The 253,174-nt window shown below is 57.6% G+C and overlaps 16 protein-coding genes and 1 long non-coding RNA gene across 38 annotated transcripts; 8 read left to right on the top strand and 9 right to left on the bottom strand.

The window, feature by feature from the left end:
• Nucleotides 1–1,031: 1,031 nt before the first annotated feature.
• TALDO1 (transaldolase 1) lies at nucleotides 1,032–10,206 on the bottom strand. The gene is made up of 8 exons (XM_028094203.2): nucleotides 10,076–10,206; nucleotides 6,505–6,628; nucleotides 5,037–5,144; nucleotides 4,639–4,770; nucleotides 2,180–2,355; nucleotides 1,844–2,041; nucleotides 1,476–1,621; nucleotides 1,032–1,227 (listed from the first exon to the last, which is right to left on the bottom strand). Exons 1-8 carry the CDS (start codon nucleotides 10,170–10,172, stop codon nucleotides 1,195–1,197), a joined length of 1,014 nt encoding a protein of 337 aa, XP_027950004.1. The 5' UTR covers nucleotides 10,173–10,206; the 3' UTR covers nucleotides 1,032–1,194.
• An 11,427-nt stretch (nucleotides 10,207–21,633) lies between these two features.
• Nucleotides 21,634–37,094, bottom strand: EPS8L2 (EPS8 signaling adaptor L2). The gene is made up of 20 exons (XM_088018189.1): nucleotides 37,051–37,094; nucleotides 36,911–36,966; nucleotides 36,091–36,155; nucleotides 28,839–29,000; nucleotides 28,209–28,358; nucleotides 28,062–28,141; nucleotides 27,840–27,982; nucleotides 27,679–27,749; nucleotides 27,381–27,507; nucleotides 27,102–27,190; nucleotides 26,799–26,873; nucleotides 26,445–26,593; nucleotides 26,140–26,272; nucleotides 25,891–26,009; nucleotides 24,444–24,549; nucleotides 23,621–23,734; nucleotides 23,297–23,369; nucleotides 22,953–23,133; nucleotides 22,715–22,847; nucleotides 21,634–22,578 (listed from the first exon to the last, which is right to left on the bottom strand). The coding sequence occupies exons 1-20, from the start codon at nucleotides 37,092–37,094 to the stop codon at nucleotides 22,495–22,497; spliced, it is 2,154 nt and encodes a 717-aa protein (XP_087874315.1). The 3' UTR covers nucleotides 21,634–22,494.
• A 5,536-nt stretch (nucleotides 37,095–42,630) lies between these two features.
• TMEM80 (transmembrane protein 80) lies at nucleotides 42,631–48,860 on the bottom strand. Of its 6 annotated transcripts, none has more exons than XM_088017959.1 (5): nucleotides 48,431–48,860; nucleotides 45,323–45,342; nucleotides 44,495–44,567; nucleotides 44,310–44,402; nucleotides 42,631–42,873 (listed from the first exon to the last, which is right to left on the bottom strand). In XM_088017959.1, the coding sequence occupies exons 1-5, from the start codon at nucleotides 48,447–48,449 to the stop codon at nucleotides 42,668–42,670; spliced, it is 411 nt and encodes a 136-aa protein (XP_087874085.1). In that variant the 5' UTR covers nucleotides 48,450–48,860; the 3' UTR covers nucleotides 42,631–42,667. The 6 variants fall into 6 exon arrangements, with proteins under 6 accessions (XP_087874085.1, XP_027950039.2, XP_027950040.2 ...); XM_028094238.2 differs by having other exon boundaries at nucleotides 44,495–44,588; nucleotides 48,431–48,859; XM_028094239.2 differs by having other exon boundaries at nucleotides 45,236–45,342; nucleotides 48,431–48,858.
• Nucleotides 48,861–48,899: 39 nt separating this feature from the next.
• On the top strand, nucleotides 48,900–74,714 carry DEAF1 (DEAF1 transcription factor). 4 transcript variants are annotated; one of them, XM_028094235.2, is made up of 13 exons: nucleotides 48,900–49,531; nucleotides 51,716–51,813; nucleotides 53,376–53,505; nucleotides 53,808–53,954; nucleotides 54,521–54,660; nucleotides 55,236–55,301; nucleotides 58,882–59,008; nucleotides 59,742–59,870; nucleotides 60,263–60,391; nucleotides 61,754–61,935; nucleotides 70,606–70,695; nucleotides 72,457–72,600; nucleotides 74,256–74,714. In XM_028094235.2, the coding sequence occupies exons 1-13, from the start codon at nucleotides 49,243–49,245 to the stop codon at nucleotides 74,358–74,360; spliced, it is 1,776 nt and encodes a 591-aa protein (XP_027950036.2). In that variant the 5' UTR covers nucleotides 48,900–49,242; the 3' UTR covers nucleotides 74,361–74,714. The 4 variants fall into 4 exon arrangements, with proteins under 4 accessions (XP_027950036.2, XP_027950035.2, XP_027950034.1 ...); XM_028094234.2 differs by having other exon boundaries at nucleotides 61,688–61,935; XM_028094233.2 differs by lacking the exon at nucleotides 72,457–72,600 and having other exon boundaries at nucleotides 61,688–61,935.
• Nucleotides 74,715–78,535: 3,821 nt separating this feature from the next.
• DRD4 (dopamine receptor D4) lies at nucleotides 78,536–81,462 on the bottom strand. The gene is made up of 4 exons (XM_028094199.2): nucleotides 81,193–81,462; nucleotides 79,530–79,642; nucleotides 78,943–79,439; nucleotides 78,536–78,792 (listed from the first exon to the last, which is right to left on the bottom strand). Exons 1-4 carry the CDS (start codon nucleotides 81,460–81,462, stop codon nucleotides 78,590–78,592), a joined length of 1,083 nt encoding a protein of 360 aa, XP_027950000.2. The 3' UTR covers nucleotides 78,536–78,589.
• Nucleotides 81,463–93,453: 11,991 nt separating this feature from the next.
• SCT (secretin) lies at nucleotides 93,454–94,420 on the top strand. The gene is made up of 4 exons (XM_028094299.2): nucleotides 93,454–93,621; nucleotides 93,762–93,863; nucleotides 93,961–94,053; nucleotides 94,237–94,420. The coding sequence occupies exons 1-4, from the start codon at nucleotides 93,545–93,547 to the stop codon at nucleotides 94,358–94,360; spliced, it is 396 nt and encodes a 131-aa protein (XP_027950100.1). The 5' UTR covers nucleotides 93,454–93,544; the 3' UTR covers nucleotides 94,361–94,420.
• A 1,467-nt stretch (nucleotides 94,421–95,887) lies between these two features.
• On the top strand, nucleotides 95,888–102,404 carry CDHR5 (cadherin related family member 5). The gene is made up of 15 exons (XM_088017414.1): nucleotides 95,888–95,951; nucleotides 96,041–96,216; nucleotides 96,548–96,598; nucleotides 97,986–98,078; nucleotides 98,181–98,282; nucleotides 98,394–98,504; nucleotides 98,593–98,763; nucleotides 99,356–99,446; nucleotides 99,612–99,706; nucleotides 99,807–100,007; nucleotides 100,089–100,202; nucleotides 100,280–100,367; nucleotides 100,489–100,806; nucleotides 101,372–101,577; nucleotides 101,831–102,404. Exons 1-15 carry the CDS (start codon nucleotides 95,897–95,899, stop codon nucleotides 102,266–102,268), a joined length of 2,310 nt encoding a protein of 769 aa, XP_087873540.1. The 5' UTR covers nucleotides 95,888–95,896; the 3' UTR covers nucleotides 102,269–102,404.
• A 1,619-nt stretch (nucleotides 102,405–104,023) lies between these two features.
• On the top strand, nucleotides 104,024–107,151 carry IRF7 (interferon regulatory factor 7). Of its 2 annotated transcripts, none has more exons than XM_028094314.2 (10): nucleotides 104,024–104,102; nucleotides 104,365–104,680; nucleotides 104,764–104,926; nucleotides 105,012–105,222; nucleotides 105,511–105,560; nucleotides 105,655–105,826; nucleotides 106,015–106,092; nucleotides 106,165–106,671; nucleotides 106,759–106,877; nucleotides 106,953–107,151. In XM_028094314.2, exons 2-10 carry the CDS (start codon nucleotides 104,661–104,663, stop codon nucleotides 107,106–107,108), a joined length of 1,476 nt encoding a protein of 491 aa, XP_027950115.1. In that variant the 5' UTR covers nucleotides 104,024–104,102; nucleotides 104,365–104,660; the 3' UTR covers nucleotides 107,109–107,151. The 2 variants fall into 2 exon arrangements, with proteins under 2 accessions (XP_027950115.1, XP_087874007.1); XM_088017881.1 differs by having other exon boundaries at nucleotides 104,075–104,098.
• A 522-nt stretch (nucleotides 107,152–107,673) lies between these two features.
• On the bottom strand, nucleotides 107,674–137,593 carry PHRF1 (PHD and ring finger domains 1). Of its 6 annotated transcripts, none has more exons than XM_028094311.2 (19): nucleotides 137,500–137,593; nucleotides 137,054–137,165; nucleotides 133,412–133,527; nucleotides 132,884–132,985; nucleotides 127,911–128,134; nucleotides 125,298–125,381; nucleotides 123,867–123,985; nucleotides 120,274–120,371; nucleotides 119,893–120,068; nucleotides 119,063–119,192; nucleotides 115,455–115,582; nucleotides 114,204–114,385; nucleotides 113,754–113,873; nucleotides 113,078–113,232; nucleotides 109,556–112,150; nucleotides 109,147–109,304; nucleotides 108,739–108,999; nucleotides 108,531–108,659; nucleotides 107,674–108,055 (listed from the first exon to the last, which is right to left on the bottom strand). In XM_028094311.2, exons 3-19 carry the CDS (start codon nucleotides 133,503–133,505, stop codon nucleotides 107,912–107,914), a joined length of 4,899 nt encoding a protein of 1,632 aa, XP_027950112.1. In that variant the 5' UTR covers nucleotides 133,506–133,527; nucleotides 137,054–137,165; nucleotides 137,500–137,593; the 3' UTR covers nucleotides 107,674–107,911. The 6 variants fall into 6 exon arrangements, with proteins under 6 accessions (XP_027950112.1, XP_087874005.1, XP_087874004.1 ...); XM_088017879.1 differs by having other exon boundaries at nucleotides 113,754–113,870; XM_088017878.1 differs by having other exon boundaries at nucleotides 132,884–132,982.
• Nucleotides 137,594–138,059: 466 nt separating this feature from the next.
• On the top strand, nucleotides 138,060–143,800 carry LOC114201572 (uncharacterized). Its single transcript, XR_003607662.1, has 2 exons — nucleotides 138,060–138,300; nucleotides 142,788–143,800. It is a non-coding gene; the product is annotated as an uncharacterized LOC114201572 (long non-coding RNA).
• Nucleotides 143,801–145,454: 1,654 nt separating this feature from the next.
• On the bottom strand, nucleotides 145,455–148,260 carry RASSF7 (Ras association domain family member 7). Its single transcript, XM_028094198.2, has 6 exons — nucleotides 148,160–148,260; nucleotides 147,360–147,485; nucleotides 146,462–147,174; nucleotides 146,194–146,322; nucleotides 146,036–146,117; nucleotides 145,455–145,952 (listed from the first exon to the last, which is right to left on the bottom strand). The coding sequence occupies exons 2-6, from the start codon at nucleotides 147,481–147,483 to the stop codon at nucleotides 145,921–145,923; spliced, it is 1,080 nt and encodes a 359-aa protein (XP_027949999.1). The 5' UTR covers nucleotides 147,484–147,485; nucleotides 148,160–148,260; the 3' UTR covers nucleotides 145,455–145,920.
• A 550-nt stretch (nucleotides 148,261–148,810) lies between these two features.
• LMNTD2 (lamin tail domain containing 2) lies at nucleotides 148,811–154,807 on the top strand. Its single transcript, XM_088017971.1, has 15 exons — nucleotides 148,811–150,332; nucleotides 150,411–150,563; nucleotides 150,973–151,060; nucleotides 151,195–151,350; nucleotides 151,620–151,691; nucleotides 151,772–151,860; nucleotides 152,187–152,482; nucleotides 152,728–152,807; nucleotides 152,896–152,984; nucleotides 153,099–153,288; nucleotides 153,373–153,492; nucleotides 153,582–153,778; nucleotides 154,071–154,186; nucleotides 154,276–154,328; nucleotides 154,679–154,807. The coding sequence occupies exons 1-15, from the start codon at nucleotides 150,100–150,102 to the stop codon at nucleotides 154,805–154,807; spliced, it is 2,061 nt and encodes a 686-aa protein (XP_087874097.1). The 5' UTR covers nucleotides 148,811–150,099.
• An 84-nt stretch (nucleotides 154,808–154,891) lies between these two features.
• Nucleotides 154,892–172,344, bottom strand: LRRC56 (leucine rich repeat containing 56). Its single transcript, XM_088017613.1, has 10 exons — nucleotides 172,180–172,344; nucleotides 168,656–168,743; nucleotides 167,709–167,769; nucleotides 159,330–159,699; nucleotides 158,379–158,562; nucleotides 157,815–157,991; nucleotides 157,670–157,734; nucleotides 157,325–157,461; nucleotides 156,995–157,113; nucleotides 154,892–155,755 (listed from the first exon to the last, which is right to left on the bottom strand). The coding sequence occupies exons 1-10, from the start codon at nucleotides 172,342–172,344 to the stop codon at nucleotides 155,412–155,414; spliced, it is 1,710 nt and encodes a 569-aa protein (XP_087873739.1). The 3' UTR covers nucleotides 154,892–155,411.
• A 4,702-nt stretch (nucleotides 172,345–177,046) lies between these two features.
• Nucleotides 177,047–180,290, top strand: HRAS (HRas proto-oncogene, GTPase). Of its 4 annotated transcripts, XM_028094292.2 has the most exons (6): nucleotides 177,048–177,200; nucleotides 178,382–178,542; nucleotides 178,734–178,912; nucleotides 179,035–179,194; nucleotides 179,290–179,371; nucleotides 179,859–179,948. In XM_028094292.2, the coding sequence occupies exons 2-5, from the start codon at nucleotides 178,432–178,434 to the stop codon at nucleotides 179,350–179,352; spliced, it is 513 nt and encodes a 170-aa protein (XP_027950093.1). In that variant the 5' UTR covers nucleotides 177,048–177,200; nucleotides 178,382–178,431; the 3' UTR covers nucleotides 179,353–179,371; nucleotides 179,859–179,948. The 4 variants fall into 4 exon arrangements, with proteins under 4 accessions (XP_027950091.1, XP_027950092.1, XP_027950093.1 ...); XM_028094290.2 differs by lacking the exon at nucleotides 179,290–179,371 and having other exon boundaries at nucleotides 177,047–177,200; nucleotides 179,859–180,290; XM_028094291.2 differs by lacking the exon at nucleotides 179,290–179,371 and having other exon boundaries at nucleotides 177,047–177,200; nucleotides 178,379–178,542; nucleotides 179,859–180,290.
• Nucleotides 180,291–180,474: 184 nt separating this feature from the next.
• LOC114201558 (TBC1 domain family member 3E-like) lies at nucleotides 180,475–199,998 on the bottom strand. The gene is given in 20 exon segments (XM_088017970.1): nucleotides 180,475–181,358; nucleotides 181,361–181,507; nucleotides 181,510–181,867; nucleotides 182,158–182,315; nucleotides 182,584–182,683; nucleotides 183,141–183,206; nucleotides 183,434–183,525; nucleotides 184,214–184,334; nucleotides 184,701–184,749; nucleotides 187,404–187,513; nucleotides 187,903–187,974; nucleotides 188,334–188,402; nucleotides 188,511–188,618; nucleotides 188,701–188,716; nucleotides 188,771–188,856; nucleotides 189,473–189,542; nucleotides 189,846–189,922; nucleotides 190,335–190,407; nucleotides 195,146–195,738; nucleotides 199,870–199,998. Coding segments are annotated over 19 exon segments (2,157 nt in total). The 5' UTR covers nucleotides 195,178–195,738; nucleotides 199,870–199,998; the 3' UTR covers nucleotides 180,475–181,005.
• On the top strand, nucleotides 199,738–217,013 carry RNH1 (ribonuclease/angiogenin inhibitor 1). 3 transcript variants are annotated; one of them, XM_028094283.2, is made up of 10 exons: nucleotides 199,738–199,828; nucleotides 206,179–206,284; nucleotides 207,797–207,967; nucleotides 213,674–213,844; nucleotides 214,310–214,480; nucleotides 214,575–214,745; nucleotides 214,870–215,040; nucleotides 215,340–215,510; nucleotides 216,526–216,696; nucleotides 216,804–217,013. In XM_028094283.2, the coding sequence occupies exons 2-10, from the start codon at nucleotides 206,199–206,201 to the stop codon at nucleotides 216,889–216,891; spliced, it is 1,371 nt and encodes a 456-aa protein (XP_027950084.1). In that variant the 5' UTR covers nucleotides 199,738–199,828; nucleotides 206,179–206,198; the 3' UTR covers nucleotides 216,892–217,013. The 3 variants fall into 3 exon arrangements, with proteins under 3 accessions (XP_027950084.1, XP_027950083.1, XP_027950081.1); XM_028094282.1 differs by lacking the exon at nucleotides 199,738–199,828 and adding an exon at nucleotides 203,838–203,936; XM_028094280.1 differs by lacking the exon at nucleotides 199,738–199,828 and adding an exon at nucleotides 204,017–204,153.
• On the bottom strand, nucleotides 216,975–242,362 carry PTDSS2 (phosphatidylserine synthase 2). Of its 3 annotated transcripts, none has more exons than XM_028094284.2 (12): nucleotides 242,148–242,361; nucleotides 234,928–235,029; nucleotides 226,442–226,524; nucleotides 222,613–222,680; nucleotides 220,525–220,659; nucleotides 219,943–219,993; nucleotides 219,599–219,712; nucleotides 219,393–219,511; nucleotides 218,779–218,893; nucleotides 218,560–218,705; nucleotides 218,274–218,459; nucleotides 216,975–218,106 (listed from the first exon to the last, which is right to left on the bottom strand). In XM_028094284.2, the coding sequence occupies exons 1-12, from the start codon at nucleotides 242,327–242,329 to the stop codon at nucleotides 217,947–217,949; spliced, it is 1,461 nt and encodes a 486-aa protein (XP_027950085.1). In that variant the 5' UTR covers nucleotides 242,330–242,361; the 3' UTR covers nucleotides 216,975–217,946. The 3 variants fall into 3 exon arrangements, with proteins under 3 accessions (XP_027950085.1, XP_087873900.1, XP_087873899.1); XM_088017773.1 differs by having other exon boundaries at nucleotides 218,049–218,161; nucleotides 242,148–242,362; XM_088017774.1 differs by lacking the exon at nucleotides 220,525–220,659 and having other exon boundaries at nucleotides 242,148–242,362.
• Nucleotides 242,363–253,174: the final 10,812 nt, after the last annotated feature.

Raw genomic sequence — 253,174 nt, 5'->3', positions numbered from 1 at the left:
CCCCACACAGGGTGTAGAGACTGTTTCAAACACTAACGTCTTCAAACCAAATAGCCAGTCTCTGTGGTCTGCAGGTCTCTATTAAAATCCACAGCTTGTACATGTGAGCGGGTGGGTGGGCTTGATGTGTTTTAGCTGTGTCCAGTCACATGTGTGCATGCATCCCGGGGTGTAGTCTGTTGACCACCTGGCCGCCTGCCTGCCTGTCAGCTAAGGGCTGGGACGTAGCCAGAGAGGCACAAAGCCCTGCCCAGCACTTGGACACCCAGCTGCCCCCTGCACACCCTAGGGGGGTACTCTCAGCATAGGCTGGACCTGCTGGGGCTAGGCTTGTGTGCTCTCGGTGGGTCCTCTCCCCAAGACCCGGCATCGTGTGCTGTGCTGTTCCTGCCCTTGGGCAGGTAGCCGAGGGGCCGCTCCAGAACCAGCCGCCAGCCTGGGTGCTCTGACCCCGACACAGGATGCTCCTGGCATCCCTGCAGAAAGCTGTGCAGAGCGGTCCCTTAGTGGGACCCGGGGCAGTGTCTGACCAGGGCTGTCCCTGACACCTGGCACCACCTGCACAGACCTGAGGTGGCCGGCCCGGTGTCCTCCATCCCTGCAGGCTGCTCTGTTCCAGGAACAGGCTGGTCCCCGGGGGGGTGGGAGGGGCTACCCCATGGACCGCCATCGCTGCCCCCACCAAGCCCTTCCCCGTGCAGCAGGTCACGAGCAGAAGCTGCTCCAGAGCCTGTGCACACGAAACCGTCCCGAGGAGGCCCCACTGCTCCACACGGGAGCTGAGCAACGGGTGGCCTGGCTGGAGCTGTTCCTCCATCTGCAGGCACCTACACCCCAGGGAGGCCCCCTGGGAGCCCCTGCCCACAACCAAAGTCCAAGGACTCCCAGGCTCCCAGCTCGCTGCCCAGCAGAGGCTCATGGTTGAGGTGAGGAGCCGTCCCTGCCTGTGCCACCCTAGCTGGAGCCACGTCAGAGCCAAAGCCTGGGGCAGCTGGTGCCAAGGGGGAAGGGACTGGAGCCAGAAAGAGGAATGTAGCACAAGAAAAGTGACTGCTTTAATTAATTAGGCAAAATTTTACATAGAATCTATGATCCATCCCTGCCCCAACTGGTAAAAAATGCAAAATTCACAAGGCATATGCAATCAGCCCCAATTCAGATGGCACAGGTCTGTGGTCCGGCTCAGGCGCGGTGCTATTTTCCGTTCTCTGTGCTGAACATGCGATCCTAGAAGGGAGAGCGTGAGAGGTGACAGGAAACTTGCCCGCTTGCCCCCCAGCCCCCGCCTCCTGCGCAGGAAGGGGTAAGGCCCACAGTCAGGGCTGCTGCAGATGGGGAGTCATGGCCTCCTTACAAGGGCGCCCACCAGTGGCTGGCCCGGAACCTGTGGGGCAGAGTCCAGGCAACCAGGGGAGCTGACACCCCCAGAGTCCCCCAGAACCTTCCAGCTCCGCCCCCAAGCCTGGGGCACTCACCATCAGCATCCGCTCGAGCTTCACGGCATCCGCAGCAAACTTGCGGATCCCGTCTGAGAGCTTCTCCACGGCCATCTGGTCCTCATTGTGCAGCCAGCGGAAGGCCTTTTCATCCAGGTGAATCTTCTCCAGGTTGCTGGCCTGGGCTGGGGAGGACAGGCACCGGGGCCTCCCACAGCCGCCCGTTACCCCGCCCGCAGCCCCGCCTGTGCCACCCCCTTGGGGTCAGTGCTGCCCGGCATCTCTGGGCAGGGCCCCAGCGGGGCTCCCGTGACAAGCAGGACCCAGGCTGCCTCAGGCCAGTCCATCGCCTACGCCCTCCGAGAGCAGGGTGAAGGTGGCCACAAGCCAAGGGCCAGACAGCTTACCCGCCTTGACTGACAGCACGGGGGCCAGCTTGCTGTTGTCCTTGAGCAGCTCCCCCAGGAGCTTGGGCGAGATGGTGAGGAAGTCGCAGCCTGCCAGCGCTTTGATCTCCCCGGTGTTGCGGAAGGAGGCGCCCATGACGATGGTCTTGTAGTCAAACTTCTTGTAGTAGTTGTAGATCTTGGTGACACTCTTCACTCCTGGGGCGACACGCTGCGTTCCTGAACAGCCTCCGGGACGCCGGTAGCGGTGCCCGCCCACGGCACAGCCCAGAGTTGCCGTTGCGTCCCCTCCACTCAGCGGAGCCCCTCACCCCGTTCCTTCGACGGGCTACTCACCAGGGTCCTCCAGGGGCTCGTAGGATTTCTTGTCTGTGTTGGCCACATGCCAGTCGAGGATGCGCCCCACAAAGGGGGAGATGAGTGTCACTCCTGCCTCGGCGCAGGCCACGGCCTGGGCGAAGGAGAAGAGCAGCGTCATGTTGCAGTGGATGCCGTGCCGCTCCTCCAGCTCCCTGGGGGGACAGGGCAGGCTGAGCAAGGCTGGGCCCACAGGTCCACAGGCGGCACGGGCGCTCCTGTGGGTGCTGACACACAGCCCCCCCGCCCCCCGGCCCGTTCGGTGGGGAAGCCGCTCGGGAGTCCCTCAGCGCAACCGGGCCGCCCCTCCCCCACAGCACAGGTGCAACACTCACCAGGGGGCCCTCTGCCTGGTGGGCTACGGTGACAGGAATTTTCTCCATCAAACCCACATTTCCAAACAGGAACAAAGGCAAGAGAGGCTCCCTGAGAGCCACGGTGGGTCTCCCCGGCCCGGACACGTGCACCTGCACCTGGGACCCCGGGCCCCTGGCGCATCACAGAGCCTGCCTGGGCCGGAGACCGCGGGGTCCCCTCTGACCGCGGTGCCGCCCTGCCCTCTGCCGCACCCGCCCCCCAGTCGACCGGACGTCCTGGGGCTGAGCCCTGAGGGTAGGGCAGTGCCCACACGGTCACATGCCAGGGAGTGGGCTGTGACAGCTGAGCCTGCGCTCAGGCCCCTCTGGCCGTGTTTCTCCCCTCCCCCCAGGGACAGCTTCAGAGGGGCCTGCACCCTGTGGCCACCTGGCGGTGTTAACGAAGCACGGCTGCAGAGAATGAGGACTCGGTGGCGGTGGTGGCACAGGCCCGGGAACCCCGCAGGGGCTAGCCTCTCCCAGGGCCTGCATGCCCGGTGCGGGCGCCTGTAGCTCAGGCTGGCCTGCGGGAGGCCTCAACAAGACCCAGCAGCTGCGCCGGTCTGACGGGACTGGCGAAACACAGTGCGTTTTTGGAAGCAGCCAATGGGGCGCGCCAGGAAGGTGACTTTACCAAGTGTGAGATGGAAGACAGACGGGGAAACAGCCTAGGAGAGGAAATTCACCCAGGACGAGACCGTCCGTCCCACCGTCAGCACTGGCATGTCGCGAGACAAAGCTGCACAAGCCATGAGACAGATCTGGCCGCGAGCAATCCCTGCAGAGAGCTTAGAGCTCATCCGGAAGCAGCCAGTCCTGCGCCGCCGTGAGCTCCCGCAACCCTGAGGGCCGCTTAGCCACGCCTCCAAGCAGAGACGCGTCCCCAGCCACCCTTCCCGCCCCACTCCACCTCGCAGGCTGAAGCACGCTCGTGCTGACCCTGCTGCAGGGGACGTTTGCAGCCTTATGAAATTGTGTGGCCATGGCCCCGGGAGCAGCTTGGACACGCTCCGCCCCCTCTGATCTGGACCTCAGTTTAGCAGCGTGAGTGACCACGGGCGCCAATGCCTGAGACCTTGGCATTTGCAGCCTCCTCTAAGTTTGTTTTATCAGCAGTTTCTCTTGAGCTTGGCTGCGCTACCCTGAGTTGCCCGCTCAAGGACTTCGGAGCTTGTTGCTGGAGTGACCAGCTGACAGAGGGCTCCGGGGAAAGGGCGCTCGCTGGTGAGCAGGACCAGATGACTTGGTGTCAGTAATAATTTCTACAAGTCTCAGAACAATTTTCCAATCACTGCTGACAAAAATAAAAACTATCTGAGTAAACGGAAAAGGAGAGAAGGGCTACAGATGGCACCAGTGGGAACCAGCAGGCTGCCCGAGGGGTGGCGAGGCACGGAGGGACTGTCCACGCAGCAGCCCCCCTCCCGCAGAGGTGCCCACAGCAGCGAACACTCTGGGTTCGAGTGCTGAACCTGTGCACGGCTGTTCACAGCAATACTACTCATGATGGCCCTGAAGGCGGAAACAACCATGTGTCCACGGAACGGTGAGTGGACACACAAAGTGTGGTGTGGACCCACTGGAACATTAGCCGTAGCAGGGATGCAGCCCTGAACGCGCCACCACGTGAGGGAAGCCAGACACAAAAGGCCACATGTCAGGAGATTCTACTGACGTGAAAGAGCGGACCAGCAAAGCCAGAGGAACAGAAGGTGGGTGAGTGGCCGCAGGTGCTAAATGGGCCAAGTGAACACACGGTCCGAGCACGCATGAGGAGACGCCCTCGCTGACCGCTGTCCAGGTGTCAGTGGTCTCTGGGCAAGAACACATGGAGGAATTCTCCGGTCTCTCCCGCTCCGCACGTTTGGTTCCACGACAAGCTGGTTTTCATAACTGATACAGATGGGGGACGGGAGACTGGGGATCTCCCAGAGGCCTGGTTTGTCTCTGGACAGTGGTGACCTGGCCCCCCACACCGGCCCTCTCTGGACTGAGTGTCGAATGTGCCCACAGCCGCGCAGCCCCCAGCCCCGGAATGGAAGCAGAGCCCCCACCAGACCCCTCCTCACAGGGGATCCTTACTTTCCAGCCTGAATTCCTTCCCAGGTGGATGAGAGCTTTATAAGGATCCGGTCCTTGCTGATCCCGGCTTCCTTGTAGAGCTCGATGAGACGCCGGGCTCGGGCCACCATGGCGTCCTTGTCAAAGGACAACCTGCGTGAACAAGAGGCCCCTTGCCGAGCAGCCCGCCTTGAACACCCACCAAAGAGGAGTGAGTGGGCGCCCGCGGCCTGCCCTGCCCTCCCGTGGGGAGCAGCTTCGAAGCCCATCTCACTCACGGTCACATTCCTCCCCGGCATTTACACAGAAACTCAGGCTGAACTTGAATCGCAGAGCAGGGGGCGCCGGCCAGCACAGGCGCCGTCTCCGGACCAGACAGCTGCTTTTGCCCCTTGACCCCAAGGACCCCGAGTCCTTACCTGGCATCCACTTCTGTGGATACACGGCCTGGAATCTTCTTTAATATTTCTGCTCCAAACAACACAAAAAGTTTATCGATAGCATTCTTAATCTGTTCCTCTTGTGACCTGAAATTCAAGGGAAAAAAATTAGGTCGAAAGCTTTTAGGTTTTAAGTGCACAGGATTCTACAAAACAAATTCTCTCATTCCTTTGCAGCAAATTCCTTTCCCTTCATCTTCTTTTTTTCCCTACTTGTGGTAAAAGACACACAGCATAAAATTGCACCATTTTAGGGGCGCCTGGGTGGCTCAGTTGGCTAGACGACGGCCTTCGGCTCAGGTCATGATCCCGGAGTCCCGGGATCGGGTCCCACATCGGGCTCCCGGCTCAGCGGGGAGCCTGCTTCTCCCTCTGACCCTCTCCCCTCTCGTGCTGTTTCTCTCTCTCTTGCTCTCTAGTAAATGAAGGAATAAAATCTTAAAAAAAAAATTGCACCAATTTAACCATGTCTAGGTACACAGCTCGGGGGCGTGAGGTATGTTTACACCGTGCAACCATCCCCACCGTCCGTCTCTGGAACTTTTCATCACTCCAAACTGAATCCATCTTGTGGCACAAGACAAAAATAATCCTTTCAATCTCTTTGAAGTTGCCTGGGCAGGCGAGTGAAGTGCACCGTGGTATTCCAAAATGGCCCACTGCCCAGGGCTTCTTATTAGCCCAATGCACATGGGACAATCTCCAGCCCGCCCATCATGGGTGAGGACCCGCGGGGCAGCTGGATGGGGGACAGCACCAAGGCCTTGCTGATACAACGAGGTGCAAGAGCAAGCCTCTAGAGAAGGGAAAGGGAGCTGGCTGCAACGGGCTGTGTGGTGGAGGGCAGGGCGGACTCAGGACACAGGGCAAGCACCGCACTCCCGCACGTGGCCTGCGCCTTGGTTCCTGCAGGTACCCGCCCAGTGGTGCACTATCACCCCCGTGGAGATGGAAAGTGCCATCAGGAAAAGGGCGAGGAAAGCCAGCCTGTGGTTGCCTGGGGGAGGAGCAGGGGCGGACTGTGAATGGGCACCAGGGAACACTCTAGACTGGACTGCGGTGACGGCTGCACCACTGAAAAACTTTACCAGAACAAACTGAACTGAGCACTTAGCGAATCTTACTGCAGCAAAGCTGTTATAAGATGATAAAACGACAGAAAGCAGGTCAGTGCCTGCCAGGGCTGGGACACTCACCACAAAAGGGGGTGCTGCATTTTAACTGAGGTGGTGTTTATAGGGAGCACATGGTCCTGTAAACAATTCACTGAACTGGACACTTACTATGGCGGCAGTTTACTACATGTAAATAACACTTTGATAAAGTTGATAAAAATAAAGAAACCCAGCTTTCTTTCCTTGAGTCTGACATCCAAGAACTAAAATGCCATTAAGGAGGTAACACCCGGGGGAGCCAGTGCAGCCGACTGCACCCCGCCCCAACTCACCCGCCCAGCCGCCGGCCGTAGGCGATGGCCTCCTCCACCAGCTCCTGGTAGGCTGGCATCTGCGCCGCAGCCAGGATCAGGGAAGGGTTGGTGGTGGCATCCTGGGGCTTGTACTCGTCGATGGCTAGGCAAAGAATTTTGGACAGCTGGAGAGCGAGTGGAGTGCTCCTCCTGCCACAGAAGAGCCCCTCTAAGCCGGGCGCACAGCAGCCGAGGCCCGCATGGTTTCCAGCCGGGGAGCAGGGGCACTTCACACGCATCTCCCTCCCTGTCCCAGAGGGCTGTCTGCACAACACAACCGCTACCACGGTGGGGCCAGAGATCCGAGGTACCCCTGTGGGAGCTGACCTTCCCACCGTGGGGCGGGGCAGGCAGCGTGCACAGCTGGGAGGGCACTTCCTGCGGCCAAACTACCATGGGCGGGCACCGTGGCGCCCAGGCCAGCGGCAGTGAGGGCGCGCGGCTGCATCCACGCACGGCCTTCTCCCTTCTCTCACCACGTTGGCTCTCAGTAACAAGCCGGCAAAGACAGGAAACCCGCGGGGCCTAACCTGCAGGCTCGCCGACCAGAGGCCGAGCCAGCCCATGGCCATGCACCCTCACAAACACTTCTGCTCCAGACCATTAGCGGGGTCAGTAAATCCATTTGGCAAATTAGTATTTTCAAAGTATGCTTCGATGACAAAATTAGAGGCGGAGAACGACTGGCGGCTGCCGAGAACAGAGAGGGGCAGCCATCAGGAGCGCAAGGGACAGAATCTCTACGTGCTGTGAAACCACTGCGGGGAATGCCACGCCCCCCACCCCCTCCCCGTTCAGGCTCGCAACTGGTGGGCGGAGCCAGGCCTGCGGCCTCCTTAGAGGGTCGCGCGGGTGCCGGCTTCCTGGGGCCAACATCACACCACGGCCACAGAACATGTCACCACTGGGGGACAGCAGGCGAAGGGTTCATGGGACTCGACAGGCTAATTTTGCAACTTCCTGTGAGTCTATATTTCAAAATCATAACTTAAGAGAAAGTGCTCCCGGGGCCCCTGGGTGGCTCAGTCGGTTAAGCATCCGACTCTTGGTTTTGGCTCAGGTCATGATCTCAGGGTCATGGGATCAAGCCCTGGGTCAGGCTCCATGCTCAGCAGGGAGTCTGCCTGAGATTCTCTCTCTCCCTCTGCCCCTCCCCACTTCCCATTCTCTCTCTCTAAAATAAATACATAAATATTTTTTAAATGATTTATTTACGTATTTTAGATGGGGGGGCAGAGGGAGAGAGAATCTCAAGCAGACTCCCTGCTGAGCGCGGAGCCTGATGCGAGGCTCATCCCACGACCCTGAGATCATGGACCTGAGATGAAATCAAGCGCCCACCAATTAACCGACTGAGCCACCCAGGTGCCCCTCGGCTCAGGTCTTGATCTCAGGGTCAGGAGTTCAGGCCTCATGTTGGGCTCCAAACCCGGCATGGAGCCTATAAGAAAGACAGAGAGGAAGAGAAAAAAGAAGGGAGGGAGGGAGGAAAAAAGGAAGGAAGAAATGTTCTGGAGTGGTATTTTTGCAGGCTCGAATCTCATGGAGGGATGTACTGAATAGTGCCTTTTGTTACATAAAATTAGGCCTTGACAAGGCTGACTTCTGACAAACTTAAAAACAAAAGTAATACTCAGCTGGGGTCAACAGATGGGCTTCAGGGTCCAGGGACCCTTAAATTGAATGTGAAACTGCAGGGGGCGGGGTCATGTTCTGGGGAGAGCATCCATGGCTTTGATTATATTTTCACAGCAGCCTATGATCCACCCCCCAGCCCCTGCCAAAGGTAAGAAACTTCAGTTCATAAAATGACCACAAAACAGGGGCGCCTGGGTGGCTCGGCCGTTAAGCGTCTGCCTTCGGCTCAGGTCATGATCCCAGGGTCCCGGGATCGAGTCCCACATCGGGCTCCCTGCTCCGCGGGAGGCCTGCTTCTCCCTCTCCCACTCCCCCTGCCTGTGTTCCCCCTCTCGCTGTTTCTCACTCTCTCTAATAAATAAATAAAATCTTAAAAAAAAATGACCACAAAACCAAATGCTGGATTTGCAACTATGCCATGTTTATGGGTATACATTATTAACTACTGTATTCTTACAAAGTTGCTAATATTTATTAAAATAAAAAAATGTCAGCACATGGATTTAGATATTTCTGGGAAGGGAAAAAGAACAAGTGTTCCCCCAAGGCTCCTCTCCAGGGAGAGCCGCAGGAAACAATATAGACCAAGGCTCTGGCAAAGAAGCAAAGACGGAAAATGATTCTAAGTGTTAAGAAGGGGAAACAGGGGCGCCTGGGTGGCTCAGTCATTAAGCGTCTGCCTTGGGCTCCAGTCCTGAACCCAGGATCCTGGGATCGAGCCCCGCGTCGGGCTCCCTGCTCCTCGGGGAGTCTGCTTCTCCCTCTGCCGCTCCCCCTGCTTGTGCTCTCTCTCTCTGTCAAATAAATAAATAAAATCTTAAAAAAAAAAAAAAAAAAGAAAAGCGGAAGGGGAAACAGGCACAGAAAAGGTGCGGCCACGTTTCCAGCACACTCTATCCTACTTAGGTCAGTGCCCAGAGGTCTGATGAAAGGGCACGGGGAGCAGGAGTTCCCCCAGAGGCTGCCCACGTGGGGACGTCTGACAGCCTACAGGCCGGACCCACGCGGATCGCTGACCAGGTCTCTGTGTTTTCTATTTAAGCCGCCAAAAGTGGGTGTTCGCTCTCCTCCGCCCAGCTAGATAAACAATCCTCTTACTCAGCGTTGCCAAAGAGGAACTAATAAAGCCTGTTTCTCAAGCCACTGTGAGAAAGCAGAAAAGAAAGGAAGTCAGTTCTACAGTGCTCATTTCGGTGCAGCCTTTCATGGTTTTCCTGAAAATCTTGTTTGTTCACAGCAGAGCAGGACGGAGGCCCGTTCAGGCGGCGCACTCCCAGGACCAATGGATGATCCTTCCCCACTTCTCTCCCACCAACACAATGCAAACCCAGGAACGACAGGTCCCCAGGACCAGACCTTCGCTTTCCCCCGGGCACTGAGTTTTACCCGCCAGGCTCCGCTGCCCCCTGAGCAGGGGTGCAAAGTATGTGCAACAGGAGATTGCAAAAGCCGGCCTGTCATTTCTGGTCTTCCTGGGCCCAGAACTAACTCGAGTTCCCGCTCAGTAGTCAACATCTGCTGACCCAAACTGTGGAGCCAAGTGGTCTGGGCCGAAATTCGCTCCAGCTCTACCTCGAGCCTCTTCCTCAGCGGAAAACGCCTACAAGCTTCCCAGGACCCACTGACGCTAGAAGCTCCCCCCAGGGCTTTCCAACAGCTCGGAGGGAGCCCCCGGCCCTCACCCCAGCCCCTTTCCCCAGCCCTCAGCCCCTGCGCTCCCTCCTCACCTCCGGGCATGGGCCCGCGCCCCCTCGGGCCCCCTCCCCGATGCCCCGACCCGGGCCCGCGCCCCCTCGGGCCCCCTCCCCGATGCCCCGACCCGGGCCCCGCCGGCTCTCCCCGTCCATGAACGCCCGCCCCCAGCACGGCCAGTCGGTGCGCGTCCCGGAGATCGGGGTCCCGCGCGCCTCACCGTGGAAGTCGCCCGTGTCGGCCACCACGGTGGTGAACTGCCTGAGCTGGTCCAGCGCGCTCTCCATCCTCTGCCGCTTCACCGGGGAGCCCGACATGGCGAAGCAGAGACCGAGCGCGGTGGCCCACAATGCCCCGGGGGCATCTGCGCGCCAGCCAATCCGAGAGCGGCGCGGGAGGGCGGGGCCGACGGCGCTTCCGCCACAGGGCGACGCCCCGCCCCGAGACCACGCCCAGTTTCGGGACCAGTCCCACCCGGAGACAGCTGCCGGGGGGTCCGTGCTCTCTCCCTCGAGCCCTGCATCCTTAGATCGGTGTCCCCTTCTCATCACCAGCTGTGCCCCCCAAGGGTGCGCCCCTGAAGCGATGCGTCAGCGAACGGTGCGCCCCCCTCTGTAATGCGCTCCCGGAGCTATGTGCCCCCAAAACGGTGTGCCGCCCTCCAATGATGCGCTTCCCGGAACGATGCGCCCCTGAGCGGTGTGTCCCCTGGAGTGATTGGATCCTGGAGTGATGCTCCCCATCCCCCCCCCCGGGCGTCAGATTTCCCACGGGGCGCCCCATTGAGAAAGGGACAGGCGGGGCTAGGTAGGGAGAGATATAGATAGGGGGCTCCGTTATCAGTCTCATAGAAATCCCCAAAATGTGGAGTTGTAAGGAAACCAGAGATAAGGGAACACTCCAGACCACCCTGCCCTAGGTGTCTGAGAGGGGAATCTTATTTATGACAGTCTCCTGTGATCAACAGAAAATAACCAGACCTTAAAAAGAAATAAGCCATTAAAGATGTTATCAGTAGGGGCGCCTGGGTGGCTCAGTCGTTAAGCGTCTGCCTTCGGCTCAGGTCATGATCCCAGGGTCCTGGGATCGAGCCGGGCATCGGGGCCTGCTTCTCCCTCTCCTGCTCCCCCTGCTTGTGTTCCCTCTCTCGCTGTGTCTCTCTCTGTCAAATAAATAAAATCTTAAAAAAAAAAATGCACTTCCTTTTGAAAAAAAAAAAAAACAACGCAGATCATCACCCTATACTTGCAGTCGTCATGGGATGCCCTCCCAGGGGTACCTTGGGCCTCGCTTCACACAGATAATGGGCTTGGGCCATTCTGTGGGCCACACAGCTCCCTGGAGGGGCGGGCCATGCTGGGCCTGGACCAGCTCAGTCCCTGCCCCAGAAAAGGCAGCAGCGTCCCTGGCAGGAGGCTGAGAGCAAGGAAGTGGCATTGCAGAGATGATGAAGGCGTGTTAGCTTGCCTGCCGCCCACTTCATGATCCCAGGGCATTTGTGTGCCTCAGGAGAGGGAGGACCCCCAGAACCCAGAAGGACCCATAAGTCACTGAACCACCACGTGGATGAGGGGCCAGTGTTTGAGGGGCAGAGGTGTAGGGGTGAAGCCAAAGCCTCAGGGTTATAGGAAGAGAGGGTGAGGAGGGGAGAAGATCTGGTGGCCTGCTGGCCAGCTCTGACCCCATCCAGGTGGGCTGGGGTGGGGGCCAGGGGCCCAGCATCTGTACCTCAGCCTGTCCTGGCTCAGCTCCTTCCCAGGACACTCCTAATCCCTGGCCCTGGAGGCCCAGGCAGTGAAGGCAAGGATGACACCCAGGGCCCTCTTGCACGGGCTGCAGGGTACCCCCAGGAACCTTGGTGGCACCTCCACCCACGTGCCGGGTACAATGGGTGCTGGGGACAGGTCAGGCTGGGTTGGTGAGCGAGCGGCTGCCCTGGGGAGGTCCAGCCTCACCGCAGTCCTTGGAAGCAGTGGATGACCACGTCTATGCAGCCTGGCATTCCTAGGAGGGGCCGGACTCCGGCTCCCACCAGACCAGGACAGTCCAATGGCCTGGCCAGACCCGCAGAACCATCCAACGGGAACCAGGCAAAAAAGGCAAAGAGAGAGTGACAGGAAACAAGATAAATGGCCAAATACCAGGAGTGGTGGGCGGGCCGCCCACAGAACAGTTGCAGAATAGAGCTCCAGGCGCGTGACAAAGCACCTCATGCAGAGTGTCCCCAAATCCCTTCTTTCAACAGAAGCTGAGCTCCTCCTGGGTGCCGAGAAGGAACACACGTGGCTGACCCGGGGGTGGGGACAAGTAAGCCCCGTGGGGCAGAGGTCATCCGCCTGTGAAGAGTGGGGGTGGGCCTCAGGGAGGCCTCGCTGAGAAGCTGGCCTTTGAGCAAAAGGCTCCAGGGTCTGGCGGAGAACCAAGCAGGGCACTGCAGACCATCCAGTCCTCCCCGGGGACTTCAGTCGAGCTGGCAGAGCTTGGACACGGGGTGGGGGGAGGGACGCCATAGGACTTAGGGTTTAAAGGGTCTCTCTGGGCCTTGTGTTGTGTTGGATTGAGGGAGCAAGGGTGGAATCCGGAGGTGGTGAGGGTGGGCAGGGACAGTGACCAGAGCGTGGCCGAGAGGCTGCAAGCAGTATTGGATCTGCTGAGGAGCTGGCTGTGGGGGAGGGGGCAGGTCAGGGGTGGGGGGCAGGGGGACCCTCTGGCTTAGGGTACCTTAGTGCCCAGAGCTGAGCAGCAGGGGGTTGAGAGGTCTAGAGCTCAGGTCTGGGGTCAGCCTGGAGAGGCACTGGGTGTGGGAGGGTAGGAAGTTGGGTCAGTTGGGGAAGGAGCTGCCCAAGGCGGGCGGGGGGGGGGGGGGGAAGAGCCAGACACCCTGGGGGTGGGGAGGAGGAGCTCCCGGGCCTCCTGGCCGGGCCTCACTGCTAACCCACCCGAGGCAGTGCAGGGCGGAAGGGAGGAGGGGGAGGCGTGGAGTCAGTGCACACTCAGTGCTTTGGGGGGTGTTACAGGGAAGGGAGCTGGGCTGGTGACCCCCCAAGAAATGAGGGCATTGTGGCTGGTGGCAGGAGAGGAGCAGGGCCTGCGCCACTGGGGCCTGGGTGGACAGGGGCTGGGATCCAGGGCCCTCACGCAGGGGTGGCTTTTGTCACTAGGCAGGACGGGCAGCAGACCTGGGCACAGAGGGGGCAGACTGCTGGTGGCACATGGGGCTCTCTGTGCTCTATGACCCTTCACTGCTTGAGGGACGGAGAGGGCAGTCGGGGGACAATGGGAGAGGGGGGCCATGTGGCTCACCCGGGGCAGCCGCCGGTCCCTCCAGCTTCTCGGGGCAGGTGTGGCAAGGTGGAGGCTAGATTTAACCGAGACAGGGCTTGGCCAGGGCAATGTGAGGAGAGAGCAAGGGCCCTGTGGTGGAGAAGGGGGCCGAGCTGGGGGAGGAGGGGACCGGGTCGGAGAGCGGCTGGGGCTGGGGGTGGGGGTGAGTCAGGCCAGGACGGGCAAGACCGGCCCAGGCAGGCGGCTTAAACAACCACTCTCTGTGGCAACAGTGTGAGGAACAAAGGCAAAAGAAATAGGGAAAGAAAAATTAAACTTCCTCATAACTTACAGCCCACTGACGAGTCCTTGAGACAGGCAGGGTGCCCTTCTTCCAGCAGCTCGGCTGCCTCTTTGTGAATCATTTGCTAAGGGCAAAAGGCAACCTTAGCTTGACATTAGCCTGACCTCCAGGATCCTGTAAGTCTTTTTTTTTTTTTTTTTTAAGATTTTATTTATTTATTTGAGAGAGAGAATGAGAGAGAGCACAAGAGGGGGTAGGGTCAGAGGGAGAAGCAGACTCCCCGCTGAGCAGGACTCGATCCCAGGACTCCAGGATCATGACCTGAGCCGAAGGCAGTCGCTTAACCAACTGAGCCACCCAGGCGCCCGCGTCTTTTTTTTTTTTTAAGTAAGCTCCACACCCAGCGTGGATCCTGACATGGGGCGTGAGCTCAACAACCCTAAGATCATGACCTGAGCCAAAACCAAGAGTTAGATGCTTAACCGACTGAGCCACCAAGGCACCCCAGGTCTTTCTTAACGTATGAAAATTCGTTAGATACATGTTGGCAATCATTCTCCAAACATATGGCTCACTGTGTGCATCCGAAGGGTCTCATGACTAAGGCTTTACTAGATAGTAGTAAATGATCCCTTGGGGTCCTGGAAACCTTGCTTCCAAATTCCTTAGAGACTTATACTGTCCCACACCCCCTCCCGACTCCCAAGTAGATAATCAGTCCCCCCTCACAGCCCCAGAGCAGTTCTTTCTGCCCATGGGTCTTGACCCCCTGCTTTAGTAAAACCACGTTTTTTTGCACCAAAGACGTCTCTAGAATTCTTTCTTGACCTTTGGCTCCTGGACCCCAACCCTTCACATCAGTAGTAATAACAGAAGAGAACCCTCTACGAGCTGCTTGAGAAATTACCCTAGAACAGCGTGGCTTAAAACAACAGACATTCCCCACTGTTCAGTTTCTGTAGGTCAAGATCCAGGAGCACTGTGATTTTTGGATGTGACACCAAAAGCACTGACCCAATTGGACAAGTGTGCATTGGCTTTTCTCTCCGTGGCCGTGGGCATGGCAGGACAGGGCCTGTGTGCTAACAGGCCACGCAGCGTTTCACAGCAGTGACCAGAGTGCGGCACAGGCCAGTCAAGCAGGTGGCAGGTGCGTCACTAAGCCCGCCCAGCGGTGGGTGGCACGGGCGGGCGCAGTGAGGCATGGCCTCCCCAGGGTGGCACCCCTGCTCAGGACTCTGCTCTTGCCCCTCAAAGCTCTGCCAAGCAGAGGCTGCTGGGCCGGGAGCCGTCCGCGAGTACCCCCGATGTGCGGCGCTGGCTGGCTGGGGCAAGAGCCTGGGGCAGAAGGGCGTGGTCACGCCCCGAGGGTGGCCCCCAGGTGGGCGTAGGAAATCACAGGCCGCTCATCTCAGGGGAATGAACTCCAAGCTTCCTCCCTGGCTCGGGAAGGGGATTTACGGACAGAAGCTTGTCCAGGGAGGAGCGCATCCCCGCAAACCCGCCTGGGGGAAGACCTGCTTTTATAACCCTGGAGGCTGGACCTGATAGGGGGAGATGATCAGGAAGAGAGTTTCAGAACCCGAACCGTATTATGCCCCGAGGGCGTACTTAAGGTGTGGTTGTGATGTGGGAAACAAAATTAAATGTCCTTGTAACCTGCAGCCCATTGACAGATACCTGAGACAGGCAGATTAGAACATTCCTCCGAGGTGTTGAGTCTTCTTTAACAAACCAAAGTCCTTTGGGAACTTCCTTCCTCTTTACTTCTCCCAACCCCAAGGTAGAGAATCACTTGCTCCGCGTAATCCCAGGGCAGCAGGGGGCAGTAGCTCCTCCTGTCCACGGGCCTGTCCCCGTGCTTTAATAAAACCTCCATTTTGCACCGAAGACGACTCAAAAATTCTTTCTGGGCCGCCGGCTCCAGACCCCACCACCACCAACGTTCCGAAACTGCATCAGTTGGACAGAAAGTAATGCGTGCGGAGGCGGGGGTCTGTGCTCAAGAAGGCTCCTGTCAGGAGCGGTCATCTCAGAGGGTCTGTCTGCGTTGGCATCGGTCTGGTTCACACACCTTGTCGTCATTGTCAGCGACAGCCTTCTAGAAGCTTCTACTCATAGCGGTCTTGCATGGTGCGGGGCTGTTGGGCGCAGCGGCCAAGAAAGAATTCTTGAGACGACTTTGGTGCAAAAAGGTGGTTTTATTAAAGCATGGGGACAGGCCCGTGGGCAGGAGGGGCTGCACCGGGGTCCTGAGGAGTGGCTGATGATACACTTTTGAGAGGAGAGAGCGGGGGTGGAGACAGCATAAGTTTGCAAGGAGCTTCTGTATGCAGAACGGGAGGTTTACAGGACCGAGGACGGCGGGTGCCGTCATTGCGCTTGATGTCCAGTAAAACATCAACACGGAGGGGGCCAGAGCTCCTGGAGGAAGGTCATGCTCAGGGATTTGTCAGCGGGTGGCTGGTTGTGGGGACATTGCTCTTGCCTTTGTTCCCCTCGTCAGGGACCCTACTTCAGAACAGACGGACCTGTGCCCCTGGGTCGTGGGGACTGTGGTGGCCCCTCCGTCTCCATCTCCTCCTCCCAATCGTTAATGAGCAGAGTAAGAAGAGTGGGGGAGTTGCCTTCCCTACCGTGCTTTGGTTTGGAGCAGGAAGTCTGGGGGCCAACATGGAAGGGGGGTGGCGACCCTGGGCCCCAGGTTACCAGCTGCCTATCTTTCCCCTCCTCTGCTGCTTATTTAAAACTTTTAGGATACAAACTCAGCAGAAAAGTTTATTCCTCAGGCACAACCTCTGTTTCCCCTCAACCCTAACTCCAAAGAAGAAATGAGATTGCAAACCAAAAATTTACAAACTTCTGTGCATCAAAGGACACCATCAACAGGCCGGGAAGGCACCTCATGAAATGGAAGAAAATATTTGCAAGTCACGCATCTGGTAAGGGCTTAGTTTCCAGAACATACAGAGAAGTCCTAAATCTCAACAGTAAAACAACAGTCTGATTCAAAGATGGGCGCAGGACTGGAGCCGACGTCTGTCCAGGGAAGACCTACAACTGGCCAGCCAGCAGGGGAGATTCCCACGTCCCTGCTCGTCAGGGACACGCACATCAGAGCTACGGCGAGGACCCGCTTGCGGCCCTCAAGACGGCTGTTGTCCACTGACAGCAGAAACCCCGCGAGTGGGAGCACGTGCAGGGTGGACCCTCCCGCACACGCGGCGGGAATGGAAGCCGGTGCAGCAGCCGTGGAAAACGGCGTGGCGGTTCCTCAAACAACTGAAAATGGAATGACCGTGTGTTCCAGCGATTCCCCTTCAAGGTATTGACCCAGAGAGCCAAAAGCAGGGACGCGAGTGGATGCCTGAACACCCACATTCACAGCCGCTGACGCAGGGAAGCAGCCCAAGCGTCATCGACGGACAAGCGGATAAATGTGGTCCATCCACACACCGGACCGTCACTCAGCCTGAACACGGAGGGACACGCTGACACCTGCCACAGTGTGGGTGGACCTGGGGGACGTGATGCTGAGAGAGACAGGCCAGACGCAGAGGGACAAATACTGCAGGATTGCCCCCACATGAGGTCCTTAGAGTCTCCAGATTCACAGGGAACAGAGAGTGGACGGTGGGCGCCGGGGGAGGGATGGGGGTCGGTGACTCAGGGGGACGGAGAGTGGACGGTGGGCGCCGGGGGAGGGAAGGGGGTTGGTGACTTGCGGACAGAGAGTGGACGGTGGGCGCGGGGGGAGGGAAGGGGGTTGGTGACTTGCGGACAGAGAGTGGACGGTGGGCGCAGGGGGAGGGAAGGGGGTCGGTGATTCAGGGGGACAGAGAGTGGACGGTGGGCGCGGGGAGAGGGAAGGGGGTCGGTGACTCAGGGGGACAGAGAGTGGACGGTGGGCGCGGGGGGAGGGGGTGGAGGTTAGTGTTTCCTGGGGACAGAGTCTCAGTTTGGGAAGATGGAAAGTTCTGGAGACAGGTGGTGGGGATGGCCGCACAACAGTGTGAATGTGCTTAGTGCCCCTGAGCTGGGGGTTAGAGACGGTGAAGACAGTACATTTTATGTTCTCTGCATTTTACCAGGATTAAAAACTAAGAAGAATCTGGGAGTAGCCTCGCTGGGGGCTCTGGCTCGGGGCCTGAGGCTGCATCATTTGCAGGCTTGGCTGGGGCAGAAGGAGTCACTCTGTACTGTCCTACCCGCGTGGCCATGGCGGGAGGCCCCTGTGTGCAGCCGTGTGTGCCTCTCCAGGTGTGGCCTGCCCTTGTCTGCAGCCTCGGGCTGGGGCAGGTGAGACTTGCCTTAAAACCTGTTTTGCATGGGGCTCCACACTCCTAGCTTGGAGGCTCAGACTCACCATGGCAACAAAGACGCTGTTTTCCTTGAAGCAACAGGGCCCCTCGTTCATTTCGGGGAGAAGGGCTGCCAAGATCCCAGGCCTGAGCACCCACAGCACTGCGGCCGGCGGTGCCCCCGAGGGGCCAGGGCAGCTCACACCGCTTCCTGGGGCGGCCTGGCCGGTCCGGCCTCCGCTCGGGGCCCAGGCTGGATGAAGTGAGATTAGGGATGGTTGTTCACGGGGACTTCTGCCCCTGCCCCCCGGAGCGTGTGGTGGGGAAGGGACCTCGGCCAAGGCCAAGCCACCAAGCCGGATCCTTGCAAAGGAGCCCACAGCCCCGCCCCCCCCCCCCCCCCCCCCCCGGCCCGGGCAGCTTTTATACCATAGCCACATAAAAAAGGCAAAGACTTACTTTGTATCATCCCCGGGATGGCCATAACAAAACACCATCAAATGCAAGGCTTAAACAGCAGGAATTCGGGAGGCTGGCATCTGGGATTAAGGTGCTAGCTGGGCTGGTTCTCTCTGCTCATACCCCTGCTGCAGGTAGCAGGCCATCGCTGATGCTTCTTGTCTTGTAGATGACCCATCACACCTCTGCCTCCACCTTCCCGTGATGGGTGCACCTGTCCAGTGTCCTTATTACAAGGACAGGCGTCATGTGGATTAAGGCCCAACCTAACGATCCTTTCTTGTATGAATCTGTGGTATGGGGACACAGTTCAACCTCCAACACACTTCTGTGTTGTTAGCAAACTAGCTTAGAGCTCAGGGCCCCCGAAAGAGTCTGGGGCCTCCATGAAACAACGCACCCCACCAGGCCTGCTGCTGGTGTGTGCTGCGGGTGGGCTCCGCTGTTGGCGAGGCCTCAGGCTCCCCGTCAGCCATCCCCGTGGACCACTGGTGAGCTACAGCCTCAATTTTGATGAAGCCAAACTCATCAGCTCATTTTGAAGTGTTGCACAGAAAATTCTTCCTCAGCTTTATCACAAAGATGTTTCCCATATTTTCTTCCAGGAACCTGATAATTTTCCCCTCACGTGAATGGTTTAATGCTTCTGGGATTCTCTCACGCTTGTGGCGGAGGGTCATAGGGTCGTCTCTCTGTTTCTCCGGACACAGAGCCACCTTCTCAGTACCGCCCTCTCCCATGAGTCCTCTCTCGGCCGCCGTCACCCCTGCCAAGCGCCACCTGGCCCAGGAAACAGGTGCCCCTCTTGCCTCCATTCTATCCCTGGCTTCTTGATACAGGTGTACGGGATGTGTTACCCCTCAGGCTAGCCCTTGCAGGCACTAACCTCTTGGTAAATCAAATATTTTGAGAAAGTAAAACAGAAAGGACAAAGAAAAGACTCTTCTTAAAGAAACCCCACTTGGGGACGCTGAGTGGCTAAGTTGGTGAAGCGTCTGCCTTGGGCTCAGGTCATGATTCCAGGTCCTGGGATCGAGTCCCGCATCGGGCTCCCTGCTCCGCGGGAAGCCTGCTTCTCCCTCTGCCGCTCCCCCTGCTTGTGTTCCCTCTCTCTCTGTCTCTCTGTCAAATAAATAAATGAAATCTTAAAAAAAAAAAAAAGAGGAAGAAGAAGAAGAAGAAGCTGCTTTTGCCTCCTGGCGGCCCCGAGTAGGAGAGGAGGCGAATAGAGCCAGCTGGTCGGGGGAGGGCCACAAAGACATGCCTGTGCCCAAAGCAGAGATGGGCCTTGTTTGTGGGGGTGTTTGCTGGCAGCAGAGCTGGGCACAGAGTGGACGCCGGGCGGGCAGCTCAGCCCCCCTTGCCCAGTGGGACGCTCTCATGGGCAGACCCTCTGCAGTCCCCGCCACCACTGGGGCTGCCACCACCAGACCCTCCCTCTTCCCTGCTTGGCCAGCCTAGTGTGGGAGGTGAGGAGGTGAGTGGTTAGGGGCACAGATCAGGCCAAACTGCACTGGAGCCCAGCTCCTCCCCAGCTCTGGAGCTCTGGGCAGGTGACCTGGCCCCTCCGGGCCTTGTTCTTCATCCACGTCTACTTTTATGGACACTGAGGTCACCAGGATGCCAAAGAGCGTAGAGCTCAGTCATCCCCTAATCTGGTGGCCTTGGACAATGATGCCGTCATGTCCTCACACCTACCCTGAAGGCCATGTGACTTTGGGCCCACCACCCTCGCCTCCCAGGAAGTGGTGGGGAAGCCTCTTCCAGGAGCCCAGAGGCCCAGCAGACGGGTGGGTCCAGAGCATCTTGGAACCAGCAGCTCCTGGGTAATGGCAGCTGGCCTAGGGCTGCAGGGAGCTAGGGAACCAGGGGCCTGGGGTCTTGGAGATCAGGTCCTCCTCAAGCTGTCCAGGGAGCACAGCGGGGACATAGGGGGACAGAGCAGTGGTGGCCTGTGGATGGGATGGAGGAGGGGAGGGAGAGACGGGCAAGGAAACAGGTGTAGGTTCTCAGGCTCCCAAGGGACAAGCGACCCAGCCAGAATGTAGTGTCCCCAAAGCCCAGCCAGCACCACCATCCTGGTGAAGGCAGAGCCCTGCCGGGTGGGGTCATGACCAGGAGCAGTCCCTCTGAGCTTGTTCTAGTGTGGGCACCACTGGGCCGTCAGAGGATCCCTTCAGAGCAGGGGGAGCGAGGGGTGCCCATCCCTGCTGCAAAGGAGGGGCTCAGTCAAATAGGGCTGGTGGGGGGTGGTCCAGTCAGGGGCCTATCCCTCCTGGTGGTTCTGGACGAGGGGGATCTGCGAGTTTCTGGAGGGACAGCCGGCACCCCATCCCTCCCTTTTTCTTCTGGGTCTTATTTCCCTGTCTGCGAGGTCCTTCCTGGGTCTGGGAGGACCCACCTTCCTCTTCTGGCCTGGGGCTTGGGGAGGACCTTCCTTTCTTGGAGAGAGGAAGCCACGGTGCTCAAGGCCCAGAGGTGGCCCAGCTCCCCCCGACCGGGTCCTGGTGGACAGACTCAGTTCCAGCTGAGAGTCGGGGCTCCTGAGGCCTGGGGGCTGGGCCTGGCTCCGTGGCAGACCAGCTGACAGACGGCCCTAGATCTCTACCCCCCAATCCCACAAGGCACAACCACTGCATTGCGCTCCCTGTGGTTGCCCCTGCCCACCACACAGAGACCCCAGGAATGAGCCCTCCAGACACCCTCACCCAGGCCTGGGCCCCCAGCTGCTTTGGGGAAATGCAGATCAAGACGCCCCCATCTGGCCAGATACTAGGGTGCCCCCTGGACTGCCCACACCACAGCGTGCAGAGCTGCCAGCAGAGGGTGCCAGAGGCCTCCTCCAAGGGTGGGGCCCGGGAGGAGCTCAGACGGGCACTGGCCTGGTGGTCTGGTGTCCTCGAGGTGCAGAGTGCAGCCCACTGTGTGCTCAGGGACCCCTCCACTCCTGCACTGACACCTCAGAGCTGACCACCAACCTGGTCCCGTAGATGTCAAGGCCCTTCTCCAGGGCACCTCCCTCAGCCTGGGGCTAAGCTTCGGCCCTGCCGCCAAGACTCATGCCCCTCCCTGGCCCGCCCTGAGGTCTGGCAGACCTGGCTCCCGGGACTTCCACCCATCTTGGGTTACAGTCTTTGGGCCTTCTGGACATCTGGCCTGGGAGAGCCAGAGCACGCAGAGTGAGCCCCTCACCTCCCAGGAATACCCTCTGGGCCCACTCGGATACACGTGGAAGTGAGGGCCCCTGGGAACCCGCACTGGAGTCAGGGGTACATGGCCTCACTCGAGATGTCCACGGCCTGGCCTCCGCCCCGTGGTTCTTACAAAGGGTGCAATTGTAGGTGGGCTCCAGGCCCACAGTGACCCCATCCCCATCTCCAGGAGACAGACACATGGCTGCCAGGATACTTAATTGGTTTAATGACATGGCTTTTGAACCTTGGCCACCTCTCATCTCTGGGTGTAACCTGCAGAGTTCAGTGATCCAAGACTCACCCACCACCCACACAGCACACAGGGCAAGCCTGGCCTTAGACGTGGTTGGAGAAAGTTCCTATCTTGAGCTCTGCCTTGGGTGTGTGTGGGGGGTGTCCAAGGCCATACTTGAATGAGTACATGTCCAGTCCATCTATGCTCCTTGAACGGGTGGAGGAAATATAGCATGCACCCCACCCCAGGGGAGCCTGAAGCCCCCCCAGGCCACCTTTGAGGAGCAGTGTGCTGGGTGGGCACTATGGGCGATATCTGGGGGCAAAGCCTAGCTCGGAGCCCAGGGTGCTGAGGTCAGTGCCCTTCTGGCCCACAGCCCATCCAGAGGTGTGGAGGTGCAGGTGCGTGAAGAAGTAGCAGCCACGGGGGTGAGGTTTGGGGCCAGGGTTACAAGTGCCAGGAGGAACCCCCATGTGGATAGGAGGCCACAGGATAAGTCCCTGCCTACCTCCTGGGGGTTCTGTGGCCTCAGGGAGAGGTGTCATGAAAGCCAGGCAGGGGGCTGGGCGGGACTGGAAAAGCTGCAGCCCTGGCTTCAGGGGCAGGTGCATGAGGGGCTGGCATCTCCAGGTGGCTAGTTTTGGGGAGGTGGGCCTTGGGGCAGGCAGGTGCGTGTGGGCTGAGGCACCGCTGAGCCTGAGGACAGGCCATGTGCCATGAGGCAGGTGAGCTGCTCCCAGCCAGCACCACCCACCACCCGTGTCCATGGTCCAAAACATACACACATACAAAAATAATACTCCATGCACTGGGGGTGGGACTCTCCGCAGGTGCGTCTCCGTGTCCCCCAGCCGCAGGTGCGCTGGGCCCAGCTGGCCAGGTCTAGCTGTCGCCCTCCACCCTCCTCTGGGTCTTGGACTGAAACTTGCTTATGAGCTCCTCCAGCTCCGACCCACCTTGCTGCTCCTAGGGAGGGGGCGGGGCAGCCTCAGCTCAGGGGCCCACAGGCCGGGGTCCCGCGGCCTCCCGCTTTCCAGGCAATCCAGGAGCCCTGAGGGAGGAGAGGGCGGGGAGGCGCAGGAGGGTGGCACGGCCGGCTCACCTCCAGGACCGCCTTCTGCACGGTGAGCTGGCTGTACACGCGGATACCTTCCTCCCCGCAGACTTTCTTCAGCTCGTCCTTGTTGAGCGAGAAGAGCTGGGGCCCGGTCAGAATGCCCAGGTTCTCCACGATCCTGGGGGCGGGGCGGGGCGGGGCGGGGCGGGGCGGGTGTGAGCGCTGGGCGCCCGCCCCGCCCCCGCCCCCGCCCCGCCCCGCCCCGCCCCCCGCGCGCGCGCACCGGGCGCTGAAGGCCTTGGCTTCCAGCCAGGCGCGGACCTCCTCGGGGCCCGACTCGTATGTGAGCGGCAGGCCCACCGGCTGGCTGCGCTCCACGCGGAAGTGCCGCTGCGGCTGCGCCTTGATGTGGCTGATCTTCTTGATGAGCTCGTCGTTGACCTCATCCATGTGGTGGATCAGCTCTGCGGGCGGTGCCCGGCACTCAGGCCCACCGCGAGCTGACCCGGCGCCTCCCGCCCCCCACCCCGCTCGAGGACCCTCCGCCCTCTGCTTCCCCCAGGGGGCTCAGGGCCCCGTACCCGCATCCATCTGGTGGCCCTCATGCCCTGGCAGAGCGCCTCTCACCGTCTTTGTTCCCTGCGAAGCTTGGGGGCAGCTTGTGGGTGGGGCTGGCAGGACCCCAATATTTCAGACTGGCCTGCAGGGGTGGGGGCAAGAGACGAAGGAGTGGGGGAGCCCTCAGCGTCCGCTCATCATTCCTCCCATCAGGGTTGTAGTAAGGAGAAGGTGAGGCAACCCTTCTCGCCGCCCCCCTCCCAGGGCCCGGCCTGTGCCCCCCCCCCCCCCCCCCCCCCCCCCCCCCGGCACGGAGGAATCCCGGGTCTGCACCCGCCCATCCCCCCTCTGAGGTGGGACTGCAGAGCCCCCGCTCCTGCTCCTCGCACTCACCTGCTCCTGGGGTGCGTCCTCCAGCCGAGTCTCGTCCAGGATATTGCAGGGCACGTAGCCTGCCTGGCCACTGCGGTTGCGAAGCTTCCACCACTGGTGGCCATCTTCGAGCACCTGCAGGCACCCACCCCCACCATCACCCCCATCTGGTCACCAGCGCAGGGTGTATGAGCCCCTCTTTACAGGTGGGCCAGAGAGAGTTCTAGGCATTTCCTCCAAAGCCCCGCCTCCCCCCAATCCTGTGGGGAAGTCACAAGTCCTCCTAGGAGCCCCTGCCCTGCCCAGCCTTCTGTCCCACCCACAGAGGCTACCATCCCTCCCTTATCTCCCCCTACCCCTCTCCAGCAGCATCCAGAGCAAGGGTGCCTCTAGCCTTTGCATATAGATCACTGCCCACCGCCCCCAGCCTGCTCCACTTTCCATCCCCCAGTGGGTGGCCTGAATTCAGGACTGGCGGACTGGCACCAAACAGACCGAGTCTCAAGGGGGCTCCAGGGTTGGGTGTGAATGATGAGCCCTGGCTGAGAGCTGGAGGGTCCGCACTTGGCACAGAGAAGGCCTATCCTTCAACGTGAGCCCAGCTTAGCCCAGCACAGGAGCCCCTGAGCCCTCTCTTAGATCCCAAGACAGGGAGGCCCCTCATCCAGGCTGTGCGGGGGGGGGGGTGGGGTGGGGAAAGGGCAGGCTGTGCACCCAGACTGGAGCCCAGGGGTAGGGGTCCTGGGGAAAGGGATTGGACAGGCATGCCGTGTGCCAGCATCGGGCAGCCTGGCTCCTGCCTCTCCTGGGCAGCCCCGCACCCACAGCACAGGCCCCGGCTCACCTCCAGGACCTCGTCCTTGAGCACCGACAGCTCGTTGGCGTTGCGGGCTGTGAAGTCATAGAGGATCCTGACGTACTTGGCCATGGCTGGCCCAGGTTCGTAGCCCCTGAGTGGAACAGAAGGCTGAGGCCCAGGGCTGGGCTGGGGTCTCCTCTGGGCCCTGGGGCTGGGCTGGGGGAGCAGCTTCCCAGGTGCGTGCCGCCTCCTGTTCAGCTCTCTGAGGTCACAGCGGAGAGAAGCTGAGGCTCGTCAGCCGGGAATGGAAACTGTGACAGCCCCAGAGCGTCTGGGGCCCCTGCACGGAGGTGGGGGCCACGCGGGGGGGTGGGGGTGGGAGGAGGGGGCCTGTGGGCACGGCAAGGCCCGCCTGAGGCCAGGCCATCTCAGGGGGCACCAGGCCTGGCCCCCCAGGGGACCCACAGCCAGACATGTACCCAAGAAAGGACAGGGTCACCACCATCCTTGCAAGCAGCTGACCGATGAGGGAGGGCCAAGTGTTTTCAGAGCCACAGCCCTGCCCACAAGCACCCACAGTGGAGGATGGCCCACGAGCTGCAGGGGCATGGCGTGGGTGTCCTGGCCTCGGCACAAAGCAGGCCCGTGGCTGCCACCCAGGCTGGGCAGTCGCCTCCTGGCCAGTCTGGCCCCTGATCATCAGGGCAGCTCCCTCACACAGCTGCAGCCCTTGGGACACCATACAGGTGAGGGGGCTGAGGCTGAGGTGGCCCTGGAGCCAGGACTGGCCAGGATGGACTGGCCAGGGGCTGGAGGTCAAAGGATGAAAATGTCTTTTCCAGTGTGGTCCTAAGCCAGGAGCCATGGACATCAGCCTGGCCATGGCGGGGGCGGGGGCGTGCAGCAAGAGGGGCACACTTGTGTAAGACACAGATTTCAGCCCCCTTCCCTGCTGAAACCGAATCCTGGGATCTGGCAGGGTAACCAGCTTCCCAGACAGATCCTGGGCCAGGAGTGAGAACAGAACGGAGGAGAGGGGAAGAAGAATGGGGAGTCCCCCAGGCCCTGGGTCTGTGGAAGTATGTATGTGGGGGCGGGGAGAATGGCTGTCCTTAGCCCAGACCTTTAGTCTCCTTCTCTGGTTCTGAGGCTGGACCTAAATCAGCCCCAATGGGGTGAGTGACAGGGATTGTTGAACCCACTTAAGTTTTGTGACTTAGTAAACTTTTAACCATGATTCTAAAACATACATGAGAAGACACAAAGAGAGATAACGTATTAGGGTAATGAATTTACAGGTGGGTTTTGACATTTTTCTCTTCAATTTTATATTATAAAGTTAGAATGAAAACCTGGTTCTGGTTTGGAAAAATGCTTTTTTTGAACGCCATGAACAAGGCATTTGCCGCCACCTGGTGGCAGCACACTCATATCAGAGCCTCCTTGTTTCTAGGGGTGAGCGTCACATTCCCTCATTTGAAGAGGAACTTACCTGTGAGCATGCGGGGAGCTGACTTGGGGGAGAGGGTCTCCTGGAGGTGGAGCTGTGGGCTCAGATACAAGGCTGTGTTTGGGGGAGTTTCGAAAGGATGGTCGGTTCGCTGGAGTCGGCTGTGCGGGAAAAGGACCCCCTAGGTTGGTGTGGGGTGAAGGCAGCGGACAGAGGGGGGCTGAGGAGGTGAGCAGCGGTGGAGGAGGCAGATGGCCAGTGGGTTTGGGGCGGGGCCATGGGTGCTCTGACCTCATCGTCGGGGGCAGACACCAGCCCCTCCACTTCCCAGGGTGCCTCCTGCAGCACGTCCAGGGGTGGCTCCCAGCCACTGTGGAACTTGGGCACGTAGAGGGGCACCTGTGGCTCCCGGGGCCACTCCGACCTGGAGGTGGGAGGTCCTGGAGGTGAGCCACGCCCACCCATGGGAACCAGCCCCACCTGGGACCACCCCCTGGCCTGCCAGGGAACCCCACCCTGGTTTGCACCCCATGCCCTGCATCACCCAGCCCAGGGCCCCTTCCCACACCCTCCCTGCCCACTGCCCACTGCCGCACCGGGGGCGTGTCCATGTCTCCCCCAGCGACTCCCACAGCGTCATCTCCTTGGGGACTAGGTGGCCTCGCAGGAAGCCCACGGCCTCACGGGAAAGCAGGGGGCTGGACACGGAGCGTGCGATGTCTGGGCCCCCACAGGTGCTGACAATCTGGGGCAAAGCAGGGTTCAGAGGAGGCCCTGCCCACCGGACCCCAGTCCCAGTTGACTTGCTGACAGCACCACAGGCCAGCCACGCCCACCGCCTGGACGCATGGCCCCAGCTGCCTGCCCAAGGTAGGCATTTGCTTCCCCCCCCCTTCAGCCAGGGGCAAACCAGCCCGGGGTCCTGCACCCCCAGCCCCAGTCCCAGGCACCAGGTCCAGAGGTCCAAAGAGGAAGTGCACGAGTTCTGCAGCGCTGGGGTTCTGAATGTGCTTCTGCAGCTTGGCCTGGGGTGGGGGGGGCAGACAGAGGCGGGGGGTGATGATGCTGGGGCAAGGGAGGGCAAAGACCCTGGATCCCACAATGTAGGCACAGAGGGACAGGGTGGGGGGCAGACAGACAGGGTGGGGGATGGTGCTGGGGACGGGGGGGGGGCAAAGATCCCCGACTCCCCCCAGTCGTCAGCCCAGAGGAACAGGGTGGGGAGGGTGGATTGGAGGGGGCCCAGTACTCACCAGCAGGTTGATGGCCAGCTTGATTTTCTGAAAACAGTCGATGAACTGGGCCTCAGAGGGGGGCCGTGCCCGCAGCGTAAGGACACCCTCTGGAACGGGCAGGGCGGTGGCTGTGAGCCTGGCCGGCCGTCGCTCGCCTTCAGCAGCCCACCTGCTCAGACTGGATCTCCTGCAGCTCAGTGGCCACCTGCCTCTTGCACGTTGTTCTCTCCACCCTCTCTGGTCCCCCTGCCGCGCCCCTTGCTGCCCCCGCCCCATGGACCGCCGCCCCCTCCGCACCTGCTGGCCCCTTCTTCCCTTTCTTCTTCCCCTTCTTGCGCTGGTTCAGCTGTTTGAAAGCTTCTGCCGCCTTCTGCAGCCGAGCCACGAACCACTCAATGTCGTCCAGGGCACAGTTGAGGATTTGCTGGGGTCAGAGCAGAGGCGGGGGTTCAGTCACAGGCGCCCCCACCCGCGGCAGGGACAGCCCCACACACTGTCTCTTGGTCCCCGGCCTGGGGGGAGGAGGTGGGTGCTGGCTGGGGGCCGGCTGGAGGGCCGCACCCGACGGGGACGCCCCACCTGCCCCAAGACGCACCGTTTCCTTTTCAATCTTCTGAGCCAGCACAGCGCGTGGCTCCTCATCCTGAGACTCCCGACGGCGGAGGCCTGGATGGGGGAGGCAGACATCGGGTGTTACTGACGGAGGCCACCCCCACGGGCTTCGCGAGCAGCTCCAGCCCGGCTCCCTCAGCGTACTTGGCTCAGTGAGTGGCATCGGCGGGCCCACTCGGTTCTTGGCGGACGGGGAGCCACTGCCATAGCGCTGGAAGGGGATGGGGGCCGGGCCCTTGGGGGCGGGCAGGACGGACTGCCGCTGCCGGATCTTCTCCTGGTGGCCCCTGGAATGGGGGCAAAGGCACGCTCAGCCTGGCCCCCAGGCCCACCCCCGGCCCTCCCGCGCCCGGTGCCCCCGCCTACTTCAGGGTCTGTGGCCGCAGCTTCTTCCCTAGACGGCAGTCGGCCAGCGCGCTCTCGACGTCCTCGTGCACCAGCTCCGCCTGGGGGCACTGGGTATCAGGCAGGCGCAGGCGCACCGGGGTCCTCCCGGCCACTGCCCCTCCTCACCTCCACCTCGTCGCAGTGGAAGAAGTGGATGTCGGGTTTGCTCTGCTCCGAGTCCTGGCACACGAGCAGCAGTACCGAGGGGTACCGCAGCTGGTTCAGCACGGTCTGGCTGTGGCGCACGGTGGGTAGCGGGAAGTTCTCCAGTTCCTCCTAGGAGACCGGGGGCTCGGATGCGCCTGGGCCGCGTCACACGGCTGGGACTCCCAGATGTGACACCAACACGGGCTCACAGCCACAGGTGTGGGATGGACTTGAGCCACGGACACAGTGCCCTGGGCGTGCCTTGTGAGCCCAGCTTGTGGGGTGTGTGCCTGGACACAGTCACAGACAATTGGTGGGCACAGCAGAGCACGTGGCACAGACGCAGACCCAGACTCTGCCAGGCCGTGGCCGCAGCTGTGGCACACGGACCCCTGGGCACAGCCAGGCCCTGCCTTGGGACAGCCGGTGGACCGGCTGGAGCCAGAGGTGGGCGAGGTTCTGTGTGTGACCGGGTTCCCCTGGATTCTCAGCCCCATCAGCCCTCCCTGCCCCGCCTGCCCTTTGCCCCCCTCACCCTGTCCCACCCCCACAGAGAGGCCCAGCTGCGTGTCTGGGTCACGTCCTTTGGCTGCCCTGTTGCTGCCACACCTGGGACTCCACATCCAGCAGCCGCAGAGACTGGTCATTGACCTGCAGCAGCATTTCCTGCGTCCACACCTTCTCCTTGGAGCTCAACTGCACCAGTTTCCGGATGGCATCATCCACGGACACAATGGCCTCACTCTTGTCCATGATGAACGTGGCCAGGTGCTGGGGGCGGGCAGGTGGTCACTCTGGGGAGAGCCCTCCTTGTGCCCATCGAGGGTCAAGGGGCTGCACCCCAGGGGCCTGAGGGGCCAGGGCCAACCTTGGGAGCCTGGGTGGTGGAGAACATCTCCGACCCTGGGGGTCTGAAGAGACACAGCCCTACCTTAGGGGAAGGTCTCTGCTCTGCCTTGAGGAATGTCTGGGGGGCCGTGGACATGCCCTGATGAAACCTTTGGGAGCACTACACAAACAATCCCTCACCCCACCTCATCTCCTGTGGCTGGACTCCAGGGACACCAGCCTCCCTGTTCTCCCCACAGACCTGGCATAGGCTCACCACAGGGCCTTTGCATGGTCTATCCCCAGTTTGCCTCCCTTACTCTTCTCCAGCTCTCTCTTCCTTCAGGGCTCCGCTCAGACCTGCTCCCCCTGCCAGGCTACAGCATCACTCTCAACCCCCTGATCTGCCTTGTTTTTAATTATCACAATCTGACATTATGTTTCTTTGTTTATTTTCTGGCTGCTGGGTTCACTGCTATTTCCCTAGTGCCTGGGACAATGCCTGGCACACAGTAGGCCCTCAGTGAATGTGCTGGGATGAGTGAGCACCTGGAGTGGCCATGTGGGGTGCTTTGTGGGGTGGCCCGGGGACCCTTGGCCAGCCCAGCCCTCCCCTTCCTCTGTCCTCAAGCCTGGTTCAGGCTCCTCCTCCCTCCAGGCTCCACAGTGTGTCCCCTTGACCTTCACTGAAGTCAGTGAGCAAAGCTGAGACCAACTGGATAAACACTGTCTTAAACTCTAGGCAGTCAAGACCCAGCTGCGAAAGTGCTAGGAGAAAATGCTGGACCATTTCTGATGACCTCAGAACGGCCCCCTAACGGGGGACCTTCCTCAGCAGGGAAGAAAACCCAGACGCACGGAAGAAAAGACCAAAAACTCTGACCTAATGAAAAAGTAAACATTTCTGCCTGGCAAAAAAAAAAAATACCGTATACGAAGTAAAAAGAAAAAAAAAAAGGTGGGACAAACAGATGTAATAGATATGGTGAAGGCTAATTTTCTTTCCTTTTGTTTTCTTTTGAAAAGATTTTATTTATTTATTTGACAGAGAGAGACACAGCGAGAGAGGGAGCACAAGCAGGGGGAGTGGCAGAGGGAGAAGCAGGCTCCCTGCTGACCAGGGAGCCCGACGCGGGGCTCGACCCCAGGACCCCGGGATCATGACCTGAGCCGAAGGCAGACGCCCAACAGCTGAGCCACCCAGGCGCCCCTGAGTTTCTTAATACGTAAAAGACCAGTATGTACTTGAGTGAGAGCTCTTACTTTGTTAAAAGCTCTATTTTGTTAAGTATAGTTATTACCAATAATAAATGAATGAAAAAAATCTGTGAATAAGTAAAAAATTAACAATCCAATAGAAAAATTGGCAAAAGCAGAGGGTCTCTGGGAAAATAAATGTAACTCACTTTTTAAAATAGAAAATTGCATGTAGTCTCATTCAACAAAAGCATTGCAAAGTGAAACTCTGACACCCCTACTTCTGAAATGAGTCAACCACAGGCTTTTTTACCTGTTTCATTGACCAGTCTAAGGAGTCCTTGTGGGTCACACTCACAGGTTAGCTGTGGAGAAGTGGGAGCCCCCAGTCCGCACGCCCCAGGTGCTCTCTCCTCCCAATTCAGGTAGCCCCACCACGCGCGAGACTGAGTGTGGTTGTGAGGGGTGGTCCCAGCCTACGTGTGCATGAGCAGGTCAGAGAGAGAAGGGGGCAGAAGCACGCAGGGGACAAAAGGCAGCCGACCCATCTGTGCGAGGCAGGGTGAGCCCCAAAGCACACATTGTTAGCAAAACACACCACCAAGCCAAGCAAAACCACGTGCCTGACTGCGGAACAAGTCTCCGTGCACTTCAGGTGATTGGAGCCCTGCAAAGTGTGCTCTCTGACCGTAATGGAATTAAACTAGAAACCGGTAAGAGAAAAGATAACTAGAAAACCCTCAAATAATTGGAAATTGAGCAACACACTTCTACATCAACAACCAACGGTGAAAGCTATCAGGAGGTAAATGAGAAAAGGCAGAGACAAATGACAACAAAAACACAGCCCAGCAGGACCTCGGAACGCTACACAAGGGGTGGCGGGGAGTGTCTGTAGCTGTGAGTGCTCACGTGAACAAAGAAGAAGTCATGGGGAGTCAGGAAGTGTTCCACACCGAATGGCAACCAAGGTGTGTGCGCGGGGCGCCTGGGAGGCTCAAGCGTCTGCCTTCGGACGAGGTCATGATCCCAGGGTCTCCAGACAGAGTCCCGCCAGGAAGCCTGCTTCTCTCTGTCCCTCTGCTCCTCTGCTCCTCCCGCTGCTTGTGCTTTCTCTCATATAAGTAAATACAATCTTAAAAAAATAAAAATAAAAACTAAAGGCGTGTACGTCAAACTTGTAGGATTTGGCGAAAGGTGTTTGTTGGGGGGTGGGTGTACAGCTGTAAATGAATAAATTAGAAAAGAAGGAATATTTCATATCAGTGGTCTCCAGGTCTCCCGTGAGAAACTAGAAGAAGACAATCAAATAAAACCCAAAGTAAGTGAAAAGAAGGAAGTTAAGAGCAGAAACCAGCAAAGTAGTAACCAAACAATAGAGACAAATCAACTAAGCCCAAAGCTGGTTCTGAAAAGATTAATGAACCTGATAAATCCCAGCAAGACTGATCAAGGAAAAAAAGAGAGAAAACACAAATGATCAATAATTAGAAAAGAGGAAGGGCCATCACTACAGATCTTACATGCATAAAAGTGAATTCATAGTCAAAAACCTCCCACGAAGAAAACCCTACATTCAGAGGGCTTTCCAGGTGTATCCTAACAAATACTTAAGGAAGAAATAAAAACAATCTTTCACAGATTCTTTCTGAAAGCCAAGGAGTAGGAATACTTTCCCACTCATTTAATAAGGCCGCCACAGCTCTGACACCAAAATCGGTCAGGGCTTTACAGGAAAATAAAATTATAGACCAACATCTCTAATGGACAGTAATGCAAAATGTTAGCAAGTTAGCCCATCAACACATAAAAAGAACAGTACACTTATTGAATAATAATTCAATAATGAATGAATGAGTTTTATCCCAGAAACGCAAGGGTGGTTCAACATTCAGAAAAATCAATCAGTGTGACTGACTTATGCTAACAGTCATGAATACATCTCTGTAAATTCAGAGGAGGCATTTGACAAAATTTAACGCCTTTCATGATACAAAACTCTCAGCAAAGAATGGAAAGGAGCTTCCTCACTAATAAACTATGTACAAAAATATATAGCCTATACAATGGGGAAATACTGGATATTTCTTTTTTTTTTAAAGATTTTATTTATTTATTTGAGAGAGAGAGAATGAGAGAGAGAGAGCACGAGAGGGAAGAGGGTCAGAGGGAGAAGCAGACTCCCCGCCGAGCAGGGAGCCCGATGCGGGACTCGATCCCGGGACTCCAGGATCATGACCTGAGCCGAAGGCAGTCGCTTAACCAACTGAGCCACCCAGGCGCCCCAATACTGGATATTTCTTCTTAAAATTGGACACAGGCAAGGATGTCCACTCTTTGTTGCTTTTATTCAGCATTGTACTGGTGGTCCTAGCCAGGGCAATGAAGTTCTAAAAATAAGATACAAAGTTCTGTATTTCAGACAGCCTGATTGTATAGTAGTAAATTCAGTGGATCTACAAGCAAATCACTAACACAAATAAGTGAGTTCAGCAGGGTCTCAGGGTGCTCAGTCACTGCACAGAAATTCAGTTGTTCCTCCATACGCTAGCAACAATTCGAAAATGGCTTTTAAAAAAACAGTACCGTTTACAACAGCGTCTGCAAGTCAAACACTAAGGAATGTTTGGAGAAAAGATACTCGGGCGCCTGGGTGGTGGCTCAGTCGTTAAGTGTCTGCCTTCGGCTCAGGTCATGATCCCAAGGTCCTGGGATCGAGCCCCGCGTCAGGCTCCCTGCTCAGCGGGAAGCCTTCTTCTCCCTCTCCCGCTCCCCCTGCTTGTGTTCCTGCTCTCACTGTGTCTCTCTGTCAAATAAATAAATAAAATCTTAAAAAAAAAAGAAAGAAAAGATACTCAATACCCCTACAGTGGAAACACAAACATTCTGAGCGAAGTCAGAGTAGCCCTGATACGTGGGGAAAGAGCGCGTTCACGGGTGGGAAGCACTCAGGATCATTAAGATCGTGCCGAGTGGACCCATAGGTTTGACTCAATGCCAGTCAAAATTCTAGCAGGCTTTTCTGGGGGGCTGGAATGTAAACGCAAGTCCAAAGAGCTTGGAATAGTCAAGAAAATCTTGAGGAGAAAGAATGTAAGGTTGCAGGACTCACACTGCCTGATCTCAAGTTCAATAATAAACAAAGCACGGACAGACCCATCCCATTCAATTCCTCAGTTTTTGACAAAGGCACCAAAGCAATTTGATAGGAGAAGGAACGTCTTCCTCATGTAACTGCACATTGCTACGGGGAAAAATTAGCCTCGAGTCTCACACACAAAAATTAATTTCAAATGGATCATAGACTTAAATGTAAAAGCCTTGACTCTGGAGTTTCTAGAAGACACGGGAAGGAATCTTCAGAGCCTTGGGTCAGGCAATGACCACTCCCTCCCCCCACAAAAAAACCCAAAACAAAACACCCCAACAAAACAACCCTAATCTAAGGGGAGAGTGGATGTGGCTGGACATCATCAAAATTAAGTACTTCTGTTCATCAAAAGACGGTTATGCATATAAATCAGCAAGCCAGACTGGGAGAAGAGCTCTCTAATCCACACACCTGACAACGTGTGCAAAGGACTCCCACCCATCAATAAGGTGCAATTGTACAAACAAGTGTCCACAGCAGGGCCACATGCAGGGTCCCCAGGGGCTGGCACAGCCGGTGGAAATGTCCCCTGCAGACCAGAGCTGTAGAGAAGTCTTATCCTACACATGCGTTTTCTTGAAATAAGTTTAGCAGCAGAACAAAGTGTCTTAAACTATATGAATTCAATTATGCGGAAGCGGGGGGGAGCGGGGTTCTCCAGAAGTCAACCTCGAGAGCTGCGGGACAGAGCAGTGTTGCTGAACGGTGCATGGGGAAGACCCTGACCGCTAGGGTCAGCAGGAGTGAGTTTTGGGGGTAAAGCAACTGTTGTGTCCAGACCTTGCCTGTGACACCACCAACCTGAAACACAACTGCATGCCCTCCGCCTCCAGCACACTAACCTAGGAAACAGGAAAGCAAGCAAACCCACGAGTCTTAGCGGACCCCCATTGCCAGGGGTGGGTCTGGTCTTGCTCCCACCTCTTACCCTCTCTCTCTGCCTTGGTTTCCTCACCTGGGAGGGGCAGGCAAAGCCCATCCTCTCCCCCAGCCCTGCTGGGTGCTGGGCAAGCAGGGGAGGTGCCCCTGGGTTGGGGTCTTTCCACAGGCTAGCTCCGACCAAAGTCCAGAAGGGCAACGTTGCCCTACCCTCCGAGAGGGGTGGCCCAGCTGCCTGGGAAGGAAGGGGATGAAGCTGACCTGTTCCCACCCTGTGCCCTGCCCTTGCACCCTGAGTCAGCAGCCTGGCAGGGAGGGCTGCTCACTCAACACAGCCCAATTCAAGAGCCTAGGGACTCCCAGTGTCTCTGTGGACCCATTGTATGGATCAGGAAACTGAGGCTCAGAAAGCAGTGACTCGCCTGGCCTCTTGGGTTTGGGGGGTTCTGTGGGGAGGGAAGAAGTCCTCATCTTCCTGATCCAAGCCCCCCTTCCTGGTCCAGGCCCCCCTTCCTGGTCCAAGGCCCCCTTCCTGATCCAGGCTCCCCCCTTCCTGATCCAGGCCCCCCTTCCTGGTCCAGGCCCCCCTTCCTGGTCCAAGGCCGCCTTCCTGATCCAGGGCCCCCTTCCTGGTCCAGGCCCCCCTTCCTGGTCCAAGGCCCCCTTCCTGATCCAAGCCCCGCTTCCTGGTCCAGGGCCCCCTTCCTGGTCCAGGCTCCCCGCTTCCTGGTCCAGGGCCCCCTTCCTGATCCAGGGCCCCCTTCCTGATCCAAGCCCCGCTTCCTGGTCCAGGGCCCCCTTCCTGATCCAGGCTCCCCCCTTCCTGATCCAGGGCCCCCTCCCTGGTCCAGGGCCCCCTTCCTGGTCCAAGGCCCCCTTCTTGATCCAAGCCCCGCTTCCTGGTCCAGGGCCCCCTTCCTGGTCCAGGCTCCCCGCTTCCTGGTCCAGGGCCCCCTTCCTGATCCAGGGCCCCCTCCCTGGTCCAGGGCCCCCTTCCTGGTCCAGGCCCCCCTTCCTGGTCCAAGGCCCCCTTCCTGATCCAAGCCCCGCTTCCTGGTCCAGGGCCCCCTTCCTGATCCAGGCTCCCCCCTTCCTGATCCAGGGCCCCCTCCCTGGTCCAGGGCCCCCTTCCTGGTCCAGGGTCCCCCCTACTTCCTGGTCCAAGCCCCCCCTCTTCCTGGTCCAAGGCTGCCCCTTCCTCCCTCCTCAGCCAATCTTAGCCCTGTTGTCCTACAGTCTGGGACAGTGGCCAAGAACCAGGAAGGTCATTTAAAAAACGTATTTCCTCGGTTCTAAGTGTGAATCAAAGCTGACCCAGGGTGAAAAGGCTCCTGAGCTGGGTGCTGGTCTGGAGTGCAGCTAACCAGTCTGGACTCTCCCAGGGTCCATCTGAATTGGCCGTCCGAGGCTTTCCTGCAGGAGCTCACTAAGTGTGTCTGTGTCCTATCTTCTCCTCCCTAATCCGGTTCCTTGTTTTGGGGGCCGGGATGACAGTTTCCTTCCCACAGAGTTTTCCCACCCAAGTGCTGCCAGACAGCACCCAGGCCTTGTCCTTGCCTGGCCTGCGTTGGCCACTGGCATCTCCATTTCCCTGAAATAGCTCCAGGGCTCCTGTGTCCCCCCAGACTGTGAGCTTCCCAGGATTGGAGGGGGCTCCCCTCACCGTGGGTGAGCCCAGGACAGGTGTGGGGCAGTCCCTGGCTCTGTCTAACTGCTCTGGGTGTCAGAAGCTGGGCTGTCTCCCTGTGCCTCAGGTTCCCGATCTGCCCAGGGACTCTGGAGGTGCTCCTTGGGGACTGGCCTCACCTGGACGTGGTACTGGGAGGTCTCGTGCATGATGATGTTGGAGTTGGAGTACTTCTTCCTCTGTTCTGAGCAGGGAGTCACCAGTCACTCACCCCAGAGGGCAGGACCCACAGCCCCTGGTACAGGTGGGACTGGACTCCCAGGTTGGGCCACAGGAAGGGCCGAATGGAGGCGAGGGGGCTGCCGCCAGAAAGGACTCGAGAGTGTGAAATGTGAGGGCCCTTCTGGGCAGACGGAAAACCTCCCTCTGCCCCCAGATGGCCCCTAGAAAAGGACCCCCTGCTAGGGGTCTGTCCTGGGGTGGGTGCAGGAGGCTCAGCAGTTTCTCCCTGGGAGGCCCCTTGCCCACCATTCTGGGAAGTGGTCCAAGCCTGGGCCTCCCCCAACTCCAAGAGCTGCCAGCTAACATCTCTCGGTCCCTCCCTGGGGCTCCTAGCTTTCCAGACAGGGCGCCAAGTCCAAAAGCACAAAAGAGCGTCTGGGGGGAGAGGCAGAGCTGGGCGAGGTGGGGCTGGCCAGGCCCCGCCCCCTGCCCCCCAGCAGACACCTGGCTCTCCGTCCAGTCTGAGCCCCACCCCTTGGGCTATCTGGTTGCAGTGAAGAGCACAGCCGAATCAATATTGATGGTCCCTGAATTATTAGTAAAGGCCTCTCTCCTTACGGTGAGGGAGGGGGGACCTGAGCAGCTGTTGCTTAATGAGGGTCCAGGGGCCTCCTTTGGGCACCAAGGGCTGACCTGCATCTCCCTGGTGGGGGCCTGGCACAGCCTGGGGGAGGGGAGCGGGCGAGACCCCACAGCCCATCTTCAAGCCTCACTCACCAAACAGGTCCTTGGCACTCATCTTGGCCACACCGTCAGACCGGCCCAGGCTGCCACTGCAGGGGAGGGGCTGGTGAGGGCGAGGCCCACACCGCACCCCTCCCTGGGGACTGCTCAGTGGATGGGGGGTGGGGACTCACTTGGCAGCACCTGGGCAGCAGCTCACAGACCCCAACTGGCTCATGGCGTCCTTGGTGGTGGCTGGTGATGGAAGGGCAACCTTGTGGCCTGAGTCCAGGGCCTAGTGCCCAGCCCACACCTGAGTGGAGAGGGCAGCCAAGCTGACACCTCCCTGGGGTCTGGTCGGTGGCTTCACTGCTCCCAGGGCAGGACTTGATCTCCTCTTCCGCCCACCCCAGATCCAGAGGCTGCAGCCCTGGTGTCCTGGCCAGGTTCCCCAGGGAGCTTGGGCAGCGTGTCCTCCGGGAGTGGAGTCCTGCCTCCTGGACACAGCAGGACCTCCCGGCCCAGGTCCCAGCTGGCAGGCATGGGCCTCTATCTCACCCCAGACCCTTGGTCTTCCACAGGGAGCCCGAGGGGGGCCAGTAGAGGAGTCCCACTCTCAAGGCTGTCTGGGTGGGCCTGCAAGGACAGTGTCCTGAGGGCTCTGAGAGGGGACCTAGGAGAGGAACCCCCTTCCAAGCAGAGGGAACACATGTTCAACGGCCCTGAGTCAGGTGGGAGCCAATACCAGAGGAAGGCAGCACAGGATGAGACTGGGCCCTGGATGGGGCCGGGGGGGTGTGTGGCCTTGGGGACCCAGAGCCCAGAACAAAGTCTAGACGGAGCACACCCTCAGGGGGGTGAGCAGAGCCTGGCCCCCCTGGGTCAGACTGACATGTCCTGTGGGGTCTGTGCCCCCTGGGGACCTCCCACAAGGCTGTCCCTCTGTATTTGGGGTTGGCCGGAGTGGGTGGTCCATAGGCCAGGGGTACTGGTATCTAGGGGCAGGGAGCACCCCAGGACTTTCTGGTTTGACCAGGTCCTACCTACAAAGAGGGTTTCCAGGAGGTGTGAGGGGCCAGGGGGCTTCAGGCACCCCCTCCCATGTGCCACGGAGGGTCCTGGCTCTCTCAGGATGGGGGGGAGTAGGGGCTTGGTCAGATTCCTCTGACCATCTGTCCATGGAGAATGTCTGGAATGCTCATGACCTCAGCGAGGGAGCCAAGTGTTTGCTTAATGGGATTCCTGGGGGCTGAGCCAAGGGCACTGGGCACGTGTGTCTGGGCACACACAAACCTGGGCAAAACCCAGGCCCCCAGGCACACACAGACACTCACAGGTTGGGACACACGGCCCACCTCCTTGGGGTGCCTAGGCTAGGAACCCATGACCTTCAACTCCCTGGAGCAGGGTGGGGGGCCCAGCAGGGCCAGCCAGAAAGGTGAGTCCAGGTGCTGGCATCGGGGTTGGGGAGCAGCTGGGGGAGGGGCCACCACAGACCTGCTCCAGTCAGCTGACTGGGGCAGGGGAGCCGTGTGGGCCCAAGGGGTTGGGAGCAGCTCGGGGCCCAGACTGCACTTTGGTTTTACTGCGGCCATTTTCCGGGTGCAAAGGGAGGGCTGAGGTTGGTGCCTGGTTGGGCAGTGGTGGAGGCCCCAGCAGGGCAGGGAGGGTGGAGGGACCAGCTCCAAGTTCAAATTCCAGCTCACAGCCAAGTGACCTTGGGGAGGAGTCAGCTTAAGCCCCAGAGGGAGCTGGGTGGAGTTCTGGAATGGGGGAACCCCTCAGGGCCCTGGCTCTGCCCAGGTCTGGGAGCTGCCTGCTGGGGAGGGCCCAACCTGGTTGGTAAGGAGGGATAAGCCTGGGAAGCTTGGGTGGGGAAGGGGTGGGCTCAAGGTGCGCTGGGAAGGCGGGCACAGGGGATCCAACAGACTGGGCAGGGTGGAATGCTGAGCCACTGAGGCCCCGTTCTAGGCAGGCCCCAGGAGAGGCCTGGGCCCCCCCCAGGGCGGGGGCTGGGGGGAGCAGTACAGAGGTGGAGAAGGAGAGGCACCCCCGGCTGGGCCCTGGCTCTCCGAACTGCTACTGCTGGGGCTGACTACCCCTGGAGTGGGGGTAGAGGGGGTCTGTGGGTGCTCCTCAGAAGCACTGCAAGCCCGCCTACCCTCCTCCCCAGCCACCAGGGACACCTTCATACGCAGGGGCAGCCCCAGGTCAGCCTGACCCAGGGAGGAGGAACCTGGGGGAGCCTCAGGTCCAGCGCCCACAGGCCCCCTGCCACCCAGCATGCAGGCTCCTCCTCCCTGAAACTCCCACACCCCTTGACCCAGAACCTGACCCTAGCCTGATGCTTCTCTGGCCCTGGATTCCCTCCTGGCTCAGACACCCAGGAAGTGCCTCCTGAGCCAGCCCACAGGGAGCCATTGGCCACAAAGGAGGCCCCAGCCTGTCCTGTGGAAGGGGGTTTAGGGCCTTCGAGGGGCAGGGAGAGAACCCCCTTCCCACCTCCTTCGCTGGAGGAAGGGGTTCCCTCCACCGAGCCCCAGGGCGGGGAGGGGGCCGGCTGACTCAGGTGCCACTGCCTTTAAAACGTCCCTGCCCACCGGCACCGCCCCAGGACCAGGCAGACCAGGCCACAGCCGGACCAAGTTCCTGGCCACGGGTTCAGCGCAGCCCTATCGCACCCCGTTGTCTTCGGCGCCCAGGCCCGGCCCACGGACTCCTGCCAGAGCCCCCAGTCGCACGGCCACCTGGGGAAACTGAGGCCGAGCCAGACCGCCGTCCGCAGGGATTCTGGCAGGTCTGAGTGGGCTAGGTGGGGACCCGTGGGGGCGCTCACCTGCTCCTCGCGGCCCCGTGCCTGCGCCGCCCGTGGGTCCCCTTGTCCGCGCGTCCGTCCGCTTGTCTGTCCGCTCCTCGCCTGGGCGGCCCGGGCTCGGCAGCGGGAGGGACGCGCGGCTGGGCCGGGCCGGGGCGGGGCCGCGCGGAGGAACCTGAGCGGCAGGTTAGAGACCCGGGAGCCGGCGGGCGCGGGGCGGGGGGGGGGGGGGGGGGGCGGGGGGACGAGGACGCCCCGCCCCTCCGACTCGGCCCCGCCCCCTGGGGCTCCCTGCGGACGGTCCCCAACGCCCGCCCCGTGGGCCCCCTGGACCCGCAGACCCCACCCCCCCGGAGCTGGGGTGCCCGTGGACGGGTAGGCGGATCGGGAGCCCCTCACCCGTGGGGACGTGCCTGGCGACCACGCAGGGCGAGGTTCTAAGATCTTCCCGAGGCAGGTCTCGCTGCACCCCAGCAGCCGCCAGGTATCCCCTGCCGGGTATGTCCCAGCCTCAGCTGCCGCAGCAGAGGGGCCTATCCTGGGCGCCAGGCCCCGGGGCAGAACCCCCTCCTCTACGGCTGGCCCCTCTGGTCTGGGGGAGTGAGGTGTCAGGCGTCAGTCTGTGAGTGGGTGTCAAAGGTATGATCCGAGGCCAGAGACCCTGCGGCCCTGTGCTCCGAGCTCCTCAGGCAGGAGAGGGCTCGCTCCTCCACAATCCAGGAGATCCTACAGTCTGCTTTTAAAAAGATTGTATTTATTTGACAGAGAGGGAACACAAGCAGGGGGAGCGGCAGAGGGAGAAGCAGACTCCCCACCAAGCAGGGAGCCCGATGCGGGGCTTGATCCCAGGACCCCGGGATCAGGACCTGAGCCGAAGGCAGACGATTAACTGACTGAGCCACCCAGGCGCCCCGATCCTACAGTCTTTTTGTGCAGCCCCAGTCCAGCATGGGCACCCCCTGAGGGATGGGGGTGTCTGATGGGAGGGTGAGGATGCCTGTGGCCTAGGCTGTTCACTACTAGGGCACAGAACAGGTGTGGGAGGGGACTCCAGGCTGTGGCCCCCTCCTTAGGCCCAGGCCCCACCCTCTGCCCCCAGCGTGGGGCCAGTATCCTTCCTCCTGAACTGACTCCCCCTGCCTCTGCCAGCTGGGTGAGGAGGAAGTAGAGAAGAGGCAGAGGGCAAGTCCAGGCAGTGGTGGGCACCCCAGGCACATGCAAGGACCCAAAGCCTCTGGCTATTGTTCCTGGGGTGGGGTGGGGGGTAGAAAATGGTGCATCAGGAGCAGGGTTCCAAAGGCAGTTGGCCTGTTTACCTGGGGCTGACAAAGAACACTTCCTGGGGAACCACTCTGGGGGAATGGCAGCACGCCCCCCCCCCCCGCCCCCGTAGCGGGCCTCCCCACCTGCTGTCTGAAGCATCACAGGTGAGCTCTCAGAGGTGGTGCAGGAAGTGGCCCTCCTCTCAGGCCCAGCCCTGCCCCTGAGCCCTGGCAAGCCCTGGCTTCCTGGTTCTCTCTCCTACTCTGCTGAGCATCCAGAGAAGGCACAGGCCTGCCCTCATCCTTCCTGGAGACTGAGCCTGGGCAGGCAGGAAGTGGGAAGCACACACCGAAGGGAGCAGCTGAGGTGGGTGCTATTGCACTTCTGAAATTAAAGTGATTGTCACCAGACCAGGAGGCACAGCAGGGAGCCTCTGGAGCTACCTGGAGCTGTGGTGTCCTCTGTGGACAGGTGACTGCCACCTGTGTGGCCAGAGCGATGTGGGTGTCAGGGCTGGGCCTACACCCTTGGGCAGGAGGTCCTGAACCTTTAAGGCCACAAGTGTCTCGCGGCCAGGGTCTGCGGGGGAGCTGGCTGTTTCCAGAGAGCAAGTGCACCCGTCCCATCCTTCCCAAGTCCCCTGGGGAGTGCCCTGGCGTCAGAGGCAGGAAGCTCCGCTGAACACACGAGCAGCAGGTAAGCACGAGGGCGCCTACACGCGGCCTCGGGGCCCCAGGTGTGCACCGGACCAGAGCCAAAGCCAGCGGGGGGGAGGGGGGAGCGCTCCTGCCCCCAGCTGCCCCTGAGAAGGACAGGTGGGGGAGGGTGCTGCTGCTGCCCTCGCTGAAGCCGGTCCCTGGGAAGCGCTCCAGGACAGGCCCCAAGCCCAGCTCTGCTGCCTTTCGGGGAAGCACCACTCCCTGGGTGTCTGGGTGAGGCCTGGGTGGGCTGTGCTCCTGTCTATCCAGAAAGAACCCTGGAAGAGGTAGGTGGCCTTAGGAGAAATTGAGGGAGGTATAAACGTTTATTTCAACAATATGGCAAAGAGAAAATACCTGGATATTCAAACATGTTATTCCAAACGTGGACAGGGTGTGATACAGACAAATGAAGGCAAGTCACTAGAGAACATGAACTCAGAGTCCTTCCAGGAGCCCTTACGTTCTGTGACTGCGTCTAACACAGTGCAAACGTTCCGGACGGTTTCCTGACGGAGGCCTGGACATCGGAGCCCTGAAGCCCCAGCCCGGGGCAGTGGCAGGCTGTTCTCCGTCACTCTCCCATCCTCTGCCTCCCTCCCCTCAGTGCTTCAGACCACCTCCCCACAGGAGTCCCAAGGGGAAAGGGGCCACCTCTGCAAAAACCCCCCAAACACCAGAGCTTGCTGGCTCCCTCACATTTCTTTTCTTTCTGTTGCAAAGCAGAGCTGACTGCTGTCCAGGACTTGGCCTGCCATGAGCTGTGGGTCCCTGGCTCCCCACGCCACCCTGTAGCTCCAGGTGGACCAGTGTGGAAAGCACGGAATGCCAGCAATTATGTGAGAGATGCACAGCACCACGAGAAAACATGCACCGTCCTCACCTGCCCCCCTCAGTGATCAAGCAGGTCGGCGCACCCCAGAGGGAGCCAGCCAGACATGGCTGAACTCCCAAGAGGTGGCTTCTGTCCAGAGCTGTCCCACCCTGGGCAGGGCGGGGGGGGGGGTGGCGGGAGGGAAGCCGGGCACCGCCTGCCTAGCTGACAAAGGCAGCAATGGCCACCAGCTGTAGAATGGCCTCCAGGCCATGGAGCGCCAGGAGTGTGGCACTGAGGATGGAGTCTGCCCGCAGCACCAGGGTCTGCCAGAGCAGGAAGTAGGTGGACAACAGGGCGCCCCCCGCTGTGAGGGCCAGGCTGATGGCCAGCGGCACCTCGGCCTCCGTCAGGTTGCCCTTGGTGCCTGGAGAGCAGAACAGTCAGGTGAGTGGGCGCTGGGCTCCGGGACACCTACTCTGACCCGTGTGCCCCCAGGAGGGCTGCGAGGAGGCAGGGAGGCCAAGAGCCAGCTCATCACCAGCGCAGCCCTCTGGACGCAGGGCTGAGGACTTTCGGTAAAAGGTCCTGTTGTGGTCACCACATCACTCATGAAACGTCAGAAAGCAAAGTGCGACAAGGGGTGTGTTTTCCCTAGTGAGGGTAAAAACCAATCACGGGAGAATGTTTGAATCTCAGCCTCTGGATCAGTTGTGGGGACGGGAGACGGAATTTCCTTTTCTAAAAACAATCCCAGTTGCATTCTGATACCTTTTCCTAATTCCAAGTGGACTGAGGAGGTTTTGTTTAAAATTTCCAAAAATATTTTACTCTGGGCTGAGGCCAGTTCTGGAAAATGTCATGCACGCTTGTAAAAAACCGAACCAAACCTAAATATTTTAGATAAGTGGGTCAGTCGCAGGAACCGTTGCTCCCTGGCTGCTGTGGCTGACCCAGGTGCCCAGCACCGTCCGCCCCCCTCCCAGGGGCACGGGCTCGTCTGTGACAGCAGATACTGATGGCCCCGCATGCCCAGGACGGCCGAGGAGACTCGCTCCTGACCCCTGAAGAGTCCTGCGGCTCTGCTGACAAGGGCGTGCACCTGTTTCCTCACTGCTGATTGGGCGTCACTGGCACGCGTGTGCAGGCAGAATGTGCTGACGTGCAAGGGGCCTGAGAGCGCCAGCTGTCATCGGCTCTACCAGCTATTCTAATGGAGGAGCTGTTCAACCCATGTACGACCCCACTGTAGAACACGGATGTGCTGGCACGTGCATGCCTGTGACTTGGCAGGAGGCAGGCTGGAAGCCTGCACCCTGTGTGCTGAGCACTGGCTGGGCTGGGCTAGAGGGCAAAGCTCATGCTGTTGGACGGAACAGGGGGCTGCCTGAGGGCACTTGAATGGCCCTGGAGCTGGACTGAGGCAGCTCGGGGAGCCCTCCCACTCCTCCAGGCTCCGCTGCCCTGTTGGGGACTCCACAGAACACTCCAGATCCTTCTCCAGACTGCTGAGGCCAACAGAAGGGGAAGGAAGGAGGTGAGGTGAATATTTTGGGGCTCCAGTCAACTGGCTAAGCTGGGTTCTGATCTCAGTGCGGTCTGTCCCCGTGCAGCTTCTGCAGGATAGCGTCTCTCCCAGGGATGCTGCCAGTGCCAGTGTCGTCTCTTGAATTAAGCTTCTGAATAAACTAATTAATACTTAATGACATCGTAAGGGGAGGCTTGCAAAGCAAGTGGCTAAGCTGTTGACATCAAAAGTGTCTCTAAGAACCACGTTATAAAGGGATGAGCATTTAGAGGTTCCCAGCATGTAAGCTAGTAATTCTGTGATCCTACCTACTATGTGGTCTTCAGTCAACTCACCAAGATATAACCGAGTCACTTCCAGAATCCCCATCAGAAGCAGCAGAGTCAGGTCGAGGACCAGGTAAGGGTGAGGATAACTGAAAACCTGACCTGGAGAACAGCGGGCAACAGAGAACTCCAGTTATGGGGGTGGGGTGGTGCAGCAAGGACACCTCCCATGTGCCTTTGCATTTAAGACTCACTTTTATATGTAATCATCAGGAGTGTAGCTAGGAAATACAGGGCGTAATATGCCCCACTCAGGCAGAACAGCACCTGCAGAGAGATGGACGAGAGCTGGCCAGTGGTTAAGGACTGGTGGGCCTAGAGACGGGCCCTACCCGTGCATCCACCCTAGGGGGCACGCCTTGCCAGGTCTTCAGAGGTGCACCTGTGGGTAGCCATGGGGGACCTGGCCACTGGCTCCCTGCCTGGGGCGGCTTCCACCCATACTCCACTGGTGTCACAGGAAATGCCCTAGCCTGGAACAGGAGGGCAGGCAGGATGGCCTTGGAACACCAGGCTTCCTTGGGGGCAGGGTTACCCTGACTGTGGCCCAGGTTACTAGATAGAAAAAAATGACATTTTTTTTTCATTTTCTTCAAAGAAAATATATTCTTTTTTGTGCAGTTAAATGTCTACTTAACTTTCCTGAGCACTGTACACTTCTTGTTTGTTTATGGTAAAATGAGTCTGTAAGTATTCAAAGTGAGGGGTCTTCACTCTCTTGCTCCAGGTGGGCCTGGTGGGAGGCAGGCAGCCACCCACTCAAGGTGCAGGGCCAAGAAGGGAGGTGACGGAGCCAGCACGCCCCACTGAAGTTCTATCAACTCTAAATTGTTAGTGAATGTCCCTCCCACTTAAAGGTGGAATTTCTACTCAGAACTTATAGAAAGGGTGCGCATGGGAGTTTAAAGGAACAAAAAGCAGGAACTCAGAGCTGCCTTCATGTGTCCAGCAAACTAGCCCAAAAGTGCCATCCTGTGGAGGCCTGGGCCTGAGGCCAGCTGAGGGACAGGGCAGAAGGATACCACCGCGGAGGAAGCTCTCCCTGGAAAACAAAGCATATCAGTCAGTGAGGCCCCGGGTCCGACCTGGGTGCTTACCTGGGCCATTTCCAACACCGGCAGAGGATCCTGGCTTCATTCTTTCCCCCGTATTTACAGAAAGAAGCCCCCTTTATCTGGGCCTGCAGCTAGGTCCCCCTCTATCACCTCTGCATTCGTCCCTCCGAGGAGGATCTGCCATCTGCTTTTCAGAACCCGAGGCTGGGAGAGTGTGTACTCGGGAGCTCAGCGGTGGAGAGGAAGCAAGGCCTCCATCCACGGCTGAGGTCAGGCCAGCCAGGACAGGCAGATTTCTGCTCCACCGACAGGAGAGAGGGCCCTGGGCACCAGGGGACAGCAGCTTTCCTCATCCTCTGTGCTTTCTGCATTTACCACAGGGATGTAATTAGAGGAGAACCTTTTCTGATTCGGGGTACAAATCTTTTTTGTTGTTGTTGTTGTAATTGACGATAGACACTTGCTTTCCTCTAGAATTTTATACATTGCCCCAAATCTCACTCAAACAATAATTTCCTACAGCAGCAATCCAATTTCTTCCAATGGTGTGTCTCTTGGACCTTCTCCTACCCATACCAGGCACACGTTTCCCCTCATCTCAAGATGACAGCCTCTCTCCCTGTGAAATGGTCTTCAGAATCCGAGGTTTTGAGTTTGAAGTATCTTTTTTTTTTTTTAAAGATTTTTTATTTATTTGAGAGAGAGAGAATGAGAGAGAGAGAGAGCATGAGAGGGAAGAGGGTCAGAGGGAGAAGCAGACTCCCTGCTGAGCAGGGAGCCCAATGTGGGACTCGATCCGGGGACTCCAGGATCATGACCTGAGCCGAAGGCAGTCGCTTGACCAACTGAGCCACCCAGGCGCCCTAGTTTGAAGTATCTTTGACTAATCCTTTGATTGAACGTGTCCTGGGGCTGATTTCCTGTTTCAAGAGGCTCAGAGTAGTGGCACATTTGTGATGTGTAGAAACATCAGTAATAACTTAGAATTTGGCAAACAGACCCTACAGAAGAAGACGTGAGCTATATTGCCAAGCAGCAAGCAGGACAGCGATGTGAACCAGTCTGTCTGGTCTTCTCTCCAGTTTCTGCCCCTCCCCCCCCCAAGGGGGCAGGAGAGGCACTCTCAGCCTTGCTAAGGTTTGTGGGGGACATCAAAGCAGATTCGGGCCTTCTGTGGAGTCTCACTTGGGCAGGGGTCTTAAATGGGTTAGCACGGGGAATTAGTAACAGAGATTCAGACTCAGCGTCCAGGAGAGGCAGCTCGTGCAGGGAGTGTGAAGCCAAGCAGGATCCTTTATAAACTTCCATCACATTACAGGCAGTGCGCTCTTGAAACCCGATCTGTTCTTTTCCAGGACGTAGCTAAACTAGGCTGCCTAGATGCTTGCCATTATTTGGGTGAATTTCACGTTAACTGGGGTTTTCCTCCTTTTTGATTCTTCTCTTGAAGGTTGGCTTCAGGCACTTCAAGTCTATTTGCCGGCCAACCACTATCATGGATCAGAACTGTGGGGGCTCAGGAAAAATATGTTGTATAAAAACTTTACATGAAATGGGGTTTAAGTAATTAACATTAAAGGTGGCTACCATCAGATTGGCTATTCTATGGATTTTAGACCTACAGGAGTTCATTCTAAGTACAGCCCTGGCTTTTAGGCCCTAGCATTTTTTGTCAATGAGTTACTGTAACAACAACGAGGCCATCAACAGGTGTTTAAGAAGTTCACGTGGGAGTAGAGAGAACAAATGATGCCCCTGAGGTGACACACAAGGTGTGCACAGAGGTCCTGTTCTGGTGTGAACTTCCTTCCACCGACTGAAGACGCACCGCATTGCCAGGGCCCTTCCACAAAGGTCTGGCGATTTGGAGCCCTCGGGAGGGCTCTGAACAAAACACAGACAGACAACACAGACCTCTGCTCGCTGCCGCAGCTCCCTCCCTCCTCGCTGCTCTCCAGCCGGTCATTTCGGTGCAGGAGGGAGGCTGGAAAAGTGGGCTTTTGTGTCCAGAGCGGGTGCTAGACTAGACAAAGCTAATTCGGAGCCCAGAGTATCACAGCCACCTCCCACCCGTGCACCTTCTCTTCTACAGAAGTGTTCACACAAGAGCTGCCAGGTTTGCTGAGAGCTCAGTCCTGTAAACGACACAGTGACGGCAGGGACCCTGGTGGCGCGGGCAGGGCCTGCCCCAGCGGGAGCAATGCCCCCAGGCTGGTGAGAGCCTCCGTGGCCCAACGTCAGGGACATCTGTGTGACTGCGGCACACCCAGGCTGCGCCCAGCTTTGGAGCAGGGGCTTGCCACGGGGCCCCGCACTCTGTCCTGGACACGAAGCTGCTGGCGACTGCGACAGCGTGCCCCCAGGGCCGTGACACGCTCTTGCCCTGCCCTCCAGGCACACGGGCCCCCTCGCTCTCCGGGGCGTGCAGCTGCTGCAGCCGGCCACGGCGCACGGCCACACTCGGGGCCCAGCGCCCGGGGCCCACGGCAGCTTGCACGCGGCGCTCCAGGGCCGGCGGCGGGGCACGGGAGCCCCTCCCCCAGGGCCGCCAGCGGCGGGGGGATGCCCCCTGCAGGGGCCGGCGGCGGGGCACGGTCCCCCCCTGCAGGGGCCGGCGGCGGGGCACGGTCCCCACCCCGAGGGCCGCCAGCGGCGGGGCACGGCCCCCCACCCCCAGGGCCGCCAGCGGCGGGGCACGGCCCCCCCCCCAGGGCCGCCAGCGGCGGGGCACGGTCCCCCCCCCCCAGGGCCGTGCACAGCGGGGCTTCTGCGCCGAGCGGGGCGCCGGCCACGGGAGGGCAAGAGGCGCCCAACCGGCCCGGGGCCGCCCCTCGCCAAGACATTCAAGACGGCGGGACCGCAGCCGCTGGGAGACGCCCCAGACCCGCCCGCCCTTCCATCGCCGGAAAGAACCAAACCCGACAGAACCCCCTTCCCGGCATGACCTCCGCCCCCGCCCGCCCGGGACCCCAGCCCAGGCCGCGCGCGGACGGGCGCTGCGCTGTCCCGAGACCCTCGCGGCCCGCCCCGAGCCCCCTCACGGCTCCCCAAGGGGCCCGCCCCGGGCCCCCTCACCTCGCCGCGCGGCGGCCATCTTCCCGCCCGGCCCCGCCCGCTGAGTCCGCCGCGATCCCAGCAGTCTCTCGGCTCCGCACTCTTCGCGGCCCTTCGGCCATTTTCGCTTCTGCTCCCGAAGGGACCCGCCCGCGCGCTGCGCTTCGGGAGTCGATTCGATCCGCGGCCGAGGCCCGTGCGACCCGTCCGGCAGCGCTCGGGCACTTTCGTTCAAGAGGAGCCGGAGAGCCGAGGCTCGGGAGTACCCGGGCTCGGCAGCGTTCGGCTCTGTTCGGCTCCGCCTCGGACGGACTCGGCTCCCGCTCGCGGCGGGGGCGGGCGGAGCCTGCGGCGAGAGGTTCTCTGGGCCCGGCCGCGCTGCGTTGGAGATCGGCGAGATTCGGCCCCGCAGTCGGCGACCCTGTTGCGGGGGGCGACGGGTGGCGCCGCTCTCTTAGGCGCTGAGTGGGGGGGGGGGGAGGGTGTAGCGCAGAGCCGCTCGGAAGCCGTCGTGCCGCCTCGGGCCAATTCGGACCGACTCGGCCCCGCACTTCGGGCCGCTTCGGCCCTCCTCGGTTCCGGACTCTTGGCCGTCGGCAGGGCTCGACTAGGCCGCTTCGTGCCGGTTCGGCCCCTGTTCGGGCAGCCTCGGCTCGGCGGGGCGGGCGGCTTCGGGCAGGCTCGGCTCGGCTCGGCTCGGCTGGCAGCTTCGGGCGGCCTCGGCTCGCCTCGGCTCGGCTCGGGCGGCCCTGTTCCCGCGGCGCGCTTCGGGCTCCGTCCCGGCCTTCGGGCGGCCCCGGCCGGCGCCTTCGGGCGGGCTCGGCGGAGTCCGGATGGAGGACTCGGACTCGGCCGCCAAGCAGCTGGGCCTGGCCGAGGCGGCGGCGGTGGCGGCCGCGGCCGCTGTGGCGGCGGCGGCCGCGGCCGCGGCGGGAGGCGAGGCGGAGGAGCCGGTGCTCAGCAGGGACGAGGACTCGGAGGAGGACGGGGACTCGGAGGCAGAGCGCGAGACACGGCGGGTGACGGCCGTGGCGGTGATGGCCGCCGAGCCCGGGCACATGGACATAGGCGCCGAGGCCCTACCGGGCCCCGACGAGGCCGCCGCGGCCGCAGCCTTTGCAGGCAAGTGCCGCGCGCCCGCGGTTCCCGCGCACCTGCGGCGCACCTGCCCCGCGCACCTGCGCGCACCTGCCCCGCACGCCCTGCCTCCCACGCACACCGGCCCGGCGCGCGCCCCGGCGGCCGGCCTGCCGCTGCTCCCCCGAACACATGCCTCCCGCACGCCTCGCACCTACCTGGCGCGCCTGACGCTGCGGCACGCCTGCCCACGTCACCGGCCGGCCCCGCCCGCTGTGCGCACTACCCCGGACCTGCTTCCCAGACCTCTTAACTGGTGCCTGCTCCCCGGCCCCCCGCGTGCCGCGCTCTGCGCTCCTTCCAGAACCTTCCCGCTGCCTGCTCTTGCCTTGCCTGTCCTCTTCCCTGTCTCCGCCTGGCGCGGGTGACCCCGGGGGCCGGGGGATCGGACGTGGGTCCTGCCCCGGAGGGGCTTGAGGGTGGGTGTGTCTGGTCACCGGGAATCGTGGGCGTTAGTTCAGGGGTGACCTGAGAGCCAGGGGGCAAGACAGTGCTCACCCAGCTCGGGAGGCCCCGTGACCTCTGGGGGCAGAGGCCAGCTCGGGAGGCCCCGTGACCTCTGGGGGCAGAGGTCGGCGTCGTGCTTTGACTCCCCAGATTGCCCTCCTGTCGGCCCCAGTGTGTCTCCCCAGATGGTAGGGGAGACAGCCCCGCCCTACTCGCGGCCCTTCGGCCATTTTCGCTTCTGCTCCCGAAGGGACCCGCCCGCGCGCCGCGCTTCGGGGGTCGATTCGATCCGCGGCCGAGGCCCGTGCGACCCGCCGGCCGCGCTCGGGCACTTCCGTTCAAGAGGAGCCGGAGAGCCGAGGCTCGGGAGTACCCGGGCTCGGCAGCGTTCGGCTCTGTTCGGACCCAAAGATGGTAGAGACTGCCCCCGGTGTCGCGCCCCGTCCCAACCGGGAGCGCCCCAGGGGCGCCGGAGGCCCCCGAGGACTCGGAGGTGTGCGTGGGAACCCCGGCAGAGCATCGCCATGTCGTTGTCAGGCGCTTTCACCTAAGGAGCGCCCAGGTTTGGGGGCTGGCGGCAGCCTCCTCGCGCCTCGGCCTGGTCACTGCAGGTGTTCCTCCGGCAGGTGCAGGCCAGGTCCTGCTTTGCCCCAGTGCCGTGGTCTGTGTGTGGCCTGCCTGGGGGGCCTCACGAGGGAGGGAAGAAGCTTTGCGGCTGTTAGAGCCTGCGGTTCTTGTGGCTAAACTGGTTTAATGTTGGGATTTTGGACCATGAAGTTTTTCTTCAGTTTTTTGTGCTTTTTGCATAATGTTTTTTTCTGGATGCGGAAAAGAAATGTGATACCATTCATCACAGCCTCAGAGAAATGAGTTGTTTTTCCTGCAAAATTTTATAGTTGTGTTTTTGCATACTTGAAAGCATTACAACTTTTCTGTCATAAGTTCCTGAGGTCGGGTAATTTCCAGGTGGAAGTAACTCAGCGGGACATGTTGCCCGTCTGAGCCCACCTCCTCTGGGCAGACAGCTGCTTGGCCGAGTCCGGTGTGTTCAGGCAGGGATCTCCTCGGCACTCCTGGGGTGTGGTCTAGGGGAGGACACAGACGGGGGACAGGTGTTCAGTGGCGTGTGAGGGCGCTGGCGTCATGGAATATGCAGGACTCTCTGGGCCCTTGTTTGTGGGGCACTTCCCGTGTGCCAGAGACTGCCCCAGGCACGGGCCGTTCTAGAGCGCTGTGTGACCCAGCCCCGGAGAGGGAAGGAAAGCCGCTGCAGTGTGCAGTGAGGGGGGGGGGGCGCTGAAGGGACCTGAGCCTGCCCTGTGCTGACCTGGAGAGGGGGGCCGGGAAGGGAGGGAACTGTCTGTCAGTGACACGGCAGGTGTCTGATCACAGGATGATCACAGGATGCTTGGAGCCTTGGTGTGTGGTTTTCTCCTAAAAGGGAGCAAGAAGCCCAGGGGCGGCTCAGTAGGACAGTGGCGGGGGCGGGTTTTCACTGCAAATGAGAAAGGCTCTAATGCCAGGAGAGCCTTTCCTCTCTCTTTTTCTAAGACCCAGATCACCTAGCCTATGGTCTAGAAGTATTGAGTGAGCACTTAGTGTACAAACGTTGAGAGTCCCCTGGTTAGAAGTGCAGATAACTGACGGAGAGATGCTGTTTGGGGGCCCAAGTGGGAGGCCCCCAGCTCTGACAGTATGCTGAATCAGACTCCTGTGTTGCAGAGGTGACCACGGTGACCGTGGCCAATGTGGGCGCCTCCGCAGACAACGTCTTCACCACGTCCGTGGCGAATGCCGCCTCCCTCTCGGGACACGTTCTGGTAAGCTGCCCTGCGAGCACTTTTCCCCAGAACCCAGAGGGCATCTTCCCTAAGCCTGGCTGTCCCAGAGGCCTGCTCTGGGTTCCTTGGGTGCCCTGTGGGGTGTGACTGTGCTCCTGTCTCCCGGTCAGTCCTGGCCAGATGACCGCACAATGGGGGACTCTCCTGGAGCTTTGCCACAGCCATCAGTTACGGTTTCTCTCTAGCCTTGATCACACACCTGGGACACTATATCCCTGGAAGCAAAGTTACTGTCGTTGGCATGGCAACAAACAGAAAACTTGCGCTCTTAATTATAATAGCAGACTACAGATTTCAGAAACTTGCTTTATTTCTTAGGGTGTCAGAATGCATATGAGTTGATAGCCAGCTGACAGTTTCATGCTTCCAACTGGTCTCTCCTTCCCAGCAGATTCTGGTTTGTCCTCTTTTCTAGAAAGCACTGGAGCCAGAGGGTCAGGGAGCTGGGGTGCAGCCTCCTGGATGCAGTGCTTGCAGTAGGCTCTGAGGACAGGAAGACCCGCAGACTTAGTGTGATCTGGGTCTCAAATATCTGTATATTCTCATTGGCCTTAATAAGGAAAATAGTTTTGTGATTTGTAAATGAACACAGAATGTTCCCTTTTTCCAGTAGAGTTGCTTGTGTTAAGTGATTCAGACATGAGCAGTGTTGACACGCTTACTGAGGCAATGACTCTCCAGGTGTATGAGCCCAGGCATGGGTGTAATATGCACATGTGTGTGTGTCTGTGTGCTCGTGGGGTGGAGGTCCCTCGACTCCACAATGAGCTGGTACTCACTTCCCCTGATTTGATTTTCAGATGTAAGGAAAGGTCTTTTCACTTTGCCTTCGTCGGTTCTATTCTCACCATGAAAGCATCAGAGCACCCCAGGATGTTGGGTTTGAACAGGCTGCTTGGAGTGAGTGTCATCTACCCCAGGGCTGTCTGGGAAAAGCCTTGAGAGTTTGTTTGCCAGAGCCCCGTGAGGTGTGCGCCTAGGGCCAGCAGGGATGGGAGAGGGGCATCTGGCTCTCCCGGGGAGCAGGGCAGCTTGAAGGGTGAGGCCAGGCCAGCCCAGAGGAAGTAGGTGCTGTCATGGTAGCCCCTGGCCACCGTGGACAGATGTATGAGCAGCGTGGTTGGGGAGGTCCTGGTGTCTGGTGGCCATCGGTAGAGCTGTGCATGGGGCATGGGCATGAAAAGGGAATCCTGCCCCAGACCCCGGCTGTGACTGTGGACTTGTCTCTCAGAACCCTCGCTAGAAACCTGTGAACTTGCAGAGGCTGCTCAGGTAGACGTGAGGGTACTTCCTGTTTCCAGGGTGTATTTGTGGGACATGTTTATTTTTTCCCTGTGGCAGGCGGTTGTGAGCATTTGCTCAGGGCCTCCCGGAGCATTGTCTTTCTTGTTCTTGGCTCTGTGTTTAGGTGTTTTAGGGGCGTCTTTGAAAGAGGCCCCGGAATCCCAGTCGGTGCCCTTGTTGGTGATGGTGAGCAAGGACCAGGCGACAGGCCGTGCAGCTGTTGTCTGAGACGACTTAGGGGACGTTCTTTCTTCCAGTCTGGCAGGACGGCGCTGCAGATCGGGGACAGCCTGAACACTGAGAAGGCCACGCTGATTGTCGTGCACACGGACGGGAGCATCGTGGAGACGGCCGGGCTGAAGGGGCCAGCTGCTCCGCTTACTCCAGGTGTTGCCCGTTCCTGCCCCCGGCTTTCCAGAGCAGAACGCATCTGAGCGCTCGCGGGTTCACTCTGGAATTGGCTTCTTTAGTTTTGTGGTAAACTTGGAATAGGAATATTATTGTCTGAGGAGAGAAAGTGGGCTTTTCCAGGCCGAAGAGGAGCTGCCCAGAGCGGAAGGGGACGGTGCTGCTGTGTTGGGGTGGTAGCGGTAGAACCCGCCGTTAGAGTCCAGGAGGTGCTTGTATTTTTCCGGTTGTGCTGGGAGTGTCCCGCATCTCTTATTTTCAAAATGCTTCCTTTGCTCAAGGCCCTCAGTGCCCTCCAAGCCCTGCTGCTCCCGGCCAAGAAAGAGGCGGGACCAAATACAACTGGGACCCCTCGGTGTACGACAGCGAGCTGCCCGTGCGCTGCCGGAACATCAGCGGCACGCTGTTCAAGAGCCGGCTGGGCTCAGGTGAGGCGGCGTGGGCCCCCGCTGCACAGGATGCAGACACGCCCTTCCCCTGGTGGCTGCGCAGGGCCCGGGCCCAGTGAAGCAGGCTGGGCTCGCGGCCCCTGGGCACTAGAGCTGAGGCCGGGACAGGTTTGGGGCGTGGTGGGGGCACAGTGAGAAGACATAGTGATCCGTGGAGGAGGGAGAGCGCGGGGAGAGGCAGGCCTGGAGTGCGCTCCCTAAGTTCCCGGGTCAGCTTGGGGACCCGTAGCGATGGGGACCCACCCCCATTCTGGGAGTGGGGCAGATGTCACGAGCTCCGTGTGAGACCATGTTGGGCATTTGTTGCCCGTGGCCGGGGAGCAGACAGATAAAGTAGGCAGGCGTGGCCTGCACGTGTGATGTCGTGGTGGGGGCTGTCCATGGGAAAGGGTGAGATCACGCAGGCCCAGGTGGGGGCTCTGGTGTTTGAGGAGGAGCCAGGTAGGAGGTGGGAAGGAGAGGAGGGGGACCTGGCCACTGTCAGCCAACGGCGGTGCTGTGGGCGGGCATTGCCCTTACTCTGCTGGTCCCGTGTGTCATTTTAGGAGGCCGGGGCCGATGCATTAAGCAGGGGGAGAACTGGTACAGTCCAACTGAGTTTGAAGCCATGGCAGGAAGAGCCAGCAGTAAAGACTGGAAGAGAAGCATTCGCTACGCGGGCAGGCCGTTGCAGTGCCTCATTCAGGTGCCCTGTGTCTTAGCAGAAAGCTTGCAGATGCAGCAGGAGTGTCTCCCCAGGCTTAGGCTGTGGGGCTTCCCTGGCCGCTGTGCCCTGTGGCGGGGCCGCCGAACGCAGTCAGGCGGTCGGGCTCTGGGTCCTGTGCCCCCTGGATGTGTGGCCCTGGGCCAGGCACCAGCCTTGTTTTGCTGGTGTTTCACACAGGAGGACAGTGATGGTATTGTCAGGAGTGCATGAGGCAACACAGGAGCTCCGGCTGGGGCGTGTGCCCCCTTCAAAAGCCTAACTTCCCTCTGCCTCAGTTTACTCATCATACAAGAAGAGGGCCTCTCACTGCTCTTGGCAGTGTAGTGCTTTGGGTGTTGATCAAGAAATAATGTCCGTAGAACCTTTTCACCTCCTGGAGGGGAAGCTGTGGATCCTGCCACTGATAATGTACAGAAGTGTGGGGGAGAGGTCAGTTTCTGGAAGCGACAGGGTTTGAACTGCATGAGCGGCAGAGCAGTGGCAGAACTAGTTGCCCTCCTCTAGCGTCGATGGCTCATGCGGAAGGCTGACTTTCTCACGCACCTGCGTTTCAGGACGGGATCCTAAACCCTCACGCTGCATCTTGCACCTGTGCCGCATGCTGTGACGACATGACCTTGGTGAGTCTCTGGCTCGCTCAGCGGCTCCATATGCCCACCCTCAGCTCCCTGCTCGCGTGCCCTGTCCTGTCCTCCTGCCGTGCATGCAGCTCTAGGGCTGTATGTCCCTGTGTCCCTGGCACCGCAGCCTAGCTGGGGCTTGTTATCAGTTTCTCACTCAAATTCTGCTTTTCCGACGTTGCTCTGTTGCCTCAGGTGATGCACGAGGCTGCCCGCCGGTCAAAGCACTTGAAGGGGCTTGTCTGGACAACAGAAAGCTCCTGTAGCATCACCAATCTAACCCAAAACCAGACACACACTTTCTCTTCATGGATATAAGAAGTATATGTGTGCTGTTTTATATTCTACGTTTTTAACGTTGTTTCATAAGAATACTACATTGAAACTATTTATAAGGAGCTTTTAATATCTTTTGAAATATTTCTTTATCGTAAATCCTTAACAATTTTGAAAAGAATAACTATTTTTCATTGACTTTAATGTATGTTGCTTTCAAAAACGTGATACTGATTTGTAACGTATGAATATCCCAGTATTCACTTTTCCTTAGCATTGAATTCTATTTAAAAATATTTTCAAATTTTAGAAGCTGCTCAATGAGATTTTCTGATTTTATTTTGACTACTCATCTGGTTAATAATTAGAAGATATGAACATTTAATTGGAGAGACATCATGTTCTTGGGTGGAAAAACTAAATATTCTTTTTTTTTTTTAAGATTTTATTTATTTGACAGAGAGGGAACACAGCAAGAGAGGGAACACAAGCAGGGGGAGTGGGAGAGGGAGAAGCAGGCTTCCCGCGGAGCAGGGAGCCCGTTGCGGGGCTCGATCCCAGGACCCTGGGATCATGACCTGAGTCGAAGGCAGACGCTTAATGACTGAGCCACCCAGGCGCCCCCAAAACTAAATATTCTTAGATTGTTTAGTTTGTGTATAGATTGAATGTGATTCTAGTGAAATCAACAATGGGATATTTTTGTGAAAATTAAATGACTTTAAAATTCACCTGGAGAAACTAGTAGTGAGATTCTCGGGGATCTTATAGGGAGAAAAAGAGCAGTAAGAGGGAATTTGTTCTATCTGGAAGTTTAGAGTACTTGAATTATTTGCAGTTACTCCAAAACGCTGAAATACGCGTAAATCTAACAGAACATGTACTGAATCCGCGTACGAAAAACCTAGAAAGTGCTGTAGAGAGGGCCTGGGGAAGACCTGGGACAGATGCGCCAAGGCCGTGGGGTGGAGAACAGCGCAGAGAGCACCAGTTCTTCCCACAGTGTTCTGTAGGCTTCATGCGGTTCCTATCCAAATCCCAGCGGGGTTCTGTGGAGCTTTAAACAAGCTGACTTTAAAATGTATACAGAAAGGCAAAGGAAATAGGACAACCAAAGCAATTTGGAGAAAACGAGTAAAATTGGAGGAGTCCCAGCACGTGCTGATTAAGCCCTGTTCCATGGCTGCCGTCATGAAGATGTACGGTATCGGTGAAGCGAGAGGCTCCGTGTGTGCTCATGCGCAAGTTGCTGGCACTACCAGACGGCCGTGGGCCTAGAGACGCACCTTGGCCTCAACCTGGCGCTTTATATACAAATGACTTAAAAATGGATCACAGATCCGGATTTATCCAAAACATAAAACTAACATTGGTGGAAGAAAACAGGGGAGAACTTCATGGCCTAGGGTTTCTCAGATGTGAAACCAAAGGCACAGTCCATAAACTAAAACTTGGTGAATCGAACTTGCAAATTCTAACACTCTGGCTTCCACTTCAGGGACCTTAGTATGAAGAGCCCCGTGCACCTGCTCACTCCTGCTTCCCTCCAGCTCCCTGTAAAGGGAGCCCCACTCCCTCTCCCTTCAGCACCAGGGACCGGCATGCCCAGCCCTGGCTCTGAGTGGCAGAAACTAAATTCTGGGCAAGTGTGACCGAGAGATCGGGGCTGCCTTCCTGCACCCAACCTCTCTCAGGGCAGAGGCTCCACTCAGGAGTGGCAGGGTAGGAGTACTGTACCTCAGCGTCCTCACCCCAGCTCGCTCCTAGTGTGGAGGTCTATGCCATGGGAGGCAGACCGAGACCAGAGCTCTGCCGCTGTCCAGAGCTTTGCCACTAAAGCAGGGCTGTCGCTCAGACAGACGTGAGGACCATTCCTGCCCCTGGCTCTGGAGCAGTGCTGTATGGACGTGAGCCCTGAAGGGGAGGCTGGCAGAGCCTGAGAGCAACAGGCTAAACCAGAGAACCAGGGAAAACTGCAGCTCACAAGAGTCCTGGGATAAGAACAGACCTCAGAGGTTTGTCTCAAAAACTCCCCATAAAGGAGCCTTAATGCAGTTGGGATCAGACAGTGGAGCAGTTTATGCCTCGGGCACTGTTGGAGCAGACGCTGGAAGCAGGGCAGCATCCTCCTGTGGGACTCTGCCCAGTGAGACTCCCCCGGTGGGACTCTGCGGGGGTGCAGCCAGGTCACTAAGCCCATGAGCGGCAGCAGGAAGCCCTGCAGAGAAGGAATCAGTCTCAGTGTTGCTCGAGTATAAGACACACAGATGGAAAGTAGGAGCCGCACAGGAGAAAACGCACGGCAGACATGGCCGAGATGTCACTTTGACAGAGGCCTCCTGGTACCGTCTGTGTTCATGGAACCCGTCAGAAGAATCCATGGACGATGTCTCAGTGGCTCAGGCGTCCACCGCAGAACACCACAGCCGGGCCAGGAGGGGCGGGGGGTGGCCTTCAACCGCAGAAATTGGTTTCTCACAGGCGAGACCCCCTGGCGGCAGGCGGTGGTGCTGTGCCCTCACGCGGCAGATGGAGTGAGCACTCGGACCCCTCGAGTCAGGGCCCCCAGTGACCGCACTTACTGCAGAAACAGCCGCTGGGGATCCGGCCTCCACGTGTGCTCCGTGCAGAGCAGGAGGGAGGATGGCCATATTTCTGCAGGTGGAGACTCTCCATAACGAGACAGGAATTACAAAAAAAGAACCGAGAGGAAATTCTAGAACTGAAAAAACAGAAGACCTAAGTGAAAAATTGAGTGGAGGGGCCCGCAGCAGTGAGCCTGCGTCGGTTCCCGGGGGTCTCATGCCCCCCGAGCATGGTGACGTCCAGCAAGATGGTCCAGCCCTTGGGGTCTGCAGCTGTCGGTTCCCCCCCGCCCCTCCCAGATCTGCTCCGTGCTTGTCACCGTCCCTTCTGTGGTTGCTGGTGTTTTGAGGTTTCCCCTGTAGTTGGTGACCACAGAGCCTCCTCCTTTCTGGGGAATGTTCTCGTTTTGGGCAGGGGGCTCTTCTTTCTCCTTAACTCATTCCCTTTTGCTTTCTGTCTCCTTGCAGTTCCTAAAAATCCTGTATGTTGATGATACTTTTTCTTGTGTTCAAACAGTGTTATTCACGTATTCTTTTAAAAAGTGTCTATTCTGTCATTGTGAGGAATTTGGGGCCTGAGGAGAGGTCAGTCTTTGCAGCTTCCCGCCTTCACGAGCCTCGCTGTGCCCCTGGCACGGGAGGGAGATGAGCGGGTCGCTTTGTCAGCAGTGGAGTGCGGGGCAGCTCCGTCCTCCCCCTCACTGTGCCTCTCCCTGCAGAGCGGTCCCGTCAGGCTCTTTGTCCCCTACAAAAGGCGCAAGAAGGAGAACGAGCTGCCCACAACCCCCGTGAAGAAGGAGCCCCCCAAGAACATCACGCTGCTTCCCGCCACAGCTGCCACCGCCTGTGAGTTTGAGCGAGATGGAGCCGTGGCCCCTCCGACCTCTTGACCCCTGGGGCTAGCCTCGCTATTTGCCTGGGGAACACCGTTGGGGGGGCTCCCTCGTCTCCGGAGACCCCTTTGCGGGTGCCCACGCATATTTCTAATGAAATGAACCTGGAGTGGCTCCTCCTCCAAGGGGGCGTCCATGTGGGCACCTTCCCAGTGAAGGTTCTTGGGTTTTGGTCTTCGCAGCCTCGAGCACGTGTCCGGCGTGTGAACGGCCCACACCGTTGTCTCAAAGATGGGAGGGCAGAGGGAAGGTCTGTGTTTGAAGCTCAGAATGGGCAGCAGGGATTTACGGAGTGGGGCGAGGCAGTCCCGGGGACAACGCATCAGCGGTTAGCGCCTGTGCTGGGTGCCCGCCGAGGCAGCCCCGCAGTGCGGGCAGGCTGGGCAGACTCGGGCAGCCCCAGGCGACAGGAGCACAAGTGCTGCAGGCTTACGCTTTATGGTTTGTTTTCTGAGGAAGCCGTCCCTGCCTCTTTTGCCAGGTCGGATGTGAGCAGGGTGTTGTGGAGAGCCCGCCGCCCATGCCTCAGCCCCGGGTCCCCTCCCCTGAGGAGGGGGCGGGGGGGACCGCTGAGGGTTACTGGTCTCTTCCGGCCATTGCAGAGGCATCTAGGGCATGTGCTGTGTCCAGGCTTTGGCCTGCGCTGTGGGAGAGCCGGGTGGTAAACAGCACTTCTGCTCTTCCAGTCACCGTGACCCCCTCAGGACAGATCACTACCTCGGGCGCGCTGACCTTTGACCGGGCATCCACCGTGGAGGCTACCGCTGTCATTTCAGAGAGCCCGGCCCAGGGCGATGTCTTCGCAGGAGCCACGGGTGAGTTGTCCTCAGCACCCGCCCCGTGGGTGGCACCTGTCACCTCTGTTGACCTTGGGCGCAGTAGCGGCAGCCTGGAGCAGGGGCTTCAGATTGGTGGGCGCAGGAGGACGCCGGGCAGACCTGCGGGGGTGCGGGTCGATCGGTGTGACAGAAAATGCTTCCAGTCCGCCGACTCCTGCTCTCCAGCAGCCACGCGGCACAAGCCCCTGGGACCATGGCGCGCTGGTAGGTGCTCCAGGAGCCACGGCCAGAAGGTGCAGAGATGTGGCTGAGACTGACGTCCCCCGGTATACCCCAGCTGCAGCATCTCTGCCGTCCCGACTCACCCGGGCGTGGTGCAGCCGCAGCCAGGTCAGCAGGCTGTCGTGTTCCTTGTGTGTCCCCAACAGTACAAGAGGCGGGTGTGCAGCCCCCGTGCAGAGTCGGCCACCCGGAGCCCCACTACCCAGGCTACCAGGACAGCTGTCAGATCGCACCGTTTCCAGAGGCCGCGCTGCCAACATCTCATCCCAAAATAGGTTGGTTTGAGACAGTTCCCGCACTTGCAGGCTGGTATCCTCAGAGTTGCTCATTAGGACAGAATTTCTAAGTGGAGTAGCTTTTGTGTGGGTTTGTCCTGTTGAGACGCTTGACTGGGGGCTGGCGAAGTCCGATCCGCTGCCCGTGTCTGTGAACGTGCTTCCACTGGAGCTCGGCTCACCCGGTCGTCCACACGCAGTGTGGCAGCAGACGGCCCACGTGGAGGCCCATGCTACTGCCGGGACTTGCCCATGAGGGTGTGCGCTCCCTGCGTCCAGGCCAGCGTCTCGGGGGCCGGCATGGAGCACTCGGTGTCTGTGAAACGTGGAAGGGCTAGTGTTGCCGTCGCTCCCGCTCCAAGACCTAATGATGATGTGCCACACGTGCATTTTGGTTCCACGTCTCACTTAACCACACATTTTGGACACATTGCCATCTCTACGCTTTTTTTTCAAGGGAGCTTCATGATCCCAGCTGGTGGGTGGCTGTACACTTTAGCCTTCACAGATGATGTGGCAACACGGAAACTCATAGCGCTGCAGACGCACAAACCTCTTGTTCGCGAGCACTTCATTATCCCCCCCCCCCCCCGCCCACATCTCCTACGTGGGGCACATCGGGGGCTTTTGTCCTGGAAGGCCGGGGTGCTCACTGCTCTGGCGGTGTCCCTGCCCGCAGGCCCTCCCAGTGGACAGAGGTGGGACACGCGTACACGGGTGTCCCGGCTCCGGCACGTGTATTGAGTTTGCAGTTCCCATCCAAACCACAGGTCCCTTCCAGTTTCCTCCTTTTTCCATCTTTGTAATGTCGTCCTCCCTCCGTGAGAAGCCTGACGCCCGTGACCCCTAATCAGGACCCCATGTGTGGCCACAGACGTCGGGGAGGACTCGACACGAGCAGAGACGGAGCCCGGGCGCCCTCATTCTTTCATCTCAGGTGTTCACGTGGTGTAACCGGAGTCACTGCCTCAGGCTGTCCCTGTCCCACACCATCTGATGCTTCAGGCCCACCTGCTCAGGGCACACTTTGTCGTGGTTTCTGTCTGTGAGCATCTGGCTTCCGGCCCTGTACGCACAGGGTTGGGTCTCATAGGTGCTTGCAGGTGGCGGCATGAGGGACGTTTAAGTGCAGCGCTGTGAATGTAGCAATGTCTCCCCATCTTCTAGCGTTTTAGGGAGAGGTCATGTATTTATGCCTGGGGTCACTTGCCCCCACACTTTCCAACGTTTGATGAGAAGTTTTAATGGAGGAAATATAATGATTTCTTGTTTTATTTTGGTTTCCAACCGTTCTAGTGTTGACCTCTCTGCCGGCCTTGGCAGTTCCACCCTCCACCCCCACCAAAGCTGTGTCGCCCACAGTGGTCAACGGGCTGGAAATGTCAGAACAGCGGAGCTGGCTGTACCTGGAAGAGATGGTCAACTCCTTGCTCAGTACAGCACAGCAGCTGAAGACGCTGTTCGAGCAAGCCAAGCAGGCCAGCTCCTACCGAGAAGCCGCCGCGGCCCAGGCCAGAGCCCAGGCGGAGACAGAGCGGAAAGAGGTAACGTCAGGCTGAGCAGAAAGCACTGGTCTGTGGCTGCCCGACCCATGCCTTCTGCTGGCTCTGGGGCCTGCCGTGCGGTGTCTACATTGGCTTACATTCCCCACCTTTCTGGAAGAGCGAGACTGGAGAATCGTTTACAAATTAAGCTTTTCTCATAGAATGTTGAACGCTCTTACTGCTCAGGCTTTTGTGCTCTTGTAAATAGGATTGGTTTATCTCAAAAGGGAAAAGATGTTCCACACCAGTCCATGGACACTTGTTTTTGGACACTCACCTGTCACGGACATTGCGTATACTTTTTTTAGACTATTGGCATACGATGAAAACGTGTCTTGGGCTCTATTGAATTTGGAGAGGCCTCCTTTGGGCTGTCTTTGAGGCAGCTGGTGGGCAGATGTGCGTCTTCCCCGTTAACCACCCCCTTTCCCATCCCAGCCCCTCCACCTGCATCTCGGTGCCCCACGGAGACCACCTCCCTGGCCCCTTGAGTGCCATTGTGGGCATTTCCCTTCTAGCTTCCAGGGTGTTCTTCAGAAGTAGGATCCCAAGCGTGGCGTCAGGGTTCACAGAGCCTTGGGACAGAGCGCTTTTCCATGGCAACTGGTCGCTGTAGCACAGAGAGGGCTCAGCCCCTTTGGCTTTTCCCCAGAGCCTTTACGTTGCAGAGGGCCAGTCCTCTCGACCGCGGGCACAGGTGGCCCAACCCCCAACCTGCCGGAGCGGCTCTCCCTGGCATGCACCTGCAGGAGCGGTCTGTGCGCAATGGAGTGAGGTCCAAGGAGTGTGGAGCAGCTCTGCTAGTGGCTCAGATGCACAGGGTTGGGGTGGGGACTGGGAGCACACCAGCCATGCGGTTGTTTTGTTTTTTTAAAAGACTTTATTTATTTATTGGACGGAGAGAGTGAGAGAGAGCGCACACAAGCAGGGAGAAGGGCAGAGGCAGAGGGAGAAGCAGGCTTCCCGCCGAGCAGGGAGCCCGACGTGGGGCTTGACCCCAGGACCCTGAGGTCATGACCTGAGCCGAAGGCAGACGCTTAACAACAGCCACCCAGGTGCCCCAGGACTTTGACTTGTAAACAAAAGTCAGATTGATATTTTTTCACAAAATCTGTATGTGAAAACTTCTGTTCGTTTATTTCTACTTTTTGTAGATCAGAGGAAAGAAGAGCTTTTCAGGTTCTTAGTTTTTTTTTTTTTTTTTTGAAGACTTTATTTACTTATTTGTCAGATAGAGAGTGAGAGAGAGCACGAGCCCTGGGAGCGGCAGAGGGAAAAGCTGACTGCCCGCCGAGCAGGGAGCCCGATGCAGGACTTGATCCCAGGACCCTGGGATCATGACTTGAGCTGAAGGCAGACGCTTAACGACTGAGCCACTCAGGCGCCCCTGGGTTCTTAATTTTTTATTTTATTTTATTTTATCTATCTATCTATTTATTTATTTACTGCTATTTTTTTAAAGATTTTATTTATTTATTTGAGACAGAGAGGGAGAGAGAGCACAAGCAGGGGGAGTGGCAGAGGGAGAAGCAGGCCCCCCGCGGAGCAGGGAGCCTGATGTGGGGCTCGATCCCAGGACCCTGGGATCATGACCCGAGCCGAAGGCAGACACCCAACGACTGAGCCACCCAGGCGCCCCATGGGTTCTTAATTTTTTAAACGATTTCTTAACATACGATTTTTTTCCCGAGGAAGAAAAATGTTGGTTCTTCTGAAGAAGCAGATACATTTAAAAGAGTTTTTAAAAAACTATAATTTTAAATTAATACATAATCAATGAATTTTATAGAAAAGAGAAAAGTAGGAAAAAAAATCTTAATCTCTTTACCCAAAGATAATGACTCCTAGGTTCTCAAACATTTTAGAATTTTCTAGATTTCTTAGCATCAGTGGTTTCAGACCAGATCCCGTTCCAGTCAGAGGCTCTGTAGTGACGCTTGGACACTTAACTGAGACTGCCTTCATGCACCGGCATGCACTCCACATGTGCGGAGCCTTCTGGTTAGCCGCTGCGGGTGTTCTCGGCGCCGCTGGGCCCTGCGCCTCTGCATTTCTTGGCACAGTGTGCCTTGTGTATGCGGCGCCGCCACCATACCCCCTTTCCTTCTGAAGCACAGTTGGAGTGCTTTCGACGTCTGTCGTCCCCAGCTCTTTGAAGATGCCACCCCTGCATCCTGCAGCAGGATCCTTGATCCCTTCCACATAACAGGTCTCCCTCCCTGGCTGTGTCCGGAGCTTGTCTTTGTTTTTGGTGTTTAGCATGTGGCTGTGACGTGCCTGTGTGTGCTGATGTGTTCGGAGCACTGGCATTTGTTTTTGTGAGGTGTGGTCAGACATGCAGAGGTGGGATGGTCATCGTGATGAAGACATGAGCACTTCCCAGCTCCCTAGAAGCAGGAGGCACGCTGGACCAGACTCAGCCACGTGGGGAAGCACCTGGGTGGGTTGGGAGGCAGAGGGAGTGAGGGGGGAGATGTGAGCAAGTGGCTTCTGTGGGAAGGAACAGACACGGCCGGGTGAGCAGGCTCAGGGTTGGCCAGTGGGTTCAGGGTTGTTGGGGCCTGACCCCGGCTGAGTTGGGCAGGGACACAGTGGTGTGAGCAAGCCCGTGGAGGAGGAGGTGGGGATGTGGGCTCTGGAGAAGATGGCTCACTGTTGAAAGGCGCTCTTCTGGCAAGAGGTTCAGTGTGTCCAGGAGCTGACTTACCTGAGTTGGGGCAGACCCTCCCGTGTCCCCAGGGCCCCAGGGAGACCCTTCAAGGCAACAGTATATGGAAAGTAAAGAGGCCCGTTTAACATGTTAAGCTCAGGTCTTCATGTTGGTTTTGATTCAGTTTGGAAGATTTTTAGTCACTGTTTTTATAACTACTTTTGTAACTGTTTTTAATGACCCATTTCTCTGTGTTCTCCTTCCCGTCTGTTGAAGTCTTGGTGTTGTCCTGCAGATGGTGAGGCTCCAGCCGCCCGGTGGGTGTGAGGGGGTATCTCTCTGTGCTATGCATCTCCTCAGCAGCTCAACGATGCCCAGCTGCTTGGCCACCAGCATGTCTACAATAGAGCTGTGCTTCTGCAGGCTCTCTGCCCATTCTTAAATTGGGTATTTGTGTTTGCTTAGGAAAAGTACTTTTAGGGGCACCTGGGCGGCTCAGTCATTTAAGCACCTGCCTCTTGATCTCAGCTCAGGTCCTGACCTCAGGGTCATGAGTTCAAGCCCTGTGTTCAGCTCCACGCTGGGCACGGAGCCTACTTTAAAAAAAAGCGGGGGGGACTTTTAAAAAGTCAATGTGATTGTAAAAGGTTAAACTTATGGTCATTCATTGGGTCTCATATTAAGGATGCAGGTACTGCTCAGATGGCTGAATGGGTGTTGCTGGCATCCTTCCCCCAGAGTTAAAATGGACCTGAGGGATCATTTTATTTTTTTATTTTATTTATTTATTTTCTAAATTTTTTTAAAAAGATTTATTTATTTATTTATTTGAGAGAGAGAATGAGAGAGAGAGCATGGGGGGGAGGGTCAGAGGGAGAAGCAGACTCCCCGCCGAGCAGGGAGCCCAATGTGGGACTCGATCCCGGGACTCCAGGATCATGACTTGAGCCAAAGGCAGTCGCTTAACCAACTGAGCCACCCAGGCACCCCTGAGGGATCATTTTAAAGGGTGGGGAGGGAATCTGAGCTGTGAAGAAAAGCTGTGGCATCCTCCCCCGGGTCTTGGGGCCCAGGCCACACACGGGGCAGCTGCCAACTCCACGGCTGGTCCTTCCAGCAGCATCCTTCTGGGAAGGAGAGCATGTCTCTCCACAGCTGCCCAGGCAGTGTCTGGGGAATGAGATGGAAGGAATGTCTGCGTTTTGCTAATTCAAATTGTATGTAGAAGCATAGACTGGAAAACAGACATTTGTGTTCTTACTTAGAATGGTCACTGAATTGCAGGCCCCCAGCCAAGGACCTGGTCGGTGCCCCACCCTTGGTGGTTGGCACAGGATGGTTCTGTGCTGCGGAGACCTAGTGTCTGGGGTCACCCTGTGCTCTCTGCACTCCCCCCTGGCCAGGGGTGCTGGGACCCCCTCCCTGTGAACACAGGGCTCCTGTCAGACTGGTTCAGGTGGCACCAGTCGGACAGAAATCTCAGCTTCGTGCTGGCAAGGAAATGAGCGGAGGGAGTGTTCTAGTTTTAGATTTTTCATCCTAATTTTTTTTTTAAAGATTTTATTTATTTGACAGAGGGAGAGCAAAGTAGAGGGAGTGGCAGGCAGAGGGAGAGGGAGAAGCAGGCTTCCCAACAAGCAAGGAGCCCTGACAGGGGGCTCGATCACAGGACCCTGAGTTCATGACCTGAGCCGAAGGCAGATGTTTAACTGACTGAGCCACCCAGGCATCCCTCATCACTAATTTTTGTGGGCTTTTCTTTCACAGAGTAGAATTTGTACTTGATGTAGATGTATTTTCTCCTCTTGGTAAGAATTCTCCAGTGACAAGTGGGACAGACTTGAAAGCACATGGAGACACAGCAGAGGTAGCTTCTGCCATGCCAGGGGTCGTGGCAACGTTCAGGGGCGTAGAGCTTGGCGTGGGAGCCACCGAGTGTTTTATTTCTCACATGTGAGAGCATTCGCATTCTCCGTTCACACTCAAAGGATCCAGAAACCGAATTCCTGTTATGAAAAGTCCATGACACAGGGGCGGGTCTCTTGCCCGTGGCTGAATTGGTGAGGTCGCCACCCCCACAAGGCAGGACTTTGGATTTTATTTGTAATTTTATGTATTTTTAAGAAAGAAACGGACACGAAATGCCTTTATCCTTAAAATCCCATCAGGTGGAAAAATGTTAAGCGATTTAATGGGAGGGCCACGTCTGGGCCTGCATCTTCCCCACTGAGTGTATCTGTCACCTGTCAGTGTCCTGCACCTGCGAAATTGGCTGGACCTGTGATGGGCATGTCTGTCCTTTCTCTCGAGACATAGACAGGGCATAGACAGGACATGTCATTTTTTTTTTTTTAAGAATTTATTTATTTGACAGAGAGAGACACAGCAAGAGAGGGAACACAAGCAGGGGGAGTGGGAGAGGGAGAAGCAGGCTTCCCGCTGAGCAGAGACCCTGATGGCAGGGCTCGATCCCGGGACCCCGAGATCATGACCTGAGCCGAAGGCAGACGCTTAACCACTGAGCCACCCAGGAGCCCCAGGACGTGTCATTCTTAAATAATTTTGTGGAGAGCTGAGTGCCTGATGGGGGAGGCCAGGTGGAGGTACTGCGCAGCCCAAACTCATGGAGCCCTGCCCTGTGGATAGCCTGGTGATGTCACGTGTGCTTGCAGAGCCCAGTTCCACACACGGGATGACAAATCTGAGCTCTGTGGCCCTGTGATGGCCGTGCCTGCATGCTGGGCTCTTGTGAAGTAAGGGGGCCTCGCATTTGCATGACCCCATGGAGAGCCTGCTCTCAGGGACCTTATGGGGCCTGGAGGGGTTCAGAAGGAAGGGAAGGCCCCCACTCAAGCAGTGTGTGGATGGGGAGGCCCAGAGCACGTGTCCCAGCCACAAGAGTGGCCCATGGGAGGGGGCAGAGTTCCGTGAGGTGGGAGGAGGGGCGGGCGGGGCTGTGGGCCATCTAGGCTTTACATGGGGAGACCGCTAAGTGTCTCTTTGATGTGGGACTTGCCGTGACAGGAGTGTTTGACATGGGCCGGTGTGAAACAGATCTTCCTTCCCGGAGCTCCCACCCACAGAGAACACAAGTTTCTGTGCCATCACAAGGGGCCCTTCGGTGTGACTGCAGCGTGGGAACACGTTCAGGGTTGGAAAAACAAACACTGCTGGCTGTTTGGGAAGATCCTGGTAGAACCCCTCCCAAAGTATCTCCCCAGGAGTCCTGGGCGGTCAGGAGACAAGACACAACCAGCGAAGGCTGTAGGGGTCAGGAAGAGGTGGGCTCCCTGAGCGAGAGTGCCGCTGTTTGCAGCAGAGGGAGGGAAGGCCTAGGACTGCCTGCTTGGACATTTTATTTGGAATTACAAAGAAAAAAAAATCAAATTTAGCCCAGCTGAGGCAATTCAGATTTTTGCAGTTTTCATCATGAGTCATTTGCATTCGTGTAATTAGCTCAGCAGACATTAAACAAACGGGGCAGAAGAGTAGATGCCCTTCCCTGTCAAGGGCATAGTGTCCAGCAGACGCCAGCCTGTGGCCTCGTCCTGGCCCATTGCCATGGGCTCCTGGCTGACGCTTCTACCCAGCTGGCATTGGCCGCTTCACCGTTCCTTAGCCTCGTCCTTGGTTTTAAGAGCTAAGCATAGGAGGCACAGAAGTGCACCAACGGAAGAGGGATACACATGGGCAGTGGAGCCCAGACAGTCATCTGGGCTGGGGTTGAATCAGGGCGCCTGCAGGCTCGCAGGGTCAGGTCCCGGAGGGGCCTCTTCCAGGCTGCAGGCCCCCACATTCCCACCGTGTGCTCACATTGGGGCACAGAGTGCTCTCTGGTGTCTTCAGGGCACCTGTCCCTCAGGGGACCCACCCTAAGGACCTGATCTAACCCTAAAGGGCCCCAATACCCAAAGGCTCAGCATAGGCTTTTGGGGGGCAGGTCATAGGCAGTATGTAGGCTCAGAGGTTTCTCCATAAAAATGACTTTTCCCTTTGCACACGGAGTCATTGTGCTAGTACAGCCTGGGGAGGGGGTGAGTCCCGTCCCCCTCCTGGGGGACACAGGGAGCGTGGGTGCAGAATCCTGGTGTCTTTTTGGAATTCTTCTGCACCAGAGATTTGTTTTCTATCCATTTGTTTGTTCGTATTGGGAGGAGCTCGTTTACCTATGGTTTTTTTTTTCTAAGATTGATTTATTTTGGGAGAGTGAGAATGAGAGAGCGAGAGCACATGAGAGGGGGGAGGGCCATAAGGAGAAGCAGGTTCCCCGCTGAGCAGGGAGCCTGATGCGGGACTCGATCCCGGGACTCCAGGATCATGACCTGAGCCGAAGGCCGTCGCTTAACCGACTGAGCCACCCAGGCGCCCCTTTACATGTGTTTTATACCCTGGGTTGTACCCTAGACCTGTGTTCCTTATCTTGCTCACATTTTTGCACCTCTGGCCGTTGGGAGCTCTTGCTTGGCTCCTGGGCCCCTTTGGCATCCTCCCCTCGGTGTGCATTTTGGCGCTAGACGGCCCCCAGACCCAGCTGGGCATCTCCTGCCCCAGCCCTGGAACCAGCCTTTTCCCCAGGAGCCCTGGTTCCTTCACTGGAGGACGGTCTGGGGAACCAAGTTCCGGGGGCCGGCGTGCTCCTCGCCACTGGGGCGTCGAAGCTTCTGGGCCCCTCAGCGGACAGACGGAGCCGTGTACTCACAACCCGCATGTACAGACCGGCTCGGGGTTTCTGTACGTGTCTGTCCGTCTCTGTACCTGAAGCTGAGGGGGCGGACTCACGTGCCAATCACAGTGTGATTTCTGGTTAAAAAATGATTTTCCCACAGTGTGCTTTGGGAAGGCTGAGGAGCTGAGAGCACTCACGTGTGCTAGAGGCACAAGCCCCTTTCCATCTGTTCATTGTGACATTTTGATTCAGTTCAGAGTCACTGCCTCCTACTGACACTGCTAGGCGCTTGGAGCGCAAACCTGGAAGGTCCAGATGAGTGCGTGCTCTCTTGTTGGCAGGGACAGACGTCCTGCGAGAGGACTTGAGCCCCCCCTGCCGCCTCCAGCATGAAGCCTCCCCTGAGGGCAGTGAGGAAGGCTCCCCCGGGCGTGCAGTCCGTGTGCGCAGGCACCCTCCCGCGGAGCCTCTTCTCTTCGAGGGCCCCACACCCAGCCACACCTCTGCTTCCATTCAGGGTGCCATGAACCCTGGGAAGCCTTTGCTCTCCCTGGAGAAATTTCTGTACGGGGTTATAGACTGTCTCTTCTTTCTTTCCTTTATGTATTTTGCCTTATAAAGTAGAGGCAGGGGGGCAAACTAAATGAGCACCTCGGATTCCAGCTAACGCTCATATTTCTGGAAGTGAGCGAGTACACATTGCGGGCGGTTTTATGAGTGGAAAAACGTTACATGTGGTAAATATAGCATCTTGTGAAGAAGGAAGCTGAAGTTCAGAACAGAACTCTGCAAGAGGCTAGCTGTGGTCTGCTCATCCACGCAGAGCGGGGGCTCCCTGTGTAAAGAGGCGCGTGTGACTTCCGTGGGTGCCGCTCACACCCTGACCCACTGACCTGTGTGCACAGGCCTTGGCCTGCTGTCAGTGTCGTTGGGACGGTGCCCCGGCCTGTGCCAGAGAGTTGGCGGGAGAGCCCACGGCTGCACGGTCCCTGCACTGGCCGCACCGCTCTGACCGCCCATGCACAGGGCACTTAACCTGTGTGAAGTCCTCAGTTAGCCCAAAGGAAGAGCTCCAGGTGCGCGGGAAATGTTACCAGTGCCTGAGAACTCGGTCGCTCCTGGGTTGGGCTTCCCCTGCTTACTTGGCACAAATGAAATTCCTCGGACTTTGGAAAAGGCCCCACGTTGCTGTGTCCGTATCTCTTGCGGGCACAAGGAGTGCCGCTGAGAGGAGCTGGCTGTGGGGGTGATGGGAAGGTGCGTCTGGGTGCCACCGGGGGTGGGGACACGTGTCACAGGGCTGGCTGGCTGGAGGCGTCCCCACGACACTGACCGGCCTGTGTCCTTCTTGCAGCAGTCCTGTGTCAACTGTGGCCGGGAGGCCCTGAGCGAGTGCACCGGCTGCCACAAAGTGAACTACTGCTCGACCTTCTGCCAGCGCAAGGTGCGTCCCCCGCTGCCCCACCCCCTGCATTCCCCGCGCCGCCCCCTGTGCCCCCCCCGCCGCCCCGCCCCCCGCTGCCCCTCCTCGCTCTGAGAGGCTGCACCGGCTCCTTCCAGAAGGCCCAGCACCCCCACCCCCACCCCCACCCCCACCCACCCCCACCCCCCCACCCCCACCCCCACCCACCCCTACCCCCCCACCCCCACCCCCACCCACCCCCACCCCCACCCCCACCCCCCCACCCCCACCCCCCGTGCCCGGGCAGCGGCCTCCTCCCCGTGTCCGCAGGCTCCACCAAAGTCCCAAAGAAGAAGCCACCCTAGGGGGTCCCCGCCCCGAGGTCGTCACAGCCGGCGCTTCCCAGCCCGGGCACTTGGAGCCGGCGGGGCCCTTGCCCTGTCTCTGCTTCCATGGCTCGCCCGCATTCCTAGAGTAGCCGTCGCAGGGTCAGGTGTTTCCACCCTTCCCGTGCGGACTCAGCGGCCCCCAGGGTGTAATTCTCTCTGTGTGCGGACTTAACCGAGCAGAGTGAAGAAGGCAGTGTGTTATGTGGATGAACAGGGCCACCTTCCTGCTGCCCGGACGCGGTGGACGAGTGGACATGTGCATGCTGACCACTGGCCCCGGCCAGGGCACTCGCTTCCTCGGGGCTTTCTGATTCTGTAGCCGGTGTAGCAGATGCCGGGCAGGGGTGGGTGGGGATGATGGGCGGGAGTTGTTCAGTGGGGTGTGCAGGTGCCTGAGGGCTTCATGAGGCGGCGGCGCACAGGGAGGAAGGGGTGAGTTCTCACATTCCTCGCAACCCCCGGAGACCTGCCCACCACCCTGGACAGTGTGCCAGAGCATTTTGCCCCCAAGGGCTTGGTGGCCGGTGGCTGCGTCTGTGGGGGCACGACCTGCCTTCCAGGGTCACTCTTAGCCCCTGACCCATCTGTCTGTCCGTGGGTGCTAGGGATTTGGGAGATGGGACCGGCAGTCTGCGTTTCCCTCAAGTGGTGTCAGCAGGCTTTTGTGCTGAGGAAAAGGGCACCAGGTTGTTTGTGGGTACTTTGGGGCAGCAGCCTGTGCCCAGGGCTGAGCAGGAGCCCAGACGGGCGGTGGCTGGGAGGGTGGCGCGGCTCTGGGCTTGTTGCTGCCATCTGTCCTGAATGGGAGCCAGCACAGGAGGGTCCGTGGGTGTCTTTCTCAGTGGAATCCCTTTAGGTCAGATTTTGTCTGAATGTAAACTGGAGTCTTGAGACCTCTGTGAACTGGGAGGTTAGATTTGAGGTATGATCTTGTTGACAGAGATTCCCTTTTTCCATGGATTGTGTTAACTGTGTGCTGTGTTTGTTGTGTTGATAAAGACATGTTCTGTTTTTATTCATGTAAGTTGATATAAAATTAATTTCAAAAACCATACCTCTCATGTTGGACCCAAAATGAACTTTGGACAGGATGTGAGGGAGGAGATCGAAGCCTGAGCCCTTCCTAGTCTGGCATAAATGCTGATCTCAGGTCCTGCAGTCCAGCTGGAAGGGCCCCTCCAATTCTCTGTGCCCCCAAAAACAGGTGCAAGGGGGTTGGTGCTGCCAGGTGGACCGGGGTGGGACCGTTGTGGATTTTAGCCCTCAGACTGCGTCCTTCTTGCATCCTGCATGTGGGGTGCACCTTCGAGAGGTGTAACAGCCACACCACAGCATTCGCCTGTCTTCAGGGCACAGTTCAGGGATTTTTCAAAATGTACATCGTACTTGTGCAAACAGCACAATTCCGTTTTAGAACCGTCCATCACCCCAGAAAGACGCCTTGGGCCCCATGAATCTCCTTGCCTTCTGTGGGCAGCTCAGTACCTGGAGTCCTGTGCTGTGTGGTCTCGGCATCTGGCTTCTCGGCTCCGTGTTTCCCCAGCTCATTCGTTGCAAGGTGCGTGCGTCACTGCTTCGCTCCTTTTGCTTCCCTGTTCCTGAGCTGACAGCACGGGTCGTTGCGGGTTTGGGCACGCTCTGGTGCACCTTCTCGGGTGGTCATGTTTCCATACGTCTAGCTGGATACGGTGGTGCAGGCTTGCTGGGTCATCTATAAATTTGTGTTTAATTTTGCTGAGACGGTTCCCAACTGCTTTCCCAAGCGCCTGCGCGTTTTACCTTCCCGCACTTGGGGCGGTGCAGTGGACCGCGGCTGCCCGGGCCCTTGCCCAGCAGCGCCCCAGCGTGTGTTAATCCGCACTCTGCTAGTGACCGGTGATACTGAGGATCCTCTCCCCCATTAACCCAGTGGGTGGCTGTGCATCCTTTCCCGGGCGGGCTCGGTGGGCGGCCGTGCGTCCTCTCCCCCGCTCAGTGGGTGGTGTGCGTCTTTTTGGGGGAAATGTCTGTTCAAATATTTTGTCCATATGTGAGTTGGGTTGTTTCTCTTGCTGAGCATGGAGGGTTCTGTGTACATGCTGGACACGGGTCCTTCATGGGATTCGTGACTCCAAACGTTTCCTCCCAGCCTGTGACTTGTCCGTTTACTTTCTCATTAGTGCTGTTTGCAGGGCAAACGTTTTTGACGGAGATCACGTTGTGGGTGTTGGGTCTCAGAACTTTTGCCAGTCTCTAGTTTTCTCTCAAAACGCTCATGATTGCTGCTGTCCCGTTTGCCGCTGTGACCCCGGTTAACTGTCGTGTGGGATGTGAGATGCTGTGGACCTGAAGCCAGCCTGTGAGGGTTCACTCTGTAGATTTACAAAGTTCATTGTAGGTAATTTCAAGTTAAACTTCCATTTTCTTGATATAATGATTTCAAATGTTACTATTTTATTGTAAAAATAAGGGCACACTTACTGTGGAAAATTTGGAAAACAGGATAGCACAAAGATGACCAGCTGGAGTTCTGCCTGGAAACCATCCGTTAGTGTTTGGGTGTGTTTGTTTCCACTGAGTGTGTTTGTATTCATTCGTGTCAAATAAAATGGTAATCTCCTGTCCAGGGGTTACTCTGTTTTGACTAACACAGCCCTCACTGGCCGTGGCCGCCCAGCGTCCTGCAGAACTCCGGTCTGGGCGGAGAGGCAGCTCCACAGGCCTGGACACAGGCTCCAGCCTTGCTGGAGCTCAGCTCCATTTCCACCTGCAAACAGGCTGGTAGCAGCATCTGTCCCCTAATGGGGGACGGGGAGGAGCCGGCATCTCGCCCAGCGCACCCACCCTGTCCCCAATCTTCCCGTGAGCCACAGCCACCAAACCCTTCTGTGGACAAGTGGCTGGCTTCAGCTCTTTTTTACCTTCGGGATTGCAAGTTATATTATGGGCAACAACATCAGATACAAATGTTTCCTTGCATAGACGATATTTCTTTTGTGCGTATCTCTGAAAGGCAGGAGGGGTCAGAGTGTAGACATGCTTCTGGGTCTTGGTGTGTTTAAGGCTCGTCCTGGTGGTTTGCCATGTGAGCTGGTCCCTTAAACGTGAGGGTGGGCAAGCCTGGGCTGAGAGCAGAGACCGCCAGAGGGTTGGGCGGCCCCTGCCCCAGGTCTCGCTCCCCACTCTGCAGTGAGGTGGCTGCTCATGGTAATGTGGGGTGTGCTCTCCTTTCAGGACTGGAAGGACCACCAGCACCTGTGCGGTCAGTCGGCAGCTGTCACCGTCCAGGCGGACGAAGTCCACGTCACTGACAGTGTGATGGAGAAAGTCACCGTGTGAGGGTCCCTGGGTCCTCCCTCCATGGTGCCGTGGGGCTGCCGCGGGTCAGGGACTTTGGGGGACATTGAGGAGAGGGTGAAAACACTTGCTGGTCAAGTTGTTAATAGACTTTAAGTGACCTGCGCCCTTGGAAATGAGCTCCTGCCACCCAGAAGCCCTGAGGGAGGTCGAGGCAGCGGCTGGTGGACGCAGGCCCCAGGCCCTTAGCGCCTTCTCACGGTGCTCTTTTTTATCCCCTGGCTCGTAAGCATCCGGTCTTACCCACGGGTGTGACGTGTGCGGTAACACACGTGTACATAACATGTGTCTGTCAATAAAGTTGACTTCCCTGCCCCACCGGGACGGGTGACTCCAGCTCCAGCTTCCCAGATGCCCAGGAGGTGGGTGGGCCTCGGTTTTGTTTCTCCTGACGGTTTGGAGTTCGCAACGCCCAAGTGTGCAGCCCAGTGGAGGGGCAGCGGCGAGGCCGGCCTGTAGCATTCTCCCTGCAGCCGCTGGTGGACAAGCTACAGCAGAGGCCCCAGCGTGGGGCGACGATGCACTGGGCATGTGGGCCCCTCCTGTCCAGTCTCTGAAGTGACACGGCCCCAAACTTGCTGGCTCAGTTTCCTTCCTCTCCTCTCTAGCACAAACAAGGTTATACCCCGAGAACGCTGACCACTCAGAGCTGAGGCCAGCCTTGCGTCCCCCGCCTGCACTGAGGGGCAGAGGGCAGAGGGGTACTCAGACAGGGGCCAGCGCCTGGGGTACTCATCACCAGTGCATTTGGGTGTCAGGCTTGGCTGGCCCTGGAAACAGGACCTGCCTTCCCTGCTGACCAAGAGTGGTACCTGAGGAACAGTCACCTATGTTCTGGAAGCTTCTGTGGGTTTCCAGAAATGCCTCTGTGGCCCTGGAACCCTTGACCGTTCGTCACCCTGTTTTCTTCGCACTCCTGAGGCTCGGAGGCTCCACTGCGCAGGGGCAGAGGTGAAGACCCGCCCCAGATGGAACGACGGGCTGTGTGTGCAGTGGCGAGCCAGCCCAGCCACCAGGCGCTAAGACCCTTCTACGGACGTCGCTTGATCCTGATGCTCGCCTCAAAGTGCCGTTTCTGTGAGCTGTGCATGTTCACACCTCCGTGGGTGTGGAAGAATACCCCCAGCCCTGCACCCTCCGTGATTCCTACTTCCAGAAAGTTCTTCCAAGTCTGTAGCACCCTAGAGACTTGGCTTTTGGGACGCTGGCTCTAGAACGAGCTGAGGGGGTGGCCAGAGTTGTGATAGGAAGCGGGTGTGAGCATGGGGGTCACAGGGGTGCTGCTCTGGCTCCTAGAGGCGGCTGCTTCCCCCTTGGGCTGTGTCCCCAGGTCCGGGCGGGCCGGGCCCTGGCCTCAGGACAGACCCCCAGCCAGCAGCTCTCAGGGAGCCCATCAAGGGCCCTGCTTCCCAGAAACCCGCTCTGCCTCTGTGCTCCTTGAGCTCTGCAGACTAAGCTGCTTTATTTGGGTTTTCTTTTACTGAATCCAACAAGTACCTGAGTCCTTGCATTTCATCTTCCTGCCTCTGCCACCACCTCTCGGGTCGAATCCTGAGAAGTTTGGGCGCGTGCCCAGGGCCGAGGACATGGTGAGCGTGGTGGGCTGTGACCCTGGCCCCATGATGCACCATCCCCCACTGGGCATCCTTATAGCGCACGTTGAGTGGGTTTTTCCGCTGCTGCAGCAGAACATGGCGGGAAGGGGGCACTTCTCAGCTCTTGGCTGTGTACTTGCTTCCCTGCTTCTCTGGGGTCGGGGGAGCACATCAGCCTCAGCAGAAGGGATCTGCACCCAAACCTGAAAATGCTCAAAAAGCAAGTGCCAATCCCCCTGCAAGGCGTGTTCCACTCCCCACCCCCACCCCCCGTTGGACTGGCTCCGTCCTGGGGTGGGGGCAGCTTATTCTCCCCCTCCTCTTTAAGACAGAACCCTCATGGGGCACCTGGCTGGCTCAGTCGGTTAAGCGTCTGACTCTTGATGTCAGGGTCATGAGTTCAAGCCCCATATTGGGCTCCACACTGAGCATGGAGCCTACATAAAATAATAATAAAAAGAAGATAGAACCCTCAGGAACGCACATTTTGGGGGCAGTTTTTCAAATTGTATCCTTTCTAGACCTGTGAAGTGTTCTTTGGTGGCTTCTGGAAATTCCTGGGGGGGTGGGAATCAGGCTTTGTTGCCAGTCCTCAAGAGTTCTGTGTCAGGGCTAATGATGGCATCTCCTGCTGGACGCAGCCTCGGGAGACAGGCAAGGGTCCGGCTTCTGTCAGCACAGGCCAGGCCCTTCAGGGCACCGTGGGTCTTCAGAGCCAGGGCTCCAGGGAGCTGCAGGCTGGGGTGATTGGCATCGGTGGGGCGGCTGAGTGAGCTGGGTAGTCAAGGCCCCTCCAGGGGCTTCCCGGTCAGCCAGGCCCCCTGTGGCTCTGCATGTACCCCGCCCCCTGTGCACCTTGTCCTCCTCTGTGGGAGCTGCAGGTTCTGCCTACAGGGCCAGTGGGGACCGTACAGGTCCCCAGCAGCTCCCAGCTCGTGCGGTTGGTCAGTCCTGCCCCCACAGATGAGGACACAGCGTGGGACACAGCCAAGGTTGGGAGGTGCCCACAGCTGCCTGGCAGGGGGAGGTGCTGGTTGATGGCAGGGCTCTCCGACTACCTGAGGTGGCTCCACAGGTGCATGTGGAGGGAGCATCAGAGGGCACGGGGGGCCCCTTCCTCTAACCTTGCCTTCAGCCTGAGGGCCCCAGTGACCCTCCCTGCTCTTTACTTCAAGTCTGAGACCCCCAGGAGGGACCATTGGCCCAGCTTGGGGCAGGTGTCTGTGCCTGGGATGGCCAGCGGGGGCAGGTGCTCAGTTGTGCTCCTGAGTATTGGGGCTACTCCCTGCGGGGGACCCAGGGTGTCTGCTGCAATTGTCCTCACACTTTGTGGGCAAGAAGGTGCCAGAAACTCAAGGAGCCACCAGAGCCAGGGTCTGCCAGGTGCCCCTTGCCCCACTCCCTCTGAGACCCTTCTCAGCTCACCCCTCCCCGAGCAGGGGAGGGTGAGCACCCACAGGCGGGAAGGGGCAGCCCCGTGCTATTGTGAGGTCGGGACCTCACAGCCCATAATTTCTCATGTTCAGAAGAAAACTTAGTGCCTCAAAGCATAGACAGCGTCCCTGGCACGGGCATAGTAGCCCTGGAAGGCAGAGGTCCTCCCCAAGACCGGGAGAGTGAGATGAAGTCCAGGTTGGAGGGGTTGAGAGCTGCCCCTCCTCCCCAGGGTCGGGTCTGTGCTGTGAGCACAGAGGGGCAGCTCAGTGGCTCTGCCAGGCCTTGGGCCAGGCACCTCCTCCTGCTCGTGGGAGGTGGGCCCACCCAGCACCCCCGTGGGCCTACCCAGCACCCCGGCCCCATTTCCTCAGGGCTTTGCACATTATCACAGGCACGATCTGTGCTCTGACCTGGGGGCAGCGGCCAAAGCCCAGCTAGCTGAGTGGGGCGTGGGGCCACCTTGGCTGTTCCTTGCAGAAGCAGGGGGCCGGTCTGGGTGGGGCCTGGCTGCTGATGGGCCCACTGTGGTGGTCTTCCCTCTGGGGAAAGGGTAGTCTCAGGAAACTGCCGTGCTCAGCCCCAGGGCAAGTTCCTCTCTGCAGGACAACTGTCCACACTCTCCCACTGAGAGAGGGGCAATGGCTGTGGGGTGGGGGATGAGGCTGCCCGCCCGCAACAGCTGGGGGAAGGGTGCAGCTGGTGGCAGGGTGTGTCAAGGAGGGAACCTTTTGGAGGAGGGTGAGCCTGTAGGCAGCCCCATGAGCAGAGTTCTGGCCTTCCCAGGCAAGGGCTGCCCCGGTTCTAGAAGTTTCTCCTCCAGCAAGGCTGAATGGGCCTCCCTGGAGCACAAGCAAGAGCTGGCTTGCCTCTCACCTCACCCTGAGCCTGGAGCCAGCGTTGTGGGGTCTATTCTCCGGGCTTCCTCAGAAGGAAGGGGGTGCTTAACTGGCTGGGGCCGGTTTAGTAGGGTCTGGGCTCGTGGGGCAGAAGCTCCTCCTCCTTGCCCCTCGCACACCCTCCCCTCTCTGTCCTCCCCACCCCCAGCCTTCCCAGCAGGTGTTTAGGAAGGTATTGGTTTAATCCGTCATACAAAACGGCCCCCTCCCTTGCTGGGGTCCTGCCCCCTGAGGCATGGCCAGGTCCTCGCAGAGGACTCTGGGGGTGCGGGTGAGGGGCGGCTCAGCAGCAGCCGCGAAGGGCCTTGCGGAACACCGTGCGGAACTCGGCGTTGAAGACAGTGTAGATGAGGGGGTTGAGGGCGCTGTTGACGTAGCCCAGCCAGGTGACCGCGCTGACCAGCTGCGGAGGCACGGCGCAGGCGGGACACAGTGCCCGGGTGATGTGCACCACAAAGAAGGGGGTCCAGCACACCAGGAAGGCCCCTGGGGGCAGGGGGGGGGTGGTGGAGGGCGCGGTGAACCAGGGTCCCTGCTGCACCGGCCCCGCCCCAGCCCCAGCGTCCTGGGCACCGTCTCCGGCCGTGGGCGCTGACACCTTCCACTCCGCCCACCGACCCCGGGGTAGGTACCCACCGACCACCACAGGCAGGACCCTCATGGCCTTGCGCTCCCGGCTGGTGATCTTGGCGCGCCTCCTTTTGCTTCCCTGCAGCGGGGGCTCGGCCGGGATGGCGTCGGGGGGCGCAACGGCCTCGGGGGGCGGAATGGCCTCGGGGGTCTCGGTGGCCTCGGCGGGCGGCGGGCCGGGGCCGCTGGGCCGGCGCGGCGCCCGGCCGTGCAGCTTGGCGCGACGGGCGGCCTCCCAGCGCCGCAGGCCCCGGAACGTGGCCCAGTAGAGCAGCAGCATGAGCGGGCAGGGCAGGAAGAAGGAGCACACGGACGAGTAGACCACGTAGTCGCGGTTCTCCAGGCGGCATACGGCGGGGTCGCGGCCGCGCGCGTCGTTGAGGCCGCACAGCACGGGCGCCGCCACCGCTGCCGACAGCAGCCATGTGGCGCCGATGAACAGCGGCTGGCGCCCGCCGCCGCTCTGGCGGTTGTAGCTCAGCGGCACGGCCACGGCCACGAACCTGCGGGGGGCTCGGTGAGGGCGACCGGGACAGGGGAGGGGCGCGGGGCGGGCGGGGAGGGGGCGCGAGGTGGGGCGGCGGCCGGCTCACCTGTCCACGCTGATAGCGCACAAGTTGAAGATGGAGGCGGTGCACAGCATGACGTCCATGGCCATGAGCGCATCGCAGAGGCCGGGGCTGAACAGCCACACGCCGCCCTGGACCTGCGCGCGGGAAGGGGCGCGGCGGGGCGGGCAACAACAGACACGACCCACTGCCGGTCTCCCCGGCACCAGGAGCCCTCACAGCCACCTGGGCTGCGCTCTTTCAGCGCAAAGTGCAGCGTGCCGGAGGCCCGCTCTCCTGGGGTGCGGGCAGCCTTCCCACTAAGCTGGGCGAGATACCCTCCCAGAAAGGGGGAACCCTTTCTGTTAAAGCCAGAGAGGCCTGGGGAGCCCCTGGAGATGGGGTCTGGATGGTTGACGACTCTGATCTTGATGCTGCGGGGCTCGGGGTAGGGAGGCGCTCCCCCAGCAGGCCCGCCCCCTGGAGCATGAAGCCCCCTGGGCCTGTTTCCTCCCCACAGGATGGCGAAGAGTCAGCCTGTCTGGTTAAACTCTGTCACTGCTCTGGGACCCCACAAGTCACCTCACTTTTGTCCCATCATCTGTAGAATGAGGGTAACGATAGTATCCACATAATTGCTCTCCTCAGAGAGCATGAGTTAAAAGATGTAAAGGCCTCAGCACCGTGCCCTGTGCCCTCACCAAGGGCAAAGGAACAGCCAGCCACCCCCCTTCTAAATCCCCTCCCGCTGATTTGGGACGATTAGGAGCTTAAGAGCTGTCACTGTGACATCTGTCTGTGGCTCCGGGGGAGGGGCAGGTCATGTGTGCCCTTGTCCTGCACAGTCTCTCCACATCCACTTCAGAAAAACTGAGTCTCCCCTCCCCCACTGCCCGGCTCGCTGAGTTCCCAGCCCAGGCCTAAGCAGCTTTTCTCTGCCCAAACTGGAAAGCAGACAAGGGCTGGCACCAAGGGGGGATCCATCCGAGGGCCAGACCTGGTCTGGGGATGGAGGCTTCTGGGCCCTGGTTCTTGGCAGGGGCTCTGGACCCCACACCAACCCCTGCTTTCCGTTCCAGCATCAGGGCAGGGCCTCCCGTTCCTCCAACCCTGCTCACTTGCCCTCAGCTCCTCGCAGCTGAATGCCCCTCCTGCTGTGGGCAGAGTATGTGCGTGAGTGAGGGTCTCCTTCCCTGGAGTGCTCTGGTGTGTGCGTGGTCCTGGTCATGCCTGGCTGTGGCTTTGTGCAGTGATGTGTATGTGTCTCTGTGCCCCGGAGGGGGGGGGGTGTAAATCTGAATCTGCCTGTCCATCTGCCTCCCCTGGGGAATGGAACCTCAGCTGAGGGGGTAGTGGATGGCTGGACTGCCAACCTCGCCTGTTTCTGAGGTTGGCTGGCTTGAAGGGCAAAGGCATCTCTTGCGTAGGAGACGCCAAAACAGGGACAGGAGAAGAGAGGCACAGAGGAAGGCAGGCAGACAGCCAGCCAGCCAAACAGGTAAACTGACAGCGAGATGGGGGGGTGGGGGATCAGAGGGGACCGAGGCCCCAGTTGTCCTGGGACCAGGCCCAGCGTCCCTGCTGCCTCCCCGGCTCTAGGTTCCTGAGAAGCCCAGTGGCCGCATGGCTCTGGGTCCTCACGGTGGAAGGGGACAGGGGACGAAGGAGCAGGTGAGGAGTGCGCGTGCGGTCCTGAACGCGGGCTCACCTCGGAGTAGACGAAGAGAGGCAGCACGAGCAGGGCGAGTAGGAGGTCGGCGGCTGCCAGGCTCACGATGAAGTAGTTGGTGGGCGTCTGCAGGGCTCGCTCGGCCGCCACGCTGACGCACACGAGCGCATTCCCCGCGAGCACCGCGCCGATGAGCAGCACGCCCCCCGCCAGCGCCGCCGCCGCCGCGGGAGTTCCCGCGCCGCCGCCGGTTCCCGGCCCGCGCCCCTCCAGCAGCCCGCCCGCGTCCGCCGCGCTGCGGTTCCCCATGGCGCACCTGTCCCCATGTGCCCCGGCGGGCGCTCAGCACCGCGGACAGTGCCCGAGTCGCGAACCCGGGAGCCCCGCCCCCCAGGCACGCCGCGAGCCCGGCCGGAGTCCCGCCCTGATCCGCCCGGCTGGGTGGGCCCCGAGCGCTCTAAGGTGCACCCGGTCTTTGCCAGTCTTGGACTTTCGCGCTCCGGGAGACGGGCAGGTGGACAAATGCAACGGCCCTTAAGAGAAGAGTTAAGCGAGGTGATTGGCACGGGCGGGCCCAGCATCGCCCCGCGCCGCGCAGGCTTGGAGGTACGGGCGGGTCTGCGCTCTGGGAAACCCACCCGGATAGGAGGTCGGCCGGACCCGCCCTCGAGGTGTGCAGGCACCCAACGCCAGCGCCCTCCCGCCGGGCCCCAGACACCCCCGGGTCGGACCTGCGCCGGAGGGGTATCTGCCTCTCAGGGACGCCCCAGGAGGCGCCTCCATGCGGAGGCGGGGCCGCTTCTCACTCCACCCTGTTCCCAGGGCACCCTGAGAGCACCCTTCTCAGGCCAGTTCCGCCAGACAGCGGGAGACCAAAACTCCTTGCCCGCCTCCCCCGTGGGTCCCCTGATGGGGCTTCCCTCCGTTCACCCGACACAACCTCTCATGCCCCAGGGCGTCCCCCACCCCGCAATGACTGCAGGCCCCAGTCTGCGGCCCTGCACCCTATCCCCTGAAGCAGCCTCTCGTCCATGACGGGGACCCTGCCCAGTTACTCTCCAACAATGGCCACTGCCGTGTGCTGACTTCCTAGTCTGAAATGAGATAACAGGAAGGAGCATGACAAGCGCTCACCAAACTTTGCAATCGTCATGGTTCTGCCTGCTCTTTAGACTCACATTACCTGAGTCACTGCCTTCTTCACCTCTCAGCCTGCACCTGCCAAACCCACAAACTCACTGGATCTTGGGGCCATCTCGGGTCCATCACCCCCACCTGCCAACACATGACTGTGGGAGCTCGGTGGGGGGGGGGGCCCTCTGGGGGCAGGGTCCCAGGTCCGTAGGTAGGACTATTGTAGACCAGATGCACAGGACACAGAGTTAGCCAGAGACCGCTGTGCATGACGGAGTCAGCCGCGGCTGCGCTCGCGCGGATACAGAAGTGCACGGAAAGAACATACGCGGAAAGTGCGTCACAGTGAGAACCTATTATGGACTTACTAAGAGGGACACAAAGCCTGGAGCCCGTCCCTAACGGGCCCGTGAAGTGGGCCCTCCACCTGCATCACTCTGTGGGACTGCCTGATGCGCATCCACCCTCCTCAGTTTCCGTTTCTGGCTGCCTCCACCCTGGGAGGCCGGGAGAGTCCGGATGGGCCTGGAGCACAGAGCTGTTGCCAGGAACTCCGAAACAGCAGCGGACACAGTGGCCCGCTTGATGAGCTGAGCATGTGTGTATTAAAGAGAAAACAAGGGGCACCTGGGTGGCTCAGTCAGGTGAGCGCACCAGGCTCTTTATTTCCGACTCAGGCTCCTGAGATCAGCCCCGTGTCGGACTCTGCACTCATCAGGGATTCTGCTTGAGACTCCCTCTCCCTCCCCCTCCGCCCCTCCCCTCTGCCTCTCCTCTTGCATGTTTGCTCTCACTCTCTCTCTCTCAAATAAATAAATAAAACCTTAAAGAGAAAACAAGGACTCTGGGGAAAAAAAGCCGTAATGATAGTCATAATGGGTGAAATCACGTGGATCTAATATAGGAAAGGTGGGGCGCCGGGGTGGCTCAGTCGTTAAGTGCCTGCCTTCAGCTCAGGTCGTGATCCCAGGGTCCTGGGATCCAGCCCCACATCGGGATCCCTGCTCCGCGGGGAGTTTGCTTCTCTCTCTTTCTCTCCCTCTGTGATCTCTCTGGCTTTCACTCTCTCTCAAATAAATTAAAAACAAATAAATGGGGAAAAAAAAGAAAAGTCAGATACATGATGTGAAAATATTTTCTCCCAGATTGTAGCTTGTCACTTCATCCTCATATCAGAGTTATTTTTTTACGTATAAGGTATGAGCTGAGGCTCTTTCTTTTTTTCCTTGCCTATGGCTGTCAGTCAGCTGAGCATCATTTCTTGAAAAGACTATCTTTTCTCCGTTGGATTGCTTTTGACCTTCTCTCAAAAAAATCCCTTGATTGTATTTGTGTGGGGCTATTTTTTTACTCTCTCTTCTATCCCGTTGTCTACAGGTCTATACGTCTGTCCTTTCAGCTAGGACAGACAGCCTTGACTACTGTAGCTTTATAGTAATTTGGGAAATCAGGCTCTAGCAGTCCTTGAACTTTATTCCTTCACAAAATTGTTTTGGCTATTTTAGTTCTTTTGTCTGTATGTATGGATTTTTTAGAAGACTATTTATTTATTTGAGATAAAGAGCGCACAAGCAGGGGGAGAGGGAGAGGCAGGCTTTCCGCGGAGCAGGAAGCCCCACGTGGGGCTGGATCCCAGGACCCTGAGATCATGACCCGAGCTGAAGGCAGACGCTTCACTGACGCAGCCACCCAGGCGCCCTGCATATGTATGAATTTTAAAATCAGCTTCTCTCTATCTGCAAACATAGTCCTGCTGGGAATTTGACTGGGGCTGTGTTGAATCTATGCAACTAATTTAGGGCAAACTGACATCTCAATGATGTTGAGTCTTCCAGTCTATGAACACAAGTATATCTCTCCTTTTGATTTCTTTCATCAGTATTTTGTTTTCAGCCTACAGATCCTGCGCATATTTTGTAAGATTTATAACTAAATATGTCATGGCTTCTGATACGATCGATAAATGGTTCTTTCTAGAAATATCATTTCCAATTGTTCATTGCTAACATGTAGAAATAGTTTTGTGTCCTTTGTTGTTGCTAAAACCTATTAATGCAAGGAATTTTGTTCATCGGAATTTCTAAATAGACCATTGTATAGTTTATGAGTAGAGACCATTTTATTTCTCCCTTTCTAACCTGGACGCCCTTCCTTCCGACCTTTCTTCCCCTTATTTTACTAACGGGAAATTGAACATAATGTTTTTCAGAAATGATGAAAGCAAACATCTTTGCCTTGTTCTCAGTCTAATGGGGAAAGCTTTCATCTTTCACCATTAAGTGTCCTGGCAGCTGTGGGGGTTGGTTCCTCATTAAGTTAAGGAAATTCTATTCTTAATTTTCTGAGAGGCCTCAACACAAACAGGTGTCGAAATCTCTCTAATACTTTTACTGCATCTGCTGAGATGATCAAATGGCTTCTCTTCTTTAGGCTACTGATGTGGTGAAGCACAGGGATGGGTTTTGGAATGCTGAGCCAGGCTTTCCCTCATGGCATGAAGCCCATTTGGTCATGGCATTACCCACCTTTTCATATAGCGCTGGATTCAATTCGGTAATGTCGGTCAAGGAGTTTTGTGGCCATGGTTCTCTTTTCTTCCGTTGTTTCTGTCTGGTTTGGGGTTGGGGCAGCAGAGTAGTGCTGGTTTCCTAAATTGAGCTGGGAAGTGCTCCCTTCAGTTCTCTTTTCTGTACCAGATTGTGTAGAATTGATATTAACTCTTCTTCCTTCAGTTGGAGTAAGTTGCCAGCGAAGACATCTGGGCCTGGAGTTCTCTTTGCTGGATGAGTTCCAACTATGAAGATCAGTTTCTTTAATGCGCATGGGGCTGTTCAGACTGTCTCTTCTTTTTTTTTTAATTTTTTATTGTTATGTTAATCACCATACATTACATCATTAGTTCTTGATGTAGTGTTCCATGATTCACTGTGTGCATATAACCCCCAGTGCTCCACGCAGAACGTGCCCTCTTTAATACCCATCACCAGGCTAACCCATCCCCCCACCCCCCTCCCCTCCAGAACCCTCAGTTTGTTTTTCAGAGTCCATCGTCTCTCATGGTTCGTCTCCCCCTCTGACTTACTCCCCTTCATTCTTCCCCTCCTGCTATCTTCTTCTTTTTCTTTTTTCTTAACATATGTTGCATTATTTGTTTCAGAAGTACAGATCCGTGATTCAACAGTCTTGCACAATTCACAGCGCTCACCATAGCACACACCCTCCCCAATGTCTATCACCCGGCCACCCCATCCCTCCCACCCCCCACCACTCCAGCAACCCTCAGTTTGTTTCCTGAGATTAAGAATTCCTCATATCAGTGAGGTCATATGATACACGTCTTTCTCTGATTCTGTCTGTCTCTTCTTGAGGGCGTGTGGTAGTGTGTCTTCCAAGGAGTTGATATGTTTCATGATAGTTTTCAAATGTAAGGGCCTAGAGTTGTTTATATGTTCCTTTATTAACCTTTTTATACCTCTGAGGTTTCTGTTGCCAATGCCTCTTTCATCCCTTCTATTCTAAAGTGTGTATTTTTTCTTGGTCAGTCTTGCTAGAGGTTTATTAATTTTACTGATCTTTTCGAAGAACCAACTTTTGGTTTCATTGATTTTTTTCTATAGTTTGTTTTGTTTTCAATTTCATTAATTTTTGCTTTTATTTCTATTCTTTCTTTTATCCTGTTTGCTTTGTGCTTAATTTTTCTTTTTCTAGTTTATACGGCCATTGTTTTTCTAACATAAGCATTTAATGCTATAAATGTCCCTCTGAGGTGCATCACACACGTTTCTGTGTGTTCGATCAATAACGTTCAGTTAAAAATATTTTCTTCTTTCCCTGAGACTCCTGTGATGCATGGTTACTTGGAACTATGTTGTTTCGTTTCCAAATGTTTGGGGATTTTTTTTTTAAGATTTTTATTTATTCATTCAAGACACAGAGATACAGAGAGAGAGCATGAGCAGGGGAAGAGGCAGAGGGAGAAGGAGAAACAGGCTCCCCGCTGAGCCAGAAGCCAGACGTGGGCCCAGGATCCTGGGATCATGACCTGAGCTGAAGACAGACGCTTAACCATCTGAGCCACCCAGGCGCACTGGAGATTTTCTTATTACCTTTCTGTTATTTACTTCTAGTCTGTTCCATTATAGTGAGGAAAAAATGCTGCGTCGGACCTCAATTCTTTTGAACTTGTTAAGGTTTATTTTATGACCCAGAATATAACTAATCTATCTTGACAAATGTTCTGTGTGTACTTGGAAAGCATGTGTGTTCTGCTGCTATTAGGTGGAGAGGTGTGTAAATGTCAGTCAGATCAGAATGCAGCTCAGCAGACCTTCTATGTCCTTGCCAATTTTCTATCTGTTCTATTAATTACTGAGAGAGGAGTGCTGAATCCTCCACGTATGGTTGTGGGTTTCTCTATTTCTCTGCTCAGTTCTAGCCGGATGTACTTTGAAGATTTCTTGTGAGGTACATACACACATTTAGAAGAGTGGCCACGAGGGGCTCAGAGTCAGGGCTCACAATAAAGGGGTATGAGGGAATTTGGGCTGATCGAACTGGTGATGCTTACAAAGTTGAATACATTATTTATTTATTTTTAAAAGTTTATTTTTTTTAAGACTTTCTTCATTTATTTGTCAGAGACAGAGAGCATAAGCAGGGGGAGGAGCAGGGACAGAGGGAGAAGCAGACTCCCCGCTGATCAGGGAGTCTGACAGGACCCCGGGATCATGACCTGAGCCAAAGGCAGACACTTAACAAATTGAACCACCCAGGCATCCCAAAAGTTTATTCTTTTAGTAAGCTCTACACCTAATGTGGGGCTCAAACCCATGACCCCGAGATCAAGAATCACATGCTCCTTTGACTGAGCCAGCCAGGTACCCTGAATACATTTTTTAAAATTCATAGAACCACACATCAAAAAGAGTAGCCATAAATAGTAAATTAAGCTTCACAAAATGTCTGTGATCCCAGGTTTGCAGACCAAGGCTTCAGTGATGCTCAATAAAGGATGCAGAGCTGTGACATCTGGGTGGCTCAGTTGGTTAAGCATCTGACTTCGGCTCAGGTCATGATCCCAGGGTCCTGGGATGGAGCCCCATATCAGGCTCCCTGCTTGGTGGGGAGTCTGCTTCTCCCTCTCCCTCTGCTGCTCCACCTGCTCCCTCTTGCTCTCTCTCTCTAATAAATAAGTAAATAATAAAAATCTTAAAAAAGATGCAAAGCTGGGCAGCTCAGCCTGACAGACGGATGTCCTAATTCTGTCCAAAGCCTCTGGCCAGTGAAAGCTGGGATGTGCAGCCTCAAAGGCCACTCCATCCTCCTGGGACATGAGTATGTCTATAACCCTCTAGAATCAGACAGAAGCTGGAGCTGTCACCCTAGTGGTGACACTTGAACAGGTGCTGGAGCCAGTTTTGTAACCATTTAATGCAGAGTTTTATGGGATGCTTGAAACAGTCAAGATAATACTTATTTGGCTTGCAAGAATTGTTTGATAGTTTAAGAATCTCTCCTTACTCAATAGACAAGTAGACAGAATATCAGCAAAGCTATAGAAGAATCGGAATAACCATCAACCAAGTAGATATATTTGACATTTGTGGAACAGTCCATCCAACGACAGAGAAGTACATATTCTCTTCAAATAGATATGGAGCATTCACCAAGATAGACCATATTCTGCATCAAAAAAGAAAGCTTAACAAATTTTTTAAAAGAATGGAAATCATACAAAGTATGTTCTCTGACCATGAAGGAATTAAGTTAGAAACCAACAGAAAGATAACAGGAAAATCTCCAAAAGTTTTGGAATTAACACAATTCTAAGTAATCTATGGGTCGAACGAGAAATTAGAAAATATTTTGAGCTAAAAGAAAATAAAAATACATCATATCAAAATTTATGAGATGGAGCTAAAGCTATGCTCAGAGGAAAATTCATAGCATTAACTACTTAATTTAAAAAGAAGGATGGCCTCGAATTAATGTAAAATACCAATTAACAATCCAAAGAAGAGATACCACATAATCATATTGACTGATGGAGGAAAACATTTGACAAAATTCAACATGCACTCATGATAAAAGTGCTTAACAATCTAGAACTAGAAGGAACTCCCTCAACCCAACAAAAGGCGTCTTCAAACCCTGCAGTCAGCATGACACTTCATGATGCAAGATTGAGTGCCTTCTACCTAAACTCAGGAAAAAGGATGTCCATTCTCACCACTCTTATTCAACATTGTGCTACCATTCTAGCCAGTGCAATCAAGCAATAAAAAAATACATAAATAAAATACATCCAGATTGGAAAGGGAGAAGTAAAACTGCCCCTATTCACAGACAGCATGACTGCCTAAGTAAAACCCCAAGGAATCTACAAAAGCTCCTAGAACTAATGAGTCAGCTTAGCCAGGTGGCAGGATACAAAGTTGACACATAAAGATCAATTGTATTTCTATACACCAGCACCAAATAACTGGAAGCCAAAACTAAAAAGTAAAAACACAACACCATTTACAACAGCTATAATAATAAATGAAATACATAGAAATCTGACAAAACAGGTACAGGATGGGGGCTCCTGGGTGGCTCAGTGGTTAAGCATCTGCCTTCGGCTCAGGTCATGATCCCAGGGTCCTGGGATGGAGCCAAGCATGGGGCTCCCTGCTCCGCGGGGGGTCTGCTTCCTCCTCTGCCCCTCCCCCGCTTGTGCTCTCTCTCTGTCTCTCAAACAAATAAATAAAATCTTTTTTTAAAAGTTAAAAAAAAATTCCACTCATAGAATGGGAGAAGATATCAGCAAATTACATTTTCAGCAAATGATTTGTACACAACATATATAAAGAACTCTTAGAGCTCAGCAATGACATCACAAGAAAGAAATCTCCAGATAAATATCCCTTATAAATATACATACAAAACTCTTCAACAACATATGAGCAAACTTAATCCAGCAGCATTTTTCAAAGGATTATGCACTATGACTAAGAGGGGATTTATTCTAGGAATGCAAGTGTCATTCAACAGACAAAACTCAATCAATATAATACATCACGTTACTAGAACAGAGGGAGAAAGAATCCCATTTCCCCAGAGGGGAAAACCCCATTTAATCATCTCAACACGGGGCACCTGGGTGGCTCAGTCGTTAAGCGTCCGCCTTCGGCTCAGGTCATGATCCCAGGGTCCTGGGATCGAGTCCCACATCAGGCTCCCTGCTCAGCAGGAGATCTGCTTCTCCCTCTCCCACTCCCCCTGCTTGTGTTCCTGCTCAAATAAATAAATAAAATCTTAAAAAAATAAAAATAAAATCTTTAAAAAAAAATCATCTCAACAGATGCAGAAAAAGCATTTGATGAAATCCAATACCTTTCTATGACAAAAAGACTCAATAAGCTGTGACTAGAAAGAAACTTAAAAAAAAAAAGATAGAAACTTCCTCAACATGATAAAGGACATCTATCAAAAACCCACAGCAAACATTACACTCAATAGTGAGAGACTGAAAGCTTTTCTCCCAAGATCAAGAAAAAGACCAGGATACCCACTTCTGCTGCTTCTCTTCATCATGTGCTGGAAGTTCTAGCTAGAACAACTAGGCAAGAAAAAGAAATGAAATGTATCCAAAATTGGAAAGGAAAAAGTAAACTATTTCTATTTGCAGATGACATGATCTAATGCATAGAAAATCCAACAAAACAAAACCCTATTACAGCTAATAAATAAATTCAGCAAAGTTGCAGGATATGAGATCATCAAATAAAACTCAGTTATATTTCTATACACTAGTAATGAACAATCCAAAGATGAAATTAAGAAAATAATTCATTTTGTAACAGCATCAAAAAGAACAAAATACTTAGAGGGCAACCTTCTAGGGTCTCCTCCCTCTTCCAGAAACTTGTACTACCACTCAATAAATTTTACTATCACTCAATAAACTTTTTTTGCTGCCCACCAGAAAAAAAGGGGGGGAATAAAATACTTAGAAATAAATTTCAGCAGGGTGCCTGGGTGGCACAGTTGGTTGAGAGTCTGACTCCGGCTTTCGAGTCAGGTCATGATCTCAGGGTTGTGAGATTGAGCCCCATGTTGGGCTCCACGCTCAGCTCAGAGTCTGCTTGGGATTCTTTCTCCCTCTGCCTCTGCCCCTCCCACTTGTGCTCTCTCTTTCTCAAATAAATAAATCTTAAAAAAAAAAGAAGAAGGTAAAAGATGTGTACACCGAAAACTATAAAACGTTGCTGGGGGAGGGCACCTGGGTGGCTCAGTTGTTAAGTGTCTGCCTTCGGCTCAGGTCATGGTCCCGATCCCATGGATCGAGCCCCGCATCGCAACGGGCTCCCTGCTCCACGGGAAGCCTGCTTCTCCCTCTCCCACTCCCCCTGCTTGTGTACCGTCTCTCACTGTGTCTCTCTCTGTCAAATCAATAAATAAAATCTTAAAAAAAAAAACATTGCTGGGGGAGATTAAAGAAGACAATATTCATGGCTTGGAAGACTTCATATTGTTAAGATGGTCTTTCTCACCAAACTGATCTATAGATTTGATATGCTCCCTATCAAAACCCCATTGGCTTCTTCTTCTTCTTTCTTTTTTTTTTAGATTTTTTTTAAAGATTTTATTTATTTATTCATAAGAGAGAGTGCGCGCGCGCGAGCGAGAGAGAGAGAGAGAGAGAGAGAGAGAGAAAGAGAGAGAGAGAGAGAGAGAGAGGCAGAGGAAGAAGCAGGCTTCCTGTGGAGCAGGGAGCCCAATGTGGGACTCGATCCCAGCCGAAGGCAGATGCTTAACCATCTGAGCCACCCAGGTGCCCTTCTTTCTTTTTTTAAAGAAATGTTAAAGCCACTTGGCACCTGGGTGGCTCAGTCATTAAGCATCTGCCTTCGGCTCGGGTCGTGATCCCAGGGTACTGGAATCGAGCCCCGCATCAGGCTCTCTGCTTGGCGGGAAGCCTGCTTCTCCCTCCCCCACTCCCCCTGCTTGTGCTCCCTCTCTCGCTGTCTCTCTCTCTGTCAAATAAATAAATAAAATCTTAAAAAAAAAAAGAGGGATGCCTGGGTGGCTCAGATGGTTAGGCGTCTGCCTTCGGCTCAGGTCATTGTCCCAGGGTCCTGGGGTCGAGTCCCACATCAGGCTCCCTGCTCGGCGGGAAGCCTGCTTCTCCCTCTGCCGGCCACTCTCCCTGCTTATACTCTCCCCCTCTCTCTCTCTGGCAAATAAATAAATAAAATCTTAAAAAAAAAAAGAAATGGAAAAGCCAATCCTAAATTCATATGGAAGTGTATGTAAGGAACCACAGTTAACTAAAATGATCTTGAAAAAGAAAAACAAGTTGTAGGACTCACAGCTCCTGATTTCAAAACTTACTACAAAGCTACAGGAATCAAAACAGTATGGTACTGGCATAAGGTTAGACATAAATCAGTGGAATAGAGTTTAGAATTAAGACATCGACCCGTACATTTAAAATCAATGGATTTTTTTTAAAGATTTTATTTATTTGACAGAGAGAGACACAGCGAGAGAGGGAACACAAGCAGGGGGAGTGGGGGGGGGGGGGAGAAGCAGGCTTCCTGAGGAGCAGGGAGCCCGATGTGGGGCTCGATCCCAGGACCTGGGATCATGACTTGAGCTGAGGGCAGACGCCTAACGACTGAGCCACCAGGCGCCCCAAAATCAATTGATTTTCAACAAGGGTGTCAAGAGTATTCAATGAGAGAAGAGTTTCTTCCACACAGTGTTGGGACAACTCGGTATCCACACGCAAAACAATGAAATCGAACCTTGCCTCACACTACATACAAAAACTAACTCAAAATGGATCAAAAACCTAAATATATGATCTAAAACTGAAGAAATCTTAGAAGAAAATATAGGAGCAAATCTTCATGACCTTGAATTTGGCAATGTTTTCTTAAACACCAAAAGCACAAACAAAACAAGTGATAATTGGATTTCATAAAATTAAAATCTTTTGTGCATCAAAGGACACTACCAAGAGAGTGAAAAGAAAACTCACAGAATGGGAGGGGATATTTACAAATCACATATCTGATAAGCATCAATTATTCAGGGGCGCCTGGGTGGCTCAGTCCGTTAAGCACAGAGGGACCCCAGCGCCTCAGAGGTGGGCTCGGGAGGGGAGAGGCGCGAGGGTGGAGGCCAGGACGCTGGGGGAGGCCACCCCAAGCCTCAGACTCCTTGGTGGAGGCGGGCTGCAGGCAGAGCTGGATCTCAGCCTCCGGGCGCCCTTCTTTTGAACTTCCCGAGGCTTGGAGAGGTCTGAGCCTGCATGTGGGCTTGGGATGGACAGGAGGTGGAGATGCAGACCGACCGGAGGGAAAAAGGCGGGCAGCCACGTTACTCCTGCTTAATCAATACGGGATTAAGTCAGAAACTAGTACTAATGAAATCCTTAAACAGTAATTACGAATCTAGTAAATGAAGTTATAAACTAGTAGTTCTTGTGTTAAACTTTACATTCATTTTTAAAAAGATTTTATTTTTTTAAGTTTATATTACTTCATTCGTTTAAGTAATCTTTACACCCAATGTGGGGTTCGAACTCACGACCCCAAGATCAAGAATCGAAGGCCCTACCGGCTGAGCCAGCCAGGTGCCCCAAACTTTACATTCATTTAAAAATAATTCGTAGACTTTTCTTAAAGAGCAGTTTTAGGTTTACAGAAAAACTGAGCGGCAAATACAGACAAGAGGCACACAGGCCCAGCCTCCCTTATTCCCACCGCTCCCTTATTCCTCCCTTATTCCCCCCCCAGCGTCTCCGAGGCTCTGGGTCGCTTCCCCCTCGCCCAGCCTCCGCCCTCCGCCCTCGCGCATCTCCCCTCCCGAGCCCGCCTCGGCGCCTAGAGCGGAAAGGGCCCTGCGGATGGTTTCGCCCAGCCCGGCCCCCGCCGCGCCTCCGAAGAGCCTGCGGGCAAGGCTCGGAGGCTTTGCACATGCTGTTCCGGTCGCAGGCTCTCCCGGAGGTCCCTCCGCACCCCGGGGGGCCCCCTCCCCGACCCCCGCCGGCCCGTGCGTCCGTGCCCCGGGCGCAGCGCTCCCCTCCCTCCCCAGCCAGCCAAGGGGCGCCGACGCGGCGGTGGGGGCGGGCGGCCAGCCGGGGCGACAGCTGGGTGGGCGGCTCTGACCTTCCGCTTCGATCGATGCCGCGCTCCCGGGCGCTATAAAGGGGCCGCGCCGGGCTCGGGCGGCGGCAGCGGCGCTCAGCTCCCCCGGCGCGCCCACCATGGCCATCCCGCCCCTGCTGCTGCTGCTGCTGCCGCTGCTGCTCCGGGGGTCGGCCGCGCCCCCCGCACCCCCCAGGTGAGCCCGCGGCCCCTCGGGACCCACGCCCGCGCCTCGGACGCCCACCCCCCGCCCCCGCCCCCTGGCCCATCAATGCGTGCGCCCGCCCCGCGCCTGGCCCTGAAACGGCCCACGGCCCCGCCATCCCCCACCCCCAGGGCCCCGCGGCACTCGGATGGGACGTTCACCAGCGAGCTCAGCCGCCTGCGGGACAGCGCGCGGCTGCAGCGGCTGCTCCAGGGCCTGGTGGGGAAGCGCAGGTGAGGGGCTGCGGGCGCTAGCCCTGGGAGGCGGGGAACGGCGGCGGGGGGGCGCCCCCCACCGCCAGGACTAATTCTGACTTGGGGCGGGGGGCAGCGAGCAGGATACGGAGAACAGCACGAGCCGCACCACGCCGGCGGAGGGCCGCCTCTGCCTGCACTGGCCCGGCATGTCCACCCTGCAAGCCTGGTGAGCACCACCGCCGTCCCCGCCCACGAGCTCTGTTCCCGCGGGGCGCCCTGGGTCTGTGGCAGGAACCGGTCGCGGCAGCGGGCCAGGGGTGTGGGAAAGTGAAACAGCGCCGGTGACCAGAGGAGGCCATTTCCCCCGGTGGGCAGCAGTCTCCAGCCCCTAACCTGGCTGTCTCCACAGGATGCCACTGAGGAACCCCCTGGATCAGGCCTGGTCTCCCCAGCTGCCCCCTGGATCCGGGTCTGGGGCCACGTTTTCAGAGCCAGCCGTCCCTGCTGCAGAGGTGACACAGAAGACATCCTGAGGAAGAAGGAAACTCCCCGCCACCCCAAGGGGAGCAGAGTGGAGCCTGGGCAGGGGAGGGGGTGGGGGAGAGGAGGAGGGGTTGCACTTGTCACCAATAAAGGAGGAATTCAGACACCAGGCGCGTGAGCTCACTCTGCGCCATCTCCCAGGGCAGGGCTGTCAAGAATGCAGGGGGACCCTGACCACAGCTACTAACAATGGCCACACCCAGCTGCCCTTTAAACCTGGGAAGCCAGTGGGGCGCCTCACCTCCCTTATCGCTCCTGTCCCGCTGACCGAGCTCCCCAGAGACCCATCTGCATCCCTGTCATCGGCTCAGCAAACACTCAGGGGCTCTGGGTGGGCGGGTGGGGGGCACGGGACGTCAGCCCTAGAGGCCATGTGTCAGCGTGTGGAGCAGGTGGGGAGGGAGTTGGAGGGGCAAGAAGGCTCGGGCAGGAAGCGGTGACGGGCTCGCTGTCTCCCGGGGGCCCAGGCGTCTGCTCCAGAGAGGACTTTTGCAAGCTAGTTGGGGCTCCTCCCCAGGCTCTGTGGTCTCACATGGCTTGACCCGTCTGAGCCTGTGCAGTGGGGACGGTGATGGCACCCCAGGAGGAGCTGGGGCCTCTGGAAGCCATGGAGGCACCACCCGCACGGGGGGACGAGGCCAGGAGCCTGGGGGGTGTGCAGCCACCAGGCGAAGGCCTAGAGAGCGGAAGGGCCACAGCCCCCACCGTCACAACAGACCCTCCCTGCTGTCCCCATCCAGCTGGGGGGGGGGGCTTGGGGGTAGGGCAGTCGGGGGCCTGGGCCTGGGCCGAGGAGCCTTGCCAGGAACCCCTTTGTCAAACATCAGAACCCATGGGGACCTGGGTTCCCCCCCAGGAGTTCCCAGCACCCAACCCCATCTCTGTGGCCCTGCCCACCCCACCCCCTCGGAGGAAACGGGCTTGTTTCCAGGACAGGCAGGGGTGACCCTAGGACACAGCCTTTTCCTTCCAGACCTAGACGGTTGGTGTGGGGAGAGGTGGACCTGGAGGGCACACCTGGAGGGCACACCTGGGGCCTGAACCTTGCTCCAAGATGATTCTGGCAGAAGAGGCCAGCAGAGGGGCAGCCGGGGCTGGGAGGGAGGGGTGGGTACAGCCAACACAGAAGCCAGGGCTGAGCCCCTGCCCCAGTCCCTACCACCCCCTAGCCCCTAACCCCCTGCCCCAGCTTCTGCCCACCCAACCACGCCCCCCAGCCACCTCCCCAGGCCCACTCAGGTGCCCTGAGCGCCTTCTGTGTCATGCCTCGGTGTCTGAGAGCTGAGCCCCGTTGGCCCCCGCATGTGGCCCAGCTCTGGTGGGAAACTACCGGATCTCCCCCTCCCGGCAGCAGGCTAGGCCTGGCCAGGCGGCCGGCGGGAACCCCCTTGGTGGAGGCCGGTGGCTTGTAAAGGATCATAATGTGGGGCGGTGCCTGGCAGGGGCGAAGGTCGCCCAGGCTGAGACGCCACCACCAGCGCCACCACCAGCTGCTCAGAGGGTCCGCCTGGCTGACGGCCGCCGAGATGGGGGCTTGGGCCCTGCTGCTGCCACTGCTCATGGCCACGGCCCAGGCCCAGGGTACCTATGGGGCAGGGGCAGGTTGGCTGGGCCCCAGGCAGGCAGGCAGGCGCCAGGAGGGCACTGACCCTTCCTCTCCAACTTTCCAGTCTGCTCTGTGAACAACACCATCTTCGAAGTCCAGGAGAACACGAATCAGAGCGGGCCCCTGGCTGACATCTACGTCCCCGCGGGCCAGCAGGTGACCCTCGGACAGTCGTCCACTCCCTACGCGTTCCGGATCCAGGGGACTCAGCTGTTTCTCAACGTGACTCCTGACTATGAGGTGCAGATGGCAGGCCTGAGCGGGGCACCCCCATGGGGGCCGCTGGGTGGCTCACCCTCCATAGGACCTGTGCGTCCACCCACACCCCTCCCCGGACAAGGGCATTCCAGGGGTCTGAGGCTTCTGTGTCCCCCCCAGACAACGAATGACCCCTCTTGGGCCCCAAGGCGGGTAGGGCCGTTGGGGGATGGAGCTGCCTGGGCCCCCAATGCCCTCTGGACTTAGCACGGATGCTGGGGACCCTCTCTGCCTGTCTCCTCACTTGTGACATGGGGCCAGCATGCTGTGGTCAACTGGGCAGGTGATCCCCGACACCTGTCTGCCCCCTCAGGAGAACACGATGCTGCAGGCGCACCTGGAGTGCAGAAGTGGTGACACCGTGGTGAGTACCCCCAAATTCCCCGGCCCCCTTGTGGCCTCCCTCAACCTGTGACATCAACACACTCCAGGCTCGGACCTCTGCACTCTGCTCAGCCTGGTCCGGGGCCACTCCCTGGTGACCTCACCCTGTGGTATGTTGGCGTCCACACTTCCTCCAGCCCAGACTCTGCCCGAGATGCAGACCCCAGCAGAGACCCCCCCAACACGGAAGGCACCTCACCCTGCCAGTTCCCTCCCCCCATTCTCTCCCCGACGTCTCTCTGTCGACAAGCAAGTCTGTGGACTCTGCCTCAAGCTGGACTCCAAACCAACCAGAGCCTTGGCCACCAGCATCTCCTTTCTGGAAGCTCCCAACTGGAAACTGGTCTGCTTGCTCCTCTCTTGGCCTTGGCCAGTCCGCTCTCAGTGTGGCAGAACGCTCTCATCAAGCACGTGGACACCTCTGGCTGCTTTCTCACTCAGAGTCGAGGCCAAATGGATCGTGTGGTGGGCAAGGCTGGGTGCATGGACCCCGACCCCACTCCGGCCGGCCTTGAGCCCTCTCCCCAGATGTGCACCTGCCTCCCTCTCTCCCGGTCTCGTGTCTTCACTCCAAGATCACCTTCTCAGAGAAGCACTGGCTGCTCTGTTCTAAGCTGCAAGCCCAGCCCCCACGCACCTGCCATCTAGGCAGGAGCCACTAACCATGGTCTCCCGGGCTCGGAGCCCCTGGGTGCCCCCACCCAGACACCGCAGCACACCACCCACAGATATCTCAGGATGAGTCTCTGAAAGATAAGAACCCTTCTTAAACATAAACATAATATTTTTGCCGCGTCAGCATCACATGACACCTGATGTCCGCCCTTTCCCACAGTCACAGAGACCCCAGCAAAGCCCACCTATTGAGACTGGACGCTACTTAGGCGCCCGCCTCCCCCCTCCCTCCCTCCCCCCTCCCCGCCTCCCCCCTCCCTTCTTCTTTTCTTCCTTCTTTCCTTTCTAGTTTGGTTGTTTATTTAAGTCATCTCTACCCCCAATATGGGGCTTGAACTCACAACCCGAAATCAAGAGTCACTCTCTCCTCCCACTGAGGCAGCCAGGCTCCCCTCTTAAGGCTCTTTCAATCTATGGGTTCTCCTTTCTTCCTTTTCTTTGAGAATTATTTCTGAAGCAGTCCAAGTGTTTTGCCACTGTTCTCACTTGGGATTTTGCCGGCGCCCCCACCCCGCCCAGTACCTGTGCTCCTTTCTCCTCCAGGGCACTGGCCACCGAGTGTGCTGCAGGGTTGCTGTCTGGTCTGTGTGTAGTCCCTGCAGAGCAGGGGCCCTGAGCAGACGGCTTTGTCTTGTGCGCTGCACCCCAGGCCATCAGAGCACACCGCTGCTGACTCCACCCTGTCCCCACAGGTGACCCAGCTGAGAGTGCTGGTGTTCGTGCTGGACATCAATGACAACGCGCCCCAGTTCCCCTTTGAAAATAAGGCGAAGAATATATCTGAGGTGAATGAGAGGAGCCTGGGGTGAGGGGCCAGCGGCTTGGCCTCAGGGATCCGTCCATGGGGGTCAAGGGTGTAGCCAGAACACTCCCCCTGCATCCCCCAGGACACTAAAGTGAATACCATTGTCATCCCTGAGACGGAACTGGAGGCCCAGGATCTCGACAAGGATGACATCTTGTTCTATACCCTCCAGGAGGTGACCCCGGTCAGTGTTGGCCCCCCCACCCCTACACCAACTCCAAACCCCGCCTTTGAGCACCCCCCTCTCTGTGTCCTCCCAGGGTCCCAGGCTGAGTCCTGCCCTCTGCCTCCCCAGGGCGCCAGTAACTTCTTCTCCTTGGTGGGTACCAACCTCCCTGCCCTGCGGCTGGACCAGCCACTGGACTTCTACTCGTGGCAGAAAATGACCTTCCAGCTGCTGGTGCGGGTGAGCAGGCCCGGATGCTCAGGTCCCCGCCCGAGCTGCCCCAGCCCCGGGCCCCCAGGCCTGATCCAGCCGGGCTCTGCTGTTGCAGGACACACAGGAGGAGAATGCAGAGCCCAGCCACACGGCCGCGGCCACCTTGGACCTGCATGTGTGGCCTGCTGACCTTCGCCCCCCCTGGTTCTTGCCCTGTGGCTATTCAGACCCTTACGTCTGCATCAACGCTGAGTACCACGGGGCTGTCCCCCTGGGGCACAAACTGGTACTGGGGGCAGAGAGGGGCAGGATGGGCATCGGGGTGGGGCCTGGGGGCCATGGGGCCAAATTTGGTTGCGATTTTCATGTGAACGTTCCTCCGAAAGCCAATCCCACCCAACCTCGTGGTGGTGAGCGGTGAGCAAACCCTGTGAACATAGAGGGAGGTGCACAGGTGCGGCGGTCCTGGGGCAGAGCCAGGCAGCGCCCGGGAACCCAGTGAAGTGGGCTGGGAGGGTGGCGGCGTGGAGGGGCCACGGCGCTGCTCCAGGGGCAGCTGCGTCTCTGGCCAGCTGACGTCCCTGCTCCGGCCTGAGAGGCCCAGGGAGGCACCGGAGGACAGCGGGGCGTGGGCACAGGCTCCAGGGCCTCCCGCCCTACGGACAGGCCGGAGTCCGACTCCCCGTGACCTCTCCCTGCCCCGTGTGTGCTAGCTCTTGAAACTCCTGTCATTCAGATCAATCAGGAGATGGCTTTGAGCAAATTGACTCAGTATCGCAAGGAGTGTGGTGGGCAGTTTCCCCTTGAGGGGAGCCGGAGGGTGCGCTGGGGCCGTCACAGCAGCCCCACGCCGTCTCCTCCTGTCCTTGCCCCTGCAGCCAGCCCCCCTCGTCCTACGCCCCGGGCCCGTCCACGCCGTGGATGGGGATCAGGGCATCAGCCAGCGCATCCTCTACAGCATTATGCAGGGTAAGTGCAGGCCAGACCCCTGCTTCTCTCCCCATCCTGCGCCCCATCCCCACCTTGGGCTGAGGACACCCCAGGGCACTTGCCATATGGGCACAGCCAGCTGGGACCTTAGCCCTCAGGCCCCTGGAGGGGGCGAGAGGCCAAGCCTTCCCACCAACCTCGCAGGACAAGATGGCACGTTTGCCATCGATGCTGACTCGGGCAACCTCACCATGACCAGAAGTGTCCCCAGCCCAAAGACCTTCACTCTGCTGGTCAAGGTGGGTGCCCTGGCCAGGCCTCCATGGCGTTCCTGAGCCTCAGGCTGCAGGACTTGTCCTTCAAGGACCCGCTGGTCGCTGAGGCCTCCCCTACCCCCAGGGTGAGCAGGCAGACCGTGCCCGCTACTCGGTGACCCGGGTCACGATCGAGGCCCGAAATGCCATTGGGAGCCTGCCCTACTTCCCCAAGAGCCGGTACTATGGCCAGGTGGCGCGCGGCTCTGGAGCAGGTGTGGAGGTCAAAGACGCAACCGCCCCCTCCCTGCCTCTGAGGATCTGGGCCCAGGACCCTGACTTTCCGGTAGGCACCAGCCCGGCTGCGGGGGGGTTGGGGGGGGTCACGGGGGCAGCCTGGACCCAGGACTCACTGGGCAGTGTCCAGGACATCAACTCTGCCATCACATATCGCATCACCAATAACACCAACTTCCGGATGGATGGCGAGACCATGCTGACCACTGTCCTGCTGGCCAATGAGACAGTCTTCTATGCAGAGGTAAGGGCAGGGGGGCATCTCCAAGGGGCAGGGGTTAAGGCGGGGCCTGCAAGGGACAAGCCCCCTTTCTGCTCCAGGTTGAGGCCAATAACACAGTGACCACAGACACAGCAACCACCGTGGTGGAAATACAGGTGCTGGAGTGGGAGGAGCCCTCCCCCACAGGTGAGTCTCAGCGGGACCCACCCCAGGCGACTGCTCAGCCCAGGTGGTGGCTTCCCTGGGGCAGGCATGCTGGCGGCAGAGGCAAGCCCGAATCCTATCCCTGGCCCCCCAGGTCCCTCAGGCCCCCCAGAGACCCCCACATCGCCAGAGGCTGGAGGAACAACCAGGCCCTCAAGCAGCACCACTTTGGAAGCCCCCAGACCCCCAGGGCCCTCTCAGGGACCCTCGATGACCAGCTCTGGTGGGGGCACTGGTCCACATCCCCCCTCAAGCACAACTTTGAGGTCACTTGCCTCATCTACACCCGGGGGGCCCCCCAGTGTGGGAACCAGCACCTTCCTCCCATCAGCCTCACCTAGCGGGGGCTCAACACAGACGCTGAAGCCAGGAACCTCTCAGCCGATGCCCCCTGGGCCCAGCAGGACCCCACAGACCTCAGGTAGCACCTCCCATTTGCCCCAGAGTCACCCTTACATTCTCTGACTCATACTCCGGGTGGTCCTGGGATTCACGGTCGGGCAGGGCCCACCCTAGGGTGGCCCAGCCTGACCACACTGACCATGAAATCCCAGGGGGGGTTCTGCTCTGGTCTGGACAGAGACAGGTTCTGGGGGCCCCAACAAGGTAACCTGGGGAAGGTGTATGGAGGATGGGGCAGAAGCCAGATTTGGGGTCCAGGGGGCCCTACAATTCTAGGCTGTTCTCTCCACGGGCCCCAGCACTGCCTTCATGGCCCTTCCTATGGTGCTGGACCCCCACCTTCCACTGGGAGCTGGTGGGCACTGACCCCCATCTCCCCTCCCTTCCTTCAGCAGCCTCCCCAAGGGCCCCTGGGAACACACAGCTCCTCAGCTGGGGGGGGGGGGACTGGTGACATTCCCCAGAACCTCAGCTCTGGGAGGATGCCAGGCCTGGCTTGTTGCCAGGGCGTCCAGAGCCTGGAGCGGGTCAGCAGGGGAAGAGCTTGGGGTGCTAACGGTAAGTGGGTGGTGTGTTGCTGGCAGAGCCACCCCAGACTGGAGGAGGCAGCACTCCGGGGCACGGCGAGCCAAGCACCAGCCGAGCTGAGGACCGGCGCTTCTCTGTGGTGGACATGGCAGCCCTGGGCGGGGTGCTGGGCGCGCTGCTTCTTCTGGCTCTGACTGCCCTCCTTACCCTCCTCCACAAGCACTACGGCCAGTCGCTCAAGTGTTGCTCCGGAAAAGCTCCGGTGAGGCCCTAGGGGGTCGGGGGGCCAGGACCAGAGAGCGACAGATGGAGAGGGAGAGGCGGCGGGGGGCAGAGGTGAGGAAAGACGGGGTGTAGACATCACAGTCCACAAAATGGGGAGGAGGCCAAAAGAGGCAGAGAGAAAGGAAGGACTAGCCTGGATCCTTGTCTCTGGGGAAGGCACCAGGGGTGGGGGTCCCAGCCCAGGCTTGGGGTCCTGGTTGATGCCCTGGCTGTCCCTGTCCCCTCCCCAGGATCGCCAGCCCCTCAGCTTTGACAACCAGGCCTTTGTTGACACCCAAGAGGACAACTGGGCGCCAGCTCCCCGCTCCTCACCCGGCCCCACCCGGGCTGTGGCCCCGGAGCCCCCGGAGCCCCCGGAGCGCCCGCCCCCAGAGCCCCCCAGCGCCGCGGCCGCGCGCCCTGCCTCAGAGTCCCCCGAGGTGGCCCGCGATGGAGGCGGCCCAGCGGCTGTGAGGTCCATCCTGACCAAGGAACGGCGTCCCGAGGGCGGCTACAAGGCCGTGTGGTTCGGGGAGGACATTGGGGCTGAGGCCGACGTGGTGGTCCTCAACACGCCCGCCTCGGAAGCGGCCCGCGCCGCCGACTCCGGCAGCGAGGTCAGCAGCGACGAGGACGCGGACGCGGACCCTGACGACGACGCGCCGGGCGCCGGCTCCACCCACGTCTAGCTCGGCTCCCCGCCTCCGCCGCGGGCCGGACCTGAGGTCGGCCGGGGCCGCTCGCCCCCACGCCACCGCGCACAATAAAGCGACAATGTCCAAGCTCGGCTGCGCGCGAGTCTCCCCGGAGCTGCCGGCCGTGGGAGGGGACGGCGCGGCCCGTCCGCGCCACACTCCCCCGCCCCCCTCCGGCCCCGGGTCCTCCGCGGCCGCGCCGGGTGCGCGCTGGGACCTCCCCCTGCCCCTGCCTGGAGCGCAGCGCCGTTTCCCGTAAACCACCTGCTGCGCCCGCCGGCGGCGGGGCTTCCCAAGCCAGGGCCAGCTGGCGGCGCAAGTTCCTCTCCTGGCCTAACCACTGCCGCAGGAGGGGGGCACCCTTCACTGCGGATCCCCCACCTCCCCACCCGACAGGAAGATTCTTGGCCTGGGGGGAACTGAGCAGCCACCTCAGTAACACTCATTTTGGAAAGCAAGTTCAGGGTGACAGCCAGTGCGCCTGTGAGGTCCCGTGGGGGCAGGAAACACCCGGTGCTCGGTGCGAAGAGGCACCCGGCCCTGGCGCCTCTACTGTGACCTGTGGCTTGGTGCAGGGGCTCCCCGGGTGAGGGGAGCTGGGACCAGTGGCTGCGGGCCATGGGCCAGGGTGGCAGGTGGGCCCGGCTGTGAGGGGAACTAGAGCCCCCTCTGCTGGCTTCGTCGGGGCAGGACCGCAGGCAGGACTTCCTGACCCCTACCACACTGTCCCTTCAGAGTCATCGGTGTTTTTCCTAATGAAAAAGCACCACGAATTCCTTTCCAAATGTCTTATTCTCAAGAGCATATGAGTATTCTTGTCTGAACAATTCTCATTAAGATTCCAAAGGCAAGGCACCTGGGTGGCTCAGTTGGTTGGGCGACGGCCTTCGGCTCAGGTCATGATCCTGGAGTCCCGGGATCGAGTCCCACATCGGGCTCCCTGCTCAGCGGGGAGTCTGCTTCTCCCTCTGACCCTCCCCCCTCTCATGCTCTCTCTCTCTCTCTCTCTCTCTCTCTCAAATAAATGAATAAAATCTTAAAAAAAAAAAAAGATTCCAAAGGCAGCGGGGTGGGGGCGCCTGGTTGGCTCAGTCGGTTACCCGGTGCACTCTCGATTTCTGCTCAGGTCATGATCTCTGGGTCCCGGCATCCAGCTGGGGTAGGGCTCTGCACTCAGCGGGGAGTCCGCTTGGAGACCCTAACCCTCTGCCCCTCCCTTCCCCTCCCGTGCCCGCAAGCTCTCTAAATAAAATGAAAATCTTAAAAAAAAAAAAATCCCAAGGGGGGGCTAGGTGGCTTAGTCTGTCGAGCACCCCACTCTTGATCTCAGCTCCGATCTTGATGGCAAAGACCCAACGGTTGGGCTCCACTCTGGGCGTGGAGCCCACTTAAAAAAAAAAATCCAAACGGTAGGGCCACTTGCCCAACGCCCTCCTCCATGATTCACTTTCCTGGAAAAAAGAAGAGCCGGGTTTTGTGTGAGGTCTTCAGCTTACCCCATCTGCCTCCCCCACCCCCGTTAGTTGCCAGACGCCCCCTGCCCAGTCCCTGCATGTGCGGAGGGTGCGCCTTGAGGGAGAGGAGTGACTGGATCCCGCAGGACCGGCCACTCCTGCCGCTCCTGCACGACCCCCACCCGCACCCAGGAACCTGCGCGGGGGGCCTGGGGAACTCGTCCCTCCCCCCAACACACACCCGAACACGCCGCCAGAGCACGTGACTTCCTCGGCTGCACATGCAGCCCCGCCCCCGGCCCGTCCCCATAAAAGCGCTTGTTGCCAGCCTCTCGGGGAGATGAACCTTACCGCCCCGGCGGCGCGGCACGCAGGTACTCGGACCCCTGGCCCGCGGGGAGCGCGAGGGCCGTGCAGCGCAGGGCGGGGGTGGGGAGGGCCCGGTCCCGGGAGTCGGGGCAGGATTGGGAAGTGGGGGTCGTACGTTGACCGGCCGCAGGCCGCAGGTCGCGAGCAGCGGAGCCCTCACTTCCCGGCTTAGGGCTTAGGTTTCGCTTTCCCGGCGCGCGCGGTTTCGCTTTCCCGGCGCCCCGGGCACGCCCCAAGCCAGCGGCCGTTCTGGTGGTGTCTCCGCAGGGCCCTGCCAGCGCCCTCCCGCCCGGGTCTGGGTGCTGGCTCAACACCTGTGACTTCACGTGTGTGCGCCCCCACATTTGTGGTCATATCAGCGCCACCGCTGCCCAGAACCCCACACCTCGGCGACGTCGTGGCCATCAGCCCCCAACCACGTCTGTGGTCCCGGCACCTCTAACAGCTGGGCCACGCCATCTAAGCTTCCCGCCTGTGCTCACACCTGCCTGCTGGCCGTGACCACCCCTCCCCGCGGAGGGCCTGCCTGCCTGCCTCTCCACGCCAGTCCTTTGCAGGGAGCGATGGCCGTGGCTCCTGACAGGTGAGCGCCCATCCCACCCTGCGGCGCGCGGGCACACCGCCTGGCCGCCCGCACCCTGACCCGGCCGGTCGCCCCGCCCGCAGGGGGCCCCCGCGCCTGCTGTTCGGAGACTGGCTTCTGGGGGAGGTCAGCAGCGGCCGCTACGAAGGCCTGCGGTGGCTGGACGCGGCCCGCACACGCTTCCGCGTGCCCTGGAAGCACTTCGCGCGGAAGGACCTGGGAGAGGCTGACTCGCGCATCTTCAAGGTGGGACCCCAGCCCAACTGGGTGGGAGGGCCGGCCCAGGCCCTGGCCCGCGTCCCCAAGCTCCAACTTCTATCCCTCTCCCCAGGCCTGGGCTGTGGCCCGCGGCAGGTGGCCGCCCGACGGCGGCGGTGGAGGTGACCAGTTAGCCCTCGAGGGTGCACTCCGTGCCAGCTGGAAAACCAACTTCCGCTGTGCGCTGCGCAGTACGCAGCGCTTTGTGATGCTGCGAGACAACTCGGGGGACCCCACTGACCCACATAAAGTGTATGGGCTCAGCTCCAAGATGGGGTGGAGAGGTGAGGAGCCCCAGGGGAGGGCAGCCGTCTAGGGGGCAGGACGTCCAGGGCAGAGACCCGGTGCTGCCAGACACTGGAGACAGCCTCTGGGGCAGATTTGTGCTTTCAGAAACTGGCCTCCAGGAGGCTGGTGCCAGGTTGCTGGGGAGGGCAGGGAAAGCTGATTTGGCCTGCTGGGATGAATGGCAGGGGACCCCAGCTCCGAGGGCCTACCCAGGGGCACATACCCAAGCGTGCCACTCCAGCGTCTCATCCCACACTCCCCTGATCCCAATTCTCTCTTGGAAGGTGCGGGCACTCCCCAGGGCGAGACCGTGGAAGATACCCTGCCCTTGATGGTAAGACTGTTCTGCCCTCCTTGTTCCCAGGTTGGGGCTGCCACTTCTCATGGGGCTGGGGAGCTGCTTACACCGGCCCTCTCTTCCCCTGCAGGGCGGGCTCCCTAGGCTCGGGCTGAGCCCTGAGCCCTGTGCCCCAAGCCACCTTTCTGGCCCAACTGGCAATGCTGAGGACCTCTTGCTCCAGGCTCTAGAGCAGAGCTGCCTGGAGGACCATCTGCTGGAAGCAGTGTGGGGGGTGGACCCAGTACCCCTAGAGGCTCCTGGTGAGAGTCTGTGTTGGGTGGGGGTGCTCGGCCTTTCAGGGTTCCATGCCAGAGGTCAGGAGCAGTTGGATGGCAGAGTCCCTGTGGAGAGGGAGAGGGTGGGGGGTGGGGGTGGGGGTGGGCGTGAGGAGGGAGCCAGCCACAGCTGGGCCGGTACAGCTGTTCACAGCCATCATTCTCCTCCTCAGGCCCGGAGCTCCCCGACATGGAGCCGTCCCTGCCAGGGGCAGTCGAGACAGTCCCCAGGCACCAGGCCCAGGTGACAGGTGAGGAGCCAGGGGTGTGTGGAGGAGGGAGGGGCTGGGGGACCAGGTGCCAGCTCAAGCCTTCCTCCCCAGATGCAGGCCCAGCCCCAGCCCTGGAGCCCTGGCAGCCCCCCCAAGAGGTGGAGCCTTGTACCCCAGGGGCCGGTGAGCAGGTGCTGGTCAGGCCCAGCTGCTTACAGCCCGGATCACAGGCAGAGCCCAGCCTGAGGGCCCTGGATGTGACCATCATGTACAAGGGCCGCACAGTGCTGCAGGAGGTGGTGTGGCATCCAAGCTTCGTGTTCCTGTACGGGCCCCCGAGCCCAGCTGCCACGGCGCCCCAGCATGTGGCCTTCCCGAGCCCGGCCGAGCTCCCTGACCAGAAGCAGCTGCACTACACAGAGAAGCTGTTGCAACACGTGGCCCCTGGCCTGCAGCTGGAGTTGCGGGGGCATGGGCTGTGGGCCCGGCGCCTGGGCAAGTGCAAGGTCTACTGGGAGGTGGGCGGGCCTCTGGGCTCTGCCAGTCCCTCCACAACCCCCCGCCTGCTGCAGAGGAACCAGGACACCCCCATCTTCGACTTCGGCACCTTCTTCCGAGGTCAGTGATGCACCTGACCTGGGGCCGTGCCATCCCTGCCCCCTTCTGTCCTGCCGGGGCCCCATTCACCAAAGTCCTATCCTGCAGAAATGATGGAGTTCCGGGCACGCCGGCGTCGGGGCTCCCCACACTACACCATCTACCTGGGCTTTGGGCAGGACCTGTCAGCTGGGAGGCCCAAGGAGAAGAGCCTGGTCCTGGTGAAGGTGAGGCCTGCGGTCCTGGGGGCAAGGCCTCATGCAGCCCCTTTGTGGCCTGACAACACCCTCCCCTCCCCACAGCTGGAGCCACGGCTGTGCCGGGCACACCTGGAGTGCGTGCAGCGAGAAGGGGTGTCCTCCCTGGACAGCAGCAGCCTCGGCCTCTGCCTGTCCAGCTCCAACAGCCTCTATGAGGACCTTGAGCACTTCCTCATGGAGGTGGAGCAGCCGGCCTGAAGGCCAGACCCCTCTCCAAGCCAATAAAAAGGACTCAAAAATCCCGCTGGCGTCCTGACCAGGGATGGGCTCAGGGTCGGGGCTGGAGCTCAGAAGGGGCACCACAGACTTCCCGGGAGCCCACGAGACCTACAGGCCCAGGAAGGGAGGTGACCACCCCTGCCCCCACCCACTCTCCTCTGCCTTCACAATGAAGAAACAGGCCACACACTTTAGAGCCAACAAACTCTACTCAAAGCATACAAAACGCTCTGGGAACAGCAGACGTTTGCTTCTGGCAGCTGTGCTGGGGAGGGGGCGCACCACGAATGGCTGACTCTGTGCTGTGCGCAGGGCCCCTGCCTTCCAGATCCACCAACACTGCGCTCTGCCTCGTGGGAGGCAGCAAACATGAGCATTATTTACAGAGCGTAACGAGAGAAAACTGGGGCATGGCCTTCCCTTATTCCCATAGAAAAGAAAATCGGGCCATCTGTGAGAAGGGACAAGGAGCTCCTTCCACCCCGCCCAGGCCCCTCCTGATCACCAAAGGCTTTGCCTTTCAAGTACTGAGTCAATCGAGAAGTTTCTAAAGATAATCCATTTTTGATAAATTAGAACACAATGGAAACAGTGTGTATCTATAATATACATATAAAAAAGTCCAGTTTTAAACTGTGAGGACAGGTGCACAGACCACATGTGATCACGGGAACCCTGAATACAGGAGTGCTGGCTGGGTGTCTTCGGAGATTTCCGCTGCTGCCACTCCCAACAGAATCTCTCAGGGACGGGGGCTAGCGCCGCCGGCTCCGTGCCCAGCCTCAGCTCTCGGTGCCCTGGGTGGGCGCCTCTTCACCGGCCTCCGGCCTCCGGTGCCGGCGCATGTGTCTGTACTTGTCCACATAGGCCTTGACCAGGTTGCCCACCTTCACGGGGTTGATCTCCCCGCTCTTGCTGTGGCATATCTGGGGGCGCGGGAGAGGGGCACAAATGACCCAGACGCCTCCCCAGGGATCACAGGGACTGAGCCCGCGGGGTCCCCATCACAGGGCACAGAGCAGGACAACGCCCAGCCCCGGCGGGGTCCGCCTCGCACAGCTGCTGAGGGCCCGTCTCCCAGCCGGAGACGTGTGGCCGGCGTGCCACACATTTGGCCCTGATGCCCTGGGCTCTTGCTTTCCCACCTGCAAGTGCGGTGTGTTATGTACCTTCTGTTACTCCCCTGAACAGGTGACAGGGACGCAGTCATGTCCCCTCACAAACACCAACGCTTACTTAGCCCGGGCGTCTACGAGCCACTGTGACAGGAGGACAGAAGTGGCCTCCGGCTGCAGCCAGGACGTGACCACGCTGCCCCAGCCCTCGCTGCACAGCCCTAGGCCGGTACCCCGAGATTCTGGGTCAGCAGGAGGTGGCATGGACCCACCCGCCCGCACCTACCTTCTGCACGGCCTTGCGAAGGATGTCTTTGTACTCCTCCTTGGTCACCTCCCTCTTCTGATAAAAGGGCTTGATGGCCAGCTTCACCTCCTCCACCGCCCGCTCCTGCATGTGCAGCTTCTTCATGTACTGGGAGCAAGCACATGTGTGACCGCCCTGCCTGGGGGCCTCACTGCCCGCCCCCACCGGAGGGAGGGCCCAGACTCACCTCCTCATTCTTGGCCTTCTCTGCGGCAGGCCTGGGAGCCGCCGACCTCTCCTCGGAGTTGCTGGTGCCAGTGGCATAGCCAGCTGGCTCGGAGGCTGTGGTCAGGGCCGTGGGCACTGGGGCTGGGCTCTGTGCGACCCCGCAGCTCGCCACGGGAAGGCTCCCCTGCAGGATAAACTGGACCGCGGGCTGGCTGGCTGGTGTGTACGGCGGGAGGCTCACGGGCAGAGCTGGGGCAGGGGGTAGGTTGGGGGTATAAACCTGGACAGAAATGCAGACGGCTCAGGGCAGCGCTCCCCACACCCATAGCAGGAAGAGCCCCAGCCAGAGAGGGAAGTCCTCAGCCCCAGCCCGGCACAGCCTGTGTGGCCCGGCGCCAGCTCACATCCCTCCAGCCCAGGCACTCACCTGAGAGGGCTCAGTGTCAGGGAAGCCGGACTCTGGAAGTGTGTATCCGGGGGGAGGGGGCTCAGAGAAGGATGCCTGCTGGAACCCCACCGAGGGGCCCATGTCTTCTGTTTCCCAGACCCCTTCCCGGGGCTTCTGGGGCCTGTGGAGCGGCGTCCCTGAGGGCCAACACAGGGGAGGTGGGTGCTCTGTGGCCACCCTGGGCCAGAAGATGCTTCCTGGCTGGAAAATTCCAGAAAAGCATCCCAGCAGCAAGGACCACAGGCCACAGCCACCTCCCCGCCCCACGGCCTATGCTGCCCGAGTGACCAAAGCCACCCCGACACACACACACACACACACACACACACAGCCTTCCTCCCATGCTGCCCTGGTCCACCCCTAGAAGTGCCCACAGGACCCCACTCACGCAGGCCTCGCTCCTCAGCAGGGGCACCACTCTCAGCCTCCTGGAGGTTCCAGGTGACTCTCTTCACCAGGGCTTTAGCCCGCAGCAAGGGGGTCTGAGAGGGGCCTTCCTCCTTCCCCACGGGCACCCCGCCCACAGCCTGGCTTCCCAGGGTGCTGGGCACCACGGCAGCCCCAGCAGCATCCTGCTGGAGCAGGGGCTTCTCTTCGGGGCTCTGTGCCCGGGGCGGGGGCTGTGCAGCATCTTCGCCATGGATCAGCGACACCTCCCGTCTGATGACAGCCATGGCCAGGCTGGTGTCCTGCTGCTGGCTGGCTGGGGGCACGGAAGGAGTGGGTGGGAAGTGCCGCTCCGGGGAGGAGTCTGTGCTCTCTGGGGAGGGTGGGGAACTCATGTCATCCAGCTGCATGAAGAAAGCTTCGCTTGAAAAATCCTCAAAGATGTGCCCTGCCTCGACAGAGTCACCGTAATCCAGGTCCTCAGGCAGACACTCAGCCAATACCTCTGGAACGGTCTTGTGGGCTTCAGCCCCTGCTGGGCAGGCGTCTGCTCCCACTGAGGCCAGTGGCCTGGCTGGCTGCTCCCTGTCGGGCTTCTGCCCTTCCACGGGAGCGGGTGCCAACTTCCTCTCTGGGGAGCGAGGCCTTGGCCGCTTCTCATGGGAACGAGGGCGCTGGTGCTCCCGGGACCTATGCTCTGTGCTTGGCGACCTCGGTGACCTGGACCTACGCTTCCTCCTCTCATGGGAGCCCCACCTGGTTCGCGGCCGCTCCCGGCTCCTCTCCCGTGGGCTCCTCTCCCGCGGGTGCCGGTGCCTCCGGGCTCTCTCCAGGCTGCTGGGGGGTGAGCACTCCCTCCCCCGAGACCTGGACCCTGCCCGCCTCCGCTTCCTCCTCCTGCTCTCCCTATGTTCGTGGGAGGAGCTGCTGGGGCTGCCTGAGCGGGACCTGGACCTCCGCCGGCCACGGCCCCAGGACTCCCTCTCCCTCCTCCTGCCCTCGTCCTTCGCCTTCTTCCGCTTGGCTCGCTCGTGGCCGCTGGAGTGGTCGCTGGAAGACCTCCGGCCCCGGGACTTGGTCTGCTGCCTCTTGGGGTGGTCCTCACCCAGCGGTGGCGACACCGATGGTGAGCTCCTGTCCCCGGAGCGGGAACCTGAGCGGGAGCCCGAGCGGGTCCTCCTGTGCTCCCTGGCAGTGGCCCGCTTCCTCTTGGCTTTCTTCCTGCCACGGGAGCTGGATGTGGAGCGGGAGCAGGAAGGGGACCTCAGTTCCACAATCCTGTGGGTGGTCGTCTGCGGTGCGTCCGGGCTGGGTGGGGTCTCTGGCTCGGCTACAGTCACACAGGTCACCGTCCGCTCCTCGGAGCCAAAGAAGGTACTGCAGGGCAGCTGGTCCTTGTCTTCCCACTGCTCCGGTGGGGGTGGCCTCTGTGCCCGGGAGGCCGAGCCCTGGCCCTCGGCAGCCCCCTTGCCCAGCCGCTCGCACTCCAGGTCGGAGGCCCCCTCAGCAGCCCCCTCGCCCCGGAGCTCGAGCCCGCTGGAGGAAGGCCCCCGAGGGGGCTCGGGCTCCGTCCCAAAGACAGTCTCCACTGTGTAGGAGGTGACACAGCGCACAGTCTGCAACGTTGGGGCCTTCGGGCTGTTGATGGAGATGGTGCGCGTGATCTCAGAGGGCAGGAGGCCAGAGCCCAGGCGCTCGGGGCTGCTGCCAGCAGAACTGGAGTCGGAGCCTGTGGGGTCAAAGGGGTCGTAGATCTCACTCTTGAGTTGTTTGGTCTTCCTGATGGAGAACAGGGGCGAGGGGTTCTCTTTCCTTTGCACCTTATTGTCGACAGGTCGAAATGTGTTACAAAAGCCAGGGTTGGAGAGTCTGCCAGAATGTGCCGTGTTCCCGGGAATATTGATCCTGAAGCTCTCAAAGGTCGAACTGACACCCTTCCCCTTCGAGGGTCCCAGCGAGGCAGGGGACTGGGAGCCACCCCCTGAGTGCGGGCCAGGCTCTTGCGGGCCCCTGCTGCTGGGTTCGCCCTCTGCTCGGGCACCATGGCCAGGCTGCCCGGGGCCCTCCCTGCCCGTGAGCCGGCTGATGCAGGAGCTAGGGATCTCAACATGCTGCTCGCTGGGAGGGGCCACATCCACCTGTCTGTCGCCACTGTCCTCCCTTCTGACCTTTGGTATCCTTGGTAGCTCAGAGATGTCGGGCCTCCTGGGAACTGGCTTCAGGGCCTGGCCCAGCAGTGCACCAGCAGATGGCAAGTGAGAGCAGCTATCGGAGGTCTTCAAGGACGCAGAGTTGGGGGGCAGAGTGTGCCGGTTGTCGCCATCACATTGGGGCTTGTCCCTTTGCTTTAAGCCAGGCCCATGCACACCTGTCAGGTTCTGAGTCTGACCGGAAGGAGGGGTCACCGACGAGTCCAGTCTCACAGTCGCCCCTGTCCTGAGTGCGGGGACACGGGAGGGCGCCACCGCGCCAGGACAGCTCAGCCCTGCGCTCTGAAACCCGCTTCCTGACTGAGGCGCTCCAGGCCCAGGGCGCTTCCCTCCTTGGGACGAGCCACCTGTGCTCCGGCCGGTGCTCCGCGGGAAAGAAACAGGTGCTGAAAGGCAAGAGGGCGAGCGGCCATCAGTCCCCGCCACCTGCTTTACGGAGCGCAGTCCGTTGTCTGGCCCAGATCACAAAGGCTTTCTCCTAAAGGCGGGGCTTGTGAATGCCTATTCCCGGGACACCTGGGTGGCTCAGTCAGTGAAGCGTCTGCCTTCGGCTCAGGTCACAATCTCAGGGTCCTGGGATCGAGCCCCGTGTGGGGCTGGGGAGCCTGCTTCTCCCTCTCCCTGTCCCCCACCCCCGGCTTGTGTGCTTGCTCTCTCAAAAAAAAATAAAATCTTAAAAAAAAAAGGTAAAAACAAACAAACAAACAAACAAACAAATAAATAAATGCATGCCTACCCCCACTTGCTCCCTGAGCTAGACCTCTGTGCACCTGGGAGCCTGGGGGCAGCGCTCGGGGCTCACTTGCCACTGTGGGTACTTTCTCTTGTGTTTCACAGTTGTGCTCTGTGGCCGTAGAAAGCACCCCGCCAGTTACAGATGCTTGTCACAAAGGGGGGCCGGGAGGGGCACAGTCTGCACCATCCTCCATGGCTGGGCACCCCCCACCCCAAAAACCTGCCAGGGCCTGGATACTGGGGGAAGGCTCCACAGGGGCTGGTTCCATGGCTCTGTGAGCACACACACGAGCCACATTACGGCCACGGAGGGTCTGTGGACTGGCCCAGAAACCCCATCATCACATAAACTATCAGCCTGTCAACTCTGCTCAGAAAGTCATGTAGAATTAACAGAGATGAATGAGAAAACTGTGCCCCTTTACATCCATTTTGAGCAGAGAATGCATTTTAGATCCTCTGCTTGCTCAGAAACAAGGAGAACCAGTGGGTCACATGACCCCTCAATTTCCCAGAATGTCAAGGCCAGGAGGGCGTCCCCGTGGACATTGCTGGGCCTCGTTCAGCGGCCGCCTCACCTGCCCTCTTGGCACTGAGGGAGCCATCCCGGTGGATGATGATGTCCGCGCCGTTCATCATCAGGAGGCTCTGGCCCGACAGGATGCTCCCCACCAGGTCTGGGACGGGGGCCTCGTCCACTTCTGGTTCAGGCGCTGTAGTAGGAACGCTCCTCCTGCAGGTACAGACCCACTGCTGCCTCCCCATGCCCAAGTCCCTTGAGCCAGGCAGGTGCCCCCCAGCCCCCTGGTACCCCCACCCCCAGGTCAACTGCCATATGCAGAAAAGGCCACCTGCCAGGCCCCTGCATGCGGAGGGAATAAGACCCACCCAGCAGCTCTGACAAAAGAAAACCAGGCTGTTTGAGGTGAAATCATCTGATGCTTCCGACCCCAAATGCCACCAACAGGCAGCCTGTTTACTGGTTTCACTGGGTTATCTGAGGGGTGAAACAGAAGCAAATAATCCAGCCAGGGGGCAGCAGCTCTGTGGCAGAGGTAGCCTCAAGCACCTGTGGCTACTCGTCCCCAGCTCGCGCCCAGGCAGACTGTGGCCTGCCACTCCATGCTCCTGCCCTTGACTGCAGCACTTCCTCCTGGGGCAGGCAGAGCGCAAGGCCAATCTGGAGCCCTGCTGGCCCCCAGAGGCCTGTAGCCACCCCCATCCCCCCGGACCACGCTCCCTGCCAGCACACACCTGGAGAGCCCCATGGCCACGGGCCTGGCCACAGGCCGGTGAGAACGCAGTGCTGACTGCGACAGAACCCTCCTCTTGGCACTCAAAGGGGAAGCAGGGTTTGCAGACTGCTCTTCACTGCTGGAGAGAGCACACAGGCCAAAGGAATGGTGACCCCACACTGGAGGCCCAGGGAGACCCCCAGCCCCTCCTTATTAACTGCACACGTGGCCCCACGGAGTGGCTTCATGTTGGCAACTGCCCAAGCCTCTGAGTGGGCACAGGGCAGGTGGGGCAGATGTGCAAACTAGACCTTCCTCCACGTGAGCAGATGAGGTTGTATAGAGTTCTTTCTACACACACCACCTACATGAATCTGAAAAGGAGTCAGGACTCCTCACCCTCACTGTGCAAATGCAAAATCCGAGGCCACTGCCCACGAAGAAAGGAGGGAATTCCCCTTGCAGTTACCTGTCAAAGGGGTCCAGCTCATAGGGGTCTCCAAAGAGAGACAGAGAGGCCACTCCGATGTCCGCACGCATCAGCCCCAGAGAGGGGTCTGCTGGCTTGTGCACAGACGGGATGCAGGCTCCGCGGGCCGGACCCCGGAGGCCCAGGGTCCGTGCGATCCGGGAGCGGGCTGTGGCTTCATTCTGAACCAAAGTCACAAAAGGAAAGGAATGACGAGCAAGCCAGGAGCTAAAAGCTCCAAAAACACCACACCGTAGGCTGAGGAAATGCTACACCGGAGCCAAAGGGCCTCCTGTGTATTAACGGTAATGCTCTAGAGGTTTTGCTTCAACAGAATTAACGAACACGTCCCAACATCTCCACCTACGCACCACAAAACCAACTGCAGGACCTTGGCACACCTACCACTGCAGGTGGTGCTTGATTCTGAACACAAAATCACAAGCAGCAGAGATCACCCAGGTGATGAGTGACCTGACACTGAGGAGGAGTGCAGAGGGGACCCGCAGCCCCACACGGGCAGGCGTGCCGCCGGCGCCCGTGTGGTCATCCCTCCAGGAATTCCGCCTCAATGAACCAGCAGAGCGGCGGCTCCCGTACTCCATGTAAAACGGAGGCGTTAGGTTTCCAAAGGCGTACACGCCATGCATTTACACTGGTCAGGCAACGGCAATAACCTTGAGTATAAATTCACACAAAGATGCAGCAAACACCTGAACAATGGCCACAACTGAACTCTTTGTGTTTCACACATTAATGTGCTTTCAATTTCCAGCCAGAAGCTGCCATGAGGACAGTACTGCAGAGCAGGGACACATGACACGGGCTGCACACATACGGGGTCCCGCTCTGAAAGCCTGGTGGCGACAGAGCTGGAGGACGAGACCACGCCGGCTGAAAGCTCAGCCGCACACCCCAGCCAGAATCCCTCTCTCCATTCCGCCACCCAGCTAACAATCTGCTTGCCTCCCGGACAAGCTGGTGGCTACAGCCCTGCTGCCTCCACACCCTCTGGCCTGCCCACCCCTGGGGTGCCAAGAGTCATACACAACCCCTCAGGATGCCCGGCTCCGAAGGGTCTTGGAATATCTCTTGTCCCAGCCCCATCTTCAATGTGTGCTGCAGAAATGTTCATTTTTATCAGAGGACCTCTAAGTAAATACAGAAAAAGGAGGCTTTTCTGTGCATCCCACCACCTAGCTGCACAAGGGAACTGACCGGCGCAGTGGGAACACTACCCTCCAAGGCTACCTTTGACTTTTTCCCTTTTCTCTTCTTCACACGACCCTGGCGTTTCTTAGACCTCGTCCCGGAGCTCCTGCTCTTCAGAGATGACCTGGACTGTGTTTTCCTTCTTCCCGACACTTTCTTCCGTCTTCCTACAAAAAGCACATTGACAGTCTATGCTTTCCTGTGGGCCCTGAGGCCCCCCACCCATCCCCTGGGCGTCCCCACCTCAAGGATGTGCCATACACAGCCAGGACCTGGCATATAGACAGCACGTGCACTGTATTGGGGTTTTCTAATGGAGAAATAAGCCATAATTTAAAAAACAGCGCTTCCCCATGGAGGAGCAAGAGAGGGAAGGCAAGGCGGTGCAGAGCAATTTGCAAATTTGACTTTTATAACCAATAAATATTTCACATCATTATATAACGAAACGAAAAGCCAACCAACCCTGACGATCCAGAGTAAAAGGAAACAAATGGCCCCAGGTGTGTGCCCACGTGGTCGAACCACAGAGAACTCTCCCAACGGACTGGAAGACAGAGGACCTACCACGCATCTCTAGGAACATGTCCTAAAGATCAAACTGCACAAACACCGGGGTTCAGCCATGGTCACCTCAGGGACACTACCATGGGCTCAAGGGCGACTCTCACTCCATGACGCTCCAGCACCCCCGGGAAACCGACAGGGGCTTCAGCCTGGAAGGAGCGGATTCCATGGAGATGGAGCAATCGTGGAATGCCATTAACACATCACACATGTCTAAATCCATGAGTCCCTAACGCTGCTGACAACCCTAACTGAGCTCTGCGCAAGGACGCTACCAGCAACTTGGTGCTTCCGAGAAACAAACCGAGGCCTGAATCTTCGTTGGCCAAAACCCCCGCAGGACTGGGAAGCAGCCGGCGCAGGAGGAAAGCCTCTTTTTGCCTTCCTCAGTGAGATCACGGGGCCGAGCAAGGAGCACAAGCAGGGAGACCAGCAGGCCCTGCCTGCTCCCAACACCAGGCAACTTGCAAACACAAATCCAAACAGACAAAAGTCCCAGGTGAAGCCGAGTGACCTTGTGGCTCCAAGCACGCGGGCTGCCAGGCTGGGAGGGGCGCACACGGCGACCTGGCTCCCTCCACCATCCAGAGCTCAAGGAGACGCTCACCTGATACAGCCATCAGCGCAACATGGATCTTGTTTGGCTCTGGATTCAAATGAACTAGGTTTTAAAATTCTATCACATTTATGACACAATTAGAACCTTCAACACTGACAGACTACTTCATGGTGTTAAGGAATTACCATTCACCTTCTCGGGTGTCACACAGATACTGCACTTCAGCTGAAAGAAAAAGACTGTGTCTTTCTGAAACACGTTACGAAATACCTCCAAGTAAAATGATGATGACGTGAAGGATGTGCTTCAAAATAATATGGGAGGGAGCAGGTGAAGGGGTAGAAGTGATGCTGAGGCCGGGCGACAGGATGGCTGAGTGGGGGTTCACTATTCGTTTCTCTCTATGCCTCCAAAGGTTTGAGAGAAGTCTATAAAAATAAAAAATTCACTAGCAAAGCCAAAACAAAACAAAACAAAACAACAAAACAAAAAAGAACCCCAAACTAAAAAATTACCATGCAAAATGAAGCAAACAAGGCATAACCAAAGACAGAAGAACTATTCTCAGCTGCCCGAGCACAGGTAACAGGGGTGCGGCCTGCCCTTAGTGGGGTACGCGCTGGGGACACAAGGAAAACCTTCCAGTCCCGCCTCGAACCACAGCGCTGGCAAGACCTGAAACTGTTATTCTGAGGCTGTTCTCTGTGGGATGGAAACGGGGTGAGCACTGACACGAGCTAGCACTGAAATGTGGGATTTCTGACACGAGAAACGAGAGACGCGGATGGGAGATGCGTAAAATCTTATAACCTTCATAAGTTGAGTCAAGAATCGGCGTGACCTTTGGATGGATTTCCCGGCTCTGTCCACTAGAAAGGGAAGGCCCACCCTCAGCAGAGAACATGCACAGAGCACGGGCCCACGTTGGGGAGGCACCTGAATGCAGGCTGCCCACTCCCGCACCTCCACAGCAACAGAGCTGAATAGCACCGGGTCTCGGCCCAATGGTGGGGAACACAGGGCACGGCAGGGATGTCGCAGAGACCCCACGGTCACGGCGAGGACAAACACCGGCCATCCCCAGGGCTGGGGAGGACGCGCGGCACTCGGCTCTCATGCTGCTGATGGGGCTACAGAGAGCCATATAACCTTTTTTTTTTTTTTTTAAGATTTTTATTTATTTATTTAATTGACAGAGAGAGAGAGAGAGAGATAGCGTGAGAGGGAACACAAGCAGTGGGAGTGGGAGAGGGAGAAGCAGGCCTCTGGCTGAGCAGGGAGCCTGATGCGGGGCTCGATCCCAGGACCCTGGGATCATGACCTGAGCCGAAGGCAGTTGCTTAACCAACTGAGCCACCCAGGCGCCCCGAGAGCCACATAACCTTAACTACACCTTTACCCGGTGAGCCCACGGTCTGGTCTTCTCCTTCCTCAAGGGAAACCAAACACCTGCCTATGATACACTGGTACAAGGACGTTTGGAACATTCGCAACATCTCTGTCTGCAACAACCCTAAACCCAACACAAGCCAAGTGACCCCCCGGAGGAAACCGCATCAACAAACTGCGATATGTCCGTGTAATATCCATATTCCTCGACAATAAATGGAAATTAATCACTGACACACACAACTACCCAGATTCCAAAATCACCATGCTGAGTGACACACCAGCACACATCCAGGATCTCATGAACGTGTCGTTATGGGAAGTCTGAAAACAGGCAAAACTAACATCTAGTGCGAAGAAGCCAGGGCTGCCTGGTGGGGGCTGGGGGCATTGGCGGGGAAGGGCAGGGCTAGGTGGGGCGGGAGTCCTCGCTGTCAAACCTGGATCAATAAAGTTGACGCTCCAAGAGCTCAGATCATGACCCACTGAATAAGCCACGGTGCCTTAAACAGATGACTGCGGGGGGGAGCGGTAGGGGGAGAGCTCTCCACCAGAGCCCACACCCACTGAAGAACGGAGCTCGAGCCCAACCCTGGAAGCCATCCCCATGCTCAGGGCCGGAGGATGATGCAAGGGAGGAACTAGACACGTGCTGCCCCAAGGCTTCTCCCCGGGAGGGACCTACTGACACCAGGCAAGGACGGGACTTACTAGGACCAAATCACCAGAACCACTGTGGCAAAGGACAAGAAACCAGTGAAGCAATCATTTCAACAGCTCCCAGAGAAAAGCCCAGAACCAGGTCTTCCTGGTGTACTGCTGCATTAGGGGCAGAAAGGCAGTTCGGCCACCCAGTCCTGCAGTGCTTCCTAACCAAGGTCGGGGCGGCCACATTGCCCAGATGTGCGTGCAGGTCTGCAGCGGGTGTTCAGAAGGACAGAGCGGACCAAACCCGCCTGGCCTGGAGGAGCTTCTGTGCGGGATGTCTGTGATCTGAAAAAGCCAGCTTGCAGAACCTGACGTGGCTCTGGGGGTGAAGCTCCCGGGGTGGGGAGGGGGGTGAGCACGTGGCCTGCTACTTCCAGGGACACACGCATGTGGCCACCAGCCGAGCCACCACACCTGGGCTTACCTGCTCTCCTCCTGCGCTTGGCAGGGGCTCGGGGCGCCACGGGGTGCTGGTACACAGCTGTGCTCAGACCAGCAGCAACGGCCTCAATGGTCTCGTCCAGCAGAGAAGACATGAGATACCGTGGGACATGCTACATGGCAAGGAGGGTGCTGTCAGCGGGGCAATTGCCCTCGGGCTTCTCACACATCTCCCTGTGCCCCACGGAGGACTCTGGGCAGGACCCCAGTGGGGGTGGCACCACCTGGGAGCCCTGGAGGAGCCCCATGCCAGCCCCCACCAAGGAAACCACAGAAGCTGGATGCCCTCGGCCTGTCAATAACAGGCCTAGCTGGTGTCCCCTTCTTGCTTCTGACAGACAAATGGCTGAGAGCTTCCTGCGGGCACTACAGGGCCTGGGAGGGCCTCCCGAGACGCAAGTTCAGGGTGAGAATGAAGGATGAGGGCGAGGCAGGTAGTGAGGAGCAAACGGCACAGCCAGGGCTGATTCAGTGAACTGTGCTAGTGCACAGCAGCAGGGTCACCCAGCAAACGGGGGGCGCTGCACAGGCTGGGGACCAGGGAGAAAGGACACGGGGCACGAGGTAGCCACAGGAGAAGTGAGGAAGGACTGCGGGCATCTGTGATGGGGCCGGCCCCCACAAGGACCTCTGACTCCCTGTCCGTCAGCTTGCCACTTTGCCTAGGTGAGCTGCCAGACCGCAAAGAAGAGCCACCACTGCCCCTCCCAGGGCTGCTGACAGCCAGTGTTGCCACAGGGTGGGCAGCACCCAGAGAGGCTCAAGCGGGAGCGGCTCTGCAGGACTGGCAGCCACAGCGGCGCACGCACCCACCTGGATCCTCCTGGCGGTGGAGATCCGATTCCGGTTCACGGTTGCTCGGACTCTCTCGCTCTGCCGTGTCCTGGCAATGGCGCGGGTCCTCCCTGAGTGGGGCCGAAGCCGGCTGGTGGTGGGCACCACATCAGCCAAGAGCAGGGAGACCTCCTCCTCGCTCACAGGCCCTGCAACTGGGAAGAAAGAAAATCCTGGACTGATGTGTACCTGCCACGCCCTCAGCCTGGCAGGGGGCATCTCCTGGGGCCTGGGCTGCCCTGAACCCACAGACCCCACGGATCGCCATACAGCTGCACTGACAGAAAGCCCTACAAGTTCTCCCAGAAGACAAGAAGCACCCCTGAGCGCTCCCGGCCTGGGAGGGAGGCAGTGCCTTACCAGCGGCGGGAGCAGCTCCAGGTGCCGCACATTCTGGACAGAACCACTCATCCACCGGCACCTCCCCAAGAGGAGGATCCAGACATTCCATGTGGTATCTGCAGGAGCAAGAGGGAGGCAGACAAGGGCTCTAGCATCACTGTTACAACCGAGTGAGCCACCAAATGTCATCCGAACGTGTCCCAAGACTGGAGCACACCCTGCTCTAGACAACTGTGTCCCCCCAGTCCCTATGTTGGAGCCCTAATACCCAAAGTGACTGCGTTTGGAGATGGGGGGGGGGGGTCTCTGGGGTGGGGGAGGGGTGAGGTTAACCGAGGTCATGAGGGTGGGGCCCTGACCCATGGACTGGGGTCCTTAGGAGAGGGAGGGACCCAGTGCTCCCTCTCACCAGAAGAGGAAAGGCCATGAGCACACAGGCAGGCACTGCTGACAGCCTCAGCCTTAAACATCTCACCAGACCTGACCCTGGAGACGTGGCACAGGCTGGCCTGCTAAGAGGTCCACGTGCATCAGACGGAGACACTAGGCTCCTAATGTTTCTGCAGTACCCCCCCACCCCCGGGCATGCTGGGTAACTCTGTCCTCCAAAGGGGGCCCAATGGTCCCTGAAACCCTCCACAAGAGGCGTACTGTGTGGACTGGCTCAGGTGGCCACGTGACCCAGGGGAGCTCCATCCTGTGGGGGACATGTGGCTGACCGTGGGAGGTGTCTCGCACCTGCCTGCACCTGGAGGCCTATCTCTGGTTGGTTATGAGACCTCAGATTGTCCTTCCCCCACCCCACTGTCACTTGGCAGCCCCAAGAGTTTCCAATGTTGGCACCTCACACTTCATAATCCAGTCTGAGGAGCTGATAGAGAAAGAAAGGTTTTGTTTGCTGAGAGTAGACAGAAATGTGCCCTAAACATGGTCTTCCAGTTGCTTTGATCCAGTCTTCAAGGAGAGCAGTCTGGGAAGAGTAACTTCACTGCTGGCATGGGCTGCCCGAGCCAGCCTTCACCAAGCTTCATGCCAAGACCCCAGATAGCCCTGAGCCAGACAAAAACCCATGTGGACACCCCGCTAAATCCCTGGACCTGAGCCCAGATTCAGTGCAGCTTAACGACCACACACTGTTCACAGCGCTGAAATGTGAGCATCTGGTGAGCCAGGACAGGTGGAAACCCTCGCCCCATGAACCCCTCACTGGAATGCAACCCAGCAAGCCCAGGCCAGCATCAAGTCCTGGGGAGCACCCCAACACCCCAAGTAGATCCCAGCCTCAGAAGATCCTTCCCTGCACGGTCTCAGGAATAGAAGCAATGATTCTGTAGCTTCTCACAAAGGACTGCAATCCAACATGGTTCACTCGATGTTGTCCTCAGGCCAAGTTCCAGGGCCTCGCGCAGAGGCCGCTGGTGTGTGTGACAGGTGTGGGGCCTGGCCAGCCTGGTCCAGCACAGTCACTCCACGGGGAAGACTGGTTGTGGACTCACACGGAGGGAGAGTCAGAGTGGCCGCCAGGATGGGGGCACAGCTCCTGAGCCGAGGACACCGCTCTGTCCGGCAGCTGCAGCCACGCAGAACTGACCTCCTGCCCGTATAGAAGCTGCAGCGACAGAACGCAGTGACGTCCTCCACGGCTTCCCCAGTGACTCAATACCTTCACGTTAAAATGCAAGTTTCAGGAAATCAGATAATCTGTATCTTACTTCCTGTAACAGCCAAAGGACGTTACACACATTCGTGTATCTACAGCCTTGCGATTCCATTTCCAAAAGAGCGATGGAGTAATTTCAGACTTGATTGTTAAGATGAAAGACAGTGACGAGAAGATTCAGCAGATGCCAGATACTAATAGTGTAAGGGTGCATGGTGGTTTATAGACCACTATTATTTATCGGTCTTAATGTCTTAGACTCATCAGGATTTTTACATCCCTTAGTTGCTTTGTTATCTGCTCAAGAATTCAAGCACATAAAATCCCTAAAAGTCACTGTTTAGTTACAAGGATTAAGAACAGACCCTGGCGTAAAGAACTGAGCACCATGGGCCCAATTCAAAAGCTGCAGGAAAACAACGACGAGGCCTTGCGAGTGAACATTCCAACAGCCTCACCTGGGCTCACCAGCCACCTTGGGGACCACCAGAAGGCACCCAAGTCTGGCATCCGGCTGGGGGGCCCTGGGCTGCAGAGCTGAGGCCAGTGACAAGGACCAGCCCTCCCACACGGCAGTCCTTCCCACCTCCAACGGCCTCTCCTGCAGCGCCCAGCTGTTCCAGGCCCAGCCAGAGTGGCCATACACACGGAGGAAGGACTGGTTTTGTATGTGAGCTGAGCTCTGGGTGCTGAGCCGACCACTTGGCCCCGGAGCCCCAGGAGACCGTATTTTTCAGTTTCCTGCTTGCACTCAGTCAAGTCAGTAAACTAGGCACAGGGATGGCAAGAGCAGGGACTGTCCTCGAGGGCTTGCAGGACACCCAAGGCACCCCCTTCTCCTGTCCTCCAGACTCATAGCAACCAATGAGCAGGGGGCAGTCAGACATGGAAACTCCCGGGGCCCCCAGCTGGAGCAGCCTGTTAGTGGAGCATTCACATGGCACGCATGCAGGCAGCCACTCGTGAGAAGGGAGACCAGACAGTGTGTGAGTCAAGAGGGTGGCGCCAGAGAGGGAGAGCCCTGGGAGGTGCCCTAGGAAGATAAATGCACAGCATGTGGCATTTGTCTGGGGAGCAAGCATGTGACCAACCAAGTTCCACGCAGGAGGCCCTGGATAGGGAGGCCCTGGGCAGGGGTCAAAGCCTGGGCCAGTCTGCAACAGAAACAAACTTGAACGCTTCCAGGGCCAGCTCTGTGCCACCAGGGCTCGATACTTCTTGCCTCCTGCTGTCAGCCCAACCCTCAAAAGGGCTACGTGTTGCCCCAGAGAAAGTTCCAGACCTGCCAGCCTCATGGGATTCTCTCATTACCACCCGTGCCCTGAGAGGCTGCCACCACCCTCTCACCACAAGCTTAGAGCAGAAAAATTCTTTAAGACATCCAGCGGCAGCCCCCTCAGGGGTCCCTGAGAAGAGGAACCATGATGGAAGGCCGGGGAATGGCTCCCAGGAGCCAGGGCCTGCTGGACACAGGGATCACCTGACCTCCTAGAAGGCGGGGTCCCGCACATGTCCTTTATCTGGGCCCCTGGACCTGCTGGCTGGCCCCACAGCCCCCACTTCTCGTGTTTCCTTTGGCTTTTCTCTGTCTCGATGCATCATGTGCATCTCTGTAAGTGGCCTCAAGAACATTTGGAGGGGAACAGGTAGAGGGTGTAACAGGCGAGGAATAAAAGAGCACGGGAGGCCTGCTGGCTACCAACCAGTGGCCTGCGGCTCAGGTGTTCGGAACACAGGGTGACTGGCCTCAGTGACCACAGCAGCGAACAACTGTGGGTGGAAAGCACAGAACAGCAACCCTGCGGACTTCCCTCTAACAGGTTCATTTAAAACCCCAGTCTCAGAGGCTGGGCTCAGCAGTTCCGAGGGACTTCCCACTTGTCAGGGACTCGGGACAGCAGAAGCGGCTCATCTGCTTCCGAAACTGCCTCGAGAAGGGCTCCAGGCTCACCCAGCATCACAGCCATCACAGAGGAGCAGACGGTCCTCCCGGTCACTCCTGCCGCACACCTCACAAAAGGTTGGGTCTTCCTCCTCACCCTCTCCGGCTCTGGCGTTCTCCACTGGAATCTGAAAGCAGAAAAGCCCTACTGGTCACACGGCAGGAGCCCGAACCGCGGAGCCAACAACTGTGCCGGCGCGGAGCACACCAAGCAGCTCCTCCCACGGGAAGGCCCCAGAACAGAGTGAACCGGCAGGACAAGCCCGGACCCCGGCGCTGGGAACGTGAGGAGGGAGCAGGACAAAAGCAGCAGGCCTTTCTTGAGAACTGTCGTTCCACTCAGCAAAGACAGGGAGTCTCAGAGGCCTCGTGCACCGGGACAGTCACAGCTGCGCAGGGGGCGGGCCCTCCATGCAGGCTCAGGGGCGTGGTTCCCTATGCCGCCGTTACCCAGGCCTGGTGTGCAAGCTCTGTGGACACACTCCCCTCAAACGGTTGCCACCTCCGTCCCCCGCCCGTCTCCCCACGCCGTGGGGCACAGCCTTGCTCCTCTCCTCCGTCTGTGTCAGCACCCGCTCAACCTTTTCTCCAGAGCCAGGTGGGAGACTCAGGGTCCTCCCCAGCCTCTTGCACCGTGGGTCACTCTCCCATCTTCTCCAGCTGAGCTCGCTTGTGTGCCACTTGGACCTCTCTACGCACGTCCACACACTGCCCTGGCGGATACTCCAGGTAAACGAAGGCTGCCTACATGACATGGGGACCACTTCCAGGAAAGGACAGCAGAGCTTCTGGGACAGGGGACAGGGGCCTGAACTGGCAAAACCACAGCTGCTGCCTGCAGCACAAACCTGAGCCTTCAGGGCCCAAGTCCCCGTGCACCTATGGCTCTGTGACCCTTGTAAAGAAACCAGCAGGTCTACAGCTACAAAACCCATGTCTAAGGCGTGCCTGCGAGTCTCTGGGATGCCCCTCCTCAACAACAGAGGACTCGTACAGGCCCTTCGAGCCTCTACAAAGCAGACAAGCACCTAAGAGCAGAGGAGAACTTCTTAGCCCTCCTTGTGCGTGACCCCTGCCCAGCACCATCGGGGGTGTGGTCTCCCCCTTGGCTGTTGTGGTAGAGGAGAGAAGCTGTGAGATGTAGAAGAGGCACGTGGGAGTGGGGAGAAGGAAGTCTGAGAAACTGCCACCATCCGCTCCCCCCCCCACCTGCCCTCCCACCCAGAACTCGTAGACGGGGCAGCACCTCCATCGACCGGCTTCACCCCTTCCTGCTGCAGATGACACTGTAGTGGATTTCTAAAAAGCACTTAACCAATATTTACTCACTTCAGGAAAACAAATCAATTTCTGAAAGCGCATTCTCCCATTAGACAGGGACCAATGCAGCAAGGCACTGGCGGGGAAGAGGGGCTTCTCGACGACAGCATCTACACTTACCTTCTTCAGGATTTTACCACCAAACCGGGCTCGGATACAAATACACTTAAATATAGTTCGATCGACCGGACAGGAATTGGCATTCTGTAGGAAATAAAAATTGTATCAGGATCCCGTGGGGTCGTTTTCACCATTAATACCATACTCAGGGGCGCCTGGGTGGCTCAGCTGGTTGAGCGACTGCCTTCGGCTCAGGTCATGGTCCTGGAGTCCCGGGATCGAGTCCCGCATCGGGCTCCCTGCTCGGCGGGGGGTGTGCTTCTCCCTCTGACCCTCCTCCCTCTCGTGCTCTCTCTCATTCTCTCTCTCAGATAAATAAAATTTACAAAAAAAAAAAAAATCTTAAAAAAAAAAATACCACACTCAATTCCTTCAGAAGTCAAAAATTCATTGTATGCTGATCGACTCTTTACTGAACACACCCTCCAATATGAGAGGTACGGGGGCTCCCATCCTCCCCGGTCTTTGGTCTGACCTTCCGGCACCTGCGGTGGTGTCTCATGGCGGAACCACACGCCCAACTGCTCCCAGGCAGCGTTAAGAGCCCTTCTCTGTCCTGACAGGTGCCCTGCACTTTCTTCAGAAGGCTCCAGAGAGCTGCTTACCAGCGCCCCATCTTCGGTCTAGGCGGCGCTGTGCATGCATTTCGAGCTGGACCCTCTTTCTCTCCATTTCTCACACTCACCCTCGCTTACAAAGAGCGCCACTCTCCCTCGTGCGAAGCCTGCCTTTAGGTCCCCACCACGCTCCTGGGGCCTGGTCTCCGTTCCTGGAGCAATCCCGGTGGAGTCACAATAGTTTTAGAAATCTTAATATCCAGTAGGTGACCTCTCCCTTTCTCCAAAGGACTGGCAATTCTTGGTATTTTCTTTCCCTCCTCTATGAATTTCCCAGAACCTCTAGGGCTCTGGATGCTCCAGTCAGAATGGGGAGGAACTGGTGTCACCACAGCCATCTCTGAGCACCTCCCCTCCAGAGAGTGCTCTTTCTTCATTCAGTCCCAACTGTTTTAGAAAAGCTCTTTAAAGGTCTCACGTCTTTTTATGACTTACTTCTGAGTGTAACTTTTTTTTTTAAAGATTTTATTTATTTACTTGACAGAGAGAGAGACACAGCGAGAGCAGGAACACAAGCAGGGGGAGTGGGAGAGGGAGAAGCAGGCTTCCCTCTGAGGAGGGAGCCCGATGTGGGGCTTGATCGCAGGACCCTGCGATCATGACCTGAGCCGAAGGCAGACGCCTAACGACTGAGCCACCCAGGCACCCATTTGTGAGTATAACTTTTCATCTTTGTTAATCCTGTGCCCAGCAATCTTGCTGAGCTTCGCATTCCGACAGTTCATTTGTATAACATCTTTGTTGACAAACTTATAGTTTGCAAAGAATACCTTTCCCTACGTGACACTTCTACCTTTATTTTCTCCTTCCCCTAATCCAGTATGATACCGGCTAGAAGACAAGCAACCAGCACCTTGTCATGTTCCTCAAACTTACAAGGCTTTGCTTCCTCCAAAAATCTAAACCTTAATCTAACCTGTGCCACGGATCCAACGCCACGGAACAGAAGCAGGTAGTGGCAGGGGCAGGGAAGCCCTCAAAGGACACACAGTGAGGCAGCAGATGTGCAGCCGTGAGGGTGGCATCAGGGCGGCCGAGGTCCAAACAAACTCCCGAGCTCTCTGGGAAAGCGGGGAGCAGGGCTGGGGCTCTGGGGTTACTGTTAACCTCGCTGGGGGAGGTGGTGGCATGGTCTGCTACCTCCACACAGCGTCCACGCTGGTGAAGTTCCAGGTTGGGCAGAGGAGAGCAGACTTAAGGTTCCTGAAGACGGTGACGGGCCGGGGTGGGGGGGCGGTGGCACACATCATTCCTCCGGTCCTCTTCTACGTCTTTGAAATTTTTCATGGTAAGAAATTTTAAAAAGTAGGAAGGGGGTTACTGCTTCTCAAGTTCACCATGAGAGGCGCCTGGGTGGCTTAGTCAGTGAGGCATCTGCCTTCAGCTCATGATCTCAGGGTCCTGGGATCGAGTCCCACATCGGGCTCCCTGCTCCGCGGGGAGTCTGCTTCTCCCTCTCCTCCCCACTCGTGCTCTCTCTGTATCTTTCTCAAATGAATAAATAAAACCTTTAAAAAAAATTAAATAAAGTTCATCATGAAATATACTGTGTATTTCTGATAAATTCTCTTCATCTGCTTTAAGGCTGGCCCCCTTTACTGCTGGTCATCGCAACTCAGTGCCGAGCTCAATCTCATGCTCTGCATCTGAGATGGACCACAGCATACCGGGCTGCCTCTGCCAGCCACAGACGGCCCCTAGGTCATTCAAGATTTCTGCAGACAGGTCCCCAAGGGACACTGACCCAGAAATAACCCTCTTTATCCCACGCTCCATGAGCACATCACCCCACAGTGAGCTTTACTGGCCACCCCAAGAGCCACGAGCACACCAACCAAAGCAAAGAGCAAGCCAGGACCCAATCCTATGGCCCCAATTTCTACTGTAGAACAAAAAGCACCACCCAGTAAGAGGATGGCAACCGACAGGGTCCCTTGTAAATGGAGAGAGGTCATCCCGATGGAAAGAAGAACCCAAGAGAAGCTGCCTCCCTCACCTTGGACCATTCGACGATACAATCCAGGCAGAAATAATGGGCACAGTTCTCTGGTGTCCCCACAGCCTGGTCTCTGAAAGTATTGAGACAAATCGGGCAGCTCTCGGAATCATCATCAGAATTAAATGCGCCACTGGCTTCCCACTTCCCCTGAGCATCCACCACGGCCCCGGATGCCTCTGCGCCCACTTCTCTTCCTCTTCCTCCTTCAGAGTCTTCGGAACCTTGAAAAAGAAGAAAAGTAACTTTGTGAGTTGGAGCACTGGAAGCAAGCAGGCTACAGCTGCGCTCAGGAAGGCGTTTCCAAATCCCACACTTAGGGAGACAGACACCTTTCCTGCACCCTGCCTGTTGTGCCCATCCCCGGGCACCTCACCTGAAACAGCTTCCAAGCTAAGAGGATGGGACCCCGGCTGAGCGGCTATCCCAGCTCCGCAAGCCCCTACAGCCCCTGCTTGGTGCAGAACCAGAACCTTCACCATCAGGGCAGCTCCCAGCTCCGCAAGCCCCTGCCTTGGTGCAGAACCAGAACCTTCACCATCAGGGCAGCTCCCAGCTCCGCAAGCCCCTGCCTTGGTGCAGAACCAGAACCTTCACCATCAGGGCAGCTCCCAGCTCCGCAAGCCCCTACAGCCCCTGCCTTGGTGCAGAACCAGAACCTTCACCATCAGGGCAGCTCCCAGCTCCGCAAGCCCCTGCCTTGGTGCAGAACCAGAACCTTCACCATCAGGGCAGCTCCCAGCTCCACAAGCCCCTGCCTTGCTGCAGAACCAGAACCTTCACCATCAGGGCAGCTCCCAGCTCCGCAAGCCCCTGCCTTGGTGCAGAACCAGAACCTTCACCATCAGGGCAGCTCCCAGCTCCGCAAGCCCCTACAGCCCCTGCCTTGGTGCAGAACCAGAACCTTCACCATCAGGGCAGCTCCCAGCTCCGCAAGCCCCTGCCTTGGTGCAGAACCAGAACCTTCACCATCAGGGCAGCTCCCAGCTCCACAAGCCCCTGCCTTGGTGCAGAACCAGAACCTTCACCATCAGGGCAGCTCCCAGCTCCGCAAGCCCCTGCCTTGGTGCAGAACCAGAACCTTCACCATCAGGGCAGCTCCCAGCTCCGCAAGCTCCTACCTTGGTGCAGAACCAGAACCTTCACCATTAGGGCAGCTCCCAGCTCCGCAAGCCCCTACCTTGGTGCAGAACCAGAACCTTCACCATCAGGGCAGCTCCCAGGGGCTCGCCCCCATCTGACAACTGCCCCTGCTCAGCACAGTGGCCTCCAGAGGGTGGCACACCCCCCAAAACCCTCCTCAAAACATGGTGTTAACAAACCATCTGCCTCCAAGTGAGACTTTCCTTACAGGTCTGTTTTTCTTTCTTGGGGGATGTAGGGACCATAGATTTCTAACTATAATAGTTCTGATCAATTTCTGAGAGGTTCTGGGGCTGGGGCCTGAGCTGCAGAAAAGGAGACGCTTTCAGCTCAACATAGCAGTCGACGTATACATTCAGTCTTCTCTCCCTCCCAAATGCCATTAGAGGCTCAAGTTCACTTGCACCAGAGATGTGGCAGGCAGGGTCCTCACACAGTCCCAGGACACCACCCCATCCAGTCCCTTCCAGGGTGGACAGAACCAGTGCCTCACCTACGAACCTGCTGCTGCTGCTGCATGGCCAAGGGAAGTACTCCCTGTTGGCTCAACCTAATCAGGTGCATCCTTTAAAAGCTGTTTTCCCCGGATGGTTGCAGAGAAAGAAGTCAAAGCAATGTGCGCCTCCAGGCGTGGAAGCAAGTGAGCAGCTGATGTGAACTGCCGATCAACGGGGGGCAGCCTCTAGGAGCTGAGGACAGTCCCCGGCCGACAGCCAGCCAGAAGTCAGGATTTCAGCCCTACTCCCTCAAGGCTCTGAATTCTGCCAACAAGCAGTGCCCTTGGAGGAGGACCCTGAGCCTCAGATGTGCACCGTGGCCCCATGACCCCTGATGTGAGTGAGTGAGACCTGAGCAAAGGACCAGCAACCCACATCTGGACTGCTGACCCTGGAAACACTGAGATTACAAGCACACTGTTCTGACCTGCTGGGTCTGTGACAGTTCGTTACACAGCAAGAAGAAAAACCTAATGAAATTGGCATGCAAAAATTTTGGAAAAGGGCAGGTGAGAAGCTGCATGAGAAAGGGCTTTTCTCAGCTTTCCCGCTTTGCTAAGACCCAAGTAAGCAGAAGTAGGTTGAGGCCAGGTGATCAGATTCTTCTTACGGAATTCCGAAAGGCAAAAGAATTGGCCATCTGAGGGCCACGAGACCCTTGTGCAGCACCTGGGCACACAGAGTGATGCCTCTGAAGTCTGAGGAAGGCAGCTATGCTCACCACTATACCACCAACGCTGCCTCTGAAGTCTGAGGGATGGTGACCGGCAATGATGGGAGCGGTAAAGACTTGTGCAAGTACACGAGGCCCTGAGCCATCTACCTCTGCTCACCCCTTCTCAGGGGCTGCCGGCCATGGTCCCGACTCAGTAAGGGATCACAGTGAAGAAGGTGCAGAAGGTGCAGCCGAGCGCGCCAGCCTGGCCTGGCAGCAGGCCTGAAAACCCCAGGGTAGACGAGTGCACGGTCCCCAAGAGGAGCACGGCTCATGCTGCAGCCGAGATGGGGGTGCCCTGGGGCTGCACTGAGCAGGCCACTGTGACTCCCTGCAGAGCAGTGTGTGCTTGGCCTGGGGAGCTGGGGGTGAGGCCACAGATCAGAGGCCTAAGTTCTCGGTTTCCGTGGTAAGACTTAAGCAGATAATGTATTTTTTTAAAGATATATTTTTTAAAGATTTTATTTGTCAGAAAAAGAACACAAGCAGGGGGAGCAGCAGACTCCCCGCTGAGCAGGGAGCCCGATGTGGGGCTTGATCCCAGGACCCTGAGATCATGACCTGAGCCGAAGGCAGACGCTTAACCAAGCCACCCAGGTGTCCCAATAATATGTATTTTTAAAGATTTATTTATTTGAGAGAGACCGCATGCACGTGTGTGCAAGCAGAAGGAGGGGCAGAGGGAGGGAGAGGAAGAGAGAGAGAGAGAGAGAGAAAAAATCTCAGACTCCCCGCTAAATGTGGAGCCTGACATGGGGCTCAATCTCAAGACCCTGAGATCATGACCTGAGCCAAAATCAAGAGTCAGACACTCAACGGACTTGAGCCACCCAAGTGCCCCTTAAGAAGATAACACTTTAAGTTGTAAACTCAACAAACCACAATCAATTTTCAAGGATAAATACTAGGGCAAGAAAAGCAACAAGTAGAAAGCTGCTCTGGGAAGGGCCAGGTCTGCAGGGATACAGGAAATGCCCTTTCAGAAGACCCCCTTCTCTAGTTCTGACTACACTTCCCACCTGCTGAGGAGAGTCAGCCACCTTTTATGTTTCAAAGGTTGGTGCTGAAGAGACAAAGGTTATTCAGTGAAGCTGACAGGCCAGCCGACCAGGGCCTCAGCACCCTCCCTTCCTGTACCACCTCCCCACCTGCAGGCCCTGCGCCTGCGTCGCCCTCCCTCCTGGACACTCTGTGCCGCATGTCCCTTTATAGCAGCACTCTGTGCTTCACATCACGGCTCAGATGGGCCTCTCTGGAAGCTTCTCCTCACCACCCCAGGTCCACAGAACCCCTCTTCTGGAGAGGCCCCTGCACACCCGCTCTTGCCATGTTACTACCGCCATCATAACTGCTTCTTTATGCCACTGTCTTTGCTGCTAAGTGGTGAGCTCAGGAACAGCAGGAACCCCAGCTTCTGCACTCCCTCCAGGCTCCACCTAGACTCTCTGGCACCCAGCAGGCCCTCAAACCTTTGCTTGAGGGATGAACCAACGTCTTCTGCAGGCAAGCCCAAGGCCCCATCTCAACAGTGGCGGACAAGCAGAACTATACCCATGACCTGCAAACTCAGCACAGAATTTCATTTCCCTTTGTACAGGGTTCAAAATCTGTGGACGAGTATGTCATCAATACACATAGAGTTGCAAACTCGAGTCTGCTCATGCTATTGTAGTCCTGTTCCTTCATGAACACTGTTACCTTTCTGTAACATTCTAACACTGGTAACCACAAGAGCCTGAGAGACTGTGATGCACAGGCCATGGTATATTCTTTAGGACCATACCTCTCCTGACTTGAGGACTATGCCAGGAGGAAAGCAGCTGTGAGTCAAACTTCCAAAGTCCAGCAGCCTATCAGCAGAGGGCCAAGTGTGCCCTCCCTCTGTGGAAGGTGACTGCAGCTGGAATCCAACAGGATGGCCCAGCCTGGGGACCTTGGAGGCCATGCAGCAGCCAGGGCAGCTATAGAAGGGACAGGGAAGGAGGTGCCGTGCGCCCAACCAGAGTCCCTTACAGCAACACTCCCTGCGCAGAAGTTCAAGGGCACAGATGTCAACCAGCATAAATGTGTTGGGAATTCCTTAATAAAGTCACTTCCTGCACTTGCCAGTTCTCTCCGGGGCTCTGGTCAGAAGAATGAGAGGAAGCCATGAAGGGCTCCACCAACCCTGCCTGTTCAGAGTCCCGGCCAGGTGACCTCGGGCCACAGCAAACCGTGGCTCATGCTAAACCTGCCCTGTACTTGGGGTGGGTGGGTATGCGCACGCGTGTGTGCACGCACGTGAGAAGTACGAGTCACCAAGAGCCCTCTACTCACTATGCCAGAAAATCCACTCTGCCGTGCTCACCCTGGTTAGACCCCAGGTCATGCTGCTCCACATTCTTAAACCTTTTACTCTTTAATGAAGTTGTGCTGTCAAACTGGACTCTGAAACAAAGGAAAGCCACTGCCCCAATGGAAGGTGCAGCATGGTGGCAGGGGAGCCTCTCCCCAAGTCCTCACAGCCCTCAGCTGGCCACTGTGCTTGAGGCATCAACTCCACCGACGTTTTATAAACAGCGGTCCCTGTCGCGGCGAGAGCAAAGAGCAGGAGGCCACTCAAGCAGCGGCATTCTCACCGGACTGGTCCTCGAGGTCCCCGTCCTCGCCGTCGGTGCCGGAGCTGCGTTCGCTGCCCAGGTCGTCCTCAGAGCCCCCACTGGTACCGTCGCTGCTTTCTTCTGAAGCAAAAGAGGTGGAGACACAGGCCCCGAGAAAGGGTCACAACCAAGGCAGCCAAGAGCAAGGGCCGCCTCACAGGGGCACAGACGTGCTCAGAAGCACCTGCCGAAGGGACTATAAGCGGCTGCCCAGATGGGGACAGAGAAGTCGGGCCGGGGGGGACAGAAGTAGGGAAAGCATATCCTTTCACTCTAGGTACACCTGTACTACTCAGCTGAACGGTAAGATAAATGCACGTACTGCTTGTACAATTAAAAGCAAAGAATAACTTTTTAAAAAAGATGAAAAGCTGAATATTGACACACGCAGAAAACTGTCAAAAGGGGACTCGGCACATGAGGTGGCCCTGCTGCCTCTGAGAGGTGCAAGCCGCAAACACCTGCCCCCCCCCACCTCTGGGTGGAAGGGGTAGGAGGCTGGCTCACCAGCACTGCTGGCCAGGGCAGTCGGGCTGAGTCGTGGGTGTCCATCTGGCCCTGGGCTTCGGTCCACAAGCTCGTCCAGGCTGTCGTCATCCATCACTGGACATTGGTAACCAGCTCTGAAATAAACCAGAGTCAAAAAATTCTCAACTGTCCCAGGATGCAATGCTCCCCTCCCGAAAGCGCAGGAGTCACTCTCCACACAGCACGACCTGGTGACGTGTCCATCTGCAGGACAGGGAGGCCAAGCCACAAGACAGAACACAAACAAAGCAACTCGAACCGCAAAGCTGTGCATACGTAGGAGAAAAGACTGATTCCCATCTACAGAGCGACATTCAAAGTCAAATCTCAATTTATAATTAACCTAATTTAGCTTCATTCTGGCGATGTTTCGTTCAATCAGGCACCCACAACACCTTGACACTCCCGAGGAATCCTGACACTAAGCACGAATGAAATGGCTTATCACAAGCTGGGGCAAAGCGGGGATTTCAATGTAGAGGGGCAGGAGGTGTCAGAGGAGCCTAGATGACTAACAGGACCCTCTCCCTGCACTCTCCTGCCATGTCACTCAGCCAACGTTGGCCAGCCTGCCCTCCACCCACCAGATCACCACTGGGAGGCCACGTGTTAGCTGAGGCTGCCCTGCCCTCGCCCCAAATGCACCCACAGGAAGCAGAGGTCGGGCTCACCTCTCAACCACCACCTGCTCTTGGGCTCCTGATTTCCAGGTGGGGACACCCGTCCTGCCTATTCTGTTGTGCAAGGACAACACAGACCTAGACAGGTGACCTCACAAATGGAGCAAAACACAATCTACCTCCTTTGCCAGACCTCCAACTTTGGACCCCAAATAAGGGTTCCTTTCTCAACAATGCTACTCACTTCATTTCCCAGGCGACTCTCAGAGAAAACACTTCTCACAGACAGTCCTTCCATAACTCACCAAGACAGGGTAAGTAAAGAACACACTCGCTGGGGTACAGTGTGCTTCGGGCCAAGTCCACTCTCCAAGGTCAGAAGAAAGGGGTCATCACACAAAAGACCAGAAGGCAGGGCGCCTGGGTGGCTCAGTTATTGAGCATCTGCCTTCGGCTCAGGTCATGATCCCAGGGTCCTAGGATCGGGCCCCGCATCAGGCTCCCTGCTCTCCTGGAAGCCTGCTTCTAACCCTCTCCCACTCCCCCTGCTTGCGTTCCTGCTCTCGCTATGTCTCTCTCTGTCAAATAAATAAATAAAAATCTTAAAAAAAAAAAAAAAAAAGACCAGAAGGCATAGGGGCAAAGCAAGAACCGGGGAAGGAGGGTTTGACCCGGTAAGGCTCTCTTCGTGGATCCCACACGCAGGCTTCTTCCCCCATGGGCCGTGTGCCACCACCAAGAGCTTCACATGGCAATCAGAGGGGCCACCACCACCTTTGTACAGATGCTCCCAGAGAATAATCTCCTGGTGGGGCTAAGGCCAGATTCAGATTTTGGAGTGCCTAACTTCCTTTACAAAGCCCCAGATTCTAGGATGATGTCTCCTAAATAGTGAGGATATATGAATTTGATGAAACTATCAACTGCCTCATATTGTTTCTACCTGGAAAGAGTATACTAAGAGGAGGTTTTGTAGAATTATTCACCTCCTAAAGCTACCACCTTTCTTCTATTTAGAGTTCTAAGGTTAAGAAAATGAGCCATGGTCCCACTCAACTAAGGATCTGCACCCTCACTGCTTGGTGACTCAGCAACACAGTAGGGACCCAGGTGTCCTGCAATTCCTAGCCTGACTCCTGCTGGAGGCATACAGACCTCAGGACGTGACAGGGCCACAGCCCTTCCAGGAGAATGACACCTCTCCTGTGGGGTCAGGGAAGAGGACCTAGAACTCTCTGGCCATTGTCATCACTGTTCCCACAACTGGACTTCACAAAGTCATCTTACCTACCCTGCCCCTAAAGAGTGCAGCACATTTCCTGCCCTATAGGAAGGTAAATAAATTTTTTCAAGTTGGCCCCTGAAAAACATGGGTTTGAACTGCACAGGTCCACTTGCACGTGCAAATTTTTTGAATACAGTACTATAAATGTGTTTTCCTTCCTTATGATTTTATCTTTCCTTTTGGCTTACTTTATTAGAAGAAGCACGTGTTCATCAACTGTTGATGTTATCGGTAAGGCTTCCACTCAACAGTACACTCCCAGCAATAAAATCTTTGAGGAGTCAAAAGTTATACACGGATTATCCTATCCACTGCACAGGGGTCAGCGCCTCTAATCCCCATGTTGTTCAAGGGTCGACTGTACTCATAAACCTACCAGGAAACACTTCAGACACGAGAAAACGTAACCCCAAGGCCACCCAAGAGACGACAGAGCACAGCTGAGGGCAGTTTCTAGGTGCAAATTCTCACCTTGATGATGTGTTACACAGCACAAGGTCAAAAGTCAGAACAAACCGCCCCTGGCTTCGCCCCTGGTGCAGTAAGACCCAGGTCCACCCGGCAGGGCCTATCTCCGAGGGCTGTCGGAAGAGGTCAACAAGGCCATGAATGGGTTTGGCACACAGGGGCTTGCCAGGAATGGCGTTGAACTCCCTGCGCCTGTGGGGTTAAGTCCCACCACAGCCGGTGAGGGCAGCAGGAGAGTGTCAACTATGAGGCTAAACATCGTCCGTTCCGACATCATCACACGACAGTTAACTGCTGGCAAAGAACCCAGATAGCCTCTGAAAGTACTTTCCAGAGCAAACACCTGTGCAAATACTGAGGAAGAGGCCACCACTAGAGACCCTTAGCAACCCTTTCCCTGTCAGGAACGCTGCAGTCAGAACTCTGTGTTAACTCTGCTGGCCCTACCAGCAGCCCTCAACATGCCTGGCCACACTCACCATCCCTACTTCTGCTGGTATGTTCCAGACCACAGGCAACGGTGGTGGTGTTCTGTGGCTCTCCTGCTCTACCTCTAGATTTAGGGAGCTGAGAGGAAATAATTTCTCTTTCTTCAAATGCAAGGACCCAAAGCACCTATGATTCCAACCGCTACTAAGGAAGCCAAAGAACTTCTGGTGGTAACTGGCACCTGTGCCAGGCCCTGAGCAAGCATGCCAGGTCCAGCATTCCATACCCGGCCAGGACTGTCATTCTTTACCCCACGTCTGCCATGAAGGAGACCTGAAAACTGTAAACTGCAATGGAAGTGAAAAAGTAGGGCCAATAAGGTCTCTGCAGGGCTGACGTGGACACCAAGAGTCTATACCGGGGGGCTGCGGAGAGGCCCAAAGCCAGGCTCGCCCCGTGGGGGCCTTGCCACTGGCCTGGTGCACAGAACACACCGGAAGGTGCCAGCCACTGTTATTCTGACTCAACATTCTTGTAAAGACAAACCCTCCCCGCGGTCCTGGGAGGCCTCACCTTAGCCTCACGTTCTAACCACAAGACCCCTGGTTAGAATGAGGCTCCCAGGCAGATTACCGCATGCTCCCGTAGAGACAACAGCAGTATATAATCTCCTAAATTGACGAAGCGTAACACGAGCACTGCGAAAAACAACGCGGAGCAAGAGTCTGAGGCTCTGCGCTCAGCAGCGTGCGCCCCTGGCGAGTCGCGCGGCCTCTCCCTCCCCCGATGTGTTCACGCGCAGAACAGGAAGGGCAGTACCTACTCCAGGGGCTTGTTGTAAAGACTACGTGAGCTAATAGGAAGCCATCCCGTGAACCGCTCGGGCTGCCGAAGCGTAGACGAAGCCGCTGGCTGCAGTGACCACCAGGAACTGGAAACGAGTTGGCACAGGGTCAGACTTCGCTCGCGCCGGGGAGGGAAACAGCGCGGGCCGGAGGGGGGCGATTCCACAGGACAAGGCGGGTGGGCCCCCCGCCGCCGGGGACGGGCGGCGGCCACCGCAGAAACCCGCCTGCGGCCCGAGGGGCCTCCCGGCCCGGGCCCTCCGCGCCGCCCGCCCGCGCTCCCCGCCGCCCGCCCGGGGCCAGCGCGACGCAGGCCTCGCCCCGAGGGGCAGGCCGCAGACAAAGCGCGCGGCGCTCGCGGACGGCCCTCGCGCCGGGGCGCGGTCGGGACCCGGGGGCCGCCGCGGGCCCCGCACGTACCCGAGAACCTTGCGTCCCTCCCGCCGCTCCCGGGCGCTCGCCGCGCCGCCCCAGCGCCAGCCTCAACTAGGCCGCCGCCGCCGCCGCCGCCGCTGCCGCCGCCGCCGCCGCGCGCTCCCCGACCCGGAAGTGCACGGAGCCGGCTTCCGGGGCCCTCCCGCGTCGCCCCGCCCGTTGGCGGGAACCACTGGGACCAGGGTGGGGAAGAAGAGCCTGAAGTGGCGGAAGTCGCCGCTCGCCGTGGCCGGGGCTTCGAGACTTCGCAGACACTGCTTAATGCTGGCCCACCTCGCAGGAATACTAGTGTCTGGAAGACCTTGTGGTGTCTAGGCCCCCGCCAGTGGGCCGTTCCGTGTCAGTCCTCCCCCGCCGGGAATTGGTACAGTCCGAGCCCCGGCCCTCCGACCAGGGCGAATGGAAGCGGCCGTCCGGCACACCTGAGCCCCCGCCCTCAGGCCTGGCCCCGCCCCATGCCCGTGGGCACGCCCCAACCCTGCTGCCCCGCCCCCACGCGGTGGCCCGGCCCTCCCCGGTGTTGGGCACGCCCCAGGCCCCCGGCGCGCTCGTCGCTCGCCTCGTGGCGCTCCGGGGACGAGCAGCTTCGCGCCCTACAGTCGCTCCTGGACCAAACACTGATGGAGTCCTGTGTGGGCACGCTCCTCCAGGTGCTGGGCACAGCGGGAGGAGACCCTAGCCCCGCGTCCCGTATGGTTCAGACACCGGAAACCACCAGCGCTGTCGGCCACCACACCGCGTGATGTGTGAAAAGCTGACTCCCGCTATGATGAAAGATAAAGCAGGGTAGGGTCCGGGGCTCAGGAGCCTGGGAGGACTGGCCAGTGTTAGGCGGTGAGGATGGACCTGGCAATGAGGTGGGGGCCAGAGGGGCCGCCGTGGGCAGAGCACCGAGAAACCGCCGCTGGACCTCGGAAAGGAGGCCAAGCAGGGGTGGCTGGGCCCAGTGCGGGATGTGGCCAGAGGCGCTAGGGGCACGGGAGGATCTGGGGCAGGATGACACGTGCAGGCTCCGCGAGGGGGGGTGGGGTGGGGGGCAAGGTGGGGAAAAGACTAGAGCAGTGAGGGCAGACACAGGGGGATCCCCAGTTCAGGAACCACCGTGGCTGGCTTGGGCTCGGATGGGCGCAGCTCAGGTTTGGAAAGCAAGAAACTCCTGGTAGATTCTGAAGACAAGGGATTTGCTGAGGGATGTGTGAAGTAAACAGGAGGGGAACCAGGAGAGGGGCTTCTGGAAGCCAGGGAAGGGAGGACCATCAAGCAGGGCCCGGGGTCGAGTGAGGTGGGGGTCACTGTGACCCTGAGAATAGCAGCGCTGGAGGTGGGAGCGCCGCGGGGAGTTTAAAGAGGGTGGGAGAGTAACCAGCGCACCAACATCTCTTGCAAGTGGCCCTGCTGCAAAAGGAAGGAAGAGTGGAGCCAGCGGAGGGAGGGTTGTCTTTTCTGCTTACTGCCAGAGAGATAATGGCTAGTTTACACACTCTGAAAAGGACTTTGCAGAGAGGGAGAATGGATGGCACCAGAGATATGGAAGACTCTGGAGCAATTCCTCTCCATGGGCCAGAGGGGTGGGGTCTGGAGGGGGTTTGCTGGTGCAGCACGGTACCTCTTGGGTGTCCTCCAGGCCAAGTACTTAAACCTGGGCACTTGGGCTCCCAGTGTATCAATCATGTAACCATGGGACAGCTTCTTGACCTCTCTGTGTGTCAGTGTCCTTGCCCATAAAATGGAGATTGAGGGCTGGATGGGTGAGTATTGGGAGAGCACTTTGGGTGGGGTCCAGCATGGTGACTACCCTGCACCAAGCACCTCCCCCTCCCTCTCCTTCTCAGTGTGGAGCTTGGCATGTGCTGGCCCTTCTAGACACACATGCCTACCTGCTGAAGACCATTGGATAGAACGATACTACCCAGCAGAGGTTCCCACGTGGGGTATAGGGGTACCCTGCTGATGCTGCTATGAAGGAGTTGGACAGCCAGCTTATAGCCAACTTGGAGTTCCCTTGGAGAGGGGGCAGCCCTTCCTACCTTCATCTGCCGCTGTTCCTGGGGCTCCTGGAAAATTGTCATAATAAACACATGCACCCACATGAGTTATAGAAAAATACTTAGCAGGCATCCTTGGGCAGTGCACAACCTACCCAGCCATTTCAACCTGTGCTCAGATGTGAGCTGTGCTCCCAGGAACTGCCCAGAGCCATTGGTCTGGGCCCATATTGAACATAGGTGGTACCTCGAGAGCACAGGCACATAACAAACCTCTCACCTATTGATGCCCTCCCACATGCATGTGGTCACCTTCTGTATATACCCCCCATCAGTACTGTCACCTCCAGTGCACACTGACTAGCCACCCACCTGCCACCTCTCACATGCTAGTTCCAAGCAAGGACACAACATGTGTACCCTGCCTCATGCCCCTTATAGACCTGCACTCTGTATCCCTTGCTGGGTTTGGGGTGTGTGCTCCTGCGCCCTGTTCTGCTCCACCCCCACCCAGAGCACAGGCAGGAACATACATGAAATGCACTCTTCTCTCCTGTACAGGAGGGTGGAGCATGACTGGGAGCTACCTTGGTTCTGTCCAGCCCAGGCCAGCCCTTTCCCCAGCCGTCAGGCCTGCACACAAACACAGGGCCGGAGCGGGGCGGGGGGGTGGGGGGGTGGGGGTGGGGAGGAGACAGGTACAGCTGTGTTCCCTGACTTAGGAATGCAGGCCTATTAGTGACCCGGGCTTGCCTTAACCAATGACCACAGACTGGGTAGCTTAAAACAACAGATGATTCTCTCACAGTCCCAGAAATTATAAATGCTGAAATCCAAGGCAGCTGTGCTCCCTGGGAAATCTGTAGGAAATCCTTTCTTGCCTCTTCTGGTTTCTGGTGCTCCAGGCTTCCTTGGCTTGTGGCCACATCACCCCAATCTTCGCCTCTGTCTTTACATGGCCTTCCCATGTGTCTGTATCTCTCATGTGTCTCTTATAAGTACATTTGTTATTGAATTTAGGGCCCACCCAGGTAAACCAGGATGATTTTATCTCAAGACCCTTAATTATAGCTGCAAAGACCCCTTTTCCAAGTAAGGTAACATTCACAGGGTCTAGGTGCTAGGATACAGACATCTTTTTGAGGGGACACTATTCAACCCACTACAGAGGGTGATAAGCGGTGCATTTGGAACCAGCAGGACTGGGGGACAGCTGGAAGTCATACCAGTCATGGCAAGGCAGGAACTCAGTCACCCTGACTTTTGGCTTCTCTATGTCCCCAAACCCCAGACTTCTTTCCTCCAAACCTCTATCCTGTCCTGAAGGTGTGGGCCTCCTCAGGGATCCTGCAGATTCCTAGGGATTCCTTTCCACATCACATTATCCAGGCTTTGCTGACCCCTCCACTTCTGACTGCCAGTAGAACTGAGCCAGCTCCTTGCTGCTCTGTGCTCTTTCCCCACCCATAGGTGGCCACACCCACAACATCCTGCCTTGAATTTCTATCCGCAGGATTCAGGCTCCTGATGTCCCAGGCCTCCCTGGAGTCTCAGCACTTAGCCACTTAGGCAATGGTTTTGAAGGAAGAAATGAAGTGACCATGCTGATGGGAAGGGTGCAGCAGGGTCTGTGCTGGGGTTGTGGCACCTGCTGGGCTCCAGCCTCTGCACACTTGGGATGCAGGGAAGTCAATGGAGGGAGAACCAGGAACAGGTGGTGTAGAGGCCAGGAGGGGGGCCACAGGAGAACTACCAGGGACCAGGGTGGCTGAGGCTGAGGGCTACAGCCCCTGGGCAGTGAAGAGTGGAGGGCTCCTTCAAAGCTCCTTGGAACCAGATGAGTAGGGTCCTCTAGGGAGGGCCAGGGTCTGAGGCAGATGCGTGAGACTGAGTGAGGTGAGGGAAAGCGGGGAGCTCTGGCTTACTTGGAGGGGCACAGAGGGCTTATGAGGACTCCTGTGTCAGGAACAAAAGGGGAGCAAGCATCTCTCTACCTCATTAGGGGTCCGCATGTCCCCTGATTCTGCCTCAGGGGTCCCCTTTGGCCATGGAGGCGGGGAGGGGAGTGTGAAGGGAAGGGGGCCAGGGCCAAATCTCCCTTGGCTGCCACCTTGGGGCACCACCCAGGAGTCAGTAACTCCAGGTCCGAAACAGTCTGTTCTTATGCTTTATACTTTTTCAAAGCCCAGACAGGATGGGGCAAACCACCGATGGCCCTGCGCCCCGCGCCGTGTCCCCTCCGGACTCGGACTCCGAGCCTTCCAAGGAGACGGATCCCACCGGGGCACCGCGGATCCCCCGCCCGCCAGCCACAGCGCTCCGAGGGGGCCGCGGGCAACGCGGGCTCCACGGGCGTCCCGAGGGTGCGGCAGGGCTACGTGCACCCCAGCCCCGCGCGTTCCCGGGAGCTGCCGACCCGCCGCGAGGGCGGGGGAGCGCCTCGGGCCGTACCACCCGCCCCGGCCGGCGGGGGAGACGCCCCGCACGGCCCAGCGCGGCGCCCGCAGGCCCCGCCCGGCAGGTGGCGGCCCCGCCCCGAGGCCGACGTGCGGAAAGGAACGCGCCTGCCGCGCCCGCGAGGGGCCGCGCGGCGGTGGGCGTGGCGACCCGCTCCCACCTCGCGCCCACTGGCTGGGGCGCAGCAGGGCGGGCCCGGCCCAGCTGGCCATTGGCTACGAGACCCGCATATTTGCATACGGGCCGGGCGCGGGGCGTGGGGCGCGGGGCGGTCGGGGGCCGGTCGGGGGCGCCAGGGGCCAGCGGCCGCCGCCGAATTTGGGCTGAGAGCCGGCGACGGCCCCGCGTCGCGGTTGTAGGTTACGCGCGAGGGGTCCCAGACCGGCGGGCGGGGGCTCGGGCCGGGCTGGTGCGGTGGGGCTCGGACGCACAAGTTGGAGGGGAAGGAGGGGTCGGGGGTGGGGGACGGCCCCTCCGTCCACCCGGTGGCCTCCAGGCGCAGGGCAGCCACTGCCCACCGCACACTGCGCTGCTCCGGACCCACTGTGCGTGTGACAGCGGCTGATCTGTCCCTGGGCAGCGCGACCGCCCCGGCCCCTCTGTGACCCTGCTGTGTCGGGCAGGGAACAGCCAGACCAGGTGGGAGGGCGAGCAACAAGGCGGGGAGAGGCGAGGGCGCCCCTGTGGACCGGGTTTGCCTGTCGGCGCTCAGCAGGGGCGGTGGGGAGGAAGAGGAAACATCGTGGGGCTTCACAGCCCTCCACAAGAGGGGGCTCAGGTTGGGCCAAATGCGCCCTTGGAGGGAACTTTTCTTTTCCTTGTGTGTCTCAGGTGCCAGGATGTGCAGAGTTGCTGGGATGGTCTTCTGAACGTTTCCAAGCCGAGGGCAGCCCTGGGCAGGCACGGGTGTCGTGGTCAGACCCTTGGCCCTCAGGATCGGAGCCCCTACTACCTGTCTCTTCAGGACCACCTCTGGAAACTTTCTTAAGGAAGATGGTGACGGATTTGGCTTTTCTGTACATTTCTGCCACTTAAGCTAAGGCCACTAAAGGAGTCAATGCCAAGGACCCACTTGTGGTGCCCAGCGACATGCCCTCCCAGAAGTGGGGGCACCTAGTAGAGCCCCCAGCCTGTCTGCAGGGCCTGCTTCTCTGCTGGGGGTTTCCAATCCACTCTGAAAATCTGCTGGTCGGGGAGCACGCCTGGAGCAGCCTCCAGGCATGCAGGGGCCAGGATGTCTGCCACAGGCCCTCTCCCAGACAGTGGGGGTTGATGGCTGGAGCTGGGTCTGCAGTTGTCAGCACAGCGTCAGGGAGAGGCAGCCTTAGCTGTGGCCTTACATGGACTTGGACTCCCGTTTGGAGGGAGCCTGTCCTAAAGGTCACTGGTGTACTGAGGGTCACACCCAGTAGGCTTGGCAGGCAGGTTCTGCAGGAGACAGCGAGGTTGTGGGTGGCCTTAGGGTTGAGAACCAGTGGAGCTGATTGGCTGCCACAGGGCAATGACTTGCTGTGGGTGACCCCCAGTGTTCTCAGCCAACCCACAAGAGTACCTTTGCACTGGGGGTGAGCAGAACTCGGAGGTCAGGAGGAGCTCCAGTGCCATCCCCCAATGCAGCCTGGCCCTACAGAGACAGTGATGAAGGCTGCCTCTGCAGTTACATCAAGCAGGGTCCTGTCTCACCCTGCCTGGGCAACTGGCCTGACCTGGCTTGGTCCTGCCTTGCCATGGCGTGGATGTGTGTGTTTTGGGGGGGGGGAGCTGGGCCTCTCCTTAGCTCAGCATAGCTCACATCATTGTTTTCAAAGTGCAGCTTAAAGCTCCAAAGTAAACTTTTCAGCAACTCCAACGTTTCCTTACTGATTTGAGGCACTTGTGGCCACTTTTGGGGGATATGGGATTTTGTCCACCTGGAACAGCCACAGAGGAGGAAGGTTCTGCCCCCTTCCCCACCCTAGAGCACAGCGGCTACCTGAGGACCCTTCCCAGGTAGAAAAGAGGGGTCATCAGCTTTCTCAGCCAGTAGCAGACCAGGGACAGGTCCCCTGGCGAGGTCTCAGAAGGAACAGGTGTTCCCTGGAAACAAAAAGGAGACCAGGGGTGTGTGAGCTGCGCTAGCATCAGAACTGCTTCCCTTTGGGGGGTGGGAAAGCACATGACACCGGGAGGGTGTGGGCTAGTTCCCAGCTAGCACCTGGCTTTGCCCTGTGCTGGCTGGTGTGCTCAGCTTGGGAGATGACCCTGTGCTGGGGCTCGGGGCAGGTGCCCAGAGGTACATCCAACCCACCTGAGCACAGGTGAGGGCTGTGGGTGGGGAGAGCAGGCCCCTTGGACCTGGTGGTAACTGCCTATAGTTCCAGCCCTCCCATCCAGGGCACAACACGATCAGTATTTGCATTCCAGGCTATACCCCATGTGACTGTGCACTCGGCCGTGTCTGGAATGGGCTGCTGTGAGGTAGACAGTGGGCTCAGGTGGGAGCGTAGGTAGGAGCTGGGTAGAGCTGGGGGCTTTGGAGTCAGGAGCCTGGGCCAGAAGTCCCCTGCTGCTGCCTGGCCTGTCCAGTCGTCGCTCCTAGTCCTGTTCCATCTTGGGCAGGAAGTATCCTGGTTGCCCCCCCCCCACAAGCTGCTCCTGATGGTGCTGCCTCTTGGTGGCTTCCTTGCTCCTTGTACTCAGGACTTCATGTCCCCTATGGTCGGCCCCAAAAGAAGTGGGGAACACCAGGCCCAGCTCAGGGGCCACTCCAGAAGGCGGAGTCCATCCCAAAGTTGCTGACCCCAAACTCAGCACAAAGACCCCTATCATCTAGGATGCCTCCATTTCCTGTTCCCTAATATCCATGGTTGCACCGAGCCCCTGGGTTCTGACCATCACAGCCACAGTGCTCACAGGTGGGACCTGCAGCCTGACCAGGACCAGGGCCGTGATTTGGACATCACTCTGCCCTCATTTTGAGGCTGCAGGCACAGAGCAGAGCCTTCACAACCCACCTGGGAAGCAGAGGGGGCCTGTTGGAAGGCTGGGCAGCACACCCTCATGGGGCCTACACAGCTCTTCTGGGTGAAGTTCCTTGGTCCTGGCCGACCAGGAGTCGGGACCTGCCCCCACAAGCTCTCAGTAAACCTGATAGGCAGGTATGGCATGTCCAGGAGCCATCCCAATGGGGTGGCAGTTCCTGCTACTGGTGAGGAGTAGGCCAGAGGAGGGCACTCAGACCAGGGCTGAGGCTGATAAGGCCCCACACTGTCCCAACTCTCAACCCAGGCTGAGGCTGCCAAGGAGAGCCCCTGGGTGCAACAGCTGGAAATGTGAGGCCCTACAAGCCCCAGCTTTGGGCCCAACTGACCACTGGTCCCCGGGAGACCCCTCCCCCCCTTCTCAAGAGCCCTGGTTGTGGCCAGGCCCAGGTAGCTTGGGGTACTCCCCAGTGACTTTGGCTGGTCTCAAGTTTTAGGTCCCACAGACCCTGTCCAGTACAGCCTCAAGACACACTCAAGCCATTATGGGCAGTTTATTGAGGTTTTAGGGTTGGGGTAGGGGAGGCGGCATGCCTGTGTGTGCATGCAGGCTCAAGGAAGGATATCTCCCACATGCAAGCACACGCCCACAGGCTGAGCAGTGTCCACACATCTCCCAACCCCAATAAGGAGCCATGGCCTTTGGGCGTAGCAAATTCTGAGCTGGTCCCGCCCCCTGCTTCTCCAGGGGGGTTGGCAGACTTGGCAAGAGCTAGGGCAAGTGTCCTCAGCCTCCCCCTGCCCCCCACAGCGGAAACCCCAGGGCTCTGAGGTGTTCTGTCTCAGGCCCAGGGCACCAGGGCTTCCCACTGTATGGGGGAATGAATCCTCTGCGACCACCAATCTCCTGTTGTCCAGGTCGGGCTGGCCTTGGCTGCCCTCGCTCGTGTCATTGGAGCCCAGGGCTGGGCTGGCAGTGGACGTCCATTATGGGGCAAGAGCTGCTACCTCCAGGAGTTCTGCCTCATTGGGGCAACTGTGGGGAGGGCACAGGCTGAGGGGACTGCAGAGGCCCCAGGAAGACCCTGTCCCACCCAAAGTGGGGAAGACACGACATACTCTCTGGGCTCAGGCTAGACACTAGAGCAGAATTCTGAGGGGTTCTTGTGAGGGGCTCTTCTCCGGCTGGAGGCAGAAGATCCTATAGGGAGAGTAGGTCAGCTTGGAGCTGGGCCAGGCCTCCCACCCACCTGGCCTCCCTCCAGAACCACTCTGACCTGTGTGCTGAGGGGGCCCCTGTCTGGCGGCGGGGGTGGTGGCAGTGCAGCCCCCGTCTGCTGGATGAACTGCTGCAGGTTACACTGACGGAGCTCCCGGTTCAGTTCCTCAAGTTCCTGGGCTTGGGCCTGGGGCACAGGGAGCCCTCAGGGGACACAGCCATAGGGCTCCATGGCCTCATGCTCTCCCTAGTCTGACCCTGAGACCAACCCCCAAATCTGCTCACACTGGGGACATCAGCAGGGGCTCGGGGGCCTGTGGGCTTACCTGCAGGGCATGCTCGGCGGCCTCCAGGGCCCTGCTTACCAGGGCCAGGCTGCCTTGTACCTCTGCGCTCTGCCGTTCCTGGGCAGCCAGGTCCTGGCGCAAGCGTTCAGTTGCAGATGCTGTGGGTGAGGGGGGCCCAGGGGCCTCAGAGGCCAGATGTAGTTCAGCCTCCAGGGCACGGGCCTGGGCATCCAGGGCCTGCAGCCGGGCAGCATGCTCGGCAGTGGCTGCGCTCAGGGCTTGCAGGCGCGCCTGCCCCTCACGCTCCCGTGCCTGCTCCCGCCGCAGCTCCTGCTCCCAGAAGGCCTCTTGACCCAGCTCCACTGCGTTCCTCCGCACTCTTCGCTCCAGGCCCTGCAGGTCTGCACAGGAGCCTGGGATTGGTGCTACAGGGGCCACAGGTTCAGGCAGCGCAGGGCTGGTGACCAGCCCAGGGCACCCCAGGTTGAAGGTCAGTGCTTGGCGCTGCTCGTGGCCCAGGGCTGGCCGTGGCTTTGGGGGGACGCTGGCTCGGACTGGGCAGCGCTCAGGAGGTGGGCAGCTGTCTGAGGAAGGCCTCCCAGCGAGGCTGGGCCCTGTCCGCCTCAGGACAAACTGGACATCACTGGCAAACTGTCCACAGGTAGCCTGGGCACCCACTGGACACTCCTGGGGCAGCAGCTGCCGTTCCTTTTCCCTGAGACGCTGCACGAGCACAAAGCGGCCCGTCTGGCCTGGGGTAGGAGGAGACAGGTCAGCCTGTGCCCCCCCCCAACAGCCTCCATTCACCTGGCTTGAGAAGTTAGGGGAGGGCAAGAGGGATCATCAGCCAGCCCCACCCTCAATGGGAGAAGGGGCCCGAGGGCCAGGCCCCACCTCAGGTGCACCTGTTGGGCCATCTGTGCCTGAAAGGACTCACCTATTGCTTGGGCTAGTGCTATGACCACTTCCTGACAGGTGGTTTGCTCCGAGACCCCACAGACCACGCGCTGTATGCCATCCACCCACACCTTCAGCTCCATCGCTGCTAGCCCGGAGAGCATCCCTGTCATGCAGGGAGGACAAAGGCCACAGGGTCAGGCCCTGCCTGGCCCCACCACCGCCTGGCCCCTCCTCTCCTCACCTCCAGAAGTGGTTCAGGGCTACTGCCCCCTCCCCATGCCAGTCCTGCTCTCCTATGCTTAGCCCCACACGTAGGCCATACGTTGTTGGGGTGAAGGTAGTCAAGACCAGCCCCCCAATGGGTAATCATTGTGCCCTCCAGAAGCACTTTGAAGCTCCCCGACTTCCCAGCCTCCTCTTGCCCCGCCCCACTCCCGGAACAAGGCGAATCATTAACCAGATCCAGAACTTCCTGCCTCCCCAGTCACCTGGCTCGAAAGGCACTGCCCCTCCCACGGGACGCCGGCCTCAGGCACCCAAGGGCGCCCTCACGAAAACACTGCTTCCCGCTGCCATGGGAACGCCCCCTCCCCCGCGACTCAGACCTCGGCCCTCCGGAGCCACGGAACCGCGCCTGGGCGGCCCGTGCCGGCGCGGGCAGCCCTTTTCTCTCTCCCGCCAGCCGCTGCGCTCGGCCCCCAGGCCGCCGTCGCTGCTGCGGAGCCGCTGCAGGTGCGGCGCGGCCCCCACGACGGCCCAGCCCGCGCCCCTCCATCGGAGTTTCCGTCCGAGGCAGCGGCCCGCACGCAGGAGGACCTGGGGCCCTGCGCGGCTCACCTGGGCGCTCGCTGGCCTCCGGGACGCAGACTCGAACCGGCTGCTTCCCGGCGCCGGGTGCCGCCGCAACCTGCCGCCTCCAGCGCAGCGGGCGAGCCCCGGCTCGCCACTCCATTGGCCCGCAGCCCGAGCGCCCCGCCCCGCGCCTCCCTATTGGCTCCCAGGGTCGCCCGCCCGCCCTGAACCAACGCCCATTGGCTGTCCCTCCTGCGCCCCGCCCTTCCCATTGGCTCCCCGCCCGCCCCGCCCCCGGCGGCGCCCAGGTGTGGGCGGAGCTCGGCGGCGCGGAGGGGCGGGCTGAGCCTCGTCCACGCACGCCTGAAGACCGCGAACTACGCGGAAGCGCGTCCTCGGCCGGCTGGCAGCGCGTGAGACAGGTGTCTGGCTCCGCTCCCGGGCCGACTTCCTCAGAAGCCCCCCCAGCCCAATAAGGCCGGTGCTTAGGGTGGGGGCACCGGCCTGGGACCCCGTAGCCTGTGCACCCAGAGGGGCAGACGCGGCCCGCCAAGGCCAGGGTCCCACCGACCCGGCTCTCTCAGGGCCCGTCGTCAGGACGCACGGGGGTCGGGAGCTGGGAGCCCCCGCGGGAGAGCGGCGTGCTCTCTGGCTGCAGCCAGGCTGACCGTCCTGGTGGGGGAGAAGGCTGCCCTGAGGTTGCTGGGGACAAAGCAAGACAATGACCCTGGGCTCTTTTCCCCCACCCCTCCCTGCCCCCAGTGGGGCCCAGGGTCTCCTCGAGTTGTGGACACACGCGGGCACCCTGTGCCTGGCAGAACCCGAGCCAGCTCAGCAGCCAGGGTCCCTCACAGCCTCAGTGCTGTCTGTGGACCAGGCTTTCAGAGCCTGCTCTGCCTCCTCACAATGAGCCATGGGGGGTCCTCCTGCCTGCCTGTATCCTCCCCAGCACAGGAAGTCCTACAAAAAGGCAGAGTTGAGAGTCTTAATGAATGAAAGTGAGGTGGGTGGGTGAAGGCTGGAGGGCATTGGTCTGTGTGTCAGGTCTGGTGCCTCATTTTTGTTCTGGGGCAGAGGGAACTGTTGTCATAGTTAGGAGAGTGTCCCCACGGCTCCCCAAGGTGGTGGAGATGAACTGGAGAAAGAGAGGCTTCTGACTCGGGGGTTAGGTAGGTCGGCATCAGCCTCTGAGTGCAAAGATGCTGTGGAAGCACTCAGAAGGGGCTCACTGCTGGGTAGAGTCCAGTAAGCCCCCATACACAGGGCAGTCTCCAATACCTGCCGCAGTTAGGCTGGGGAGGGACCGTGGGAGCCTCCTCAAGGTTCGTTGGGGGCGGCAGACTGGGTGTGTGACCATGGCAGGCCCTGCTGGTCACCCTGTTGTCTCCTGGGCCTGCTAAGGCCTGCTGGTCAACAACCCAGCCTTTCAGAGTTTCTCCTTCAGGCTGGGTCAGGGGGTGGGCCCAAGGCTCACTCAGGCCCTGGTCTGGGGTTTCCCTGGAAGCTCCTGGTAACAAACAGCCCCTCCCCTTCTGAGTGCTGGTATCCATGGCAACACTCTAGAGCCTTTCTTTCCCTAGGCCTGCTTGGATTTCAGGCCTCAGGTGAGTGTTGGGGGTAAGGCCCTGGGTCTGGGGGCATCACAGGCAAAGGACCAGTCCCTCTGTGGACCCTTGCTTTAGGTGGAGGGACAGGACCTCAGGTCCTAGAAGGTAAGGGTGACAGGGGGATGACAACAGGAAATGCACACTCAGGTGACATGTTGCTTGTGGGGGGTGACCTGCTGCCTTGTCCTGGTCAGAAACACACAGATGTGGGCACACATGTGACCAGCAGTCTAGTGTCCTGTGGGGTGCATGCACACACACACGTGTACACACACACAGACCTCTTTGGTGTGGTACTATCTAGGGCTGTCAGGCATAGGCACACGCTCGGCCACGTAAGGAGAACCCCACCGGGGCATCCACACATAGGACACAAGAATGACAGCCACACTATCCCTTTCAGCTCCCCTAGGAACATCGAGAATGGTCCCTGAGTCTTGCCAAGAGGCTGAAGGAGCCGAGAAAGAGGCTTCCTTATCCCTGGTGGACCAAGAGCCAGTCAATGGCCACCTGGAGCCTCCAGCTGGCACACCCCAAGAACCAGTGGCTCCCACATGCCCACAGGACACCAAGCCCAGCTCTCCACGGGTGGTCTTCTCTGTTAACCTGCAGTAAGGAAGGGAGGGAGGGGTGGTCAGCCACTTGGGCCTGGTCAGCCAGAGGGCAGGGCCTGATCGCTGGCATTGCAGGTTGGCCCCTGAGTCCCTGGACCCTCGAACCCTGCAGCTGCTGTGGGGTCAGCGGGGACTAGAGATCCAGGCCCTGCGGTGGGCCATCCAGAACCACCGGGATGCCCGGCATTGCCACGTCCTGCACGAGGTGGCTGGACTTCCACCCGAGAGGTGAGCAGCCAAGCGCTAGTCCCCCAGCTCAACCCAGCCTCTGTCCTGGCCAGAACTCCTGGGTTTTGTCTGACCCCATGCCCAACCACTGGTCCTGACTGACACTCCAACTTGATTCTTACTCTGACCTTTGCCTCTAGCCCTAAGCCTTACCTGGACCCTGACCCTCTACCCTAACCCTGAAAAAGTGAATATATTGTGAATGTACCCAGATCCTAACTCTGAACACATTTTTAGTCACTGAACCTAGACCCCACCTACAACCCAGACTTCTCAGAGCCAGACCTGGCCTAGCCCCTGGAACTCTGTGCCCTTGGGCCCCCAATGTCAGTGAAGAGGGGCCCCTTCTTCTCCCTTCCTTGGTTACTGACCTCGAGGTAGGGGCTGCTGAGATTGCCCCTTCCCCCAGGAGCGCACGCAATCGGGAAAAGTTCCTGCAGAACCAGGTCCAAAAGCTGACTCTGGAGTTGAAAGAACAGAAGGAACAGGCCCAGCTGGTGAGGGGCAGGTGGGATCAGGGAGTTGGGCAGGGGACCCAGGCTGGGGTGAGGATCAGGGGCCAGGTAGGGGTTGGCCTTGGGGGTCGGCACCTGGAGAAGACCTTGCCCACCTATGCACCCTCCTGGAGCAGGAGAAGTCCCAGCTGGAGGAACGTCTGCTGCAGACTGTGACCACAATGCAGCAGCTGGAGGCTGAGCTGCAGGCCTTCCAGAAATCCTGCCTCCTGCAGCTGGCCCGCTCCTCCTGGGTGGGTCGCATATTACGATCTTCCACCGGCAGTGTGGAGGTAAGCCCCACTCTGCCCACCTTCCTGCCTCCCGTGTTCCCCTCCCCAACCCTCTTTGGACATCCCCTGGGTAGCCAGTGTCTCTCCTTCAGGTGCTTTTGCTCGGGGGAGGGGGGCTGGCCTGCCTGGGAAGCCACGGGGCAGGGAGGAACCCTCTGGTTCCGCCCAGTGGACGCAGAGCAAGTGTGTGCCTCAGGTGCTGGTGAGGTCAAAGGAGAGAGGCTCTATCCCCCAGCCCCTGCCCACTGGCCTCCACTCCCCCTGTGCAGGTGGTAACTGCAGAAACCCTCATGGACTTCAGTGACCTCTCTGAGAGTGAACAGGGTCCCTCCACTGGGGAGGTAAGCAAGGCCCCCATGTGCTTTCACAGCTGGCAGCCCTGCGGGAGGGGAGGGCCACATGCCTGTTGCTTCCTGACCAGGGTTTCCGGCTGGAGGATGTGGACTGGAACAGCATTGCCCAGCGGTATCCCAACCTCTTCATCAACATCGAGTCCAGCTCAGACCAAAAGTAACTTTGCCGGTCTGGCAATCCTCCAGGGGTGCAGGGCAGGGGGGAGAGCGTGCCTTGGCATATGTGGGCCAGAGTCCAAGTTCTAACTTTAATGTCTCTGGACAAGTAACTTACACCTTCGAAGGTCAGTTCTCCCATCTGTAGGATGAGGTTCACAGTGAAGGGAAAGGGCTCCTGAGCCCTCATGGTCCTTCCAGGAGCCTCTTCCCTAGGCTGGGTCCCGGGGTGCCCCACCCACCTTGGGGAGGCTAGATGGGCACAAGGCTAGAGTCTAGAAGCCAAAGCCAGCAGCAGCGAACAGATCAGTAGACTGTGGCCCACAGGCACCCACGACCCCTGCCACCCCCACAGTCCCCACTGTTGGACGAGTGGGGCTCGGAGCTGCACAGACAGCACGTGGAACAGCATCTCAAGAGTGTCGAGTGGAGTTCCCTGCCATTCGTGGGCACTAGCAGCTCGGGGGCCGCGGACTCTGACTCCAGCAGTGGCCAGCTGGCTGAGCATTACCGCATGCAGAAGGTGACAGGACACCCACCCGGCACGCCAGGCCACAATTCTTCTGAGCTGACAGAGGCACGCTTGAGGAGCCTCAGCGGGGAAATGCAGACACAGCCTGAAGGTGGAGTGGAGCGGGCCTCCCCAGTTACCCCCCCCCCGCAAGGCTGTGATCTCTGCCCAAAGCCCTAAACACCATGTCCCCCAACAGCTTGGTCTTCACAACTGCCCAGAGCAAGGCCGCTCCAGTCCCATCCCTAGGGGTTAGGGTGGTCTTGGATGGTAAGTGCTGCTGTCTTGGCACTCTGGCTCCAGTACCCCCCTGCCCCCCCAGGCCCGTACTTGGAGTTATACCTCTGCTTCCCTCAGCCTCCAGGGTCCAGCCCTCCTGCTCTGGATCTGACCCCGGGAGCTGTTCCTCTCCCAAGTGCACCCTCAGGGTGCTGCAGGTCGGTCGGGCCTCCCATGAGATGTCCACAGTGGATGTTCCATATGGAAGTACCCCTTCCAACAGGTCTCCTTTCTCTGGATCTCCAGAAAGCCCACCAGGACCAGCCTGGCAAGACTGTCCTGATGAAGGAGTCCTGTGCAGATCCAGAGCACCCACATTCCGAGCGCCATTGGAGGTGAGGGGGTGACCCGGTAGGGTCACAGCAGGAGTGGGTCTTGACTGGGGCGCAGCGGAGGGGTGCCCACGCCTCTCTGCACAGTGCCCCTACTCTCCCTGCTCCTCACCCCAGCCCAACGGGTTCCTGCCTGAAGATCGTGGCTGTTAACGGCAGGGAGAGGTTTGTGCGCATCCTCAACCAGTCGCTGGAGGAGACTGCGGACCTGGGTGGCCTGATGCTGCAGCAGCACCTGCACGACTTCCCTGTGTGCATGTATCGCTTCCCGCTGGGCACGCTGCTGGCGCCGCGGCACCACGTCACGGTGCGCCCCGCTCCCTGCCAGCCCCCGTGGCCCTGGCTCAGGCCCCCACCGCTCCTCACCCACTGCCCCATTGATGTCCACCAGGTTTGGGGCGAGGGGCCCCGCAGCACCAAGAAGCACCTGCCCTCTTCCTTGGGCCAGGAGCCCGTGCACTTCTGCTCCAGCCGGGGATGTGTGACTCTCCTCCTGAACCCCAAGGGCGAGGTCAGTGTGTTTCCCAGCTGGAGGTGGGGTGGGGATTGAGCCCCACGGGATGGGGGTGACCGCTGTGCCCCTCCCGGCTGGCCCCGCAGGTCCTGAGCAAGCATCAGGCCCCCCACTGCGTGTCCCCCACCTCGAGGATCTTCGCCAACAACACCGATTTGTCCATAGACCGCTTCTTGCTCTCAGAGGCTGGGCATGGGGCTGACACCTGCGAGCAGAAGCCTGGGCCTCAACACTCCCACGCGGGCAGGGTGCGGGAAGCCCGGGCCAGACGTCGGAGGCCCGGGTGGGCACTGCGGGTCCCTTGGTCCCAGGCCCCACCCTTGCAAAAACCGTCTCCCCAGACTTCCTGCTAAGGACCATTCCCCTACCTCAGGTCCAGTCCCCTCTGGGGCCGCTCCCCAAGCTGGTTCCTGACCAGGGCCACCACCCACCTCCGCAGGTCCCGTCCTCTCCAGGCTCGCCCCCCAGTAATTCAAGACCACCCCCAGGCCCCCTGCCTCCCCAGGCCCCTTCCTCTCCAGGACTGCCCTTCCCGCGGGCGGGATCCGGATCTCACGACCCCCTCGCCCCACCAGGACACGGGTCCTCTTCCCCCGGCTGAGCACCAGCAAGATCTTCCGCCCACGGGAGGTACCAGCGCAGTCGGAGGCCGCCGAGACCCTCGCGCCGGAGCTCCTGCCCGCCATCCCCGGTGAGCGCACGGGGACGCGGAGGGAGGGTGGGCAGCCCGCCAGGGAGGTGGGAGGCTGGCCTGCCGGATCGCGTCATTGTTCCCCGCAGAGGCTGGGCTGTGCCTCGAGGACTGCCAGGCTAGGAAGGAGCACAGGGTCCGGGTGAGTGTGCGCGCGCGGGCTGTCCCGCGCCCCTTTGCGGCCCTAACCCCTCCGTGCAGCCCTCCCCCGCCCCCCCAGCCCCGCGCGCCTCTCAGGCTCCGCGCCCCTTCCCCTTCCCGGCCCTGCCCCCTCCGTGCAGCCCTCCCCCGCCCCCCCAGCCCCGCGCGCCTCTCAGGCTCCGCGCCCCTTCCCCTTCCCGGCCCTGCCCCCTCCGTGCAGCCCTCCCCCGCCCCCCCAGCCCCGCGCGCCTCTCAGGCTCCGCGCCCCTTCCCCTTCCCGGCCCTGCCCCCTCCGTGCAGCCCTCCCCCGCCCCCCCAGCCCCGCGCGCCTCTCAGGCTCCGCGTCCCCAGGTATGCCGGAAGAGGGTGGACCGGAGCTGCCCGATGGTGGCGCTGTCGGTGCAGAGCACGGCTGAGAGCAGATACGGCTTCCGCTTCCTCCCCTGCCCGCCGGTCACCGACTGGAAAGCTCGGTTGTAGGGGGTGGAGGGCAGCGCGGGGGTGGGCACCAGGGACCGAGGGGCCGCGCTGGGAGAGAGTCGTGGGAGGCAGGCAGTGCCGGCTGCATAATTTATTGAACCAACCTCGCCTACGAAGTAAACGGCATTTATGTGTACACCTGAGAGTCGAACGGGATTCGCGTGGTCTGGGGGTATCCTGACCCAAGGGGAGGGAACTGGCTGTTCCATTCCTGCGTGCGCGAGGAACCGCACAGATCCACCGGGGATGGGAGGCCTGGCTGCACGCTGGCATCTGGAGGACCTGACAGAGAGCTGATAGGGCCCCGCTCCAGCCACCTCGGCCTGGGCCGTCAGGCGGAAGGAGTGGGCAGCTGGGCCAGTGCTGGGGACCTGGGCTCTCTTAGCCTGGGATCTTTCTTGTGCCTACGGCTGGCAATCCCAGCCCCTGACTCTCCTCCACCAAGAAGGGTCTCTCCTATGTCAAGCTCATTACCCAGCCCCCAACACACCCCCCAAGATGCTCTGGGTTCCATGAAGCCAGAGTTCACATGGGGCTCCCATGACCATACTGGGGCTCCTTGGCCCGCAATCCAGGCCAGCTTGGCAGTGGGTGGGGGGTCACACTAGGGGTGGGATTGGGCTGGGGTGATAGGGTTCAGGTGTGGCATGCACCGGAGGCGGGGGGATCTGGCTGCTGGATCTGGTGCTGGCTTTGGGCCTGGACATCCTTGGGCTCTAGGGCTTGGGCCTGAGGTCACCTCCAGGGCTCTCAGATCCGTCACTGTAGCCAATCCCTGCCCTAGGCCAGGTCCCTGCCCTAAGCCAGGCCCTAAGCTACATAGGGCTCTGAACCTCCGCCTCCGGAACTGCAGGCCTGTGGACCCCCAGTAACTGTTGCTAGAATCAGAAGGCATGGGCGTCTTGGGGGGAGAGGGGGTCAGGTTACAGCCCAAAGTCCTGGAAGGCTCTGGAGAACAAGGAAAAGACAGCTTGTCAGACAGGGGCCCCCACAGAGATCACTAGGTAGGGGGTCACCACAGGCGAGGTTGGCAGTGTACACTGTGTCCCCTGCGGCCCCTCCCCCAGCCCTTCACCACCCCCCAAGGCAGCATCCCTCCCTTCCATTTCCCGTGCTCCCCTGGGAAGCTGTGTCCCTGCAGCCCTGTGACTTCTGATAGTTGCTGGGCATGCAGAGGCCACAAAGCCTGGGCTCTGGCTTTGGGTCACTGGATCCCATCCCCAAGGTGGCCCTGGGCCAGGTCCTAAACCTCTGCTATAAAGTGAGCCCCTGGCACTCCCCCCACCCTGCTCAGGGCAGACTGGGCAGTATGGCCATGGTCACCCCATGCTGACCTGGACCTGGCCTGGAATGGGAGGCTCCAGTACCCTTTTCTTCCCTGAGACGCCACTGCCTGTCATCACTCCGCCACCTGGCTGCCCTGCCTGTTCTCCCTCAACCCCCCCCCCCCCGCCACCCACCCAGTAGCTGACAGCCCTTGACTAGCCGGTCTCAGGGCCCGCCCTCTCTAGCCCCCCCTCCCCCCAGGCACCTGCCAGCACATGGGAGGCAGAGGGTTTGTCTCTCATGTCCCGGTTCCGTCCTGGCCCTTTCGGCTCCCCCACCCACAGGAAGGTTATTCGGCCAACCTTTAAGCCTCTGTACCTGCTGCCCCCTGCTCCCAAGGCCCTGTCCCAGACTTGCCTGCTCAGTTCTACCAGTCAATTCAGACCCTTCTTTTAGGAAGCCTCCCTGGACCCTGCTGGCTGTGGGGTCTCTCTGCCTTGCAGTCCCTCCTCTGTTTGTTCCACTCGGCCGTGGCCACTCTGAAGCCAGCGTCCTGAGCCCAGCACAGGCCCTATGTGCAGGGTAAGGGCAGCACCCTCCCTGCCATAGTCTGGCCTATCTGGTAGCCTCTCTCTCCATTGGCCTGTGCCCTGCTCCCTGTCCAGTGGGCCTGTCCTGGCCACTCGTTGCCACCCTGCCCTCTCTTTCAGTCTAGACTCCCTGCTCACACCCCCCTCTGTCCAGCTCCCGTGGCCTGATGATCCCATGGGCTCAGGGAGGAGGACTTTAGATCGGAATTCCTTAAGTGTAAGCGCACCCCCCCCCCCAGGAGAGGACCTCCCTGTTGCAGCCCGTCTCAGAGTCCAGCTGAGGAAGGGGGCCCGAGCTGATGAAGGCAGTGTGTGGGGTCACTCTCAATACCTGGGGCCAGGCATAGGGGGCTGGAGGGAGTCTTGGGCCTGGACTTGTTCTCTTGCTCTTCAGGGCCCCTCCAAGGGCCCCAGGGGGCTGTGGCACCTTCTTGCTGGGACTCCAGGGACCTACCAGGGAGGGAGCTAGAGTGGGGGAGGGGGCTGCAGCCCTGCCCTTGGAGCCAATTCCAAATGAGTGTGCCCCTGGGATGATCCCCCAGCCTCAGGCTCCCGTGGCCAGCCCTCCCGCCAACCTGGGTACCCAGGCAGTCCCCAGTCATGCCTTCCCACCAAACAGGACATGCGGTGGTAGGTCTCAGTTGGGGTGAGGGGCACCCACCGCAGGCACAGCTCCCTGCAGGCTGGAAGCCTCGCCAAGGCCAGGGGGTCACTGCTGTCTGTAGAATCAGGCCCTGGGACGGAGGCAGCCAGGTCCTTCAGCCTGTGTGGGGGCAGCTGCTCCGGACCTGCCCAGGCCTAGGGGGAGAGAGGGCTGTTTTGGGGGCACAGCCTTCAAGGGGGCTGGGTGGGGAGTGCCCTGAAGGTAGGACTTATCTGTGGAGGGGGTGAGAGAGCTGGGGCCTCTGGCCAGCAGTGGCTGTGGGGCAGGGTACTCTCAGGCCAGGACACTGGTCCCCTGTGGTAGTCCTGGAGTCCTGACCCAGCTGGGGGTGGCAGGGCCTACCTGGCACTGGTGTCGACGCTCCCGCAGGCCTTTGGTGGGGTTCCCGCAGAGGACTCGGCCAGCACCTAAAGAAGAGTGTACCGCTAGGTCTGGTTTGGGGTTAAGGGGCTGCAGGGTCAGCTTGCTGCTGAGATGGCTTAGTTACCATGGGTGAGGTTGCTGGTGTCATCCTCTGGAGCTGGGTCCTTGGGAAGCAGGCTTTCAGGCAGAGGACCCCCAGTGACCAGTAGGGAGAGGGGCCATGGCCTGGGGGCCCATGGCTGGGTCTCAGTCAAGGAGAGCTCGGAGCTGAGTCTCTGAATGGGGGCTCCATGGGGATGATCTGCCCGAGGGTCAAAATCAGAGGTCACAGAAACCCACACCAGCTGGCCAGCCCAAAAGCCCCCCCTCCCCCAGAACTGTCCACAGACCAGGGACCCCTGCCACCCAACATCTGTGTGTCTGGAGGCCCATGCCTCAGCAGATGCTGCTCACAGGGAGGTTATCCTGGCCTGGGGGCAGGTGTGCAGGGCTCTGGGAACAAAAGATTCAGGCTGAGAAGGGTTAGATGTGGCTATCCATCCCTGAGAGGCCTAGGGGTGTGCTGGGGGTACAGAGCTCTCTTCCTGGGGATGGTAGGGGGTGGAAACCTCTTCTGGGGCTCAGTCAGTAAGGTCTCCAGGCTGGGTGGGACAGCCCTTGCTAGAAGGCCGGTGAGTGGCCGCCATACCCAGCCCAGGGAGCAGGCCATCCAAGACACTGCCCTCCTTGATGGCCTCCTTCACCATGAGCCAGTCCTGGTCCAGCTTCTGGGAGGCCGGTAGGCCTGTGTGTGTGGCTGGTACCTCATCCAGGACCTGCAGCTGGGGGATGAGCTTCCTCACCTCTGCCCGATAGTTGTAGCCCCGTGGCACCTGTAGGAGGGAGGGTGTGGCAGGCCTGGGTCCAGTGGGCCCTTCAGGCCAGCTCTATCCTGTGGCTTTCTCCAGGCCCTCTGTGGGGCAAGGCAGGGGATCTAAGGGTTGGTGATGCTGGCCCCAGCCTGCCGGGGCTGGCCTGGGCCACTCTGGCCCAGCAGGGACTGTGAGGACCCTGGGCCCTCACCTGTATGTGATCTCACTCTCTGGGCTCACAGCCAGGGCCCAGTGGTGTCCTCTGGCCTGTGGGGCTGCCCTGAGCTCAGAGCTGCGGCCCCGCTGGGCAGCCCCTGCACACCGGTCCCACAGCACAGAGCCTAGCAGGGCAGGAGGCATGAGCCCCAGGTGTGCACGGGCAGTGCTGGGTGTGTGCAACTGTGGAGGGTGTGCATGGGCCCACGATGCATGAGTGCATTCCCCCCTAGGCATGCTCAGACCTGCAGGGGACGGAGGGGGCTTCAGACTGGGCCTGTGTGTGTGAGATTCCATGTGCAGACTGAACAGACTTCGCGCGGGTGATTATGGGCTGGGGGGGGCAGCGTGTGTGCACGTGGGCCTGTGGGGCCCTGTGGGGTCTGGTCTGGGCCCAGAAGGTCTCCAGCGATACAAGAGAATGAGCTCATGGTGAACAAGTCACAGGGTGCAGGGGGGCCGTGCCCTGGGGATGCTCCCGTGCTCAGGTGGGCAGAGAGGCCCCTGGGATTGTGGGGGGGGCCACAAAGTACCTTGCCCTCCTGTGCATGGTGGGTGCCCACCACACGCACCTTGTTGGAAGGGCTGGGCCCTGGCCGCAGGCACACCAGGTTGCCCTCCAGGGTGAGTGTGGCCAGCCTCGGGCACAGGTGCAGATAGTGCACCTGCCCCAGGTCCTCCACGCTGTTGCCCTCCAGGTCTAGCACCTCCAGCTGCTCCAGCAGGCACAGCGGGCTCAGGTCTGAGACGTTGTTGTAGGAGACGTAGAGTTCCTGGGGTGGCAGGGGGCTCAGCCAGGGCTTGGCCTGGCACCCTCTCCCTAGCCCAGGGCACCACAGACCCACCTTCAGGGCCGGGAAGGAGCCAATGCCATCCAAGTCAGTCAGGCCGCAGCGAGCCAGCCACAGCACCTGCAAGTGGCCCAGGGAAGTGCCCAGGTCTCTGTAGAGGGCAGGGTTGGCTGGTCAGCACTGTTCTGGGCTGGAGGGCCATGTCTGTATCCATGAAGGCCCTATGCCACACCTCGTGCCCATCCACCACCCACATCCGGCTCTCTCCAGGTGCAGGGGTGCCTGTGAACTGTGGCTTGTGTGTGGCAGCCTCCAGGCTGAGGAAGGGGCCCCAGAGCCCCCTGCCTCCCTGCATTCCCTCCTTGCTGCAGCCTCCTGGTCTCCAGCACGGGCAGAATCCACCTTCTCCTGCCCCTGGAGGGCCTGAGGCTGGCAGGGGGCGGGAGGGGCCGGCGGGGGCGGGTAGGCAGGAGTAGGGTGGTGGGGCCCACGCTGGACAGCTTGGCTGGGCCCCACCTACTGCCTGCTGCAATGCGGGTGGGCAAGCTGGCCCTCTCCCCAGTGGGGTCAGCCCGGGGGGCTTCTCCCTTCCTCTCTCTCTTTGGCCTTTCTTGGGGATGGCTTCCCCACATTACAGCCCCTCCCCCAGCCAGCTCTGCCTGCAAGACCTACTCCACCCCTGCCCAAGCCCTGGACGTGCCCCTGCCACCCTCCCTCTGCCTACCTCTCCCCTGCAGATGGGCAGGCCAGGCCTCTCTGGGCCCTGCCCCTGCCTGCGGCATCCCCTGACGGGGCCCGGGCCCAGTGTTCAGACCCTTTCAGTTGGCTTCTGGGATGGTTTGGATGGTATTTCTTTTGCATTTTCCCTGTGTTCCCTGTTCTCACGTATGGAGCTCTGCCACCGGTGTGTTGGTCCTCTGAGAACGACCCTTGTCTCTGGTCGTCTTGGTCCCCTTTAGCTGTTGTTGCCTTTCATTCTGCATTCCGGGAGATTTCCTCATTCCGACCTTGCCCCTGACATTTTTATGTCGGCTGTCCTACGTCTAATTCTGAAGTGCTCTTCATTGCTGATCCTTTTTCATGGCATGCTGTTCTTGTCTTGAAGATACGGAGAAGCCACATCTTCTGATCTCTCACAATATTAGTTGAAGAAGTTTGGAAGTTTTACTCCCCTCTCGGCATTGTCTGGTCTCCTCCGGGACCCTTTGTTTTGACCTTTTCCTTGTGCTGAGGGACCCTAATATTTCTAATTATACTACTGATAGCTTCTTGGGCATTCAAACTGGGAGCGAACGTGTGGAATCCTGCTTGGAAGAGCTGAGCCACTGGGGGCCCTGGCATAGGGGGCTTCCCTGCTGGGCACGAGGTGATAGTGGGGGCCAGTGGCTGGGCGTGGGGCGGACCCGTGCGTGACTCCCACGCTTGCACCTGCGGCTGCCTGTGGGGTGGGCTGCCGGGTCTCCCTGTGTTCTCCAAGTGCACCCTGCATTTTCGTGCCGAGGACTTGGCCCCTGCCCCTCCCCCTGCTCAGATGCACATACACTTGTCGCCTCCTTTCATCCACGTGACATAAGGATGACACCCTCAGGCACCTCTTCCAGTGCTCACGCTCCCTGCTGGATGTCTGACCGGCCCTTTCATCTGGACAGAGCCCCCTAACCTTTCGGTTACAGAGATGCCCCATGTCCCCAGCCTGTGGCCCTGAGTGGATTTTCCCATCATCTCGTAATTGGGCTGAAATGTGTGTCTAGTGACTTCTTCAAGAGGGGTTAGTTACACTATTTTCCTTGGTCTCTAACTCATTCAGAAACGCTGGCTGGGCATGAAAGTCTCGGTTCATGCCTTCTTTCCACCGTCCTGTCTTCTGGCTTTGAGTGTCTGTATGGGGAAGTCTGAGGAAAACTTCACTCGTCTTCTTAAAGGAAGACGCGGTCTCTTCCCTTGGCCGCCTCCAGATCTCATCTTTATGTCAGTAACTCTGTTAGGGTATGCCTGGGTGTTGGCAGATCACTTTTGATTTTTTTCTTTCAGGCTGTAGTTGAAAGTCTTCTTTTATGTCTGAAGAGTTTTCTTTAATCTTTAAGCATTTGTTCTGTTCTATAGTTTCGGTTTCCTTCTGCAGTGATCGGTTATGCACATGTCAGAACCTCCATCTGCCGCCCGCCTCACAGGCTTCTAGACTGCATTCACGCGCAGTGAACTGGGCTCGTGGTATCATTCCTGTCTCCTGTGCAATCTCTTGATTGGGTTTCCTGCAGTATGTCTTTCAAGTTTGTCTTCATTTCTGAGCTGGTGTTATTGTTTCATTCCATCTGTGTTCAGAGTCTGTGCAGGGGAGACTGGGTGCTATGTGCCCAGCTGAAAATGGGGAGTTCTATTTTATTGGGGAATAACTAGCAGTTTTTTTTTTTGCTTCATCTCAGATTAAATAGGAAAATTACCAGCTATTTAGAACTAATGACAACAAAGTATACAAAATTTGTGAACCCTGCCTCAAGGTGTACATAAAGAGAAATTTAGGGGCGCCTGGGTGGCTCAGTCATTAAGCATCTGCCTTCGGCTCAGGTCATGATCCCGGGGTCCTGGGATGGAGCCCCGAATCAGGCTCTCTGCTCGGTGGGAAGCCTGCTTCTCCCTCTCCCACTCCCCCTGCTCGTGTTCCCTCTCTCATTGTGTCTCTCTCTGTCAAATAAAATCTTTTTTTTTTAAAGATTTTATTCATTTGACACAGAGAGAGAAAGCACAAGCAGGCAGAGTGGCAGGCAGAGAGAGAGGGAGAAGCAGGCTCTCCACTGAGCAGCGAGCCTGATGTGGGTCTCGACCCCAGGACCCAGGGATCATGACCCGAGCGGAAGGTAGCCGCTTAACTGGCTGAGCCACCCAGGCGCCCATCTGTCAAATAAAATCTTTAAAAAAAAAAGAGAAATTCACATCCTTAAATACATTTATCAAAAAAAAAAAAAAAAAACCTGAAAGGATTACAACAATTAAGCTGAGTATTTGGCTTAAGGAGCCAGTAAAAAAACAACAGCAAATTGCAAAAAGAACAAGAAGAGAAGACATAATAAAGATTAGGGTGAAAGCAGTAACAACCAGACACATTGTAGAGAATACTAGCAGAGCCCAGAGCCGATTCTTCAAAAAATTAATGGACAACCACCAGCAAGACTGATGAAGGGCAAGAAGGAGACTATGCAAATAAACACACACCATCTTAAAAGAGGAATAGTTATAGCCGGAACAACAATTAAAAAAAATAGAAGACCACTATAAACAAAGTACATGCCAACATTTTTGGAACCCTAGATAAAGCCGGCACCTAAAGAAATAGAAAACTGGATGCTGACCCCCCCCAACCCTGTAAGGCCTCGGATCTGGACTGGTTTTAGAAGTAAGTTCTAATTAGCCATCATGGAATAGACACTCTCAATCTTCCACAACTATTTCTCATACAGGAAGTTTCGAAATTAGAGCAGCTGAACAGAATAAGAGGCAGGAGAGGCAGCCTGGGAGTCAGGCCTTGACCCCGGAACCAGAGGAGCACAACACCAGGGGCTGAGGGGGGTCCCTCATGAACACAGGCATGAAAATGCCCAGCAAATAGGGTTTCAGTGTTATGGTGCTTGTAACTCAGCACGATCAAGCAGAGTCCCGTGCACTGATCGCCTAAAGGTGAATTATCACTTTCTGACCATGTTGACAGGGCAGAGAGGCTCAGACACATACCCATTCAGATAAAAGACAGACCAAGAGTGCCCGCTGCTGTCTTGGTAATACCGAAAACCAGCTCCAGAAGGTAAGAGAAAGAAGCATGAGGGCTGGAAGTGAAAGACAACCCTCATAACGTGCTACTAATACCATCATCAAAACGGAAACCCCAACGGAATTAACAAACTATTTGAATTTGAGTTTGGCAGTATTGCTAAGGCGAAAATAAAGACACAATATTGCCAGATACAAGACCCATGTATAAAACTGTGTTTCACTGATTTAAAGAATGTGTTCTAGGGGCGCCTGGGAGGCTCAGTCGTTAAGCGTCTGCCTTTGGCTCAGGTCATGATCCCAGGGTCCTGGGATCGAGCCCCACATCGGGCTCCCTGCTCGGCAGGAAGCCTGCTTCTCCCTCTCCCACTCCCCCTGCTTGTGTTCCCTCTCTCGCTGTGTCTCTCTCTGTATTTACTGTCTCAAGTAAATAAATAAAATCTTTAAAAATAAAGTAAAATAGGGGCGCCTGGGTGGCTCAGTTGGTTAAGCGACTGCCTTCGGCTCAGGTCATGATCCCGGAGTCCCAGGATCGAGTCCTGCATCGGGCTCCCTGCTCAGCAGGGAGTCTGCTTCTCCCTCTGACCCTCCCCTCTCTCATGCTTTCTGTCATTCTCTCACTCTCTCTCAAAAGTAAATAAAATTAAAAAAAATAGAAATAAAAATAAAGTAAAATAAAATAAAAAATGTGTTCTAAATCAGCATAATGTTTCTCTACACTTGTAATAATCAACCAGAAAATACAACAGGAAAAGGACCTCATTCATGATCATAAAAATACCATGAATGTGTGGGAATTACTTTCGTTCTGGTTTCAGGGAACCCTGGCTTCACAGGGGCCGGGGTCCTGCCCCATTCCAAGTGGCAGTGGGGTAGCTGGGGGCCTGGTTAGCACGTGCCAATCCCAGCTCCGTCTTCTTCCCAGTGGCTGGCGTGGGTGGGCATATACACAGCGCAAGTCTGCCCCGAGAAGCGCAGGAAGAACGCCAGGAACCTGCTGTTCTCAGGAGACACAGGAGGGCACGCCCCTGTTACACATGAACCACATGCATGTGTCAAAGCCCTAACCCCAGCACCCCAGAATGTGACCCTGTCTAGAGCTACGGTTGTTGCAGATGTCATTCGTTAAGACAAGCTCACACTGGCGGGGGGAGGGCACTATGCCGTCTGGTGTCCTTATGCAAAGGAGACCTATGGATGCGGACACGGGGGGAATGCCGCGTGAACATGAAGGCAGATTGGGCTGATGAGTCTACAAGCCAAGGAACACTGAAGCTTGCCAGCAAAGTCCAGGAGGAGGAGAGGGGAATGAAATGGGTTTTCGCTCACAGCCTCGGAAGGAGCCAGCGCTGTCCACCTTGATCCTGACTTCTGGCCTCCACAACTGGGAAAGAATACATTTCTGCCACTCAGACCACCCCGCTCATGGTGCTCTGCTCATCAGAAATCTAACACACTCCCTCAGTCCGCCTGTGTTAAGGATGCCTGTGCTTACAGAAGCCATCGGGTACTGGGAGGGGACATGCATGAGGATGGAGGGCCACACACTGTAGGGAGCCTGGCTGAATGAACCTGACCCCGGGAGCCAACGCTGGGCTTCTCGTCGGTTCCACGGGAGACAGAGGTTCTTGTCTGTTCTGTTCACTGACACATCCTCAGTGTTTAGAACCGGGTTTGGCCCAGATACGCACTGTTGGACACAGGTTTCTATGCCTTGAAGCTGAAATCTAACTGATAGCATTCTGATACCAAACTTTATAGGCAAGTGTAAAGACTCTATTAAAAATATAAAAACACATGAATGGAGAGCAATCTCATATTCATGAATGTAGATGACCTAGCAAATAATCCAAATTAGCACATGAATCTTTTTTAATTCTAAAAAAAGAATTCCAGAAAGATTCCTGTGTGTGAAACCCAACCAACAGTCCGTAAACTTCAAATGCAAGAAGTGTTCAGGAATAACTAGGTCATTTTGGGAAAAGGAACACTGAGATGAGGGAATCCAACACGAAGCAATGAACACAAAGCCGTACCAATACAAAGTGCAGCCTTGGGGCAGGACCAGACCGGCAGACGGGACGCAGAGCTCCCATAGTCAAATCCACATGTGGGCCCCCTAAGTGGCAGGGTGGTGCCACCATTGGCAGGGAAATGGGATTGCTGGGTAGATGATGTTGGGGAAACAGACTCACTACATGGCAGGAAATAAAGCTGGGTCCCAACCTCATGCCACAGTTGAAGGTGACCTCACAGGTAAGTTGGATGAAAGTAAAAGGTGAGACCATAAAAGTGAGTAAGAGAAAAAGTAGAATATAGCCCCCTGACTTTGGGGGTGTGAACGAACTTCCTAAATAAGACCCCAATCACCAACCAGAATCGATGGGACGAATCAAGACGAAGGGTTTCTGTTCAAGTGAAGGCCGCCACAGCCGGGGTGAGTGGGAGCACCTTGCAAATCTAAACCACACTCAGTCTACGAAAGAACCAGAAAGCAAGAAAGAGAACCCACCTGAAGAATTGGTACAAGGCATACGAAGAAGCAAGACTCGACGGCATCAGTAGAGAAATGCACGCGGTTAAGCTGTAGTGAACAGCTAGTGAGTGTGCTTCTTCCCACACAACTAGTACTAAGGATCAGCTGCTCTTGTGTGCCGCTGACTGGGGGCAGAAGGCTCCGAGGCTGGCAGCGCCTTCCTCCCACGTCCGCGGCTGTCTGGAAGCAGCCCCACTGCATGGACCGTTCTTCACGCCAGCCGGGGCTGAATTCTCTCTCAGCTTCCGATGGACGGACAGACGCTGTGTTAAAATTATTTTCCAGTCCTTAAGATACTGCCTGAGATTTTATTTTATTTTATTTTCAAGTAATCGCTACGCCCAACATGGGGTTCGAACTCTGGACCCAAAGATCCAGCGTTGCGCCCTCCTCCGACTGGGCCAGCCTGGCGCCCCTCCTGCCTGAGATTTTAATGTCCTGAATATGGTTGTTATCAGCTAAGTCGTAATAGGAGTTTACTGGACTGTCATGTTTCATTAGTTTCCTTTTACGAACTTTTGTCCACCTTTAGCCCATGGACATTAGCAAACGTCCCATGGCCAAGTTTCAGGATCTGATAACAGAAAGAACCGCAGGACTCATTATGTTTCTCACTATTGTCACCAAGGGACAGAACATGTTTTCTTGCAGTTTATGATCTAATCATTTTTCTTGGAATTGTGTTGTCACAAATGGTGTGTCAGATTTCTTAGTTTTATAATATTTCCACTTCTCTTTATAACCTTCATTCTTTATTTTACATGCTCTTCATGGACCTTATTCTTCATTGAGCTAATTAGTATGCCTTAACAAGGAAGGAATAAATACAGTTTTTCATCTTTGTTAAGCTCTCAGTCAGAACACTGCTTAACCACGCATGCGAGGCGTGTCTCTGAACCCCGTTTCCAGACCCTCACGTGCAGATGCGGTGGTGCCACGACACCCGGCTCACTGCTTCTCTGCTCTGGATCTTGGGCCACGCACTGAGGGCCACGTGGTCTTCCGACTTTCTTTGCTTCCATTTCCAGATCGTCAAGTGTTTTATTAAATTCTTTTTGATTTTTTTAATTTTATTTATTTGTCAGAGACAGAGCGAGCGAGAGAGCGAGAGAGAGCGAGAGCATGAGTGGGGGGAGGGGCAGAGGCAGAGGGAGAAGCAGGCTCCCCACTGAGCAGGGAGATGGAGCACGATTCGATCCCAGGACCCTGGGGTCATGACCTGAGCTGAAACCAAGAGTCAGACGCTTGACCGACTGAGCTGCCCAGGAGCCCCAAACCAGCAGTGTTTTCATGCCACCCATTTTGCTAGAACACCTAAAATGGTCTGATATTACTTTGGCTTGGTTCTTTCCAGCCAATGAGGTAAACAAAGGACATCGATCTGTGCTTAGTTTTGAATGTTGTCTTTTAAGTTGATTATTAAAGTGCTGTTGTGTTTTATGTGAGGTCGTGCTCATCTGCTCTTCTTGCTGGGAACGAGGGCTGATTGGCACCAGCATGACCCCCAGGCTCCCAGCCCCAGTGGTACCGGGACGCCCCAAACCCTGAAGGCTTGGGTGGTGTTGGGGCACCCACTGGACTCTGCTTGCTGGCTGGGGACCCTTCACTGAAGGTCGGGGGCACCTTCCAGGCACCCCACAGTCAGCCACACGACCTGGTGTGACCGGCCTGACACTGAACACAGGCTCCGGGTGGCATAGGTCACCCTCAGCCGGGGCCTCCACCCAGCTGGGGTGGGTGACATGAGCTACATGTAGCAGAGTCAGGCTGGAAGGGTGGGCATTAGGGCCAGGAGATGGAGACAGTAGGACACCCAGGAGCCTCTCAGTGGGGACCCCCCCATGCCCAAGAGGGGCACTCACCTCACGGAGCCCAGGCAGCTGCCGTTCAGCTTCAGCTGGCTGAGGTTGGGCAGGTGCACCCCTATGTGCCACAGGAGGGAGAGATGGGTGACAAAGCCTTACTCCCTCACTCACCTCTCTGCACCATCGTCAGTGCCCCGTGGCTGCTCTGGGTCCTAGTGCAACCTCAGGGCCCTGTGCTTACGTCTGTGGCCTGCCTCGAATGAAGTAGGCACAAGGAGGTGCACCTGAGCGGACCGAGCCACCTGGAAGGCCGAGAGGCCACTGGACTCGGGAGTCTGCTTGGAGGAGGGGAGCCTCATTGGCATGGGTGGGGCCACCACAGCTTGGGTCCTGCCCCTGAGCCACGTCCCAAGCCCAGCCACAGGCACCCAGACCATAACCTCCATCAGCTCGCAGCACTGGGTGCCAGAGCACAGGAACCCTCTAGCCGGTGTCTCCGTGCACGCCAAAGCCCCTGGCAAAGTGTTCTGAGTTAGACTCTTTTGAAGAACAGGCACTGACCCTGCAGGACAGTCCTGATCCCTTAAAGAGGGGTGGAGCATGGGCCTGTGGGGCTCAGGGCAGACTTGTGGGGCACAGGGCAGACTTGTGGGGTGCAGGATGGGCCTGTGGGGCGCAGGGCAGACTTGTGGGTCACAGGGTGGGCCTGTGGGGTGCAGGGCGGACTTGTGGGGTGCAGGGCAGACTTGTGGGGTGGAGGGCAGACTCATGGGGCACAGGGCAGACTCGTGGGGTGCAGGGCAGACTTGTGGGGCACAGGGCAGACTCGTGGGGCTCAGGGCAGACTCGTGGGGTGCAAGGCAGACTTGTGGGGTACAAGGCAGGCCCGTGGAGTGCAGTGGTGCACAGACCAGAGCCTGGCTGGCAGCACTGGAGCGGATGGGCCCTCAGAAAGAAGTTGGAGCTTGCCAGTGGCAAGCGTGTGGACAGGGAGGGGCTCTCACCAAAGTTCCCCAGGCTGTTCTCACGGGTGTTGACACACATCTCCAGCATGTTCACCAGTCGAAGGTCATCTACCTGGGCCAGGGCCCGCTGCAGAAATTGATGAAGAGTCAGCCCTGGGGACTGGACAGTGGTCCCTCCCTCCCAGTGACGTCCCCGCCTTTGGCTGGGAGGCTGTGACAGGTGGCAGACATTTCCCTGCCTCCTCTATGCTGATCTCAGCCATGGATGGCTTGTCTGGTGGGGTATGAGGGCACAGGATGTGAGCAGAGCTAGTAACTGTGCTTGGCTGGTGGGCCTATTTGCAGAATAGGGCCTGAGGGGTGCCAGTGTCCAAATGAGACCCACGGAACAGGCCCCAGTGTAACAATGGATTTAGGACTGGGTTGAGGGCTGATGTGAGCGCTGCTGGGGCTGAAAGGACAGATGCCCATGTCCTGTGGCAATGGAATGTCTCCTGAGTCTGTCTCCTGGGGCAGCCTGGATGGCAGAAAACATGCATGAGGAACTTGTCATATTGAGCGGAGAGGTGCCAGCATGATGTGGGCAGAGTAGGCTTGGCTTCACTTGATAAGGTGCTGTGAGACACAGGGTTCAGAGGGTAGGGAGAGAGCCCAGGAGATGTGGAACCTGTGGGTCTGGAAAATAAAGTGGTCTCTCAATTCCAATCAGCCAAACAAAAAGCTGAGAAGGTCTGCAGGTAGGATGACCCAGTGAGTCCGTCTCGGGGAGCAAGCCAGTTTGCTCCATGCACCTGCAGAGGCTCTGGGGCTCTCAGGGGAGGCCTCCGGGAAGCTGGTGACCCTGTTTACAGTGACTGAGTCTGCAGAGAGAACTGTGTCCAGACACCATCGCAGGTATGGCTCTTGGCACCCGGCATCGACTGGACTCTACCGTGTTGAAAAGCACGTGTGATTGTGGACCTCTGATCACCAGCATGCTGTGGCCTGGACTGGGGTTCACGGAGATCATCCGAAACGACAGTGTTTGGGGCCATGTTCTCCAGCCAGGAGCCAGGCGGAGAAGGAAGGAGGTCCCAGGATGGACAGAAGCCACACAGGGACAGAGCAATCTCTAATCAAAGTGTGTTCCCAGCACAGGGCGCCCAAACATTTGTCCAGTGGGTGTCAGTGCCATCAGACTTCCTTCTTAAGGGGGAGAGGCTGGTGAGTTACCCTGCTGTTCCCACCCTGCAGGCTGGCTGTGAGGGCCACACTGCTCTTCATGCTTCCCTGGGTCCTTCTTTGAATGCACCCAATGTAAACACTTTTTCCCAGGACGCAGACTCACCTGACGTGTGGTTAGTGGGGACTTGGGGGTGTGAAGGCTCTGAATGTGGAGGCAGGTGGGCCATTGCTCATAATTGTCACTCTTCCCCTGAATTAGAACTGTGTGTCTGTTCCCCGGCCAGTGACAACACAGACCCCAGAGCAGGTGGCCTTGTCCATGCTGGACTTGGCCAAGGGAGCCCTCAAGTGTGCATCTGTGGTTCACCTGCTGCTCACCCCCAGGTGTTGATCACGAGCAGGGCAGCCCCATGTGGCCCCTTTAGCCTGGATCCCAGTGGGAACCCAGTGCAGACCCCAAGCCTGGGGACAGAAACCTGTTGTTGGAGCCAGAGGCTGGGTGGTCTGTGGCCAGCGATATGTGGACATAGATGACATATGGGATACAGAAACGCACCAGGCCAAGGTGTCGGGGAAGGAAACCTGCCAAGGACTGCCACAGGGCGCCTTAGTGTCAACAAGATTCACCCAGGAGCAGTCTGAGGTGGGCGCCACCCTGAGTATGACAAAGGGCGTCCATGCCGACCTGAGGAGACAGATTCACAATACTGTTTGCACCCCACCTGGCCTGATTTTGTAGGGATCCCAGGCTGTACAAAGCCTTCTGTGTGGCAGGGACATCTCCTGGGGGGGGTGGTATCCTACCATCCATCTGAGGAAGACACAGTGACCATACATACTCCTGCACAACACTCCCTGTTGGGCACTGTCTCCCACGAATGAACACAAAATGAAAAGGAAATGAAACAGATTCCAGTGAACACCAGGAATGTCTGCAGCTCCTGGCCTGGCTCCTGGTGTGTGGTACTGGGGGGGTGACAAGGCTAGGCCCACCTCCAGGTCCAGCCAGGGTGTGATAGGGGTCCCTGCTCTACCTGCACCTTGCTCTCGGCACTCCCTGCCATGGCCAGGCTGGACCCTCCCTGTCCCGCTGTCTGGGGCAGGGAGCTCTGTCCCCAGCCAGCAGCTCTGTCCAGTAGAGGAGACTCTAGCTCTGTGCACAGGTTAGACAGTGCCCAGAGTTTCCTCTCAGGGTCAGGCTGTTGTCAGTGCAGCCTGGCCTCCCTGTGGCCCCAGGAGGGCCACCCCAAGCTCTGTGCACACCAGCCCCTCCAACAAGTCCACCTGCTGTGTCTGAACCCAGACCTCATATGTGCAGAGGGACAGGACCCCAGAGCTGGCTGGTACAGAGGTGGCCTGCAGCTGTGGGCCTGTCTCTGTCCCCTGGGGCAGTGTGGGGGGCTGTTGAGGAGCTGGTGGGAGGGCCGTCCTGATGGGCTCCATGCTGGACCAAGACCCTGGGACGATATGGGCCTGCAGGCATGGCTGGAGGGCCACACGCACAGAGGAGCCAGCTTGGAGTCTGGGGAGGGGGGGGCCTGGAAGGAGTGTCCCTTCCCCCTTCACTGATCAGGCAGTGTGGATGCTTTTGTGAGTTAGTTGGTCAGGAAGATGGGCAGAGACCTCGGGTAGCCAGGCTCCCTTCTGCATGTTGGTGAGCATGTCACCCTCGGGTCTCCAAGGGACCCCTCCCCAGGCACCTCACCCTCTTACCCTGTGCAAGGGTGCTGTGGGCCTGAGGGCTGCCTGGGCAGTGCCTGTACCTGGTGGGGCCTTAGCATGGCCAACAGTGGGTGGGGTGCAGAGCTGCCCAGAGTGGGTGCTGGGTGGGAACCGGGACTCAAGGGGGCTCTGCATATCTAGGTGGGCTGCTGGGTGGGAGTGGGGGGCCGCAGGTTTGGGAGAAAGCCTTCACCAGCTGCCCCAGATAACAGTCAGTGGGATCCTGGAACGGCCCCCACTTAACCAGCCCGCCCTGGATGGCAGGGCTCCCTCATTCTGCATGTGGTTTCGTTTATTCCTGGCGGTTTGCATCTTATGTGCCATGCACGCACATGGTCTGCCGCTCTGCCTCCCACCAGAACAATGGCTGCTCGAAACAGGGGCTTCTCTGGTTCATGGAGTGGTTCACGGAGCCCAGTACACAATGTGTACCAGGCAAACACTTGTGGAGTTCCTGCCTGGCTCATTCCTGAGTGCCTGGGGGACATCTGCATCACTAAGCACCTGCGGTGGGCCGCGAGGGTGGAGCAGGTGCCGGGGACACAGCAGGGCTGAGAGTGTCCATGAGCCGGGCAAGGCTAGGAGGGCCGAGGACTGAGTGCAGGCCGGACATCGACCCTGCAGTGGTGCCCCATGTGGACCCCCGAGGCCTGAGCCCCCAGCCCCCCAGCACTCACCAGTCGGGCAGGTGACAGGCACTCCTCTACCAGCTGCTCCCTGTGGCTGCCTGGGTCCTTGCTCCGTGGGCGGGGGTTGTGCAGGCCTTGCCAGCTCAGCTCCCGCACTTGGACAGTGGCTGTGCTTGGCTGAGGCCCGTGGGCTTTGTCCCAGGCCTGGTCCATTCACACCCAACCTGCTGGGATAGGCAGAGGGCAAAGGTACTAAGCCTTTGCACTTCCTCTGATCTGCAGCTGGGACCCCGCACAGCAAGCCTTTGGGGCTCATCCCGCCTGACTCTGATGGGGCTCTCACTTACTTAGTCTCAGCCTGCCTGGGGGCTCATGATGGCCTCGCCATCGCCCACTCAGCCTTAGCTCACACCCCACTGGGGTCTGGGCGGGTCACCTCCTTGTGTTTCTGCTCATTCTCCAAGGTCCACAACAAGGGTGCTGGTTCCAAGCTTCCTTATCTGAGGTCCTGCCTAGGCTCTGTGCCTGAGGGGGGCCAGTTGGCCCCAGGTCATATTTGCTCCGTCAGCTGTGACCATCAGCAAGCCATTGGCTCAGGGCCAGTGCTGTGCCTCTCCACCAATGATCTCCAAGCCTGAGGGCCCAGGACCAGGCTCTCAAGCATTCCCCCCACCCACCCCTATGCCCACTGAGCCCCCTCACCTGGAGGCAGCTGCCTTTTCCCACCATGGGTCAAACATCCAGATAAGGGGGCAGCATGGGTCTTCAGGTGGCACCTGTAGGAGAGAGTTGGGGTGGCATCCCAGCCAGGTCCCTGTGCCAGGGGACTTGGGACAGGCCAGGCTGAGGTTATAGGGCCCATAAGTGAGCAGCTGTGGAGATGGTTGGGGCTGTCAGTGTGGGCACTGGCCCTCAGGTCAGATAGGGGACCTGGACTGGCTGATGAGAAAGACAGTCAGATGGTGACTGACTCCATTCTCTTTCCAAAAGGGGTCCTGGGTCTGCCACTGGACTGTCTGTCATGGGCTGGCCTCCTTGGCACCCTGTCCCTCCTGAGACCCCTCACCCTCAGGCTCCAAGGGAGGTTGTCCAGTGTGTCCCTGGACACCTGCACGAGGCTCACCTGGCATTGCTCCCTTTTTTTTTTTTTTTAAGATTTTATTTATTCATTTGAGACACAGAGATACAGAGAGAGAGAGAGAGAGAGAGCACGAGCAGGGGGTGAGGCAGAGGCAGAGGGAGAAGCAGGCTTCCTGATGAGCCAGGAGCTCGATGCGGGGCTCGATCCCAGGACCCCGGGATCAGGACCTGAGCCTAAGGCAGATGCTTAACCATCCGAGCCACACAGGCGCCACTGGCATTGCTCCTTAAAGATGCAGATGCCTGGCCTGACCCCTGACCCTGGAATCATCTCTAGGGTAAGAGCCAGAAGTCTGCCTGGAATGTTCTGGGCACTTCCCTCCAACGTGGGCTGAGGCCTCACTGACTGCTGCACCTGAGTTGCCTCCTGCCCTTCCTGGATTTACTTTCCTGATCAGTCTGACTCCTTGTGTTTTACAACTCATTCTTTTGAGTGAGCACTTCACCCCAAGACAATGTGGGCTCTGTGCAGGCAGGATGCCTGTGTCCATAACACACAGAGAGGGGCTCTAAAGTATTTTCCGGAGGAATCAGTGAGTGTGGGGGGGTGCACATTCTAGCACTGCTCTTATCTCTCAACCCCCTGGACACATTCAAGCTGCATCCTCTCCGTCATGCCTAGGGCTGGGAGAGGGGCCATCTGGGCTTTGACAGAGGCAGTGGAAGCAGCTGCTGAGCCCTGGGACAAGCTGCCCAGGGCTCTGTGTGCCTCAGTGGCCTCATCTGGAAAGTGCTCTGTATACTGAGGATCCAAGGAGGTTAAAGCCATGCAGGTGAGCCCCAACATATAGACTCACAGGGTTTCCAGCCAGGATTTCTTTCCAAAAGTTCCCTCTGCTGTCTGCCTTCCTCCAGCTGGTTTAAAGCCCCAAGCCTGGCAGGAGGACCCCACCACCGTGCCTCCTGGGAAATGCTGCTCACCCTCATCCCAGGCTCGTCAGTCCTGGAGTATGGGCCAGTCAGGCTGCAGCCCCAGGACGCCTTTGGGCAGCACTAAGGGCCAAGCCCCCTCCCTTTCTTTCTGCGCCTAACGGCAGCTGACGACCTCCTACCGCTGACTAGGCCCAGCACACTGGTCCCGTCTAGCCCAAAAGTCTCAGGGTCCAAGGAGCAGGGCCTGGGTTGGTGGCTGCAGCTGTAAGCACTGTCCCCTGGCGTTCATGCATGGGCTGGGACTGTCTGTTCATGGCTCGGGCCCACCCTGCCCTGCCACTCTGGGAGCCCCACAAACCTCCCAAGTTGGAGACCTGTGGGCCTCTCTGTCCCCACAGCCCAGGCTAATGCCAGCCCCTGGCCTGGCTCATCAGCTCTCTGAGTCCCCTCCTCAGTCCCCGCTATGGAAACTGCCAGATCCGAGTCTGGGTCCCTGCCTCCCTCTCCCCCGCAGGGTCAGGGCCTGGGAGTGTCCACCAGCTAAGGCTCAGAGGGCTGAGGACTGAGTGCGGTCCTATCCCGTGACTGGGAACCCCTCGGAGCACGGCTAGGGGTTGTGGGCAGCGCCCCTGGAGGACCAGATTGGACATCTAGGGGTACCACTAAATCTCCCACTGGCTTTGCTGCTTCATCCTAGGACCCGTCCTCGGCCTCAGTTTCCTGCCAGGAACGGGGGAGATACAGCGAGGCTTGAGGCCCCAGGCCCAAAAGCGTGCTTGGGTCTCACCTGAGGGGTCGGTCTCGGTGCCACGGCCCTGGGCGCCCTCCACTGCCAGGCGCTCACTCCGACTCGGGGTCGTTCTTCCGGTGGCGGGGTTGCGGGGCCTGGGCACCATGGCAACGGGGCATCATTTGAATATTCAAATATTCATGAGGCCGCGGGAATCTCCGTGCCTCCGCGGTCGAGCCACGCCCCTTAGCAACGGTTGCTAGGGCCGGCCGGCGGGGGCGGGGCAGCTGCCAACCCGGTTTGGGATCCGGAGGGTAGGGCCCCACGCGGGGGGCATCGTGGGCTGGGAGGGAACCAGGGGCGGAGGTGAGACGCCATCAAGCCGCGGGGGTCGGGGGGCCGGACAGTCTGGCCAGTTGTCAGCCCCTGAAAAGGCGGTGTCTGGTGGAGACCAGCGCCCACATTTCCCAGCTGGGAGGATTGTCCCTGAGGCCCTGGCCTTGAGGGATGTACCCCCGCCTCCAAGTGTGGCCGATGCCAAAACAAAAGGAAGCGCTGTGGTAAAGGACCCCCCTGAAGACGAGGGAAATCCAGACCTGGACACCCGGAGGGGAGTTTGGAGTGTCCACACTCGCGAGGGATGCCACCACCCGCTTTCATTTATGCGCCTTTACTTCGCGTCAATGCGCGTCAGGCGCAAGCCCGGCTCTGTTCTAGCCACCGCGCAGTGCGCAGGACCGCCAACCCGACACAGCCACCGCACGTGGGGTCGGTGATGTGGTGGGGGCGGGGGCGGCCCCCGAAGGGGGGTGGTCCGCCAAGATCACGGCCTGCAGGGGTTGAGCTCTAAGAGAGCAGCACCGAGCCGGCACGGGAGGGGATAGGGGATGGGAGGAGGTACCGTCTGAGCAAAGCAAGGTTGGGCTTTCTGTGTAATGCACCATTCTGTCTTTGTAAATAAGAAGGGTGTGTTTATGCACTACTTTGAAATTTAAAAAAATGTTAAAACCATGTCTTTTTGAAAGTGCTTTTGTGCTTGGGATGGGGGAGATTTCAGTACACCCCCTTGAGCAACTTTTGGGTGGGATTTGCTGGGTACCATTTGTTAAATTGGGCCACACGGTAAGCTTCTGCAGGGTTGGAATCGCTGGGTTGCGGGCAGCTGGGTGGGCCGTACTGCAGGGCCTGCCCAAGTTGGGCGAGGCTGGTGGTGAGGGGGTGCGGGAGAAGGCCCGTCCTCGGAGCCCCGGGCCCAGCTGCGCGCTGGAGAGAAGCAAGACCCCCTATGCAGGATAAAATGATTGTCTCGCTGCTCCGTGGGCTCAAACACGACCCCTCCCCCGCGCTCGCCCGCCCAGCTGAGACGCGCCTGCACCGTCTGGCCCTGGGCGCACCGGCTGTGCCGCGGGGCTACGCCGAGGTGCCAGGTGTCCTGGGAGTGGGGGGGGCGGGGGCAGGCGCCCGTTCCGGAGCCACTTGACGGGAAGAATGGTGTAGGGCAGTCAAACCTCCGGCCACTGGGGGTCCCAGAGGCTTCCGGCGCGGCCCGGGCCTGCTCTGGGCGCCTGACCCTCGTCCCGGGGGGCCTCTCCGTTTTGCTCCAGGCTCCCCCCCACCCAGCCCGGGGGGCCTCCGCGGTGCTGACCCTCCACCCTCCCTGAGGCTCGTCCCCCGGACTGGCCCTTCCGCTCTGGGGTCCCCTCGGTGGGCTGCGCGTCGCGGAGGGGCGAAGCACTCCCGGGCAGGGCAGGGGCTTGAGCCGGACCGCAGCGACCCCGCCCCAGTCTACAACAGCCCGCGGTCCCGCTTTCCTAAGGGGCCTCTATTCCCCCGGGAGAGTCCGGAACCTTTCCGGAGAAGCCGTCACCCCCGAACCCGCGACCCCCGCGCCCTCGCCGTCCTCCCGCCCGGCAGAACCCAACCCCCCTAGGCCGCGGCCCACGAGGGCCTCCAGGGCCGGCACCGCCCTCCGCGCCGTTTCCCGGAAGCCCCGCCCGGCCGCGGCCCTTGACGGGCGGGCGGGTCGGCCAACCGGAGCAGGGCGGGACGGGGCGGGACGGCTCCGGGGCGGGGCCCGGCGCCCGCGGCCAATGGCAAACCGCGCCAGGCTGACGGACGGGCGCGGGGCGGGGCGTGCGCCCGTCCCCCGACCCCCCCCCCCCACCCCGTCCCTGAGTGTCCGCCGCCCGCGCCCGGCCGCCCGCAGCCGGAGCCGCACCCTCCGCGGACGGAGCCCATGCGCTGGGCGAGCCGCGCACCCCGGCCCCGGCCCCTTTCCCCGCCCCCGCCCCGGCCCCGGCCTCGAGGGCAGTCGCGCCAGTGAGCGGTGAGTGCGGCGGGGGCGGGCGGGGGGCGGGCGGCGGCCCCGACCCGGGCTGCGGCTCGGGGCATTGGAGGCGCGGCGGCGGCGGCGGGGCGCGCGGGGGCGCAGGTGAGCCGCGGGCTGGCGGGCGGGCGGGCAGGGCGCTGCGGCCGGGACTGCGGGCGGCGGCGGGGGCGCCGTGCCTCCGCGTCCCTGGCCCTGCCCTCCGTGGGGCCCCAGCAGTGCTCTTGGGCAGCGTGCGGGGGGCCCCCCGAGCCGAGGTCCGCTGCGGCCCCCTTTTAGTCGCAAAGCGCGCTCCCAAGGGCTCGGGCACCAGGCGGCCATCACGATACACAGCAGGCGAGTCAGGGTTAGGAAATCACTGTCCACTGTCTGGGGACAAGAGCAAGGGCACCCCCTCGTAAACCCTCACAGATTGGGACAGCCCGGCTGGAGGCCTTGGCCCAGGCCTTGATTCTTTCTTACCTGTACTCCCGCTCCGCACCTCCGTTGGGTCTGTTCCTCTGTCTGCTTACCAGGAACCTCTCCCCACCCACCCCCCCTCCCCCCGCACCCGGCTGCTTCCTTTGCCTCCTTTTCTCCAAAGCTCATATGGTAACAGGATACCGTGGGCTTCCCTTATTTTAACGTGTGCCCGTTTTTTCTTTGGAGAAGGGGCAGGGATTTCTTTCTCTGCCTGTCACCCTGAGCCTGGAACAGTGGCTGGCATGCAGTAGGCGCTCAGTAAATGCTTGTGCAAAGCAGCAACATGCTCGGTGGGGCTGGAGCGGGTTGTAGGATGGCACTGGCCTGCCTGGGCATGCTGCTGTGCGCTCCACTGTGGCAAGACCTGTTCTTGCAGGGAGGGGACTGGTAACCTCAGCCTGCAGGGCCTCCAGTTCAGGCTTTCTGCCTACCCAGCAACTTCTAATTTGGGTGCGTGGTTGGGAGATGCTCTCAGCTGTCAGCTCTGCCTTTGGGGGGCCAGCTCCCTGCTCTCTCACAACCATAAGTGCAGCTGGAGGTGGGGGCCATCTCCCACCCCTGGGCTGGAGGTGCCACAGGTGGGCAGCTGGGCCACCATTCTGGCGGCTTCCCCTGTTCCCTGGTTGTCTGGGGCCAGAGGGTGGGGCGGGCCAGCCCAGGGAGCTCAACAGGCCTGCTCTGCGTGGCTGGGCCATGGCTGAGTGCAGCTCCCTCAGCAGGTGGGACAGGAGACCGCCACAGTGCCCTGTGCTCCATCCCTTGAGGAGCGATGACAGAATATAAGCTTGTGGTGGTGGGTGCTGGAGGTGTGGGGAAGAGTGCCCTGACCATCCAGCTCATCCAGAACCACTTCGTGGATGAGTATGACCCCACCATCGAGGTGAGTGTTGCTGCTCCTGTCCCCAGCCCTGAATCCTGATGTGGGCTTGTCTTCTGTGTGCTCCATAGGAGGGCATCCCCTCCTTGTGGGACCTGGGGTCGGGGCAGGAAAGGTGCCCAGGAGGGGCTGGTGGTTGGATCGCCCCATCCTAGGAGAGGTGGGGGGGGCCCTGAAGCACTGTCCTCCTGCAGGACTCCTATCGGAAGCAAGTGGTTATCGATGGCGAGACGTGCCTGCTGGACATTTTGGACACGGCGGGCCAGGAAGAATATAGCGCCATGCGGGACCAGTACATGCGCACCGGAGAAGGCTTCCTGTGTGTGTTTGCCATCAACAACACCAAGTCCTTCGAGGACATCCACCAGTACCGGTGAGCTGCTGGCCGGCCCTCGGGGGCCTCCCTGTCCCTGTTTCTCCTTGTGTCTCTCTGCCCGGTCCTGGATGCAGCCGTGCCTGCAGCTCAGTGACTGGCTCCCACCTTCTTCCTTGCAGGGAGCAGATCAAGCGAGTGAAGGACTCCGATGACGTGCCCATGGTGCTGGTGGGGAACAAGTGTGACCTGGCTGCCCGCACCGTGGAGTCCCGGCAGGCGCAGGACCTCGCCCGCAGCTATGGCATCCCCTACATCGAGACGTCGGCCAAGACGCGCCAGGTGAGCCGGCTCCCCACCCCACAGCTAGCCAGGGACCCGCCCCGCCCCACCCCTGCCAGGGAGCAGTGCTCATTGCCCCCTCTCCCCCCACACAGGGCAGCCGCTCTGGCTCTGGCTCCAGCTCCGGGACCCTCTGGGACCCTCCGGGACCCCCGTGACCCAGCGGCCCCTAGCGCTGTAAGTGTCCCCGGACGGCAGGGCAGTGAGGGAGGCCGGGGCCCGGGGTCTGGGCTGACACAGCTCCAGGGAGAGGCGGAGGTCCCTGGAGAGAGCTGCCCTGAGCCAGGCCGGAGCGGTGACCCTGGGGCCCTGGCCCCTCGGCCCCCCAGAGAGCCCCGTGGGCCCTTGTTGGCCCTGCCCCCTTCACGGGCTGGTGGGGACAAGGTTGCTAGGTCAGGCAGGAGTGGGGCACGGGGTGTTCAAGCTGGGAGCCAGACCGAGGGCCCGCCCTGTGGGGGAGCTCCTGAGGAGCGAGCTGCCTGATGGGGGTAGCCCTGGGGCTGTGGGACGAGCAGGGCCCGGCTGCCCATGGGTGGGAGTTGGGGTGGGGAGAGGGAGGGGAAGGGCGGGGACTCTGCATGAGCTGGAGGCTGGGGTCCCTTGGTCCCCCTCCCCTGTCAGGCCCCCAGCCGAGTCCCACTCTGAGCCAGTCCCTTCTTCCTAGGGCGTGGAGGATGCCTTCTACACGCTGGTGCGAGAGATCCGGCAGCACAAGGTGCGAAAGCTGAGCCCGCCTGACGAGGGTGGCCCCGGCTGCATGAGCTGCAAGTGCCTGCTCTCCTGACGTCCCTTCCAGGCCCCCCCTGACATCCTCGCAGGCCCTCTCTGCCCCAGCAGCACAGGCAGGGGGCGTGGAGGTGCCGGATGCCGGGAGGAGGTGCCGATGGAGGAAGGGGGAGGGGAAGGAAGGAAGGAAGCGCCACCGGAGCCCGGCCGCCCAGGCTCCCTGGACAGAGTGACCACAGACCTCCCAGGACGCTTTGCACAGACTGTGCTGAACTGAGGCCACCGGCACCCTGGCTGTCACTCTCCTCCCAGCCCCGTCCTGGCCCTTTGGCCACAGGCTGAGTTGCAGTAAATTATTGGATGGTCTTGACCTTGGCGTCTGGCCGAGATTGGAAGGCACCTGGGACCCTCAGCTTTGTCTGCCTGGAGGCCCCTCTGCAGGGACCCCTGTAGGGGCTGGTGGGGCGGCCTGGGCCCAGCCACCCTCTGCTGTCTGGCTGTCTAGCGCCTCTTGCGCACAGCTCTGGGGCCGCAGGACCAAGCCGGCTTTCCATTATAACACAACGCTTTATTGAACTTTCAACAGCAAAGGGGCTCAGAACCAAGGGTGCGAGCCTTCCCCTGGGGAGGGAGACCTGCTTCTCCTTTAGGGGAAGGCTGAAATCACAGGGGGGCGTGGACGCTCGTGTCCCCCACCTTGGAGCCTGTGCTGACTCCAGGGGGTGGCACGTTTCTGAGTTTGGGGCGACCAAGAGGCAGGTGTTGAGGATGGCCGACCTGAGCTGGAGCTGTAGCGTTGGGGCTCCCGGGCAGGGTCCCAGCACGTCTGTATGGCCTTGGCCTCTGCCCATTGCTGCTGGGCGACTGCTGGAGAGCCAGCACCTGCCATGCCTTAGCTGGGGTGCCCTGTGGTTCCCAGGGCTGCCCTAGGTCGGAGGCGTGGATCTGTGGGGCATGCCCAGGTCCCAGGGGGCCACACAGAGCTGAGAGGGCTCGCCCAGGCTTGGGCCAGAACCGAGGACTGGCCAGGGCCAGTGGGGGGCTTTTTCCCATCCATCCTCATTTTGCTCATGGGGGGGCTCGTGTCATCTCTGCCCCCCCAGGGCCTGGGGCCAGGCCAGTTGAGGTCCCCCCGGCTCAGGGACTTGTGCCTCCTGGAGGGGTTGCCGCTGTCCAGGAAGGCCAGTGTGTTGAGGCAGGGCATGGTGCTGGCTGCCCGGAGCCCCAGGGCCCCCACGCTCAGCATCACGCTCTGCTCCAGAGGCCAGGGAGCATGTAGCAGCCCTGTGGGCGTGGAGGTCGGACGGTCCCGGCAGGTGTGGGGCCTTGGGGCTGCTGGCCCAGGCGGCCCTGGCTGTGTCTCGGCTGTGCCGGTCACTCCCCCAAGAGGGGCAGGAGCTGCAGTGGCCACAGGGCAGGAAGGGTGTCCTGGGCCCACAGCTTGCTCTTTCCTGGGCTGGGGGGACTCTGTCCCGGGAGCCCCAGGGGCATTCCAGGGCCTGGTCTGTGGTGTGGCCACTGGGGTGGCCCAGGCAGGGGCTGAACAGAAGGGGACCCAGTGTTGCGGCTTCAAGCCCACGTCCGGGGCCACCTGCCTGCACCCTCCTGGTGCACTTGGAGGTTGGGGAGGGAATCCCATTGCTGTGAGGACAGCCGGGACAGCTAGGGGTCCTGAGCTGGGGGCAGCAGGGCCAGAGGCTGGGCCCTGGGCCCTCCTGGCTGCAGGGGTGCGGCTGAGGGCTCCGTGGACGTTCCCTCCTGCAGCGGCTCCTCGGCCTTGAGGATGGCCTGGCCGGGAAGGGGTCCCGGCTGCTCATGCTGGGTGGCTGGGCCTGGGGAGGCCAGCCCGTCCACTCTGGGGAGCGTCTCAACGCAAGAAGGGAGGCGGGGCTTGGGCGCCAAGGGCACTGGCTCCAGGCCCAGGGGCTTCGTGGGGAACTCCTCCGGACCGGCTGCAAAGAGGCAGGCTGGGTCAGCGTGCCCAGCAGGCTGTTTGTCCCCAGCTGGCTGGGGCCCAGCGTGTGCTCGTGGCTCCACCCTGGCCTGCCCCTGACAACAGCCCTCCAGGTGCTGATGCCCAGCCACTGCAGTGAGCGCCCGGACGCCCGGCCCCAGCCTGGGTTCCCCAAGGTTGGAGCAGAAGAGGAGAGGGAGAGACGTGAGGAGGAAGGCCCCAGGGGCTCTGTCCACTGTGTGCCGGCCCAGGAAGGTGCATCGGGAGGGGACGGGGCCCTGAGCTCAGCTGGAGGGGGCAGGTCGCACCTCATCCTTCGGAGCTGGGCCATGGAGGCCCGAAGGTATCCGAGCACCACCTCATTCTCCAGGGCCCAGGGTTGGGCCAGGGTGTCCAGCAGAAACTCCCGAAGACCTTCCGGGGGCAGCTTCAGGAGGCGTTCTGGGCAATGGGTGTGTCAGACCCAGAGGGACCCCACCCTGCCACCCAAGGGTGCCTCCCAGGGACAGGTGCTGGGGTCCAGCTGTCCCAGGAGCGCCGCGGGCAGAGCCATGGCAGGGGGAGGCCCCACGCAGGCTGCTCCTCTGCGGGGTGCCCCGCTGGCCCACTGCCGGCCTCTGTTCTTCTCCGAGGCCTGCACGCTCCTCGCTCCTCGGGAAGTGGGCCAGCGCCCCCCCCGCCCGCCTCGGGCACACCTGGGCTCCCTCACTGCTGTGCGTCTTGAGGATGGTATATGCCATGGCAGAGAGCACCTGCTCCCCGTCCAGGATGTAGGCATCCCAGAGCTTCAGAGTGAGCAAGATGGGGGTCTGTGGGGACAGCAGGTGTGGGAGGGGCAGCCTTGGCGGGACCCACTGGCTGCATCGAACGAGGCCCCCCAGTCCCTCCTGTGGGGGCTCCAGATGACCCCGGGGGTAAGGGCGTGGCCAGCACGACCCGCAAACCTGGGGGCCACTGATTCTGCCCCACCCTCGGGGGCCACAGGCCCTTAGAGGACTCCAGGCTGGCTGCGGAATGGGGCGAGGGTCTGTCCACTCCCCAGGCTGACCTGGCCTTCCCAGGGGGAGCTGAGGTTGACATAGCCCGTTTGTGGGAACTGCCTCAAAGGGACCTCTTGGGTTCTCCAGGATGGGTCTGGGCTGAGCCTCAGCCTTCGGGCCTCTGGATTGGGACTGGCTGTCCTGGACGGTGAGGCTCAGCTGGGGCCTCCCTGGGGGCCAGGGGTGTGAAGCAGGGCAGGGACCGGGTCAGCTTGGGTGGCCTTACCTGGTCGATGAAACACTGGAGGAACCACTTGGAGGTGTAAATGCCAGTGCCCATCTGTTCCTCGTCCTGACAGAAGTGTGGAAGGTGCTCAGGACCCACCCAGCGGCCCAAACCCCTGGGCCAGGGCCCCATGGAGGCAGGTGGACACACTCTCCACGGCCCCGCTCAGCCCCGAGGACGCCCCTGGGCCCGCAGGAGAAGGAACAGCACAGGGCCGCTTTGGCAGGCTTCTGCTCGCCCCCCACCCCGGCCCCGGGCCTTGGGGACAGGGCCTCCGGGGAGCTTCTACTTGCCAGGTGCTTCTTGAGCTTCGGCAGCTCTTGCGCTATAAGGTTGTGATGGGCCCAGAACCTTAGCAGTTTGGGGAGCCCTGGAATGAAAAAGCCTGAGAAGGCCCCAGGCCCCCCAACCATCAGGGCTTTCTCCCGCACCAGGTGGGGGGTGAGCCCTGGCAGGAGCCTCCTCTCCCATGCCCTGACTGCAGAGTGTGCCCACAGCCCTCCCGAGCCGTGGCTGGCCCTGCTCTTCCCAGGCAGCAGGACTATGGCCAGGCCTCGAGGGGCAGGGGCAGAGGACACTCCTCCTCGCAGAGACCCCGCTGGGTGGGGGCCCCGGGCTGAGGACCACGACTGGCTGACCCGGCAACCCTTTGCTGTGGTGGTCACAGCGTGGGCAAGGAGGGCCACAGCCCTGAGGGGCAGGGAGTGCCGCCCACGGGGAGGGTGATGGGGGCGTGCAGGGCCATCTCCTGGGTTGGGATCCAGGCTGGGGCCACGGGAGCCGTAGATGTTGCCACCTGGCTTTGTCTGGCCGTGGGCTGGAAGGGGGACTGGGGGGCAGGCCGGCCGCCAGGCAGGAGGCTGCAGGACCCGCGGGAATGTGAGAATGGTCTGCGAGTGGTGGGGCCAGTGGCCAGGCTACAGGACCCCAAAGGGCCCCCGGGGAAAGCGGTGCCCTTTGCCGGCGGGGAGGCGGGCTGGGTGGGGGTCCTGGCCTGTTCTGCTGCTGGAGCTGCCCTGCAGGGAGGCCGTCCCGACCTCCAGGTCCCATCCAGGCGCCCTGCCAGCTCCTACCGTGCACAGCGTGCCTCTCCGTGGTCATCAGCTGAGCCAGCGCCCAGAATGCATCCTCCTCGGACAGGAACATCAACAGGACCCCCACAATCTGGCTCATGCCCTGGCAGTAGCCCACCTCCTACAAGAGCCAACCCCGATGGAACGTGGCCACCTCAACGTGGTGGAGGTCAGGGTAACGGGAACCTCCCTCCCTGCTCAGGTTCTGATTCCCAGTTCGGTCCCTTCAGGATCGATCCCCGAGTTTTAGGGCAACAGCGGTGCTCGCTAGACTACCTGGCAGCCCCAGCGCTCCGGGACTCAGGGGCCGTTCCTCAACCCTGTGAGGTCTGCACCCCAGCCCTGGCCTCAGTCCTAGAGTCGAGAGCCCCTCCCTCGTGCCCCTGAGACAATGGGAGCTGGAGTCCTGACTGTGTCCTGGTTGTTCAGGAATCCTCAGGACGAAGGGCACCCGCGGGGCAGCAGGCCTGGCGGCGGGGAGACCCACAGGGTTGTAGATGGAATACGCCGAGAGCACATGGGACAGGGCTTGCTGCGTAGGAAAGGGAGAGCAGGGTGGGTTGCTCCTGTCTGAGCAACCCGCACAGTGAGGCCGGCCAGGTGCAGAACGCAGCCCCATGGACCTGGGTCTTCAGCGCAGCTCGGTGGCTGACGTGTCTACAGGGTCCGGTCTCCACACAATGACCGGCAGCTAGCTCAGACATACCGTGGGATCGAGTTTATTTTCATTCTGCTGTTTGCCGTTTGCCTCCATGAAAACGCCCACTGTGGGATGGGCAGCTCCTGGGTTTTTGCTGAGCCCCCAGCTCACCCCTCCAGCCCTGAGGCCGCCGCCCCACCCTGAACGGCCCCTTGGTGGCCAGGCGCTCCCCCTGCACTGCTCACCGCAGCCCCCGAGGCCTCTCCTCCCCGTGGTCTGGCCTGTTCCTGGTGCCGTGAGCGCAACCACACGATCTGGCTTCCTTCCCCGAGCCAAGCGCAGCCCAGGTGCTTCCATGGCATCGAGCGCGTCCGTAGCGTGGTCCTGGTCCTGTGTGTCCCTGATGTAGTCCCCGTTTTGGATTGCCAGTGTCTGTTCACCTAAGAGCAGCTTGGGTGCTTCCAGGTTGAGTCGTCGTGCATAAAGCACAGAACCTTCACACAGGTTTTACTTGGATAAAAGATGTCGAACCAGTTGGGTTGATAACTGTGAGAACTTTGGGGCATATGGTGAGGCTCTGTTCAGCTTTATAAGAAGCCTCCAGCCTGCCTTCCAGCGTGGCTGCATGACGCTGCACCCCAGCTCCCCCTGCCCCCAGCCTTCGTGACAGGGGCGTGTGGCGGGCGCTGGTGTCCCGCGGTGGTACGAAGGCTCAGCTCTGTCCCCGCACACACCCTGGATGAATGCACATTGCGCGCGCGCGCGTGTGTGTGTGTGTGTGCGCGCGCGCATCTTCTTTGCTCAAGTGTCTGTTCAGGTCTTGTGTCCACTGTGTGCCGGGTCATGTGTTCGATCACAGAGCTGCTTGTTCTCGGTCTGCAAGGGCCCCGCAGTAGATGCGCCATTCCAAGTATCTCTCCCGCTCTGTAGCTTTCCTCCCTGCTCTCTGAATGCTGTCTTTGCAGAGGGCACGTTTGTCATTGAGATAAACTCCAGCTTGTCCACGATTCCTCTCTTGCCCTTTTCTCTCCGCTGCAAGCCTCCCCCTCCACGTCCACGGCCCGACCCTCCTCTGGCTTCTGGTTTTCCAATGCCCGGAGTGCGTTACCACCACCCTGTAACGCGGTAAGGGTTGAACCTGGAACCCCACATGGGAATGTCGCTGCGCCCGAGGGCACAGAAGGAACAGGCTGCTTTCGAGGTCGGGGGCAGATCGGCTGAAGTGGAGAATATTTACCGAGAGGCCATTATAGAAACCTCACGATCCTGTGCCCAGGTGTGTCGCCGGGCAGGGCCCGCCCTCACATTGGGGCCCTTCTGTGTGAGGCACGCAGCGCAGTAGTCACAGGGGGATGGATGTTTGGGGTGGTGCCTGGGGGCCTCAGGCTGCTGGAGGCTGGCTCGCCCTGGACCAGGCGTCACAGGTCAGCCGTGACACGGCCGCCCTCTGAGGGCCAAGGCCGACGCAGGGGCCACCCAGGTTCCGGGGTACAAGGCACCCCCTTCCGTGGAGGAATGTCGACGTCTCCTCATGAGACGGGTTGGGGACGGTCCCCCGGAAGGCTCAGTCCACGCCTGCCTGGCGGCTCCTCGGCGCCGGCCTTCCCGGCCTCCAGCTCGGCCTCCCCGGGGCCCCGGGCTGTGAAGCACACCGCCAGCCGCTGGCCGCACAGACAGAGCTCCTCCCATGGCGATCTGGCTGCACCCCACCGGTCCGGGCGCATACTGCATTCCCGCCCCTCCCGCTAGGCCCCCACATCGTCAGGGTCTCCCCCACACCCGGCGGCTCAACACCAAACCCGGGCTCCTGAGGAGGACGGACCATCCAGAGACCCCGACGGGGGCCAGGGAGGCGCCAACACCGTCCGCACACTAAGGGGGGGCTGCACTAAATCCTTGCAGGCTGGAGCCGGTGTGGGGGGCACACATCCATCGGGGACCCCCGTTTTCTAAGGTGCATACTGAGATGCAGTGTCGACCTGAGGTCTGGGCTTTGCTGGGACACACTTGCTGCTGGGGTGGCGTGTGGTGAGCACAGGAGCCGGGCTGGACTGGGGACGGCATCTGGGGGTTCATCATACCCCTGATCTGTACAAACAGTGTCAATTATCTACCATCAAATGCACATACATGCAGAAAAACACCAAGAGTGGCTGTCCCTTTGAGCCGGGCGACCCTCATCGGTCCATGTGTGTCGTTGTCCAGCCGAGTCTGTGCTGCCTGGCCCCCGGCCCCGCAGCGCCCCCCCCCCCCACGGCCCCCGCCCTCTGTCGCCGGCTCCTCACTAGCAGCTCCACGCCAACCTTGGGGGTTCCGCTCACACAGGGACGCCGCGGGGCCCCGTCCCGGCGCCTGCCCCGTTGCCGCAGACCCGGGGAGGGGGCCGCTGGGTCATCCCAAGCACGTTTCCCTACGGCCGGGTTGTGTTTGCTGCCAACGTGCCCCCTCTCCTCAGAGAGCCCGCACTGCCCACCCAGAAGCTCCCTGGGCCACCCCTGACCCTCGGACTGACCCCTGGGGCCCTGGACCCTGCTTGTCCCGCAACCTCACCTGACCCCATAGCGGTCCCGGAACATGACGTGGTTCTGGAAGGTCCGGTTCACGTCCAGGTCAATTTGCCTGATGTCTCTGGAGAAGAGCTGGGCCTGCTCCTTCACCTTCTGTGGGCAGAACCGGGAAGGAGGGGCCAGCTTCAGGACACGGGACCCTAACTGTCCCCAGCTGCCCTCCGAAGAGGGAGCGCTGCTAGCCACCCCATGAGTGTGTCCCGCAGAAACCGCCTTCCTCCCTTGTCTCTGAGGCCAGGGCCCCGCACACGGGCCCACCGATGCCCGTGATGCCCGCGTCAGGCCTGGAGCTCAGCAGCCCTGGGCGTGGAGGGGACTCTCGATGGTCAGCCCGACGCTCCTCCCCTCCCCCCGCACAGGGGCCTGTCCTCCAGGACTGAGACCAGCCTGGGGCCTGAGCTCGCCTCTCCCCACGGGTTCCCCCAAGCTCCCGCCAAGGCCTCATCCAAGGGCCATGGCCTGCTGGGGGTGGAAGGGCTTACCGCGTAGACCCCTCGCTTGGTGGACTTCACCTTTTCAGTATCGAGCAGGAGGGCCCACAGCTGACCGCGCACCTGTGGAGGGACCCCCTATAAGCCGACGCTGCATCTCCATGACAGAAGGCGGCGCTGCTGAGCCAGGCCAGGGACGGCTCCGCAGGTCCCCGGAGCACGAGGCCTCTAGAAGGTTCTGGCCTTGGCTCCATGGCGTCTCCAGAGAGGCTGGGTCTCCCACAAGGAGGAGGGGGTGGTGACCCTGACCTGCCAGCCCCTCTGGTGTCCTCCTTGGGCCTGGGGAGACTTGGGCTCGGACAGCAGACTCTCCCCAGGCAGGGGGACTCTCGTGGGGTTGGGGGGAGGCTGAGGGCCGTACCCCGCCTCCGTCGGGACACAGTGCCGTCTGCGGGCACCCAGCGCCCCACCTCCTCGCTGACCTGGTAGTGCTCCCAGCTCCGCAGCATCTTCTCCCAGTTGTCAGCTCTCCGGGTCTCCTGGAGAAGTTGCTGGAACAAGACAAGGGGGCAGCAGATGAGCTGCCCGCTAAGTAGACTGGCGCCACTGTCCCAGAGCCCCTCACCCTCTGGAGCCCCTGCTGAACTGACTGGACCCACCGTATGAATGCAGGAGGCAGACACGGGGCCTCCCCGAAGTAGGCATGGCGGCCACTCCTCCAAGGCCCAGCTCCATTCCTGTCCACTTCTTGGGTTTGCCTCCTGGGTCTCTCAACTCCAGCCCAGGCCAGACTCTGGCCCTCAGAGGGCTCCAGGGGTCGAAGCCCTGAGCTGGGGAGCTGGGTCCTGCTTCCAGAGAGGCATTCCTGCAAATGCAATCCCTCCCCTGAGATGGAGGAAGGAGGGCCCAGGTGACTCACTGCCGAAAGCCATGATGGTCCGTGAGCCTGCACCGCGAGAGCTCAGCATCTTCCCATGGGTCCCGTGGAGACCCTGCTGGGCGTGCCTGAAACAGAGGGGGCCGTGGTGGGGGTCCTGTCAGAGCCAGGGGCATGGGGGTAAGGAGGGAACAGAACGGCTCCTCCCTCCCCTGCGTCCTCAGGGAGCCCAGGACCCGCTGAAAATGGCCCAGCAGGAGAGGCAGGACCTGTCTGCCCCACGGGAGCAGCCTGACAGCCCCACCGGCTTCTCCCAGCGATGATCCCCGCCCGGCTTGCCCCGCTCCTACGGGCAACAATACCCACCTGGGTCTCCTCTGCTGGACTCTGGCTCTGATCCCCGCCTGGGACATAACTGCTCTTGCTGCTGAGGATTCCCTTTGGGTCAGAGCCGCTCCGGCCTGCCTATGAGCCCCGCCTGGGCCTCCCATGCACCTGCTGCCTATGAGCCCCGCCTGGGCCTCATCGGCTACTGACGACCTGGACCCCTGACAGACCCTCGCCTGTTACTTATGCCTCCCTCCCCCAGATCTCACTTGTTCCTGACGACTCTGGGCCTTGTCTGGGCTGAACGGGCCCATCCTTGGCTCTGGGCCCACTTGGGCCTCCCCTGTGCCTGCAGGCTCTGGGCCCCACCTCTGCAGTGGGTGCTCCTAGTGTCGATGGTCCCTCTCTGGGCCTCACCTGAGTGTATTTGGCTATGATGTTGGCCCGTTCCAAGGCCAGCAGGGTCTCTAGGTCCTCTTTCATGGTGCTGCAAACCAAAAACATCCAAATAGGACCCTACATGAAAACCTCCAGAGAACAAAGGGGTCTGCTCTCTGGGGGCCGATCCCCACTCTGTCTGAGCTGAGAGTGGAGGAAACCCTCTAGCTCTAGGGGGGCACTCTTGCTGAGCTGGCAGATCACACGCGGGCTCCCACTCTGTGGCACTCCCACCCCCAGATTCCTTCCCAGTCACTGTCCTTGGACATGCTTCACACCGAGATGACAGGGTCTCTGCACCCCGTTACCAGGAGCACACGGGGGGTCCGGGAGGCTCCGGTAAACTGCTGACCTGATGCTTGGTGTGGGGTCCCCCAGCCCGAGGCTGGCAGCGCGAGGCTGGCTGGAACGGCTGGCCAGCGAGTGTTCCTGTGGGTTTGGGGAGATCAGAGGTGTCTCTGAGATCCTACAAGTGCAGGCAATAATAGGCAAAAAGCAATGAGCTGGACGTCATCCACATGAACGACTTTGCAGCAAGAGTGAGAACAAACTCCCTCCCTGGATGCCAGGATGGTGAATGGCCGAGGAGGGGTGTGGGGGAGAGCAGGAGGGGCTTCGTGGTCCCTGTTGGGGAGGGGCATGCTGGCTCCTGGCCCAGGAGGCCAGGACCCGGGCAGCAGGGGGGCAGCCCTCCCCCCACGGAGCTGTGGAAGGGCTGCACGTGCCGGCTCACGGTCAGCGCCCGGGGGTCCTTGGCCACTGCCTAGGAGGCCACGCCGCCCCCCCCAGAGCCCGAGCCCCCATAGCGGCCCGAAGGGAGCGGGGAGCAGCACACACTCACCTGTGACCTGTCGCTGTGGGAGCCGCACCTCCTGTCTACACGGGGGTCGTGGGGCGAGCGGGTCCATGTGAGGCTGAGCCAGAGACAGAGAGTGCGAATGCATCCAACTGCCTGTGGACACAGAGCCGAGGGGGCGCCAGGCAGCGGCGGAACCCCAGGGTGCCACCGTTCCATCCAGTGGGGTCCCGCGTCATCAGTGCACGTCAGTGGGGTCCGTCAGCACTAGCCCTTCCCCCTGAAGGTCACGCTCCCGGGGAGGGTCCTGGCACCACGCACGGTGGGAAGGGGAGCCCTGGCTCCATCCCACCTTCCTTAGCTCCCATGCTCAGGTCCTCCAGGCACCCCGCCCTTCTAGGCAGACTGTGTGTCACAAATGCCCTCCCACCCCCAAGGGTTCACAGCATGCGTGGTCCACGTCAGAACATTTGAGGGGCTCCTGGGTGGCTGAGTCAATTCAATGTCCGACTCTTGATTTCAGCTCAGGTCAGATCTCGGGGTCATGGGAACAAGCCCTGTGATGGGCTTGGGCTTGGTGAGGAGTCTGCTTCAGATTCTCCCTCTCCCTCTGCCCCTCCCCTCTGCTCACACCTGCAAGTATGCGCATGCTCTCTGATAAATAAATCTTTTAAAAAATTAACATTTAAGAACATTTGAGAAATCTTATCATCTCTGCAGAGGTGCCTTCATATTTGTAATGGCTATATAAATGCCTTTTATGGATCCACCGTGATTTCTATCAGAAACCTCTATTCTTTAATATCTATTGAAATATAGTCGACAATGTTACATTAGTTTCAGGACTACAACTTAGTGGTTCAACAATTCTTTACATTACTCAGTGTGCCCCACAAGAAGTGTACTTAGCCCCATTAAAAGTTATTAGTATTGACTCTATTCACTATGCTGTACTTTTTAAATTTCTATGTTTTAAAGATTTTATTTATTTATTTGACAGAGAGAGACATAGCGAGAGAGGGAACACAAGCAGGGGGAGTGGGAGAGGGAGAAGCAGGCTTCCCGCGGAGCAGGGAGCCCGAAGCGGGGCTCGATCCCAGGACCCCGGGACCGTGACCTGAGCCGAAGGTGGACACTTAACTGACTGAGTCACTCAGGTGCCCATGTGCTTTTTAAATTTCTGTGACTTCTTTATTTTATAACTGTAAGTTTATAGCTCTTAATATTCTTCACCTATTTTGCCCATCTCCCACCCACTTCCCCTCTGGCAAATCAACCAATGGGATCCATCACATTAACAAAGGACAAAAACCATATGATCATCTCAATAGTTACAGAAAAAGCATTTGACAAAATACAACATAAAAAGTATAGTGGGTTTTGAGGAAACATACATCAACAGAATAAAGCCCATGTATGAAAGCCCACAGCTGATCTCATACTCAGTGATGAAGACCTGAAACCATTTCCCCTAAGACCAGGAACAAGACAAGGAAGTCCCTCTCAGCCCTGGAAGTCCGAGCTGCAGTAATCAGACAAGAAAAAGAAAAGACATCCACAGCAAAGGAAACAGTCGACAAAACCAAAAGACAACAAACACAATGGGAGAAGATATTTGCAAATGCCTTATCAGATAAAGGACTAGTATCAAACATCTATAAAAATTGTATCAAACTCGGGGTGCCTGGGTGGCTCAGTCGTTAAGCGTCTGCCTTCGGCTCAGGTCATGATCCCAGGGTCCTGGGATCGAGCCCCACATCGGGCTCCCTGCTCCACAGGAAGCCTGCTTCTCCCTCTCCCGATACCCCCTGCTTGTGTTCCCTCTCACTGTGTCTCTCTCTGTCAAATAAGTAAAATCTTAAAAAAAAAAAAAAGTATCAAACTCAACACCCAAACAACAAATACTCCAATCAAGAAATGAGCAGAAGACATGAACAGACATTTCTCCAAAGAAGACATCCAAATGGCCAACAGACACAGGAAAAATGCTCAACCTCACTCATAATCAGGGAAATACAAATCAAAACCACAATGAGCTACCACCTCACACTGGTCAGAATGGCTAAAATTAACCACTCAGGAAACAACAGATGTTGGTAGGAATGCAAGCTGGTACAGCCACTCTGAAAAACAGTATGGAGGTTCATCAAAAGGTTAAAAATAGAGCTACCACATGACCCAGGAATTGCACTACTGGGTATTTACCCCAAAGATACAAATCTAGTGATCTGAAGGGGCACCTGCACCCCAATGTTTATAGCAGTAATATCCACAATAGCCAAACTATGGAAAGAGCCTAGATGTCCATCAACAGATGAATGGGTAAAGAAGATGTGGTATATATATATACACAATGGAATATTATGCAGCCATCAGAAAAATCGAAATCTTGCCATTTGCAACGACCTGGATGGAACTAGAGGGTATTATGCTAAGCGAAATAAGTCAATCAGAGAAAGACAATTATCATATGATCTCACTCATGTGAGGAATCTAAGAAACAAAACAGAGGATCATAGGGGAAGAGAGGGAAAAAATAAAAGATGAAATCAGAGAGGGAGACAAACCATAAGAGACTCTTAATCTCAGGAAACAAACTGAGGGTTGCTGGAGTGGAGGGGGGTGGGAGGCATGGGGTGGCTGGGTGATGGACACCCAGGTGATGGAGGGTATGTGTTGTGGTGAGTGCTGTGTGTTGTATAAGACTGATGGATCACAGGCCTGTACCTCTGAAAGCAATAATACATTATATGTTAATTAATTACATTTAAATAAAAAATGTCCCAACAGAGATACAGATAATGCCATTATCAGATAAGGACTTTAAAATAACTATAGTTAATGTTCTTAATTAAGTACACTGTTAAAAGACAAGATTAACTAATTCAGTTCGGGGGAGACGTGGAATCAAAAACAAACAAATGGAAATTCCAAAAGTGAAAAATAGAATAACTAAACTTAAGGACTCAGTGGATGTGGTTGACAACAGATTCGATACAGATAAAGAGAGAACTGGTGAACTAGAAGGCTGGTCAAAAGAAATTACCTAGACTGAAACAGAAAGTCAAAAGGATATAGTCTAGTAAAGAGTATAAGAGACATGTGGGATAGAGTGGAAAGGTTGAGCATATATTTAATTGGATTCCTAAATGAAGATCAGAAAGAGAAGGGGGCGGGGCGCCTGGGTGGCTCAGTCAGTTATGCATCTGCCTCAGGCTCAGGTAATGATCCCAGAGTCCTGGGATTAAGCCCCAGGTTGTCTGCTCAGCAGGGAGTCACCTTCTCCCTCTCCATCTGCCCCTCCCCCCACTCATGTACTCTCTCTCTCTCTCAAATAAATAAAATCTTTAAAAAAATATTGTATGCTTCAAAGGATACCATCAAGGGGTGCCTGGGTGACTCAGTCGTTAAGCGTCTGCCTTCTGCTCAGGTCATAATCCCAGGGTCCTGGGATCAAGCCCCGCATCAGGCTTTCTGCTCAGCAGGGATTCTGCTTCTCCCTCTCCCTCTTCCCCTCTCCCTGTTCACACTCTCTCTCTTGCTCGCTCACTCTCTAATAAATAAAATCTTAAAAAAAGAGAGAAAGGGGTATCCAAAATATCTGAAGAAATAAGAGAGCTGAGAATATCCCCCAAACTGATGAAAGATATCAAGCTACATATTCTAGAAGCACTATGAGCATCAAGAAGGATAAATACAAGGAAAAACACATCGAGGCACATATAGTAAAAGTGCTAACTGAGGGGCGCTGGGTGGCTCAGTCGTTAAGCGTCTGCCTTCGGCTCAGGTCATGATCCCAGGGTCCTGGGATCGAGCCCCACATCGGGCTCTCTGCTCGGCGGGAAGCCTCCTTCTCCCTCTTCTACTCCCCCTGCTTGTGTTCCCTCTCTTGCTGTCTCTTGCTCTCTGTCAAATAAATAAATAAAATCTTAAAAAAAAGTGCTAACTGAAAATAGAGGAATTCTTTCAAACACCCACGAAGACATGCTGTCTTCAGAGCGTGACAATAAGACTGACAGAAAGTATAAAAGCCAGAAGACAATGGAGTTGTCTTCATTTTCAGACTACTAACAGAAATAACTGTCAACCTATAATTCTTTTTTTCTTTTATTTTTTTTAAAGATTTTATTTTATTTGACAGAGAAAATGTGAGAGGGAATCCAGGCGCCCCCCAACCTATAATCCTATACCCACTAAAGAATATCCTTCAAAAATAGAGGACACACAAATTTTCAGAAAAGCAAAAACTGGCAGTATTTATCACCAGTAAACTCATGCCAAATGAAACAGTAAAGGGGTTCCTCAGGCAAAAGAAAAAAAAAAAGTAACCCCAGATGGAAGTAGGAAGATGTCAGGATTAAAGAGCAACAAAATTCTAAATGAATCCTGACTACATAAATTAATAACAATTTATTAATATTTACTTATTATTATTTATTATTAATTGATGATTATTATTCACAAAGGTCCTTGTACCGTCCAGGCTGTGGCTAATGTATAAACTTATGTTAAGCTTTAATGAGTCAAAAACACATGTATAATCTCTAGAGTAACTACTAAAATAATACTAAAAGAATGCAAAACTACCAAACCAGAGAAAATAATAAAATAAAAATCCAGAAGATGGCAAAAGAAAAAAAAAAGAGAAAAACAGAAACAGAATAGGCAGAAAAAATAAAGAGCCCAAAATGTATCAATGATTAAATTAAATGTAAACAGTCTAAATTTTCCAATGAAAAGAGAGATTGTCAGAGTAGGGAAAAAAAACCAATGTCAACTACATTCTACTTATAAGAGAAGACCTTAAATAAAAGAATCTAGAAATGTTAAGAGTAAAGGAATGGGAAAAAGCATACCATGTAAGCACTACCGCAAAGGAAGCTGGCATGGCTGCGTTATCAAAAACAGTCTTCCCAATCAGTGTCCCGAGAGATGCATGTCAGCCATCTGTCACAGCTAACTCAGGAAGGGAACGGGCAAGCTCGGGTGTGCTGCTGTGGCCAACTGCTCTGTCCAGGGGAATCCTGCAGGGGTGGACAAATCAAAGGCACAGCTCCTGGCCAGGTTTGCCAATATTGTTGAACAAACTTGGTAAACGCATTGCAAGAGAAGCCAAAAACTCAAGACACAAGGGTTTGGGAGGCAGAGAGAGATTTATTTTGGATGCCAGCAGCCAGGGGAGGTGGCAGGCTCAGGCGTGAACAGCCAACCTCTCTGGCGTCAAGATGGACCCTGAGAGTTTTACAGGAAGAAGTTCAGGGGGTACGTGCAAGAGAGCAGGCAGAGAGCACGTGATCCTGGGTTGGGGGGGTCGGTACATGTTCAGCGTGTGGTCCTGGCTTGGGGAAGGGACATATGGCGGGTGGTCTTCTAGGCATTCTGTTGCTTTCAGGGCTTTTCTGGCCTGGCAGGTGGAATGTTCCAGTCACTGTAGAAGAGCTCATCAACGCTTCAAGCAAGTGCAATAAGAAATCAGAAAAATGGGTTTCAGTTAGTTAGAGTATGAGTTAAGTGCTTGCTGGCATACAGAGGAGCATCTCAAAGGATAAAGAGCCCATTTGCTGGGATGGAAAGATGAGGCCTGTGACATAGTCTAGAAATAGAAAAGCACAACCTAACAGAACTGAAAGGAGAAACGCAACTGTGGCTAGAGAGTCCATATCCCTCTCTTAAAATAGTTGACAAGACAAAAGAATCCACCAAAGATGTAGATTTTATTTTATTTATTTTATATTTTTATTTATTTGAGAGAGAGAGAGAGGCAGAGGCAGAGGGAGAAGCAGGCTCCCCGCGGAGCAGGGAGCTGGATGCAGGACTCGATCCCAGGACCCTGGGACCATGACCTGAGCCGAAGGAAGATGATTAACCAGCTGAGCCACCCAGGCGCCCAAAGATGTAGATTTTAACCAAAGATTCACAAACCTGACATCACTGACATTTGTATTACAAAAACCATCACGGAAAGAAATAGAAAAACCTGAATGATTCTAGAACTACTAAGGAAATAGAATCCATGACGTAAAAACTTCTTCAGAGGGCGCCTGGGTGGCTCAGTGGGTCAAGCGACTGCCTTCGGCTCAGGCCTTGATGCTGGAGTCCCGGGATCGAGTCCCGCATCGGGCTCCCTGCTCGGCGGGGAGTCTGCTTCTCCCTCGGACCCTCCCCCCTCTCATGCTCTCTCTCAAATAAATAAATAAATAAAAATCTTTAAAAAAAAAACTTCTTCAGAAGAAAACAAAGACTTCACTAATGGATTTTATAAAACATTTAAGGAATAGTTAGCACCGATATTACACAAATGCTTTGAAAAGACAGAAAATTTGGCAACATTTTCCAACTCACGTTAAGAGGCCTCCACAATCTTGGTACCCAAACTACCCTCCCAGGTATACACTCAACAGAAAGGCTCACATACACTCGTCAAAGGACACGCATGTTCATAGCATTGCTACCCGTAATAGCCCAGACCTCCTGTTTTGGAAACACTGGTAGCTGTACATCAGGAAGGACTGGGTAAGTAAAACATGGTATATCTATGCAGTAGAAAACACAGCAGGGACACCAACTAGACCACGTCCGCTCACAATGAAATGGACGGCTGTCACTCACTGTCCAGCAAAGAAGATAGCATGCAATATAATTCCGTTTATATAAAGCCCAAAAACAGGCAAAAATGAGCCTGTGGAAGTAGAGATAAGAAGAGGGTTTTTTTTTTTAGAGAGTAGATCTTTTTTTTTTAAAGATTTTATTTATTTATTTGAGACAGAGAGAATGAGAGACAGAGAGAGCACATGACAGGGGGAGGGTCAGAGGGAGAAGCAGACTCCCTGCCGAGCAGGGAGCCCGATGTGGGACTCGATCCAGGGACTCCAGGATCATGACCTGAGCCGAAGGCAGTCGCTTAACCAACTGAGCCACCCAGGCGCCCCTAGAAGAGGGTTTTTTAAAACCCCTTTGCCTTTGCACGTGCTTTCCTCCATACCAAGTGAGCTCAAGTGTCTCCTGCACAAAGTGGCTTCCCTGGCCTCACCGAGGTAACTGACCGAGGGGCCTCTGGTGTCCACTACTGCAGAGCTGTGCACAGCTGTCCTCACCAGCTCCTGTGGGCAGGCTGGTGTGTCTGACCCAGGGTCCTATAGGAATGTCTAATCTTTGCAATGTTTACATGCAGGAGGGGAAAGAACGTCATCCCTGCGCCAAGACCACCGTGCCAGCACAGGACACAGGACTCCCGAAGCACATGCTGTTCCCTTGACTGGCTGCTTCCTCACTGTATGACTGAAACCAGCAACTTAAAGCCAAATCCTTTTCACTTGTGCCAAGGAGCCTAAGCCTGAAAAGGGTATGCAAAAGTTCCCCTACACCTGCTCCTGTGTGAACTTCCTCCTGCCAAATGACAGAACTTAACCCATAAATTAGAGGGCACTCTACGTTCCAAACGTTAGGACAAAACCCATCTGGTCATCTCTGGTGTAAGTTACAAACTACCAATTACATAACTACTCACACAAACTCAGAGCAGTCACTGATCAAGCTTAATCCTCAAACACTTGCTACTCCATCCTAAATGGGTTCCATTTCACTTGAGGGGTTGTTGGGGAAAATCCAGTGTGCTCTATATGTTCACTACTAGCATTTTCTGTATGTGCCTTATATTTCAATAAACAAGATATTTTTTATTTTTTAAGATTTTATTTATTTATTTGACAGAGAGAGACACAGCGAGAGCAGGAACACTAGCAGGGGGAGTGGGAGAGGGAGAAGCAGCCTTCCCACTGAGCAGGGAGCCCGATGTGGGACTTGATCCCAGGACCCTGGGATCATAACCTGAGCCGAAGGCAGATGCTTAACGACTGAGCCACCCAGGCGCCCAAACAAGATATTTTTTTTAAGGAATATATTTACAGAAGCAGAATAGGAACAGGGACTCCACCCAAAGATACCCCTGGGTAGCATCTCACAAACACATACTGGGGTTTCTCTCCTTGGCCCCTCCGTTCCTGTGTCCTGAGACCCTCTATGTTGGGATGCTGCAACAGGCATTGAGGAAAAGGCAAAACTAATCCAAAGGCTATTTCTGAAAACATGTAGTTCGGTGGGGACTGAAGCCTATGGGGCAGGTGGGAAGGGGCTGGATCAAGAAGACAGAATGAACACTAGAAATGAGCAAGAGTGGTCCCCTCTGGTAGGGGACAATGTGAAACTGGGGGGGGGAGTACTTCTATATACCAAAAATCCCAAATCCCACATCAGCTGAACTAAGTTTAAAAATAAAGATAAAGATGGGGGGCCCGGGTGGCTCAGTCGGTTTAGCGTCTGCCTTTCGCTCAGGTCATAATCCCAGAGTCCTGGGATCGAGCCCCGCATCGGGCTCCCTGCTCAGCGGGAAGCCTGCTTCTCCCTCTCCCACTCCCCCTGCTTGTGTTCCCTCTCACTGTGTCTCTCTCTGCCAAATAAATAAATAAAATCTTAAAATAAGAGAAAAGTTAATCACAATGATTCACAGCAAGTGAATAGTATAATTAAACAATTTCTATTAAAATTGTTAAAATAAAACTTTAGCACTTGAAGAAGTAAGTTCTCAGGAAAAGCCAGTTTTTTCTGAAGCACCCTCCCATCCCTTTTGCTGCAGCAGGAACTGGCGCTCCTGGAGGACAGGTACCTTGCTCCTTACTGCTCCTTCCGGACCTTGCTTGCCCTCCTCAGTAAAACTCCCAGCTTTCCATTTCACATCCTCGGCTGAGCACCGCTTGCTCACTCAGTGGACACGGGCCACGCCCCTCAACTCCGGGTCCCTCCTCCCAGGCCCAGCCTCCCCCTTCCATGCTTCCCCCCACCAGGGATTTCTGCCTGTTCGGCTCAGTGTTGAATCCTCAGCACCTACAACACAGCCGGGCACAAAGGGGTTACACAAGAAATATTTGTTGAATGAACGAACGCATTTAGTGAGACACAGAATTATTAAGTTTTTGACAATAATAGATAAATAAGCCACTGCCCATTGATTACGAACGTTGCCTTAATGAGTAGCCCTTTGTTACAAAATCACCTTTGTGTCGACCTACCTGTATACCGCCCAGTCTACCAAGTGGTCGGTGCTCCGCAGAGTACCGCTGTGCAGAATGTCCAGCCCCAGACTTTGCCCCAAGTCGCCGAACCGAGTCCCCAGCCCCGTCACGTTAATGTCACCGCCTGGGCCGGACGTCCGAGGCACACCTGCCAGGCGGTGTGCCTGGTGTCCACACCGGGAGGGCCGCGCCGGACCACCGCTCCGCCCCGCGGCCACGTCCCGCCAAGCAGAGCCCGCGTCGGCCCCATGCGAGGCCCCGCCCCCGACGCGAGGCCCCGCCCCCGACGCGAGGCCCCGCCCCCGACGCGAGGCCCCGCCCGCAGAGCCTGCATCCGCCCCACGCGAGGCCCCGCCCCCGACGCCCAGGCCCCGCTCCACCGCCCGTCCCGACGCGGCAGCAAGACCGCGCCCCTCCGGGCCCCGCCCCCGTCGGGCGTGGGCCCTCCCTCTCCCAGTCCGTCGTCTGGAGGTCAGTAACTTCTGCGGTCCGTGCCTGGGGTCTGCTCTTACCGGCGCCCGCCTGTGGACGCGCGCCGGGCGCTCCTGCGGCCATGCTGCCCGGGATAAATGCGCGCTCTTGAAACGACACTGGAGCGCGGGGTGCAGGAGCAGGGGGAGCGGGGTACAGAGGGAAGAGGAGTGGCGGGGGCGGGGGGAAGCGCGCCAGGGCGGGAGGTCGGCGCGTGCCGGTGACGTCAGAGCGTCTAAATGCGCCCTCGCGCGTGCGCACCTGCCGCCGGCCTGCTTCCCGGGGCATGCTGGGAGTCCGTGCGCTGGGGCCGTGGGTGCGCGCCTGCATGGTCTGCGTCTTGGTGGTTCTCCCCATACATTCTCGAGGTTCGATCTGATCCCCTGGTCTTTTGGCGCCCAGCAAGTACACAAGCAAGGGCTGGCTAAGCCGACATTTTACCCCAAGTTGAGTAACCCTCGACCGTTATTCCCCAAAAAACAGCTCCCCCCGCACCCCGGGAGGACAGCCCTGGCAGAGAGGACTTTCCCGGGTCACCGCACAGGATGCCGGGCCTTGGGCATGGCATCTCCACTCCCGGCAGCTCTGCCCGTGTCTGGGCACCCGAGAACCCTGGGAGAACTGGTTGGACAAATCACGTGGGGATGACAAAAACGTAAATGGGACAGCACCTTGGGGAGGAATTGGCTGAAATTTAAAAGGGGAGCCCAGGCACTTTGCATTATTGGGCTGGCATAATTGGCTCGCAGGTATGGGGATACGGGAATGTGGGCAAAGCCGGTGGACTTTGCAGCGTTTCCGGTCGGCAGGTGGACAGTGTCTTGGAAGGACTTCAGAACCAGGCAAGCCCCCCTGTTGGGTGGTGTACCAGGAAGATAACCACGTGGGAGAATATGCTGTAAAGCCTGAAAAATCTGAAAGCAGTCTAAGTGTCATTCTATAGAAATCGATTGCGTAAACTGGCTATGTTCAGACAGTTGCACGATGTGGCCATTAAAAGTTAGACTGTGTGGGGCGCCTGGGTGGCTCAGTGGGTTAAGCGTCTGACTCTTGATTTCAGCTCGGGTCATGATCTCAGGGTCCTGGGATCGAGTCCTGCATCGGGCTCCCCGCTCAGCTGGGAGTCCGCTTGTCCCTCTCCCTCTGCCTGCTGCTCCACCTGCCTGTGTGCTCGCTGTTAAATAAATAAAATCTTTAAAAACACATAAATGTTTACAAGGTTAGACTGTTACATATTGATTAGTGTACCTGTATATTCATGTATACATTGTATACATAACTATTCTTAGGTGAAAAATACAGCAGCTCATAATGCATTAGTTTCCTGCTGCCGTTGTAACACGTTGTCACAGATTTCTTATTTTACAGTTCTCTGGAGATCAGAAGTGGGAAGTGGGCATTAGGGAGTTAAAGTATCCATAGGCCTGGTTCCTTCCAGAGTTTCAAAGGGGAGAATCTGCTTCTTAGCCTTTTCCAGCTTGTGGAGACTGCCTTTGTCCATCTTCAAAGCCCAGCCACTTCAGCCTCTGCTTCCATTGTTCCATCTCTGATTTTGACCCTTTTGCCTCGCTTCTGTAAGGATCCTCATGACTACTTTGGGCCTACCCAAGTAATCCAGGAAAATCTCCCCATCTCAAAACCTTTGACTTAGTTACATCTGCAAAGACCCCTTTGCCATGTAAGGTAGGGATTCAGACATAATCATCTTGATTATCCTGCCTACCATTCCTAATATTTCTTATTTTTTAAAAAATGTGTATTGTGCATACAGAGGAGTAGGAGCGCACACGCGGATGTCAGAGCTCTGTGGAAGGTGGGCATGCTAGGGCTTTCCGTTTTATTTCTATCTTCTGGGTTTTTTTTTTAAAGATTTTATTTATTTGACAGAGTGAGAGAGGGAACACAAGCAGGGGGAGTGGGAGAGGGAGAAGCAGGCCTCCCGTGGAGCAGGGAGCCTGATCCCAGGACCCTGGGATCATAACCTGAGCTGAAGGCAGGCGCTTAACGACTGAGCCACCCAGGCGCCCTTCTTCTGGTTTTTCCGTAAAGAGCACATACTGCTCATGTGGTAAAAATCATGTTTTACAGCAAAGGAAGCCATCAACAAAATGAGAGGGCAACCTATGGAATGGGAGAAGATACTTGCAAATGACATACCTAATAAGGGGTTAATATCTGAAATATATAAGGAACTCATAAAATACAACACCAAAAAAAAAAAAAACCCACCAAAAAAACAACCCCAAAACAAGTAATCTGGTTAAAAATGGGTAGAGGAGGGTTGCCTGGGTGGTGAGTCGGTTAAGTTGTGGGATTGAGCCCCACATCAGGCTCTGCATTCGTTGTGGAGTCTGCTTGAGATTCTCTCTGCCCCACCCCCAGCCCCGTGCTCATGTTCACTTTCTCTCTCTAAATAAATAAATCTTTTAAAAGTTGAAAAAAAATGGGCAAAGGACCTGAACAGATATTTCTCCAAAGGCATACAGATGTCTAACAGACACCTGAAAAGATGCCAGTCATCACTCATAATCAGGGAATACAAATCAAAACCACAATGAGTCATCACCTCACATCTGTCAGGATGGCTAAAATCAACACGACAAACAACACGTGTTGGTGTGGATGTGGAGCAAAGGGAACCCTTATGCACTGTTGGTGTGGATGAAAATTGGTGCAGCCGCGGTGGAAAACGGTATGGAGCTACAATCCAGCAATTCTGTTTCTGGGTGTTTACCTGAAGAAGACAAAATGTGAAAGTTGGTTGGAGCTCTCGACCCTCACCCCTCTGCTTCATTCTCAACCACCCTCAGGCTTCAGTAGCTTCTGCCAGAAACCCAGCTCCACCCTCATTTTCCTGCATCAAGGTGGAAGAGCTGCTCACTGCCTTCACTTGATGACTTGTCAACTTGACCACTTGACCTGCTCTGAGGGAGCTTATGGAGGGGTGGTTGCTTCTGCCTTGGCCCATGTCTCTCAATCCACTGGGTTCTTTGGGACCCTTGACCCCACGCTGGTGGCCCAGACCCCTTTGTCCATTGGTGCCCAGCAAGCCACCCAAGCAAGGACTGGCCCAGCCAAATATTCTCCCCAAATTGAATAACCCTCATTTAGTTTCCCCAAAGAACCTACTCCACCCCCAGCCCCCTCATCCCCCACCCATACTGTGCTGCCCTCTGGTGGTCGCAAAGATTATGCCAGGTCTGCGGCGAGCACCGGTGTTGGTGAAACTGAACACCAAGGCACCTTCCTCCCAGCCTGCCACCCCCACCGGAGGCCTGCTGGTGCTGGGGAGGAGACCTCCCAGACCTCTGCCCTGACTCGTTTTTATCCTGCGTTATCCCCCGCCTTGCACTCTCCACAGTCTAAATGCTATTAATTTACTTTTTGATTTCATGCATTCCCCACATTGGACTGTGAGCTCTGTGGGGCCTGAGACCTTCGCTCTGCTTTGCTCACCAATGTAGCCCAAGCGCCCGGCATACTGCTTGGCAGTTCGTAGGTGTTGCGTAGGCCTTGGTTGAAGTAGTGAATGCGTGTGTGATGAGAACGCATCCAGCATCCCTTCTCTAACGAGCATACAAGTCAGTAAACAACCTCAGCCCGTGCACACGGGAGAGCTGACGCGCTCCAGCTGTGCGCGCCCCGGGAGGTGACCTAGTCGGCAGAGCGATGCAGAAAGCTCCCAGGCCCCCGTCAGGGCGTCTTGTCCCGCATGTTTACAACACATAACAAGGGACCCTCGAAGGTCTCTCCCCCTGCCAGTAATGGGTGTGCTAACGGGCAGAGTACCGGTGTTGCAGTGTAAGCCCTGACAGTCGGGTTTTCTCTTTTTTGCAATGCAAATGCTTGAGTTAAGATTTGCTTGCGGAACACCCGCTTCAAAGACGGCTGTCTCCAATAATCACACTGCCCGGGAGTGCGACTAATGTGCCCTAGGAGAGGACTGAGGGCGGGGGGCGCGGGCTGGCCACCCCGGTCCTCTGCGTGGCTTCCGGGCCGCCGCCAGGTCCATCGCCCCGCCTGCGGACCGCCCCAGCGCGGGGCCCCGCCCCGGGATGTGGGGCAGACCGCACTCCTGACCCCAACGTAAGCGGAGGCTCGGCGGCAGGTGAGTTGCGCAGTGCCAGGGTGCGGGGAAGCGGCGCGGGGAGTGGGGGTGGGGGGTCCCTGCGGGCGAGGCCCGACCGGCCGCTTCCTCGCAGAGTAACCCCGCGAGGGCCTGGGACACATGCGCAACCTCTGGTGCGCGCGGAGGGCGGTGACGGCCCTGGGCGGCCTCGCGCGGACCCCGGAGCACCCCTGGCCGCCCCCCGCGCCTCGCGCAGGTAACCGCGCCGTCCGCGGCCGCCTGGCTTGGGGCTCAGTGGGCCCGGGACGCGCTCCTGTCTTCCAGTTCGGCCCGGTGGTCCCGGGCCGAGGGCGCCTCCCCCTTGCTCCTGTCCCCTGGGCGCGGCCCTGCGGAGCGGCCCGTTCTCACGTGAAGGCATTAGGTGGCCTGTTGGGACACCCTAGGGAGCAGCCCAACTGGTGGGGGTCCTGATTCCGGGAGAAGCAGTGAGACGGCGTCTTTGGGGGGCGTTATCAGTTTTCATGGGGTTCTCGAAGGGATCCGTGACCCGTAGAGGTTAAGAAGTGTCCCCCTAGTCCCAAGGATCAACCAAGAGGTTCCCCCAGGGCCTGGTCAAGCCGTGGGGTGGGGGAGGGGTGCGCTCAGTTCCTCCGTTCGGGTTTCCCGTTCTCCTTCTTAACCTCAGATCACCTCGGGAGAGCCCAGCCCCCAGATATCAGACTGGATTGTGAGAGAGGGTCCTTCTGAACTCGCCCCTCCCAGTCCCGTTCTCCAGCGATGATGACTAAGGGTTCTTGAGGAGGGGATTTACTGACCACACCCTTGGCGCTGCTGGGGCGGGTCTGGTTTTTGCTCTCGTGGCCAGGGCAGTGGGCTGGGCGGACTCTGGGTACCTCCTTTTGTTGGTTGTGTGACAGGGCCAGTTACCGAGACCTCCTCCCCTCAGTTTTTTTCGGCTGGCTCATCAGGATGTGCACACGTGAATCTTGCCTGCTGGCTGGCACTCACAGCCTTTACTGGCTGTGCCCGACTGGCTGTAGGCTCTGAACTGGCCTGGGTCCAGGCGGGGAGTCCTCACTTCTTCAGCAAGGCCAGGCCCTGCTAGGCACGGCCAGGAACAGGAACACAAACGAGGCACTATTTCTAGGAAACGGGTTTCACAGAGCCAGGAGCTGCACATGGGGTTGAGTCATCCTGATCTTTCTAAAAGGCAGCTGAATGGCATTATTTCCTGGTGTGAATCCTTGGGCTTTCTCATTGCACTTGAGTGAAGTCCGCTCCCTTCCCTGTCTCCGTCCCAGCAGGATGCTCTCTTCTGCTGGCCCCCACCTTCAGGGCCTCAGGAACATCCCAGTGCAGTCAGCGCCCACCCCAAACTCTGGTATCAGTAGACAGTTAATCATTTCTTCGAGCTCTGTGCTGTCCCTGGTGAGGTGTTTCAGGGCCTGTGACCTGCTCCCATGCAAGACTCATTTGCCAAAATCCTGCCTGATTTCTCTGTGGGCCTGGGCTGACCCACGGTGGGGCAGGGGATGTGTCCTGGCCTGTTTGGAGTTCCCAGCCCCCAGAAAGGGATTGTGGACATAGGCACCCCGAGTGGCCGCCCATGAGTGCACCACCAGAGTGTAGGCCAGTGGGCCTGGGGTCTCCACTTTACCTACTCAGCCCTTTCCAGGGCACCTGTCGCTGGTGCCTCTTGGACTGTTAGCTCACCACAGGCACCTGCCCTCCCACCCAGCTGCTTCAGAGTGGGGAGGCCTAGGGTTCTCCCAAGCAGCTCAGGTCCACGCTCACAGGTAAGGGGCTCTCTGGCCAGGTGGGGCTGTGGCACTGCTCGGGTTCCTGGCCCTTGTGCTCCAACTAGCTCGGGTCTCTACACTGTGGTGTCACCCAGGCAAGTGAGAGGAAGGGGCTTCAGATGGCCAGCAGTGGTCCTGGCTCTCCTGGGTAGGAGGGACCCATAAAGTCTGAGTGCAGGAGACCGAGGGGTGAGGCTGCCTCCATTCCCACAGCTGTGTCTCCAAGCTGTGCGGTCTGTGGTGCCCTTTGTCAGGAGAGCCCAGTGGCTGCAGCCTCCCCTTGCTTGCCCCCATTTCTGCTCCTGGAGGCTGAGGTGGAGAAGGGTACTGGCCGGGGAAAGGTGTGGCTTATGAAACATCAACCCACCCCACCCCCACCCTTGGGGGTCCTGTTAGGACTTTTTTCCATCTTTGGGCTCTCTGGCCTATCAGACGTTGAGAGAGTTTGGCTAAGATGTCTCCTCCCTCTGCCTTCTACCTAGAAAACACTTCTCCTCGAACCATGAACCTCGACATCCAGTGTCAGCAGCTGAGTGACGCCCGGTGGACAGAGCTCCTGCCTCTGATCCAGCAGTACGAGGTGGTCAGGTAGAAAACAGCCCTGTTGGTGTGCGTGTGTGCAGGGGTTAGTCTGCGGCCTTCGGCCACCACCCACGAGTGAGTGTGCTCCAAGAGCACTGGGATTCTGGACTCACAGTGTAAATTTTATATGATTTTCACATGGCATGAGATGTTATTGTACTTTCTTCCATTTGAAAATGTAAACCTTTCCTGGCTCAGGCTGGGTGGGCAGGAGGTGGCCTGGAGGCTCTGAGGGCAGGTGGGCAGCCTATCTCTTTCCTGTGGGAGTGGGAGGCGCTCGCTGCCCATCCGCTGCCCCTGCTGGGCGTCAAGACTGGGTTTTGTTGTTCAGCTTCTCAAACCCACAGGTTCCCCAGGGTTTACAAGCAGGAGACGAGTGCCTGCTTACTTTTTCTCTTTTTTACTTACTTGAAATAGTTGTAGGTTTATAGAAGAGTTAGACAGTCAAACGAAGAGCCCCACACGGCCGCCTGGACTCGGACGTCACCAGCTCTTCCCCTCCCTGTGCCCGGGTCTGTGCAGGATCCCGCTTGAGGCATTTAACTTCGCGTCTCCTTGGCCCCCTCCCGTCCGTGACAGTCCCTCTGTCCCTCCTTGTCCTTGGCCATCTGACTCTTGAGTCTGCACAGGCTCTGGAGATGTCTTGTCATGGCTGAGACACAGGTTTTTGGTGGGAATACACAGAAATGCTGTGGTGTCTGCCTGGCATATTGTACCCTGTCGATTGCTATGGCACCATGGGGTCACCCCTAAAGGTCACCATGACCACCTGTTCTCCACTCTAAAGTCACTGTTTTCTCTTGGTAATTGATAAATATTTTGGGTGAGGTGCCTTAAGACTGCTCAAACCTTTGCCTACTGATTTTGTCATTCACCAGTGGATCTTGCCAGAACAGTTGTTATTGGGCCTTTCCCTAACTGGGATTTTTAATTTCTTCATTCCTTCCACATTTATCTGTGGTCATTCTCTTGTGAGCAAGAGGTGGCTTTTCTCCCACCTGTGTATCTGTTGGGTGTTTCCCTTGATCCTGGGTTACAGTCAGCATCGTTGCCCAGCTTGGTGAGCCCCCCGGTTGTGCCCCTCTGAGGTGCCCTTTCCCAGCACTTCCTTGATTTGGTTTTTCCCTAGAGATAGGAGCTTTCATGTGCCGACTGTGCCCCACAGGAAGGTTCAGAGAGCACAGGGCCCCAGACGTGCATCTGTGGATGTGCCAGGGCCTGCAACAAAAGCATCGTGAGATGATCCATACACTTCTCTGTTTCTTTCTTTTTTTTTTTTTTTAAGTAATCTCTGTGTCCAGTGTGGGGCTTGAACTCACCACCCTGAGATCAAGAGTCGCATGCTCCTCTGACTGAGCCAGCCAGGAGCCCCCCTGTTTCATTTTTTATTTTTTTTATTTTTTAATTTTTTTTTAATTTTCATTTTTTAAATGTTTTGGTTGTGACCGCCCCCGCTCCATGTTGAGTTCCACTAATAGGCCAGGACCTGCTGTGTGAAGTGACGTGTCCCCTCCACAGGCTGGACGACTGTGGCCTCACGGAGGTGCGGTGCAAGGATATCAGCTCTGCCCTCCAAGCCAACCCCTCCCTGACCGAGCTGAGCCTTTGCACCAACGAGCTGGGTGATGCCGGTGTGCACCTGGTGCTCCAGGGCCTGCAGAGCCCCACGTGCAAGATCCAGAAGCTCAGGTGAGCCTGTGTCACGGCCCGCGTGCAAGGTCGAACAGGGATGAGGGTAAGAGAATGAAACATAAAAGTATGGGAACAGGAGGGTTGCCCACGGGGATGCCGCGAGCAACAACTTTATTCTTGCTTACACACTTTATATAAGTTCAGGTTATATAACAATAGGACATAAACAAGTTCCACAGGTTCCTCCCTGCCCTTCTCCTGGCTCCGTCCCGAGTTTCTGGTTCAAGGCCAGGTTTTTCAAGCGCATAGTTTCTTCCCTGTTTTGCTCACGCGGTATGCCTTTAAAGGGCCTGGTGCGCTATTTTTCAGGGCCTATCAATAACACTGTGGTTTTCTTAGTCTAAATACAACTCGGGCTAGCCAGTACCACATGTTCTTGTATGGGGGCAGTCAGGTGGCCATGGTTCAAAGGGATCAGGGAGCCTTTGCTCTACCCGATTAACCCCTTTGTTGCTCATGGCTCCCGACATTTCCCCCTTTTATCTTTAAACGCAACATGTGTACATTTGCTCGGGTATTAGCCATGAAAGCAAACAGACAGCGACTCCAAGCACACCATAAGCAGAGTAATAAGGTTACCCCTACAACCAGAGCACACATAATCCAGAAGGAATGTTGGGGGATATTAAAGGGGTTAAACCCCTGTAGCTTTTGTAGAAAGGATTGTGCCATGTCTCCAGGGGTGACTACATGCAAATGGGAGGAGGCTATATTGTTTATTTGTTCTTGCAGTTGAAGCAGATCTAGGCTTACATTTGTCTCATGCCAGATACCTTGCAAGTGCCTCTGCACCGTTTCCCAGGAGACATTGTCAGCCTTTAGGGGGGTCACACAAATGGAACCATACCCGCCGTGGCATACAAAGGACAAACGAGTATGTAACAATGAATATTGGGTGCCCAAATATTCGACCGCCTGCTCTAGACCATCTAGGCGAGCCAAGATCTTCCTATCTATGCTTCCCTGGGTGGCAAGGGTCTGGGAGACATTATGAGCCAAGCTATTTACATGAGCGGCAGTATGTATGCCCTGGGACAGTGCCACCGTGGAGACAGTAGCCGATGCTATCAAAGACACCAAGGCAGTGATGCCAGCTATTAGGAGGCCTAGGAAACGTCGCCCCCGGCTAAGTAGGCCCTCCAATTCTTGCGCAAATTGGTAGCCATAATCTCTATACCAGGGCCCCCTCACCTCTACAGGCATCATTAGATAAGGGGGCTGCATGGCTAGGAAAACCTTCTTTGTTGGATTTGGGGCGCCGGGTACAGGCAAACAGTTGGTGAGATAACACTCCTCACAAGTTATTTTGTAAAGGGTTCTATTGGCCTTAGCCTCGGGTACTACAGATCCGTCCCCCACTACAAACAGAAACGGTAGGGAAAGACATGCCCGAATTTGAAATGTCAATGGGCCCGAGGGGAAGCCAGGGGAAAGAGACGAATTAGTTTTAACATCTCTCATGGCCGCAACAATTTTCCACAAGTCCGGGTGTCTCATCCTCCCCAGTGACAGCAGTCCCCCGGGAGCAGAATTATTGTGGTCGTATGGCCCGTATCCTGAAGGCGGGGGGGAGCGGCGCAAAGGGAGATCCCCGTCTTTTGACCAGTCAATTATATAAGTATCAGGCATGCCCTGGGGAGTCACAATCTCGGGGTTGTGATGAACGCAGGTTTTCCAGGAGGGTCCGTAGGTTTTCCACGTTAAGTCAGATTTGCAGAGGGGATAGTCAAGCTATGGGGTCTCAAGGGATCTGGAAGCGGGTCCGAAACGGCCAACAGGCAGGGGCGGTCGATGTTGAAGGACAACCTCGTTGATGTCCCAATTCTCCACCATTACATGAGGTGCCAAAGTGTCTCCTCTAGGTGGCTCAGTCCCATACCAAGAGCGGATTCTTCGGGAGACTGATGAAGTGACCACGCATCCATAATGGGGCGCCTCAGGGCCATCGATGGCCTGGAAACAAATGGGGGGGGCGGAGGCCAGGCTGGTCCAGTTAAAAGGCGCCACGGCATGAGTGAGGCCGGAAATCTCAGGCCCATCAAAAATGTCTGTGAAGTTAGTAAACACCTTGGGTGAGGGATCCTTCCAGGTGACTGCCCTCGCGGTAGGAGGGTCCGGGACAAAAGCCCAGTAAGGAGAGGCCTGGGCAGAGTCAAGGGTTAAAAGTGATAGCATGGCAAGGAAAAGGGCAACAGCCGTGACTGGCTGGCCCGACTCACGCACGGTGGCCTGAGCTCGAGCGGTCAGGGCTTTGATGTCTCCGCATGTTATTTTCCTCTGATCCGAGGCGGGGCATCTCCTCATCCTCCCGGAGCGGATCTGGAGCCGCCTCATTCTGCAAACCATCACGGACAATGCGGACGCATCGGAGCGGGAGCCAGCGTGGCGTCTCCTCATCCTGGGGAAAGATACAAGCGCATCCTCGGCCCCGGCGTAGGACCGGGTCGGGTCCCCTCCACTCCGCGGTGGCGGGGTCACGCCACTTTGCATAGAGGAGGGGAGCCTGCTCAGGCTGCCAAAAACGCTCGGCGGCCGTGCGGCCAACCGAGTCAACATTCAAAAAATTTAAAACAAAGAGTACCAATGAAAGGTGTAAATGAGGTGAATATTTTATTTTCCCCTGTAGTATTTCCCCCTCTTTTAGTTTTTTGAGGTACATTTTGAGGGTGGAATGGGCTCTTTCGACAATGGCCTGACCTTGAGAATTATAAGGAATGCCTGTTGTATGAATGATGCGAAAGTTTGTGCAAAAGGTCTGGAATGCTGAAGAGGTATAGGCTGAACCATTGTCGGTCTTAAGAGCCTTCGGCATGCCCAGAACTGCGAATGCTGCGAAAAGATGATTTTGGACATCTACAAAAGCTTCACCGGAGTGTGCAGTAGCAAAAATATAGTTAGAGAAGGTGTCGATGGAGACATGGATGTATTTAAGGCGGCCAAACAGTAAGTAAGTGGTTACATCCATCTGCCAAATGTGGTTAGGAAGGAGCCCTCTGGGGTTAATGGCATATGAGGGGGGGTTAAAAAATTGGGGACAGGACTGGCATTCTCGTACAATTTGTCGGGATTCTTCCCGGGAGATGCCGTATTGACGCCGTAAGGCCTGTGCATTCTGATGGAATTTCGCATGGCTGCTTTTTGCTGCCTGAATGGTGTTTGTAGAAAATATATGTGTATTTTCATCAGCTATGCGATTGCCCTCCGCTAGGGGGCCAGGAAGGTTAGAGTGAGCTCTGATGTGTGTTACAAATAGAGGGTGCTGCCTCTGTAATAGGAGGAGCTGGATTGACTTGAATGCCGCAAAAAATCCTCAAGGGTGCCCGTGGACTTCCAAGGCCTTATGGCCGCCTGACATGCTGAATTGGCATTCTCAAAGGCTAGCTGCTTCACTATAATAGTTCCTGCCTCCCCATCTACAACAATCCTACTCACGGCTTGTAACAGCCGTGAAACAAAGTCTTGATAGCGTTCATCGGGTCCCTGTCTTATTTTAGATAACTCCTCTGTCCTTGTGCCAGTGGTCGGTAACTTTTTCCATGCAGTCAAAACAGCCTCATTGATTTGAGCATAAGCAATCTCAGGGAAATGTATTTGGTTACCCACTTCATAATAAGCTCCAGTACCAGCCAACATCTCATATGTGACAGGGATTTGGGTCCTTTTGTTATAGACAGCCAGATTGTTACACTTTTCCTCGAATTCGGCCTTCCACAACAAATAATCTCCCCCATTAAGGCAAGCCCGGGCAACAACCTTCCAATCTCCCGGGCAAAGAGCTTCTCTGGTAAGGTTCTCCATCATGGATAGGGTAAAGGGAGCAGTGGCCCCGTACTGACTACAGCCAGCCTTTAAGTCTTTTAACATTTTAAAATTTAGGGCAGTATAAGTCCGTTGGCCTCCCTGTAAGGTTACTGGGTAGGCATTAAACTCTCCCACGTCCTCTCCCGCTTGCTGCGCTGTTAGTAAAGTTCTCTGCAAAGGGCTAATGCCGGACACAGGGGACTTGGCAGCGCTCTGCTGATTGGTCATAATGGGAAAAGCCTGCAGCGTGCTAGTTTGAGTACACCTAGTCACGGAATTAATCCCTTGACCAGAGGCTGTGACTGCAGGCAAGACCGACTTCAACGATGTGGGCATAGTCAGAATGGGGTCATCATCGAGATAAACATCATCGTCGCCAAATTCATCCCCACCACTCTGAGCCCTAGGGGCTTTCCCCGCCAAGGGCATAGGCGGTGGTGGAGGAGGGAAAGGGTCCTGGGTGGGTAAGTTGACATCATCGCCCAGGATCTCAAAAGAGGACACCCCAGTGGGGGTCAGGGGTACTTTAATAGGATCCTTTTCCTCATCTTCAACCCATGATTTTAAAGATATCAGCTCAATTTTTTGTTGTGGCTCCAGGATTTCACAAATTTGAGACCAAAGGCCCATTGTATTGGGCGGCAAGGCACCGGAGCCCCGCAACTTTATTTGATTTTTCATCTCTTGGCCCACCCGTCTCCAATCCTCTGGGTTTGCTGTCCCTTCTAGTGGGAACCAAGGGCACAAATCTTCTATGTTCCTGAAAAATTCCTGCAGGGTAGAGGAGGACACCTTATGCCCTCTCTCTGCCAATAAAATCTGCAGGGTCCGCAGAAAATATGCATGACTAGCGGACTGACTTTGTCCCATAATTTCTTACTCCTGTCGTGCCGGTTAAAGGACCGGTTCTCTTACCTGGTTGCTTGCGACGTCAGTGTCCAGGATCCTCTTTCATGTGCTCAGGTCCCTGTTCGGGCGCCACTTGTCACGGCCCGCGTGCAAGGTCGAACAGGGATGAGGGTAAGAGAATGAAACATAAAAGTATGGGAACAGGAGGGTTGCCCACGGGGATGCCGCGAGCAACAACTTTATTCTTACTTACACACTTTATATAAGTTCAGGTTATATAACAATAGGACATAAACAAGTTCCACAGGTTCCTCCCTGCCCTTCTGGCTCCGTCCTGAGTTTTTGGTTCAAGGCCAGGTTCCTCAAGCGCATAGTTTCTTCCCATGCCTTCAAAGGGCCCAGTGCGCTATTTTTCAGGGCTTATCAATAACACTGTGGTTTTCTTAGTCTAAATACAACTCGGGCTAGCCAGTACCACATGTTCTTGTATGGGGGCAGTCAGGTGGCCATGGTTCAAAGGGATCAGGGAGCCTTTGCTCTACCCGATTAACCCCTTTGTTGCTCATGGCTCCCGACAAGCCTGGGTGATCCACGTGGTCCCAGGTGCTTGCCCCACCCCAGGCTCAGGTCTGAACCTACTTGGACAGCGCAGGGCACTGGGTGGGCTGGAGGCAGCTATGGGTGGGCTGGAGGCAGCAGCTCGTGTCTGGGCTTCAGCCAAAGGTCCTGGAGCGTGGGGGCCCTTCCTGCCTCGTCCTAGGGCCCTGTTCCCCCGTGGGGGATGTGCTTGTGCCACCGCCCTGCCTGTCATTCCTGGGCTTATGGCCCAGCTTCCTCTGGGCCTTGCAGTGCATCTGAGCAGCCCTCCTGCTCTCTGTCCTTGGCCCGGAGACCCCAGAGCCCTGTCCGGAGGAGGAGGAGCAAGCCCTCTTACAAGGCCAAGCTTGGTGGGCTCCCCTGGGATTCAGGGACTGTGGGGGCTCCTGAGGGCAGTTTGCATGGGGGCCACAGCTGACAGGGACCCTGCTGATGGCCAGCTTGGGTGTGCTCCAGCCTCCAGAACTGCTGCCTGACCAAGACTGGCTGTGGGGTCCTACCTGATGTGCTGCGCTCCATGCCCACCCTGCGGGAGCTGCAGCTCAGTGACAACCCGCTGGAGGATGCAGGCCTGCAGCTGCTGTGCAAAGGACTCCTGGACCCCCTGTGCCACCTTGAGAAGCTTCGGTGAGTGTGTGATCTGCCACCCAGGCCACTCCTAGCCCTGCACCCCTGTCACTCTGGTTTTGGGTGAGCCCCTGCCCCAGCACATCAGCTGCAGGGAGCTTTGAGGAAGGGGCTCTCACAGACCTGCAGATGTTCGTCCTGTGTGATGCTGGGGCTGTGGCCCAGAGCTGAGAGCTGGCCTGTAAGCCCACATCGAGAGCCGATGGGCTCAGCCATGGAGGAGGGGAGCCAGACCCAGCTCGGGAGCCTCTCTTTCTCCCAGGTCTAGTGCATCCCAGGCGTGGGGTGGGGCTTCATGGTTAGTGGCCGGCTTCCAGGAGGTTTGGAGCACCCACACTCCCAGGAGATGGCCCCTTAGCTACTGCTGTGCTGTCCCTGCCCAGCAGCCCTCCAGTCTCACAGGCCCTGCAGCCCGGGGCAGGAAAGGAGACCCGGATGGAGGTCCTGACACCCGCCCACCCCCAGGCTAGAGTATTGCAACCTGACGGCCGCCAGCTGTGAGGCCCTGGCCTCGGCGCTCAGGGCCAAGCGGCACTTCAGGGAGCTCGCGGTGAGCAACAACGAGGTCGGTGAGGCTGGCGTGCGGGTGCTGTGCCGGGGCCTGGTGGACTCTGCCTGCCAGCTGGAGGTGCTCAAGTAAGCACTGGGCCTGGCTGGGGAGGGTCCGCGGTGGGGGGGGGGGGGCGCGCGCAGGGGCTTCCCAGCCCAGCCGGCCCTCCTGTGCCCCCAGGCTGGAGAACTGCGGCCTCACAGCGGCCAGCTGTGAGGACCTGTGCGGTGTCGTGGCCTCCAAGCCCTCATTGCAGGAGCTGGACCTGGGTGACAACAAGCTGGGCGACCAGGGCATCGCCACGCTGTGCCCCAGCCTGCTGCACCCCAGCTGCCAGATCAAGGTCCTGTGGTGAGTCAGCACTCGCCCTGCTCCCGTGGCCGGCCGCGGACTCAGCAGGCAGGTGGGGGGTATCTGAGAAGGTCGGCCGTGTTGCCTCCGAGTGCCCTGTGCTGACGTGTCCCTGGCCCGGCAGGCTCTGGGACTGTGACATCACCACTGCGGGCTGCAGAGACCTGTGCCGTGTGCTCGGGGCCAAGGAGAGCCTGAAGGAGATGAGCCTGGCGGGCAATGCGCTGGGGGATGAGGGTGCCCGGCTGCTCTGCGACAGCCTGCGGGAGCCTGGCTGCCGGCTGCAGTCCCTGTGGTGAGTGCAGTCCGGGCGGTGGCCGCAGACGGCTGGGCCTGTGCCGAGACGGGGCCCGAGGGCACCCCATGGATGCGGGTGCTGCCAGGGCCCCGGGGCCCAGGGCCAGGGCAGCTTCTGTGCCTAAGGGCCAGTTAGGGGTGCGGGGCCTTCGAGATGCAGGTGCCTCTACAAAGGGGTGGGGGGGTGCTGTCTTTGGAGGGCAGGGGTTGGGGCGGTTCATGCTCAGGGCCACAGGGGCCTCCGAGAGCACCCCAGAGGTGTGGGCCCCAGTCAGGCCCTGGTCCTGTTTCGCCCAGGGTGAAGTCCTGCAGCTTTACGGCCGCGAGCTGCCACCACTTCGGCATGATGCTGACCCAAAACAAGCACCTTGTGGAGCTTCAGCTGAGTAACAACAAGCTGGGAGACTCTGGCGTCCAGGAGCTCTGCCAGAGCCTGGGCCAGCCTGGCACCACGCTGCAGGTGCTCTGGTGAGCGTGCCTGAGGGACGGCATGTGTGCGCGGGGTGGCACCATGCTGGCTGGGCGCTCGGTCTGATGGGTCCGTGCGGGGGCGCCTCCCAGGACCCCTTCTCCCCCTCCTGCCGTCTCTAGTACTTCCCAGAACTCGCCTGCTGGTCTCTGCTCCACGCTGCCCTACTGGGTCCTGCGGGCCCGTGTTCTTCGCCTCGTGTGGGTCCTGGTTCCTTTACTGGGCTGGACGCTTGGTTGCGCTAAAGTGATGTGCCTGATGGCTTTTCTAACCTCGTTTTTACTTGTGGAGCACTCAGGAACCCACTGCTGGGTTTCAGGGCCCGGCGGCCTGACGCACCATTCTCTTTCCTCCTGAGTTTTTGTTCTTACGGCCTGCTACCCGCCGCCTCAGCATTCGTTTCTGCTGTCACATGTTTTGTCTGTTTTCTACGTTTTGGTCTCTGTTTCTCACTGCTGTTTCTGGGGATGCCTGGCCATGCTGGGTGGGGCGTGGGTGCAGGTAGAGAGTCAGGGCACAGGCCAGAGTGGCACTGAGCCTGCCCTTCTCCGTTGTCCTCACTCTGGAGGCCCACACCCTCTGTGCACCCCATCCCTGCATCCCTGCGCCTTTGGCCTCTGTTTGCCTCCTCGGCAGCTCCCACCCACCCAGCCAGCTCCCAGCATGCAGCGGTGAGGAAGTGAGGGGTTGGATGAGGCTCTCTGGTGCCCCCCCACCCCCCATCTGCCCAGGGAGGTTGTGGCCCTAAGTCCAGGTATGCCAGCCTTAGCTCAGCCCGACTACTATGCCTGTGGAGGGGAGCTGTGCACACCTGTTGTCTTTGGTGGGGACGTCTGCCGGGGCCACGGTGGGAACCCCATGAGCTCCCGAACTTGGGAACATGGGGACAGCCAGGAGCCTGGGGCTCCACACACTGTGGGCCTTGTGTTGCGCAGACGTCTGTCACCCTGCGTTCTGTGGCATGGGCCTGGCGCGGACCCTTTTGTCCTGACCTGTGGCCTGCTCTCTGCCCAGCCTGGGGGACTGTGATGTGGCCAACGGTGGCTGTGCCAGCCTGGCCTCGCTCCTGCTGGCCAACCGCAGCCTGCGGGAGCTGGACCTCAGCAACAACTGCATGGACGAGCAGGGCATCCTGCAGCTGATGGCGAGCGTGGAGCAGCCGGGCTGCACACTGGAGCAGCTGGTGTGAGTGACAAATGCGGGGGGGGGGGGGGGCAGCTGGTGTGAGTGACGCGTGTGGGTGGCGGTGGCCCTGACCTCGCATCCCGTCCCCTCTCCTGCTGCCTGCGCAGCCTCTACGACATCTACTGGAGCGAGGAGACTGAGAACAGCCTGCGGGCTCTGGAGGGGCGCAAGCCTGGCCTGAGGATCATCTCTTGAAACCCGGCCCCTCCCTGGGGCTCTCCCGCTGGTGTCCTAGCTTTGAACGAAGAGAAACGCTCTAATCAACTCGCTTCTTCAAGAAAGTTTTAGACACTTTATTAAAGCACTTGTTTTGGCAAGAGGGGTGCTTGTCCTTTCTGTGGGGTCCCCACCAGGCACAGCCTCCCAGGTGTGTTTCCAGGAGGGCACTCCGGCTATGTGCACGCACCCGTGTCCAGGACAGCTGCCTTCCCCACCCCCCACCAGACGCAGCTCCCAGGCCGTCCGTCTGCACACCACCACCCACCCGAGTGGACAGATGCCAGCACTGGCCCTGACTGCCCCACCCCCACCCTCCCGTCCCTCTGGGCAACCCCTGCGTTGGGCTCAGGATGGGGCAGAGGCTGGGGGCCAGTGAGGAGGACACACTGCTGCAGACCTTCATTGCTGCTTTACTTGTTCTGGTTGCTCATGAAGATGACCCTCAACCCTTCCTCCCCACCTCGGGCACAGGGTCCTTCCTCAAGGGACCAGGCCAGTGATCTCTGGCCCCGTTCCCACTCCTACATTTGTGGGGTCAGATGAAGCCTCCCTGGGAAATGGCTCAGGGCTGCCTACTCAGATCTGCCCCTTCTTAGCCATTGCGGGGTGTCCCTCACATGTGCGGCCAGAGGGCGAACACCCATGGCCTCAGAGTGGCCGGGGGCCTAGGGAGCAGAGAGAGGCACCGTGATGCCTGTGCTGGGCAGGGCCGTCTGGTGCTGAGGGCTTGGTGTGGCCCAGGGGCCGGCAGGCTGAAGGTGCAGAAAGAGGAGGAGACCGGCTGCCCAGGGCAAGCCCAACCACACCTGTCAGCCCTAGAGAAGCCTCAGGAACATGGAGCACACGTGTCCACACCCATATACACTGTTCACATGTGCACACACCCCCACATGACCAGGACAAGGGCCACCTTTGGCCCCCACCCCGCAGAGCCCCACCGTGCACACAGGAGAAAGTGTGATAAAATCACACGGGCCGAGGCCTGTTGGAAGGCTCCAGCAAGCCTTGGCTCCAGGCGGTCATGGGGTGCATCAGTTTGGGGCTGGCACCCCCTCCCTCTCTGCCTCCGCAGGCCCTGGGGGGTCTTCTGGCTCAGGCAGGTGTCCGTCCGTGTTGCCCACGGCTCTGTCCTGGTCACCCCTGCTTTGTTGCTTCTGCCGCCGAGTCTCCTTGTACCTCAGGGTGATGTCCCTGAGGATGGTGGGAGCCATGTCACCACCAGGCGGCCCATGGAGGTCCTGCAAAGCTGCCCATTGCAGGGACGCTCACATAGTCACAAGGAGGGACCGCAAGACCCAGACACCAGTTGACCCAGCCCAGGAGACGGCCGATGGCCTGCTGAGGCCCACGCCACTCACCGCAGGAAGAAGCGCCAGATGGTCCAGGTGAGCACGAGCACAGAGCCAAGTGTCCAGCACTGGGAGATGTAGAAAGGCAGGGACAGTGTGAGTGTATGCGGGTCATACTTCACGACGATGAGCAGCTCCGTGGCCGTGATGGCTGCCACCAGCCAGGCCTGCTGGCCCAGCTTCTTGTGGAGCTTCCTGTGGGGGGAGGGCACTCGGCTGAGGGCGCCGCGGCTGTGCCCCAGGGGTGGCAACGCCAAGTGTGCCCAGGCCCGCCCCACCCACCCTGGGCCCTCACGGGTCATCCATGAAGTCGTAGATCTCCCGCATGGCCACACCGCCCACATTCACAAAGAACACCAGCCGCAGGAGGACCAGGTAGTGCTCCGGGGGCAGCCACAGCACGAACTTCAGGTAGAACGTGTTCAATTCTGCCAACAGAAACTGGGGGACACAGGAGGGTGGGTGGCGAGCCGGGCTGCCCAGCAGGCACGCACACGAGACTGGCCAGCCTTACCACCAGGATGATGCCACACACGGCCAGCCAGCGGCGCAGGCTGGAGGCGGGTTTCCACTCGAAGCGGACCCAGCTGTAGGGCGTGAACTGGAAGGCGATCCTCTTCATCTTGCCCCTGGGAGCACATGTGCCGGTCACCCTGGGGTGCCCCTGCCCCACCAGGCCGCCATGCCAGGTGCTCTGAGCCCAGGGGCTGCTCATTCCCTGCGCTGCCACCACCGCCTCCGCCCCAGGCACCCACAATGGACAGGCAGCGAGACCCCATTCCCCAGTGCCCTTTCCTGGACTGCCGCTTCAAATCTCAAACATGACTGAGTGCCCATACGATGTAAGGAGGACAGCCCCAGAGGGGTGACCTGGAGACCTCCGAGAAGGGCCGGGAGGGGATGAAGAGGAGCTGACTGGACAGGGTGGTGCCCAGGCCCACTTCCTGGCCCCCACGCGGGCCCTGGGCAGGTGCGTGTGTGCACGCATGCTCCTATGCGCAGAGGAAGCGGGCAAAATCCTGGTCCACTGCCTGCACCCCCCAAAAAAGGTGCACTAGCGGCACCTCCAGGCCCCACGGGGATGCCCTGGCCCCCATGGAGCAGGGCGGCAGCTCGAGAGAGACGCACTTGTAGGTCGGAATGTTCCAGAGGCCCTGCCACTTGTACGTCTTCAGAGATAGCCACTCGAGGGTCTTCATGCCGCAGTATATGCCCAGCCCGTTGCAGACAAGCACGTCCATGATCCACTGGGGGCAGGAACCAGGGAGGAGGTGAGCGCCCTGTCCTGCCCCACCTGAGGGCCTCTGCGCCCGGTGACCCCCCAGGGCACCTACGTGATCCCACCAGCACTCGCTGAAGTTGGGCAGCTGGTGCTCCAGGCTGTACTCGAGAAACTCGAACATGACGCTCACGATCGTGCACATCCACCAGTCACGGATCATCAGGGTCTGAGGGCCGTGGCAGAGCGTCAGACCCTCCAAGGGGGACACCCCCACCGCCCTCCCGAGCGGGGTGAGGCACTGGCTGGAGGCCACGACACCAAGGACTAGCACAGGTCGGGGCCACGGCCCCCAGGCCCTCGCCCACCACACTCTAGCACTCTGGACGTCAGCACGTGGCTGGGCAATGGACTTGGAACACAGGACAGACCCAGGGTGTCCTGATGAGGTCATCTTACCTTCAGGTACCAGCCAAGGAAGTGCGCAGGCACAAAGCCGTCCAGCTTGTCCTGGGGGGTAGGACACCAGCCTCGTGTACAGCCCGCATGCACCACGGGCCCGGCTCCCACCCAAATCAGGACTGCTGGGACGGTCTCAGCCTTTCTGGGCAGCACCGGCTGGACCGGGGGGACAAAGCTAGGGTCCTGTGCACAAGCAGACAGCACGCCCTGACCACCGAGGAGAGCAGATGCCCCCGTCAGCGGGCCCCCCAGTGAAGCACATGGGTTGGGCCAAGATAAAGTCTCCAGGCTGGAAGGCAGGGACCCGTACCCTGGTGAGCTGGGACAGGGCCCCCACATGTGGGCTGCATGGCCCCTGGGTCCCCCTCCCCTGCTCCAAGTGGGCTGAGCTGAAGGGAGCCCCTGGTCAAGCAGGAGGGAGGCCAACGCCTGCCAGGGCCCACGCCACCCCCACCCCGTCTGATCTGCAGAATGACTGGGGTTCCAGAAACATCTAGAACAGGTCAGCACCTGGGAGCTTGTTAGGCACTGGACTCCTGGCCCCACCCTGAGCACTGGGCTCCTCGGGCCCGCCCATACCCAGACGTTGTGGAAGGGGTCGCTCTCATTGTGTGCATCATAGATGAGGCAGTTTCCCCCGTAGTCCCTCTCGGGCAGTGGGACTCCCAGCCTAGGGTCCACGTACTTCAGAAATTGGCGGCCGTCCTGGACAGTCTGCAAGGCCAGCACCCTGGTTAGTGGGGCCAGATGCGTCTGGTGGTGATGGGAGAACCCGGCTAAACTCCTGAAACCTCGAGCCATGTGTATGGCCTGGGGGCTGTGGAAGGCACCTCCACCGAGTTGGGGCAAGCACCCTGTCTCTACTGCCGTCCCCCGAACACAGGGCTGGGCAGACTGGGGGGGGGGTCCCAAGTGCAAGGTGATGCCCCACGCCTCCCATGTGGGGCCACAGGGTGAAGGCTCAGGTCAGTGGTCTCGCCACCTCGCCTCTCCACATCCCCTCACAGAAGGAGCACAACATCAGGACAGCCTTCCCAGACACGGACACCTACACTAGCAAATCACTCCTTCTGGCCTTAGCGCTAAGGAGACTTCCAGGGTCGCACGGATAGAGGCTGCCCTGCCAGCAGGCCCAGGCTTTCCCCTCCCTTGGGCCCCCTCCCTCGGGCCCTCTCCAGCCAGCAGCTGGGGCCTACAGTCCATAGGGAGGGGCCCCAGGACGCGTGCTGTCAGGACTCTGTCCCCTCACTCCTGCCCCAAGTGCCAGCCAAGGGACGGAGCAGGGAAGAGGTTGAGGGGGTGACAGACATGCGTGGCCGATGGGCAGACGACACACAGGCCTGCATGTGGCACGTGACCAAGGCCACCCGTGCTACACAGGCGCACTGCCTTGTCCTGCAACGCAACCCTGTCCCCCACTTGGGGTCTTTGGAAGCGACCCTCGGACAGTAACATCACTAGCAACTGAAATCACCCCGTGTGGTTTTGGTAACCATTGGGTCTGAGGCTGGACACTGTTGTGTCCCTGTATCAGAAGACCAGGTCAGCAGGAGCCAGACTCATAGGCACTCAGGCCCCACGACAGGTGAAACCTGTGCACAAGGTGAGGAGCCTCTGAAGGCTGAGCACCCCATGGCGGGCGCCCCACAGCATGAGCACTTCACCAGAGAGGGCGTTCCAGAAATGCAAACAAAAGCAGGAGACGCCAGGACACACCACCAAGAGCGGCCACGATGAAGATCCTGACAAGTGATAGGCGTGGGACATGGCAGGCCCACAACCATGCTCAGGTGCACATGAAAGCCTGTCGCCAACAGCCCCGCTCAAGGAACAGCGCCAATGCCGCTGGCCACCTCACTCAGCAGAAAGAGGCACAGGACCCGGATGCCCTTTAGGGGCCCAGGTGGTGGAGGGAGAGCAGATCAGTGGCTCTGGGGGAGACAGGGATGGGTGACTCAAGCTACTGCAGGGTCCTCCACGTGGGGTTACAAACACACACCGGTGTTACCGTTTGCACCATACCCTAAAGAAGTAAATTTTACTACACCACAAGCATCGACTGTGAGCAACACCACTGATAGCTTGGAGGTTGTGAATAAAGTACTCTGTAAACTGAAGATCACCATCAAAACGTACACCGAATTAAGCAAAACAAGGAACATTAATAGAAGTCCTGACCCAAGGTTTACTAAGGCGAGGAGTTTCCAACCTCCCTCCTGACTACCCTATGTGCGCGGAGGGACTAGATGGCTGGGGCCACCTTCACTACTGAGCGCTGTGTGGAAGCAGGTGAGCTGGGCCCCCCTCAGGCCCGGAACACCAGCAGCTCAGAGGACAGACTGCCCAGCAGGCATCTGCACCTGAGCCAGGCGGTTCCCCCTGGGCCTTGTCCTCGCTCCCCAACCGAGGCCGTCTGGGCAGGGCCCTCAAAAGCCTCCACACTCAGGGCAGAGACCCTGTAGAGCTGTGGCAGGTACAGCCTTTCCACACCTGGATCCTTCCGGAGGGTCCCCCCTCACAGCCCCTGCCCACTTCTGCTAGGGTCCAGCCTTGCTTCCTGCCAAAGCTCCAGAGGGGCCAACAGGCAGTCTTCTCGAACCCTTCACGTACCCAGGGCCACACCATCACCTGCATTCCCAGACCCTCCAACCGAGAACGGCCGCTTACCTGGAAAAGTATGAAGATGAGGAACAGCTCGTAGACCACACTGACGCACAGCCAGAACCTCCAGTAAGCTGCAGAGACACAGAGCGCCGGCGTCAGGTGGCCCGCGGGAGAGCACAAGCAGGCGCAGCAGCAGCACAGCTGAGCTCGGCCCTGTGTGCGTGCCTCCTTTCGCCCGGTTTTCTTGCCTGGTCTCAGCGTGGCCGGCGGGCACGCCCCTGCCCGTTACTAGCACGCTTCTGACCTTCGTCGTTAGGCGACTCTGCTGGAACCTTCGGATACCCTGACCGGGTTAGGAAGGCCTACCCAGTCCAGCTGTCCTTCCCGTGACTGGGCAGGAAACGCCATCCTTCCTCTTTGGGCCCACGTGAGGGATGACACCTACACGTTTTCGGACGTTAGGCCCCCTCTGGATCCCTGGGATAAACCAAACCTGGTTGTGGCACCCTTTTCAGGAAACCTCTCCATTCCAGCAGGACCACTTGTGCCGGGGGCCGCTGCGGCTACCGTGCCGGGGCATGTACTTCCAAGCTGCCGACGGCAGGTCTCACACATTCTCCCCACAGAAAGACTAAGTCTGTGAGGCGACCAAGGCGTTCACCTTGCTGTGGCTGCCAGTGGACAATACACACGTGTCCAATCACCTCGTACACCCCAAACCCACATGTTAGGGGTCAATCAAATCTCAACAGAGCTGAGAAAAAAAAGAACTTTTCCCTCAAAATCCCTTTGATTAGCCAGGACGCCCTCTCTCCACTACCTGGTATCCACAGCTTGGCACGGAAAGCTCAGTTGTTCACCAGGGGAGGAGATAACAGGAGAGAGCGTGCCTACCACTATTCTAGGACACAAATGATAAGTTTCACTTTCTGAAAATCTTGATAATCCTGTCTAATAAAGACCTAAAATATCTACTTTCCCTTTGCTTATGACTGTTTAAAGAAAAACCACCAGCCTGCTTTTAAAAACCCATTCCCCTTGAATAAAAAAGGTGGTGCTTGCAAACATGGAAGAGACCCCGCTTGGCCTTGGACATCTCGGGCTGTGGGGGCGGGGGCGGCTGTGTGGAGGCGCTCATGCGGGGCTCCAGGGCCCACCCAGCACCCCCGGAGGCTTGCACCTCATCTGCCTGTGGGGGAAACAGCCACCAAGACTCCTGAAAGCCCAGGCTGGTGTAGGTGGGAAGGGTGAAGATCAGTTCTCAGGACGGTTTGCTCAAGTACTTCTGGGGCACGGGATAGAGAGTGGAGGTGACACACCAGCCCCACTGCCCTTGAGTTTGGGAAATGCCTGGAAAGCTCTCCCTGGTCAAGGGTTGCAGCAGGAGCTAAAAGGGCCTGCCTTAAAGCAACTCAGGGCGCCTTCCCCAGAGTGCTCAGCCCACAACCATGCGACGGGACCTTCCCTGTGGATCTTCTGACACTGAATCTGTCTCCTCCCCGACCACTTCTCCTGGTCAGGGACCCAGCCATCTCCCACGCCCGTCACCCTCCACCTGTAGACCGCCCCAGGGCCCCAGACCTGCCCACCCACCCCCAAATACTCAGTAGATGCTCCTCCTACAGTCCCACGCAGGGTCTCCCTTGAGCCACCGGGAGACTCCTGAGGCTGGTTTTCCTCAGTAACCACCCGACTGGCACGCTTACTTTCTCCCTAAAAGCAGCCGCCTCAGCAGCCCCGGCAATATTCTGCTTATTCCAGCGTTTGGAGAGAGCCACGGATGAGAATAAAAATTGTAACGAGAAGGGTGCCTTTTCAACCGGCCAGTTTTGTTGGGAACTGCAGCCAATTCCAGTCCCCTCCCAGATAGTGGGTCCTGCAGCCCACGACACCTCCTTCCTGGGACCAGAAGACCCTTCCCACTGTTCCCCACAGCATATGCTGCACAGGACTGACAGGCCTCATGTCCAGTGCGTGCTGATCTGAGAAGTCGAGGCCTTCTGCCAACTGCTAGGGTAGAAGGTGCTCCAGAACAGGATCCCCACATTCGTCAAACCACAGACTGGCAGGGACAGAGTTTACACCAAGCAACCAAACCGAAAGGAAGGAAGGAAGGTGGAGCAGAACTCAGAACACAGCTACGAGACTTCTGGGGGCGGGGGGGCTGGGTAAATGCTCACGAAGCCAACAGAAACCACAGGGGAGCCTTTCAGACGAGGGTGGCCAGCACCCCCAACTGGTCAGAGCATAGGGTCTCCCAGGAGTCCAGAGGCCAAGCAGCCACCCAATGGCCATCCGACCCGCGGGCAGGGCCCAGCGCCCCCAAGGGACTTGCCACGCCGGGAACCGCCGACTCTTCCCAATCCAACAGGCACTCACCGCACCTGGATTTTTGCTGTGATTTTTGGTGACTCTTAAACTGTTCTCTCACTTCTCCACTGGCTGGGCGTTCAGACCCTCTGGAAGCCCACGACTGAGCAGATGGTAAGCTAGGGGGCTGGGCCCCCTCCCCACTGCCCCACAGGGGTCACCCAGCATCAGCGTCCCCAGCAGGCACTGAGGGGGTAGAGCAGCTAGAAAGACCCGGCAGGGGCCCGGCTCACAGCCACGGTGCTCACTGACCGCTTCCAGAGGGCTGTTCGGTCATGTCTACCACAGGCCTGAAATGTGCGCGCCATTCAGCCTGCAGCTTCCACTCCCAGGGCTTGGTGTTAAATGAATGATCAGATACATACACACAGATGCATGTACAGAAATTCACTACAGCCTGCTTTATAAAAGCTGGAGTATACGATGATACAGGACTGGTAAACAAACCGTCGTGTATCAAATGATGGCCAGACAAGCAACCATGAAATGTCTACTTGTCAAACACAGAATTACTAAGGAGATGTTTGTGTTAACCTGAAGTGAGAAATAAATGATATAAAACCACACACAGAGGAGGATCACATTTTTTAAGGTCTGTGTGTGTGTGTGTGTGTGTATTCATAAAAACACATTAAAACTTAACAGTAGTTATTTTCTGTGACTGGCTTTTGTTCCTATTTAAAAACAGTTTTTGTATTTTCCAAATATTCTACAAGGAATACGCACCCCTATTAATACAGAAAAGAAACATGTTACTAAGCTGTAAGACTTCAGGAAAATTCACTGTGCCCTGCCTTTAGAGGCAGCCTGTCAATGAGGCTGGAGCCCTAAACACACTGGGGCTGGGGGCAGGGCCAGAAGGGAGGGCCGGAGGCAGGACGGGGGGCAGGACCACGGGCAGCACCACGGGCAGGATGGGGGGCAGGACCAGGGGCAGGACGGGGGGGCAGGACGGGGGGCAGGACCAGGGGCAGGACAGGGGGGGCAGGACCAGGGGCAGGACAGGGGGGGCAGGACCAGGGGCAGGACAGGGGGGGCAGGACCAGGGGCAGGACCAGGGGCAGGACGGGGGGCAGGACCAGGGGCAGGACAGGGGGGGCAGGACCAGGGGCAGCCTGAGCAATGCTCTGCAGCTCCGAGGCTCAAGGGGTCGTTAGAACTCCTCTCTTAACTTGGGGGTCGGGGGTCAGAGACAGGAGGACTCGTTGCAGATGGCATGCGGCGAGCACCTCAATGGCAGGCCCACGCCGACCCCGTGGACAGTCCTGGGGCACCTTGCTCTGTAGGAGAAGTCCCCTAAGACAGAGTGGGTGGGAAGGGGAGAGAGGAACAAAGACAGGAGCAGAGACAGAGAAGGGGGCTAAGACAAGAGGAGCCCACCCTCACCCTCCTCAGCTGACGACAGCGTGCCCTGGCCGGCCGGGAGGGGCTGGGACATTCGCACCCGGCAGAACGGACACGGAGTGACCGCTCAGGACAGAACTGTCATGTGACACACGCGGACAAAGAAAGGACAAGTTACCTGGATGAGGTCTGGAAAACGGCCCGTCTTTAGCTTGTGTGACTCCAAAACATAAGAAAACCAAAATACTGGCCACAATACCTCTGCAAATAAAGAACAGACAGCCCCTCAGTGCACGTCTCCCAGGCGGGAGGGACCCCAGTGGGGCAAAGCAGGAGGAGGCCTCGGGGGTACAGGTGGGTGACCGGGCAGCAGGGAGGGCTGACACCGTGGCCTCCACAGCCCATGTGCTGCCTGGAGGCAGCAACCCCCTTGGGAGAAGGCCATCGGTTGGGAACTGTGCCTTAGTTGGGCTGCAAAGTGGTACCCCACTACTGCACGTGCTTCCCACTTAAAGAAACCTAAAATCCCATGCGAGACCAGCCAGGCTCCACGAGGGCCTCCTAGGAAAGATGCGAGGAAGCAAGGATGGAATGAACGGCCTTCTGCTCCCACAAGGCAAGGGCCCAGGAGACTGCTGCTATGATCTGCCACAGCATGAAGTGGACCGACTCCCTGTGATCCCAAGACACGAAGAAGTGCACCCGCACAGTGGAAGGAGCAAGGACACAACACAGCTGCTCCGACCACTGGCCCGTCCAGCAGGGGGTCTAAGGGCTGCAGGGTGGCCCGTTCTTCCCCCTCCTGGCAATCACGCGGCAAGGACGCACACGCTTGTTGTTTCCAGCTGGGCTGCTGTATCAAACACACACAGACACAAGACCACACGGAAGGCCAAAGGTGTCAGCCTGAAAACACCTTATCCCCCTCTGCCCGCTAAGTACACTTGGTAGTCAAGGGTGGGCGCAGGTGAAGCTGGGCCCCACAGGACACCCCCTGGCAGCCCTCTGCCCTCCTCCCCTGCCCTCCCCACACCAGGGCCAGGAGTGGGGCGGGGGCTCTGCCCACCCCTCATATGGCCAGGACGAAGTCTGACCGTCTTGGGTGGTGTGCTGCTGTGGGTGTGGCCCCCAGGGGACACTTGAGTCTCTGGACCAGTCTCCATGTCAGTCCTGGCTCCCTGCTCCTGCACCGCCGGCCTCCAAACTGCAAGAGGCGCAGAGGGACACTGGCCGCTGTGCTCAGCAGGGCAGGACCCACGTCCCCATCACAGGAGCCCATACAGAGGGCCCGTGAGGTACCCACCTGCCTGAAGACGCACACTATTCAGTTTGGGGGTGGGAAGTCCACACAGGCTGCCTGGAGGAGCACATGGACCCCCACTCAGCTACCCTCCCAGTGTGACACCCTCTACCCCCAGGAGAGGCCCCTTCTGGTGTGATCCAGAGATGGCTTTGGAGCAATGCGTGACCAGCAGAGGGGTCACCACGAGAACAGAACGAGGGAGGCAAAATCTCAGGGCACCTGTGCCCAGTGGTGCTGGGCAACCCCCTCCCTCACCAGGTCCGCTTCATGATTCCAACCTTGGCATCACATCTTAAGGCAACATTTAGGGTTACTTAGCAAGATGTGTCAGTCAGGCGCAGAACGGACAGAATTCCTCACATTCCCCACACCGAGGCCCCGTTAGCACCTTACACTAGTATATGGGTCGTTTGTCACAATTCACGAATCCATACTGGTACGTTAACTGCAGTCTGCTGTGTTTTCAGATTTCCTCACTGTTTATCTAAAGCCCCTTTTCTGGGGCGCCTGGGGGGCTCTGTCAGTGAAGCGTCTGCCTTCGGCTCAGGTCATGATCCCGGGGTCCTGGGATCGAATCCTGTGTCGGGCTCCCTGCTCTGCGGGGAGCCTGCTTCTCCTTCCCTCTGCTGCTCCCCCTGCTCGTGCTCTGTCTCTGACAAATAAACAAACAAACTTACAAAAATAAATAAATAAAGCTCCTTTTCTGCCCCAGGATCCCACCCAGTACTCCCATGACATTCCGCCATCATGTCTGCTCAGCCCCTCTGGGTGGTGACGGCGCCTCAGACTTCCCTTGTTTTGGAAGGCCTGGACAGTTTTGAAGAGGACCGGTCAGGTGTTCTGTAGGATGTCCCCTAGTCAATACCATCTGCTGCTTTCTGTGATTCCATTAGGGTTGCAGGTTTTGGGAGTAAGATCACATCACACCAACATGATCTCTGATGTCCCCTGACTGGGGTGCACCTGTCAGGTGCCCTCCCTACTCTGCTCTTGGGAGGGTCCCTCTGTACAACCAGCACTCAAGGGCTGGGGGGCTGAGCCCCCACTCCTTGACGGGGAGCTCTTACATTTATTTGGAATTCATCTGCTGGGGCAACTTGTCTCTTCTCCCTCACTTACTTACTTGACCATTTACATCAGCATGGACTTGTGGATACGTATTTTATACTTTGGGTTATAATGTGATACTACTTTATGTTTTGTTGCTCAAATCATTCCCGCTTTGGCCACTGGGAGCTCCTTCAGTTGTCTGCTTCATCACAGCTTTGACATAACCCCAACCTTGCGGGATTTTGTTTTTTTCTGAGCTCTTCCTTTCTGGCGCTAGATGGCCCCCAGACCCAGCTGGGCATCTCCTGCCCCAGCCCTGGAATCAGCCTTTTCCCCAGGAGCCCTGGTTCCTTCACTGGAGGACGGTCTGGGGAACCAAGTTCCGGGGGCCAGCGTGCTCCTCGCCACTGGGGCGTCGAAGCTTCTGGGTCCCTCAGCGGACAGACAGAGCCGTGTCCTGACTGTGCATCTACACGAATCTCAACTACGTCCCTGTGCGACCATCTGTGTCGACGTTAAGCTGGTGCTTCCAGCTCCCATCCATCATCCCGTGGAGCATCCTCCCTGATTCCCTGTCACCCCCCACTCCACACTGACACCCCAGGTTCTCAGCCTCCGCCGGCCACTGACTTGGTCCCTCCATTCCAGTGTGCGTGTGCAGCAGAGTCAGAGCTGTTAAGCTGGACCCCTGCGGGAAGCCCCTGCGTCCACGAGAGCCCAGTGCGCGTGTGCACGTGCTTTGCCTTGAGCCTGGCAGACCCCAGCCCCGCCACTGAGGTGGCTTCACACGTGTGTAATACAGTGAGAGTCCTGCACCGTTTGCATTGCTCCCTGGGATTCCCGACATCCTGACTTATTTCCTTTTCTCTGATTTGCATACATTAGGTTTGCTCCCTGTGTTGACTAATGCAAAGGGTCCCGTATCTACCATTACAGTACCGTACAGAGCACTTAAAAAACCCCTCCAATCCCAAGCTCCACACACGGACTCCGCCATCACCCTAGACACCACTGATCTCACCACCACAGGGCAGCACCTTTGCCAGAATGTCACATGGGAACATCACACAGTACATGGCCTTCCCACATGGCTTCTTTCACTTTGTAAAATGTATCTGAGTTTCACCCTCCGTCTTTGTGTTAAAAAAGAGACAGCAGGCCCAAAACAAAGTCACTTGGGCTGAGCCCCAGTCAGCAAACCACAGACTTAACACCCACCTGAAGTGCATTCTCAATCCCAGGAATTCGACCTTTAACCAGTCAGCATGGAATTAGCTGGCCAGTCCTAGGCAGGTAATCCGCCCCACAGACCCCTTCCGTTCCCTTCTCTGCTCCTCATTTCCCTTACCGCCACTCTCCTGTCTTTACAAACCTTTCCTTTTCTGCAGCTTGGCGGAGCTCCTTCTATTGCTGGATGGGAGGCCGTCCAGCCATGAATCACTGAATAAAGCCAACTGTATCTTTAAATTTAGTCGAATTTTGTTATTTTTTTTAAAGATTTTATTTATTTATTTGAGAGAGAGAGAATGAGAGACAGAGAGCACAAGAGGGAAGAGGGTCAGAGGGAGAAGCAGACTCCCTGCTGACCAGGGAGCCCAATGTGGGACTCGATCCCGGGACTCCAGGACCATGACCTGAGCCGAAGGCAGTCACTTAACCAACTGAGCCATCCAGGCGCCCTGAATTTTGTTATTTAACAATGGCTTTGTAGCTCATTTCTTTCTTTTTTTTTTTTTAAGATTTTATTTATTTGACAGACAGAGACACAGTGAGAGGGAACACAAGCAGGGGGAGTGGGAGAGGGAGAAGCTGGCTTCCCGCGGAGCAGGGAGCCCGATGCAGGACTCGATCCCAGGACCCTGGGACCATGACCTGAGCCGGAGGCAGACGCCCAACGACTGAGCCACCCAGATGCCCCTGTAGCTCATTTCTTTTTGCTGCTTAATAATATTTCATGGTCTGGGGGCGCCTGGGTGGCTCAGTTGTTGGGCGTCTGCCTTTGGCTCAGGTCATGGTCCTGGGTTCCTGGGATCGAGCTCCGCATCGGGCTCCCTGCTCAGCGGGAAGCCTGCTTTTCCCTCTCCCACTCCCCCTGCTTGTGTTCCCTCTCTGTCTCTCTGTCAAATAATAAAATAAAATCTTAAAAAAAAAAAATTTCATGGTCTGGATGTACCTGTTTTTGTTTATCCACTCACCTACTCAAGGACATGCTGGCTGCTTCCAAGTTTGGGCAATTATGAATAGAGCTGCTCTAACATCCATTTGCAGGCTTTTGTGTGGACATGAGTTTTCGTTTCATTTGGATAAATACCTAGGAGTCCAATTACTGGACCCCAGGGTAAGAATAAGTTTAATTCTACAAGAGATTGTCAAACTTCTGGTGTTGTAGCTCAAAAGTCACCACCAAACCCAAGGTCACCAGATTTTCTACTGTTTTTTTTTTTTCCAGGAAGTTTTATGGTTTCTTATTTTACACTTAGGTCTACAATCCATTTTCAATGATGGTGAAAAGTCTGTATGCAGCTTCCTTTTGTATAAACATCTAGCTATTCCAGCTCTGTTGGCTGAAAAGACTTTCTCCCCCGAACTGTCTGCACTCCTCTGCCCGCAGCAAGGGGACGGTATTTGTGTGGGTCTGTTCCATTGACTGCCAACACCACGCTGGCCACGTCACTGCCGCCGGTCAGGGAGGCCAGGTGGGGTCATCCCTCCAGCTCTGCTCTTTTTCAGAAGACGAGTACACTGTATTTCCTGCATACTACAGATACGCAAAACACATTCACATCTTACATGTAATAACTTCTTTATGTATCTGTATATACACGCTCATCCATGTATGTCAACATCCCAAGTGTCACCAATGGATAAATGGATCAATAAACTGTGGCCCATCCACAGAGCGGAACACTCCCCAGCAATGAACCTGACCAATCACCGACAGGCACCAAACACGGACGTCACAAGGCCACCATGTCACACGGAAGAAACCAAACACGGTGTGCAGGCTGGGTGACTCGGTGTATATGAAACTGGAGTACACACAAGAGGAACCTACAGGGACAGAAGGCTGGTGTGGGGGACTGTATCTCCACAGACACATGCATCTGGGGAGACTCAGTGAGCTCTAGATATGCGTTGTATTAAATTACTGGACGATAAAGTTGACTTCGGAAAAAAAACCTACTCCCTCAAAATAACAGAATTTGTTAGATCCATAAAAAGAACAATGATATACAAGCTGAAATTGAGAACTTAAGGAAAACAAGCCAATTTTCTAGGTTTTAAATAATGCAGACATTGTTTTTTCTTTCTTTTTAAACAATAAACATAATCTTTAGAAGCACTTTCTTTACACAAAATCTAAGCCTGAGGGCATCAAAATCTCTGACATGATGCGAAGGGGCTGGGCTGGGGGCTGCCCCGAAAGTGCCTGCCTCAGGCAGGCAGGTGTGCTGCGTGGGGGAGGGCTGTGGGCCAGCCCAGGTCTACGGGGCGAGGACGCATCCATACACCCACGAGAATCTCCCTGGAAGCAGCAGCAGAACCACAGATGTGTGAGGACGGAAGCATCACTGGGGCAGTGGAGGCTCCCAGGGATGAGCCAGGAGCAAGTTCTAGGCGCCATGTGCAGAATTATGGGGCCAGGAGGGTAGTTCTTCTCTGTCCCTGACGGAGGCCAAGAGGGACAGGGCCTGTGAGCTAAGATTCCCAGTGCCCCCAGTGCACAGAGCTTCAGAGCAGAGAAGGGTCCAGGAGCCCTCAAATTCCCAACCCCCTCAAGGTCTCCCCTTCAGTGAACTTGCACAGGGGCTGCTGGGGTGAGGGCCCAGGCGTCTCTGCTGCTCACTGCCCCAGCCCCTCACATGCAGGGGCAACTCAGGACAGGGGCCAGTGCAAGATCAAGAGGTGGAACATGCCCACATGGGTCCACAGCTGCTGCCCAGAAACAGCCAACAAGGCCCCTTAACCTCAGGGTCCGGGCTGGAGGGGCTCGCCAGCAGGCACTGGGGAGTAAGAACCAGTGCCCCATGAGGGCCCACCGTTGGTGGCGTTGCGCTCTAACCTGTGACAACTCTTGCCTGGAACTGCTCATCGCTGGCCTAACTTCACAGCCACAGGGGGACACCTCTTGAACATGACCAAGTCCTGCTTTCTGGTGCTCCCTCTGCCCATGTGTGCCCAGCAGATACCAGTGCTGACAAATTCACAGAGAAGGCCACATTCTACTTCGAAACACCCACTAAGCAAACTCAGTCTCACTGTCTCCTGCGTCCACAGGTTCAGTGCCCCTGGTACAGGGACCCACTGCAGTGAGGGCAGCCTCGGGCCACCCAGAGGGGCCAAGCTCCCCCTTCTACTTCTGGACTCCATTACCCACGCGCGTGGCACCGACCGGCTCCCCTCTTGCACCAGCAGGGCACCAAGCAACAGGCAGTGCCTGTGCGGACGTGTTAGACTTGGAAAAAGGAGGAAGACAGTGTGGAAAAGGCGGGAGGGTACCCTGCACAGTGTGCAAGCAGGAGCCAGGGCGTCTTTCCGCTGAGGACAAGGCATGGGTCCCCCTGTGGGAGCAGAGCCCCCACCCCCTGGCTGCAGCCTAGGAGACCAGATGGGGGCTCTGAAGTGCGTGTACACGCAGGCGGCCAGACATATTGCTGAAAGGGAGCACCTGACGTCCCAGCGTCCTAACAGGCTAGACACCCGTGGAGCACACAACGGTGCTCAGGCCACACGCCCAGGCAGACGCTGGCACCCCCACTTCACAAGCCCCGGCCCCACCAACCAAATCCAGCCAGCAGTCTTCCAGCACCACCCTCTGCCTCTGTCCCTGCCCTGGTGCCCCGTGCCACAGAGCAAGTGGGTCAGAGGAGCAATGGGGGTTTCACGGGCCCGAGGAGTCCGCCCAGTACAGAAATCCCACAGCAATCAGTTCTAAAACCAGCTTATCTCCCTCACACACTTCTAACAGTGGCCTCAGAACCCATGGGATTCCGACAAAGAACATGATCTACCAGTTAGTCTATGTCTGGAGATAATACTGAAAAGGCAGTCTACCTGTTTCCTGACCTCAGGATGACATCGTCCACAAGAATACCCGTTTAAAATGTTCAAAAAGCATCAGTATCAACAAAGCTCAAGAATGGTGCTGGCTGATGGGAGAGAATCATCCCTGGCCATCACAAATATCTGTATACCCCCAGATGCCCAAACTCATAGGCTCTGTGATACTGTGATTTATATTAAGAAATATGTATTTCTCCATCCCTGTTTCTGGCACAGAACCCCTAAGACCCTTGGCATTTCTGAAGTGATAAAGGTGTCTTTTGTTATGTTAATGAGGTGACTTTTGGACCCTCAGCTAAGGATGGGGGCTGGCTGCCAGGACAGCCAACCAAGGGACTGGAGGGTCGGTTCTATCCCACCCTCTGACCTCCAGGGATGGCAGCAGGGCTGAAGGTTGAGTTCAATCGCCAAAGGCCAATGAGTCAGTCATGGCTAAGTAATGAAGCCTCCATAAAACCCAAAGGACAAGGTTTTGAGAACTTCTGGGTTGGGGAACACGTGGAGATCCGGGGACAGTGGTGTGCCTGGAACCGCCATGGACATTTCCCCAGACCTCACCCTGGGCATCTCTTCCATCTGGCTGTTCCTGACTTGGATCCTTTAGTAATCAGCTAGGGATCTAGTAAGTAAAATGTTTCCCTGAGTTCTGTGAGCTGCTCTGGTGAATGAACAGAACTGAGAAGTCATGGGAACCTTGGATTTACAGCCACTTGGTCAGAGGCCCAGGTGACAACCCCGACTTGTGACTGGCACCTGAAGTGGGGGAAGGAGGACAGTCTTGCAGGACTGAGCACTCAACCTGCGCAACCTGATGTGGTCTCTGGGCAGATGGTCTCAGGACTGAGCTGAACTGTAGACACTCAGGTGGTGTCCAGAGCATTGCTTGTGGGGTGTGTAGGGAAACCATCCCTCTCATCAGAACCGGTGACCTTTCTGGGTTCCATCCCTGGTGCTGCTGCAGCACATTCTGGTCTGTTACTCGTGCAAATCCCACACAAGCTGCAGGTCCCATGAGAGATGGTACCGTCAAGGGTCCTGGGACAGGTGGATATGAGGCTAAAAAAGGCACACAGCTCCAAGGGGCAGCCTGGGAGAGACGCTTCAGGCATATGCAATGGGGAGGATGGGAGCCCTGCCAGCCTTGGAGTGGAGACTGGCCCCCCGAGCCATGGGCCAGCCTGACAGAGCAAGGACCCACACCCAACTATGCCGGGTGCCTGCACCGCCCAGGCTGGGGGCCTGGTTACCTCTTGGTGTTATAGGCTGTGTCCCGAGGTGTCTCCTCCAGCAGAGTCACGTAGCCAAGCACACAGGTGAGGATGAAGAGCACAGTTAGGGTATGGGCTCGCCTGAAATCCAAACACAAACACAGAATGTGTCAGCTCACAAAGCGTGACTACACCTGTGACACGCAGCCACAGGACAGAGCTCAGCCTTCAACCTCACGCTCAGAAACACTGAGAGTCACCAGCGGGGTGGCTCCTAGCTGGATCTCTGTTTGCTGTGTCAGTCCATCAGTCAAGCGGGAAGAGCCCCAAGGGCTGGAAGGCTCAAGGCTGCTGCTCAAGGACTGACGGGTATGTCTCCCGCCAGTGTCTGCGGCTGGTGGCTATTGTTGAGAGGCTGGGTAGCAGGCAGACATGGCAGTTTTCACTGAGCAGAATATGCCCAGCCTCAGGATTCATGAAGTGACCACATCTGAGAGATTCGAAAGGACAGCCCAAGAAACAAAGAGGTGAGGGAAAGGGACACCGGGACCCAAAGTGAGGAGGCGAGTGTCCCCAGTAGTACCATTTACTCAGAAGACCTGGCAGAGACACGGGCCTGGCCCCTTCCAACCGCCCCCACTCTGGATGAGGAGGCAGGGCTCTCTGACAGCCAGTGGATGCACCTCCCCTGAAACGGGGCCCACAACCGGTCAGGTACGTGGACTACAGGGCAAGCAGCTGACACCAAGACAAGCCTGCAGGCTGCCCCATGTCAGATACCACCCTGGCCCTCTGCATTCTAACAGTTGCTTACAACGGGAGTCGAAGACCCAGACCCCAAATCCAGATAAGCAGAGACTGTCCCTGGAGAGCATGCAACCCATCCAAGCCTCAGGGTCCTCATCTCTACATGAGGATGCTTCCAACCTTGGATGATTCCATTTCCAGCAAAAACACCCTTCAGGAATGAATGTGAACACTCTCCGAGGAGGAATAAGAAGAGAGAGTAAGGAGAGAAGGAAGCCTGCTCTAAGAGGACCACTAACCAAAGTCCTCAGACAGAAAGAAACCAGGCCACCAGGAAGGAATAAAGAGCAACAGAAATGGTAAATGTCTTGTGAAAGAGACCATCCTCCTCACCCATTCTTCAAAACATGCCTAACTACTGAAAGCAGCCATGCTAACACTGTGTGGTGGGGGCCCCCGCAGCCGAGGGAGAGAGGCTGAATGGGTCCGCACGGACTTGATGTGGCAGAGCCAGGAGGCTGGAACTGCAAAAGCCCAGGAGACTCACTGTATCCCTAGGGCAACAGTGGAGATGTAATCAAAACCAACACATCTGCTGAAGTGGAGCACAACCAACCCGGGGCAGAACAGGCGCAGGGGAACAGAAACAGAGACAAAGAATAACATGGCAGACCTAAACGCATCAATAATTGAACGTAAATTACCTAAAACAAGATCTAAACAATGGAGGCTGTTACACACGCAGCACCATGCGGCTGTGAGGAGTCTCAGCCACGTAGGTGAGAGGTGGTCTCCAGAACTCATGCGCCACGTGACCCCATTTACATGGCACTCTCCAGAGGCCAAACTACAATGACAGAGACCAGGCCGGAGGCCGAGGTGAGGTCGTGTTCCATGCCCTGTCTGTGCCAGTGGTTACAGAAACCTGCGTGCACAGAAGCTATGGAACTGTGCAACCTACAAAATCAGATTTACTGTAGGTAACTTAGAAAAGAAACTAGTAAAAATCTCTAAATTGTTATGTATCGACCATTTCTGGTACAAGGTCAGGATCCAGGGAAGTGTGCTGGGAGAGCCCCTGAGCAGAATGCTAGTCCCATGCACCTCCGAGAAGGCATGACCCAGAGACCAGCTCAGAGCAAGAACCCAATTCCCATCCCCAGCAGTTCCAAGAAACAACGGTTTTCTGGAAAGGGCGCACATTTCTGAAGTGACCCTCGACAAAGGATAAGTGCTGAGAGCTGTGATCAGCCTCCTCTCCAAGGGCTTCCCCAGCCGAGAACTCTAAGGGAGGGACAGGTCCGGGGACTCGAGGCCACCAGGCAGGGCAAAGTGCCCACGGCAGGCTTACCAACAGTATGCAGGGTGCACAGGAACATCCGGCAGAGGCATCTGCCCAGGAAAGAGATGGGACCACTGTCCCAGGGGCCCAGCTGTGGGACTGCACAGCCACCGGGCCCAGAGAGTTCTGAGCAGGGCAAGTGTCTATGAGAAAACGATGGGAAGAAGCCCCAGCCTAAGGGAGGAAGTAGAGTAAAATAGGTAAGAGCCCACAAACGGGCATCAGACTCACAGAAGAAAAAAGAAGCTAGTCAATTTGAGGAGAGGTGACCACATGTTCTGGAAGAGACCACAAGGCAAAGGGAATACCTCATTGCCGCTATGTGGGCCAGGACCCATCCACGCTGCTTCAGGGACACCAGCACGCCAAGGTGCCGTGCCTGGGCCAATCCCCCACAGTCCCTCGGGCACCCTGCCACCCCTCCACTGGGTCCTGCGAAGGATCTAAGACACACACAGCACAAGAGGCACCCCTGCAGGTATCCTGCCAGGACCGCATGTCTGGAGCACAGAGGCTAAAATTAAAATGTGAAAGCCTTTTGTCCCGGGTCTTTTTTTTTTTTAAAGATTTTATTTATTTATTTGAGAGAGAGAGAGTGAGAGATAGAGAGCACGAGAGGGAGGAGGGTCAGAGGGAGAAGCAGACTCCCCGCTGAGCAGGGAGCCCGATGTGGGCCTCGATCCCGGGACTCCAGGATCATGACCTGAGCCGAAGGCAGTCGCCCAACCAACTGAGGCACCCAGGTGCCCCCGGGGTCTTTTTTTTTTAAGTAGGCTCCACGTGGAGGAGCGCCTGAACTTCCCTGAGATTAAGACTTGAGCTGAAATCAAGAGTTAGACACTTAAGTGATTGAGCCACCCAGGCGCACCTGTCCTGGGTCTTAAAAAACGACTTCAACCCTCTGGTTCCTTTCCTACTACTTTCCACAAACACTGTAATCTTCCTGTAGTTTCTCTGGGCTAAAACACATCCCTGAAGAGCGTGGGGCGGCTCTGGTCATACATCTTTCCATCCTCCTAAAAACACAAGGGTTATCGGAGAAATAAAAACAACTACTTGTCCCTTGGGATCAATGTTCACACTGTCCTTCAGGCGGTCGCCCCTCACCCTGCAGAAGCAGAATTAGGAATCAGTAGGACTTCCTCTGTCCCATCTGAGGCAGGAAGGAGGCAGACAGTCAAGGACCCGGGGGACAGAGAGGGAGAAGCAGGCTCCGCGCTGAAAAAGGAGCCCAATGTGGGGCTTGATCCCAGGAACCCTGGGACCGTGACCTGAGCCGAAGGCTTAACTGACTGAGCCACCCAGGTGCCCCAGCCCAGTTCTTTAAGGGCAGAACTGTAGGTGCCGACTACCTGCTAACATTAAAATGAAGTAGTGTTTGCATGGTCAGGGCTCGATCCCTGACAGAGCACTTTTAACAAGCAGCTGTGGCAACACAAGTCCCAGGGCAGCATCCAGGAGACATAACTCTGTTAATTCTAATTTTGAGACCATTGCTCAATCCATGGCCTGTGCTTTCCTTCGATTTTTCACTGTAAAGTTTACGTTTTCCACTTTGACATTTTTCCTTGGAGAGGCAATGGGACATAGTGGGAAAAGTCCCCCCCAACCCCGCAAAAGTATGGATTTTATTATCAGGTTTGCAACTGAGTACATTTGTGGTCTTGAGTAACTTTCTTCATCTTTCAGGTTTAATTTCCCCATCTTCAAAATGAGAATAGAAATACTGACTTGCAAGTTTGGTGTAGAAAATAAAAATATTACCTTGTAAGTTTGGTAAACAAAACCAAAACCAAAAATGACTCCCTTGTCTTGCACACAGCATCATTTCCACAAGTGTGGAAACAGAGAGGGCCGTTCAGGACAGCACCCAACACTCCACAGGCAGACCTCCCTAGCTCAACCTCCCTGGTGCCTGGGAAGACAAGTGCCTCCTTTGTTTAGTGGCTAACAGATAACTCAGGGAAGGTTTGGGTGCTGTGATCCAGGCACAGGACAAGAGTGGCCGTAAATCGTGTGACTCTCCAGTCACTCAGCAATGGCAAGGGCGTGTGGACAGCTGGCTCCCTGCCACTACGAGTGGAAAATACCCAGATGTCAGTCCCTCCCTAGAGATGACGACATTCATTATGCCAAGTGGGCAGAAAGGCAGGCCCACTAAACCAATTAGAGAAAACATGAAAGCGTAACTGGCACACTGAGAGCACAAGGAAGCCTCGGCCAGGAAAGGCCAAGGCCAGAGGGCCTGCCCTAGGCATGCCAGAAGTGCTTGAGGCCATGACAGTGACCGCCCGCCCCCCCCAGCCTGCTGACCAACATGACCAAAAAGGTATCAGCTGCTGAGTCAAGTTTCCCAGATGTGGGCAAAGCTGGTAAACCCCTGCCCCACCAGGACTGAGAAAGGCATTTTCCAGAACCTGGGGCATTTACATCCCCTCCGCATGCTCTTGTGGTTACCACAGCGGAGTCCTGGGGATCACTAACAGTGCTCATCCAAGGCTCGGCAGCATAAGATGCATGCACTCCCAGAACATCACAACCATCCCTCCCCTCCTGCCTTAGGAGCTGGTTAGGAAGTGTGGTAATCCAACGGCAATTCACCCAACTTCCATCTCCAGGTGGCAACATTCGGTAGCACCTCTTTAGGACATCTAAGTGTCTCCTAAACCATCTTTAGAAAATGAGAGTTAACACGTCTCTGTGCCATTCCTCTGAGTCTATGGTTCTACACTGCGCCCGGATGTCCCACACTGGAGACCACAACTAGTAGAAGAGGTGGTGTTCTTGCCACTGCAGACCCCAGTAGGCCTCACACCCCCTCCCTGGGGCCTGGTTTCTGGGAGCACAGCTTCAAGCTCCAAGGCACAGGCAAACCCTGAACCCTAATTACATACCCTGTGGCTGACAAGTGGTAACAAAGACACTCAAGTACTACATGGCCCAGTATAACCACCAGCATGGGGCACCTTTTGTGAAAACCCTAAAAATAAGGTTTTGAATCATACAAAAGTTCCTTTGAGTAATTCTGGAACACAAAATAATTTCCACAAATATGTACTTTTAGTCTTTACAGGAATTTTTAACATTCATTATTAAAATTCTCTAAACACAAAATAAAAGTTTTTTAAACCCTAACACAGCAAGTCAGTGAGAAGAGATTCAGAAGGAGGCCAGTGGCTAAGCTCTGCAGGTAAGAAGTAGTTCTCACCAAGCAGGCATCTGGTTACCTGCCTTGAGGAAATGTGAAGCTCCTTCCCCTACACAGGTGAGGGGGAGGCCTGGGATGCAGCAGGAACCTGCAGAGACCACAGACCATATCACCAACCAGCGTCAGGGCACAGCACACGTCACACCTCTGGGGGGAGGCATGAGCCATCCACCAGGAGAGCCACCAGGCAGGCACCTGAAACCTGCCAGCCCCGTCACACTCCCTCCTGGAAAGCCTTCCTGGTCCCCACCAGTCCTCCTCAGAGGTAAGCTCAGCTACAGCAGGTATCTGTGTGTCCAGCTCCCAACTGACAAAGCACCCCTGTGGGCAGGACCTGAGAGGGGTGGGTGCTGGTCTGTGCTTCTAAAGCAATCAGCACGCCTTTCACTGCACTGGTGAGATGTGTTCTCCCTGGCTTCTGCTAGTGCTGCAACCCTCGGCATCCCTTCAGCCAGGACATTTCCTGCCTCCTGAAGCTCCAGGCTTATGCCAGAACCCAAGCTTCTTGTTTAGTTCTCTGCTGAAATCTGCAGAATAGTACCTGGCACCCAGATGGGGCCCCCAAAATATGTGAATGAATAGGAAACAGGAAAAAAGCACAGCCACCACATTTCAGGATGGTACCCTCCCTCCTGCAGTCTGAAGGGGCATGCTGGTGGAGAGGCCTGATCTGCACGTGGCAGGTCTAGCAGCGTCCAAGAGTGCTCCAGGCACTCAGGGGCCACAACTCCCTTGAGAGGGCATGCTGTCCCTCTCCCCCTCCCACTGGCTCCACGACCACCTGAATGCATTATGTCCCCAAGGCAGGACTGGGAGCTATCCCTGTGCAGCAGCTGCGGGCACCCAGAGGGAAGACGCGAATTTTGTCCAGATACAGAGCTGCACCCCTATGAACACCCCCCTCCCTGCACATCTCCTGAGTCTGATAAAAACCAGGACACCCATTCAGCCCCATGTGCCCTCCTCCACAGTTTCTCTCATGGAGCAGCACCTTCCCCTGAAACAGGCAATTACTCCCCTGCCAGGCTCTCCTCCTTCCCTGATCAGATCTTCCGTAACAATCCCATAGTTGGGTTCTCTGAAAAGGTGCTTCCAGGTGGCATTACCCCCTTCGCAGCTGGTGGCCACATCTACTTCGCTCTGTCCCTCCAGGGCCGACCACAGGTCTCAAATGCTGGCACTGTACTGTTTAGCTGGGCAGGAACTGAGCATCCAGCGAAGAAAAACCAAACCCCAACCCTCATGAAGCATGCTTTCTAGTACATGGGGTTTCTCTCTCCTATCAAGGAGGGAAAATAGGCTCGGAAAGGTGAAGGGCTACCCCAAGGTCACAGAGCCCTCTGGCGTAGGAGCCACGCCTGGAACCTCAAATACAGAAGGGCCAAACTCAGCATAAAGCAAGAGCAAGAAGTCTTCCAACGCAGGCTCTGGGAGGGCAGGAGCTGCTCCTGGGGGCCTCTCCCTCCCCGACACCCATTAAGGCAGCCTGGGGGACAGCCTGACCCCGAGGCGGGCTTGGACTCAGTTGTGCAGGGCTCCAAGAGCTGGCTCCGCAAGCAGCAACCGAAAAGAGACCGAGGCTGTATTTGACAAACACCCGCCCAACTCCCGGCACGTGGTAAGGTGTTCGCGCTACTGAACGTCACTGCTACGTGCTCGGCGGTGCAGACCGTCTCCTAAACACAAGCAGCAGACGCTAGAAAAGACGGAACGTGACAGCGCGCACAGGTGAATTTTGGACAGGGAAATCAGGAAGAGCTTTCCGACGTGATTCTAGAGCCTAGTCCTCCCGAGACAGGGGGCAGGGGCCAGAGACGCGGGGCTGGACCACCGCGGGAGGCTGGCCGCGGCGGGGCTGGACAGGGGCCGTCCCGGGGTCTCGCGGGCGTCCCTCCACCCCAGCACCATGCGTCCGCGCCCCTCACGACCCCGGGGGCCCCCCCGCCGGCCCCCGCCCCTCACCAGAAGAAGGTGTTGGTGCCGTCGTCGTAGACCTCGGACTCCGTGCTGCGACGGCCCGCGCCCGGCCCGCTTGCTCGGCCCGTGGCCACGCCGTCCGGCGGCTCCTCCAGCGAGGCCTTGCCCGCGGGCACAGGGGACCCCGGCCGCGGCCCCCCGGCGCCTCTGTGCTCGCCCCTCCGCATGGCGCCCGCCCAGCCGCTCCGCCCCGCGCCTTGACCCCACGCACTGCGGGTCACCGCGAGGGCGCGCTGCGCACGGCGCGGGGAGCGCCGGGAAGGGGTCGCGGCGCTGCCTCGGCGGGGTCGAGGGAGAGCGGGGGCGGGGGGCGGTTAGGAAAAGGTGGGCTGTGCATTGTGGGACTTGTAGTCCGCGCTCCTGGGCCGCGGGGCACGCTGGGCCTCGTAGTTTCCGATGCCGCGGGTCAGAAGCAGTGCTTGCTGGGAAGGATGCCTCCTGGTTGCTAGGAAGCCGGAACCGGCTGGCGTGGTGAGGTGGCCTCTGCCCCGGGCCCCGCGTAGGGGCTGCTCCAGACGTTCCTGTCCAGGCGGCCGAACCCGAGCTCCTCCACGCTTTCGCCCCTTCCTAGCCCCCGCGCGGTCGCGCCCGTGTCCCTCTGGGGCGCCTCCCCACCCTGTACCCCACGTGCGAGCCGCCCGCAGCCGCCCGCAGCTCGGGACTCCAGGCAGCAGGGTCCGCCGGCAGGCAGGCTGGTCTCTCCCGGCGTCTTCACCGGCAGAATGGTGTGGACTCCCGGACTTGGGTTGACTCAAATTGTTAATATAATCAGCCCCCCCCCCCAATTTACCCGAGCCACTTTGAAAAACAGTGGCAGCTCCTCAAAGGGTTAGGTGTGGAGTTACCATGTGACCCAGCACTTCCACTCCTAGAATGTGCCCTCACAGAACAGTACCTAGTTTTCATCGCAACATTCCTCATCATAGCCAAAAGGGGGAAGCAACCTAACGTCCCCCTACTGGTGACGGTACAAAAACGTGGTCTATCCATGCAATGGAGTGTTATTTGGCCCTGAAAGAAGAATGAAGTTCTGACACCTGCTATAACATGGGTGAACTTTGAAAACATGATGCTCAGTGGAAGAAGCCAGTCACAAAAAGTATATATATGATCCGTTTACACGAAATGCCCAGGATAGGCAAATCCATAGAGACAGAAAGATTAATGGCCACCACAGGTTGGGAAACTGAATGGGGCACGGAAGGGGGTGACTGCTAAAGGGTAATGGGTTTCTTTTCCAGATCATGAAAATATTCTAAGATTGACTGTGGCGATGGTTGTACACATCTGTGAATATACTAAAATCTACTCAACTCTAAATGGGTGAATTTTATGGTATGCGAATTACACCTCAAAAAAAGCTGTCACTAATATATATGTATGTGTATATATTGTCGATCCTAAAAATAAAACTGTCAGTTATTTTGCAAGCAAAATGGTTTATTCTGGAAAAACAACCTAGGACAAACCAGCCACAAGAAAACCAAAGGTAAGTCCTGGGAACAGAGGGGAGGACAGTTTTTTTATACAGGAAGGGGAAGAGTTGGGGGAAGGGGCTATTATTAACGAAAAACCCATTGGAATAGACTGAGAATTGGAAGTATAGTAGCTTCTCATTGGCTGGGCTTTTGCTCCAGGAAGAGAAAATCTTGCTTCCTCCTGCTGGGGTTGTAAATCCACCTGTTGGCTTTGCGGTTGACCACTAGTGCTAGGCGCTGGCCTCCTGACTCCATTCCACACGAGGTTTCCTTATATTAATTTTCACATTTCCCTCTTTTGATCAGGATCATTCTTTGAAAGCATCCTGGTCAAGAGTCAGGTTTTCAGTATTTAGTGCTTTTGTCCCTCGGTGCCAAGAAGGATCTTTCCTGGTTGTCATGTTGCATGTTGGAGGGAAAGTGCACAGCAGCCGGAAAGCACTTAAGGACACATTTGAGTAACAAGGAAGGTCAGGAGGGAGACCTCCAGGGCACTTCCTATCTCTAGTCCCTATTTACCAGGATCATAAGCATTGGAGATCATGTATTGAGTACATCATTTTTACAAAAGTTTGACAGGCAACAAAATTCAAAACTTAATCACACAAAACAGAAGTAACACTACAATTCCAAACTGTGTGATGGTGCTAAACCAGGACTCTAGGTCGGCACTTATTCTGACTTACGGGAGAAGGGTTCTCCCCACAAAGGCAAACCAGGAGTCACACATGCCTCCTGGAAGCCTCCACTTGTAGCAGCCATGAAAGCAAATAGTGAATACAGCAAGAGAACACGGAAAGAATCACTCAGGTGCATTTTGGGGAGATACAGTGCAGGTACGAACATGAAGCAATAGCTGGTGAGCTTTTTGGGAAAATAGCAAAATTTCAAAGATGTATTAAAACAGTGTTGTTATCTCAAAAGAACTGTTTGGAAACAAATATTATCCAATAAGATAGCCTGTAAGGTGCAAATTCAGAGGCCACGAATTGGGATAGGAATCCAGAGCCAGACACTAGTTCAGAGGAAAGAAAGACTTGTGAATTCTGAAACTTCTAACCATTCAGAAAAAACAACCGAAAAAATTAATCTGTTACAGGATCATGAGGCTGTTTCCAAAAGGCCATAATCAAAAGAGGTTTTCTCTTTCTCAGGGGTTTGGGAAATGCAGACAAGGACATTGTCTTTCCATGAGAGAGAAGCAGCAGCAGTGAGAAAGGGTACACAGGCCTGTCTGGACACCCTTGGGAAAGTGTCTGGTCAGAGGTCTTCCACTGCCATTCCAGGAAATCTTTTTATTTTTAAGATTTCATTTATTTGAAAGAGAGCACACCAGTGGGGGGCAGGGGCAGAGGGAGAGGGACAAGCAGACTCCCCACTGAGCAGGGAGCCCAACATGGGGCTTGATCCCAGAACCCTGATCCCAGGACCCCGAGATCATGACCTGAGCCAAAGGCAGACGCTTCACCGACTGAGCCCCCCAGGTGCCCCCCAGGAAATCTTGACTTTCAGGTCACCAGATGGCATGCAGGGCCAGTCAGGGTTCGGTGCTTTCTTCAGATGTGTCACGTGAATCCGAGAGTCTCGTCCCTGGAGTTTGGTGGCACAAGGTTGGTTCAAAGTTCCTGATAAGGGCCTTTCCAGTGAGGTTGAAGAGAGTCTTTCTGGAGGTGTCTTTTCCCATAAACGAAATCTCCAGTTTGCAAGATATGATTACTTAAGGTCATTGTCTCCTCATTGCCTCCTGGGAGCACACAGTGAAAAGATTGCTCTACCAAAGCATGGTTATTTTTTTTAAACATTATTTATTTGAGAGAGCGAGAATGAGAGAGCGCACATGAGAGGGGGGAGGGTCAGAGGGAGAAGCAGACCCCCTGCCAAGCAGGGAGCCCGATGCGGGACTCGATCCCGGGACTCCAGGATCATGACCTGAGCCGAAGGCAGTCGCCCAACCAACTGAGACAGCCAGGCGCCCAGCATGGTTATTTTTAATAGAAGCAATTAGGCCTTTACAGCATTGAGACCTATATCTCCTCTTACTGACTGTGGGTGAGAGGGAGAGGGCCAAGTGCATTGGGACATCCTGTGATTACCTTGCAGGGGGAGAGGGTATGAGTTCCCAAGGGAGTGAACCCGAAGTTCTTTCGGCCAAGGCATTTGGAGGGTCTCTACAAATTGTGCCAGTTGAGTCTTAATAGTGCTGTTTGTGCATTCGAGAAGCTCTGAGGATTGAGGATGGTACGCACCATGGAAATGCTGGAAAACCATCTGAACAGCACAGACCTGTCAAAGCACCTGACGAGTAAAACGGGTTCCCTGGCCACTGTGAGTTTGAGAAGGGTTCCCAGGTAGGGATAATCTTTTCTAACAGATTTCTAGCCACAAAAGAAGCAGTGGCCTGTGCACAAGGGAAAACATGCAAACTGTGACTAAAACATACTTATCTCCATGGGATGGGGAAACTCTGAGCTCCATTTGTGTGAATGCGAATTCTGTGCATTGTATGTCAGACAGGCAGGACAAGCAAGGTAGGCACTTTTTGTGCCTTATTAAGATTTCTCCACCAATGTTGGTTCACAAATACTATCATTTTGCCAGTAGGTTAAATACTTGTACAGTGGGAGTAGTGGGAATTTTAGAATTTCTGGTAGGGTCGGATTATTATTTGGTCCAAACCAGAGTTCTTGCTCTTTTTTTTTTTAGGATTTTTAAAAATTCATTTGACAGAGAGAGACACAGCGAGAGAGGGAACACAAGCAAGGGGAGTGGGAGAGGGAGAAGCAGGCTTCCCGCTGAGCAGGGAGCCTGATGCACGGCTCGATCCCAGGACCCTGAGATCATGACCTGAGCTGAAGGCAGATGCTTAATGACTGAGCCACCCAGGCGCCCCAAGTTCTCTCTAACAAAGCAACCAATATTAGATTTCCAATCTTATTTCCCCCCCTCTGGGATCAATGGGTGGGCATTTCCGGTCAATTTTTCCACATTATCATGTGGGAGAACATCCTTTGAACCAGAGATTTGGCTATTGGTCTCCTTGGGAGCAGCGTTTTTTTGTTTTGTTTTGTTTTGGTAGAAATATCACTGAGGTGGTTTTCTTCAGCCTCCAGGAGTTGAGTCTGGAATGCCCAGGAACCTTAAAAATAACCAGAGCCACTATGTGCAAAATATATTAAATGCCATACTTTTGCACATAGGAGTCATTTTAAACTTTAGCCTCATTGGAGGTAAGGACATTCATTGTTTCCATAATATTCCAGAATCATGAATTACCCCCCAAAACATGACAGCCATGGGCTTAAATGTTTGCATTGTTTGCAGTACCAGCTCGAATAAGGGCATCTAACATAGTCTGTTGGGCTGAAGTAGCCAAAAGAAAGGTGAGTCCTGACTGCACAGAGGAGTTGTAATAGCACACCCAACATGATATTTACCAATGTCATCTGTTAAATGAGAACCACCAGTAAACCATGAAAAACCTGCATTAGAGGAATTTCCTGTAAATTGCCACAAGGAGTCAACATGTGATCTGTGGGGGCTTTCATCTGGATCCAAATGCAGTCCTTGTTTTGAGATGGAATGTCATGACTATCTAACCTGAGGATTTTTCTTTGGAGACCATGTCCCTTTAAGGCCGAAAGTTTTAACAGGTGGATGCTGTTTCCTGTGAAGAGATTTGAGAAGGGGAGCTGAGAATGAAATCATCTATGTACCATAACGAAGCAGAGCCTGCAGAAAACTTTCTGTCATCTGAATCAGCTTTTCAGGTTTGTGAAAAGTAAGAAGGACTCAGAAACCCTGGGGCATGACTGTCCAGATGCATTGCCATTCTTCCCAAGTGAAAGCAAAAGGATGCTGGCTATTCTTATCTACCAGAATACTAAAAGATGCACCGCATAGGTCAGTTACAGTGAAAAACTTTCTTTCAGTGCAAATTAATGTCGGGAGAATGCGAGGGTTGGGAACAACAGGGTGAAGGCTATTTACTGCTCGGAGGTCCTGGACAAACCTCCATTCTTGGTTGTGGGGTTTTCTCACAGGTAGAGTAAGGATGTTACGGGGACTAGTGCAGGAGATAATGAGGCCCTGAGCCTCTCAGTCCTCTGTAATGGGCTTGATGCCTTGAAGGGCTTCCTTATTTATAGGATATTCATTAATTCTGAGGAGAGGTTTTGAGGGTTCTATTTCAATCTTTTCAGGAGGTGCACTGTGGATTCTGCCAATATCAGCTGAAGATTTTGCCCATAAAGAAGAAGGTAGCTGATCTAATAGGGACAAATGCTCAGTGTCCCCAGAGTCAGCTATGATACCACCAGAGACAGAGCATAATAAAGATACCCAAAAAATCACTGAATACCCCTGGTTGTCTATTTTGATTACAAATGTCAAATTCTATAATTATTTCCCCCTTTGGGGAGAAAAAAGACTCTGGCATGATAGTTTTCTAAGAAATCCCAGTCCAATAAAGGAATAGAGGCAGAGGGACTAATGCGAAAAACCAGAGTACCCCCCACTGTGCCTAGACCAAAGGGAGTAGGCTCAGAGACAGGAACCTGTTGAGGTTCGAACTATCTCAGCACTTCAAGGCAGAGGCTACTTTATAGCAGTGGGGTTGGGCACCAAGAGTGTAGCTCCTGGGTCCATAAGGACAGAGAGAGATTCATTCCCAATCTGGAGAATGGTTTCTCAGCTGATTAACGGGAAGGATTGGAGCCCCATCAATAGGAATTAGGAGGACACTGGGAAAGGCTGGCTGGAGTGCTCTGATCCTTTCCCAGCGCCCTGACTCTTTGTAATAGCAGCAGAAACAAGGGGGATGGGAGGCTGGTTGTTTAGGGGCCTATATTTGCTGGAGTTGAAAATTGAGAGTGGTATGGTCTTTCTTTTAGGTGACTCGTCTAGGATGCCAACAAGCTGATTTGCCAAATTAACTAAATCCAGATGGACATAGTTTCCCATTCTATCTTGCTCCTTTTAACTGAGAGAGAACAATCCCAGTTTAGCCTGTTAATAAACATGGACATAAATGCTACCAGGTTGGATTCATCTACAGGAAGACCAGAATTGCCTTTGAAGACAATGTGGAGTCGATTGTGATAGTCATGAACAGGTTCATCAGGCTTCTCTACGCAAGCCTGAATTTTGTTCCAATCAGCAGCCTTAGGAAAGGGTACTGTAATCGTTTGGTGGAGCTTTCCAGCGAGTGTTCTAGCACCTTGCCAAAACTCAGGCATCTGTTTCTCTAAACCCCTTTCAGGATGCTCCCATTGGGCTGGTTTTATCCAGCGTTTGGCCTGACCCTCACCAGCAAGCATGGGGACCGATTGATATAAATCTGAGAAATCAGATGAGTAAGTTTGAATAACTGTGTTACATTCTTCAGCAAATTTATGGGGTCCTCAGTCACTTTAGGAAACTCTTTCTCTATGGCTCGAAATTCAGCCTTAGTCCAGGCAACATAAGCAATTTGACGTTCATTTGGACGCCCAGCAGAGTTATCTTTAGAGGGGTAGCTATTAATAGGTTTTCAGAAGGTGGGTGGGGAGAGGGTTTGGAGGTAAAGGGAAGCTCAGCCAAAGGGTTAGAATGAGTGGTGGGTATAGGGGAGGTGGGGACAGTGCTGAGGGAAGAGGGAAATGGCACCAGAGGCGGGCCTGGGCGCAAGGTGGCCCCACCTGTCTGGAGACGAAGGAGATGGGGAGGGCAAGACTCAGAAGCTGCGTTGACTTTCAGTTGTTCGCCTCTTTGCAAAATACTGTTTCTAAATTAACAAATGAACTGAAGAGGCGAACAACCTTTGAATCCTAAAAAATGTTTGGAAGCCTCAAGGTACCAATTAAAATAAGCATCCAATTCAGTTTTGACAATTTTAGAGCCATGGTTGTCCGATTCAGTTGTGAGAAAAGTAAATTTGGGGAGATGGAAAGTTCCCCATAATGGCCGTTGAAGTTGTAAATTACTTTTGGTTGAGTCAGTCCATTTAGTTACGAGTGCACATGAGGAGGGACCACAGTTTTGAAACATAGAACAGGCTGGGGTCCCAGAAGTGTGGGAAGGTAGGGGCAGGGGCGTCCTTAAAGCATTTTGATCACTAGGATGCCGTTTCCCAGAGGCTTTCCTCTAGAGGGAAGAAAAAAATTTCTAAAGCAGCACAGTTCCAGTAGGAACAGCCTGGCTCTAGAAAGGAGTCAGACCAAAGGCCAAACGAGTACTCTGAGAAAGGACAAAGCCTTAAAAAGGTCTTGAATAAAGCCTGGAGAGCTGAAAACAGAGAGTGAAGCTCAAGTCCCAGAGAAAACTTACCCTCAAACCCCAGGGTCGGAGAGAAAGCTGCAAGCCCGACTGGGTCTGCGGGTACTGGCACCTGTTGGTTTGCTCACCAGCCTCAGAGTCTCTGGATCCCCTGCATCCCCTTCTGACACCAAGTGATGTTTTCCTTAAAAATAAAACTGCCAGTTATTTTACCAGCAAAATGGGCTTATCCAGGAATAGTAGAAAAACGCAATTTGGGAGCAGCAAACTATGACAAAACCATAGACCATTCCCTAGGACAGAAGAGAGAAACGCTCTTTTATAGAGCGAGGGGAGGGAGTTGGGAGGGCTGTTGTAAACTAGAAGTCCGCGGGAGAGAACTGCGAGCTGGAAGTCTGGCTTCTCATTGGCTGGGGTCTGATCTCATTGGCTGATCTGTGCTCTCATTGGCTGGGTTGTGCTGTCATTGGCGGAGCTATGACTAGCTTTCATTGGCTGGGCTGTGACTAACTCTCATTGGTTGAGCTGTGCTCTCTTTAGCTGGGCTCTGCTCTTATTGGCTGGGCTCTCCGAATGGGCGGAACCCCTCCTTCCTCCGCGGCGCAGTGAAGCCCGGGATTCTTCCCGCTGGGAATGCAGAGGGCTGCGAGGAGGGAGTGGTGGGCGGGAGAGCTCCCCCTGCTGGCCTCCACTGCGTGTTAGTGAGGTTTCCTTTATTCCGTTTCACTATATATATTTAAATAGAGATGTATTCACCTGGCTCCCCCTGCCAGGCCAACCCACCAACCATGGGTCAGTCCCTGATCACTGTGTCGAACCTCCCAAGAGGCCAGGCTCCAATAAATGTGCCAGGAAATGCTGGCCCCAGGAGGTGTGCTCTCTGGCTTGTGGAACTGAATAAAGGAGACCTCGTGTAAGGTTCCTCAAAAAGTTGAAAATAGAGCTACCCTATGACCCAGCGATTGCACTACTGGGTATTTACCCCGAAGATACAAATGTAGGGATCCGAAGGGGTACGTGCACCCCGTGTTTATAGCAGCAATGCCCACAATAGCCAAACCATGGAAAGAGCCAAGATGTCCATCGACAGATGAATGGATAAAGAAGATGTGGTATATATACACAATGGAATATTATGCAGCCAACAAAAAATGAAATCTTGCCATCTGCAACGACGTGGATGGAACTAGAGGGTATTATGCTAAGTGGAATAAGTCAATCAGAGAAAGACAATTATCATATGATCTCACTGATATGTGGAATTTGAGAAACAAGGCAGAAGATCTTAGGGAAAGAGAGGAAAAAAACAGAAGAAACCAGAGAGGGAGACAAACTATAAGAGGCTCTTAATTTCAGGAAACTGAGGGTTGCTGGAGTGGTGGGGGGGTGGGCGGGATGGGGTGGCTGGGTGATGGACACTGGGGAGGGTATGTGCTATGGTGAGCACTGTGAATTGTGTAAGACTGTTGAATCACAGACCTGTACCTCTGAAACAAATAATACATTATATGTTAATAAAAAAAAAAAGGAGACCTGGTGTAGAATGGGGTCAGGAGGTCAGCAGGCAGAGTGCTCATGTCCAGCCCTAGCTGTCAACTGCAGAGCCAACAGAAAGAGACACACCTTGCAGGTGGATACTACTTCATAGCCCCAGCAGGAGGAGAGAAGATTTCCTCCGAGCCAGGCAGTTGCCCAGCCAATGAGAAGCCACCACACATGCAGCTCCCAGTTTGCTCCAGTGGACTTCCCATTTACAACAGCCCCCTAACCATCACCTTCCTCTCTAAGAGTTTTGCTCTCCTTTGTTCTGGGGACTTGCCTATGGTTTTGCTGTAGCTTGTTTGTCCCAGATTATAATTCTCTGCTCAGCCCAAATAAACTCATTTTGCTGGTGAAATAGCTGACAGTTTTATTTTTAAGGTTAATCAGCCTTCCAGGGCCTGGCTGCTGCCCGGCGCTGGCGCCACTCCACACCCCAGGCCCTGACCCCACCCACGTGGGCCTGGGCTGCCAAGTTCACTGTGGTCACCATCAAGTGGGTGGGCAAGTGAGGATAAATGAGGCAGGAGAGCATGGCCAGGGCTGCACCTTGGTCTCCATCCTGAAGGCCACAGGGAGGCATGATGAGGTCAGGGTCACCTGGCTGCATTGTGGGTGAGCTAAGACTGTGGTCCCCACTGCACTGGCCTTCACAGACTGACACATTGGGACTTGCTTTGTCCCGGGAAGTAATGCTGGACCCAAGTGCCTAGAGCAGGCCAGCTCCTGCCCACCCCTTCTTTCCAGCAAGCACCCCATAGGCCAGTTCCTCATCCTGCCCTGGGGGCCCAGAGCCACCCTTCAGGACCTCTCTTCCCCACCCCAGTTGGTGGCACTCAAATTCCCAGTGCCGTCCTGCCACTGTTGCTTCCTGGGTGTTTCTCCTAAACTGTGCTGAGAGCCACCCCCTTCCTGCATGGAGAGGGTCACCGCCTCTCCAGGGCACAGAAGCTGGACAGGACAGGGCTGGCCAGGGGCAGGGCCAGATCCCATGAGCCTGTCCTGGGAGTGTGGTGGGGGGAGGGGAGGAGGGTGGAGCTGGGATAGGGCCCATTATGGGTGGGGCCAGAGTGGAACTGGGCACGGGCTGGGCTGGATCCCCATTGGGTGCCCTCTGCCCTCTGCGCAGACCACATGTTAGTTAACAACTGCCACCAAGCTCTGGCCACATGCCAGTGAGAGTTCCCAACGCTTTACAAATGCTAACTATTGTGACCTTCACACCCCCTTGGGTTCTATTTTTAATCTCTGGCTGAGAGACTAAGACATTGAGGTACAGAATGGTTGGTGACATCCCCCCCTGCCCCGCCCCGGCTCCTTCTTCCCCACTGAACCTAGAGCTTCTCCCCGCCCCCCCCCCCCAGTACTCTGCAAGGAGCATCCCACCTGCAGCTTTGCACCTGGGGCCTGATATGGTCTCACCTCCACCAGGTCCCCGTCTTGACCACTACCCCTCACTCCAGCTGCAGCCTTGCTCAGCCGCTCCCTTCAGCATGGTATGCCACAGGACTTGGGGACACGGTCCCTGACCTGGTGCCTGGGACTTGCCCTGCCTAGGGAAGGGTGCAGAGGCTCTGACCCCTTCCTCAGCCACAGAGGTGATTGCCTGAGGCCCCAGGGCTCCAGGGGCTATAAAGGCGGCCACTTCTGGCCTTCCTCAGGAATAGTAAGCACACCCGAGAGCTGAAGATCTGGGTTGAAGCTTCCATGGGTGTGTCCTAGCCTCAGACCCCAAGGCTTCCC

The sequence above is a fragment of the Eumetopias jubatus genome, unplaced genomic scaffold (assembly GCF_037043125.1).
Source record: "Eumetopias jubatus isolate StellerSeaLion01/CBP00866 unplaced genomic scaffold, mEumJub1_p1.0 scaffold_13, whole genome shotgun sequence".
Taxonomy (NCBI): Eukaryota; Metazoa; Chordata; class Mammalia; order Carnivora; family Otariidae; genus Eumetopias; species Eumetopias jubatus.
The sequence above is the reverse complement of the archived record's forward strand: the minus strand, read 5'-3'. Positions and strand labels throughout refer to the sequence as shown.

Coding starts and splice junctions, on each gene's coding strand:
- PTDSS2 (XM_028094284.2), bottom strand. CDS start 242,329: ATGCGGAGGGGCGAGCACAGAGGCGCCGGGGGGCCGCGGCCGGGGTCC. Junction 220,660..222,612: donor TCATCTTCATACTTTTCCAG/GTAAGCGGCCGT, acceptor CTGGCCTTGCAG/ACTGTCCAGGACGGCCGCCA. Junction 218,706..218,778: donor TGTGTGGCATCATCCTGGTG/GTAAGGCTGGCC, acceptor TGTGTCCCCCAG/TTTCTGTTGGCAGAATTGAA.
- RASSF7 (XM_028094198.2), bottom strand. CDS start 147,483: ATGCTCTCCGGGCTAGCAGCGATGGAGCTGAAGGTGTGGGTGGATGGC. Junction 147,175..147,359: donor AGCACTAGCCCAAGCAATAG/GTGAGTCCTTTC, acceptor CTCCTACCCCAG/GCCAGACGGGCCGCTTTGTG. Junction 146,323..146,461: donor CCGCCGAGCATGCCCTGCAG/GTAAGCCCACAG, acceptor CCTGTGCCCCAG/GCCCAAGCCCAGGAACTTGA.
- HRAS (XM_028094290.2), top strand. CDS start 178,432: ATGACAGAATATAAGCTTGTGGTGGTGGGTGCTGGAGGTGTGGGGAAG. Junction 178,543..178,733: donor AGTATGACCCCACCATCGAG/GTGAGTGTTGCT, acceptor GTCCTCCTGCAG/GACTCCTATCGGAAGCAAGT. Junction 179,195..179,858: donor CGTCGGCCAAGACGCGCCAG/GTGAGCCGGCTC, acceptor CCTTCTTCCTAG/GGCGTGGAGGATGCCTTCTA.
- EPS8L2 (XM_088018189.1), bottom strand. CDS start 37,094: ATGAGCCAGTTGGGGTCTGTGAGCTGCTGCCCAGGTGCTGCCAA. Junction 26,874..27,101: donor AGCTGGCCATCAACCTGCTG/GTGAGTACTGGG, acceptor CCCCCACCCCAG/GCCAAGCTGCAGAAGCACAT. Junction 23,134..23,296: donor CTTCGCAGGGAACAAAGACG/GTGAGAGGCGCT, acceptor CACCGCCCGCAG/AGCTGATCCACCACATGGAT.
- LRRC56 (XM_088017613.1), bottom strand. CDS start 172,344: ATGGACCAGGCCTGGGACAAAGCCCACGGGCCTCAGCCAAGCACAGCC. Junction 157,462..157,669: donor AGCGTCGACACCAGTGCCAG/GTAGGCCCTGCC, acceptor CTCTCCCCCTAG/GCCTGGGCAGGTCCGGAGCA. Junction 155,756..156,994: donor CCCCCTATGCCTGGCCCCAG/GTATTGAGAGTG, acceptor CTTGTTCTCCAG/AGCCTTCCAGGACTTTGGGC.
- IRF7 (XM_028094314.2), top strand. CDS start 104,661: ATGGCCGTGGCTCCTGACAG. Junction 104,681..104,763: donor ATGGCCGTGGCTCCTGACAG/GTGAGCGCCCAT, acceptor CCCCGCCCGCAG/GGGGCCCCCGCGCCTGCTGT. Junction 106,878..106,952: donor AGAGCCTGGTCCTGGTGAAG/GTGAGGCCTGCG, acceptor CCCTCCCCACAG/CTGGAGCCACGGCTGTGCCG.
- DRD4 (XM_028094199.2), bottom strand. CDS start 81,462: ATGGGGAACCGCAGCGCGGCGGACGCGGGCGGGCTGCTGGAGGGGCGC. Junction 79,643..81,192: donor CTCTCTTCGTCTACTCCGAG/GTGAGCCCGCGT, acceptor TCCCGCGCGCAG/GTCCAGGGCGGCGTGTGGCT. Junction 78,793..78,942: donor GGTCCTGCCTGTGGTGGTCG/GTGGGTACCTAC, acceptor CCCTGCCCCCAG/GGGCCTTCCTGGTGTGCTGG.
- SCT (XM_028094299.2), top strand. CDS start 93,545: ATGGCCATCCCGCCCCTGCTGCTGCTGCTGCTGCCGCTGCTGCTCCGG. Junction 93,622..93,761: donor GCGCCCCCCGCACCCCCCAG/GTGAGCCCGCGG, acceptor CCCCACCCCCAG/GGCCCCGCGGCACTCGGATG. Junction 93,864..93,960: donor GGCCTGGTGGGGAAGCGCAG/GTGAGGGGCTGC, acceptor GGCGGGGGGCAG/CGAGCAGGATACGGAGAACA.
- DEAF1 (XM_028094234.2), top strand. CDS start 49,243: ATGGAGGACTCGGACTCGGCCGCCAAGCAGCTGGGCCTGGCCGAGGCG. Junction 59,871..60,262: donor TGTCTTCGCAGGAGCCACGG/GTGAGTTGTCCT, acceptor TGTCCCCAACAG/TACAAGAGGCGGGTGTGCAG. Junction 70,696..72,456: donor CGACCTTCTGCCAGCGCAAG/GTGCGTCCCCCG, acceptor ATTCCGTTTTAG/AACCGTCCATCACCCCAGAA.
- TMEM80 (XM_028094236.2), bottom strand. CDS start 45,406: ATGGCCCAGGTAAGCACCCAGGTCGGACCCGGGGCCTCACTGACTGAT. Junction 44,589..45,322: donor GGAGAGCTTCCTCCGCGGTG/GTATCCTTCTGC, acceptor ACCACTGGCCAG/CTCTCGTCCATCTCTCTGCA. Junction 44,403..44,494: donor CCTGATGATTACATATAAAA/GTGAGTCTTAAA, acceptor GCTGTTCTCCAG/GTCAGGTTTTCAGTTATCCT.
- TALDO1 (XM_028094203.2), bottom strand. CDS start 10,172: ATGTCGGGCTCCCCGGTGAAGCGGCAGAGGATGGAGAGCGCGCTGGAC. Junction 2,356..4,638: donor GAAGGAATTCAGGCTGGAAA/GTAAGGATCCCC, acceptor CTGTCCCCCCAG/GGAGCTGGAGGAGCGGCACG. Junction 1,622..1,843: donor CGTGCTGTCAGTCAAGGCGG/GTAAGCTGTCTG, acceptor TGTCCTCCCCAG/CCCAGGCCAGCAACCTGGAG.
- RNH1 (XM_028094280.1), top strand. CDS start 204,057: ATGCGCAACCTCTGGTGCGCGCGGAGGGCGGTGACGGCCCTGGGCGGC. Junction 206,285..207,796: donor CAGCAGTACGAGGTGGTCAG/GTAGAAAACAGC, acceptor TCCCCTCCACAG/GCTGGACGACTGTGGCCTCA. Junction 207,968..213,673: donor TGCAAGATCCAGAAGCTCAG/GTGAGCCTGTGT, acceptor GGTGTGCTCCAG/CCTCCAGAACTGCTGCCTGA.
- LMNTD2 (XM_088017971.1), top strand. CDS start 150,100: ATGACAGCCACACTATCCCTTTCAGCTCCCCTAGGAACATCGAGAATG. Junction 150,564..150,972: donor GCTGGACTTCCACCCGAGAG/GTGAGCAGCCAA, acceptor CCCTTCCCCCAG/GAGCGCACGCAATCGGGAAA. Junction 154,329..154,678: donor GGAAGGAGCACAGGGTCCGG/GTGAGTGTGCGC, acceptor CCGCGTCCCCAG/GTATGCCGGAAGAGGGTGGA.
- PHRF1 (XM_028094311.2), bottom strand. CDS start 133,505: ATGGATGACGACAGCCTGGACGAGCTTGTGGACCGAAGCCCAGGGCCA. Junction 132,986..133,411: donor TGCCCTGGCCAGCAGTGCTG/GTGAGCCAGCCT, acceptor CTTTTGCTTCAG/AAGAAAGCAGCGACGGTACC. Junction 114,386..115,454: donor GAAAAGGGAAAAAGTCAAAG/GTAGCCTTGGAG, acceptor ACTTTGGTTCAG/AATGAAGCCACAGCCCGCTC.
- CDHR5 (XM_088017414.1), top strand. CDS start 95,897: ATGGGGGCTTGGGCCCTGCTGCTGCCACTGCTCATGGCCACGGCCCAG. Junction 99,707..99,806: donor CCTTCACTCTGCTGGTCAAG/GTGGGTGCCCTG, acceptor CCCTACCCCCAG/GGTGAGCAGGCAGACCGTGC. Junction 101,578..101,830: donor GTTGCTCCGGAAAAGCTCCG/GTGAGGCCCTAG, acceptor TCCCCTCCCCAG/GATCGCCAGCCCCTCAGCTT.